Here is a 288,358-nt window from a genome sequence, read left to right as displayed (position 1 = left end):
GGCTTTCTATCCTGTTCCATTGATCTATATCTCTGTTTTTGTGCCAGTAGCATATTGTCTTGATTACTGTAGCTTTGTAGTATAGACTGAGGTCAGGGAATCTGATTCCTCCAGCTCCGTTTTTTTCCCCTCAAGACTGCTTTGGCTATTCGGGGTCTTTTGTGTCTCCATACAAATTTTAAGATTTTTTTCTTCTAGTTCTGTAAAAAATGCCATTGGTAATTTGATAGGGATTGCATTGAATCTGTAGATTGCTTTGGGTAGTAGAGTCATTTTCACAAAAATGATTCTTCCAATCCAAGAACATGTATATCTCTCCATCTGATTGTAGCATCTTTAATTTCTTTCATCAGTGTCTTACAGATTTCTGCATACAGGTCTTTTGTCTCCCTAGGTAGGTTTATTCCTAGGTATTTTATTTTATGGTGATACAAAGCAGGAGTAAGCACAGTTTCCTCATCTGTTAAATAGAGGGTTGGATATTCCATGACTCTGTGAAGCTTATAAAGTGACATCACGACATGTAGACAAGTAACTTTATGGTACACTTGGGTTCTATGATACAGTTCACTGACTGAAACATCCATCACTTATTTTTGTATGTGGAGACAGAATTTTACGGAGGAAGAGTGCTTTATAAATCATTTAGATCAACTCCTCATCTAATATGTAAAAATATTGCCCCAATATTCCCGTCTGGTGGAAATCCAGCCTTAGTTTAACTTCGCTTCCATTTTAGGTCAACCTTTATTGTAAGATTTTCACCTGTTTTGACAGTTTTTCTCCAGCTGAAAAGTTTCTTAATCAATTACTACTGTCTTTGGTAGGGGACACAGCACAAGAAAGAGACTGTTGAGACCACAAAACGAGTGGCATGGATCTAGTGTGTAAGGCTAAATTTTTTTCCAAAACTGTTTTGAATTTTTCTTAAAATATTTAAATTGTGATGAACTGATGAGACTGACAATCAAAAAGGTGTTGTCATCTACTGTTCCAGAGTTCTTGATTAGTTTTGGCTCTTTGCACTAAGTGTTTTAGAAATTAATTTTCACTTATCTTTTGGTTAGATTTCTTTTCTATCTCCCTTGAAGAAATTCATAGCCGTCTATGCATCACAGCAATTTAAAGGTGGGCAAAGAGGACTTCAGAGACTGTAGTTATATAACACATTTTTGAATGAATGATCTCAGTTGTAGATAAGAAATTGGCAGGTTGAGACTGTAGTTATATAACACATTTTTGAATGAATGATCTCAGTTGTAGATAAGAAATTGGCAGGTTGATTTAGAAATGGGGGCAGAAAGTCATTGAAGTAGATTTCATCTTCTCAAGTTCAGTGTCTCACGAAGAGGCACCTCTGAATCCTTCCACAATTGAAGAATTACCCAAAATACTTCTCATTTATATTAATAATAGTTATTGTTATTAATTCTCACTATTCATTCTTTTGAGATTTTACTGTGTTCTTAGATGTGAATAATATGAAGGTCTTTATCATAAATAAAAGAAAGAAATATTACTTTATTGAGACCCAGGATAGATTTCTTTGCATTCAATATTTGGTTGCACAATATCTGAAGAAGAGGGATATAAAGGCACCTGACTTATAAGGAAGATTTAAAAGGTACACATTTGTCTATTTATCAAAACAAATGGAAAGTATATCTGTATTTGAACACTGCTCACAAGGAATCCAAAAGGATAATTTAGTTATTTTATTGTAATATAATCCAGGACCATCTGGGGGCAGTTCATGGGCATGTAAGTGACTCAAGCAATTGGTAGACTGCTTTTAGACAGAACTGAACTTCTCTGCCCATTTTATACTTTTCAAAGACGTCAAACATCACTTTATTTCTATTCAAAATGTGCACAGTTTTACTTTTTCATTAATTCAACAAATATTTATTTGGAAATTCCCACTATGTGCTGGTCTCGGGTGCCACTACTAGATATTGGGAACACAATAACGAGTAAAAGCATATAGGGTTCAAATATTCATGGCTCTTTCATGGAAAGGCACTGCACAGATAGAGATGCTAATGAATATCTATAATGAACGGACGTAAATTCTGAGAAGGAAAGAAGCTGTCCTAGATTTAAGGATCATCGGGTGTGTACTCAGCAGCTTTCTAAAGGTGGCCCAACCAGCCAGTCTGGGAACCCCAGACTGACACACCCTCTATCCCTCTTCAGACAGAAGTCACAGAGATTGTACCAAACACCTTGAATCAAACACCACTGCTAGCCTTCTAACCCTCTCCCTTTACTCCAAAACTACCCAGTAGTGGTAATAGCTTCAGAACCACACTGAGCAAGTGTCCTAACAGGCCTCAGTCTGCCTCCAGGGCAAGCCAAAGCTGTACCTAAGTGAATACTTCGTCCACTCTGCTAGGAAGGCTGAGGTGCCGGAGCCCTCCCTGGAAGGTCCTCAAGAGCTGATTATGCACATCTCTTTCCATTTTCAATGGCATCATGTTGGTAGCTCCACATCGGCTGGCCATGATCTCAGAGGGAGAACTTACATTCTGAAAACACTTAATGCACAAATCAGGGCTCCTCCAACCCCAGAGTTATTTTACCATCCCACCACTGTAGAGGTGCCCCCAATTTTTTTAAGTGTCTTAGGGTCCTGTGTCATATATGAGGCATAGGATGATTAATGTGCCAGATCTATGGTCAGTATCCCTACTATGAAATAGGAAGGCCTGTCTAGGCTAATCATCTGGGTGGTACATCAGACAGGTCCTGAGAATGAGCTCAGTGCCCTTCACAGCAGTCCTGTCTCCAGTCTACTGGTCACCTACTTCCTGGGCACAGACAGAGCCGGATCACTATCAGAATGAGGGCCAGGCATCCTGTAATCTACAACAGAAATTGTAGGATTTTAACAACACATGACTCCATATGTGACTGAAGGCTGCAGGACAAATCCTTAACGAAACAACTTCACAAGGCATGTCTTCACTGCATAAATTTCTACTTTTTTTGTGAGAACACGTAAGTTGTAATCTCTCTGCAAGGTTAAATTATGCAAAACAGTGTTAACAACTATACTCACCATGTTATACATTAGATTCTCACACTGAATTCATCTTATAACTGAAAGTTTGTACCCTTTTACCAACATCTCCCTGATTCTCCCACCCACCCCTGGCCCTGGCCCCAGCCCCAGAAACCACCATTCACTGTTTCTATGACTTTTTTTTTTTGATTCTACATATTAGTGATACCATTCAGTATTTGTCTTTGTCTGGCTTACTTCACTTAGCATAATGCACTACAGATTCATCCATGTTGTCCCAAATGGCAAGATTTCCCTATTTTTTTTAAGGCTGAATAATATTCCATTGTGTGTGTATATGTATACATAATATTCATAACATTGCATGTATATACATATATATACATATAACATCATGTCTGTGTATATATACTGATATACATACCACTGTGTATATACATAACATTGTATGCATTTATAACTGTGTGTATGTATGTGTCATATATATGTATGTATATATACATACATATACATAACATATTCTTTATCCATTCATCCATCAATGAACAATGAACACCTAGGTTGTTTGCATACCTTGGTTATTGTAATAATGCTGCAATGAACATGGGAGTACAGATATCTCATTGAGATAATGATTTCATTTCCTTTGGATATATTCCTGGAAGTGGGACTGCTGGATCATATAGTAGTTCCATCTTTAATTTCTTGAGGAACCTACATACTATTTTCCATAGTGGCTGTACCAATTTATACTCTCACTAACAGTGCAAAAGATTTCCTTTCTCTCCATGTCAACACTTGCTATCTCGTCTTTTTGATAAAAGCCATCATAACAAATGTGAAGTGCTGTCTTGTGGTTTTGATATGCATTTCCCTGATGATTACTGTTGTTGAGTACCTTTGCATGTACCTGTTGGTCATTTGTATGTATTCTTTGTTATAATGTCTATTCAGGTCCTTTGCACATTTTTTTAAAAAATATTTATTTTTCCTTATTTATTTATTTGACTGCAGCGGGTCTTAGTTGCAGAACATGGGATCTTCATCAAGGCATGTGGGATCTTTCATTACAGCACATGGGCTCTTCGTTGTGGTGCTCGGGCTTCTCTCTAGTTGTGGCATGTGGGTTTTCTCTCTCTAGTTGTGGCACGTGAGCTCCAGAGAGCGTGGGCTCTCTCACTGAGGCATGTGAGCTATAGTTGTGGTGTGGGCTTAGTTGCCCTGTGGCATGTGGGATCTTAGTTCCCCGACCAGGAATCAAACCTGCGTCCCCTACATTGGAAGGCAGATTCTTTACCACTGGACCACCAGGGAAGTCCTCCTTTGCCCATTTTTAAATAGTTTTTTTTTTAATTGAATTGTATGAGTTCCTTGTTATCTTGGATATTAACTACTTATTGGATATGTGATTTGCAAATATTTTCTCCCATTTGGTAGGCTGCCTTTTCATTTTGTTGGTGGTTTCCATTGCTGTGCAGAAGCTTTTTATGTTGATTTTTGCTTTACTGTCTTTGCTTTGGTGTCAAATCCAAAAATTCACTGCCAAGACTAATGGCAAGCATCTTACTCTTACCCCATGTTTTCTTTTAGGAGTTTTATGGTATTGGGTCTTATTCAAGAGTAGATCTATTTTGAGTGTGTGTGTGTGTGTGTGTGTGTGTGTGTGTATGTGTGTGTGTGTGTGTGTGTGTTGTATGAGGTAGGGGTTCAGTTTCACTCTTTTACATGTCTATATTCAGTTTTCTCAGCACCATTTATTGAAGAGACTATACTTTCTCCATTGTATATTCATGGTGCCTTTGTTGATAACTGACCATATAGGCATGGATTTATTCTGGGTGGTCTGCTCTATTTCACTGATCTATGTGTCTGTTTTTGTGCCAATATCATACTGTTTTCATTACCATAGCTTTGTAATATAGTTTGAAATCAGGAAGTGGGATGTCTCCAGCTTTGTTCTTTCTCAAGACTGCTTTGGCTATTTGGGGTCTTTTGTGGTTCCACACAAATGTTAGAAAAGTTTGTTTTCTACTTCTGTGGAAAATGCCGCTGGAATTTTGATAGGCATTGTATTGAATCTGTAGATCACTTTGAATAATATGGACATTGAAGCAATATAAATTCTTCCAGTCAATGAACACAATAAACACATTTATTTCTGCTTTCTTTCTTTATATATTATTAGTTTCATCAATACTTTATAGTTTTCTATGTACAGATATTTCACCTGCTTGGTTAAATTTATTCCTAATTTTTTTTTTCCTTTTGGTTGTTTTTGTAAAAGGGATTGTTTTCGTAATTTCTCTTTCTCATAGTTCTTTGTCAGTGTATAGAAATACAACTGATTTTTGTGTATTGATTTTGTATCCTGTAACTTTACTGAATTTTTTTATTAGTTTTTTTGGCAGTCTTTAGAATTATATATGTGTGTGTGTGTGTATATATATATATACACACACACACGCACATACACACACACACACATATATATATATGTATAAAATATCATGTCGCCTGCAAAGAGAAACAATTCTACTTCTTCCTTTCCAATACGGATACCTTTTATTTCTTTGTCTAGCCCAAATGCTCTGGCTAGGACTACGCTGAATAAACATGGCAAGAGTAGGCATTCTTATCTTTTTCCTAATCTTAGAGGGAAAGCTTTCAGCTTTACACCTTTGAGTACGAAGTTAGCTGTGGGCTTGTCACATATGGTCTTTATTATGTTGGGGCACATTCTACCTATACCTAATCTGTTGGGAGTTTTTATCATGAAAGGATACTTCATTATGTCAAATGCTTTCTCTGCATCTATTGGGATGATCATATAACATTTGTTATTTATTTTGTTGATGTCATGTATCACATTTATTGATTTGCTTATGTTGAAACACCCTTGCACCCCAGGAATAAATCTTACTTGACCATGGTGTATGATCCTTCTAATGTACTGTTGAACTTTGGCAATATTTTGTTGACATTTTTCATCTATGTTCATTAGGGATATTTACCTGTAATTTTCTTCCCTTTTTAGTGTCTTTGTCTGGCTTTGGTGACATGATAATGCTGGCCTCATGAAATGAATGAGAATGTATTTTCTCCTCTTCTAGTTTTTGGAAGAATTTAAGAAGGATTGGCATTAATTCTTGAAATCTTTGGTAGAATTCAACAGTGAAGCCATCTGGTCCTGGACTTTTGTTGAGAGGTTTTTGATTACTGATTCAATCTCCTTACTAGTAATTGATCTGTTCAGATTTTCTATTTCTTCATGATTCAGTCTTGGTAGATTGTTCATTTCTTGGACTGTACCCATCTCTTCTAGGTCATCTAATTTGTTGGCATATAATTATTCATAGTAGTTTATGATCCTTAGTATTTCTTGTTATCAATTGTAATGTCTCTTCTTTCATTTCTGATTTTATTTGTCTCTTTTTCTCTTAGTTCATCTAGCTAAACATTTGTCAATTTATTTTCTCCAAAAAAAAAAAAAGGAAAGAAAAAAAAAACAGCTCCTAGTTTCATTGATCTTTTCTATTGTCTTTCTAGGCTCTACTTATTTCTACTCTGATCTTTGCTATTTTCTTCCTTCTACTAACTTTGGGTTGAGTTTGTTCTTCTAGTTCCTTGAGATTTAAAGTTAGGTTGTTTATTTGGTATCTTTTTTTCTTAATTTATTACTATAAACTTCCCTTTTAGAACTGCTTTTGCTGCAACCTGTAAGTTTGGAATGTTTGTTTCCATTTTCATTTATCTCAAGTTATTTTTTGATTTCCCCTTTGATTTCTTCTTTGATTGGTTGGTTGTTCAGGAGCCATTCTGTTTCATATCCACATTTGTGTATTTTCCAGTTTTTCTCTTGTAATTGATTTCTGGTTTCATACTTTTGTGATAGCAGAAGATGCATGACAGGATTTAAATCTTCTTAAATTTGATCTAGTCTGTTATTGAACCCCTTAACTTAATTTTTCAGTTCAGTTATTGTATTTGTCAGTTCTATGGTTTCTATTTGGTACTTTTTAATATTTTTTGAAATTATATTTCAAATAATATTTGTTGAAATTCTCACTTTGCTCATGCATTGGTCTCCTTACCTCAGTGGGCATCTTTATGACTATTAATTTGAACTCTTATCTAAATTCTTATTTATTGGGTAAATGACTTATCTGTTTCATTAAGGTTGGTTTTGGGGAGATTTATCTTATTCTTTTGGTTGGAACATATAACCCTGTCTCTTCATTTTCCTTAACTCTGTGTTGGTTTCTGCACATTAGATAAAACAGGAACTTCTCTCCATCTTGTCAAACTGGCCTTGTGTAAATGAACCTTGTCAATTAGCCAGACCAGAGCTCCTTGTTGCCTCTCAAACCTCTGTGATCATCTAAGGCACCGTCTTGGTAATTAGTGGCTCCCGGAAGTTGAGGATATGCCAAGACCTGTCAGTTTCCCAAAGGCGTGGGAAATGTCCTTATGCCTGTTCAGGCTCCAGGATGACTAATAATTGCTTGGTCCTTCAGCTCCCCAATGCAGACTAACTGGAAGCTCGACTTTCAGGCAGCAGCTGGGAAAGTCAGGATGTTAAATATGCAGTCCAGCCTCTAACAAGGAGAAACTGGAAGGTGGGTATTTTGCCCATTCACTCTGTGCTGAGCCAGAGGGAATAGTCTCTGGAATTGTTTATGTGCCCAAACAGAACTGCTTTTTTGTTTTGTGTAGTCCCTTGGGACTCACGAATGCCAATCCCTGTCAGCTCCTAGTGCTAGATTTGGGAGTCAATAAGAGTTGGGTGACAGCCATAACAGTTGGGGTGCTACATATGTGGATAAGCTCCTTCCAGGGAGAAAATGGACACTTGGTTTTATTGTTGGAGGAAGCTGGGGGGGAATACCAAGGGATGTGCCCACCAGCTCTCTCAGGTTCCTTGGAGGATCCCAGTTAGCACACGCAGTGATTAGAAGCCAGAACCTCAAGCAGCAGCTGGGGAGGTATGCAGTCAAATCCCTTCCAAAGACAAATTGGGAGGTGAATATTTTTGCCTGCTCCCTCTGTGCTTAGCCCTGGGTGGACAGCTGCAGGATGTGTCTGTTTATCCATTTGAAAATTGCTTTATTTTGTTTAATATGGTCCTGTAGTGCTTGTGAAGGCTGAGCCCTGTTGGCTATCAGAGCTGGTGACTTGCATGCCTCGGTGGAGTGGCTGCCTCAAAAGTTGGAACATCAAATGTGTGGACAAGCTCCTTCCAGGGAGAAGGTGACGTCTTGGTTTTATGGTTGGAGTGAGACAGAAGGGAGACAGAGGAAGGCAGGGGAAGTGTATACTGACTCCTCTGGGCTCCTGGAAGGATCACAGTCTGCAGCTAGATTAAGTCTGATTAGAAGCTGAACCCTCAGTTACCAGCCTGGTAAGTATGTAATCAAACTCCTTCCAGAAAAACACTGGGAGATGGATGTTTTTGCCTGCTCTCTCTGCACTGAGCCCTGGGGGGAAAGCCACGGCCAGTGCACCCATGCCTGTTAACAACTGCTTCTTTGATTGCTATGGTCCTACGGGACTCATGAATGCAAGCCCTGTTGGCTTTCAGACTTAGGCGATTTGGGGGCCCATCTCTTGGGTCGAGGAAGCATTAAAATTGGGGCTCTAGATGTATGGCCCAAACCCTTCACTCCTTAGGGAAAAGCTGGGAGTTGGGAGTTCCCTCCCAATTTTATGGCACTGTGACTGGGGTGGGGTTTTTGTTGAGAGTGTGTCTCAGACTTTCCTGTTTTGATAATGGTTTTTCTCAGTTGCCTGATGTGTAGGAGACACTTAGCTAGTTTCCAGATTTCTCTCAGAGGGAACTGCTGTGTGAAGCTGTATATTCAATGTGTCCATGGGAGGAGGGAATTCAGGAGCCTCCTATGTCACCATCTTGGTGACACCCAGATTTCCACTTCTGATAAAAATTGAATAAGGGCTCACTCATCCTCTAACCGACCAACCTATTAGGTTGGAAAGGTGTCAACTCTCTTTTCCAGACTCCGTTGCAACTTAGATTCTTTATCTGATTTAGATCCTGTTATATGAACTGGTTTAATATTTGGAAGGCTTAAGAGAGGCAGTGTTAAGAGGCAATGTTTAAGTGTCTATTCTCTTTCTTCCTCCATGTTAAGATAGGGTTTCCATGACAGCTTCTTATTTCCAATTTTACAAAGCCCGAATCAGAACCCCAAGGGTGTTCTTGAACTCTTAGCTCTAGTATTGGCCTCTAGTGAAATAATGCTTTTGTGAGTCAGTCCTGTATATATCTGAAAGTCAGCCTATAGACCAAACCTACAACTTTCTCCTAAAGCCCTTTGAATGATGTTCCAGCTCTAGTATTGGCCTCTAGTGAAATAATGCTTTTGTGAGTCAGTCCTGTATATATCTGAAAGTCAGCCTATAGACCAAACCTACAACTTTCTCCTAAAGCCCTTTGAATGATGTTCCAGCCACCTAATTTTCTATATTAAACTTCTTCTTCTGAATATAAGTGGTTTCTTTTTTCAACACATAAAGTATTTGGAGAAGTTAACACTTAATATGATCATCTGTGATTATTTTACCTGGTTTGGATTAAAGGCAGTAATGGCATGATGTCATTGGAAAATGGGAACGTGCAAAATAAAGTGCATGAATGACCAAGAAAGTTACTGAAATTATTATACAGTGTCACCTGAAATAAAGACTAGACTTTGTTAAAACAATAGATGTCTAAAATGGGCTGTGACAGAGACAAAAAGGCATACAGAGACTGTAATTTGGACTGGCAGTTTGTAATTCCATCAGATATAGATTAAGGAGAAGGGGAAAGAGAAGGAGGAAAATGGGAAGGGAGGGAGGGAGGAAAAAGAGAGGCGGGGAGAGACAGAACAAAGGATAGAGGGGAAAAAGGAGGATGCTTTGAAGAAAAAGACAAAAATCAAGATTTTTAAATTCTTTGCTTAAGGTAATGGTATTATCAAGAAGTCTGTGCCTGCCGTAAAACAATCTCTTATTAGTATGATACAGCTGAAAATCAAAGGCACAAGCTGACTATGTAGGCTACCAAATTAAAATACATATTGAAGTACAGTGTCATCAACTCTCTTACACAATTTAGCGCAAGTTTTCAGAAAAAAAATTCTCCCACTTGGAATGAACATACTTAGGTGGATTCAAAGGAATCTGAGCTCTCTGGCCCTCCAAACCTACTCATCTTCCCATGTCAGCAGAAACAGCCTCTCCTTCCAGTCTTATAAAACTGATTCTACTTTGTTTGGAGATCCTGTTAAGTCCTCACATGAGGCAGTTACTGATAATTTGTAAGCAAACACCCACTCTCCTTATGACACAGGTACAAAATCATTGCCTCTTGACTAAGAATAGTCAGACTCTGCATACCCAGGGACCAAAATCAAAACCCAGCATGGGATGAGATAGCTTTACAGCAAACATTTTCTAGATTTTGTTAATTTATTTGGCATCAATATAAAAAAAATTGTTCAAGAATAGATTCCTGAGGTCCTAAATAGGAAAAGAGTTTCAATTTTTTAGGTTAGGTCTAATTTATCAATGTGTGTACATTTTCCAGAGATTTGTAATTCAGTGTGCTAGCTCAAGTATCTGGGAGTGCTTCTGACTCAAGATTGGCTTATGTAGAATGAAATATACATTCCAGAAAATTCTTAGTATTATAGAAAGAAGAATGTAAAGATTTAAGAAGATAAGAATGATAGAGCAGATTTGTTATCTATAGCTTACTTATTCAAACTGAAATTAACGTCTGTAGGAGAACCCAAAAAGCACACTCTTCACCAAAGCACTGAGAAATGCATAACTGAGAGAAGTACCAGATTATCATAAAGCTCTATAGACACTGTCCCTTACAGGCCAGCATTAATGTGGTAAATGCTGCCATTTACATGGTCTGACTTATTTCACTGAGTGGATGGATCCCCAAGAGAGAAATGTGGTAGTTATTTTTACGTGTCAGTTTTGATAGGATATAGTGCTCAGTTATTCAATTAAACACTATTCCTGAGTGATTTTGTACATGAAGTTAATGTCTATAATCAGTTGACTTTAAGTGAAGGAGATTAATCCTGATAATCTGGGTGACCCTCACCCAGTCAGATGAAAGCCTCAAGAGCAAAACTGGAGGACAGCAACATCACCAATACAGTGACGTAGGTTGTTCCTGACTTCACTCTACCTCACAAGAAGAGGAACTAATAACTGTTCAAGAACAAGACATCAGGGGGGAGCTTCAAGATGGCGGAAGAGTAAGACGCGGAGATCACCTTCCTCCCCACAGATACATCAGAAATACATCTACACGTGGAACACCTCCTACAGAACACCTACTGAACGCTGGCAGAAGACCGCACACCTCCTAAAAGGCAAGAAACCCCCCAAGTACCTGGGTAGGGCAAAAGAAAAAAGAATAAACAGAGACAAAAGGATAGGGATGGGACCTGCACCAGTGTGAGGGAGCTGTGAAGGAGGAAAGGTTTTCACACGCTAGGAAGCCCCTTCGCGGGTGGAGACAGTTGGTGGCGGGGAGGGGGCGGGGGGGGGGAAGCTTCAGAGCCGCGTAGGAGAGCAAAGCAACAGGGGTGCGGAGGGCAAAGCAGAGAGATTCCCGCACAGAGGATCAGTGCCGACCGGCACTCACCAACCCAAGAGGCTTGTCTGCTCACCCGCCGGAGCGGGCGGGGCTGCGAGCTGAGGCTCGCGCTTCGGAGGTCAGATCCTAGGGAGAGGACTGGGGGTGTGAACACAGCCTGAAGGGGGCTAGTGCGCCACAGCTAGCTGGGAGGGAGTCCGGGAAAAGGTCTGGAGCTGCCGAAGAGGCAAGAGACTTTTTCTTGCCTCTTTGTTTACTGGTGCGCGAGGAGAGCGGATTAAGAGCGCTGCTTAAAGGAGCTCCAGAGATGGGCGCGAGCGGCGGCTAACGGCGTGGACCCCAGAGACGGGCATGAGACACTAAGGCTGCGGCTGCCGCCACCAAGAAGCCTGTGTGCGAGCACAGGTCACTATCAACACCTCCCTTCCGGGGAGCCTGTGCAGCCCGCCACTGCCAGGGTCCCGGGATCCAGGAACAGCTTCTCCAGGATAACACACAGCACACCTCAGGCTGGTGCAACATCATGCTGGCCTCTGCTGCCGGAGGCCCGCCCCGCACTCCGTACCCCTCCCTGCCCCCGGCCTGAGTGAGCTGGAGCTCCCAAATCAGCTGCCCCTTTAACCCCGTCCTGTCTGAGCGAAGAATAGACACCCTCAGGTGACCTACACGCAGAGGCGGGTCCAAATCCAAAGCTGAACCCCACGAACTGTGCGAACAAAGAAGAAAAAGGGAAATCTCTCCCAGCAGCCTCAGAAGCAGCTGTTTAAATCTCCACAATCAACTTGATGTATCCTGCATCTGTGGAATACCTGAATAGACAACGAGTCATCCCAAATTGAGGAGGTGGACTTTGGGAGCAAGTATATATATATATATATTTTTTTTTCCCCTTTTTCTCTTTTTAAGAGTGTGTATGTGTATGCTTCTGTGTGTGATTTTGTCTGTATAGCTTTGCTTTTACCATTTGTCCTAGGGTTCTGTCTGCTCGGTTTTTTTTTGTTGGTTTGTTTGTTTGTTTTTAAATATACTATTTAGCATTTGTTATCATTGGTGGATTTGTTTTTTTGGTTTGGTTGCTCTCTTCTTTTTTTTAATTTTTTTATTACTTTCTAAAAAACATTTAATAATTATTTTATTTAACAACTCTATTTTTTTATTTTATCTTCTTTCTTTTTTTTCCTCTTTCATTCTGAGCTGTGTGGATGACAGGCTCTTGGTGCTCCAGCCAAGCGTCAGGGTACTGCCTCTGAGGTGGGAGAGCTAAGTTCAGGACACTGGTCCACAAGAGACCTCCCAGTTCCACGCAATATCAAAGAGCGAAGATCTCCCAGAGATCTCCATCTCAACATCAAGACCCAGCTCCACTCAATGACCAGCAAGCTACAGTGCTGGACACCATATGCCAAACAACTAGCAAGACAGGAACACAACTCCATCCATTAGCAGAGAGGCTGCCTAAAAATCTTAAGGACACAGACACCCCAAAACACACAACCACACGTGGACCTGCCCACCCGAAAGACAAGGTCCAGCCTCATCCACTAGAACACAGGCATTACTCCCCTCCACCAAGAAGCCTACACAACCCACTGAACCAACCTTAGCCACTGGGGGCAGACACCAAAATAATGGGAACTATGAACCTGTAGCCTGCAAAAAGGAAACCCCAAATACAGTAAGTTAAGCAAAATGAGAAGACAGAAAAACACACAGCAGATGAAGGAGCAAGGCAAAAACCCACCAGACCTAACAAATTAAGAGGAAATAGGCAGTCTACCTGAAAAAGAATTCAGAATAATGATAGTAAAGATGATCCAAAATCTTGGAAATAGAATGGAAAAAATACAAGAAATGTTTAACAAGGACCTAAAAGAAGTAAAGTGTAAACAAACAGTGATGAACACCACAATAAATGAAATTAAAAATTCTCTAGAAGGGATCAATACCAGAATAACTGAGGCAGACCAACGTATAAGTGACCTAGAAGATAAAACAGTGGAAATACCTGCCACAGAGAAGAACAAAGAAAAAAGAATGAAAGAACTGAGGACAGTCTCAGAGACCTCTGGGACAACATTAAATGCACCAAAATTCGAATTATAGGGTTCCCAGAAGAAGAAGAGAAAAAGAAAGGGACTGAGAAAATATTTGGAGATTATAGTTGAAAATTTCCCAAAACAACAAACTTCTTGTTTTGGGGAAAAAAAAACAAGACCCGTATATATGCTGTTTACAAGAGACCCACCTCAGACCTAGGGACACATACAGACTGAAAGTGAGGGATAGAAAAAGATATTCCATGCAAACAGAAATCCAAAGAAAGCTGGAGTAGCAATTCCCATATCAGACAAAATAAACTTTAAAACAAAGACTATTACAAGAGACAAAGAAGGACACTACATAATGATCAAGGAATTAACCTAAGAAAAAGATATAGCAATTGTAAATATATATGCACCCAACATAGGAGCACCTCAATACATAAGGCAAATACTAACATCCATAAAGGGGAAATCGACAGTAACAATCATAGTAGGGGACTTCAACACCCCACTTTCACCAGTGGACAGATCATCCAAAATGAAAATATATAAGGAAACAAGCTTTAAATGATACATTAAACAAGATGGAATTAATTGATATTTATAGGACATTCCATCCAAAAACAACAGAATACACATTCTTGTCAACTGCTCATGGAACACTCTCCAAGACAGATCATATCTTGGGCCACAAATCAAGCCTTAGTAAATTTAAGAAAATTGAAATTGTATCAATTATCTTTTCGGACAACAACACTATGAGACTAGATATCAGTTACAGAAAAAAATCTGTAAAAAATACAAACACATGGAGTCTAAACAATACACTACTTAATAATCAAGAGATCACTGAAGAAATCAAAGAGGAAAACAAAAAAATACCTAGAAACAAATGAAAATGAAAACACGATGACCCAAAACCTATGGGATGCAGCAAAAGCAGTTCTAAGAGGGAAGTTTATAGCAATACAATCCTACCTTAAGAAACATCTCAAATAAACAAGCTAAACTTACACCTAAAGCAATTAGAGAAAGAGGAACAAAAATTGCCCAAAGTTACCAGAAGGAAAGAAATCATAAAGATCAGATCAGAAATAAATGAAAAAGAAATTAAGGAAACGATAGCAAAGATCAATAAAACTAAAAGCTAGTTCTTTGAGAAGGTAAACAAAATTGATAAATCATTAGCCAGACTCATCAGGAAAAAAAGGGAGAAGACTCAAATCAACAGTATTAGAAATGAAAAAGGAGAAATAACAACCGACACTGCAGAAATACAAAGGATCAAGAAAGATTACTACAAGCAACTATATGCCAATAAAATAGGCAACCTGGAAGAAATGGACAAATCCTTAGAAAAGTATAACCTGCCAGGACTGAATCAGGAAGAAATAGAAAATATAAACAGACCAATCACAAGCACTGAAACTGAAACTGTGATTAAAAATCTTCCAACAAACAAAAGTCCAGGACCAGATGGCTTCACAGGCAAATTCTATCAAACATTTAGAGAAGCGCTAACACCTATCCTTCTCAAACTCTTCCAAAATATAGCAGAGGGAGGAACACTCCCAAATTCATTCTACGAGGCCACCATCACCTTGATACAAAAACCAGACAAGGACGTAACAAAGAAAGAAAACTACAGGCCAATATCACTGATGAACATAGATGCAAAAATCCTCAACAAAATACTAGCAAACAGAATCCAACAGCACATTAAACCGATCATACACCATGATCAAGTAGGGTTTATTCAAGGAATGCAAGGATTCTTCAATATACGCAAATCAATCAGTGTGATACACCATATTAACAAATTGAAGGAGAAAAACCATATGATCATCTCAATAGATGCAGAGAAAGCTTTCGACAAAATTCAACACTCATTTATGATAAAAACCCTGCAGAAAGTAGGCATAGAGGGAACTTTCCTCAACATAATAAAGGCCATATATGACACACCCACAGCCAACATCATCCTCAATGGTGAAAAACTGAAAGCATTTCCACTAAGATCAGGAACAAGACAAGGTTGTCCACTCTCACCACTCTTATTCAACATAGTTTTGGAAGTTTTAGCCACAGCAATCAGAGAAGAAAAGGAAATAAAAGGAATCCAAATCAGAAAAGAAGAAGTAGAGCTGTCACTGTTTGCAGATGACATGATACTATACATAGAGAATCCTAAAGATGCTACCAGAAAACTACTAGAGCTAATCAATGAATTTGGTAAAGTTGCAGGATACAAAATTAATGCATAGAAATCTCTTGCATTCCTATACACTAATGATGAAAAATCTGAAAGTGTAATCAAGAAAACACTCCCATTTACCATTGCAACAAAAAGAATAAAATATCTAGGAATGAACCTACCTAAGGAGACAAAAGACCTGTATGCAGAAAATTATAAGACACTGATGAAAGAAATTAAAGATGATACAAATAGATGGAGGGATATACTATGTTCTTGGATTCGAAGAATCAACATTGTGAAAATGACTCTACTACCCAAAGCAATCTACAGATTTAATGCAATCCCTATCAAACTACCACTGGCATTTTTCACAGAACTAGAACAAAAAATTTCACAATTTGTATGGAAACACCAAAGACCCTGAATAGCCAAAACAATCTTGAGAATGAAAAACGGAGCTGGAGGAATCAGGTTCCCTGACTTCAGACTATACTACAAAGCTACAGTAATCAAGACAGTATGGTACAGGAACAAAAACAGAAAGATAGATCAGTGGAACAGGATAGAAAGCCCAGAGATAAACCCACGCACATATGGTCACCTTATCTTTGATAAAGGAGGCAGGAATGTAGAGTGGAGAAAGGACAGCCTCTTCAATAAGTGGTGCTGGGAAAACTGGACAGCTACATATAAAAGAGTGAAATTAGGACACTCCCTAACACCATACACAAAAATAAACTCAAAATGGATTAAAGACCTAAATGGAAGGCCAGACACTACAAAACTCTCAGAGGAAGACATAGGCAGAACACTCTGTGACATAAATCACAGCGAGATCCTTTTTGACCCACCTCCTAGAGTAATGGAGTAATGGAAAGAAAAACAAAAATAAACAAATGGGACCTAATGAAACTTAAAAGCTTTTCCACACCAAAGGAACCCATAAACAAGACCAGAAGACAACCCTGAGAATGGGAGAAAATATTTGCAAATGAAGCAACTGACAAAGGATTCATCTCCAAAATTTATAAGCAGCTCATGCAGCTCAATATCAAAAAAAAAACAAACAACCCAATCCAAAAATGGGCAGAAGACCTAATAGACATTTTTCCAAAGAAGCTATACAGATTGCCAACAAACACATGAAAGAATACTCAACACCTTAATCATCAGAGAAATGCATATCAAAACTACAATGAGATATCATCTCACACTGGTCAGAATGGCCATCATCAAAAAATCTACAAACAATAAATGCTGGCGAGGGTGTGGAGAAAAGGGAACCCTCTTGTACTGTTGGTGGGAATGTAAATTGATACCTCAACTATGGAGAACAGTATGGAGGTTCCTTAAAAAACTAAAAATAGAACTACCATACAACCCAGCAATCCCACTACTGGGCATATACCCTGAGAAAACCGTAATTCTAAAAGAGTCATGTACCAAAATATTCATTGCAGTTCTATTTACAATAGCCAGGACATGGAAGCAACCTAAGTGTCCATCAACAGATGAATGGATAAAGAAGATGTGGCACATATATGCAATGGAATATTACTCAGCCATAAAATGAAACGAAATTGAGTTATTTGTAGTGAGGTGGATGGACCTAGAGTCTGTCATACAGAGTGAAGAAAGTCAGAAAGAGAAAAATAAATACCGTATGCTAACACATATATATGGAATCTTAAAAAAAAAAAAAGGTCATGAAGAATCTAGGGGAAAGACGGGAACAAAGACACAGACTTACTAGAGAATGGACTTGAGGATACGGGGAGGGAGAAGAGTAAAGTGGGACAAAGTGAGAGAGTGGCATGGACATATATACACTACCAAACGTAAAATAGATAGCTAGTGGAAGCAGCCGCATAGCACAGGGAGATCAGCTCGGTGCTTTGTTACCACCTAGAGGGGTGGGATAGGGACGATGGGAGGGAGGGAGAGAGACGCAAGAGGGAAGAGATATGGTAACGTATGTATAAGTATAACTGATTCACTTTGTTATAAAGCAGAAACTAACACACCATTGTAAAGCAATTATACTCCAATAAAGATGTTAAAAAAAAAGAACAAGACACCACTGAAAGAATCCTACAACACGGGGGTAGGGCTGAACCCCCCACCGAACCACAGAGTCTAAAACATACTGCATTAGATGGGTAAGAGAAGTGGCTACATGTTCACTGCATTGCCTCTCCCCCGGGCCAGCTCAGCACCATGCAGAAAAGTCTCCCTTGAGCCTCTGGTTCCTCCAGTGAGAAAAGACATCAGCCCCCTCCAGCACTGTGGGTTATCCTGTGGGAGGCCCTACTCTGATCTTTCACCATGGGGATTGCAGGGGCGTCTGTGGAGCCCAGCCTCTAGGAATCTCACGGGGATAGAGAAGGGGACTTGCAACAAACCAGCACACAGAGCTCACACTTGCAGTGCCTAAGTAGATCCAAACCAGAGGATTTGCTCATCCACAAAACCAAGTTGGTGGCACACTGTGAGTCAGGGAATTCAGCAGGGTGCAGATCTGCCTGAGTTGGATTCTCAAATAAGGAGTTTTGCTGGCCCTAGAGGCTGGTTTTCCCATGCCTTGGGCAAGGAGCTGAATCACACCTCCAGCTGCTGTGGAGAGTAGCTCCAGGTCACATCTGACTAGAGGGCCTGGCAGGAACATCTGGAAGCTCTGTACTTCAGTAACCCTCATACCAAGAGGTGGGCAGGCAGAGCTGACTGCTCCCAGAGCAAAGTCAATACTGAGCGTGGAGAGTTCCCCTGCTGTGAATAGGTAGGGGAGTTAATTCACAGCCAATTAACCAACATAGCTGAGTTAAGGCTGTCACTCAGCCCCTCCCAACTGGTGAACCTGTTTGGGAAATTGAGAGTTGCCTAGAGTGGACCCTCCCCTTTCCACCCAGGCAAGGGAGCTGAAACACAGCCCCACTCCCTGTGGCTCCTGGCCCCATTTGACCAGAGGGCTGGCAAGAACACCTGGAAGCTGTGCACCCAGGGGGTGCTCAAGCCAAGAAAAGGGAAGACAGAGTCAATGGTTTACAGAGCATAGCCAGTGGTCCTGTTCGGCCAGGGAGCTTAGGGCATGGATCAGCTTAAGACAGCAAAGAGCTTTACCAGCTTTAGAGTTGCTTCTCCCACTGCTCCCATGCAAGGAAACTAATTCACAGCCACATTCATTGCTGAATACACTCTCAGCCCACATGACCAGGGAACCTAACCAGAGCACATGGGAAGCTGCGTAGCCCGTTCAACAATGCTGCTTATAGTAGCACTTCAACAGCACAACCCATGCCTTTCCCTATCGGCAGAGCAAAACCAGTGGTCTCATCTGACCAGGGAATTAAGTGTACACTGTTGCCTAATTCAGGTTCCCAAACAATGAGACGTACAGGCCCTGAGTCCCATCCTGCTGCCCTGCCACGGCAGGGAAGCTAATTCATAGCCCATCTACTACTGAATATAGTACCCACCCTCAGTTATCTAGTAAGCCTGAGCAGAGAATCCAGGCAACTGTGGAGCCCATCCTATGGCCTCACTTAGGTAGGGGACCAAGTCAGCAGTTCTATCCAACTGCTTTTAGCCAGTGCCCCACCCCTATCCCCAACCTGAGAGCTTAAGCAGTTGCCACACCCCCAAAACAGACCATAATAGCAGGTCCCTCCTGCTAAAGGACATTACCAGCAGACACGCCCAGAAACCCACACCAAGCTGCCTGGTGAATATCTGTCTCTGTCAAAGCAAACCTGTAAAGTACGGAAGAGGAACCCAATTGCTCAAATACACAGATACCAACATAGGGAATCAGGATCATGAAAAACCAGGTAAACATAATGCCATCAAAGGAAACTAATAAAGCTCTAATAACTGACCTCAAAGAAACGGAGATCTGTACTGTTAAAGCATTCAGAATAATCCTCTTAAAACTGTTTAGTGAACTACAAGAACACAGACAGACAACTAAAAAAAATTAGGTGAACAATGTATGAACAAAATGAGAAGTTGGACAAAGAATAGAAACCATCCCAAAATACCCAACAAAAATCCTAGCACTGAAAAATAACGAACTGAAGATTTTTTTTTTTTTTTCAGTACACGGGCCTCTCACTGTTATGGCCTCTCCCGTTGTGGAGCACAGGCTCCGGACGCGCAGTCTCAGCGGCCATGGCTCATGGGCCTAGCCGCTCCACGGCATGTGGGATCTTCCCAGACCAGGGCACGAACCCGTGTCCCCTGCATCAGCAGGCAGACTCTCAACCACTGCACCACCAGGGAAGCCCTGAACTGAAGAATTTAATAGAGAATTTCAAAAGCAGACTCAACTATGCAGAAGAAAGAATTAGCAACCTGGAGAATAGGACATTAGAAATAATCCAGTCAGAGGCGCAAGAAGAAAAAAGAATAAAAAAGAATGAAGAAAACCTATGAGACTTACAGAATACAATGAGAAGAAACAATATTTACATTGGAGAATTCCAAGAGAAGAGAAAAGAACAGAAAGTATGTATAAAGCAATAATGGCTGAAAACCTAGGGAGAAAAATGGACATCCAGATCCATGAGGCCCCAAAAGACCAAAACAGGTTTAACCTGAATAGGTCTATACTGAGACGCATTAAAATTAAATTGTCAAAGACAAAGAAAGAATTTTAAAAGCAGCAAAAGAGAAAAATTGCACACAAGTGAACCTCTACAAGACTAGAAGCAGAGTTTTCAACAGAAACATTTCAGGCCAGGAGATAATGGGATGACATATTCAAAATATTGAAAGAAAAAAACTGTCAACCAAGAATATTACACCTGGTGAAGCTGTCCTTTGAAATGAAGGACAGATAAAGACGTTTCTGAACAAACAAAAGCTGAGGGAGTTCATTACCACTAGACCTGCCTTAGAAGAAATGCTAAGGGGAGTTATTTGAGTAAAAGTAAAAGGACACCAATTAACATAATAAAAACAGGAAAAGGTAGTGTAAAATTCACTGGTAATGGTAAATATAGAGTCATTGTGAGACTCTGTAAATTGGTAATGGTGGAGCATAATTAACTTACAACTCTAGTTTAAAAGTTAAGAAAATAAATGTAAAAATAACCATAACAACAATAATCTTATTACACAACATAAAAATATGAATATTGTAATAATAGAAATAACCTAAAATATGAGGAGGATGAGAAGAAGTAAAAGTGTAAAGTTTAGGAATTCTATTGAAGTTAAGTTTTTTTCAGCTTAAAATAGTGTTATAATTTTAAGATATTTTATGTAAGTCTCATGGTAACCACAGGGGGAAAACCTGTAGCAACTACACAAGAGAATGTGATAAAGAAGTCAAAGCACTCCAGTACCAAAAGATATCAAAAAAAAAAAAAAGAACTGCAGGATAAGGAATACGGAATAATGGGAACTTCCCTGGTGGTCCAATGGTTAAGACTCCATGCTCCCAGTGCAGGGGGGTCCGGGTTCAATCCCTGGTCAGGGAACTAGATCCTGCATGCTGCAAGTAAAGGAGCCTGCATGCTGCAACTAAAGATCCCACGTGCCACACCTAGGATCTGGCACAAATAAATACATATATAAATATTAAAAAACTAAGGAATAATGGATCTACAAAACAACCAGAAAACAATTAACAAAATGGCAGTAATAAGTCCTTATCTATAAATAATTACTTTAAATATAAACAGGTTAAATTCTCCAATCAAAAGACATAGAATGGCTGAATGGATAAAAAGATCCAATGATATGCTACCTACAAAAGAGATTCACGTTAGCCTTAATGACATAAACACACTGAGAGTGAAGGGATGGAAAAAGTCATTTCAAGCAAATGGTAACCAAAAAAAGCAGGAGTAGCTGTACTTATAATCAGACAAAATAGACTTTAAACTAAAACTAGTAAAAAGAGACGAAGAGGTCATTACATAATGATAAAGGGGTCAATCCATCAAGAAGATTTAACAATGTAAATGTTTATGTGTTCAACATCAAAACACCTAAATATACATAGCAAAAGCTAACAGAGCTAAAAGGAGAAATAAATAGTAATACAGTATTAGTTGGGGAACTTTAATACCCACTCTTAACAATGGACAGATCATCCAGACAGAGAATCAGTAAGGAAACAGTAGATTTGAATAACACTATAGACCAAATGGCTAATGGACTAAACATAATCAGAACATTCTATCCCACTTCTGAAGTACACATGGAACATTTTCTAGAATAGATCATATTTTAGGCCACAAAACAAGTCTTAGCAAATTCAAGAAAATTGAAATCATACCAAGTATCTTCTCTGACCACAGCAGCATGAAACCAAGAATCAGTAACAAGAATAAAGCTGGGAAAACCATGAACACATGGAAATTAACACTCTCCTGAACAACCAATGGATCAAAGGAGAAATTAAAGGGGGAATTCTAAAGTTTCTTGAGACAAACAAAACACACCAGAACTTGTGGGATACAGCCAAAGGCAATACTGTGAGGGAAGTTCAGAGAAATAAACATCTATAGTAAGAAGAAAATTCCCAAATAAACAACCTAACTCTATGCCCTAAGGAACTAGATAAAGAAGAACAAACTGAGCCCAAAGTTAGCAAAATAAAGGAAACACTACAGATTAGAGTAGAAGTAAGTGAAACAGAGAACAGAAGAACAATAAATAAGATTAATTAAGAGTTGGTTATTTGAAGCCAGGACATAGAAGCAACCTAAATGTCCATCAACAGAGGAATGGACAAAGATGTGGCATATATATACAATGGAATATTACTCAGCCATAAGAAGGAAAGAAATTGTGCCATCTGCAGAGACGTGTATGGACTTAGAGACTGTCATACAGAGTGAAGTCAGAAAAAGAAAAATACCGTATAATATCTCTTATATGTGGAATCTAGAAAAATGATACACAGAAACTTATTTGCAAAGCAGAAATAGAGACACAGACATAGAGAAGAAATGTATGGATAACAAGAGGGGAAAGGGGGGGATGAATTGGGAGATTGGAATTGACATATATACACTACTATGTATAAGACAGATAACTTATGACAACCTAATGTACAGCACAGGGAACTCTACTCAATGCTCTGTGGTGACCAAAATGGGAAGGAAATCCCAAAAAGAGAGAATATATGTATACATATAGCTGATTCACTTTGCTGTACAGCAGAAACTACACAACATTGTAAAGCAACTATACTCCAATAAAAAAAGTTTTAAAAAGAGTTGATTATTCAAAAAGAAATGAAATTGACAAACCCTTAGCTATACTAACCAAGGGAAAAAGAAAACACAAATCAACAAAATTATGGATGAAAAAAGATACAACTGATACCAAAGAAGTGCAAAGAATCACAGGAGGCCATTATGAATGACTATACTACAAAAAACTGGACAACTTAGAATAAATGGAAAAATTCTTAGAAACATACAATTTAGTAAGATTGAATGAAGATGAAATTAAAAACCTGAATATACCAATTACTAGTAAGGAGATTGAATCACTAATCAAAAATCTCCTAACAAAGAAAAGCCCAGGACCAGATGGCTTCACTGGTAAATTTTACCAAACACTTAAAGAGGAACTAACACCAATCCTTCTCAAACTCTTCCAAAATATCTAAGAGGAGGGAATGCTTATTTTATGAGGCCAGCACTGTCCTAATACCAAAACCAAAAAGGACACTACTAGAAAAGAAAACTACGGGCCAATATTCCTGATACTACAGATGCAAAAATCCTCAACAAAATATTAGCAAACCAAATTCAGCAGCACGTTGAAAGAATCATTCACCATGATCAAGTGGGACTTAATCCCCGAAATGCAAAGATGGTTTGATATATGCAAAATCAATTAATATGATACATCACATTAGTAAAATAAAATAATCATATGCTCATCTCAACAGATGCAGAAAAAGCTTTTGAATTTTTCAAATTCAACATTCATTCATGACAAAAACTCTTCACAAATTAGGCATATATTAGACATATATTTCAACATAATAAAGGCCATAAATGGCAAACCAAGCCCACAGCTAACATCATACTCAATGGTGAAAGGTTGCAAGCTTTTCCTTTAAGATCACAAACAAGACAAGGGTGCCCACTCTCACCACTTCTATTCATCATGGTACTGGAAGTCCTAGCTGGAGCAATTAGGGAAAAAAACAAAATAAAAAGAATTAAGAAGTTGTAAAAGGCATCAGAATTGCAGAAGGCATAATTTTATATATAGAAAATCCCCAAAACTCAACCAGAAAACTGTTAGATCTAATCAATGAATTCACTAAAGTTTCAGGATAAAATTAACATACAAAAATCAGTAGTGTTTCTATATACTACCAACAGATTTTCTGAAAAATAAAGAAATTGATCCAACTTACAATAGCATCAAAAACAATAAAATACTTAGGAATAAATTTAACATAGGAGGTGAAAGATCTCTACTCTGAAAACACAAGACATTGATAAAAGAAACTGAGGATGACAGAAACAAATGAAAAGTTATCCCCTATTCATTGACATTGTTAAAATATCAATACTATCAAAAGCTACCTATAGATTCCATGAAATCCCTATCAAGATTCCAATGGCATTTTTTTTAACAGAAGTAGAAAAAACACTTCTAAAATTTATATGGAACCGAAAAGACCTTGAATAACCAAAGAAATCCCGAAAGAACAAAGCCAGAGGCATCACACTTCCTAATTTCAAGCTATACTATAAAGCTACAGTCATCAAAACAGTAGACCAATGAAACAGATTTGAGGGCCAAATATAAAACCAAGCATAGAGAGTAAACAGATATTTGACAAAGGAGCGAAGAGTACTCAATGAAGAAAATAGTCTCTTCAATAAATGGTACTGGGATAGTTGGATATTCACATGTAAAAGAATGAAACTGTACCCCTATCTTAACCACGTACCACAATTAACTTAAAATGGACTAAAGACTTAAATGTAAGACCTAAAACCATAAAACCCCTGGAAGAAAACATAGGAATAAAGCTCCTCAATATGGGTCTTGGTAATGATTTTTTTGGATATGACACAAAGCACAAACAACAAAATCAAATATAAACAAGTGGGACTACATCAAACTAAAAAGCTTCTGTACAAAAAAGGAAATAATCAACGAAGTGAGAAGACAACCTACAGAATGAGAAAAAAATATTTGCAAACTATATATCCAATAAGGGGCTAATATTCAAAATATATTTAAAAACTCACATAACTCAGTAACAAAAAAAAAAGCAAAACACAAACAACCCAACTTAAAAATGGGCACAGGACCTGAATAGACATTTTTCCAAAGAAGACATACAAATGGCAAACAGGTACATTAAAAGATGCTCAACATCCCTAGTCACTAGGGAAATGCACATTAAAACCACCACACCTGTTAGAATGGCCATCACCAAAAAGACAAAGAGAGCAAATGGTGGCGTGAATGTGGAGAAAAGGGAACCCTGTGTACCACTGGTGGGAATATAAATTGGTACAGCCACTATGGAAAATAATATGAAGGATTCTCAAAAATGCCTAAACATAAATACTGTATAATTTAGCAATTCCACTGCTGGGTATATATCCAAAGAACACAAAAACACTAACGTGAAAATATCTGCACCCCTCTGTTCATAGCAGCATTATATTTACAATAGCCAAGACATGAAAACTACCTAAGTATCCACCAATGGATGAATGGAAAAAGTAGTTGTATATATACACAATGGAATATAAAAATGAGGGCCCCTCCGAGCCCCGGGCGATTGTGGAGACGTCCCAACCGCCTGACTGCTCTCCGATCCGCCGTGACCGACCAGAGACATCTCTCTCTTTCTCTGTTCACCCGGGGACAGACCGGAGGTCATGGGGACTTCAGAATCCAAACCAGATCCTAAGGCACCCGTGGGGTGTCTGTCTCCTGGCCAACTTTACAAAACTCGGCTTTTCTCAAGATCTCCGCCGCAGGCGGCTCATAGTTTATTCCACCAAGGCCTGGCCACAGTACGCTCTAGACAATCAATCTAAATGGCCTCCTGAAGGGACTTTCGATTTCAACATCCTCCGGGATTTAGATAACTACTGCCGCAGGACGGGTGAATGGTCCGAGGTACCCTACGTCCAGGCCTTCTGGTATTTACGCTCCCGCCCTTCCCTCTGCATCAATTGTTCCACTTCCCAGATCCTTCTTGCCAAACAGACATCTCCTATATCCAAGCCCCTAATTTCCTTTGACGATGACCCCTCTTCCACTAGCCGACCCACCCGAATCTCTCGCCTCTCCCCCCTCCAGAGCTCCTCTCCAACCCCCACCCTACCCTGAGGCCCCTCTCCCTCCTGAGCCCACCCCAGCGCCCCCCACCGCTGCCCTGCTTCCCCTGGCAACCTCCCCCTTGGCTTCCCCTTTCCCTGCTTCCCCCCCCTCCACCTCTTTCTCCTGCCCCTCTCCTCGCCTATCAGCTCACACACCCGCTCTCACCACCACGACTCCCAAGACCCAAACCTTCTCTGTCCCTTAAGAGAGGTGGCCGGAGCGGAAGGATTAGTTAAGGTTCATGTTCCCTTTTCCCTCCAAGATCTCTCTCAAATAGAAAAGTGATTAGGCTCCTTTTCTGCCGACTCCTCGCGCTACATCAAAGAATTTCGCTACCTCTCTCAAGCTTACGATCTAACCTGGCACGACATCTTTGTGATCCTATCTTCTACTCTGACCCCCGACGAGAGGGAAAGAATTCAAACTGCTGCCCGAAACCACGCAGATCAGGTCCACCTCACTGATAACTCTATGCCCGCCGGAGCCACTGCCGTTCCTGGCACCGATCCGGGCTGCAGTTATCAGGACGGCCAAGACGGTCGCCGCAAACGCGATCTAACGATCCAAAGCCTCTTGGCTGGTATGCAGGCTGCCTCCCACAAGATTGTCAACTTCGAAAAGCTAAAAGAGATAACCCAAGAGCCCAATGAAAATCCAGCCGTTTTCCTCAACTGCCTTACAGAGGCCCTAACTCTCTACACCCGCTTGGACCCTGACACCCCCGCAGGCGCAACGGTCTTGTCCACCCACTTTATCACCCAATCAGCCCCTGATATCAGAAAAAAACTTAAGCGGGCGGAGGACGGCCCCCAGACTCCCATCCGAGACCTGATAAAAATGGCCTTTAAAGTCTACAATGCCCGTGAAGATTTGGCCGAGTCCAGCCGACAGGCTCGGATGCACCAAAAGGTGGCCCTCCAGACCCAAGCCCTCGTAGCCGCCCTGCGGCCGGCCATCTCCCTTGGACAACATCCACGGGACCCGCCAAAGGCAACCCCACCAGGGGCCTGCTTCAAATGCGGAAAAGGGCACTGGGCTCGCCAATGTCCCAATCCCCGGCCTCCTTCCAAGCCCTGCCCTGGCTGTGGGCTAACAGGCCATTGGAAGAGTGACTGCCCTACGGCCGGCCCTCCCTCAGCACCTCCACGCGGAGGGCGAACGGACCCGAAGGTTCTACCACTCGAACTCCTGGGATTGGCTGACGACTGACATCACCCGGACTCGAAGACTCCCAACACCCTCGCCGAGCCCAGGGTGACGCTACAGGTAGCGGGTAAGTCCATCTCATTCCTGGTGGACACGGGGGCTACCTATTCGGTCTTGCCTACATATTCCGGGCCAGTTTTTCCTTCCCAGATCTCGGTTATGGGCATCGACAGTAAGCTGTCTTTCTCGCTCCAGACCGGCCCCCTCTCATGTTACATCGAGAGGCTCCCTTTCACTCATTCTTTCTTAGTCATACCGTCCTGCCCGGTTCCTCTGCTACGTTGTGATGTTCTCTTCCACTTAGGGGCCTCTCTCCAACTTGCCAGACTTGATCCTAAGGCCTCCTTCTCTCAACTCCTGCTCCCCCTCCTCGGTCTGGCAGCGGAGCCCTCTCCCTCCTCTCTTCCTCCACCCATCTCCCCCAACCGGATAGACCCCCAGGTCTGGGATACATCAAAACCCATAATTGCGACACGCCACCCCCCTGTCCTAATCTGTCTAAAAGACCCCTCCAAGTTTCCATCCAGGTCCCAATTCCCCATCTCTGAGACTCATCTAAGGGGCTTACAGCCTATTATCACCAGACTCTTAGACCAGGGGTTCCTCGTCCCCACGGACTCTCCCTGCAACACTCCCATCCTGCCTGTCCGCAAGGCCTCAGGAGATTACCACCTGGTCCAGGACCTCCAACTGATCAATGAGGCGATAATTCCCCTCCACCCAGTCGTGCCAAACCCATACACTTTGCTCTCCCATATTCCCCCGTCCACCACCCATTTTATGGTCCTCGATCTCAAAGACGCCTTCTTTTCTATCCCTCTACACCCTGATTCCTACTTCCTTTTTGCTTTCACCTGGACAGATCCGGATACCCAGGCTTCCCGCCAGCTTACCTAGACGGTTCTTCCCCAGGGCTTCCGCGACAGCCCCCACCTCTTTGGCCAGGCTCTGGTGCGGGACCTCGCTTCCTGCCCTCTCACCCCCAGTATAGTCCTCCAATACGTGGATGACCTCCTCCTCTGTAGCCTATCTCTCAGCCTCTCAAAACAACACACTGCTGACCTCCTCAATTATCTCGGCTCTCGCGGCTATTGGGTCTCTCCAACCAAGGCCCAACTGTCTACACCCTCAGTAACCTACCTGGGGATTCACCTTACCCCCACAACAAAGAGCCTGACAGCCGACCGCACCCAGGCCATCCGCGACCTCCAACCTCCAGAGACAGCTGACCAGATTCTCTCCTTTCTGGGCCTAATAGGATTTTTCCGACACTGGATCCCTAACTTTGCTCTTCTTGCTAAACCCCTATATTTAGCTGCTAAAGAAACCCCCCAAGGACCCCTTACCTCTCCCTCCACTGTTCGACGGGCCTTTCTCACCCTCAGAGACACGCTGATATCTTCCCCTCCCCTTTCTCTGCCTAACCCCGACCGTCCTTTCCACCTCTTTGTAGATGAATGGACTGGAATAGCTACTGGACTCCTTGCCCAACCCGTAGGGCCTTCCTATCGCCCCGTGGCCTACCTCTCCAAACAACTTGACCCAACCATTCGGGGATGGCAACCACGCCTCCGAGCTTTGGTAGCAGCAGCCGAGCTGACCAAACAAACACTCAAACTGACCCTGGCCCGCCCGCTGACTGTACTCTCCTCCCACCAACTGGCCAATCTCTTCGGCCATAAGTCTTTCTCTCTCTTGGACCCCTCCTACATCCAGGAATTCCACCTGCTATTCATTGAAAACCCTGCTATCTCCCTCGACCTCTTCCCCCCGCCTAAACCCGGCCTCCCTCTTGCCTATCTCCGATACCGGGACCTCCCCTTCCCACTCCTGCCCCCAAGTCGTAGAGGCCCTCAGCCCGCCGAGGGAGGGACTCTTTGATACGCCACTGTTAAACCCGGACCGCACCCTCTTCGTAGATGGCAGCTCAATACTCAGCCCCGACGGACGCCGCCGGGCGGCCTACGCAGTAGTAACCATCTCAACCATTATCGAGGCCAACCGCCTCCCAGAATGGACAACCTCTCAAAGGGCTGAACTGATTGCACTTACATGGGCCCTCGATCTCTCTAAGGGCCAAAGGGTCAATATCTATACAGATTCTAAATATGCCTTCCTGATTGCGCACAGCCATTCAACTCTTTGGAGGGAGGGCGGATTTTTGACCAAGGGTTCCCCGGTGGTCAATGCCTCCCTCATTGCAAAACTCCTGGATGCCCTCCAGCTGCCTGAGGAGGTGGCAGTCATCCACTGCAGGGGCCACCAGTCTCCCTCTAACCCAATAGCACAAGGTAACTCAAAGGCCGACTCCGTGGTCCGCAAGCTCACCAAAGAGGCCCCTCCAGCTCCGATCTTGTTCATCACCACCTCAATCCGACCCACATACGACCCCCATGAAGAGAGCGCCCTACTATCCAAAGGGGGCCACAAGGCCGAAAAAGGATGGATTTTTATGGACAACAAAGTTGCCCTCCCTTCAGCCCAAGCGGCCAGCCTCCTATCAGACGTCCACAAGTCCCTACACATTGGCCCGAAGGCGATGTTCCGTTTCCTAGATCCCCTCTTTTACATGCCTGGACTCAGAGATGCCATTTCAAAAACTCATGTGGCTTGCCAGACTTGCACGTCCGTCTCTCCACAAGGAGGCCTACGGCCCCGAATCCCTACTCACCAGATGCGCAGACACCAACCTGGCGAGGACTGGCAGATTGACTTCACCCATATGCCCTGCTGTAAACGCTTCCGATATTTGCTCACTCTCGTTGACACCTTTTCAGGTTGGATCGAGGCCTTCCCAGTGGCCCGAGAAATGGTGGATACGGTCGCCACCATCCTTCTCCAACATATCATCCCCCGATTTGGCCTGCCGATCTCCATCCAGTCGGACAACGGACCCGCCTTCGTCTCTCAGGTGGTTCAACAGGTATCCGAGGCTCTTCAGATCACCTGGAGACTCCACATCCCCTACCACCCCCAGTCATCCGGTAAGATTGAGCGTGCCAACGGAATCTTGAAAGACCACCTCACCAAGCTGTCCCTTGAGGTCCGTATCTCATGGCCCAACCTGCTCCCCCTTGCCCTCACCCGAATCCAAGCCTCACCTCGGACCCCTACTGGTCTCAGTCCATTTGAACTGCTCTACGGCCGCCCTTTTCTCCTCCATAACCTACCAACCCAAAACCCACCCCTAGCTTCCTACCTCCCCTACCTGTCTCTGCTTTGCCACCTTCTCTGTGAACATGCTGACCACAACCTGCCGACGGTCACTGCCTCTGAAACTTCCTCTCTCCCTCTACAACCCGGCGATAGCATCCTCCTCAAAGAATTACACCCCCAATCTCTCAAGCCACGGTGGACAGGCCCCCATACGGTGATCCTCACCACTCCCACGGCAGCTAAACTCTTGGGACACCCCTCCTGGTACCATGTCTCCCGCCTTAAAATGGCCCCAACTTCAGAGACTTGGACGGCCCTACCGCTGGGTCCCACGAGACTAAGGCTTGCCCGTCACCCTGTCTCTCCTCCTGCTGCTCCTCCTGCCACCCAGGACTCACCAGATGTCCCTATGGCGCTTCCATGTCCACGGGACATGGCAAGCTAAAGGTCGGACCCACGCCTGAGTCCTGGGCACGGGAGACTGCCAACCAGATGGGTTCCAGGCCCTGGTAACAGTCCAGATCCCCATCTCTAACATAGAAGGTGTTCCCCTGGGATGGTCCACCCCCGCTGTCTGCTTCACTTACGATCAGACCCGAGACTACTGTCAATGGTGGGATGAGACCTATGGGGGGTGCCCCTATCACTCATGTAACATCCATGTGGCAAAACTAGATACCAGGAGCTTGCTCCAACAATCCCACCTGCTCACCACAAATGGCAAGGGTCAATTATTCATCAACCTCAAAGATCCCTGGGACACAAGATGGTAAAAGGGGTACAAGGAAAAATCTACCGGTGGGCAACTGATGCCTACCCTGTGGGCTCTATCAGGGTCTTCCGCCCATACGTCAGAGTGATCCCTGAAATTATCCAGCACTTGAGCGAGCAGGCCACCATGGTCCTGGAGATGGAACAGGCCCTAGAACGCCAACTACCCCACCCTGACCACAAGACGGACCCTTTTTCTTGGTTGGCCCTCATCTGCCAGGGGGTGCAAATGCTTAATCACACCAGGATAGGCAACATCTCTGCTTTCTATGTTCCTCACTTGGCAGACCACCATTAACTGCTGTCCCACTTGACCAGCCCTTCACCTCTACCCTCCTCAATTCCTCCCAAAATTTACCTTTTCCCCCTTTAAGAGTCCCCATATTTCTTGATTTAGAAAAAAAGAACCTCACAATTTGCTATGGCAGCCGCCCAAACTTAACTAATGATGCACTCCCTTGCAATTCATCCCTCCCTGTAACTATGCCAATGGGGGCCTCACCAGGCTTGTTCTTTTGGTGTAATGGCTCCCTTACAAAAGAGGTCAACTCTTCCTCCCCATTCCCATGTATCCCCGTCACCCTTGTTCCACAACTCACATTATACGGCCAAGCCGAATTTCTCTCACTTACCACACAACTTTTTGGCCGACAAAAAAGGGCCATCTTTCTCCCTATGGTCGCAGTCATTTCCCTCCCCTCCTCTCCCGTTGCTGCGGACATTGGGGGAGGAGCCCTAACACACAGTGTCTCAACATCCCGCGACCTAGAACAGAAACTCCAGCTAGCCTTCGAGGCTTCTGCTGCCTCCATCACCTCCCTCCAGTGCCAGATCACCTCAGTAGCCCGAGTTGCCCTCCAAAATCGATGTGCCCTGGACCTTCTGACAGCCGACAAAGGAGGTACCTGCCTCTTCCTACAGGAAGAGTGCTGCTACTACATCAACGAGACAGGGGTCGTTGAAGACAATGTAGATGCTCTCCGATGCTTAAAAGAAGAACTCCAACGCAGGCAGCGACAATCCACCTCCCCCATCCCCGACTGGTGGCAGTCCACCCTCTATACCCGGCTGACACCAATCCTAGGCCCCTTAATCCTTATCTGCATCCTATTCATGCTTGCCCCCCGTTTCCTCAGGTTTCTCCGCAGTCGCATACAAGAAGTCTCTTGGGTGGCAGTGAATCGGATGCTCCTCCACCCATATGCCTTACTACCCACAGAACCCCCCGCTGCCGCCCTCCCCTAACCTCCGGACCGTTGGCCGCCTGACTCCCTTCCGGCGCCCCCGTACAGCAGGAAGTAGCCAGAGACCAAACGTCGCCCCATTACACCAAAGAAGTCAGGATGTAAGGCCAGCAGGTCTGGGGAAGGGCCCAGGGAGTCAGACGGAAGCCCCGCCAGGGTGGTTGATGCAGCCGAACCCACGAGTGGCATCAGCCCGGGACTTTCCACCTGCTCAGGAAACAGACCCGGGACTTTCCACTCGGCCCTGGTCTTCCCTCTCCTCGAGGGGCGGAACCAACGGCTCTGAGGCTGATGCAATCGACCGCTCCCCGAGGGGCGGAACCAACGGCTCTGAGGCTGATGCAACCGACACCTGACATTGCCACAACACCTGAAAGATTACCAAAAAAGGGGTCTGCTTCACACAGCAAGCGCCTCCCCTGCGTCCACCCCTATAAATTTTGTTCACGCCCGCACCCGGGCACGACTTCTCTGGCCCCTTTCTCTCGGACCAGTGAACCTCGCCCGGGAGCGTTCCCAAATAAAGCTTGTTTAAGCTCTCCTCCGTTTTTGGTGCTGTTCCTTACAACCACCACCAAAAAACCTATCAAACTATAGGTCTGACCTGTGTACACCTAACTTGAATCACTATCATTATAATGAAGTGTCACTGCCTCTCACCCACTTCCCAGACCTGCTTTATCTAGACTGGCCTATCTAAGGCCTTTGACTCAAGAGATAATGTGTCCCTTTTGACACATACTTATCACAAGGATGTAATATGAGGTTTCTTTGGCCTCCCTCCAAAGGTGCTGCACCTCTTTACTAGAGTTACAGTCAACTAGGAAAGGGCACTGGCTCTGGGAGTCTGAACACCAGCATGAGACAAGACAGGCTGAGGGCACGGGATCAGGAGATAAATGGAATTTCATTCTAAGTCCGTATCAGAATAGGCTTAGTGAGTTTGCAGATACACTCTGAGGTTATTTTCCTTGTTTCTGAACGCACTGTTGGTATATACATGAACTGCAACTACATGCAATCCCACTATTGGCTCCCTGACCAATGGAGTGAAGGCTACTAAAATAGAAAGGGCATATTTGAAACCTCTGAAGTAATCCTTACCCATAAAACACAAGACTGAATCTTTGGAGAAATTTCAGAAATGAGTACCAACGTCAAGTCTTGAGAAGATACTGGGGTGCTGTTATGGGTTAAATTGTGTTCCCCTCCAAAAGTTATGTTGGCATCCCGGCCCTCAGTATCTCAGAATGTGACCTTATTTGGGAATAGGGTTGCTGCAGAGGTAATCAGTTAAATTAAGATGAGATCAGACTGGTGTACGGTGGGTCCTTAATCCAATATGACTGGTGTCTTTTTTTTTTTTTTTTTTTTTTGCGATACGCGGGCCTCTCACCGCCGTGGCCTCTCCCGTTGCGGAGCGCAGGCCCCGGACGCACAGGCTCAGCGGCCGTGGCTCACGGGCCCAGCCGCTCCGCGGCATGTGGGATCTTCCCGGACCGGGGCACGAACCCGTGTCCCCTGCATCGGCAGGCGGACTCTCAACCACTGCGCCACCAGGGAAGCCCTGACTGGTGTCTTTTTAAGAAGAGAAGAGAGACAGAGAAGAGAATGGCATGTTAAGACACAGACACTCACAGAGGGATGATTCCATGTGATGAAGGGGTCAGGGACTGACATGATGTAGCTGCAAGCTAAGGAATGCCAAGGATTGATGGGCACCACCAGAAGCCAGGAAGAGGCAAAAAAGATTCTCCTCTGCAGATATCTGAGGAAGCATTGTCCTCCAACAACTTGATTTTGGACTCCTAGCCACGAAGACTGTGAGACAATAAATTTGCTGTTGTTTTTAGACATGCAGTTTATGGTACTTTGTTACAGCAGCCCTAGGAAACTCATATAGACGGTATCTGTTTCCCATCTTCATTTAACTTCCGTTTCATCACTGAAAAAGTTAGATGGGCGTTGAAGAATGACATCGCAATATGTTAACAGATCAGGTGGTAACCTTAATCAGAACTGACTAATCAGATATGCCTTGACTGAAGAAAATCAACTAAGCCTCTAGTAATTGGTATGAAGTTATTGAGAAGGCAGAAGATTTTTTTGAATAATAATAAACCAAGTCTATCAGAATCAATTTTCTTTCACTTGGCAGAGCCGAGAGTATTTTTTACAATCTTAGTTCATCTCTATGTTACCTTTCTAATTCTCTATCATATCTAGGTCCATAGGGATTTTCATCATCTCACATTTCCACAGAACATTACCTGTCCACTACATTAAAGACATCATATCTACTGGACCTGATGAGGATAATTCACATAATATCAAGAAGAAAAATGCATGCAAGGTAATGGGCAATAAACCCCAAGAAAATTCAAGGACATGCCAGTTCAGGGAAATTTCTGGATGTCTGTTTTTCAGGCATGTTACAGCCTTAAAGGAATGACAATTGCTGCACTTTGTCCTACGAGCCACAGAGAAAAAGTTAAACATTTAGTGAGCCTCTTTGATTTTTGGATGCAACATAAATCATATTTGGATGTGCTGCTCTGACCATTTGCCAAGTAACCTGTACACCTTTAAATATAACCTAGAGAAGGCTCCGCAGCTGTCCGAGGTTGCATTACAAGAGCTCTATCACCTGAGCCTTCACACCCAGCTGATCTAATGGTGCTTAAATTTCCCATGGGCTAGTTGAATGTTCAAGGGAGCCTGCCACAAACCTCCATGAGTGTTTCAGAGTTCTGAGCAATAAAATTCTCCCTTCAGCAACTACTCTCCACTTGAGACATAGCTCTGGATTGTTGTGGGTCCTAGTAGAGACTGAAGAAGTCAGTCACCATAGAGCCAGTAACCAGGAACTTGAACTACCCCTCTTACACTGAGCGTCATCCACTCCCCTAAGCCGTATCTGGGCATGTGCAGCAGCACTCCACTAGCCACTGGAAGGGGTATATATGAGACTGGGCTTGAGTAGCTCCTAATGGCCCAAGAAATTTGCATAAGCAGGTGATTGATACAGCACACTTCAACCTAATGCATTGATTTCTCTCCCTCAACCCCCATTTTTGGTTTCATGAGAAAGCTCCCTGTGACAGGTTGACTGAAGAATAAAATGGCACCTGCTTTACTGATGTTCTCTTAAAAGACCTGGCAGATTTGTCCCTTTATTGTGATTTCCCCTGGCAGAGTTGTCCTGGCACGTGAGTTGTTTATGTTTGAAATATAGCAGAATCCCTTTTTTTTTTAAACCTGTATTTTTTTAAAATCTTTATTGGAGTATAATTGCTTTACAATGTATTAGTTTCTGCTTTATAACAAATTGAATCAGCTATACATATACATATATCCCCATATCTCCTCCCTCTTGCGTCTCCCTCCCACCCTCCCTAGAGCTCTAATTTGAGCCATAAAACACGCGTATTAACTGACTGGTAATTAACTTCTGCTCTAAAGATATTTTGATTTTGTTTTATTTCTTTAATCAAAGATGGGACAGCTGAAGTGGTGGTGCTAGGATCTGACAAATTCACAGGCAACTCTCAAGGCTGAAGGAGTCAGAGCCACATGGGAGAATACCAAGCTAAAAATAAAAGTCTAAAATCAAAATGTGAAATGAAAATCATTAATAGAAAATAGAGAAGGATGCAGAAGTCAAGATAAGTGCCACAGATGTTCTAACACATAAGGGCAGCAGAGCAGATTTGTAGTTGTCTTGAAGGTACAATAAAGTTAATTGGGGGAGGGAGTTAATTGGGGGAGGGAGGGGGATATATGGAAAGAACCTATCAGGGAGATTTTTCAGAAGAGACCAGGCAGACAAGTATTTGAAATTTGGGGTTAGGTTGGATGTTATTGACTATGTTTTATCTAGTAAAGAGAATACACACACTAAGTATTTAAACCTTCACTAAACAACCAAGCTTTTAAACATTTTCTTTAAAAACTAGGAATTCTTATTTGGAATTCTAATATTTAAAATATATAAAAGCAAAGACACTGATTGGATGGGAGACATGCTGGAAGCTGACAGTTCCCTCGCCTTGGTCTCCTTCCTACCGTTAAGCTGCCACTGGTTTAAAAACCATCAGTGTTTATGCAAGTTTTTACTGAGAACAAAATCACTGCTGCACTTTTTTAAAAACAGCAATTAATTAAAATGCAAGACAACCTAAGTTTTCCCCCAAAATGTATTTGAAAGTTATAAAAATGGTAGCTATAAATTCTTGTCCTATATCTTTGACAACTTTACATTTATATAAGTCTCATTTTCTTGCAGTCTTAAAAAAGTCTCAGTGTGATTCTAGAAGCACAGAGTAATGTAAATGCTTGAAATAGGGATAAAATATTTGTTTACCAATTGTGTCTGGGCCCCATGGGAACTTAACAGTCTTATCCTACACCTACCTTGAAGCGGGAATTAACATTTCAGTAAAACCTATAGTAGTTTCTAAGGCTTTGTGAAATCAAATTTGCTTTGGGGGATTCAATAAAGATTTTGTAGAAAAAAGGAGGAGAGCGTTGTATTTGCATGCCACACAAAAATACTCATATAATTCCCTTAGACATCTGAGTTCTATCTCCAAAGTTCTAATGCATCTAAAGTCATGTCATTTCCCTCTCACCATTCCAGAACCCAACGTTCGCTTCGGTTTTTCCCCACCACTCCTATCCTCAGGTCTTGCTATAATCCTTCCCTTACTTCTTCCCCTAGGTACAGAGCAATTGAACAGCATTCCCAGCCTCACCATTTGCTCAGCAAAGAATACAATCTCCCCATACTCCATTCCTCTGAGAAGTCAGTAAATAGCTGATTATTTTTCTGTCATTTTTTCTTTCATATTTTTAACTCACTTAGCTTCAGATAACTGGTGGAGTAAATCCCCCCTGACAACCAGTTATATATTTTTCCTATCTCCTTCATTAATTCTATATTTCCTAGCCCTACCTCTACCTAGGGCCTCTCCATGGCATATTATGGCAAACTCTCTAATATTGTATAGGCTAGACTGGAAAGGCTAGATTAAGTTGTAGTAACAAAGAAATCCAAAATCTTGGTGACAGAAAAAAAAATCTAAATATATGTCTTGCTCTTTCTATTTACCTATCGTGCCTTTCCACCACACTCCAGAATCTAGTCTGATGGAAGCAAACACCATCTCAAACATTGCTGGTCACAGTGACAGAGGGAAAGAGAGCTCTGGGGGGCAGGTGGCGGGTGGGGGGGGATGATCTCGCAGCAATAATTGAATGCATAGGCTAAGATGGGATCTATTTCTTATAACTCATGGCCCATCCAACAAAGGAGCCAAAAAGCATGTTATTCTATACACCCAGAAGGTGGGAAGCCAGAAATAATTGCAGTCGTCACTAATGATTACCACACTGTGTTAATAACATCTCAACCCACCTCTCATTTTTCTACCCCACAAATGCAGAGGTACAGTCCTAAGGTTTTGACACTATTTGTGCCCTGCCCACTTATTTTATTTCTTGCAAAAACAGCTCATTCTACTCTGCCATCTGTATTGCCTCCTTTTTCTCTTTTTAATCTTCACTTTCCTTTTTCTAAGTATTCTCAACAAAATATTTTGTCCATGCTATAGAGAAGCCGGAGGATGAAATGTGGAATTTTGCCAAATTCACTCTAAAATGTGGTTTGAAAGATTTCCTGTGTGAGAACTGTCAGAAAATAATCAGCAGATTCTCTGTCTCTTCAATTATCCCAAGAAATGATAAAAGCTAGCCATAGATTTGTGGTGGATAGAAACCAAAATTAATTTTTGTCACTTGCATCATTTTAGTCTATATGGGAGGGGGCAGCAGTAATTCACGACTGGGTTATAACTGATTCTGAAAATTTTCTATTTAGATTGGAGGTGATTTGTGGCTGGTATTATAATTTATTCTTTTTCATCAGAATATCCAATACTGATTTGCACATAGTAGGTGGTTCCAAATTGTTACTTATATTGTACAATAAGACCCTGATTCCTGCTTAGGAATGTTTAAATAGGCCAGTAGAAGCAAGGACCACTTTTCTTTCTGCAAAGACCCCTTATTGATTATAATTACTGTTAATACTCTATATAATCCACTTTCATATACAATTTTACACTTAATTCTCACAACAATTTTACAAGTATCCATTATCTTCCCAAATTTGAAAGTGAAGGAACACGTTCTCAGATTAAATTACTTTCCCAGTTGTAAGTGACAACTTAGTCGTCAGGGAAATCTGCAACAGGAACTCATATTTTCTGAATATAAATCCAGGTTTTTTTCCATTGATTATCTATTATAACTCTTGAAGCCAGATGTATTAGTTAGGATCAGGTTTGGCCGCATATACCAACAACAACAGAACAAGACCGAAGTTCTTTTCCTTTTGCCTCTATGTGGAGGTGGGCAGACCAGAGCCGCTGTGGTGACCCTATGGAATCATCAGGGACCAGGCTTCAGTCTTTCTTCCTCACCGCCTAGCACATGGCTGCCACCCTCAGTATCAGTTTATGTTCCAAGAGGACAGGTGGTTTCCAGGGTTTCCAGCCATCACCTCCCTGTTGAGGGTTATGCAGAGAATTGCAGAGTGTTTCCCAAACAAGTCAGCTCTTTTTAAGCAATGTTCTCTGAAGTCCCACACAAAACTTCCATCTACGTGTCATTGGTCGGGACTTAGCATATGACCACATCTCACTCTAAGGGTGGCTGGGAAATCTGGGGAATATAGTCTTTAGTTCTGAGAGGCAATGAACTCAAGGTAAAACTCAGGGATCTGTCACCAAGGAGAAGGGGGAGAATGGATATTGTATAGGACAATGGCAATCTCAGCCAGTTCGGTACCTGATTTCAATCTGAATTCTCTCTCCAACTCCAACCTCCAGTAAATAATTAACCAAGAGACTTACCATGAAATTGATAGTACTGTATTTTATCATTGTGAGGTGTACTCTTCCACCAACACCTTTTCACATGATGTGACTTACTATAAATAGAATCAATAAAATCAGTGAGAATTTTGATTACCATTACTTGTCACCTGTCCTAACAGCCAGATTCTGTTTGCCTTAGTTTGTCATAGATGCTGCAGAGATGCTGCCTACATGTAGGCTTGCAAGAGTCCTAGGACCTGAACCTCTCCGGAGGAAGGACAGTGCTCCATGCCCTGCCATGCTTGGACTCAACACATTTATTCATTAAGTTATTATTCTTTCATTTACTCAATAATTCAAAAATATTTCTTGAGTACCTAAAGCCAAGTATTGTACTGGGCCCTGAGGACACACCAGAGAACCATGCCTTTTTAATGGGTATTGCACTCTTCTGGGGACAATGTGACAGAGACAACAAATTATACAAAAATATATATACCAGAAGTGCTAAGTGCAAAGAAAAATAGAACAGGGTGTGGGATAAGGGGTGTGCCTGTGGGGAGTGGGGGACATTTTAGAATTTATAGTCAAAGAAAGTCCATGATAGGTGATATTTGAGTGGCTACTTAATTGAAGCAGAGTGCCGATGTGCATACCCAGAGGAAGGACATGCCAGGCAGTGTGGGATTTAGGATTAAGCTACTCTCTCAGACCCCATACTTGATCCAGTGACCCTGTGATTAAAAAAAAAAAAGAGCTATCAAACCATGAAAGTACATGGAACAAACTTACATGCATATAGCTAAGTAGCCAGTCTGAAAAGGCTATCCAATGTGTGATTTCAATATATGATGTTCTTGAGAAGGTAAAACTAGAGACAGTAAAAGATCAATGGATAGATAACAGGGGTCTGTGAGGAAGGAGGGATGAATGAGTGGAACACAGGGGATTTTTAGGGCAGTGAAACCATTCTGTATGATACTGAAATGGTGAACACATAGTATTATGGATTTATCAAAACCCACAGAATGTACAACAGAATGAACCCTAATGCGAACTATGGACTTCAGGTAATAATAATGTGTTGATATTGGTTCATCAATTGTAACATACCACACTAATGCAAGATGTTAATAATAGGAGTGTGTGTGCATGCAAGATAGAGAGGGAGAGAGAGGCGGGTGGGAGAAAGGGAGTATATGGGGAATCTGTTCTTTCTGCACAGTTTTTCTGTAAATTCAGAATTCTCTAACAAATAGTCTCTTTTTTAAAAAGGGAAGAATGCATAACGGGATGAGAAGAATTTGTGACTGCTTTTGCAATCTACCACAGCATCAAAGACCATCTGCCAAACCTTACCCTCCAGATTCACTTCCTAATTCATCTACCCAGCCTCCTGGTCCAATGACCTACCAACCCCCAACCCAGTCCCTGATACAACTGCATTTCTATACCCAGGTGCATTTTCTGATGTTCTTCCCTTAGCTGGGCGGGCTCTGAACTCCTCTTCTCTGTGTATTAAAGTTCTGTTCATTTCTTAACCAGACTCTCTTACTTTCTCCATGAATCTTGTCAGTATCCTTTAGTCAAAAAGAATCCCTTCTTCCTTTGCATTCCAGCAACACCCTGCAAGTACCCTATTACTGATCCTGGTTGGCCTTATATTACGCTGTTTTTTATCTGTTTTCCTTGAAGGCCAGTTCCTTGTCTTAATTTTCTTTGATTCAACTATAATGCTAAACACAGTGCAAGGCACATAACTGGAATGGAGTGAATGTTGACTGGAAACTGTAATTAAATGTAGAAGAGATGTGATAATTTAGTCATGAAGGTCCTGTTTTCTTGGCTTTTTTCTTAGTTTGGATTTCCTGGTCCTCTTTCGCCGTTAATGACCCAAATGCCATTTTATTTGTAAAATATAAAGAATGGTATAGAGAGAAAGTTATTAAATTACACAAATGATAATAATAGCAAATGATTTCATGTAAAGTAAGTGGTGGAAAGGGAAATTGGATCTATTGCATATAAAGAATATCACATTTAACTTATGGGCTGTGGTGAAGGAAAATACATATAAATTATTAGCTATTACAGGCAGTAGATTCCTACTGTAATTGACAATGCTAACATTATAAACATAGACAGGGTTTCACAAGAATGAATTTGGTATTCAATACTGTACCATTTGGGGGTACATTTTTCTTTATTACTTTGACAATCGGAAACAACAGGAATTTGAGCTGCTGATTTTAATTGATAAGCAGATTGCCTTTTGCCAACTATTGAGCTCTAATGGCCCAAGGTCTGTTCATTTTTTCAACATCATTTCTGTGCAACTGAAATAAAATGATCAATTAGTCTTTTAAGCACAGCATCTGTGTTTTGAGGGCAAGTTGAGAATGGAAGTAAAAATTGATTTTGTGGACGAGTCTCAGAGGGGTACTGGCTCTTTCCCTTCAGGAAAGTTCCCATCTCTGAGCAGAAGGCAGCTGCTAGAATTAGGGCACAAGTGGCAGATATGGGTAGGTTTAGTACACAACCTATGGAGCAGTTTTAAACTGGTAACAACTGACATAAGTGAGAGCTAATCTAATGCTACATTAGCTGAGAAAAACAAGTGAGCAATACTTACTCAGTGTTACACACCTGGAAGGGAAAGAAGACCATGACCCGAACTATACGTGGGCTCTACTGCTGCCACTATGAGGGACAGGTAGGGCTGGGATAGGAACCAAGGAGGGAGAATCTCCATTGATGGGAAACTCTATCTTCTCCAAAACTAGATAATGGCTTCACATAATTCCCTAGGTTTTGTAATATACACTTATCAATACAAATGCTTGCATGGATGTGCTTAGTGAGTGCTGTTTATTTAGAAAATGGTGCTCAGAAATGTATGTATTCTAAAGTGTATATGTAGGACTTAGATAACACAAGAAATAGTCTGTAGTAGTCAGAAAGAATCTTAGGTTAATGCATGTAGCCCAGAATGTAGGGGAAAAAAGAGCAAGACCATGATATGCATAAACCCAACTGACCATCAATATCCTACGTGACAAGCAAGACATGCCTAGTTGGAAAAGCTCCATAGATTCACCGACACCCCAAATTTTGATTAAAAAGATAGCCTCCTGTTGTTTAGTTTTCAGTGATGGCGCCTAGAGTTCATCAGATCCATTCCACTGCTGTGAACACTAGCCTAAGCAGTCATCTCTATCCCTCCCCCTTCCAACACACACACACACACACACACACCCCTTCAGACTCAAAGGGGAGGAATGACAAAGTTCACTTATCAAATCATAATAAAAAAATATTTAACTCATTTGGATGTTTTGATTATTAAATGAGCCAAACTTTATAAAATGCCTTGCACATGGTAATCTCATAAAAATTGCTACTGCTGTTATTACTGCTGCTGCTACTGTCTGGCTCTGAGGCAACACATAATCTAGGTATTAACAATTATGCATAATGAGTCAGTTGTGATATAATGTAAAGAGCTGATCTTGGAATCACATCAGCCTGGGTTTGAAACCACTTACTAACAACCGAGAGTTTGGCTTATTTACTCAACTTCCCTGAATCTCCACTTCTTCCTCGGTAAATGGAGCAGTAACATTTACCTCAGGATTGTTGTAAGGAATTAATGTAGAACACCTAGGAAGTAGGTGGTGATTGATAAATGTCAACGTCTTCTGAGATTTCCTCCTAAACATTTCCTGTGAGAGTCTCCACTCCAGACATGAGGATGCAGCACGGGAATAAGTGGGTTGTACACCCGATATTCTTTCCAACACTGAGTGATTGATGGAAACCTGTTATCTCTTTCTGAGCAGCAGCTGCTGTTGACTGCCACACAAGTGCCCCCGGAAACATGCTGTCAGCAGATAGTGATGGTTTATTGCCCATAGTCAGCTGATCATTTCTCTGGAGGAGCGAAAATCGCAAATACAGTGTGTGAACCAATGTGGCCAAACTATTCAGAATTTGGTCCCGGATAGATACAAGAGTGATCACATCCTTAACTACCCCATTTCCAGCAACTTTGCATGCTTACAAAGCACTGAAAGGCCATTCATTATAAGTGCCCACCTACAATGCCCCAGTTTATACGTTTATCTTGAAAGCCAATTATATTCCTAAGTTTGTTTTGCAACTTTTCTCCCAGGAAATTTCTAGCCATTCTCTAGAATTAAGCTGTTGTATGACTTTTTAATCTCCTTCCAGAATCCTTCCCCACTCTATGTGGCACCTAGAAGTTGGCCATGAGATTCGAAGTGAATACTAATGTGACTCCTGTACTAGCCCTTCTGCAAAGAGGCAGAGTAATCTTGGAGGCAAGGGCTTTACAGTATGATACAATCCTTATTATCTCCCTGTATGGGACCTGTATTAGTTAAGCCTCACTTCTGTCAATTGTGAAATGGGGAGAATGCATTCTGGTAAAGAATGGTTGATGCTTAAGTGAATGCATGAAAGGAAAATGCCTAGCAGGTAGTTGATACTCAACTTTTTAATGGGTCTTCCATTTTTATACAGATTTGTTCAATCTACCTTCTTAATCCCCCTTGTTAAAAACTTCCTCTGAACCTCTTGCCCATGTCAACTCAGCCCTGTCACAACTTGAGAGAAGCAATCTGTGAGCAAGTAGCTGCAGCAATGCCTCAGTGCTTCAATCCCAAAGCTTCAGTGCTTGGTGATGGCTTGGGAAGGATGGTGCCTTCCTTGGAAGAAGTGACACTATGGTTCCACCTTCTGTGAGCCCACAGGCAGCCTGACAGACAAGAACATTTCCTGGGCTCCCACTGGGCTCAAAGCACCTGATTAGGTTCAGTGAAGGATGACAAAGGAAGGAGAAGATGGGCCTCCTGCCTGGGTGCTCCCTCCACTAACTGCTTAGAAGCCTGAGAGAAGCCGGGGAGTCAAGGTTAGCTGGAAGATGTCACACCACAGTGCCCTCTACTCAAGGAGAGCTCATTTTGAGTTGGCAAGTATTCTATCTGTTAGCACAGAAAATATTCATTCCTGGAGTAAGGGAATTGGGAGTTAACCAGATCCAGGGCACCCAGGAGGCCTTGTAAATCACAGAGACGCTGAACAACCTCAAAACTCTGCTGAGAACACTGAGACTATGTATTCCAGTCACAAAGGAGCACAGAAGCCTTTTGTAAACCAAGGGAAGGTAGATGCTGTGGGATTGCTTCGCAGAGAGGACAAAATCTAGGACAGCAGCTACAATACAGCCACAGCTGAGCCACAGTCCTCCTGGTGTCTATCTTTACTCAGTCCTTCTTAAAATTTCTGATTTGTCTTTTGTGGATATTGCCTGATCAAAAGGAAAATCTCTTGTTTGACCAGAGAAGGGCTGGGAATGGCAGGGGAGGTGTGCAGAGGACAGGCGGGGGCTTGTTTATCTCTATGGTGGATCCGTCCCTCCTTCGGAAGAGCAGGCTGTTCCACCCCCGAGATAATGGGGAGCATAATGCCCCGTCGTCTCATTTCTGAAATTCAAACTTGCAAGGGCGGATTCATGTGTTTGCGTTTAGGAGAAAACCCAAGGCCTCCCACATAGTCGTGGGCTTTGTTCACACGGTTTTCTTCTGAGAGTTTCACTCTCCCCCGGGATAACTAGATTCTCATAGAAACTAAACTGAAGTGCAAGATTAATCCAGGTTGGTTACATGCCAGCTGTTTCCTACAAACCTTTGAAGGTGGATGTGTGACAGACATTTCTAATTATCTATAATGACACTTTTATTACTATGGCTCTCTTCTCCTAAGGACTTTGTGATTTCAGCATGCTCTAGAAGGCTAGAGTTATTCATCACAGCTTATTTATTTAAAAATTGAGGTGAGGTGAATATGGAAATAAGCAATCTAAAACTTTCTTTTAAAATCATATTTTATACATCTTTCCATTATTAACATTTTTATATTGCCAAGAGTGCTTACTTTCCTGTTCCAATTCAGTTATATATATATATATTTTCAAGACAAATTTCAAAGTTGTAACTTAAAACAATTTAAAACAATCAAAGTCAATAATGCTTAAAAGCAACTTTAGTATAGGAGAAAAACTCCAGATTTGAGACAAAACACTACGTTTAGTTTAGCTGTACCACTTTAGAAAATGTTATTTAACCTTTCCAGCCTCAGTGTCTTTAGGTATAAAACAAGGATGAAGATGTCTACTTGACTGAAGTGTGGTTGAGAGTTGAATGTGATTAATTAAGTGCATGAAAGCTACCAGGTGAGTTTGATAATTAGTGTTTTCCTGGGTAAATATCATATAGAGACCAATGTTCACAGAACTGAAGAATAGCTTTGAACAGAGGTTCATATTTGAGGATCATGGATAAAGGTTCAAAGATGGGCTTCTTCAGGAAGCCCATGAATACCCTGAAAACAATGTGCAAAACTTCTGGGCATCTGTGTATGTTAGGACTCTGGGTTGTGACAGAAACTGAACCCATACCAGCTTATTCTATCAAGAAAGTACAGGTAGAAGCCTGGGTAGCTTGGGAACAGGTGGAATCAGGGCTTGGAATACAGCCAAGGTGCTCCACCTAGTGGCTCTGTTTCTTCTGCAGATGGGCATTATCTGTAAGCAGATAGGGTGAGGGATCCTGGAGAAAGACCAGGCATGACTTTCTTGACACAAGCCATTTTGGCCTAAACTGTTTTGTAATCTAAGCCTGGCCATTATGCTTGCCCTAGAACAGGTCTCAGTAACTAATGTTCTTAAGGGAAGTAAGGGAATGCAGGAACGAAAGAAGTAAAAGCAGTCAAGAAACAATAGTTCAGCAATAAAAAAGAGTCCTAGTTCCTCCGTAAGGGATCTACATAACAATCTGATACAAGTCTGAGTTCTGCAGGGACTAAGCCCCCCACCCAGCTGGAGGATTGGAATGATGATGTTGACTCTCCTGACTTCAATCAACTAAAGCCTGGACTCTGGCAACCGTTGCCCCAATGTTATGGTGAATTCTTCTCTGCTCAAGCCCCTTCATGAGTATGCATGTTCCCTTAGCTTAGAACTTCCCCAATTTTGCTGTTCGGGGAGACACTGCTTTGGGAAAGACCCCTGGTGTTCTCCTTACTCGCTGCAGGTAATGATAAATCCTTCCTTCTCCCGACCTTTGGCTTGGTTTTGTCTTTCAGCTCAACGCCCACCAAGAGGCGAACCTAGTTTTTGTTTAACATATTCACTTTTACACAGGTGACCAGCTTCTTGAAAACACATTGAGGGGCATGGATTCAGACGATTACATCACCCAAACTAGAGAGGAATTGGTTCTCTCTCTTCCCAAGTTAAGAAGTCTCAAGAAAGGACCCTGATCCTTCTGTCTTGATCGGAACATCACGGTGGCCAGGAGGCAGGGAATTTAAGATGCTAGTGGGGACCACTTGTATGACAGAGTAGAAAAAAAAACATTTCCTAGGAGAAAAAGGGGCTTGAGTGTGGCTCCAGGGAGACAAAATTCACATAAATGGACTATTTTGTGGGACTTATATATCAGATTTTCAAATGTTTTCATTCACCATAGAAGAACCACACATCTGCAGATTTGAGAATTCAGAGGTTGTTTCCTTTTGTGGAAATATCTTGTGGCAGATATTTCTTAAAGAAACCCAATGTTTCTGTGAATATGTAAAAAGTTTTCACTTAACTGCAGTCCTGTGATTAAAAAATTAATGCAAAGTTATTTATTCATAACCTTCACATAAATTAATATTCCAACTGAAGTGCACAGAAGACTCCAATTAAGTTTAATAATTCTCGGTGGGCATCTTAGGTTCCATAAAAATGGCTAATATCTGTAACATGCTGTCAATTTAACTCAATAAATATTTGAATACTTTTTATGCATAAGATTTGAGCTTAGATAATGTTAAAAGAGAGTTGACCACTTGAGGAAAACATTCTTAGTATCTGTGATGATTAATTTTACGTGTCAACTTGTCTAGGCTATGGTGTCCAACTGTTTATCAAACGCCAGTCTTGACGTTGCTGTGAAGGTATTTTTAGATGTGATGAACACTGAAATCAGTAGATGAGTAAAGCAGGTCAGTTTCCATATTGTGCGTGGAGACTAATCAGCTGAAGGCCTTAAAAGCAAAGACAGGTTTCTCAAAGTGGCAATTTGGCCTCAAGACCGCAGCATAAAAACCTTGCCTAAATTTCCAGCCAGACTTCCAGACTGCAGATTTTGGACTGAACAATGTAACAACGGCGCTGCCTGGAATATCCAGCCTGCTCTACAGATTTCAAACTTGCAAGTCCCCACAATCATGTGAACCAATTCCTTAAACTAAGGCAGAGTCTCTCTCTCCTATTGGTTTTGCTTCTCGAGATTCTTGGCTAATACAATATCCCTAAAATATAAAGGGTATCTATAATTTAGAAGAAAAAGCCAACAACCCAAGAATAAAATGAGCAGAAGAAGCAGACCTTCCGCAAGTTCACCTACCTTGGCGTGAACCTCGACCACCTGCTTGGCCAAGTCCTACCAGCAGCTCGGGCCGCGGGGCTGCGGGGCTGCGGGGCTGCGGGGCGGCGGGGCTGCGGGGTGACGGGGCTGCGGAACCAGCCTGCGGAGAACGCCTACTCCCGGCTAACGCGGCTGCGCAAGACCAAGACCGAGGCGCCGCCCACGAGAAGCCGGACGTGGTAGAACTGCACCTGAGGGTCATAATCGTCCTGCCTGAGATGGTGCGTAGTATGGGAGGGGCGTCTACAACCGCAAGATATTCAACCAGGTGGAAATCAAGCCTGAGATGATGGGCACCTACCTGAGCCAGTTCTCCACCACCTACAGGCCCGTGAAGTACAGTGGGCCCAGCATCAGGACCACCCACTTCCCGTGCTTCTTCCCCCTCAAGTAGCCTGACAGCCAATAAAGGAACAGCCTTCTCAAAAAAAAAAAAAAAAAAAAGTGTTCTGTGACTGTTTCACATAAAAAGAAATACAAAAGACTTAATGTTGCTCAAAATGAGGGATGTCACATTAACAGTAAGTTAAAATATCTATCTTACATATCAGAATGACAAAACGTCAAATACTTTAATTTCTTATTAAAAAACAAATGAACTCAATTGTTGATTATGTAACCACACAGAGATGAAATTTACTTCAGGTTAAAAAAATAACTTCAAGTGATTACTTTTAGTAGTAAATACATCGTTATTTTAAAACTACAAAAGGTGTGTTTAAGATAAAACTAGGTACTTACATTAAGGTAGTTAAGGGAGGGGTTTTCATCATGAGAAAACGGAGAATGCATACACATGTAAAGTAAAACAAGTTAAGTATAAACCTACAGTCTTAAATTTGAAACATTTTTTTTCTCTTAAAAAAACCCCTAAATTTCCTGACTCTGTCCACAGAAAAGGCCTAGTAGCAATGAGAAGTTGTGTGGTTTGTAAATAATTTTCCACTAAAATATTCTAGGACTCTTGGTGAAACAACTGTTTATAGCCAGACCTGGGGCAGATAGTGGGAAGATGAACCTGAGACATCTTATTGAAACAGGAAATAAGGAATTTATCTAGACCAATGTACTCATATCGAGAGAAAACAGAAACCAAACGGAAAGGACTCTCTCCCCAATGGCCTGAAATAAGATAATGTGAGCATCAAAAATAATAATAATAACGCCAACCATAGATTGAAACACACACAATATATAAAAACCCATTAGCTCATTAATAGTCTTAAGAAAAAAATATTCCTTGGTTACCATTTGGAGTTCATAAGACCCACTGTCATTTCTCTAAAAACTGACATCTGTTCTTCCTTTCCTGTACACACTTTATTTTAGGGTAACTAAGTAATTAATGTGTGAAGTTCTTTAATAGAAGAATCTTTTCTAACATATGCTGAAAGAATTAGAAAATCATTATTTGCAACCTCTAGGTTATCAATGGAACTGGGAAAAGATCATTAATTATTCAACCATTTGCTAAAGGTTAATAGGGAACTTCATAAGAAGTACCCTGCATCCCCAACTCTAATCATCATTAAAGTGAGACTAACACTTAAATGTTGGTGATGATGTGGAAAAGTTACTACCCTTGTGCACTACTGGTTGGCGTGTAAAATGATACAACTGTTGTGGAAAACAGTGCGGCAGTTCCTCAAAAATTTAACAATAAAATTACCATATGGTGCAGCAATCCCACTTCCGGATATAAACCCCCCCAAAATTGAAATCAGGGTCTTGAAGAGATATCTGTACACCATGCTCATAGCAGCATTATTCACAATAGCTAAAATGTGGAAGCAACTTAAGTGTCCACTGAAGGATGAATGGATGAGCAAATTGCAGTATATACACACAATGGAATACTATTCATGCTTAAAAAGGAAGGAATTCTGCTACAAGATGGATAAAACTTGAGGATATAATGCTAAGTGAAATAATCCAGTCACAAAAAGACAAATATTGTATGATTCCTCTTGTACTTAGGATAGTCGAAATCATAAAGACAGAAAGTATAATGGTGGTAGCCAGGGGCTGGGGGAAGGGAGAGTGGGGAGTTATTTTTCAATAGTTTTAAAGTTTTAGTTTCACAAGATGAAAAAAGTTGTAGGGATGGATAGTGTTGATGGTTGCATAACAATGTGAATGAATAAATACTACTGAACTGTACACTTAAAAATGGTTGTGCTGGTACATTTTATGTTATGTGTATTTACCACAATTTTTTTTTTTAAAGTGAGACTACCAGGTGCGTGCGTCCTGATGTGATACAAAAGGAACTACGTATTACAACCTATAAGAGATGTTTGCCTAGATAATTGCAACTAAATCTACTCAAGCATCCACATTTAACCACCTGCTTACAGGGAGTACAGAGTGAAAAATGAATTGAACTTGGAATGGTAAGCAGAACTTTGAAGTTTGACAGGAGGAGGGAGGGCTGAGAGGAAAGCATTAAAAGCAGGGATCAAACCACAGGAACAAAGGAGCAGCAAGCAGTTCCTGTGGGAAATAGGCATTGAGCTGCTTTCTGAAGACCTTGAATGTCTGACTGAGAAGTGAGAAGACACAAACAAATAAAAATAATGGCAGGCACTTGTGAATGCTTTCTAGGGACCAGACACTGGGCTTCTTGTGCTCATTTATTTCTCACCACAATCTTTTATGAGAGGCATTATTTTCATTGTTTTACAAATGAAGAACCTGAGGCTTATGAAAGGCTAAATAACTTGCCCAAGGACACCAAACACTTACAAAGAAGGGTTCAAAAGTTCAACATCATCGCTTTCTTGACTGTAGAATAGAAAATTCATTGAAGAAAGTATTGCTTATACCTCTCTAGCTAATGCAAATCACTCTTTGTGATTTGTCCTTGGCTTACTTATTTAGCACATACTATATTTCATTGATTCAAAATGCCATCAATTGCAAGACTCACAGTTATTTCATGTACCAAGAAAAATGCTGTCAATTAAAATAAAATACCGTGTTTTATCATTTAGAATTTTTATTTGCTACCTATTGAAGGAATCCCTATGATATTATTTAGACATTTATTTTGAATCATATATCACTTTTATCATACATAAAATCAACAATATTAGCAAACTATGCTAATTCCTAAAATTTCTTACCATTCATGACTTTTTCACATTGCTTTTCAATTCAGTCAGCAAGGTCTCTGTTCTTCCACATATTTTCCTTTGTGCCATCAAGACCCAAGATATAATCAAAGTCCACTGGTGTTGGGCTCTTAAGTCAGTTTTGCCGTGATATAGAGGTAGTCTACTTTTGAGTTCCATTTGGAACTTAACCCATTTTTTTCATGTCCTTCCCACCTCCTCCTGCAATTGTTTATATCCTACGGGTTAAAAGAGTGTTTCTGATTTTCCTCCAATGTACTGAAATTTAATTTTGCAAGTTTTGAGGCTGAAATTTTCATATTTTCTTATAAAATGACAACTATGTCATGATTGGTGCCAGGCAAAATAAGGCGTTCATTGGGCATAACTTGTATCTTGATTACAGAGGTGTTAAAATGTGACAAAGAAAAATGCAGGCCTTAGGATTGCTAAATATAGTAGTTAAAAATAACATATTTGCTTAAACATTATCAGATGTGGAGACAGAATTAGAGTAGCTAGCTGGGAGACTGCCTGGGTTTAAATTCTCTTCTTCAGTTACTTACTTCCTGTGGGTCCAGGGGCAGTCTCCCTCTCTCCCTACCTTCTCCCCGTCTTCCCTTCCTTCTTTCTTGCTCGTATTTATTGAACATCTGTCATGAACTAGACATTAGTATAGGTGCTTGGAAGTCATTAGAAAATAAAATAAGGATCACACCCTTATCCATTTTGATTCTAGTCTTAAGGAAGAGAAGTCTTAAGAAAAACATTTTAGATGTGGACTACCACAAGTAAGTCAACAAAGTCAAAATTAAAATGTGTTTTTTCCTACTATCAATTTAGACTCTTAAAAAATTACTTTTCTGATCTTCAAATTCTTTATTTGCATATTACATGAATAAGTTGTGTATGTGTGCATATTTGTATGTGTATGTTACTCTTTAAAATCAAAATACAGATGGAGCTATTTCTACAGAATGTCATGTATTCTTCAAGGTGAAGAAGAAAAACTTCTGCCTAAAATGATGATCAGTGAAACGCAAAAAAGGTAACAGCATGGAAAATGAAACATAAATGAGGTTTATAAAATTATCTTGGTTATATTTCTCTATGGTGTTGTCTGCAGCCCAGATGACCCTCTCATTTAGCACATGAGTTCTTGGTTAACTAAGTTACCTCTGGAGTTACTTTACTGTTGTTCATGTGTGTTATGAATTTTATTTTTCCTCCCTTAAATCCATGGAGAATATATATCATCCCAAATGCACACTGTCATTTTGAATTTGAAATATTTCCTTGGACTCTTCATACAGGAACAAATCTATTATTTTGTACAGGGAATATTTTTTCCTTTGCTTGACATCACAGGCTAAAGAGCATATCATCTTCAGCAATTTAAATTTAAATGAATCAATGGGCTAACATTGATTTGCCTCTGTTCCTCCACAGCCACATACAGTAGTTTGCATTAATTAAATTAGTAATAAAGGAATTAAAATTGCTAGCTTCTAAGGGAGGGACATGTCAGTGGTATTAAATGTTGCACTTGGAATGATTGTCCTTGCATGTTAATTATTAGCTGCCTGAGATGCAGAGGAAGTTCAAGGAAATGATACTCTAACCACGTGTTATCTTAATTTGGGAAAAGTTCCTTTAAAGGATGAATTGCATTGCAATGGGTTTTCTAATCAGACCATGCACTAATTTAGAATCAATGACCTCTAATCCTTTAAATCCACTATCACTGGCAGTAATTGGGAGGCTTCTGTAAGGCTGTTTACAAGTTACCTATCTGGACACAACAAAAGATGGATTTGTTTACAAATTCGAATTTGTAATTGTGTGCGCTAGAAAGCTCATCTCTTTAGTTGCAGTGGTGATCAGGTCATTTGTGGCCTCGTGTTATTGGTGTATGCGTAGGCTTGCGAAAGAGGAGAAAGAGGAAGAAAGAATAAGAAAGAAATGACCACTAATGTGGTTCTTATCAATTGCCTAGTTTCTTTCGGCAGCCTAACTGCTGCCACTTTTGGACTGCACAGTGCAGATGACCATTTTTCCTTTGTTAAGCCTAGGTATACAAGCAATAATGGGGCAAGATTAGCAATTGTTTGGTTGCTGTAGCATCCATTCAATGACTTCCGGTCTAAAGAACAAGACACCTCAGCAGAAAAGTTTTCTTTTTGAGTTCCTTACCCCTGGTTGGAAACTTGGGCAGGACTCATGGCTTTTTGGTTCACTGAGAGATAATAGACAGTTTTGTAATTACTTGAAATCACAAAACACAGTCTCAATTCAATCTTCATTGTGAAGTAAGGCTTTCATTTTCCATTTTGCTCTAACTAAAGCTTGACCACAGAAGTGCAGTGTGAATGCTTTTTTCCCCATTCTCACCACACCCTTGCTTTGTATCTGTAGCTTCGACTCTGGACCTGGAGTATGGGAAAGGAGGTGGGAAAAGGCTTAGGGAGGTAGGCTTCAAGGTCTCTGGCCTTGGAGGATATTTAAACCTGTGTCTTCTGATTATTTAATTTTTTTCCCTCCAACATAGCATAGTGGGTCACAGTTGCAATAGACTAAGAAACAAAGGAAGCAAGTAACTAACCTGATTGAATCGGAAGACTTGATGTCACCCCAAACTTCACTCCATCAATCTTAGCTATACTGGGTCATCTAAGTCCATGTGGCTGTAAACTGCAGTAGACAAGGCCAAAGTAAGAAGAACACACATACATCCAATATCTCCTATACAGCAGGTGCTGCGGTCCTTTTGACTATGTCAAACCTTGACATTGCCATCGAGCCTGCTGACAGCGGCACAGACCTGACTTGAAGCTAGAATGAGGACAGTTCTGTATGTGTGGAGACCATTTCCAAGAGTAACTACAAACAGGTAGGCCAGCGTTTGCCCAAGAGCTAATCTATTGGACCAGATACCACCAGCAAGTCAGCAGTTCTCAGAGACTTTGTTTTCCCAGTGTGGGAAAAGATACTGCTCGTTGTTTTCATATTTAACAAACATATCTATTTCTTTGCTTACTGCCTCCATCTTTGTAACCTATACTTTGTTGAACTGGGCTTCCCTGCCCTGCAGAAATCTCCAATTTGCACTCAATAGTCCACGCGGAGTCATTTTCTTCTTAACATGTGCATTTTATTCTTTAAAGGACAACAGGCTCCAATGTAATTGGTATTCCTGACATTTTACAAAGGAGGCAACTGAGGCTCAGGGGTTTGATGTTGTGCTCCAGGCCTTACTGCTAATAAGTTACAGATCCACAGATCCTACATTCATTTAGGAGTCCATTCAAGGTCTGCTTGTTTTTAAAGACTATAATTTTTCCATTAAGCTAATAAGTACATCTGTCCCTCAAGAATGCCCTGTGCCATTTGGGGAACACAAAAAGCAAAGTAACCATCTCTCCCTTTACACCATCGCCACCATAACTTCATCTAGGATGTGGTGGATAGTCAGGTCTGCTGGATCTGCGAAGGATTTGGTGAGGGTACGTACATATGTACATATGTATATGTAGGTCTGTTTAATAACGCCCTCCCAATTATTTGTTATTTATATAGTCCTATCCATATTTTCCTCTCCTTACATTGAACCTTCCTGCTGAGCAGTTTTATGTCTTCAGAACTTGTGCCTGAAATGTGAAAACACAAGGAAAAGGTTAATGAAAGCAGTGAGAAAACTTTTCGGATATCTTTCAGGACGTTGCCTGTGATCTTTTAGATTCATATTCCGATTTACTGCCTGGATACCTGAGTGCTTACTGATCAGTATGATTGTCCAAATGACCAATGACGTGAATTAATGAAAACTTAATTAGGCCTTTTGAGCTAAGAATATTTTTTAAGAGACTCTGACATTTGGTGAGAAATGTGGTGTCAGCGGAATATCTAGCCTGAATATAATTTCTAATTTGGGGATGTAATTATGTGAGCATATAGAGAGAGCAATTATATGAACCTGCCTTGAGTGCTGAACTTTGGAACAATGAAAAGGGACAAATGTGGGCCAGAGACAGACAGAACACATAATGTGCCCAGTCTGCCCAGAAACTTGTATACAGGCTTAAAATTTATACGCTTAAGATCTCTAAATAGCTACCTGGCATTACTACAAATAATTCTTATGTGTTGATGCCAAAGAGTATTTAATACCATACAGAGGGATTCAAGGTCCTGGGGGAGGGGTGAATGTTGGTCCCAGAAAGGTCAGAGAAGAGGGAAGCATTTCAGAAGCACAAAAATCTAACCATTGGGGTTTTAATAAAATGTCTCTGATTTTTTGAGGAAGGAATCTTCTTGATATTATCCTGACCTAATAAGCCATCCAGGAACTCAGAGTTGCCTCTGAAGAGGTGTACCAGTTCGTTACTGTCACATAACAACAATCTCAAAGCTCAGTGGCTTAAAACAACCCTCATTTATTACTGTAACGCCTGTGTCTGTGGGTCACAGCTGATGTGGGCTATGCTCAGGTGATCTTGGCTGGGCTTGCTCATGTGACTGTGGGCTGGGTAGGAGCTCTGCCCTGGCCTGGGCTTGTCTGAGGCACCTTACCTGGTGCAGATCTGCTCCATGGGTCCTCAACCTCCTCCTGGCATTAACAGGCTTGCCTTGGCTCATCCTTCTTATGGTGATGACAAGAGGGCAAGAAGAAACATGGTAGGCCACTTGAGATCTAGACTCAGAGCTAGAAAATGGTCACTGGTCACTTCTACACAATCTTATGGGCCAAAGCAAACCATAGGGCTGAGTCTAGTGTCAAGGGGTGGGAAAATATGCTCTGACCCTTTTCTGGGAAGAGCTACAAAGTCACATGCAAAGTGTATGAAGACAGGGAAGGGTAAATAATCAGGATAATGCATATTATAATATAATATGCACATATATATAATATATAATGCATATAATGCATATTAGCTACTAATGCAACAGATGGACCATAAAAGAAACAGAAACAGGATGCTTTTTGCAAAAGCATTTAATTTTAGGAAACGTCTTCTGAAACATACAAAGAGGGGAATGGAAGGAAAGGACTTATCCTATCGTATAGCTGTAGTTGCTTCTTCTAAGAAGAAAATATGAACCAAGGACAAGATCAAAGGCTGTACAAACTGTTGTGATATGCTTCATCACACAAAGTCATCTTTTAGCAAAAGATCAGTTAACTGCAATTATAAATACAAGTGCTTTAAATCTGGAAACTCGAGCTGATCGGGAAACCAAATCATAACTGAACGCTCCCTGTGCTCATCAAAGTTTCCAAACGTCTGCTGCTCTGTTCTTCTCTTCCATGTCTAAATTGGAATATAAATTATTTTGGTAAAGCCCATTTGACTTTGCTCCCAACCACATGGTTTCCCCATTGGATCAAATGTCCAGAAAAACCATTTTAAAGAAGAAACTGAGAAGTTGATTTCCACCCCAGCCTATACACATACATATCCTACTTCCACTAGTAAGAGTGGGGAATAATGGAGCCGACCCAACAAGAAGTGTCTACTGCCAGTTTCTCTTTGGTGCAATGCAAGAGTCACGGGGCAACGATGCTGAGGGGATCAATGTAAATTTCACTTCACTGATGTTGCAGAAACACCATAAATACTACAGCATTACTATTTTTAAATCTGTACAACCCTTTGAATTGAACACAAATTTCATATATTGCTATTGTCATCAGGACAACAAAAAATATAGTGAGTCCTTGGTGATAACTATAAAGTACGTATTTCATATTTTAATGACTTTATTTTATTATATTCAAGAAAAATTAAACTTAAAAAATGAAAGAGTAATCACTACACGCAACTTTTAAATTGCATTTCTCTGAAAACAGATTATCTGTTAGGAATATGGAGGAAGCTCTATTTGTTGTTTTGTGGTGTTGCCAGTGTGACAAAAACCCATCATCTTTCAAGTAGCTTAATATGCAACTATTATATATGAAGAACAAAGCTCTCTAAATTAAGAAAAGTCACAGACGATTATTCCTGTAAATGAACCTGAAAATGTTTGAAAAAATCATCTTTCCTTTTGGAATCAGACTCAACAATAGGTAATGTCTATTTGTCTGTCAATGCAAACACTATCTTAAAGCTTTTGGTGGCCATTCTAATCAAGGTAAGAAAAAGGAACTTAGTTGTTACTGCCAACAATTTAGAAGCCCAGAATTTGTGGGTAAATTGGGTTTTTACTAACAGTTTAGCATGTAAGGAACGACTCTGATGCTTAAACATAAAACTTTTCTTATCAGAACCATTCCATTTCCTTAATAAGCCATCCCAGGGAGAGTCCCATGAATCAATTTTCCAGCAGTAAATACATCTCATTTCACTAATAACATGTTTTTTTCACCGATGAGAATTCAAAGAATTATTCAGGATTGCCCAAATTTCAACTATTATTTCTGTGGAAGTGAACATCTCGGTATATGAATCGAGCCATCAATTTAAACTTCTAATTGAAGCTCAATTTATGCTGGCCTAGCTGGGAAAACAATCAGAAAGAAAATATTATAGAAAAAGTTGAGATGACATTTTGATTATTTATCTCACAAATAGTCCACATTGAGCTGCTGTCAGCTTCTGAAGGCATGTTTTGTCAAATGCTATACCTTCTGGAGACCATAGCCTGTGCTCTCTGATAATACACATTTTCTTAAAGAATATAATAATTTATGTTGAGCCTCTAGATGTTGAGGACCTCATTTATTTCTTGGTAGTATAGAGTTTATGCAATTAGGTTTACTCATACAAATTTCATTGCAACTATTGAGTCTAACATGTGCTATTATACCTTTTGTTACAATTATGAATGCCTCCCATCAAAGTACCATGAATATTTTTACCCCGTAGCTGCTTCCTATTTGACAAATATTTTGTAGCTCTTCAAACAATTCCTTTTCTGATGAGCAAATCCTATAGCCTCCCTTACAGGTTTATGGGGTAAAGTAGCCCATAATGTGTGTGTGTGTGTGTGTGTGTGTGTGTGTGTCTGTGTGTCTGTGTGTGCGTGTGTATGCATGTGTGCGTGTAAACACCTATAAATGTAATTGAATATCTTTGAATTCACTCAGCTGCTTGGCCATCACAAGGTAAAACCTTTTCCTGAGCTAGCTAATAAAAAGAGACAAGACAGGTAACTTGAGAATGCCATCTGCCTTTGCAGTCTTATGCTTGTGTGTTCATTTTCCAATGAATATTTGTGCATTTGAGGAGCATTTATAAGAAAAAATGAGAGATGGATATTTGCTGAAGAAAAAGAAATTGGATTGGAACAGGTAAAAAGGGGGAAAAAATGAACTCCAGTATTCTGACTTCATGTTTCTAGTGTTTTTAAAATACTTTTTATTCAGAAGCTTAGATAAGAAATATACATTCTACGTTTAACTGAAGTAATTTTTATTGTTAAAGTATGATACTTGTAAAGCCAAATCTACTGCATTTTTTAGAATAGTACACTTAATTCCTTAGACATGTAATAAAAAACTAACATTTATATAATAATTTATTGTTTTCAAAGCAGTTTTCACATATTTCTTATCATATTACTCTGAATATGAATGGCATTAGTTACTAGGGGGAACAAGTAGGTTATTCAATGCAAATCTATCTTTTGGCACTCTCCCCAAGCATAGATTAGATGTATATTCAATACAACAGGGATGATAAACAATGTAGTGAATAGAACTTAAACTTGGTCATCTTGAGCACGGGTCCTAGGTCAGCCACTCCTGGTGTCTGTGATTGGAGACAAACTTATTTACATTGTCTTCATGTGTAAGATAGGGACAGCACCTCCTGTAGCAGAATGGTGGGTGGATTCAAATGAAGCAGTGTAAATAAAACACCAATATAGTCCAGGTCTCACAATAGGTAACTAGTATCTGAGAGCAGTATGTGTGTTTAATATGTAATGTGGTATATATATATATATATATATATATAGTGTGTGTGTGTGTGTGAGATTTTTATATATATATATATATATATACATATGGGGGAGGTATTTAAGTGTGATGTGATTGATATATATTGATTGATATATATATGTCACATCACATTTTTAAATACAGAAGTTTTTAATCATATATATAATGTCTAATACTCCAAATACAGTTAAAATACTATAATATTTGCCTATTAAGTGATTTGAATATCTTGGAATAATCCTTTATAGATGGTATAACCAGTTCATGTATTAATTAATGTTTTTCAATTTTACATATTCTAAAAAGGAAGATTTCTTTATTAAAGAAGTGTGGGAATTATAGTAGACTGGGGTGAGCATGGCCTTTAGAATCAGATCGGTTTGATACCTGACTTATCTTCTTAGAAGCTAAACGTACTTGGGAGTTATGGAATCTCTCTAAACCTCAATTTTCTGCTGTGAAACGGGGGATATTTAATACTATTTATAACCGTTCAGGATTAAAAAAGATAACGTATAGATGGCCCAAGCACACAGAATGAGCTCAATAAATATTAATTACTTTCTCTGACGCACATAGCTGGCTCTACCTTACTTGGAGGGGGAAGCATTTCTAGGTTCATGCCTAGGTAACTCCAGATGGTATGCTGAACAGGCAAGGGTCCTCTTAAGTCAGTTCCCAGGACAGCCACGTGGGAGGCCCACAATAAGTGTGACTCTATGGCTGAAAAGGGAGATACACGCATTATAGAAATCACCCCTTGTGAAATCGGGGACTAGCTGAAGCGGCTTACCTGACATCATAGGAGGGCATGGACAATTTTATTTTGCTGAATTACTTCTCCAGGGAGATGGGGAGTCACAATGAGTTTTCCACTCTTTAATAAAGACAACTACTTTCTATGCATGAACATCCTAGTTTAGACAAGAGGCAGACAGCTGTGAGAGATATGTGAAGACATATTTCAGTTTTATTATCTTTTAGGCATAGACGGGTATGTTAATCCATTTCCACATACAAGTCCTGTAATCACAGATAGGGAGTGAACCTTGAACTGGCAAAACCTGTCTCCTGTTGCCAGAGAGTTAAGTTTGGAAAGACGAAACCTCAAAGGTTGAGGATTGTGCATTATATTCCTTCCCAGCCTTGCTGTGCTTATGGCTGCAGTTGCACACATAAGCTTTCCGTTTTATCCAGGCATTGATTCACTGGTAACGATGTTGTCTCTTTTTTCCCCAGGCAAACTTTCTGCTTTCAGTCCAAAGCTCAGAGTTTCCCATGTTCTGCTCTCTAGGCTGTTTTTGGACTTAGTTAACCATAGACGCCAAGAAATAATTGCAGTAAAAACCTCTCTTTCTATTGTTGCATTGCTTCTTTATGCAAATGTCTCTTAGGAATTAAACTTTGAACCTTTGATCTCTCACACCAAAAGATAAAAAGAAAAAATATTTATATGGAAATAAGTTCATTTTAGTGTTCATGGTTTATTGTGGAAAGCAGGTGTTTAAAAATTTTAGAATTTTTTTAACAAAATTCTAAAGATAAAGGAAAAAAAATCACAGTATTTACAGAGATAACAGAATGGCGTAGCCATGCAAAACAATAACTTTGGTTTTTCCCCTTTCACTTTGGTTTAAATATTGACCAAGATTCAATTTTTTCCTGCCAAATAAAACTTCAATAAATCAAAGTTTAGAGGCAAAATAACATATTTTCTTTTTTCCCATAATATTTTATACAGCATCGAGTCTAATAGGATATTTTATGTATTTAATTCATACCAATACACTATAGGAAGCTTTTATTAAACTGAGTCACTATTGCTCAGACAGCAAATGGTTTACAAATGTACAACAACGTGTGTTTCTAAATAATGCAGAAGTGGCAAAGTATTTATTCCTAATCTTCATCTGACTTTAATCTTCAATTTATTTTTCATTGCCTTCCTAATTTTTTATTCCATCAATCTAAAAAACAAACACGAGTCTTCCTTTCCTCCAAAAGAACACAGTTCTATACCCGGAAATCTGATGTTCATTTTTCTTCAATAAAGTTATGTAAATCCGTGACAAAAATGGCCATGCCGTGTTCTCCCAGAAACCAGGCTTCTGCTTGAAAGAGCAAAGTTTAAAAGTCTAGTCCCAAGTAGCTATTGGCCCATATCCAGCCTACTTCAAAAAGTTTCCATTTACACTACCACCCTATAAATTTCCTCCAGCATAAAACATGTTTATAAAGTTACAAATTTGAATGTAATTAAAGGTATATAGACATTTTATTATTATACTTTTTGATGTACTGCTTGATAAATTATGTACCAGTTAAAAACACTAAATGATCTCAAGGTGCATTCAATATCTGTAGCGTAGTTAACAAAAACACACGAAAAAAATATATATTCTATATTCTGTGGAAAATAACACAGCTTTGATAATGATCACTGTTAAAAATCTCCAATTCTGACTGATACCTTTTTTTTTAAAGGAAATAGGTATAATTTTAAGGCAGTGGATAACCCAAAGGATTTAATTCCAATTTTCAATTACAGTGATTTACATAGTGACCTATGAAAATGGGAATGTTATCCATGATATTTTCAAACTGTCTCTCATTCATTGATTTGTTTTCTTATTTTGACAGAAAATAATTTACTAGCAGGTGTCTCTAAAGGTAAATGCTACCCAAATTCTACGTGATGTTTTTTTCAGAATAGGCAAAATTGTCAGTTTGGGAGCACCATTATTATGTGTGTGTCCATACATGCGTGTGATTTCCTTGAGAGTCAGCTGGTGGCATGTACACAGAAGTAGTTCATCTGGTGCTTATCAACCTCACTCTTTGCCTCCTCTTCCCTAGTGATAAAAATCAGTTTTTGATTAGGGCAACCTGTGTCCCCAATCGTCACAAGCTGCCACCTTTGGGATTTAGGTGCTTGTGAGAGAGTCTGGGGGCATTACTGATAGCAATCAGAATCAGAAATGTACCTGCTCAGATTATCCATATAAACAATTGAAATAAAAGCGTCACATTATACACCAGATTAACAGCAACTCCCAGAACAAAGCTTACAGTGTATAAAAATAGCTACGTAAAAAATTTACATAAAAGGCAAACCAAAAAGGAATTCTCAGTGCAGACATTTACAGAAAAGAAAATCAAACCAACACAACATATGACCTATTATCATGGCTGCCAAAACTTGTTGTTATTGTTTGTAATTTCATTTCATTGTTTTATTTGAGATAATTCTCTAAAATCCTGTGACAGCTTGGTAGAATGAACTGCTTAACACTTGAACCATGAATTGCTGTCAATGTCTTTGTATATGTCTTAAATACAATCCACGTTCATGCTTCAATTGGTCTATATAGTTTTCTTTTCTCTGAAATGATGAAAAAAACCACAATTCAGATAAGTTACCATAGCAATCACTTTTCACAATCAACATATGTTTTGTACTGAAAGTGATACTTCATAAGAGCTTTTTTTTTTTTTCATAAGAGCTTTTTATAAAGCTCCACTGTCCCGGAACCTAACTGTAATCCCAGGTATTGCTGCAGCTCTTCAACTAATAATCTTTTTGAATTGTTGAAAGTATTTTTGTGAAAACTGCTTAATTCTTATGAAAATTATAAGGTTTTTCAGGAAAATATTTCATTCTGTTTCTCTTCAGGTTAACAAACTCACTTATCCCTTCAAATCACACTCCATTTTGTGGGTTTTGTCCTCAAGCTCAATTTTCCTTTGAGAATTTACTCTATCTGATTTTGAAGAAAAAAGACGGCAAACTCTACATTTACAGAGGATTGAGGAATGAATCCTAGAGAAGCAGAAATAAGAATCAGGTGGGAATGCTGTGTACTTGGTCTCCAGTGGAAGGCAGGATAAGGGAAGGAATTCAGATCTCACTCCTTTCACCCAATCATTTTGAAATTCTGGTTTCCAGATTATAAAAATGTCTTATTTCAATCATTCTTATTTTTCTTTCCTGTGTGCATTCTTCTAATTGCAATTCTTTCCCTTGCTCCCTATCTCCTCTATGGGATTAATTTAGGTGACCTACTCGAATCATAACTTGCAGTTTATTTATAATGAACCAAAGTTTTACTATGGCTGTTGGGGATTTTTATATATTTGAGTAAACTATAGTAACACTATTCTCAAGGACACAAAAAATAATTTGTCCAAATGGCTTCTCTGTTTGACTGGCTCAAGAGAACATAAATAAAAATAAAAAGTTCAAATTGAAAGTGGCAATACCATGGAAACATACCTCTTTTGGAGATTATCTTAAAAATCACACTCATATAGCTATTATATATTGATGTATGCAATATATGTGCATGCATATATATTATATTGATATATACGTAATACACACATACATATATATGCACATATAGATACATACACACATATATAATATATACACTATTTGGAAAAGTGTGTGTGTGTACACACACACAAATTTGTTAGTCAGTTCATTAGAATGATTTGAGAGATGGCTGTATAAATATGCTGACACTTTTAAGTATATTAAATCCTTGGATTAAAATTTTTATATTTTAAAATTATTCTCATAATTGCTTTTAAAAATAAAGTATGAGAATTTCTTCTCATCTAATCAAAATATCAATTTATAAAATTAAGATTTTTGCACTCAGCAAAATTTTTGGCATTAGAATAAAAAATGCTCATTGAATGTTAAAATCTCAAAATTGATTTCAATTATTCTGAGGATAATGATTTTTATTCAGAGGATGGGGAATCCGTTGAGATTCCATACTTCTGAGAATACCTTTCTGAGTAACCAAAGTTTCCTTTTGAAAAACTCTCTTCCTGTTTGAAAGCTGTAATTATAAGGTATCTTAATGTCAAGGCTTTCCCTTTCATCTCTAGGATGTTTCATACTTTCCTGGGAATTATTTCTGTAAACCTCAAACAGCCTACCCACCTGGACAACAAGTGGAACAGTTTCTCTCTTAGGCTTCTGTTTTGTGATTGTTTTCTTCTAACTTTTTGTTTTCTTCCAGATTACCAAGATCCTTGTTTACATGTTTTGATGCAGTCCTATGAGAGAATTAAACATTATCACATTGACACACACATATTTAACCTTTCTTATTTTTAATTTTAGGGTTCACATTAATGTATCTTTGAAAAGCAAATGTTATACATCTAATACAGGTAAGCCCCTAGGACAAACAATTCCACATCTGTGAGCCTTGACTGGTAACAGAACACATTCCACTGAAATTACCTTGGTTGTAGGGTTGCATTAAATGTATGCTAAGAGAAAAAAAGTCAGTTATTTTGAACACAGACTATACATACTTAGTTGCATCATGCTTTTGGCTGGGTTGATTTTCTTTCTACTTTCCGGGAAGTAATTATTATCATTTGATAGTCAAAATTTTCATTCTGGGAAAATACATCCTGCAAAAATTTTCTGAAGAAGTTTCATTAGGGGCTTTCAGTTTCTGCATTCCCTATTATGCATCCATGTTGAACCAATGTCCTGTATCCTAGCAGAAGATAAGGCAGCTCCAGTGTGGTGGTTCTCAAACTGTGGCCCCAGACCAGCAGTATCAGCACCCCCTGGGAACGTGACAGAAGTGAAAATTCTGAGGCCCCACCATAGAAGCATGTAAAAGAAACTCTGGGGATGGGGCCTGCAATCTATGATAAACAAGACCTCCTAGTGGTCCAGCTGCATGCAATTTGAGAACCACTGCCCTAGTGGCTTCCAGGGTTACACACGACTACTAGATTCTCTCTTTTAAGAGCTGAAATCAGGTTTTCTTAAACACACAGCTAAATTCCTTGGTTTTGTGACCACTTGAGAGAAATCATAACTGTATTTCCAAGAGTGTACTATTTCCTTACCTCCTTCCTCCCTCCCTCCCCTCTCTCTTCCTTCCTTCCATTCCTCCTTTATTCCCTCTCTCCTTGTTATAAGCACATCAAGGGAATCACAGTGATATGGTACTTCAAATTATTACTGCTATATAATTCCTAGTAATACTTCTACATTTATATAAAAATTATATAGTACCAGACGTGTCTCTTGGTTAAGGAAGCTAGGGTAGAAAACTCCATTTTTCCCTAAAAGTATTTCTATGCTTTAAATAGAACTCCTTAACTCATTTGCTAAGAATCACAACTTAATAGTGTGATAGTGTTAAGAGTGTCATAGTGTTAATAGTGTGTAACTGTGTATGATTTATGTCCAAGTGAGATAAAGACATATGGCTCATTCATACTGAGACATTCATTATATTTAGCCTAAATTTAATTTAATTTGTGATTTTAAAATTCTTAATTTAGCTTAAACTACAGCCTTCTAAATTGATTCATAAGCAGGAGAGCAACCTCAAACCCTGCCAACATGATTGAGTCCTATAATATGAGACAGTATATATATATATATGAATTTACATGTATAAAATAGAGGTATATATGCCATCTACATTATATATATCACATTTTATATATATATATACATATATATATATATATACACATATATACATACCACAGATCTTTTGAGGTCTAGTCTCTTTTGCTAATAAGTTACTTAACTAGTAATGAATAAAATCTTAGTAACCTCAATAATATCCACACAAGATAATGTACCTATCATAAGAGTACAGTTCAATGAATTTTCAAAAACTGGGTGCATGAATGTAACTAGTACCTAGTTCAAGAAATAAAATAGTTGCAGATGAAGAAATCCCCAATTATACTCCCTTCCAGTCACTTCTACTTCTCCAAAGGTTACTATAATCCTGATATCTCACAGAATGGTTTTACCTGGTTTTATAATTTGTTATAAATGGAATCATACCACATGTATTCATTTGTCTGCCTTTTATTTAAACTCAACTTTATGTTTGTGACATTCATATATAATGTTGCATGTAGTTGTACGTTGCTTATTTTCATTGCTGTATAGCTTGTTATTGGGCTTATTTATCTATTTTACTGGTGACAGACATTCTTGCTCTTTATTCTTTCTGGGATTTCACTTATACATAAATTAGACCTTTTGTGTGTGTCCCACATGTCTCTCATTTTCTTGTGTATCTTATCTATTCTTTTTCCTCTCTGTGCTTCAACTTGGATGTTTTCTATTGATCTGTATTCCAGTTTACTTCTCTTATGTTCTGCTGTGGCCAGTCTGCTTTTAAATTTATCCACCAAAGACCTATTTTTTTTTTAAAAGGTCAAGTCTTTTATTTATATATTTATTTATGGCTGCATTGGGTCTTCGTTGCTGTGCACGGGCTTTCTCTAGCTGTGGCAAGCAGGGGCCACTCTTCGCTGCAGTGCACGGGCTCTAGGCATGTTGGCCCCAGCAGCTGTGGCACGCAGGGGCTCAGTAGTTGTGGCTCGTGGGCTCTAGAACGCAGGCTCAGAAGCTGTGGCGCATGGGCCCAGTTGCTCCGTGGCATGTGGGATGCTCCCAGACCAGGGCTCCAACCTGGCTCCCCTGCATTGGCAGGCGGATTCCTAACCACTGTACCATGAGGGAAGTCCCCAAAGACCTATTTTTTAATATTATCTGAAGTCCCCCCAAACCTATTTTTTATTAGTATCTTTTTCAAGTCTAAAATGTCAATTTGATTTTTAAATATTTTAAAGTACATTTCTATTTTCTATTCCATTCATCTCCTTTGGCCATCTTTTCTTCCCCTTTCAATATCTTATTTATAGTTATTTTAATATCCTTGCCTGTTAACTACAATACCCAAATAATGCATAGATCTGCTTGTCTATTTTTCCTCTTGATTATTGATTATATTTTCTTGACTCTTTGCATATCTAGTCCTTTTTTTTTTGCATGACACCATATATAAAATAACAGAAGAGACTACATATGATGCTATTTTCCATCACATAATGTCCCCCCTTTACTGCAGATAGGTGAGGAGATAGGGTCTGAAGCTCAGTTGCAGTTTTAGTAAGACTCAGTCTACATCTGGTTTGTCCCTACTCCTAAGTCATGGACCTCTCAAGTTTCTGATTGAGACTCTGGCATGTTTTGCTTTCTTCAGATCTTAAACACAGAGAGATCCAGCTCTTCCATTCAGTGAGTCTCTACCCAGACCTCCAGCCATCTGTCCCATGACACTTCAAATGTGGCCAATCTCTTTAGTCTCCCTGAGTTGAGTGTAAGCTCCTTGATAATAAGGACCATGTTTTATTATATCTTACTTTATGGTAGGCGTCCAAAAGATATTTTTTTCTTGCATTGAACTAACTGACTTTATTACAGTTTGTATCTAATCCCTTTTACTGCTCCTGATGATATTAGTGTTCAGCAATATGAAGTCAATACTGACCCAGCTGCTTTTTTACAGATAGGTAAAATAGAGAAAATACTACATTGAAATGACAGAACTTGAGTGACGTCTTACTCCAATGTTTTCAGGTAAAACTGAACAAAATTATATGCATAAACATGTACCTTGATTATTCTAATAGCACCTTGCTATATATTCTAATATATACTAATAACTATAATTTCTATAAATCAGTAAGATATTGTGGCAATCAAGGAAAACTACATGACTCTCAAAACCTTTTTCTTTTATTCTCCTTGCATCCTCTCACCTCCCTGACTTTTCCTTCATTCCTTTTCTCTCTACTTTTCTTTTCACTCCCTCTCTTTCTCTTTTATTCTTTCAAACTCACTTCATTAAATAATATTCTTTCCTCCAAAGTAAAAATTCCAACTCGCAGGGAGCCAGTAGAGAGAGAGACAGATAAAAGAGTCAATGTTGTATAAGTATAAAAATAAAATAAAATAAAATAAATTTAGCAATGTAATAAATCAATTTTGCAATTGTGTTTTTTTTCAACCTACTTTGACCAGTATGGGAAGAAGGAAGTTATAATAAGTTTGAGGACATAATATTTTCACAACTTAAAAATAAATCATGGACCAGTCCCTCTCATCAGGAAACTTGCACAAGCCTCTTAGATAGCCTCATCCACCAGAGGGCAGACAGCAGAAGCAAGAACTACAATCCTGCAGCCTGTGGAACAAAAATGACATTCTCAGAAAGACAGACAAGATGAAAAGGCAGAGAGCTATTTACCAGATGAAGGAACAAGATAAAACCCCAGAAAAACAACTAAATGAAGTGGAGATAGGCAACCTTCCAGAAAAAGAATTCAGAATAATGATAGTGAAGATGATCCAGAACCTTGGAAAAAGAATGGAGGCAAAGATCAGGAAGATGCAAGAAATGCTTAATGAAGACCTAGAAGAATGAAAGAACAAACAAACAGAGATGAACAATACAATAAATGAAATGAAAACTACAGTAGAAGGACTCAATAGCAGAATAACTGAGGCAGAAGAACAGATAAGTGACCTGGAAGACAGAATGGTAGAATTCACTGCTGTGGAACAGAATAAAGAAAACAGAATGAAAAGAAATAAAGACAGCCTAAGTGACCTCTGACACAACATTAAACGCAACAACATTCGCATTATAGGGGTCCCAGAAGGAGAAGAGAGAGAGAAAGGACCCGAGAAAATATTTGAAGAGATTATAGTTGAAAACTTCCCTAACATGGGAAAGGAAATAGCGACCCAAGTCCAGGAAGCACAGAGAGTCCCATACAGGATAAACCCAAGGAGAAACACACCAAGACACACAGTAATCAAATTGGCAGAAATTAAAGACAAAAAAAATTCTTGAAAGCAGCAAGGGAAAAACAACAAATAACATACAAGGGAACTCCCATAAGGTTAACAGCTGATTTCTCAGCAGAAACTCTACAAGCCAGAAGGGAGTGGCATGATATACTTAAAGTGATGAAAGGGAAGAACCTACAACCATGATTACTGTACCCGGCAAGGATCTCATTCAGATTCGATGGAGAAACCAAAAGCTTTTCAGACAAGCAAAAGCTAAGAGAATTCAGTACTACCAAAACAGCTCTATAACAAATGCTAAAGGAACTTCTCTAAGTGGGAAACACTAGAGAAGAAAAGAACCAACAAAAATAAACCCAAAACAATTAAGAAAATGGTCATAGGAACATACATATCGATAATTACCTTAAACGTGAATGGATTAAATGCTCCAAGCAAAAGACACAGGCTTGCTGCATGGATACAAAAACAAGACCCATATATATGCTGTCTACAAGAGACCCACTTCAGACCTAGGGACACATACAGACTGAAAGTGAGGGGATGGAAAAAGATATTCCATGCAAATGGAAATCAAAAGAAAGCCGGAGTAGCAATACTCATATCAGATAAAATAGACTTTAAAATAAAGAATGTTACAAGAGACAAGGAAGGACACTACCTAATGATCAAGGGATCAATCCAACAAAAAGATATAACAATTATAAATATATATGCACCCAACATAGGAGCACGTCAATACATAAGGCAACTGCTAAGAGCTATAAAAGAGGAAATTGACAGTAACACAATAATAGTGGGGGACTTTAACACCTCACTTACACCAATGAACAGATCATCCAAAATGAAAATAAATAAGGAAACAGAAGGTTTAAGTGACACAATAGACCAGATAGATTTAATTGATATTTATAGGACATTCCATCCAAAAATAGCAGATTACATTTCCTTCTCAAGTGCGCACAGAACATTCTCCAGGATAGATCACATCTTGGGTCACAAATCAAGCCTCAATAAATTTAAGAAAATTAAAATCATATCAAGCATATTTTCTGACCACAATGCTATGAGATTAGAAATGAATTATAGAGAAAACAACATAAAAACACAAACACATGGAGGCTAAACAATACATTACTAAATAACAAAGAGATGACTGAAGAAATCAAAGAGGAACTCAAAATATACCTAGAGACAAAAGACAATGAAAACACAATGATCCAAATCCTATGGAATGCAGCAAAAGCAGTTCTAAGAGGAAGGTTATAGTATAAAAGTGTACCTCAAGAAACAAGAAAAATCTCAAATAAAATATCTAATCTTACACCTAAAGGAAGTAGAGAAAGAAGAACAAACAAAACCCAAAGTTAGCAGAAGGAAAGAAATCATAAAGATCAGAGCAGAAATAAATGAAATAGAAACAAAGAAAGCAATAGGAAAGATCAATAAAACTAAAAGCTGCTTCTTTGAGAGGATAAACAAAAGTGATTAACCATTAGCCAGATGCATCAAGAAAAAGACGGAGAGAACTTAAATCAATAAAATTAGAAATGAAAAAGGAGAAATTACAACAGACACTGCAGAAATACAAAGCATCCAAAGAGACTACTACAAGTAACTCTATGCCAATAAAATGGACAACCTGGAAGAAATGGACAAATTCTTAGAAAGGTGTAACCTTCCAGACTGAACCAGGAGGAAATAGAAAATATGAACAGACCAATCAAAAGTAATGAAATTGACACTGTGATTAAAAATCTTCCAACAAACAGAAGTCCAGGACCAGATGGCTTCACAGGTGGATTCTATCAAACATTTAGTGAAGAGCTAACACCCATTGTTCTCAAACTCTTCCAAAAAATTGCAGAGGAAGGAAAATTCTCAAACTCATTCTATGAGGCCACCATCACCCTGATACCAAAACCAGACGAAGGTACTACAAAAAAAGAAAATTACAGACCAATATCACTGATGAATATAGATGGAAAAATTCTCAACAAAATACTAGCAAACAGAATCCAACAACACATTAAAAGGATCAAACACCATGATCAAGTGGGATTTATCCCAGGGATGCAAGGATTCTTCAATATATGCAAATCAATCAATGTGATACACCATATTTACAGACTGAAAAATAAAAACCATATGATCACCTAAATAGATGCAGGAAAAGCTTTTGACAAAATTCAACACCCATTTGTGATAAACAGTCTCCAGAAAGTGGGCATAGAGGGAACCTACCTCAACATAATAAAGGCCTTATATGACAAACCCACAGCAAGCATCATATTCAGTGGTGAAAAACTGAAAGCATTTCCTCTAAGATCAGGAACAAGACAAGGATGTCCACTCTCACCACTATTATTCAACATAGTTTTGGAAGTCCTAGCCACGGCAATCAGAGAAGAAAAAGAAATAAAATGAATAGAAATTGGAAAAGAAGAAGTAAAACTGTCACCGTTCACAGATGACATGATAATATACACAGAGAATCCTAAAGATGCCACCAGAAAACTACTAGAGCCAATCAATGAAATTGGTAAAGTTGCAGGATACAAAATTAATGCAAAGAAATCTCTTGCATTCCTATACACTAATGATGAAAAATCTGGAAGAGAAATTAAGGAAAAACTCCCATTTACCACTGCAACTAAAAGAATAAAATATCTAGGAATAAACCTACCCAGGGAGACAAAGACCTGTATGCAGAAAACTGTAGGACATTGATGAAAGAAATTAAAGATGATACCAACAGATGGAGAGATATACCATATTCTTGGATTGGAAGAATCAATATTGTGAAAGTGACTATACTACCCAAAGCAATCTACAGATTCAATGCAATCCCTATCAAATTACCAATGGCATTTTTTATGGAACTAGAACAAATAATCTTAAAATTTGTATGGAAACACAAAAGACCCTGAATAGCCAAAGCAGTCTTGAGCGAAAGAAATGGAGCTGGAGAAATCAGACTCCCTGACTTCAGACTATACTACAAAGCTACAGTAATCAAGACAATATGGTACTGGCACAAAAACAGAAACATAGATCAATGGAACAAGATAGGAAGCCCACAGATAATCCCACACACCTATGGCCAACTAATCTATGACAACGGAGGCAAGGATATACAATGGAGAAAAGACAGTCTCTTCAATAAGTGGTGCTGGGAAAACTGGACAGTTACATGTAAGAGAATGAAATTAGAACACTCCTTAACACCGTACATAAAAAGAAACTCAAAATGGATTAGAGACCTAAATGTAAGACCAGACACTATAAAACTCTTAGAGGAAAACATAGGAAGAACACTCTTTGACATAAATCATGGCAAGATCTTTTTTGATCCACCTCCTAATGTAATGGAAATAAAAACAAAAATAAACAAATCGACGTAATGAATCTTCAAAGCTTTTGCACAGCAAAGGAAACCATAAACAAGAAGAAAAGACAACCCTCAGAATGGGAGAAAATATTTGCAAATGAATCATCGGACAAAGGATTAATCTCCAAAATATATATATAGCTCATGCAACTCAATATTAAAAAAACAAACAACCCAATCCAAAAATGGGCAGAAGACCTAAATAGATATTTTTCCAAAGAAGACATACAGATGGCCTAGAAGCACATGAAAAGCTGCTCAATGTCACTAATTATTAGAGAATTGCAAATCAAAACTACAATGAGGTATCACCTCACACCAGTTAGAATGGACATCATCAGAAAATCTACAAACAACAAATGCTGGAGAGGGTGTGGAGAAAAGGGAACCCTCTTGCACTGTTGGTGGGAATGTAAATTGATACAGTCACTAAGGAGAACAGTATGGAGGTTCCTTAATAAACTAGAAATAGAATCACCATATGACCCAGTAATGCCACTACTGGGCATATACCCAGAGAAAACCATAATTCAAAAAGACACATGCACCCCAAATATTCATTGCAGCAGTATTTACAGTAGCCAGGTCATGGAAGCAACCTAAATGCCCACCTACAGACGAACGGATAAAGAAGATGTGGTACATATATACAATGGAATATTACTCAGCCATAAAAGGAACGAAATTGGGTCATTTGTTGAGACGTGGATGGATCTAGAGACTGTCATACAGAGTGAAGTAAGTCAGAAAGAGAAAAACAAATATCGTATATTAACGCATATATGTGGAACCTAGAGAAATGGTACAGATGAACCAGTTTGCAGGGCAGAAATTGAGACACAGATGTAGAGAACAAACCTATGGACACCAAGGGGGGAAAGTGGCATGGGGGTGGGGGTGGGGGTGTGATGAATTGGGTGATTGGGATTGTCATGTATACACTGATGTGTATAAAATTGATGACTAATAAGAACCTGCTGTATAAAAATAAATAAAACAAAATTCAAAAATTATAAACAAACAAATAAATAAAATAAAATAAAGCATGGACTATAAGAAGCTCTTGTAATAGTAATGATTAAAGCAACCCACTTCTATTTTGTCAATTCTTACATTTATAACATTATAAACTCTCAGGAAAATACAGAATAAGCTATATGGCTATACTTGAGCGTAACAAGAAGAAATTAGAAACTGAAGGAAAGTTGACCCCTATACTGGGTGAGCTCTACTTTTGCATAAGTTTTCCTCTGAGGGCATCTCCCATTTGCAGAGGCATAGGCTAACTAGAACTAAACCTTGAAATCAAGGGTAATAAAATCTCAAAAAAGGAGAGAGCCAAAGAGTGGTGAGGAGCCCAGATTTGTGTGTAAACTACACAAATGATCTCTAAACTGCATGTGTGGAAGAAATTTCATGTAGCCCAGAAGAAAGCAACACCTGGAAAGCTTAAAAACCTGACATAGATTTTAGCTGTTACCCATACAGAGGAGACAGAGTTTGTAGTTGAACCTCACCAAGCCAGGAGTTATTGGCAATCATGTCAATCTTTCTATTGAAATCCCAGAAAAACTTAGTAAAGACTATGTGTCAAGATTCAGCATTCACCCTGAGACAGATGTGAAATATAAAATGTAACAGTAACTGTGACATGATCAAGGAAATCAGCCAGTAATCTAATTCTCTGCCAGAAAAGACAATCCATATCCTTTAGCCTATACAGTAGAACCTAGGATCTCTACAACATATCACCAAACAAAGAATAGTTATGAATAAGAAGTTACCACACATAAAAATGAAGAGTAAAATAATGTAACACAAAGCCCAGAGAATATCCTTGGATAATAGAGACTGGAAATAACAGTTAAGAACTTTAAATCAGTATTACATAACATGTTCAATGACTTAAAGAAAAGTGTGGTAACAATGAGAGAACAGATAGAAATCTCAGTACTGAAAATGTAAACGAAAGTAATTCTACAACTTAAAACCACAATATTGAAAATTAACAATTCACTAAATTATCTTATCACCAGATTGGAGGTGCAGAATAAAGACTCAGTGAACGTAAGGACAAAAAATATAAATTATATATTCTAAAAAATTGAGAGAAAAATAATAGAAATAAAAGAAGCAAATCCTCAGTGACCTGTGGGACAATAGTGAGCAATCTAACAAATGTGTAATTGGAGTCCCAGTAGGAGAAGCAAAAGAGAATTGCGGCATAAAATATATTTGAAGAAACAATGAAAAATATTCCTAGATTTGTTGACGTCCATTAACTTGCATCCAAAATGGTCAGCAGCTCCCAAGGAGGAATGATAAAAAGAAAAACACATCTAATTACATCATACTGAAAGTAACTGAAAGCAAATATAAAGACAATGATTTGAAAGTAGCCGTAGAAAATTTGTTCAGGGGAACAATGACATGAAAAGCAGCTGATGTCTCATCAAGAAAACAATGCATAACAAAGTTAATTCAACATCTTTAAAATGCTGGGAAAAAACCCTCAAACTAGAATTTTATATCTAGTAAAAATATATTTTAGTCAAAAGCAAAATAAAGACATGTTAAATTGAATAAAAGAAAACTGGGAAAAATTATCACTAGCAGACCTGTGCTAAAAGAAGTATTAAAGAAAGTTCTTTGGTTGAAGGAAAATGATACTGGATGGAAACTCAGATATATAAGAAAGAATGAATATAGATTGTATATGTGCTAAAATATAAAATACTATTAAAATTTTTTTACAAAGACAACCAACTATTTAATGCTATATATATCCCATTATATACGACCTTTGAAAAATTGTATTTTCATTTAACCTCTTCCATCTTTTTTGCTCTTGTTGTCATATCCATTACAACTGCATACATTATAAACCTCACACTACAATTATATGGAGGAGGATAAATGAAGTTATAATGTTTTGGGGTTTTAGATTATTACATAAGTTGACTGTTATAAACTGAGTTCTTATTGAAATTCCTAGAGCAACCACAATAAAAGAATACAAAGACATATAGTTAAAAGGCCAGTAGATAAATTAAAATGTAATACTAAAACTTATTGGAGTGTCTCAAAAGAAGGCAGGAAAAGAGAAACAGAGGACAACTAGAAAACAATTAGGGAGCTGGTGGTCTTAAATGTAAATATATCAATAATTAAGTAAAATGTGACTTGGCTAAATCCTCCAATTATAAAGTAAAAATTGTCAGACTATAATAAACAATCAAGACTCAACTACATGCTGTATACAAGGGGTTAAGATTTTTCTGAAAGGTCCGGATAGTAAATATCTTAGTCTTGTAGGCCACATGGATTTGTTTCAACTCTTCTGGCTTTGCAGCATAAAACAACACAGGTAACATGTAAAGAAATGGGCACGGCTGTGCTACCATAAAACTTTATTTATGAAATTAAGCAGCAGCCTGGGAGTCATAGTTTGATCAGTCTCTCTGTACATGAGATGCACTTTAAATATAAAGAAATAACTGAAAATAAAAGGGTAGAAAAAGATACACATGTACACTGTAAGCATATGAAAACAGTATGGCTATATTAATATCTGACAATGTAAAATTCAACACAAGGAGTATTACAACCATAATGAGAGACATTTAATAATTATAACAGGTTCAATACATAAGCAGGTCACAACAATTGTTAGTGTATGTTCCTAATGAAAGCCTAAAGCAAAAAGTGACAGAACTAAAGGGAGAAATAGCCAAATATACAATATTAGAGAATTTAACAGATCTTTCTCAGTAGCTGATAGGGTAAATGGACTAAAATTCAGTAAGCATGATCATAATGAAATAACTAGTACTGGGCTAGCTCTAGTACTGGAAATGTATGCTTGTAACCTTCTTATCAGTGCATTATATGTGAAGTGATTTCATATAATTTGAAAAAAATCTATAAGAATAAGAGGATTTAAACAAACTATTATCTACTTTAACATAATATACTATAGAACACTCTACCCATCAGCCACCATACAAGTATTTTCAAGTGTTGAGTAGCATCCACCTGGAAATACTGCATGCCTGCATGCTAGGCCAAAAAAAAAACAAAAACAAAAACAAAAAAAACCTCAATGCATTCAAAAGACTAAAAGCATACAGACTAGGCTGTCTGAACAAAATGGAATTAGATGAGAAATGTTTTGAAGTTAATAGAGTTCTAGTTACATGGCTCCAAAGTAGAAACCACAAGAGGAATATAAAAATATTTTGAACTGAGTAAATATGAAAATATAACATACTGAAATTTGTGGAATGCAGCTAACCCATTGCTGAGAGGGAGATTAAAATTTTAAAAGCTTAAGTTATAAAAAAAGAAATGCTAACATCAGTGATCTAAATTTTTCATTTACTTCATGAAATTAGAGAAAGAAGAGCAAGTCAAACTCTAAATAACTAGAAGAAAGAAAATAGTAATGACAAGAGCAGAAAAAAATTTAAATTGACAATAAGCAATAGAAACAAAAACAAAGCAAAAAGTTAGTTATTTGAAATCATCAAGAAAATTGAAAGCTCCCTAAAAAGATGATACATGATATATGATATATGATAAAGGAACAAAACATAAATTAAGAAAATTACAGAACAATATTCCTCATGAATGTAGACAAAAAAATCCTTAATGAAACATTGGCAAATAGTATCCATCAATATATATATAAATTATGATACATCATAATAGAGTGGGATTTTTTCCAGGAATGCAAGATTGGCTTAACATTCAATCATCAATCAATGTAACTTACCATTGTATCAGAATAAAAAATATGAGAAAACAATATGATTATTTTTAGAAATAATGTAGATACAGATAGAATATAATATAGATGTAGATATAGAAATGGCATTTGAGAAAATTCAACAATGATTTGTTATAGAAACTCTTAGTAATCTAAGAATATTAAAAAATTTCTTCAACCTGTTAAAGGACATTGTGTTGGAAGGAATTTGGCCTTGCCCAAAGAGAGGTCTGGCCTTCGTGCTCAGTTCCTGGGAGATAATCTCTAAATAGTTAGAATTTTCTGAGTGATAAGAGTGGCTTTCTTATTTGTGGGGGGCTTCTTGGATCACACCTGATAGTTTATGCTGAGGAGATGTCTCAGGGCAGGGCCATCAACACCCAATCATCTTGGGGTGGAGACTGGCCACACCTGAAAGAACAATCATACAGTTTAGGATGGGGGCTTTGGGCCATTTGATATCAGCCTGACATCTGGGGAAGGGAGAGGCTGGAGATTGAGTTCAACCACATGGATAATTAATCAATCAATCATGCCCATGTAATGAAGTCTCAACAAAAACTTTGGACACCAAAGTTCAGGTGAGCTTCTCAGATCAGCAATACTCCATGCTTTTGCCACTCATTGAGGCCAGTAGCGTAACAGGTCCCTGAGGACAAAGGAAACTTCACATTTAGAATCCTCCCAGACTCTGCCCTGCACTTCTCTTCTCTTAGTCAATTTTAATGTATCCTTTACTTGTCATGAATATAACCATGAGTTCTGTGAGTATTCTAGCAAATTATCAAACCTGAGCTTGAGTTGATAGCAGAAATGAGGGTAGTCTTATGTGAACTCTTCTCTCTAACTATGTATTTGGACCCTAACTCCTTGCAGCTGGAGTCAGAAGTCTTGGGCAGACATGGCAGTCTGGAGGACACTACCCTTAACTAACTCTGAGTAGGGAAATATGAAAAACGTACAGCTAATATCATACATAATGGCAAATACTGAACAATTCAATCTCTAAGATTGAGAATATGTAAAGATGTCTGCTCTCCACATTTCTATTCAACATTGTATTGAAAGTCTCTATGAGGGCAAAAAAATAAATAAAAAGCATATGAAATGGAAGAAAAGAAGTAACATTATTTCTATTTGCAGATAAAATGATTGTTTTCATAGAAATCTTAAGGAATTCACAGAACAACTAACAGAACAAGTGAATTTAGGAAGATGGTTGTATGCATTTCAACAGCAAAAATTAATTATATTTCTATATACTAATATTAAAATGGAAAATAAAACTCACAGAATAATTGCATTTATAATAGCTGCAAAGTACATAAAACATAAGAATGAACTTTGTAAGACACATCAACTGTCTACATTAAAATTTATAAAATATTGCTAAGAAAAAAAGGAAAATATTTAAGTAAATGGAGAGATATAGGATGGTCATGGTTTGGAAGACTAAATATTTTTAAGATGTTAAGTATATCCAAACTTATCTAGAAATTCAAAGCAACCATAGTCTCACAAAGCTTTAAAAATTGGGGTGGGGGGGAGGTAGAAAGTAACGTTGCTCAAGTTTATATGGAAACACAAAGATATAAAATTACTAACACAAGCAGAACATCAAAGTTGAAGGACTATTATGATGATGAGGATGAAGATGAGGATGACAAATATGCCAAGGCCAAAAGGAAGTTTTTTAACCAATGGTGCTAGAATGACTTGATATGTATATGCTATATATATATATATAGCATAAAACAAGCAAATAAACTAACTTTATCTTGCACCACACACAAAATAGCAGATATATACTCAAATGTAAAACTATAAAATTTCTAGAAAAAGACATAGAGAAATATCTTTTCCACTTTGGAATAAGCAAAGATTTTGTAGAGTGGACACGGAAAGAGGTAAATATAATAGGAAAAAATTGATAAGTTGTTATTCATCAAAATTAAAAACTGCTCATCAAAAGACAGCATTAAGAAAAGAATAATCAAACCACAGACTTCGGCAACATATTTACAATATATAACAAAGGTTTTTGATATAGAATATGTAAAGAACCCTTACAGAGCAATTACATACGACAAATAACAATAAAATCATAGGCAAAAGATTTGAATAGTCGCTGTACAAAAGAAGCTCACCAATAAGTACATGGAGCTTAAAATCATTAGGTCTCAGGGAAATGCAAGTTAAACCCAAAATTAGATATCATTTCACACCTCCTAGAATGGCTAAAATTAAACAGAACAACACCACCAAATTTATGCAAAGATGTAAAAGAACTGAAACTTTATATATTGCTGGTGGGGCTGCAAATAGGACAACTACTTTGAGAAAGCTGTTTGGCAATTTCTCATGAACAAGTATCTACCCTACAGCCTAGCAGTTCCATTTCTAGGTATTTGCCCAAGAGAATGAAAACATATGCCCACGAAAAATGCTTATATAGAAAGTTGGTTTTAGCCATATTATTCATGACAGCCCATACTGGCTTGAAACTATCCAAGTGTCCATAGATAAGAGAATGGATTAAAATAATGTGATATATTCTAACAACGGACCACTACTCAGCAATTCTAAACAATTAAATCATTAATACATGTATTGATATCTCAGAAACACTGTGTTAAAGGAAAGAAGTCAGATACGAGTACATTCTGTATAGTTCCATTTATATTAGGTTCCAGATTAAGAAAACATAATCTCTGGTGATAACAATCAGCATAGTGGTTGCCTAAGGGAAAAAGGATGGCAGGGCTGGACAGGAAGGAATTCCAAGGGAACTTTCTGAGGTGATGGGATGCTCTATATCATGACTGGAGTAATGGTTACAAAGGTATATAAATTTATCAAAACAGATTTAATTGCATATTTAATGTAAGCGAGTTTTACCTTAATATAACAACATTATACAGCGAAAAGCTAAAGCATGATCCTTATGGCCAGGGAGTGAAAGAACCAGGCAAAAAGTACAATGAGAATCTGGATACCTTTTCCATTTCCAATACTACTTACTTTCTAGGTGGATTTAGTATTTGTCTAGGGATGAAAAGTGGTTTCTGTGATTTTACCAAATTCTGTCAAATAAAAGAAGGAGGTATTCAGAGGAAAGGAGTAATTAGAATTCCCTCGAAGGAATTCTGTGGTATTCAGGGCAAATCATAATATCTTTCAGCATACCTTTCAGGTAAAATCAGGCTAAGAATCACTGCTCTCAGTCTGGCATTACAAAAAAGCGTTTGTTAAGAGCAACATGAAACATATTTGTAGAATAAGAGCTGAATAACTTCAAACTGATATTTTTCTTATTTTAAAGTTACAAAACAAAAGTAAAAACAATCTCCCTTCTTTTCTTAATTTCACTCTCCAAAATCATAACTGCTAACACTCTTATAATGCCTTAATGTGCCAGGCACTGTTCTAAGTGCTGCATAGGTATTAAATTATTTTAGCCTTAGGATATCTCTGTTTTACATTGAGACTAATAAACTTGCTTGTGGTCATAGAGCTAGCAAGTAGCAAAACCAGGATTCAAGCTCCAGCAGTCTGGCTTCCCAGTCCTGTTCCAAGTTATACAAATAAGCTAAGTGTTAACCACTGTGAAATGTACTAAATAGAAATAAAAATAGTGTTGCTGCTGGGGGAAGGGGTATTCACTGAGTCTATGTATATAAGATTTACTTGGAACTTTTAATGAATTTCTCCATTTTTGTTACTGAGAGTCCACTCTCTCTTGCAGGGAAAAGCCTCTAAAAATTATTCTGATTACTTTTGGGCTCAGTTTTGAGATTGATGTGGTAAAAATAATATAATTTTATGGAAGTGTCCTTTTTAATTTGGGGAAATTTCAGAGATTTGAAAGCAGGTTAGATTTCCATCTACTACTGGAAGAGAACAAAAATTTATTTAAACCATTCCCTTTAGCAATATTTTCAGTCAACATTTTTTTTTCAGTCAACTGATTTGAGGGATGAGTTTAAGGCATTAATAAAGAACGAGCACTTGGGTTAAAATAAAAATTGTTACAATTATTTGTCTTAAATGTTCTCAATCAGTCAGCTTTTTTTATAACTTTAAAATCAGATAAAATTTAAATAATAGAATCACAATAAATTAATATTGGAAGACTCTCTAATTAGTGAGGCAGAGAGAAGAGTCTTGACCTTGGGGTCAGTGAGTCTGGGTTCTCATCCTCATGTGTCAAGACTTAGCTGCAAGTCCCTGGACAAGTCCCTCCTCTTAAGATGCTTGCCCTTCTGTAAATAGGGGACAATAGGATCTACTCACAGGGCTGGTGTGAGGATAAATGTATAGTGTATGTGAAAGACCCCAGCAGGTGACAGGGACTCACAAAACTGATGGTGAGTAACGGACAGCTGCCCAGGCCACATAGCTACTGAGTGGCCAAAGGGAGTTCAGTCCTCGCTCTCAACTCCCCTTCTGTGTTATTTCTGTAAGTGCAGGGCTATTAAAGGTTCAAGTTGCTTTTAAATAACTTTTTAGAAGATTCTTAAACATTTTTGTGAGATTTTCCCCAGTACCATAAACTTGTTTCTAGATCTCCTTGAAAGGAAGTAGGGAACTAATCTAGTAGTGTCTTCTAAGTGTGCCTTTATTTATTTATTTAATTTTTTCGGTACGCGGGCCTCTCACTGTTGTGGTCTCTCCCATTGTGGAGCACAGGCTCCTGACGCGCAGGCTCAGCGGCCATGGCTCACAGGCCCAGCCGCTCCGCAGCATGTGGGATCTTCCCGGACCGGGGCACGAACCCGTGTCCCCTGCATCGGCAGGTGGACTCTCAACCACTGCGCCACCAGGGAAGCCCAGTGTGCCTTTATTTTAATGCTTCAGAGTTGCTAAGAGACTGGATGGAGGTGTTATTAATGCTACAGTAGAGATCATACTGCAGTATATAAATGTATCAAATCAACATGTGGTTCACCTTAGATTTATACATTGTTATACGTCAATTATATCTCAGCTAACAAATAGGTTAGAGGGGGATGAAGGAGATAGGAAAAGTGAAGGAGGATAGGAGTTGCACACATAACCAGTACATCACAATCCTGGAATGCGGTGTCATTTGAAAAGATACATAAAGTGTTATAACAGAAATGTATATTTGGAAAATAAAAACAATACCCCTGTAAAATAATTCACACATGAAAGAGTTCATAAGACTTTAGGTTTCCCAAGTGTAGGCATATGTATAACAAATTTGAAAACTCAGAGGCAACATGAGGAATTATTATCACTTCCTCATTTAGAGGGGCATTTTCTGTGATTTCTCATTTATAGCATGCCTGAGACACAGCACAGAAGGGCACCAGGACTATGGGTATTTAAGACTGGGACCCTGGCGGTGTGGAATTGCCACTTTCAGCAAACCAGCCATTGATACCTGTGCAGGTAATTAGGGTCATACCCATGAGAATAGTTATTTTTCTTTCTTCCCTGGTCACAGCTCTCAGCAAAGTAAGTTTCCTCCTGGGCCAAGCTTAATAAAGAGCTAGAGGAGGAGAGGAGGGCTCTAACCACTGCATCTTAGAAAGACAGTTGTCAGCAATTTCTGGGTTTGAAGAAGGAAACAAAGAAGAATAAATAGTTGGACTTATTACAAGTTTCAATTTGATATCCTTAGCATTTCTAAGACTCTCCAAAGAAACTCTCCATTAAAATAGATTTCCTAATGTCTTCAGTGAAAAATAGAGAATGGCTTTCACTTGGGCAATAGTAAATATGGGAACCACCATTATGTAAAGTATCAGTAGATCAAAATAAATGTAACAGTACTGAATATGCATGAAAGCAGGATGCCACTGGCATGTATTCAGCATCATCGTTCAAAGTGTTTCCTTTAGGTGGGTAATGTGCTAACACAGCCTGGGCAGAGGCAGATGCTTGAGGAACAGGATTTCCCTTCACCTTTGAAACAATAATTAAACCAAACACATGAAATTAAAAAGAAATAAAGTGAAATGCTAGAAGAGATAAAAATTGAAAACATTATGTTTTGATGCTATCTCTTTCCTCTGGAAATGTTTCAGTTCACGTGTAGTAGGAGAGGGCAGGGCCATGAATGGTTCTGCCCTTTGGGTGGCCAATGACCTTGTGATTGACTAAAGGGGGACTCCAGCATTTCCACATTATCTTATTTCCCCTCTAGTCTCCCCTGTTATTTATGCTTTGATAGAATAATGGGGCATTTTCTTTTCTTCCTTCTTTTGGCTGCCTGCCAAGCTATGGGTAGGGAAGGAAAAAGAAACGAAAACTTGGATTAGCTTGACGTCTAATACAAGGTGAGAGGCCACATCAGCCCTGCACTTGAGAGCACACCCTTCCACCCCTAGCACTATATTAAATGCTAGCAGGCAATCAAAGTCAGAGACGAAGTTTTAATTCCAAAGAAGTCCTGGTGAGGCAGCAAAATATATTTGAAAGTTTATATGGGATATGGAATAAGATATTGCATGTGTTATCGTAGGCAGATTACACTCACTGAGCCTTAGATACTATGAAATATGGTTACCTTATTAAATTTACCTCATTAAAATTTGAGGATTTGAGTAAAAGTACAAAAAGAGAAGAAGATGCTTACATAGTAATAAATGAGGAAAGTCACTCAAAATGTGCTATAAATGGTCCTTCAGCACTATATTTTCAACTTATTCAGCAGGGAGTCTGAATAAGTTCCCTCATGGGAACATATATTTGATTTTAGACAGAGTATTGATTGGAAATAGAATTCAGTTAAAATCAACTTTCTTGCAAGATCCTGTTCCATATATTAAGAGATACTAATAAGAAGGGTTTTAGAAAGCCTTAATTTAACAGTATTTCTTGAAGTTTGGGGGTTATAGGCAGTCTTCTTTAGTCTTTTGCCAATTTAGGACTGTCTTTTTTTTTTTTTTCTAAGACAGTAGAATAGTAAAGCATTATAAAAGGCAAAACTGACAAAAGATATTTGTGATTTTTAGACTTCCATATTGCCTACATATTGTACAAAAACTTCATGAAAATAGTCATGAGTTCCACAGTTGCAAAAGATAAATCTCTTGGTAAACTTCCAGTATTCACACAATGTGTATTTTGAGATTACAAATGTCTGGTTAATGCTTACTTCCAGTTTAGTGATAAGAAGTATGGTGGTGGTCAAGGGTCTCTTAAATGCAACCAACCTAGAAATTATGGTTTTAATACAGTTCTGAATAAGTTTGTGGCTACATCATGCTACATTTTTCCTTTATCTTTGACTCTTTTAATTTTTCATTAGTTCTTGTAATATAAGATATGCAGGAGAGAATTTCGAACTCAAATAGTAACATTCAACTTCCTGCAGATATAAAAACAATGTTCAGAGAACAGGATGGAGAGAAAGGGAGTAAATAATTTAAAAAGTCATTGAATTATCTCTAGGTCTTTAATGTTTCCTATCTGTTAAACAACTAGATATGAACTGGGTTTAGTCAATTAGTACCTTTTGCCTGGAACTGTCAGTTAATACCCTACATACACAGGAAATGATTGGAGTCATCCATTCTCACTATCAAAATATCTCAAATTAAAAAAAAAAAAATTCCAGTGAGAAGTTATATGAATCAAAACAGCAGAGGAATCATGAGCCCTTATTCTGCAATGAATATACCATATCACAGTGTCAAGCACAACTGCTAAGCATATCCTTTCCATATTTAAAATAGATATAAAAATATGTATCTCATATTAATGGAATGGGGAGTGCATGTTATTTGAGTAGCCACTAGGTATGTTAACAAATGTATTCTTAAATTCTACTTGGGTATAAAAGATTGTTTCCCTCATTTCTCTCTCCACTGGCTTTTTAGATTGCCAATGCAAAGAACTAATATAATTGTGGCTCAAAGATGTTTGCAATAATGGGTGACTCACTAAGATTGTTGATGGTATTATTTTACAGGATGGTAGACACAAGGGTATATTTCTTTAGGTATCTGCGGAAAAAGTATGGACCATATCTTTATTAAAAATCTCTCATATCCACATAAAATGGTGATGAATTAAGCTAAGACAGAAATGAAACTCTCATATTGATTTGTAAAGGTGAAGTTATCTAGAAGAAAAAAAAAGAGAGTATAGTAGACCCAAAAATAGACTTAGCAATTCTTACCCTGAAGCACTTACTCTGGACACAGGTGTTAACAATAACTCATATAGCAAAAGTGCTTGCTTATCTCAGAGGGCAGTAGAAAGAATAACTAGTTAGAAATGTGAAGCACTTAGCAAATCTGAAAAGTTCTGCAAATTCTTAATGAAAACATTTTGATGCTTGGGGTAAGAATTGAAATTTATTATTTTGATTACCAATAATACTGACACTAGAAAAGCTGGTGCACTTTTCAATTAAATAACAGTTATTTAGACAAATGTTCATGTCAGATGGTAAAATAAGCACTTAATTTAATGAAGTACTTTAAAGGAAATGCATGAAGTCTTAACCCTTAACCTAAAGACACTATGAAGATAAATGTCCAGTATGTTTTTACCCATGATTTTAATTTTGTGTTACCGTATGGTAATGACAAATGACATAACCAAAAAAACAAAAAACACACACCCAATTTTTTTCTATTCATAGAAGGACAAACAGGGTATGATGAGACATTGGCAATCAGAATAGGATGATTAAGCATGCTGGGGGAGCTCCAAGAACTTAACATTCATTTGAACATAATGTAGAGGACTGCTGTTTATTTTTCAGCTCAATTCCAGGATACAGAGAAATTTTATTTTCATTCTTTTAAGAAATAAAATTACTTTGGAGTGCATCAGAAACCCTAAATAAATAAAACCAAAATACCCTAGAGGCCAAGCTGTTAGATTTGTGAGCACCTCACTGTGGATTATAAAGGTAGGATAAGATTTTGATAGTCAGGAAACACACACAGAGGAGAATTTCTGTAAGATAGATACCACCTCTGGGCAACTGTTTGCACTTCCTTTCTCTTACGTAGTACAGGCAATCTTCTAAATTTTCCATGGAAATCATGGGCACAAAGCAACATGAAGTGTTTGTAGGTAAAATTTTCGCTGAGAAAAAACCCACATTTTTTTATCAAGTGATAGTGCAGACTGTTCAAGATTGAGGACTGAAGTGCCAAGATTAGAACTGACTAGTGTGAGTGGACATGTATATCAACTACAACACACAACAGCAATGTGTTTCTGCCTTATGTGACTGAAAAAGAGAAAAAGTAAGGCATAACAAGAGAAAATAAGAACTACTAATTAAGCACTAAGATTCTAAAATATCACTGCCTTAAATCGAATATAATTATTCCTTACAACTGTGTAATCTCAAGCAAGTCATTTAACCATTCTTTGCCTTAGTTTTTTCCAATGTAAAATATGTATAATAAGAGTACCTACTTCAGAGATGGATTGTGAGAACGAAATATAACTCAGTACATGCTCACATCACGTGACTTTAAAAATTCTGAGCCACTGCCTCCATTTGATGGCAGCTCCATTCAAATATTACTTCACTGACATTTGTATATTCACAGGGTGAGATCATGGATCTGATTGAGTCTGTTTTTTCTTTTGATTTTCTTTTAAGTTAACTTACCTGAGTTGTTGAAAGGGGTTATATCAAGACATCAAGAAAATATAAAATAAAGTCTAAAGTTGCCACTAGCTATACATATCCCCTTGCAAAATTCAATTTCCTCATTTATTAGATACAGGAGTTTGAAACCCATGTTTGAAACCAGGGGTACACCACATAATCACCAATGGAACTTTTAAAAACTGCAATGCTAGAATTGCGTCTCTGACCAGTTGCATCTGAACCTAGGGTCAGAGCTGGGGCAATGAGGAATACTAGGCATGTGTGTATGTTAAGAATCTTCATTGGTCAACCGGATTTTCATTATAAACCACTGTTAGATGATTTGTGAGGTTGATACCATATGTATTATTTCATGACTCTAATAATCTTTAAACACCATCTAAATCATTTTTAAAGTAATCTTGGTACTTTGTCTAATCATTGTTTTAAAACTCAAGACAACATAATGATGACTTTTTCCCTGAATTAGATTCTTCTATGCAACAAAGTGACCTAAGTAGAATAGAGAAGTAGTGACAACAAGATGGCTCTACCTCACCAACACTTGCACTGCTGGCCAGACCTGTCACTGCAAAGATACCCAGCTGTCCCTGCAGGATGTACTCACCGCTTTTACTTAATCTCCAGCAACCTCAGCCGAACTGTTTAGAATGGCTGACTTTTAGGCACTACGTGCCTTTTAAAAATCTACCTAAGCATTGAAAAAAAATCAGATAATTGAATTCAGACCACTGGCTGAGAAAAATAAGGGGACACAGGTGAAATCACTCCAGGCCATGTCCTCAGTCTTGGTAATATAATCACAGTGAGCTGAAGACAAAACATGATCAGCCTGATTTGGGATATGTCTTTCCTATTATAGAAATTACATGCCCAGCTGAAATGAGCATAATGAACACACTGTATTTTCTCCCAGTGAAAGTCAATGAACAATGAACGTCTTTTTTCTACAACTTACTTTGATTTCTTCATGTACAGCCAATAGACGACACCAGCAACTAGGGCAGCGAGGAGGAGACCAACAACGATTCCCACAATTAGTTTTGCCTGGTCATTCACCTTTTCTTTGTTTTCATCTACAACAAAAAAGAAAAGCCCATGCAATTACAGACAATGCCAAGCATTTGTGAAAATACGTCAATCTAGTTATTATTTCTTATTAAAAATGACTGAGGCTCACTACTAAGAGTAACATGCAAACTTGTGCTTTTAAAGGATTAAAATTTTAGCATTCTTACTCTCTTGTCTCATTTGCTATTTTAATTCAAGTCAAAATTGTGACAGCTAAGAAAATTACTTATACAATGACACTTCATAAATCTTGAGCGGATAGTCAAGGAAGAAGAGTCGGCAGCATAGTACCTACCACTTATCTCGTCTGCCTCATCGTGTTCTGGAATACTTACTGAAATGAAAAATGTTAATATGAAATTAAAAACAAAATTTGTTGATATATGAAAGTCACCTTTACCATTATAGTATGATGTAAAAATACTCAAAGATAAAATATCTATTCTACAGCTAAGGGTAGAAAAAAATTTACACTTAATAGAGTGTGAACTTCCCTACAAAGAAATTCATCTTGTTTTAAAGAAAGGAGAGTAGTTAAAACTGCAAAGGTATTAATCTACCACAGATAACTTCACAACTGACAAGCTATAGTATTGATCTGAAATCCATATTGATTTCCCCACTATCTACCACCTTTTAATAGGACTTCTTTTTTAAGAGAAACAAGTTGCAGTGTATGAAATCTTCAATGTAGTGTTTCTCAACTTTTTTCCAATTTTCTGACCTCAATGGAGGAGATTTCATTTTCATCCTCTAGTGTCAGGGATTTACCACTAGAGACATTCTCAAAGTGGTAGGGGTGGAGGTTAAAACTGGGGACGTGGGCTTCCCTGGCGGCGCAGTGGTTGAGAGTCTGCCTGCCGATGCAGGGGACACAGGTTCGTGCCCCGGTCCGGGAGGATCCCACATGCCGCGGAGCAGCTGGGCCCGTAAGCCACGGCCACTGAGCCTGCGCGTCCGGAGCCTGTGCTCCGCAACGGGAGAGGCCACAACAGTGAGAGGCCCGCGTACCGCAAAAAAAAAAAAAAACACATCAAAACAAAACTGGGGACATCTCAGAGGTGAAGGGGCAATGTATGTTGATGCTTGTAAAAGCCCTCCAAGTGACTCTGATAGTGCCGTGCACCTGGCCCATGTTAAGGATTGTCACTGTGGTGGATTATCATCTAATATTAGACTAAATAAATATTCTTCTATGCACATGGGCTTGCATCAGAACTTCCAGTGATGTTTGTTAAAATGCAGATTCCTAGACCCCTCCTCATACATACTATATTGGAATTTCTCGGTGCTCAGTGAACTTGAAAATGACGGTATTAGATGTTGATCAAACCACTGCAAGGTCTAGAAAACCACTATTCGATGGGTTAGAATAAAAAGAGAGACTTGTGTTCAGGAAGAAAGGATAAGTTCTCTTTTTAGGTAGGACAAATCAATACTCGCTGAATTGAATTCAGAGAAGTCACTACTCCTATTTTAGAGTTATGTTCGTTTGGTTCTTTTCTCCTGTCAATCCAAAAGGCTTTTAAATTCCAGTCATATTCTGTTAAGGACCATTATCTTTAGATAATTATTTTCTCCTAGCTCCAGCTAATTCCTATCTAGTATATCTTTATCCTGCTAATGTCACATACAGGATTCCAACTGACTGAAGAATGAAGGTTTGGAGGGTCAGTTAGCATCTTGTCCAGAACTGAACCTCATTCTAAGCCAGCCCTGATTTAAGACGGACATGACAAAAAAAAGAATTACAGAATTGAAGATGAGAGATAATTTCAAATTAAATAAAGAAGCTGCTACTGGTATGTTTCCATTACTTGAGTTCAACATTGACAGATTTTTTTTGTCACTTTCTCTGAGATAATCTCATTTGTTTGTTTTTGTAACCTATGATTCAAATATGATATTCAAAAGCATCAATTTTTGAAACTAGATTTCAGGAATTCTGGTATCAGTTTTACTACCAACTTGCTGAACGACTTTAAGCATGTGGCATCCCTGTGCAAAATAAGAATAGGATAAATACTACAAAGAATTGAAATGCAAAATAATAGATTAAGGGGAATTAAAAAATTACCAAAATTAAAATTGTTACAGAAATGTTTTCAGATAATCTTTGAATTATCTGTACTCTGAACACAAAACATGGATTAAGTAAGAGCAACTTAGTCTTTATCCTCTGTTGATCTTGGAAATATTCCTGTACAAGATAAAGTCTCTGACCCATAAAACATGAAATGATTTAACTGTCAAGACAAGGATTGTACAAGAATGGATACCAGGAAAAAAGAAAAAAGAAGAACCTTATGATGATGATACCAAATGCAAAATAAATAAATAAAACTTACCATAATGCAGCACAGGAAGATGGAATTGAAGATTTTAAACTAATGAAGAATAACTTCAAATTTTCTTACATTTTTAATGCCAGAAATGAAATACTCACTAGCAGAGACATTCAAGGAGTTTACTGTTCTCTCCAGCTGGTTTTCTGCTGTGCAAGTTAATGTAACATTCTCTTCAGGGGAAATGATAATTTTACTATAATACCTGCCATTGATATAAGGAGATTCCTCTGTCTGGAAAAAGAAAAGGAAAATGGATTTAGAAATGGAAATGAATTAAAAACATGAGAAAGAGTAATATTGAATGAAATGGGATAGGTGTGGTGTTCTGTCGTGTTATCTGGTGTTCAAGGGTACATGTAAGGTCATAGATAAGACCAGTTTAGGTTTATAACCACAGCATGGAGGAAAAAGAGTAGTGAATCCATACCTGGATTTCTGTGTATGCTTCTATTATTAATTCTAATAATTAAATCAATTAAACTCTTCTTTTTCAATAGATGCTCAGGTTAGTCATTATTTTGACATGATAGTACCTGTCTCAAAATAATTAGTTAGAGATTAACTCATCACCAATTTTCTCCTAATAAACATGAATTTAATTCTATTTGTAAACTATGTCATTGTTCTTCACTACAGGGGTGAATCCCTTTATCTTAAGCCATGATATCTAAGTGCATATGTATGTATGGTTTTCTCATGGGAAAAAGACTATTTTTTTCCTCAATTTTCTTGAGCTAAATACAGAGGATAGGTTATTTTTTCAGTGACTGGTAAGTTCATTTGGTTTTTGTGAGGTATTAATGAGGATCATCACTGCCATTTAATTCCTTCAAACATAAGAGAAAATTCACTTTAATCTCTTCCCCAGGACATGACTCCTAAGTCCAACTCCACTAAAGCAAGCATGTACTTGTATTCTTTTCTGAGGCATATTATACACACCACATCCTGTATTGTTCTCAATGTGCTTTCTCCTCAACTACATCTTAAAGGCCTTGAGGACAGGAGAGAGCTTCATGCTTAGAGACATCATGGAGCCCCTGGGGTAGGGGTAGGGCACAAGTAACAGTAGTTGTAAAATAATAGATTCAGCATGTGATTGAGGAGGGAACAAATAAAAAATTATGGATGTATCAGCACAAACCTAGGACAAGAAAAATAACATATCACCTAGTGGGCCAGAATCAGTCCTTCTTGACAATGAAGAATGGCATTATTATTTTTATCCTCATAGTAAGTTCACCTGCTTCTCTTCTTTTCCATTTCTCACTAGTATTTTTCACATAACTTTCTCACTGAGTCTTTGTTTTTATTATGTTTATCTCTACAATACATTTGCTTATTTCTAGGATGGCCTTTTAAATCTTTGTATCTTTTTATTCATCAAATATTTACCAGATGCTTATTTTTCTATTTTCTTTGTTTGCATTACCCAGTACCAAAAGTTATTTTTGCTCTAATTATTACTAAATTGAACTAGAAAGAAAAAAGAATAGAAAAGAAACAGTCATTTTTTATGCCAAAAAATAGATGTGTACATTGTCAGCAATTCAGGTCTTTTTTCTGAAATCAAGAGCCTTTTTGTCCTCCTCAGGCATGTTCTCTTGCTTGTGTGTCCGCATCGCACTTAACCAAATCAGGAGGCATTTGCTTGTGTCCACTCCTTTGGGGACCTTCCATACTTGAGCTATGCAAATTTATATCCATCACCCATAGGTGAAAGAGCCAAAATTCACCTTGCTCTGTAAAACTACATTGCATAAGCTGGACCAGCAGCCCAACTTCCCCAGACAGAGAAAGAATGGACATTTTAACTTTATATTGAAACTCTGGTTTATGCATGCCTTCTCAGATTTCAACTGGGTCTGAAGCTGGGAAGAAGGCAGCACAGAAGGTTCAAACAATCAAATGGCACATCTGGGTATTCCTGAAGAGTCTTTAGGTGGCTGCACTGTGAAGACGGACATGAAGACTGTCTTAGAGAAAATGGAATTAACAAGTATGTCAGTAACTCAAGCTGACTGGCAATTTAATGGAATTACAGCTCTGAACTGTTAGTGATAGACCATATTCTCATCTTTGTGTGTGTGTGTGTGTCAAAGAAAATTAATGGTAGTGTTCATAAGTTCTTAGCCCTTTACTACTACCAACTAAAATGGTGTGACAAAGGTACAAATATTACTGTTTATTTTATGAATACTTTATGAATATTTTTGTTCAGCAGGAACCAACCTAGACACTATATATTTAGCTAGCCTTACTCTGGCCCTGGCACACGCAAATCAGACCATATGTTCACAGTATACTATGTTCTTCACCACAACCCAGGGCCCAGTTTCAAGAAGAAATAACACTTAATGTGCATAAGTAAGCAAAGTATAAGTGAGGCCACTTATACTCAGATGTGGAAGTTCATGATGCAGGAAAGCATATACCTTACTGCTTTAATCACCCAAGTTTCAGGAATTAATGATCATGGAACAACACTTAATTTATTTCCTTTTAAAAACAGATATTGACCACAACAAAATGATTCTTCCATTCTCCATGGCCCTATGATTTTAAATTTCTCTTTGAGTTATGGTCTTCCTTTGGGAAAATTAAGAAGTTAGCAAAAGCTTCTTCTGAAAATATACTGCAAATTTCATGTTGATAACAAGCTAGCCTACAGTTTAGGTACCTAAATAAAACCCCACATTGGACCAAGTTCAGCACATAACAAGAAGACAAATACTTGCTTGGTTTATGACGCTTCCACTGCCAGTAATTGTCCACTGTATAGCTGGCTTCGGAAAACCTTCCACATGGCAGATTATTGTTTTAGACAGTCCACTGGGATCAGTTTTCTTTGTCATTTTGATTTGAGGTTTTCCTAAAATGTCATTACACTTAAAATAAGATGTTGAACTGAGATCATAAAAGAAAGAGATATTAAATTCTCAAAGAAAAATTTAAATTGGTGCTCACGTATTTTATTACCTTCTACAATCAGAGTCAATGACTCTCTTTTCTTTAGTCCTTCAACCTCTTGCAGAGCAGTCTCACAGACATAGTTTCCAGCATCTTGATAATGGAGACTAGAAAATGATGGGCTAGATCGAAGCCTGATGTTATCCTGATTAAATAAAAAGTTAATTATGTTACATGGCACAATTATAACTCTCCATGTATTTATTACATAATAATGAAGCCCAAAATTATACTTCTGGGTCTAATGAAAATGAAAGCTTCTTTTTTTAACTTCAAATTCTTTCAAAAATAGATTTCTTTTTTCCTCTGTACTTTTAGAGTTAGACATATCAGAGTTTTACGTCAGACTCTTCCATTTACTGAATTTATAATTTGGAACAAGTTCATAAACTTCTGAGACTTGGTTTCCTTATTTGTAAAATGGGGTAGTAATCTTACCATATTGAATTGTTATGAGGACTTAATTATATGCATAATATAATGTGTTTACATTCAGGAGAATTCTCAGTTGATAGTAGCTACTCCTTATAGTAAATGTAGATGAATTTGAATTGACAGATATCGGAGACTTGTGCTACATAATCGATGGATATAAATACTTGAAAGTCATTTTATAGGAGACAGTTTTCAAGACAGGGGATCCATTACACACCCATGGCAATTATGACAAAAATGATTTTTAAAGAAACCTTTAATAACAGATTACTATCCTAACTCCTATGAACAAAGGAAATGCAACATTTAATTTTGAAAATCATTTTATAGACAGAAAATAATGCTATTTACCAGAAATTGAAATGCTCCTAAGAAGACAACTAAACACAATCTTAAGATTATGTGGTATTTGTTCACTACGAATTTTTTTCCATTTCCATCAGCTAACCAATGGCCAGGCAATATTGATCGGCGCTACTGACATGAGGTATTTAATCAACAGCAGTGACTGCAGCTGATGTGGAAATGGTTTAGCCAAGTAAACTTAGTTTCTCCAGTCCTGTAGTAAGACACACTGTGAGTGTTCATATGCCTAGAACTTGTCTAGCCCTTTGACCATTAACTACTACAAATACCTCATGTTAAATATGCATTTTAACTATCTGAGTAAATAAGAAGTTGTGATGAGGTTGTGTTTAAAAGAAAGTGAAATAAGAAACTGAGCTTTAAGAGTAAGATAACAAGTAACAGAGGATCCAGCATGAAAAGAGATAAGAAAGCAATAGAAAATAATTAACATTTTCATCAAGAAGAAACTCTAGCAATAAATTTCCCACAATTTTTTTTACAAAGATAATTCTTGCCAACCCCTATTTTAAGTGGTTTGTATGTGTTTTGTCAACACATCACTGGTTAAGTGCTTCTGTTATATGCCATGTTCTAGTAATAAATGGACTGGGCGTTCAGATACACTAGTCAAGGATTCGAGTGGAGGGAACATAGTTACAACCTTTCCCTTTGGTGATAACCTTGTCTCAAATCACCAATTACCAATTCTACTTTCTCACTCTAAAAAGATAATAGCAATGTTTGGGTCCTCAGGTAATGGCCTACATTTCAGACAATTACAAGAATATAAGTACTCAGGAAATACAGACAAAGCTCCTAGTATGTTCCAGGTGTTCTACTATGGCCCAGGGGTGAAAAGAGATCTCTGCCTTCAAGGAGCTACTAATTCATGGAACCCACATTCAGACACTTAAGGTCAGTTTCAGCAGAAAGGCAGAAGGTTATGTGACTAGAGTGCAGTATTTATGCTGGGTAAGGCCTGAGCTCGTCTCCACTCTGTCACCTGTGGCTCTCTGATTTCTCCTGCCTCAACTTCTTTTGAATAATGTGGGGAAATAATCATTTTCCTACATATTTCACATGGTTGTTGTAAACACACTGTTTATAACGTTGTGGATTAAAACACATTGGAAGTTGTTAATCCCTAAAGTATATAACTGTATATGTGTGTGTAACCATGTGCATGTGTGTATGTGTATAATTACTCAGTAGATACACATAATTAAATTAATGCCCCAAACTAAGTTTCAGAGAATCAATTATGGATGCCATAGTGATGCTGAGTACCTCTAAAAAAGTTTATTGTGGTATGATTTGTATTATATAGAGAGAAACAGAGTATGAGTGTGGGTGTATAAACTCATTGTATAAATATATAAGAGAAGCCTAAAAAGAAATCAGTTCAAACAGTGGAATATTACCAAGGAATATTACTTACTTTCATCCATACCACAGTTGCGTTCCTACTAGCAGATATTGTGCATGACACAGGCAGAGCGTCGCCAATCTGCTTGGTCACTTCCCCACTTGGGTTTAAGGACAAATCCAAATCTGTGAAGCAGAAAATATGCTTGAAATGCAACTCCAGAAAGAGAGTCAAAATATTTTTTGAGAAAAAAATAGATGAAAGAAAAAAAAATCCTTCTAACTGCACTTGAAATTCAGAAGTGATTTATGTGACTGAAATAACTGAACTGTAGCATAATCAGTCTAGCTTTTCAAGCCAGCTTTGAGATCAGTTTGGACAAGTGAATGGTCAATCTAATTGATTATGCATTTATTTGCAGTTAACATGATTGATGTTTTGACTGCATGTAAGTGTTCACCTGGGGCCTATCACCTTTAGAAAAAAATTCTTAAATCACTTCTGGAAGAAAACAAAGAAAGATGATGACTAAGTAAATATTATAAAAAGAGCTGATAAGGCACACCATGGGAAAATCAAGTATATTTAGACAGCAGGTGATAAACTAAAAAACCATTAGGTGTCTACGTGTTTCTTCAGAGAGAATTGACTATAATGGTTAGATATTTTTCAAAAATGCTATCCCGTTTCTCATGCAGTTGAAATATTAAATAAGATTTATTATTAGGTACACTGTCAGCAGATACCATTTTTTAAAAACAGAGTATAAATACATCTAAGGAAGTAAAATCTTTCAGATGGAAAGTAATTTCTATAAAAATCTTACTGTCATAGTATGATCTGTATGAGGAAAATCCAGTTCAATAGAACATTTATTGTACAACTACTATGTTCCAAGCACTGACAGGAGATACTGAGATGAATAATGAGCTTACAATTTACAATTTGAGGTAGAGGTAATATGCACTCAACTCTGTGATGACACTACATGGCAGCATGAAATCAGCACCTAGTGGCAAACGTGCTATAGATTAGGAGCTCAAGAAATATTTGCTGAAAAACTAGAGTAAGGGCTACAGACAGAGGTACAAGCGAAGACTTATGGGAGTGTGGAGAACAGAACCAACTTGGCTTTCAAAGCAGTAATAAAGGCATTGCATGGAGGCAGTATCTGTTTGTGGCCCCTGATGGTTGAGAAGGGCTTTGATAAGCAGAGATGTTGGGAAAACTTCTGCCACATAAGCAAAGGCAAAGAGGTGAGAGAGCTTGGCAGATTTCACAGTGGTGAGTAAACTGGTATGAATGGTTATAACACATGGAAGGTAAACCTATACAAGTAATTAAGGCCAGACTAAGGACTGTGCTTGCCATGCTAAGAGTTGGGACTTTATCCTATGGCAGTGGGATTTGCTATTGCATCCTGTGCTTCTCCTTGGTTTTACATGTTATAATTGTAATTTATTGACTCTTTACAGCATTATTTTTAACACTTGTTTCGCCTGCTAGGCTGTAAGCATCTTTAGGATAGGGACCATGACTTGAGTTGTCACTGTGTATCTACAGTGTCTGCCACATTGTAGGCCCTCAAAAACTATTGTTGAATGAATGAAGGGAAGAAGCATGTTTCTCATTAATATTAAAATAGGCATTATCACATAGAAAAGTGGAGTTTCCTCAGAATATTTGGTTGAATTATATTTAGATGAAAATTCAATTCAGGGCAAGTTAAAGCTTTTCTTAGCTGGACAGTTAACTTGCCAGTGAGAAGATAAAAGAAGTGATTTTAAAGGATGATGATGGACTTTGAAAGCTTAGATGAAGAATCTATATGTGCGTGAATTGGCAGAGGACTAGTAAATGCTTCATCAGCAACTATAGATCTGTGGGCTAAAAGCCCACAGTCTGTTCTGCTAATATGTGCAAGTACTGGTTGGTGCTTCTCTATCTGCTCCCTTTAGTCATCTATGGAAAGGAAACAAATCTTTTTTGAAAGCAAACACTTTAGAATAAATGGGCAAAAATAAGATTTTTATGTTTTCATTTCATGTAATTTAGAGTAAAATCTTGATTTACTTGCAATGCTATTTTAGCTTTTTCTTTTTAATAGATTTTATTGGAGTATAATTGCTTCACGATACTGTGCTAGTTTCTGCTGTACAACAACATGAATCAGCCATATAAATACATATATTCCCATATCCCCTCCCTCTTGCGTCTCCCTCCCACTCTCCCTATCCCACCCCTCTAGGTCATCGCAAAACACCGAGCTGATCTCCCTGTGCTATGCTGCTGCTTCCCACTAGCTATCTATTTTACACTTGGTAGTGTATATATGTTGATGCTACTCTCACTTCGCCCCAGCTTCCCATGTCCTACCCCTCCCACATTCCTTGTCCTCAAGTCCATTTTCTATGTCTACTTCTTTATTCCTGCCCTGCCACTAGGTTCATCAGTACTATTTTTTTTTTTTAGCTTCCATATATATATGTTAGCATATGGTATTTTAGCTTTTCAGAGCAACATAGGCCTTACAGCCCAGTGTTAAAGCCTACCTTCCAAAACCAAAATGTATTTAAATCCAATTAAATGCACTGAAATTCAATTAAACTGTTACATGCTTTTGTTTACTTTCTTTTTAATCGCACCTAATCATTGAGGTATTGTGTAGCTGCAGCACAGCCTTTTGCCTAAACCTTCTGCCATCTATCCTTCTCTGCCTGATATACAGGTGATATAAATGAGAGTTCTCTTTCTTTAGCATCCTGAGTAGCTAGCATCTCTTAAACATAATCAGGGAGCTTCCCCGGTGGCGCAGTGGTTGAGAGTCCGCCTGCCGATGTAGGGGACGTGGGTTCGTGCCCCAGTCGGGGAAGATCCCACATGCCGCGGAGCGGCTGGGCCCGTGAGCCACAGCCGGTGAGCCTGCGCGCCGGAGCCTGCGCTCCGTAACGGGAGAGGCCACAACAGTGAGAGGCCCGCGTACCTCAAAAAAAAAAAAAAAAACCAAAAAAAACACAAGCAGATTGTACCATCACTAAGCACTGGAGATTATTGGTTATTGGCCCAAAGATTTCATGAACAATGATATCAGAAAGTTATTCCACAGGCAATTTTATCTGCTGGTTATATTCCCTCACTTCACTTCTTTTCCCCTATGGAACAAACTGGATAAATGTCCTCAGAGAAAAAGTAGCACAGTTGTTATCCTGACAGGTCACTGTTTTCTCTCTAACTAGCCCCTGATGGCAGACACACTCAGATATGTTCAACATGAAAATGGAGCAAACAGAGAAGTAGCTTAGCTGTGAATATTTCTTAACAGTTCACTGTAACCACAGGGCTCCCCAGGGTGTGCTCCCAACATCAGACACTCAAAAGCAGCCATCTGGTTACTCTATTCCCCGATGTACCTCCTTCAAACTTCTAGCTCCTATCCTACGTGTTTTCCAAGCGTTATGGGTAGAGTAATAGATTTAGAACCATTTCCTCAGAACAGTTTCTAATATCTCTTTCAATTTTGAAACAAAGAAACGCTCATATTCAGTGGGATTGTAGTGGATCATGTCTAGAGAAACCTTACTGTAATGGATCATGTCTAGAGGTGCTGTTGGGTGCAAAGGACTTATTAGAAAATTTGGCTTATATTTCCAAGCAAGACTGACATTTGCCCAAAGCACTCTGTGTATTCTAGTGTCACCAGGGAGCAGTTCAAATTAGTTTCCCATTTCTAAAATGCATAGGGTACATCAATAATACAGACTGTCAGGAATTACAAAATGAAGAACTCAAGTGAAGTACCTGTTTTCTATGCATATTTATTTTTTTCTATCTACTGGATTAAATATAACTTTTGGAGTATATGAAGTATAAAAGTGGGTTAAAAGTTCTGGGTGATTTCGAAGTGGTCCTGTTTCTAGAAAATTTCTGTTGCTTGGGCTTGGGTGTTAAGAGTACTCTGTAATTTAAAAAAGATACTTAACCTACACTTTTCTTGGCCAAATGCAAACCTTGTAAACTTCGAGAATATCCAAATATTTTCTTAAGATATAAAATAACTTATTTCTTTAAGATGCATGTGAATATTTTATTAATACCACAAACTGAAGACATTTAGAAAGAAGGTGGAGGTTTATCACTGCCAAAAGTTGCAATTATTAGATCCATTCAAGATTTCAATACTGTAGGGCAAATCTGGACCAAAGTTGGGTTCACACTGATGCTCTTTAGTAAGTCTATTGAAACCACATTATTTAAGAAAAATATAGCTGCAATTTATTTGAAGAGATAGCAAAGTTAGACTATGAGAGGCCTTTAAAGTGAAGCTGGTAATGAAGAATACGGTGACTTACAGTGAACTGTGATGGCTGTTGAAGCAATCATGCTTTTTTTGTCTATCAGGGAGCATTTATAGTCTCCTGTTGCATTGCGCCTCACATCTGCCAATGTGTAAGTATTTGAACTTCGTATTCCTTCGGGCTGTCCCTTTTGATAGAGGCAAAATGTCAGATGATTACACTTGGTAGCTACAATAAGAACAGTTATATTTCTTGATTAAAATGACATTTTCTCAGATAAGAAAAAAAAAGGAATGTATTTATTCGATTGGACAAATGAGAGTAGAGTTTGTATTATCTGAATCCTGGAAAAATAATTGGTAATTTGATTCTAAGGAAATTGAGAAGCTAATTTACATTGTATTGATGACATCTATTTTATTGACAGCATGGCTTGTGTTTGTTAAGGCAGATTTTAAAAAAATGTCTAATATTTTATTTTTACATTTATCCCTTGCTTAATCTGACAAAAAGATTTGAGGCAGCTTAAAAGAAAACATAACATATAATCCAAATTAGGAAGGAAGGAAGGGAGGGAGGGAGGAAGGAAGAAGGGGAGGGAGGAAGAAAGAAAGAGAGGGGGAAAAGAAATTTTAAAAATAGAAAAGAAAAAGAAAAGAATTAATAACTAAGAATTTAAAAAATATATAGATGAATTAGGAGGATATAGTAACAAAAAAGATAATTGTTGTTAAAACTAAGACACAAATTTGGCTCTGTCATCCCTAAAAAATCAAGGTAGAAACATAATTAGTTTCAATTTTTCATTTGTGCTTTAGACAAAAACAATATGTCAGTTTATTAAGATAAACAGAATTTTCTGTCAACATTTAAGTAGAAAGGAAATCACTTATACTTGTCTTCTGAGTAATACAGTGGATGATACTCTTAAACATTACTGAACAATGCAGTGGGTGACATTTGTGAACAGATCCCTGCAGTAAATGCAGTACAGAGTTGTATATGGCTTCTCCCAGTGGAAGGTTATGTCAAACGCCAACTTGGGAAGGCTGTGGGAGAGCCAGCAAGTGTCCTCAGACAGAGCTCTCTCCTAGTCTGGCTCCATAGCATCTAGAACACAGCCAAATTATCCTCTAGACATCATTTCTTTCCGCTGTGATACTGATAAAAGTTGAGAGAATGGCTGTTTAAGACCACATACAATGGCAAGATACAGCCCATTGCTTTATTCTATCAAGCTAAATATAATGTGCAACAGAAGTGTCCCTATATCAGAAATTCAGGGACGTGTTCATGAATGCACTGTGTATAGATTTAGAATCCACATCAGACCATTTGCTGTCATCATTCTTCATTTTATATTTGTTTGCTTCTGAAGAGCAGATTCTTATAGTTTATTTGGATAATGAGACCTTGAGTTTCTACCATTACAGTTTCCTATGATCAGATTTTTTCCTCTTTGCCCCTGATTTCCCTTAACAGTGAATTAAAAAAAGGCAAGAGCACTGGCAGATGCCAAAAAAACTTTTAAAGGACATTCCACAGGTGTCCCTTGACTCCAAGAATAACATCCTTTCCTCACTCACGCTGCCCAAGAATATACAATTCTTAACGTCAGCCAGCTGCCAAACGACAGGACAGAATGATGGTGGTCTCACCCAAGTAGTAATTCTGAAGCACTTACTGGTAAGTAAAACAAAAACTCCTCAGGAGGAGGGTTACCATTTCCCAAGCATTTAAGAGTGATGTTGTCCCCTTCTTTGATGGCATTTTTTGATGGAAGCACTTGTATTGTCACCTGCTCTGTAGGATCTGCAAGAGTCACAGACACAAGTTAACCATTTCATCAAGTACCAAATTACTCAGTACATACAATGAAAATGACTAAATTATACACAATTTTCTCAAGAAGCTAGTAATGGTAATTGCTTAAATGTATCTTTTTATAGAAGGATTGAAGTTAATAGCTACTTGACAAGTACTAATCTTGGTTAGAGCAAACTACAAAGAGACCCTGTTACATAAAAATCAACTTCTTAGCAAAATGTCTTTACCTGAGGTAGGAATGACCATAATTATTTTATGTGTAAAAGACCAGTAGGAACAATCTCACTGTATAATCTCATTATAAGGACATATAACTATATTATATGTATCTTACAGTTTGGAAAGACTGGAGCAGCTAGCAAAGGAGCTAAAACTATTAGCCCCTCCCCCACACTTACTACACAATAATACCTTATATTAAATAAAAAGGGACATGAGCCAAACAATACCAGCAAGATTTTTGGCATGCCGGAGAGTAGATCTGCTTACAAAAAGATAAATCCATGAACTGAGGGAGACCCTTAACACAATCAACAGAACTGTGAATGTATTGTAATTTTTTTCTGTTCATTGGAGCCAAGATGCAACTTTCATTCCATTTCGGTCATTTTTATGGTGAAAATAGGGCTAAAGCGTATTCTTTAGTTGAAGCTACTGCTCAACAGTAGAATGCTAAAGAAATTAAAAGCTGAATACACAGTGGACCATATCCAGCTAATAGGAAAGAAAAGGAGGTGGTGTTGGCAGTTATAAATGACCCACTTTCTAATGTATCCACTTGTTATGTAGCTGATGATACAATGAACGATGAATTTTGAAATCATATAATGCAAAGGTTTATTTTAGAGAACCTCTTCCACAGCGCTTAATAACTACTGAGGCATGTGTCTATATTTCCAAACCGGCAGCACCAGAAATTATCTATGAAGACTTATTTTGCTATTAGCTAATAAAGTGAGACGAGTAAGTGGTAGATTTTGAGGCTTTTTTCTATCTCTTGCAGTCATTTACTTACCTTTCTAAGATTAAAGTGCAGGAAAAACAACCTAGAAGGATTGTTATGGATTGCTTCTCTGACTTTTTCCCATGCTTGGGCATCTCTGAATATTTGCCCAGAATGTTCTGAGGCTAATCAAAGATTGGTTTAATATACTTGTTCATTTTTCTGAATTTGCCTGAGGTAGTTCCCTGACCAGCAGTTCTCCGTTAAGTCAGAAAGTAAATAAAGTTTGTCCTCCACTGGCCTTCCATTTCTAGGCCTCCCTCACTCATTTTCATGGCCCTTCTCTGACTAGCTTGGTCTGTAGCACGTCACTGCAGCACATCTCTGACCAAAGCTGATGCCAGAACAGCTAGGAATCATAATCGGTCTGACTTCATGCTTTATTTTAAAACTCCCCTTCTCTGTGTCCCCTTTGCAATAGGCTCTGCTCTGTACTAGAGAGTTGAAGAACTACACTGAGATCAGAGGTTAATGTAACACATTTGAGTTTTAACAGTAGCCTTCTGGTTGCCCACTATTTTTGTTGCGTCCAACAAAATTAAAGATCTCTTGCTCTCCCTTTGACTTTCAGTTTGACTCTATTAGTGAATCATCAGTCTGCCAGTTACTCTGGCTTTCTCCTTTGCCCTCTCTTATCCACTCAATCACCCATTCTTAATGATTAATCCTTATATTTTGCATCTGATTCTCCCCTTCTATTCCCACACTTCTCTAGCACAGGCTCTAACTAATCTACAACACCTGGAACATTGCCTCCAAACTTCATTTGGTCCTTCACTGTGAGCCTTTCTCTTTTCTACATCTTTATATATATATTTTTTTCTCTAAATAAGTTTTTGAAGTAGTGCTTTGAATATTACAATGATATTGAAAATTCTTCACGCATTCCCAATATGTAAAAATTGAAATAAAAACGTCTTAAACTGGTATCCACAATTGCCTTGAACTTAGTTCAGGTAAGACTCTTATATCTCACTACTCCATAAATACCCCTACGTAATGATCAAAAGAGTCTACTCAATTTTTCTTTCTCCCTTCTCCCCATTTATCCTCTGTCCACTCATTTATTCACTCATTTGGGTAATATTTGTTTTGTGCAGGCACTAAGTGCAAGAGTTACAAAGTCAAAAACAGCAATTCCCTGCCCTCAGTGAACTTTCAGTTTATTTATGATGACACCAAACTTATCAATTAAGACTGTAACAACACAAAAACTGCCTAAGATGCATAAGCATAGTAATCACTGGTAGCTTACAGATCCGCCAGACTGGGAAGCTTCCTGTAGGAATTGACCCTGGAGCTGGGTTTTGAAGAATAAGAAGGTGTTTGCTGGATAACAAAGGTAAGATAGTGACAGCATATGGATAGGAATGTACATAGTATTCTACAGGAGGAATCCTGAAAATAGAACAGACTACAGAAAGTAGTTAAATGATGAAGGTTGAGACATGTCAGGACCATGGCTATAGGGGACTCAAGGCATTTTGAAATTGGGAGTTTAAAGATTAACCTGAGAGATCTGGGGAGTCGCTGAAGAGTTTTAACCACAGTAGTGACATGTTCACATTTGTGTTTTAGAAAGATATTTCTGGCAGGAGCTTGCAGGGCAGTTTGGCGTGAACAGACAGGAATACTATTTTAGAAGTTGTTACAAAAATACCAGCCATGAGGAATAGTGGCATAATCTTAGGCAGTGTCAGAAGGCAGAATCAGACACATACAAAGATAAAAGAGCTAGATTCTATAAAACTTCTGACTGGATTCTATAAAAATTACTGACTGGATAGTGTAAAGGAGTGGACCAGCACATCTTTCTCAGGCTTCCTCAAGATGAACTGATCAAATTCCTTTTTCTTGAATGTACTCTTCTGTACTTTCCATTTAGCTCCTCCTTCACTTCTCTAAAGTCACCCTAGAGCAGTGGCTCTCCAGCTGTGGTCCTCAGATGATTAGCATTAGCATCACCAAGGAACTTGTTAGAAATGCACAGTATTGGGCCCCTCTCCACAACTACTGGATGAGAAGCTATAAAGCCAGGTCCTGTAACTTGTTTACTAACAAGTCCTCCAGGTGATTCTGATGCATATCCTGAAGTTTTGGAATCACTGTCCTTGGGCACCTGAGCTTTCAGGACTGTCCACTAAGTCCCTGCGGCACTTACCACTTGCAACTTTGCATTGACAATTTCCTTCTGATGTACATGTCTTACTTACCTATTGGAATAGTAAACCCCTTGAATGTCAGCACTATATATTAAACACTTTTGGGTCTTTGCCATGAAGCCCAGCACTGCATACATTGTGCCTTCTCAAAAGCTGTGCCCAGTGCTCCCCACACAGCCAGCCACAGTAAAATCATTTCCTTCTTCCTCATCCAAGGACTTTTCTGCCCATCTATCTGCCCATGCCTGACACTCACATACATTTCTGTTCTTTCTTAAGCCAGTTTCCCAATCCTTTTCACTCATCTTGCTGTTCTTTCCTATCTTGTACTCCTGTACTTACACCAAGATAGTTTATTTCCAACTGAACATCTTTGAACAGAGTTCTGCTTCCACATACAGAAATAATAGTTTGATTTTAGATAAGCTGTACATGATGAAATCCTTTCAATCCTTGCTTTTAAATCAAGTTGAAATTTATTTACAAAGTTTAAGGCAAAACAACCCATTACGGTTAGGGCATGTGGAACTTCAGTTCTGTTCTTCTATAAGGTTCTGCACTTCATGGAGCCGAAATAAAAATGTAGCTGAGATAAAACTCTTTGAAGGTTCAGTGGGCATTTCTACCCTTTCTCTCAAATAGACGTAGAAGTACTAGGTTATTCTACAACATAAGGCAGTATTATGAGAATTTCTGATTCACTAATAAGTAATAATAAAGTTTTCTTGCATCTTTCCCCGAAATATATCTCTAGCCTATGCTTATGAAGTAATAATGATTATATAGTAATAATGATGATAGTATTTAATAATGAGCATTTAATGTGCTATATATTGTGCTATTTTAGATTTTTGATTTTACTTAATCTCCATAATAACACCATGAGTTAAGTATTACATTAATATTTTTCCTATTTCAAAATAGGAAAACTGAGACCTAGAGTAGTTAAGCTTCTTTTCTAGAAATACAAACTAACAGCACTGGGACTGGATTGCCAGCATCTTTGCTCTTAATCATATTATCTTGGCTCCTGTCTTACAGGAAAGAGCACAGCATCGGAGAAAAGGATTCTAATCCACTTGCCACAGCTAAGTTAGGGCAAGTCTCTAGGTCTCACTTTACTGCTAGCTAAAATAATGGACTTAGATCAGATGATCAAGAAAGTTGCTTTGTAGTCTAATATTCAAATCTATTGTTAACCAAAACATGTTGGAATTCAAAATCCTATTTAACTTTTATGCAATTGATCTCATTAGTAAAATAAATTTATTAAAATGGAAATTCCATATTTAAAAAACCAATCAGTCATAAGCTTCTATTCATCTGTCATTCATTCAGAAAACCATCAGATGGCATTCTGAACTCCTCCAAAATCCAAGGCTGTGCGTCAGGGCTGAGGACTACCAGAAGAAATCAGACTAAGTTAGAGATCTTGTGTTTAAGGAACTCAGTGTCTAGTGGAATACAGAAGAGATGATTATAAATAACAAAGTAGAGAGTGAAAGATATCATAGATGGGTAAGCATTTATTCTATAGGTCTTGCGAAGAGGAAGAGATTATTTGGGTACCATGCAATGGGGATGGGGGTTTGGAAGTAGATTCCAAAGAGCTTTTGGACTGGGACTTAAAATAGCATTGGAATATTTTTTCTAATACATAAAAATTGCATAATTTTATATTGAGTTACTTACAGTAAATATCAAAGACTGCTTGTTCAGAGTAAACTGTTTTCTGGCCAGATGGTCCATAATATGTCACAGAGCAGGTGAATGGCATTTGAATGTCAGCCTTGGTTGTCTTGTACTCCAGGGATGAAGTCATGATATAGAGCTGAGTCACTGGGTCCATTTGCTTTTTAAAAATTATGACCACCGCTGAAGAAAATAAAGAACACTAATGGTAGGATCTTTCATCGGAAAATCACAGTCCTTAATTAACTGTCACAGCAACTTTGAGAAGTGGTTTTGTCCTTCTTACTGTATTTAACAGGAGGGAAAATTGACATGTAGTGAGGTAGATGTCTTTTCAAAAACATGAATCAGAGACATGGACAGAAATAGAATCCTGGAATTCTATCTCCCACTCACTTTAATTAACTTTTAGAACATGCCATATAGAGAAATAATTTTCTCTGCTCTTGATTCTTCTGCACAAGGCCTAAAATGATGTTTTAAAAATCCCTTCTGATTTAATGGATACTTAAAGTAACAAAGTATAGAGTCATAGATCAAAAGAGGGCAATGCATTTAGACTCAGGATAGTCTAAGGAATGCTTAGACAAGAGAAAGGCAAAACAGGTCATCTGAATTTATTGCCCACTTCTTACCCACCTCCTTCAAGGGGTTGCAGAACTTTTCCATTCCTGTACCACGTGATGTTGCCATCCGGATAACTGTCTTTTGAAATGCACTCACCCAACTGCAAAATAAAGAGGAAATATTACAACCTTGGTTCCAACAGTGGTTGTCCATTTGAAAGCCCCAGACTCCGCAAGGGATGCAGAGTTACTCCAACGATTTCCTGACCCATTCATTTTCCAAGCCTTGACTAAGGACTGAATGAATGCACTCTTGTATAAAAACAATGTTTTGTGCTTAAAATTATGGTCTTGCCCATATTAAAATGTGCAATAGATGCTGCCACCATTAATGAAATCACATTCATTTAAAAGCATTACCCAATTCATTTTGACAGTATTCAGTTTTAACATTAACTAAATAACATAACTATATTAACATTGGCTATTACCATGGTTCATAGATCTGTGTATTCAAGAATCATTAATGGTGTTAAAATGAGGCTGCCTCTCCAGCTTCATGCTACATTTATTTCAGATGACATATACTTACCACGATCTATAATCCCCACCACTTTATTTCACATGTGTTCTTAATATTTAGTGTTGTATTATGCAGTCAAATTCATTCTGATTCAAAGAATTCTGAACTTGTTTTTTCCCCCAGCCAAGGAAAATTTGGCTATTTTAGTTAGTGAAAATGAGATTATGAATCAAGTGGTGTGTTCATATATGGAACTCCAGTTTTGTCCCTCCTTCAATACAGACTTCCTTCAAACCTTTGCTACTGTGATTGTTTAAATCTGATCTTATCCCTTAACTTCAACTTTTCAATAGTTTAATTTGTCAATAAGATAGAGACCAAGCACTATACATGACAGAAGCCTTGTCATAATCCAGCTTCTCTTTAACTCTCGAGATTTATCTCTTATTGCACTCTCTTGCCCACTGGCTAAGCACCCAAAATTCCAGCAACGCAAATAATGTGTTTCTCAAACATGCCATTTTCTTTAACATGGTATTATTTCATATTGTTGGAAAGCCCTTTTTACCTTTGGTCTGGAGAAAATCTACTCATGTGTCATTACTTCATTAAACATCCATTTCGTTCAAACAAGAAAGACTTATGCCTTTTTTAACTCTCATCTCCCTCTTCTCCCTTCAGAAATGACCACGCCTTCCTCTGTGTCTCCTCTCTACCTTGTGCAGATTTTCTGCCTGGCACCTGGAACACTGTCAGCTGTCAGCTCCACTGAGCAAAGTCTATCTTATTTGTCCTGGCATCTGAGGCCAGGAGAAGGCATTCAACACTAGGCTAAGGAAAGACAATTAATCAAAAACAAGTTCTTACCTTTTTAAGCTGCTCTGTTTCAAGAAATGGGGCTTTGCTTACAATTTCGGGTTTAGATGGTTGCTCTAAAGTTAAGTAGAGAAAGATTTTAAGCGCATGTGGGAGAAGAAAATGAACTTTTGTGGTTTGGTTTATAGAAAAATAATTCATTTACTCAAAGTAGAAAAATAAGCAACAAAATAAAAAATAGATTTCTCATATAATCTATAATTAAGAAATCTGGTTAGTTTACCCCTTCCAAATATTTGTTTTATTATATTAAATATTATTTTAAGTGCTTATTATTCCTGTGAATAAAATACTGGTAATGTTTTCTGGATGCTTTATAAACAGTGAGTACGGTTTAGATTGTAAACAGAGGTTAATATACTAAAGAGGATATGTTATCTGCAATTGGTTACCATGTGCACTTTCTACTTAATAATTTCCATCTCCTTAGATGAAAACCTGAGTCCACATGAATCTAAATCACAGGGGTGCTTATTTAAAATGCAGATTTCTGGGCTCTACCTGGCCAACTAAATCAGCATATCTGGGGAAAATCCTATAAACCTACTTTTTAAACAAGTTCCATTGGGGATTCTTGGGCACAGTGGAGTTTAAGAATCACTGCTCTAAAATCATGGGAAATGCAAAGTGGCTAAGGGATGTAGAAGCCCAAGTTTCCTGTGTATCTCACACCTTATCTTTTAAATGAAGTTATATTATGAAACTATAAATGTGAGAAAATCTTTCACATTTGGAACCTGAGATAATGGACAGAAGCGTTTTAAATATAGGAAGTTCTGTAAGCATAAATTCTAATAGAGGCTTCGGGAAAAATTGATTACAAATTGCAGCAAGAAGGTATTATTTAAACTTATTTTATTCTTAGCTATCAGTTATCTATCATTGATGGATTTTTAAACTTTTTAATTAGCTCTAACAATTAGTCTATAGAAAATGGATATTGTCTCATTGTCATTGATTTTTGTGAGTCTCATGGAGAACTATTCTATTTTCAAATAAATAGACAAAAACAACCAGCTATTCTCTCTTCTATAGTCTTATTGTCTACCATCTCTATACTTTTAATTTTGACTACCAAACTAAACTAAATTGCTTTTGTATAATTATTACTCAATTTGGAATTCAGTTATCAGACATGTTACCTACCCAGACCATTATAGAAAACAAGGATGAAGACAAAAAGTCTTTGGAACAGCAAGATGGGTATCACCAAGATTGTATGCAAAAATAATGTAGGCTTCTTCAGGTTAACATCCTGAGTTAATTTTCCCTTTGCAATTGTTTTATATTAGAAATTAGAATAATTAATAATAATAGTGAATCTGCCTATCTGTTGAGCTTACACTTTAATTATAAGAGGCCTATTTACTATTAATTCTAGAAGTATAATTCTCTTGATACAATTTTCTGAAGAGCGATTATCTATATTCTAAATGCACAGATTGGAAAGAAAATATAAGAAAGATAAAAAAATGGAAAAAAGAAACATAGAAAAATAGAAAAGCATAACAGACAATTATATTAACACAAACAAGAAGTGGCACCTGGCTACCTGATTGTTAGGAATGTGACCAAAAATAGAAAAAACTGACAAAATATAAAAAACTGGTCCAGCAATTTCACTCCTGGCATATATTCAAAGAAAAGAAAAACTCTAATTCATAAAGATTCACGTACCCCTATGTTTTTAGCAGCATTATTTACAATACACAAGATACGGGAGAAACCTAAGTGTCCATTACACATAAAGAAGATGTTATGTGTGTGTATATACACACACACACACACACATATAATGGAATACTAGTCAGCCATATAAAATACTGAAATTTTGCCATTTGCAACAACATGAATGGACCTGGAGGGTATTTATGTTTAGTGAAATAAGTCTGACAGAAAAACACAAATACTGTATGTTATCACTAATATGTGGAATACAAAAAAGAAAACAAATGAATGAATATAACAAAACAGAAACACATTCACTGATATATAGAACAAACTAGTGGTTACCAGTGGGGAAAGGAAAAGGGGTAGGGACAAGATATGTGCAGGGGGTTAAGAGGTAAAAATCACCATGTATAAAATTAATAAGTAACAGGTATATATTGTGAAGCACAGGGAAATATAGCCATTATTTAGTAATAACTTTAAATGGAGTATAATCTATAAAAATATTGATTCACTATGTTGTACACCTGAAACTAATATAATATTGTAAATCAAGTATACTTCAATTTAAAAAATGTTTTTCAATTAGAAAAAATAAATTATAAAAATCAAAACGACATAAATAGCAGTTCCTGGGAAACGTGGTAGGGGATTAAAGCCTTCTCCAATACACATCAGTAGTCTTGGTTTTACCATTATCTTAATGTAACATCATTAATGTTCATAATTACAACTCTGAGGTATTGAAAAAACCTTAAATTATGTTCAGAATTCAATGTTTTATGGCAAATGTCTAATACCTTTGAGAGAGGGCTACATCCAAAATATTTAAACAGAACAAAAATCTTGGAGCTTGAGTAAATGTAAGTTCTCTGGGAACTAAAATCAGTTATTCAGTGACACCTCTCTGAAAGCTCAAGAGAGGTAAGATATTAAATTAATTTTTGCGGTTGATCAAGTGTCAAGATTAACAAGAAAAAAAGAGCAAATAGTTTTTTGTTTCCTCAGTACTATCTATGCCTGGAATATATAGAGAGATTTGAAAAATTCCTCCAAAAAGTTAGGCTCTTAATAGAAAATGAGGATGGGCAGTTTTGTTAAGTTGTACTAATTTCTAGTTCACCAAAATCAGATACCATTTCAGTTGGAACATACTTCCTCTAATGTCAAATATATTCCTCTACTTTGACTTATAAACCCCATATAACCATAAATACTGATGTGTTACAATTGTTAGTCTTTTCCACATGGCCATGTGTGCTTTCTTTCCATAAACACTTTCTAAAATTTATTCTTATTTCAATAAAATAAAACTGCAGCAAACCCAGGAAAACCTGATGAAAGTATGCTAAAAATTTAGTCCTCTTTGTACTGTTATTCACTTTTCCATTTAGAAGAGAGAGTCACAGTGGGTATTGAGAAAGTAATGGTAATACCTATTGCATTTCTCTGAGTTATTTTCTCAAACTTTTGTTTCAAACCCTCTATATTAAATACATATTTTGTATGTAACTTTCTCTTATATTAGCTTGTAACAATCGACGAGTATTAGTTAGAAGACCATAAAAGAGGATGTGTACTATTTTAGCAAAATTGCATATTGATTCCAAAGTGTTTTAAAAAAACTTTATGTGAATTATGTCTTAATACGATTCAAGGATTCATAACTAAGTATAGAATTGAAAGGGAAAGTCATACTACAAATTTATTTGCATTAGTAAAATAATTTTGTCAAGAGTTTCACAGCCAGTTGAGGATGGAGTGATGAATGCAAAACTGCTCTATATCACCCAAATGCATGAGTGTTATTCTCAATAACCTCACACAGAGGATGTAGCTCAATTGGATATGGGAGGAGAGCAAGAAAAGGCAGGTGCACTGGTTACATTGAGTCAAGGGTGCTTCTCTCAGTACTCTGTCAGCAATCAACCCTTGATGTACTTTAAGTAAATCACTGTGAGCATGAAATCATAGTTTATTTTCCTTATGAGATGGGAAAAGGTATTTTTTATATTTAAAGAATCAAAATGAAATATACAGTGTAGATCTCATTTGTTAAAAAGATATTTTCTGCTTCCTTCATTCTGAAAAAATAAAAATGACTTGCAGTTGAAAGTTGAATAACTTTCACAGGGAGGGTGGGAGGAGGGATGCTCAGTTTTGATAAAACATTGAGAACAGTGTCCCAATGAAAGCTCAAATAACTGTGATGTCAACCATCACTAGAAGAGCTGGTTGGTCCAGGTGGAAGTCGCGGGAACAATCTTCCTTTTAATACCACACACACCAGTGCAGAAGATTAGGCTGGATTGTGGTTTTCAAATGCTTTTTAGTACACAAGCCCTTCTCCCTTTTTTCCCCCTGTACAAAATATCATGAAAAAACTTCGAAATATTGAGTGGGCGAATTATAGCTAATCAAGTAGAAGCAGCTCCTCACCCACCTCAGCCCTATTCATTAGCACGTCAAGAGGATCCTAGGAACAGAGTGGGAAAACTACCGCCTAATCCAAAGTACTTATTTACTGATGATGAGGGAATCGAAGCCCCTGCCCTGACTGGTGAAGTCACTTGCCCAAGGTCAGAAATTAGCAGCACATCTAACAAAGCCAGATCTCCTGATGACCAGTTCAGTGATTTTTCCATTGTACCACCGACAGCCATTTGGCTCTCTGGGCAAGCATTCAACCTCTAAGATCTACTCTTGCTAAGGGATGGTTTTATTAACTTCAAATGTGCATTAAATGCAAACAGTTTGATTTTGATGCCATTCAACTAGTAACCAACCAACCAAACAAAAATGCCTCATTAGTGGTGACAGAGCATGGGACTTACTTGGATCTGGTCTGCTTTATGGGCATGACTTCTTGCATCTGAGATATAGCTTAAAACTGAATAAACAAACTTACATCAGAAGTAATAAAGTCATCAGTCATGGCCTCTAGTTTGAATAAAAACAGTTTGTGCTCATCAGGAGGACACCGCAGCAAACTGATCTGGGATTTGCTCACGTTAACCACACTCATTGTGTGGTACACAGTGCACGTTGCTAGGTGCTAGGTGACTCGACAGAAGGAAACAGAGGACTGATTGATGAGCCTAGTAACTCTTAAGTGATTGCAATATATACATGTGAAGAATGAAAGCCTCCATGTCACAGCTGCTATTTGCTTCACAAATAATGATCCAGTGTAAATTCATTATTTTTAAAAAAGCAAAGCCCTTATATGCTCTTGCAAACTCTTTCTTTATCACGAGCTGTGCTGTTTATTTAATTGGACTTGGAGGGTCCCACAGTTTCTAGTATAAAACCCCATTTTCAAAAGTGTGTAACTTGTCTATTTAAATTCTCTCTGGCCCAGAGCCTGGAATGCAAATTCTGTTTCTGAGAATCACTTTGTTTTCAACAACATTCAAAAGAGAAGCGGGTAGGGGGAGCTGATGGTATGCAGGGTGTAAGTTTGTTTTTATAGCCATAGAAATCCTCTGTATTCCAAAACAGCTTACAAATTTTATCAAATTAGGCCAAATGAACTTTTATGACATTAAAAAAATTATATTCTGAAAATTGTCACAAATGTTTCTTCGAAATGGAACAACCTGAATTTTCTCAACTTTCTTGTAGACTGTCTTGATATTTGGTAATTTTAACATAATAACAAAGAAACATGTCAATGACAAATCAATACACATAACTTTAAAATGCTGTGACTTAATCTCTGTACCTACTGCAGTACATTCTTGTGTACTTATATTTACGATGTCATGGCCTAATAAAAAGATTTTGGTTGCTCTCTTTAGAAAAAGTGTTTTTAGCAGCACACCATCCATCTTCCTAATAACATCAAAGTGAAATAAAAGACAAGAAAGAAAAAATACATGAGACTTCGGCAAATACAGGATGGAGATTATCCGGGGTGTTTAATGGAAGGGGGCATAACTGGGAAACGCTTGGTACTTCGTTTGATCCATAAAATGATTGAGTTGAGTGGATGGTTTCTGGAAAGTACCTTCTAAGCTGAAAGGTAATAAACTGAAACGTGTACCATGCTTTTACAAGGTTCTTCGGGAGAACAAAGGTCTCCTTGATAGGATAAGCACTCTTTGAATCCTTGTCATGAGTCCATAGGAGCACTGAAGTCCATATAAATGCTTAAGGGACAGTCCTACTTAGTTGTATAGGCTATTACGAGAGAAACAGGAAAAATCCACGGTTAATTGCTGTAGTAGCAAGGCCCTCTGGGTTTCTTTCTTCCCTGTTTATTTTAATAATTTCTAGGTGCTGTCAAGTTATCGGAAAGCAGAGGAAAAAACTGAAAAGTGAGACCTTCTTCCCTAATTAAAAAAGACTGGCATTCTGAAACTTTCGAGACCTATTTTTCTCCCTGTAATTTCTAAGATATTAAGATGTAATGAAGGTGGGATATTTTATTAGAATATTAAAAGGTAAAAAGTTTTAATTAGAACTTCTCAAGTCATTCATTTGCATAGCTAGTTGTACACACACATTAACTATATATCATCATGAAGCAAAGTAACCTCCAGTAATTATTCCAAGTTTCTTCTACAACCTTTTCTTGTTCCAACCCTCCTCTACTTTTTCCCCTTGGTGGATTCCATGTACACATTTAGAGTGGGGTGAACTTCTTTATTTTAGGGCAATTTTCTAAACTGCTTGAACAGTCTCAAGAAGTAAATCAACAAGCATTAAGCATTAAAGGTCAAAATGTGTGTGTGTACACACACATGTATATACATATATAGAAAACTTAGGTCTCCTGTTTGTATTTTATTGTTTTTACATATCAAATGACAACTTTTATATGGTTTAGCCAAATGCATATATATGTAAGCATGATATGCATGAATATGTGCATGTATTATATATCTATGTCTCAATATTTATCACAGAACATTGATTTGTACGTCAGTGAAAGTAAAGGATCACATGTCAGTTTTCATTTAGCAGTACTTCATATCACAGGAAATTTTACCCAACAAAACAACAGAATATTCTTTTATTTCCTCATTGTAAAGCTCCTATTTGCATTTCAGGTTTTCTGTTTTCCTCACTGACAGCATGCACGAGCAGAATGAAGATCTCTAGAAGTCCTCTTACATAGATGCCTACTGTGGAGACACTACAGAGAGTTCAGTCTTCTTTCTAAAGAACATTTTCTAGTACCAGCCATCAATCCCACTTAGCAGTTACACTGCAGACTACTTACTGAACACCTTGACTACTGTAGGTGCCTCAAACACGTTGTCCTCAGTTACGAGCATGCACACAAATCTCTTTTCATCACTGATCTTTGCGTTACTGATAGAGAGAGTGTAGTTTTCTGAGAGGTTCAGTCTGTCTTTGTATTCTGGTACATCGTCGTACTGCACACTTTTCTTTGTAGAGGACCTGAAGGCAATAAATACTGGGGAGCCATCAGGCTTTTCCTAAAAATTGAAATAACAATACATTTTTTAAAAACAGGCATATTTAGATGTTTCAGGATTACAGCCAGAACAACAAAATTTTCTTGGCCGTATTATTCCACCAAAATTTGTAGTTTGGTCCAAGAAGAATAATTTTAGATAAGTGCCTCATGTAAATCTTTGGTTATAGAAAATTACTCTTCATAAGAAGAGAAGCTGTTAAGTTCTTTTACAGGTATCAATTTAAATATACAAAAATGAAAGGACAGAACTTTAGGAATCCAAGCTTTTCTTGCATCTGGAGGACAGAATTAGTAACTGTTTTGAAAATGACAAGGGTTGGCCTTATGTCTAATGTAAAAGAAAAAATATAGATGAAAACAAACATATAAGTATTATGTTACAAAAGGATTTTCAGCTAACTATCAGAGCAAGCATACACTTGAGCTGCAAACACTCATTTAGAAATCCTGGGCAATTATCTTTAGCATGTTCATTACTTTAATCCACATACTTTATGTGTCCACACTTTTCTGTTTCAGCCAGAACTGGCATAGCTGACCTTTACACCTAACATAGCTTAATGAGTCTTCATAGAGGAACAGTATTTGCCCTTGTGAAATGATCATGTCCATTAAGCAATAGAATTAGATTAATCACTAAAACCCATAGTTTTGCTATCTGAATCTTAAAACTTAGCTCGAAGGGTTTTCATATAAAATCTGGCATATACAATTATGCCAAGAGCACTGAGACATAATTCATTTCTTTCTCTGCTCCCACAAACATTCTCTTACATACTAACAATAATCTAAAATAAGGGCCAATCCCTCTTCTACTTACCTCACAAGGCCTTTGAGAAAATAAAATATGATAAAACATTCTAAAATGCATGAAAAATTTCAAGGTGCTATAAGGAGTAACATTTTAAAAATTATTAATATTTACTAATGTTATGGACTAAATTTATATGCCTAAGCCCTAACCCCCAATGTGGGATTAGTGGAGGTGGGCCCCTGAGAGGTGTTGAAGTTTAGATGAGGTCATGGGGATGGTACCCTCATGATGGGATTAGTGCCCTTATAAGAAGAGGAAGAAACGTGAGAGCTCTCTCTCTCAATGAGAACACAAAGAAGAGGTTTTGTGAGCACATAGCAAGTGGCAGCTGTCGGCAAATCAGGAAGAGGGCCCTCCGCAAGAGGTGAGTCAGCTGGCACCTTGATTTTGGACTGCCCAGCCTCCAGAACTGTGAGAAATAAAAGACTGTTGTTTAAACTATCCAGTCTGTGGTATTTTGTTATAACAGCCCAAGCTGACTAAGACAATTACTAAGCTAATCTTGGAGTCCAAAAGGTTTAGCTGGTTGGATATCTGAATACATCAGTAATATTCTCCTTAAATCTTTTAATTTTGCCACAGGTTTACAATGCAAATCCTTGTATTAAATCATTCCTTCATTAAGAAAAATATGTTAGACCAGTATCTTAAATTTCTATAATATATTTGTTCACTTATGCAAGAAATAATAGTTATTAAATTTCAAGCACTTAACTGTATGCCAGTGTACTTTCTTTGGGCTTTCCATGCATTAATGGATTTAATATTCATAACAACCCTGTAAATTACACATAATATTGTCTTCATTTTTAGACAATGGAGACAGAGATTGGTTAAATAACTGGTCCATTGCCCCAGCCGGTGTATCTGAGCAGGGCCAAGACTGGAGCTCCACAGCCTGGCTCCATTATAACTACACTATATCATTCTCGACAGCCATTAGATGCCTCTTCTGTACAAGGCACAGAGGCAGATGCTGGTGAAGAGGTGGTGGGAGTGAGGTAGGGCGGGGTGCACAGGGAGCTATGATCTCCATTCACAGGGAGATTACGGTGCAGTAAGAGAGAAACTAATCCATCTTTCCTCTGTGTTTGCTCCCTTTCACTCTTTCCAAATCTGCTCTTTGTCTTTCAGGTTACATTAAATTAGAGGTTGTATAGTATGTCTGCGAATCAGGACTGCTTTTAGAGCATATGGTACTTCAAATGTATCTCATCAGTTTATTACTGAAGGTTTTTGTTTCATTAACAATTAGAAAATTGTCATTATTATTTGTTTTCATTGCCATTGTGCCAGTTACATTTAGGTGAAAATTATTTCCTGGGCATCAGTAATGTCTATAATCACAGAAGTTTTCACCACTGTATTCCATTTATTTTAGCATTAAGTTTGACTCAATGGTGAATGAGGTGGCAGTCTCCCAGACCCTTGGAATTTTAGGGGTGCTAATAGACTTTGTCCTCATAGGCCTTAACTTCATATTTCCATTTTTATAGGGAGCCAGAAATAGTTAAAAATTACCCAGTGTGAGCTGGATAACAGGAGGAGGGATCAGGGAAGTGCTATGCTGCCTCACCTCCTTCTTTTGCCTTCACCTGACCTTCACACAGTGTGTTTAGAGCTTAGTAACCCCACACTCATAACAACTTACACTTTTCGTGCAATTACCATGTGCCAAGTACTAGGTAAGTATTCTGATATGAGTTACTTCATGTAACCTTCGCAACACTATAAGGAAGATTATTATTATTTCATTTTTTTTCTATGAGAAAATGGGGATTAATTCACTCATCCAGAATCCCACAGCCAACACATGGTAGAACATGTCAGTCTGACTTCACAACCAGATTTTAAAAGATTGTGTTATACTACCCCTGGGGTGCAACTTACGTACATTTCTATTCTGCACAACATTTGTTCTTGCAGATATCTGAGAGGAAAAGTTGTGTGGTTCAATAAACTTAAGAAATGAATGAACTCTGACAATTCATCATGTATCTTAATATAGGAAAGGCTCTGAGAAGTACTGCAGTAAAAAAACTTTTAAAAAATTATTGGACCATCACAAGAACTAAAGTAATATAGAAGTGTGATTGGATTTGAAGTAATTCAGAAGTGTAAGATGCTTTCAGGAGTATATCAACCAATTAATTCTGCTTTTTTTTACGTGTGTAAGAATAATACATAATAAAAATCTATGCCCAAAGTCAAAAAAAATAAAAATCCTTTTCCTATTCAAATACCTTTTAACATTTCATGGACCTAAGCAAAATTTACCAGTTGTGTTCAATGAAACATACGTCCTCTTTTTAAGCTTGCAAACCATTGTGAGTCTCATGTGATCTAGCACTGGGAAACTGTGCCACACAGACATCTTTTGTTGCTCTTGGTAATGAAATTGAGATATTTTATCAAAGTTACCTAGCCTTTCCACATCACCTACCAGGATATCTACCCTTCATTTCCAGACCCATCGGTACCTTGATACCTGAGAAAATATGATTTTGCTACCTGCAAAAAATGAGTAAAATCAGCAATGTTAAATTTTAAAAGGACCTACCACTTCGACTGAGTTCTAAGACCAAGTACCAGTAACAGGCTTCTAATACTGATGACTAATTTTCAGTGAACATTTGAATGCTCTGGCTTCTGGTGCATCTTGCCTTTGCAGTAACTACACCAAACAAAACATGAGTGTGTAGAGAAAGGCTGCCATCTTCCACTAAGCTCTGTCCTATACTCCACTGATTTTACCCTGGAACTCTGCCTTTTCTTCTGCCTCAAACACTTCAGGGTGAATCTTTCAGACTAATTTGAGCTAAGAATTACCTGTTTACTGGCTTTATTTTAAAATAGCATTTGTTATGTAAGACTTAGGGATTATTCTTTTGAAATATTCGACACATTAATTTCACCTTTTTACATTTATATCCACAGTTGAATATTGTCATTACGTTAACTTGAAATTCACATCTACTCACAGAAGGAATTTTCTTTCAAAAACTAGAGGCAATTAACCAAGTCCAAGGTAGGTCACACTTACATATTTCCATTTGCCAAACATGAGATTCTGAGGTACACTGAGTCGGCAAGGCATGACAATGGTATCTCCATATGCTGAGTTTACAGTATACCATCCGAGACCTTTAGAAAAAAAGGAACACAAGAGAGAGAAGAGTTTAAATGTTCTCTTGAAATAAAGTTTTTTTTTTTTTTTTTTTGCGGTACGCGGGCCTCTCACTGTTGAAAGGCCTCTTCCGTTGCGGAGCATGGTCTCCGGACGCGCAGGCTCAGCGGCCATGGCTCATGGGCCCAGCTGCTCCGCGGCATGTGGGATCTTCCTGGACTGGGGCACGAACTCGTGTCCCCTGCATCGGCAGGCGGACTCTCAACCACTGCGCCACCAGGGAAGCCTCAAGATGCATTTCTTAATGAAGGTTATGTATTATAATTTTATCTTAAATGACATAAAACAAAGTATGTAGTTAGAACATATTTCCTATAAATATCAACAGCTCTTATTTAGCTACTAAGGCTTCAAATGTTACATAATTCAAATCTATAAACCTCTCAGTTTAGCGAGGAATAGATAAGTAGTATATGCCAAAGGAACAGTGTGGAATCTGAGGGTTTATTTTCACCTTCACTATATTTCATAAGAAAAAACTTCACTATATTTCATAGAAATGTGGGACTATACAAAGAGATTAACATGCTTAAAATTCTCAAAACTAGCTTTAAGTATGTTTGTTTTTTTCATTTGAAAATATTGTTAAGCTTAAATTCGGAAAAATTTAAAAACTGAGAACTAATACATATAAGACCACAACTGAATCTTAAATATAAGTGGCAAAATGAGCATGAAAATGGCCTGTTTTACAGTATTAATGGTTAAAATACTAGTTTTCATTTTAATTATACATAAAATATTAACAGGAAAAGAATTTGTAAGGAATTCCCTGGCACTCCAGTGGTTAGGACTCCATGCTTTCACTACTGAGGGCGCGGGTTCAATCCCTGGTCGGGGAACTAAGAACCTGCAAACTGGGGATCCCCTGGTGGCGCAGTGGTTGAGAGTCCGCCTGCCGATGCAGGGGACACGGGTTCCTGCCCTGGTCCGGGAAGATCCCACATGCCACGGAGTGGCTAGGCCAGTGAGCCATGGCCACTGAGCCTGCGCTCTGGAGCCTGTGCTCCGCAACAGGAGAGGCCACAACAGTGAGAGGCCCGCGTACTGCAAAAGAAAAAGAAAAAAAGAACCTGCAAACTGCGTGGCAGCCAAAAAAAAAGAAAAGTATTTGTAGTATGAAATTTCTTCATGAAGTGATTACACTGTTTTTTGGGTAGACAATCCAACTTAAGCAATAGTTTGCTACTAAGGTAAAGAAAACTTCCTGGTCTTATTTAATTCTTTATTGAAAAGAATGTGATGATCAATAATTAAATTATCAACAATACCCACATTTTTGCATATGTATGTAACATACTATTCAAATCTGTATATATTTATGAAGTTTAAAGAAACATAGGCATTTAACTTGGCATTTGTATAGTACTTAGGAAATATATCAGATCTTTTTACCTTATTTTGTTTACAACTATCTTCAAAGTTAGATACATTTACAATTAAATACCTGTTAAGATATGTCACAGTTGGATATAGAGTGTTAAGGGGCTAACTTTATTTTAAACTGAAAAGAAAAAGAAATGATATTTTGTCCACCAGGTGGTGCTAAAGTGCAAAGCTAAGGCAATTTACAACACATGAATAAGACCATCTTATGACTTTCTGAAGAAACAAGATACGGTGGATACTATCTCTCTCTGTTACCCATCAACCACAACATATAAAAATTTCATATAGGGAAAAAATCATTAACCTTAGTAAAGAAAGAAAAGGTAATAAAATTCCTATTTTAAAATTCTGTCAATTGAGGAATCTACTTTCCTCTAAAGCAATTTTGCTCCAGTGAACAAAAGCATTACAAAGAACACAAATTTCATGTAAATATACTGCACAACTACTTTCCAGAATTTTTAACATTGTTAAAATAAAGAATACAAAGTATAAGCCATGAGAATGTGTTCTTAACTTGCTATTAGAGACAAAATTTTACTAAAATTTTTATTACATTCTGTTTTATAATGAAAAATTACTGGGTGGGAGGGAGGGAGACGCAAGAGGGAAGAGATATGGGATATGTGTATATGTATAACTGATTCACTTCGTTATAAAGCAGAAACTGACACACCATTGTAAAGTAATTATACTCCAATAAAGATGTTAAAAAAATTACAATTTTCCATCAATAATGTTTAATTGTTTAGTATCCACCATACTTTAAATTCCTTTTTACTATAAATCATTGAAGAGCATAAGACTATAAGGTCTCTTCAGCCTTGTTAAAATAAAACTTGTGAGGATTTAGATATGTGGTGGCAGACAGGCAAAGTGATGACAGTTAAGAAATTGTTTTATTTCACAATATAGTACTTGTTTTCTACAATACTTTGGATATTAAATATGGAACTTGTATCATGTATTTTAGGATCTGTTCATGCAGGTTTGTCAAACCATGGAAACCATTTTGTGATTTAATATTTTGTTTTTTTCATCAATATATAGCAAGACACTTGAATATGTAATGACTCTAAGATAATGTGAATCTCTTCTTAAATTATGGTAAGACATGCACCTCTAATTATCTACTATAATTATAAAAACATACCTTCTTTTGACAACTGACACTGCTCCCATGAACTCCATGGTTCAAGGAGTGAAAACAGTTTACACAGCTTAGGTACCAATGAGGTGAATCCTTCGCTAGGCACAGGGAAATAAAAAATTCCTTTTCCAAAAAATGTAATGCTTTGCTCTTTCTTACAGACCATTTTTCTTTCCTCTTCTCTAAAGAACTTTAATATACACCAAATTTTATAATTTTATATTTTACAATTGATTTAAAAATTTAAAAATTTTATAATTTTTATAATTGATTTTAAAGCTGTATGACTTTCAAGTACATAATGTATTAGCATGATGAAAGCACAATCACAGCAGGAAGAGGACCATATATATATATATTTTTTAACATTTTTATTGGAGTATAATTGCTTTACAATGGTGTGTTAATTTCAAGTTATACATATGTTCCCATATCTCTTCCCTCTTGCATCTCCCCCCCACCCTCCCTATCCCACCCCTCTAGGTGGTCACAAAGCACCGAGCTGATCTCCCTGTGCTATGCGGCTGCTTCCCACTAGCTATCTATTTTACGTTTAGTAGTGTATATAAGTCCATGCCACTCTCTCACTTTGTCACAACTTACCCTTCCCCCTCCCCATATCCTCAAGTCCATTCTCTAGTAGGTCTGTGTCTTTATTCCTGTCTTGCCTCTAGGTTCTTCATGACCATTTTTTTTTCTTAGATTCCATATATATGTGTTAGCATATGGTATTTGTTTTTCTCTTTCTGACTTACTTCACTCTGTAAGACAGACTCTAGGTCCATCCACCTCACTACAAATAACTCAATTTCGTTTCATTTTATGGCTGAGTAATATTCCATTGTATATATGTGCCACATCTTCTTTATCCATTCATCTGTCGATCGACACTTAGGTTGCTTCCATGTCCGGGCTATTGTAAATAGAGCCGCAATGAACATTTTGGTACATGACTCTTTGAATTATGGTTTTCTCTGGGTATATGCCCAGTAGTGGGATTGCTGGGTCGTATGGTAGTTCTATTTGTAGTTTCTTAAGGAACCTCCATACTGTTCTCCACAGTGGCTGTATCAATTTACATTCCCACCAACAGTGCAAGAGGGTTCCCTTTTCTCCACACCCTCTCCAACATTTACTGTTTGTAGATTTTTTGATGATGACCGTTCTGACCAGTGTGAGATGATATCTCATTGTAGTTTTGATTTGCATTTCTCTAATGATGTTGAGCATTCTTTCATGTGTTTGTTGGCAATCTGTATATCTTCTTTGGAGAAATGTCTATTTAGGCCAATTTTTGGGTGGGTTGTTTGTTTTTTTTGATATTGAGCTGCTTGTAAATTTTGGAGATTAATCCTTTGTCAGTTGCTTCATTTACAAATATTTTCTCCCATTCTGAGGGTTGTCTTTTCATCTTGTTTATGGTTTCCTTTGCTGTGCAAAAGCTTTGAAGCTTCATTAGGTCCCATTTGTTTATTTTTGTTTTTCTTTCCATTACTCTAGGAGGTGAATCAAAAAAGATATTGCTGTGATTTATGTCAAAGAGTGTTCTTCTTATGTTTTCCTCTAAGAGTTTTATACTGTCTGGTCTTACATTTAGGTCTCTAATCCAGTTTTAGTTTATTTTTTGTGTATGGTGTTCAGGAGTGTTCTAATTTCATACATTTACATGTAGCTGTCCAGTTTTCCCAGCACCACTTATTGAAGTGGCTGTCTTTTCTCCACTGTATATTCTTGCCTCCTTTATCAAAGATAAGGTGACCATATGTGCATGGGCTTATCTCTGGGATTTCTATTCTGTTCCATTGATCTATATTTCTGTTTCTGTGCCAGTACCAGACTGTCTTGATTACTGTAGCTTTGTAGTATAGTCTGAAGTCAGGGAGCCTGATTCCTCCAACTCCGTTTTTCTTTCTCAAGATTGCTTTGGCTATTTGGGGTCTTTTGTGTTTCCATACAAATTGTGAAATTTTTTGCTCTAGTTCTGTGAAAAATGCTGGTTGTAGTTTGATAGGGATTGCATTGAATCTGTAGATTGCTTTGGGTAGTAGAGTCATTTTCACAACGTTGATTCTTCTAATCCAAGAACATGGTATATCTCTCCATCTTTTTGTATCATCTTTAATTTCTCTCATCAGTGTCTTATAATTTTCTGCATACAGGTCTTCTGTTTCCTTAGGTAGGTTTATTCCTAGATATTTTATTCTTTTTGGTGCAGTGTTAAATCGGAGTGTTTTCTTAATTTTACTTTCAGATTTTTCATCATTAGAGTATAGGAATGCAAGAGATTGCTGTGCATTAAATTTGTATCCTGCTACTTTACCAAATTCATTGATTAGCTCTAGTAGTTTTTTGGTAGCATCTTTAGGATTCTCTATGTATAGTATCATGTCATCTGCAAACAGTGACAGCTTTACTTCTTCTTTTCTGATTTGGAATCCTTTTATTTCTTTTTCTTCTCTGATTGCTGTGGCTAAAACTTCCAAAACTATGCTGAATAATAGTGGTGAGAGTGGGCAACCTTGTCTTGTTCCTGATCTTAGTGGAAATGCTTTCAGTTTTTCACCATTGAGGATGATGTTGGCTGTGGGTTTGTCATATATGGCCTTTATTATGTTGAGGTAAGTTCCCTCTATGCTTACTTTCTGCAGGGTTTTTATCATAAATGGGTGTTGAATTTTGTCAAAAGTTTTCTCTGCATCGATTGAGATGATTGTATGGTTTTTCTCCTTCAACTTATTAATATGGTGTATCACATTGATAGATTTGCGTATATTGAAGAATCCTTGCATCCCTGGGATAAACTCCACTTGATCATGGTGTATGATCCTTTTAATGTGCTGTTGGATTCTGTTTGCTAGTATTTTGTTGAGGATTTTTGCATCTATGTTCATCAGTGATATTGGCCTGTAGTTTTCTTTCCTGTGACATCTTTGTCTGGTTTTGGTATCAGGGTGATGGTGGCCTCGTAGAATGAGTTTGGGAGTGTTCCTCCCTCTGCTATATTTTGGAAGAGTTTGAGAAGGATAGGTGTTAGCTCTTCTCTAAATGTTTGATAGAATTCGCCTGTGAAGCCATCTGGTCCTGGGCTTTTGTTTGTTGGAAGATTTTTAATCACAGTTTCATTTCAGTGCTTGTGATTGGTCTGTTTATATTTTCTATTTCTTCCTGGGTCAGTCTCAGAAGGCTGTGCATTTCTAAAAATTTAGAACCATATATTTTTAATCATTGTATCCCAGGGACAATGTCTGGCATTCACTGGGCATCTAATAAGATGATTTTTCATTTGAATCTTGTGCCATCCTCTCCATTTTGGTTATCAAATTAGCATCTTTAAAAACCAGGGAGGAGTTGACCACACTGGAACTTTGAGAATTCTTTTTCCTACCAAATACTGCAAAGTCTGTCATACACTGTCTTCGATGTGTAAGGAACATGGATTTGGGCTTGGATGGCCCTCTCTTTCTTGAAGAGAAACAAACACAAAGCCAACATTCTTACGAGTTTATGGATTAAACTACAGGAGAGGACATTTCTCCCTTCCCTTTCAAGAGAAATTAAGGATTGTTTGTGCTATGTGATCTGCAAATGACATTAAGAAGTGACTTTTTCCTTACTTGTGATGAGCACAAAGCAAAGAGTTGTTTTTAAAAGTATTTGAAAATTCATGGATTGAGTCTTGTAGTGACTGCTCGATATCCAAAATTATCCAGGACAGGACTCTTCAGAGCACAGCAAATGCAAGGGAAATAAGAGATCTGACAAGAATGAGGGCAGTAGGTAAAAAGGCAATAGTTACAGATAGAAGCCCTGGTCTACAGACTTAAGGCAGAATACATGATAATCATTTGCATTATCACTTGTGGCATTAGGAGCCACAGTCATGATGATTTTAGAAATAATTTTCAAGTTTGTTATAATCATCAACTTTCCTCTTCAGGTAAGACTATAAGGGCTCTAGGTTCATCTGATAGAAAAACCAAGGTTTACACATGTGGGAGGGCTAATATCTCTAACCCCCTAGGGATACAGTAGCTACAAAGACTACTGTGATTTGGTGGTGAATTAGCATCCTGATTTCTAGAGACGTCTCAGTCTTTGAGATGAAGTGCCAGGGAGACCCAAAGCACCTGTCAACACAAATAATTCTGTTTATACTTTTCATAGAAGCAAGAGATTTTTATCTTTGAATTGCCAAATCTGAATTAAATTTAGCCTACTAGAATTCCCCTGCAATTCTCTCCCTGTAATATAGTTGGTTAATTTATTCATGGTTTTGTAGCATAGAGATTATTGGATACAATTGCAAATACAGAATGCCTATGCTGTCCTTCCTCAAAGAGGCAAAATATAAAATATAGAAGGAAATGTGTGTGTGCACAAGGGTGTGAATTTCTGTGCTATACGTGTTATGTCTACTTGTATATTGTATGTCATAAGATACTTTAACCTGGGCTAAATCACCTTTTGTATTAAATGTTTTAAAATTTTAACATAGTGTTATGAATTATTATCACTGTTGCTATCAAAATGTCCTGACATAAAGTAAAACATAAATATGTTTGGTAGTGTATATATGTCAATGCTACTCTCTCACTTTGTCCCAGCTTCCCCTTCCCTGTCCCCTGTAAAATAGATAGCTAGTGGGAAGCAGCTGCATAGCACAGAGATATCAGCTAGGTGCTTTGTGATCACATAGAGGGGTGGGATAGGGAGTGGGGGAGGGAGATGCAAGAGGGAGGGCACATGGGGATATATGTATACATATAGCTGATTCACTTTGTTACACATCAGAAACTAACACAACATTGTAAAGCAACTATACTCCAATAAAGATGTTTAAAAAAAAATACGTGTTATATTTGAGAAGCAGTATGTAATAATTTAATGATTCTTATGAAGAGTTATTAGCTAAAGGTAAAGAACAATAGAACCTAGAAGGGCTATATAGGAGAATTCAGTGGGAATAAAATGAGATAAACACAGCATAAGAATAGTCTCTTGACCAAATAATTCTCACACGTAGAATTCTCAGGCAAGTGATCATAAAGTACAAGATAATTATAGTTATGCATTTTATATAGCAAATAATTTAAAGAGGCACTGAAACAGACTGGCAACCTTTTGAAGTTAGGTGAACACTTTATATTTCTAAGTAAAATAATAAAACTGTAATAATTTTGGCAATATTGATGAGAATTCCTTTTTCTGTATAAAGTAATTCTTAAGGACTATCAAGGTCAGAGTAATCATTCTCTTTGCATAGCTGACAACTAGACATTTGAGTTGAGGTCACTTAAACATCAGAATCTGCTACCACGTTTCAAGCAGAAGTACAGCAAATAATATAGAATAATATAGGACCAGAATTCATCAGGGTCTACTTTACATGCTGTAATTTAGCATGGTTAATTATTTTTTATTGCACTGATACTTTAAAAGCATCATCACCCTTGAAAGCTTTTTTCTCTTTTTAGCTCTGTATCCCTGTTAGGTGCCATAGAAGGGTTAATCACATTATAAATTGTCTCAGAGCTTACAACATAAAAACTAAATTCCAGTTCTACAGAAATTTTAGAGATATATTTGTGCAAATGAATTGTTGGGGAGGAAGTGGGTAAAAATGAGAGTTATCCTTAGAAATTACGTTCATATTTATTTGACTGATTTTGACAGATAAACATGCTAGTGTCCTTATTTGCTTTATTAATGAATTAAGATATGTACAACTCTAATTAAAACATGTAGTGTTTCTCACTCTCATTACTATTGACATTTTGGGCTAAATAAATCTTGATTGTGGGGCGCTGTCCTATGTACGTTTAGCAACATCCCTGTCTCTGCCCATTGGATGCCAGTAGCACCTTCTCCTCATTATGACAACAAGAAAATCCTCAGACATGACAAATATCCCCTGGGAGGCAAAACTGCCCCCTGAAATCCCATCTAGTTGAGAACTACTGATTTAGACCTTCACTCATTTGATAAAACTGTGGTTTCCAATAAAGGGATCATTGTTGTAAAACAGAATCTTAGTGTAGGACTAAATAATCACTGAATATGAATGAAGGGATGGAGGAAGCAATGGCACATAGTAACATTGGTTATTATCAAATTTGTTTTCCTCACAGAAACATATTATATTAAACTATAATAGGAGGATTGATTTCTAACTTTGAAATATTGGGATCCAATCCAATCCAAGAAATTACAAAAAATATACTGTTTTAGCAAATCTACTTCATATACTACAATCAAGCACAAATTATACCTACTATATATGCTTTCTAAACTGTACATATCATATATATTTTATTTGATATGATAAAATATCATAGTTCTACTGATAGAGAATAAAGCTGATGCCTTTAAAGAGTCTTCCAAACCTGATTTTATGATTCAATGACACAAAGTTATCTTATCTCATAATTCCTCCCATAAATTTATTATATGAAACAAGAGTTTAAAACTTTTGTCAAGGTCGTGTAATATATAACAAGTAAAATTTGTTTGTGTGTGTCTGTGTGCGTGTGTGTGGTACAAGGGCCTATAGTTCCCAAGTAACTTGGACTGCATGGCAGGTGGGAGAAGACATCTGAGGGAATCGAATGTCATTTTGAGAAATACTGAAAACAGTTATTCTATTCCCCCTCCCCCCTTTTTTTTTTTTTTGTGGTACGCGGGCCTCTCACTGTTGTGGCCTCTCCCGTTGCGGAGCACAGGCTCCGGACGCACAGGCTCAGCGGCCATGGCTCACGGGCCCAGCCGCTCCGCGGCATGTGGGACCTTCCCAGACTGGGGCACAAACCCGTGTCCCCTGCATCGGCAGGCAGACTCTCAACCACTGCGCCACCAGGAAAGCCCCTCTATCCCCTTTTTCATTTTCTCTTTATAAACTTGGGTACTTGGGGGTCAAGTTGGGTTTTTGCTTAATCAGAGGTAGGAATACATTTGTTCAAACTTTACTTTCTACCTTGCCTTTCACAAGTGTTATATATTATAATGTAGGTATAATTGGGTAATGCCTACATATAAGAAAAAGAGTAATTCTTCTTTTCTCTTTCTCTCATCAGTTCCTATAATTTTATAAATGCATTATATTATACCTTTTAGATAAGTGTTATTCCACTGTGGAATAACATTTCGATGGGAAAAAAACATGTTACCAAATTATTATTGCTAGTACTCAGGAATATGTTTTAATATATGTGTTCTTTATATTACTTCCAAGTTCGGCATGTCACTTGGAAGTGCTCAAAATATTTATCTTTTTAGTGATGTATAGGTCAATGTAATAATCCATATTATGCCATAGAAGGGAGATCTATAAAAACAATACAATTTAAAAAATACAGTACCAGTATTTGCTGTGCTGAAAATTATCTTCTCAATTTACCACATGCCGCATTATACTCTAAGCACAGAATGATCTATGAGGCTGGATAAGTTACAATTCTTCTCAATTAGTTTAGGCTTTACCCCATCTCTGCTTCATTTTTTATCATTGTTCCTTGGGACCATCTGCTCTGGCTCAATTCCTACATATCCTTCAAGGCCTATCTCAAAAATCATCTATTCATACATTCAAACATGCATCAAGTATTTACTGAACACCTGTTATAGGCAGAGTGCTAGATGTTCTTTGTGGGGGAAATATATAAATAAGATACTGAGGCCTACTCCTGAAGGAACATGATGGAATTTGTATGAGCTGCTTATTAGGTAGAGAAAGTGGTATGGCAAAGCAGAGAAGGGAATCACAGCAAAAAGCTTGAGGGTATTGGTTTAGGATTCTTGGAGGAAATTTCATCTGATCTGAACACTGAATTTCTATAAATGGGAAGATGAGAACTACTTCACCAGTCTGTCATAGCCAGGGACCGACCAGGCAGAGGCACTGAGTGATACTTGGTTTTCTCTCTTATGGCAAACTCCATTTTTTTTTTAACATCTTTATTGGGGTATAATTGCTTTATAATGGTGTGTTAGTTTCTGCTTTTTAACAAAGTGAATTAGCTATACATATACATATATCCCCATATCTCCTCCCTCTTGCATCCCCCTCCCACCCTCCCTATCCCACACCTCCAGGTGGTCACAAAGCACTGAGCTGATCTCTCCGTGCTATGTGGCTGCTTCCCACTAGCTACCTATTTTACATTTGGTAATGTATATATGTCCATGCCACTCTCTCACTTCGTCCCAGCTTTCCCTTCCCCTTCCCCATGTCAAATCCATTCTCTATGTCTGCATCTTTATTCCTGTCCTGCCCCTAGGTTCTTTAGAACCATTTTTTAGATTCCATATATACGTGTTAGCATATGGTATTTGTTTTCCTCTTTCTGACTTACTTTACTCTGTATGACAGACTCTAGGTCTATCCACTTCACTACAAGTAACTCAATTTCGTTTCTTTTTATGGCTGAGTAATATTCCATTGTATATATGTGCCACATCTTCTTTATCCATTCATCTGTCAATATAGACATTTAGGTTGCATGTCCAGGCTATTGTAAATAGAGCTGCAATAAACATTGTGGTACATGACTCTTTTTGAATTATGGTTTTCTCAAGGTATATGCCCAGTAGTGGGATTGCTGGGTCGTATGGTAGTTCTATTTGTAGTTTCTTAAGGAACCTCCATACTGTTCTCCACAGTGGCTGTATCAATTTACATTCCCACCAACAGTGCAAGAGAGTTCCCTTTTCTCCACACCCTCTCCAGCATTTATTGTTTCTAGATTTTTTGATGATGGCCATTCTGACTCCTGTGAGGTGATACCTCATTGTGGTTTTGATTTGCATTTCTCTAATGATTAGTGATGTTGAGCATCCTTTCATGTGTTTGTTGGCAATGTGTATATCTTCTTTGGAGAAATGTCTATTTAGGTCTTCTGCCCATTTTTGGATTGAGTGGTTTGTTTTTTTAATATTGAGCTGCATGAGCTGCTTGTATATTTTGGAGACTAATCCTTTGTCAGTTGCTTTGTTTGCAAATATTTTCTCCCATTCTGAGGGTTGTCTTTTCATCTTGTTAATGGTTTCCTTTGCTGTGCAAAAGCTTTTAAGTTTCATTAGGTCCCATTTGTTTATTTTTGTATTTATTTCCATTACTCTAGGAGGTGGGTCAAAAAGGATCTTGCTGTGATTTATGTAAGAGTGTTCTGCCTATGTTTTCTACTAAGAGTTTTATAGTGTCTGGCCTTACATTTAGGTCTCTAATCCATTTTAAGTTTATTTTTGTGTATGGTGTTAGGGAGTGTTCTAATTTCATTCTTTTACATGTAGCTGTCCAGTTTTCCCAGCACCACTTATTGAAGAGGCTGTGTTTTTTCCATTGTATATTCTTGCCTCCTTTATCAAAAATAAGGTGACCATATGTGCATTGGTTTATCTCTGGGCTTTCTATCCTGTTCCATTGGTCTATATTTCTGTTTTTGTGCCAGTACCAGACTGTCTTGATTACTGTAGCTTTGTAGTATAGTCTGAACTCTGGGAGCCTGATTCCTCCAGCTCCGTTTTTTTTTTCAAGATTGCTGAGGCTATTCGGGGTCTTTTGTGTTTCCATACAAATAATGAATTTTTTTGTTCTAGTTCTGTGAAAAATGCCATTGGTAGTTTTCCATTTTTTATTATAGAAATTTCTACAGATTAGATCTTTTTTTTTTTTTTTTTTTTTTTTGCAGTATGCGGGCCTCTCACTGTCGTGGCCTCTCCCGTTGCGGAGCACAGGCTCCGGATACACAGGCTCAGCGGCCATGACTCATGGGCCCAGCTGCTCCGCGGCCTATGGGATCTTCCCGGACCGGGGCACGAACCCGTGTCCCCTGCATCGGCAGGCAGACTCTCAATCACTGCGCCACCAGGGAAGCCCCAGATTAGATCTTTTATCTTCATAAGGAACATGTCCTAAGACTGGCAGTTTTCCCAAATTCATAAATGCACATAAAATTTTCCTAATGAAATGCAATAAACTGTAACACCTTTTTACTTTTTCTTTACTTTCATCATCAACACTAGCATTGGATTCCATTTGGGGTCACTTTTAAATTATAAGCAAAAACTTTATTTAGAGATGATTTAAAAGTAACAGAAACGATTTAATTTGTAGACCCTTATTTTTATTTTTTGAGAAATGCCTCGTGAATTTTACATCAGCAAATGTACAGATTTTACTGTGCTTGTTAGAATTTCTTAACTTAGGATCCATGAATGGACATTAGGGCATCTATGAACCCTCTAAGTTATTTTAAAAACTCCCATATTGTTGTACACTGAAACATCTGTTTTTAAAGAAAGAGAATTCAAAGCTTTCATCAGGTTGTCAAAGGTAACCTTGAATTAAAACATAAAATGTTTAAGTTTCATTCTAAATTGAAGAGAAGTTGTGGAAGTACAATTTGATGGTATCTACCAAATTTTAAAATGCTAATACCCTTTGATCCAGTAATTCTACCACTGAGACTCCCTCCTACAATTAGTTTCGGCACAAGTGCAGGACTGTATATAAAGATAACGGCATTAATTTGAATACTAAAAAACTGGAGGAACCTAAATGTTTATTAATGCAAAAATATAAACTAGAGTGTGTATCCACACAATGCTCTACACAAACCCCCTGAAGAGAAATGAGAGCCAAATACATTGTTCCCTTTTTTCTATATATATTTCAGTGTTTATAATTTTTTGTCATTCATTCATTGGCTACTGAGTGCCCACTTTGTGCCTAGTGCTGTTCTAGGGTGGGCTATCCAAATTGATAAAAGGAAAAAACCCTGCTCTCATGGAGCTTAAATTCTAGACATTTATATTTATTCATGTATTTTAAAGTTTAATTTCTTTCCCAAAGAGGGAAATTATCAGTTTAATTTATCCACTATGTTGCAACCTATTTGAAGGAAAAGCCTACATTTCGCTCATTTTGAAATTCACTGCAGCACCATGAAGGTTGCAGGTGCTCAATAATAATGCATAAAATAAAGTCCCACTGCAGTACACTGAAAGGAACTCTATCAGATCATATTCTCACGGCCCATATTCTTTAGTCTGCATTTAATATTCCAGAAAACCATATACTATTCTTTGAAATTCTAGGGAATCCAGGATGGTGGGGAGGGGTGGCACTGTGGTGATTAAAAATCAATACCTTAACATTGTTCCCTGCCAAAAAGTTATTTTTGCTTTAAAAATATTTTTAATGGAATATAACATAAATGCAAAATAGTGCACTGATCTAGATTTACATTTGAAATGTCACTAAAAGCATCAGGATTTAGGGTTTCTTCGGCAACTCTCCTCACATTCTTTGTTCTGAGGATGAGACTGGGATTTCCAAAAATTTGTCCCACAGGGGAGCTCTGTGTCACCAAGTCCTCATTCCTCAGTGATGAGTTTTTGACTGGGTTATGGGGTCTCTGTCAACAAGCCAAGACACTGGTCTTTTCTTAGGGATAAACTCAAATAAAAACACTTCATGCTCTGTGTGTGTGGGTGGCAGGGGGCGGGGCAGGGAGACTACACTGAACCAGAAATTTCAAATTTGTATATGAAAAGAACAGTATTCTACATTTTATTTTAAAATAGATTTTCATAGTGAAGGAGACTAAACAAAAGAATGTTTAAACATATTTTCCTTTATATTCTACAGTTTACTCATTGTAAAAATTAAAAACATTTATGTATTAATAATTTATGTAACTTGAAGTGCACAAAGTTGACTATTTTCTACTATCATGCTTCTCTCCTAATTACCTAGGACTTGATGTTGTGTCTTTAAGGAGAGTCCAGTCAGACAATTGATACAATGAAAAGAACCAGTAAAATATTATTTTCCTTTTGTTTCTCTCCCCCAATTCAATTTCTTGATTAGTTCTTGCATTGTCTCTAACCAGATCCTGAGGAACCTGGATCATTCGGAACCAGCTTAACCAAAGAGGTAGGTAGAAGGAACCCATATTTGAATACTCCCCCAGGTTAAAATACTGCAAAGGAAAGATGAATACATTTATGCTCCACGTTTAATTAAGAGTATCAGTTCTATTTGAATGGTGAAAAATTACATTTTCCTCTGCATTTTGCCACAGAAGTTGTACTGAAATTGTGAATATGATTTAATTATTTTAGCAAAGACAATAGCTGTACTGTATTCATGAAAACACTATCAACAGGAAAGCAGGCACAACGCTTCACAAATGACTTTTAACTGTATCATCTGAACTAATGGAAACTTTTTGGAATTTAGCTAGAGCCTGTCTTCAGAAAGAGTTCATAGTTATTGTGACATTATTAAATTTGTTTTCTGCAAATAATTGAATGCCATGACAACGAAAAGACCTCTTGATTTGAGATAATCAAAGCTGTCCTTGAAAACACTCCCCAACCCCCAAACAACAAATTCCTAATAGCTTTGATATTCCTCAAAATGCCTTAGAAAAAATATATCACAAAGATTTTTAGTCAATAAGATCATCATTGTTTTCACAGAGAGCTTCTGTTAATAACAGCTTGTGCTAAATTGTATTGCTTTAGCATTTAAAGTAATCAGCAGCATTAGCGAATTTTATCTTATAATTGAGGTAGTGAATTACCGGGGATAGCAAATAAATTGTCAGGGCTCCTCAATGAGCAGAGTAGTAAACTCTTGCTTCTGAATTGGTTGAGTGATCTTGTCCAGTATGCCTGCTTCTGGAATATTCCCCATTAAGTATTTAACTAGGCACCAAAAAATGTTTACATGGGTTGAAATAGCTTTTTGCTCTTTTCTTCACATGAATCCCAATTAGCATTGCCTATGTCTCCTGAGGATATAGATTTGTACAATAAAACATAGTAAGTAATAAAGGTTAAAAAGCTATTTAGTAGGTTTTCCCACATATTTGGTGCAGATTGCTGGCTGATTTCCAAGACTTAGATTTGTGAAATTCCAGGCTTTCAACTGACAACTCCCCACAGGGGTTGTAATATAAGTTAAGGTCATAGGAAGAAAATGATGGCTTTCTATGGCATTTTCCCTTTTTTAAGAACTAAACTCAGCTTACTATGAAATCTAGTTTCCTAGTTCTGAGGGGGAAGGAGAAATAGAAACATTCATCCAATATAATTTTTGAAAGAGATTAAGAACACAGGAAAGATAAACTTTTCCTTAAAATATTTAAAAGTAAAACAAATAGTTGCATAACAGGAAACAGAATAACCTCTTATATGAAAATGAAATAATCTTCCAGCCTTAAGAGATTTTGTGTTGCCTCAAGGACCAGGTAAGCATAGAAACCGGTACCCATTGTAGCTTGTCCACAGTGGGAACTCAATGGTGTTGCTCTGAAATGCATGAACTTAGACAATACTGTCATCTATTAATATTAACTTTTCATAGATGCCACTTTCCCTGGCAGTCATTATTTTTAATTGATGAGTGGGAGGAAAAGTGGGAAGGAGATCAAGATAATTTAGGAAGGCAGTGAGTAGGAATAAGAAATATAGGAAGCTGTATTGAAAGGTAGTTTTATCATTTCTAAGGATGTCAGAATGGAGGAATGCTTTTAAAGATCTTTTAAGATCTGGACCTGACTATGCCTCTAGCTTTGAAACTCTCCCTTACTCCCAAAGATTTTAACTTGCTGAACACTTTGTCTTACACCCTCAGAGGCCCATCGTAACTTTAAAATGTGCCATATCTTTGCTCTGATTTAGGAAATGGTTTAATAATCTGCAGGATTTCTGGAAGACTAGCCATCATGGACAAAGTGGCAAAAAATAAAAACCAAAAAGCAACAACAACAACAAAAAACATCTAGAAAGGGAGAACAAGTTCTTACAGCAGGAAAATGGCTCTTCTGCATTCAGTTGGTTTTCTGTGCTTGTTAAGGTTTGCATCATATCTCACCTGCCTGTTTCACATCTTCATATTCTTATATAAGCATCAACTAAATAAATGCTTTCTCTTTACTATTCAAGCGAAAAAATGTTTGTGAAGTGTGATGGACATTAAAACGTACCTCACAGACCCCCCAAATGCTGGGAATGTAACTTAACAAGGACCCCAACTGCTGCACTCTAATCCATCACCAAGTTTGTTTTGAGGCCACACTTTCCAGGAGTTGTTCCCAGCTCAGGACTGAGCACAGCAGGGATACTAAGGCAGACAAGGTTCTTCCCTGAGGGCTGCCTATGGCTCAAGGACTCCCTGCCAAACCTTCTTTAGGCTGCAGAACAGTCTAGGACGTGTCCATCCAACCTTCCATCCCTTTCTCTTTTCCTTTGACCATTTTTTTGGGGGGCTGCACCATGCAATATGCAGGATCTTAGTTCCTCGACCAGGGATCGAACACGCGCTCCCTGCAGTACAAGAGCAGAGTCTTAAACATTGGACCGCCAGGGAAGTCCCTCTTTTCCTTTGAAAAGATTTATAATGCCATCTGACATTTCTTCCAGCCCACTAGCTCCTCCTCCATTGTTTTCTCACATTGATGTTTCCCCTAATACAATCCTGGCATGTTAATCCATTCTGGTATAATATCTGCTTCTCAGAAGATCCTAACACATGACTGAAATTAGAATATAACTATATTGACCCTCCAGCATCAGTAGACTATTGGAGTCCAGAAAATTCAGATCGCAATAGAGATGTAGTGAAAAAAAGAAAAACCCTACAGCTTGATTTAGTAAGGGGTTAGCCAAATTAAAAGTAAAAATACACTAGAACAATAATAGTAATAATAATGGACATTTTATGGTGCTTATAGTTTGCAATACTCTTTTATGTACATTGTACATTTTTGCATTTGAGTCTCACAAAAGCCCTGTATGATGAGCAAATAAATGTGTGTGGTGAACAGATATTATGATGCTTCCTTTGACTGATAGGACACTGTTTGCCCTGCAAAGCCAAGAGACTAAACTAACAACACCAAGCCAATACGTAGTGGAGCCAGAGCTCAAAATTAATTCTCAACTCAAGTCCAATACTCATCAAAATGATGACATGTTCTTATTTCATTTTAAATTGTGGTTAAGTTAGGAATATTGTTTGAAAAGTATTAAAATGTTTTCCATATTTAGTATTAAATAAAATTTCCATATTTAACATTAAAAAACCTATAGATCAGGAGGACTAGAAAGAAAATAAACTATTAAGTTTGATCACCTCTTTCTCAGTGGGATGTCATGTAGCAAATGAGCATTTATTGCCAGGAAATATACAAAGTCCTGTCCACGATAGCTCATCTGATTCTCAAAACACAGTAGAAAACTGCAAATAGCTGAGGAGGTAGGCATCTTTCAGATAAGGAATCAGAGGTATAATAAGGCTCTTTAATATAGACAAGACACACAGTTGACAGGCAGAGTAGCACTTTATGCATTTCAAACACCCAGCACTGTAGAGATAATACAGTAGACTACCAAGAAAAATTTATTGGATGAATAAAATGAAGGTTAAGATTCAAATCAAGTCCTTCTAACTTCAAAACCTATACCTTTCCTCTCCATCAAAAATACTTTTCACAATTACAATTTTTAGGTGAGTTGAAAATGTAAGTTCGCAAGAAAACCTGAACATGAGTGTTTATAGTAGCTTTATTCATAATTGTCAAAATTTGGAAGCAACCAAGATGTCCTTCAGTATGTGAATGGATAAACCAACTGTGGTACAGCCATACAATGGAATATTCAGCAATAACAAGAAATGAGCTATCAAGCCATGAAAAGATAAAGGAAACTTAAATGCACACTGCTAAGTGAAAGAAGCCAATCTGATTAATATTCTGTATCAATCTGTATGACTCCAACTATAGGATAATATAGAAAAGGCAAAGCTCTGGAGACAGTCAAAAGAGGGGTTGCCAGGGGTTTGATGGGAGGAAGGATGGGACAGATAGGCAGAGCACAGAGAATGTTTTGGGTAGTGAAATTATTCTGATACGATAATGGTGGATACAAATCATTATACATTTGTCAAAACCCATAAAATATATAACACAAGGAGAAAAACCTGTATAACTTATAGATTTTACTTAATAATGTAGCAATATTGACTCCTCAATTGTAACAAATGTGCAACAGTTATGCAAGATGTTAATAATAGGGAAACAGGGATGGCGAGTGTTGAAGGAGTATATGGGAACTCTCTACTTTCCATTCAACTTTCTTATAAACCTAAAACAGATAAAACATATTCTATTAATTAAAAAAACTGATACACATAGTTTCTTCAGCCTATGGAATGCATTCTCTATTTAGACAATCTAATCTAAATTCTCTTGGTTAAGATGGAAGGAAGAACATAAAATCTTCAAGGGCAAATCTTTGCATTTACCAGCAAAGGTAATCTCCCCAGGCAGATCTCTGCAGGTGCTGACAATTCCAAGATCTCTGCTGAACGGTGTCCTGGGTGGCCGTGCTGCAGCCCAGCAATTGCTGTTTTATGATTATGTTTCCCACATATTCCCAATCCTACTGAGGTGCTAATACATTGGTTCATCTTTCCATTTAAAAGAGACAATGTCTTTGACAATTTGTTCATGGTTACTGCTCAGGAAGATAATGACACTCAAAATTTCCCTAAACTGCATATTATAATATTACCTCTTTGGCTCTGCTATTTTTAACAGCTTTTAAAGACAATAGTGTCATTAAGGTTAAAAAAAGTTCACCATTCCTACACATTAAAAGAATTCCAGGTTACAGAGATGAGCTGTAAGAGGGTTAGCAAGGCTTCAGATTGTATTATGCCTTTTGTTTATGAATCTCATTTAAGTTCTATAACTGAAAAAACTCCTAAAGCTTCCCCCCACAGGAAGAAATTACTTAAAAAACAAACAAACCGAATAGAAAAGATTGAGATGCTTAGACGGTGTCCCTGTCTGAAAATCTAATGGCAAGTTTCAAGTTAATTCCCCCTTAAGAGTTCTGCCAAAACATGCTGTACGTGTGCATTCTTCAGCCACAATTCTGTCACTCTGTGTATATACAATAGATGATAAAGAAGTCTCTGGAATCAACTTTAAAACGTTTTCTTCTTTATCATTTTTGAATTTCCAGCAGCCTCAACATACAAATATGATTATTGGTGCATGTTCAATCTTTCTGTATATATTAAATACTTTCCAGGTAATCAGTATGATTTTAGAGTGTGTTATTCAGAAATCCATTGATTCTTAAACCTCTAATTTTAAAAACTGGAAGCTATACTACAAAGTAAATTTCCAACCCAACATCTTACTTAACAGTCACCTGGAAGTGTGCTATTTATTCTAAAACCTTTATAGCTAAGACAATTTATAATGATGTACATGGGAAAGCCAGTGCAATCTACTGAAAATGTAAAATTGCACGTGCCTGAAGAATAGTCGATAGTAAATATGGGTTAAACATTTATCCAATATTGTTGATGTAACTGAGAAACTGTAAAAGATATAAGCTAAACTCCAAGAGCCATAGGATGTATCTCAGTATAAGCTTTTAATTACTGATCTGTGCTGTATTTTCCTTAATTTTTCTAAGAGTTTTTTCTATAAGCTTTTGAAAATAAAATTTCCCTTAACCCAAAAGATTCTATTTCATAATAATTTAAATACATTGTGCCATAAAGCAATCGGTTGGCTACAGTATGTCAGATACTATATTCCTGTTTGGCACACAAACATAAATAAGTTATCTACTCAAAGGAGATTAAAATCTAGAAGAGGCAACAGACGAGACTGCATGGGTATGATTCCAGCCCTGCTACTAATAAGGTAAGTGACCTCCAGAGTTACTTGACCTTTACGTGCTCATGTTTCCCAACCATTAAATGGAAGATAACAACAGTATCAACCTCAAAGGGCTATTGTGAATATTAAATACATTAATATGTATAAGATGCTTAAAAGAATACTTTTCATACAACAAATGCTCAATAAATGTTAGCTATTATGAAAAGATGCTCAACGTCATTAATCGTTAGGGAAATACAAATCAAAACCACAAGATAGGGCTTCCCTGGTGGCGCAGTAGTTGAGAGTCCGCCTGCCGATGCAGGGGACACTGGTTCGTGCCCTGGTCTGGGAAGATCCCACATGCCGCGGAGCGACTAGGCCCGTGAGCCATGGCTGCTGAGCCTGCACGTCTGGAGCCTGTGCTCCGCAACGGGAGAGGCCACAACAGTGAGAGGCCCGCGTACCGCAAAAAATAAAAACCAAAAAAACCCCACACAAGGTATCACCTCACGCCTGTTAGGATGGCTCTTACTAAAACAGTCAAAAGCTAAGTGTTGGTGAGGATGTGGAGAAAAGGGAGTCCTTCCTTCTACACTGTTGAGGGGAATGTAAATTGGTACAGCCATCATGGTACAGTACAGATAAAACTAGAACTACCATATGATCCAGCAATCCCATTTCTGTGTATATATCCAAGGAAACAAAATCACTATATCTAAGTTATATTACACTCTCATGGTCACTGCAGCATTATTCGCAGTAGCCAAGATATGCAAACAACTTAAAGGTCCATCAACAAAGAAAACGTGATATAGGCACATGAACACACACACACACACACACACACACACACACACAATGGAATGTTATTCAACCTTAAAAAAGAAGAAAATAAGGAAATTCTGCCATTTGTGACAACATGGATGAACCTAGACATTACACTGAGTGAAATGACAGACGCAGAGAGACAAGTACTGCATAATCTCATTTATATGTGGAATATATATATATATATATATTTTTTTTTTTTTTTTAAAGCCCAACACATAGAAATGGAGAGTAGAATGTGGTTGTCAGGGCTTGGGGAAGGGGAGATGGGGAGATATTGGTCAAAGGGTACAAACTTTCAGTTATAAGATGAGTAAGTTCTGGCAACCTAATGTACAGGTGATTATAATTAATAGTAATGTACTGTACACCTGAAATTTGCTCAGAGTAGATCTCAAAGTTCTCATCATCCCCCCAGCCACCAACACACAAAGGGAAACTATGTGAAGTGGTGGATACACTGATTAGCTTGAACGTGGTCATCACAATGCATATGTATATCAAAGCATCACATTGCACACTTTGAATATATACAATTTTTATCTGTCAATAGTATCTCAGTAAAACTCAAAAAATGTTAGCTATTATATCTCTGTCTTTTATTTAGTGGAATTAAAGAGATTATGTGCCAAATGTTGTAGGAGCAGAGGAGAGATTAATGGATAGACTGAAGAAGGCTTTACTCCAAAAGGACATTCATAATGACCTTCACAGACAGGGATTTCAAGTGAAAAGGAGAATGAAGGAAAGTCCACGCAGATGAAAGGCTAGGAGCAAGAGGCATGATCTCGTTCAGCCAGTGTGGCTGAGACTTAGGGCATGTGAGAAGCAATGGAAGGAAACATAGCTGGGAAGGTAGCTTTGGGAGTGGTACTTGGAAAGCCCTTAAATAACCGCTTTAAGAATTTGGGTTTTTATCCTGTAAGGAATGTGGAAGCAATAAAAGGTTTTTGGTGTATTTTAAGGATGGCAGTGAACTGGTCAGATTTCTGCTGTTGAAAATTATCTTTAGCAGTAGTGTGGAGGATGACCAACTGGATAAGGGACTAGGGGAGAATAACCTTGTTAGAAAGTTAAAATGTTAGAAGGTCATGTAATCATAGCAAAATAGGGCCAGGGAATGAAGAAGAGAAAGCACAGTGAAGAGGAGACATTTCCAAAGTGGAGTCTACGTGAGCTTCAGTAAGTGTGACACATCATGAGACTACAAAGTTCACATTTCCCAACCTAGCTGAGTACACTGTTCACGGGAAGAAAAGCTAATACTTCGTCTCTGTAGAAGCACATCATGCACTGTGTGTGAAATCACACACTCACTAGGCAAATAGGAAAGCAGCCTTTTAGTGTTAGCTCTTTGGAAACAACTTGAGACTAAATAAGCAGAACAGTCCAAAGCAAATATTAACTCTGGTGGTGTTAGGTGCCTGGATTTCTAAACGCAAATTATTAATGTAACATGCATTTTGGTTTTAACACATGCAAGCCCTTTTTGGTTATCACTGCAAAATACAGAAAGAAAAAAGCCCAAGGTGCTGGAACTTAAATAGTCCTAAAGAAATCTTGCTGCTTTTTAAAGACTTTGTGCTTACCAGTTAGCGCTTTGATGAAAAAAGCACAAAAATGGAACGTAAAAGAAAAAGACCTACACTATTGTGCTTTTTAGACACCACTAATTTTTCTCTTTTAGAGCAGTTTCTGAATTCATTTGGGACTCCAGAAGTGTTTCTGCAAGCACAGATGAGTGGATCAAGGACCTCATAAAGCTCTGATATAAAGTACAAAGCATCGTACTATTATTGTTTAAACATTCCAATTCAAGTGATAGTGTGACCAAAGATGGTTACCAAAGGCTATTCCTGCTAACTTTAGTTAACAGTAAATTTCAGTCTTGACTTGATGTACAATGTCCCTCCCACAAAGGGAAAGGGTGGAAAATATTACTTATCTGTCTTTCAAAGAGCTCTTTCCAAAGTCGCTGGTAGCTGGGAGTTAGCAGCCTCTGCTGTTGTCTTTCTTTCCCTGCTGTACAAAAGGGTAATTGAGCAATCTGTGCTCTGGTCTGCCGGGAAGTCAATCCATCCAACTAACCTGCACCTGCCTGGCTAATGTCCTTTCTCTTATTCACGATTCAGTTGCTTTTGTGTGCTCTCCTTAAATGCCCTGACTTTAGGAAATGATTTCCAAAATTATGGCCTCAAGACCCCAGGATCATGGACTGTCAAGTCCATCCAGTTTTTCATTCTTAAAATGTCTGCCATTGATGTTATGTAGATGATAAGAAAACTTTATTAAAAATTCAGTATAAAATATCAGTTCTGCAACTCATAGCTGAAAGAACTCTGGTGTAGGAGTCTAGGAACGTGAGTTCTTGTCTCATACTTACCTCAAAATCATTGAGAACTTGCTTTCCTGGGCCTCCATTTATTCATGTATAATATGATATAAAACAAGGCTTAAATATTCTAGGATTAACATTCCCCTATATGGGAAAAGCATGCAGTTAATTTTCAGCTGGGATTTGAAGCCATATTACTTTTGTGTCTGGACTGGCAAAATCTTAAAGAAAAAAGAGAACATGTCAGATTTCTTATTTTTGCTGTATAACTTAATTTGCTGTTGGAGTTTCCAATGAATATTTTGGAAACTTGACACTGAACAAAGTTTGGTTTTGATTTCTAACTCTGTATGAATTGATGGGTGTTTTTAGATGTAGCTTGAGTTTGCTTTAGATTGGTTACCACTATCACTTAAGAATTATTAAAAACTTTTATTACATTGCCTCAGCACGTAATATGTTTTAAGTATTGACATATACCATGTTTTGTATCTCTCTGACAGTGCTATCATAATAAGCTCATGAGGTTAGAAAGTGTTTCAGAAAATTCTGAACCAAGCATAGAATAATTTTGTTTAAATATGGAGCGAAATGAATTAATATTATTTTATCTTAATTACTTCCATTATGGATAATAAAAAAATTAATTGCCTTTCAAAATTAGAGTAGTACTTCATAGATTCAGTATTATTTAGATATAATTTTCTAGGTAATTGAAATCTAACATCTTATCGACCAAATAGCTTTTAAATTTTTAATTCTTTTAGATGGATAACATTTGTACAACATTGCATATTGTCTTGACTTCAAATCAAATTATATGATAATACCTAACATTTATACAGTGCTTAAAAATGCACTTTCCAAGAACATCATCTCTTAAACCAAGTATCATTCAGAATATAAATGAACTTTCTTGTGATAATTCAGTTATTTCTACAAGCATATACTGTGCTATAATTCAGAGAGGATCTTGGGAACTACTGAAATGACTAAACCTATTTGCCAGTATACTAAAGAGCATAGCCCAACAGGATTTGGACATCACTATGTTTGTCTGAAATTATTTATCTTTTCTCTCACTATTCCTGTCAGTTGTCACTCTTGCTAATGATAACAGCTCACATTTGCACGGTACTTGAGAGCCTACAAAGCACTTTCCCATACATTGCTCCATTCTGTGATTGCCTCCTAGTCCCTTTCCAATTTGCCACCAAAGTGCCAGGCCTTTGAAAACAAGATAATCAGACTTAAAAAGAGATTCTATTTAAAGAGTAAACAACCTCTGAGTGAGGGTCCCAAGGAGTTTCCTAAAAAATAAGGTTTAGATCATGGACAACAGCATTTATTTTGGCTGCTCAGAACCTATGTGTTTCCCACAGATTCTTGGCTGGGCTCTGAATGGTTGAGGTTGGCGGATAAGAAGCCTATGGCTCTACAAAATATTTCTGTTATTGCACTTTACAATGAATTGTCTAGTGATTTAAAGACACTGCATATTGGAATGAGAAATAACCTTGGAGATTACTTACTGCAGGTTACTCATCATATAACTAAGGAGGTTGAAGACCAGAGAATTTTTAGTGCTAAAGGCAGAACTGACTTAAGGAAACAATCCTTCTGACTCTCAATCAATGTCCTCTCTATTAACACGACACCATGCATTTGTTCTAAATGACCTTGGTATTTTTAAGATACTGAGTTTTTGGAAGTTTGGCACAAGTGATATGATGAAGATAATATATTTTCAAGTGTATGTACTATGACATGCACTGAAGCATGTAATAGAACGACTGCCTTTCCTGCTATTAAACTGTAAATATTTCATCAGTATTTTCTCCATAGTTTCAAAAGTTGAAGAGAAAACATTTTAAAAGAGATACTGATTTTTTAAAAATGTTATCTGACTACTCCCCCAACATACAAACCCTGTATCTTGAAAACACAAAATCCTAAAAAGAAAAGAAAAAAAAAAAAGGAAGGAGAGAGGGAAGGAAGGAAAAAAGAAAGAAGGAAAGGAGGGAGGAAGGAGGAAAGGAAGGAGAAGAGCTGGGGAAAATTAAATCATTCTTTGCATATTAATATTAAGGAAGCTTAGCAATTTTTGTGTTTCATAATTTTCTCCTATCCTAATATTAACTATAATTAGTTTGTGGTTAAATCAGCATAGGTATTTCAATTACCTTTCTGGCAGCAGGGCTAAATTGGTCACTTCTAAGTGATGGTGTGTGAAAAAACTTACTACTATTCCCCCTAAATTCTTCACTTTCAACTAACCAACACAATTAATACCAAACATTTTGGTGTTCAAGTGAATGACAGCTTTGACTTAATATGTAATTCTTCTTAGGGGCTGAGAGTAGGAAGAAAACAGTTGCCTAATACAAGCTAGTTCATTCTCTTGTTTGTCAAATGACCACACTGGAATAGAAGAAAAATGGAGCAAGGGCTTTTAAGATTATAGTATTTCATCTCAACAAAAAAATGCATAACGAAATAAAAGTAGTCTATATATCTCACTGTAGAAAAGCCAGATTTTTAGGTTTTTATTACCTAACAACTTTGCACCATGTTTATACTTAACGACAACAAAAAATGAAGTACACTTTTCCCCTTAGTTAGGAGAAATTGGCTTTGAATATTTGCAGATTTATTCTCATGACAAATTTATGATGATTCACATATTTAGCTTTGGGAGTAGAATTCTAGGGAAGAAATTCTACTATCAATTAATGTGGAAACTGTGCTGATAAATCAAGTATAACATCTAAGAAATAAATTGGAGGCTTTTAATTGGTCGATATGTGTCCTAAACAAAACCTATAATGAGGACCCTGAGTAGACTGTGTGAGTGAAGCCAATCCACAGCACCCTGACCTTCTTCAAAGAGGCTCTGAAAACAAAGTGGTTGTTAGGTAACGTAATTTGAAATAAAAAACAGGAGATACCATATTAATTTAAAGAACCAGTATTCATCAGTACAGCAATTCTAAAATTCCTATTTTAAAAAGCAGCTCTCCTGGGGATTCCTAGAGTTAAGTGGAGATGCAGCAGTGAAGAATGTAGCCATATTTGAACTGAGATGATTTGGGTAAGCTGTTCTCTCTAGAAATCACAGCAGCTTTCCACCAGAGGATCCTGAGGATATGTGTTTGCTTCTGCCTGCCATCCCTGCCAAAGTTTACCCTATTTAATCATGTGTTTACAGATGTAGAGAAGAAACATATGGACACCAAGGGGGGAAAGTGGGGGCGGAGGTTGTGGTGGGATGAATTGGGAATGACATATATACACTAATATGTATAAAATAGATAACTAATAAGAACCTGCTGTGTGTATATATAAATATATATATAAAGGTGCATTGTGAAAAAAAAATCATGTGTTTAAACATGATAGGCTAATTACATCAAAAAACCACTCCCAGCAGATTTTAACCAATGAATAGAAATTAATTGGTATGTAGAAGGATAGACATGAACTAATTTATAGAATACATATTTAAGGCAAAAAATATTTCTTTTCTCTAGAAAGATAGGATTAAAGGGCTTTTCTATGCATGGTTGGAAATCAAAACCATGTTAATGTTATATGAGTTTTTTTGGCTGGGAATCTGGGAAAGAATTAATAAAACATATCTTATCACTGGGCCTATTGACTAAACTGGTAACATTATAGTATGAAGAAAAAACTGCATAACTTCTACATTCTTTTTTAATCTATAATTTAACATTCTAGTCTGATCTTTTGTCTTAACTGTAACTCACTTATCAATTTTTGGTTTCCTCTTACCTAAGGTCTTTTACTCTTAGAAGGTATGAAATACAAGCACATTTTTAATTATTTTTTAGCTCTTAGATATTAAAGATATGAGATCTCCACTCTAAATGGCTGTGAAAATTCTACTTTGCTTGGATTTTTACAGTGATTTAAACATCATTTCTATTCAGCTGGTACATTTTAACCACTTTCATGAACTCAGAAATAATTTTTTGACAATATACTATTGTACTTTATTGCCATTCATTTGCTTTTAAAAAAGGTGCCCTTAGGTTGTGCCCTTCCTATTGCTAAACATATATTTTGAATATATATCAATAAAATTTTAAAAACTCCAAAAAATATTAGTATTTATGTAACATATTGAAGAAATTGTTTCACTTTATTTTACAGCAGTTTGTGATGAACCACATCTTCACAAATGGAACAAAGTTACCATCTAATGTCACATTGACCAGATGACAGCAAGACAGATAAACACATACTATATATTATACTAATAAACAGATAGATAGTTAAGGCACCACACACACACACACACTCACACACACAGACACACAGAGCAGGCTGACAAACATAACATGCTGGTAAAAAGGTTACCAAACTTAAGACAAACTACATTGTGATTCTTCTCTATTTAGTATGGAGACCTAAGACCAGAGCACACTATTCACACATTTAATATTTAGAAAACTTCTCAGTAATGCTGATGTTTCACATTTAGTTTGCCTGGCCAGAAAGTACAGAATAGTGAAGCAGAATATTGCAGAGCATGGGGAAAAAGCCCAGAGGTTTGCTATTCAAATGTTCTGGTTTGAACCCTAGCACCATGACTTCCTAGATGTATAGTCTTGAACATATTGTTTATCCTCTATGCCTCTCTACTTCACAAACTGTAAAATGGGAATAATTGTACCTGTCTTCCAGCATTAAGTAGATAATGAATGTTAGACATCAATCACTCCACACATGGTGGGTGCTTCACAAAGGATAGCCCAATTTTCACTTTCAAACAATAAGAGCCAAGGAAATCCTGTTTGGCAACATATGAGTTCAGTGACCACATCTTCCAAATGAAAAACTGAGACACAGTCTGCCAAGAATGAGTGCATTTTTGGTGACAGGAGGAAAGAATATTTGAAACTGGAAATGTCACTGCAAAACCTTGATGGGTATTTATCATGCTATGAGAAATGTAGCCATCAGGAGAGCATCCAAGAACATTCATTTTTAAAGGAATTTTATTTAACAAACTTTGGTGTTTTCACTTTAAAAAGAAAGGAGACTTACTAGAGCACAACACCCCAAAAGTCATTATCTCTGAAAAAAGATACCTGCATTATACTTTTCATGTTATTATAAATTGTAGTGGTATCCAATCCTGATATATTACATATACGTTCAAATACAAAGACAAAGAGAACTTAAAGGAAGTTCCTTATCATTTAGGATGGCTGGGGAATGCTCTTCCTCTTTCTCTACCTCCTCTTTCTATTTAGTGTCTAGAGAGAAATCACTTCTTATCTTCAATACATTCTGTGACCTTTTAAAAGTCCCCCTTTCCTAGTGAGAATGAATCAGTGTTACTTAAAGATAAATAAAAAGAAAACATTCTCATGGTTTTCTGGGTTTAGGTGGGAAGTACACTTTATTTGAATTTTTTCCTTAAAGGATACCATAAAACTTTCTTTTCTTCATTGACTCAATTCAAAAATAGAGTAGAAGACTTTTCTTCTTTAGCTACTAAGAATAGTTAGAAGGAGGTAATAGGTGAAAGAGGAGATGTAAAAGGCCTATTCATTTCATATTTGAGGGCTAGTCTTTACTGCACTTCTTCACTGCTCCCTCTTGTCTCTTCCTTACACTTCTGCAATAAACACACACACGGACATTTTTTTTTTTACAAAACCACATGGCAAACAAGCCAGAAACTTTATTTTCAATTTACAGAGCAAAGAATTAAATATTTTAATATGTAAGAAGCTCTTACAAATTAATAAGGGAAAGACAAGGGTAAGACTAGGAAATTTACAAAAAAATAAATCCAAAGTCATTCAACATAAAACAAAGAACATAAATTAAAACAAAACACTATTTTTCGCTTATAAGATAGACAGAAATGAAAAATATATACAGAATTGGACTTGGTATAGGGAAATAGCATTCTCAGATCTTTTCTGAAAGGCATTTTTAAATATAGCATTTTCAAAACACCAAAATGAGCACATTTCCTTAACCAAGCAATTCCACAAACAGAGAATTTATCTTAAGGAAAAAAATATGACAAGCTTGTAAAATGTTTGTACAATGATGGTCCATGCAGCACTGTTAAAAGCAACAAAATAAATTCATATAATAAATTACATATATATTTTTAAATAGCTACTATTTATGAAGCATATATGAGCTAATTATATATATTACCTCATTTAGTTTTCACAAGAATTCTGAGAACTATTATTCCCATTTTTATCTGCAGATGAGAAAATTGAAGTTCAGAAAAATAATGAGATTTGCTAGCTCAACAATCTAGTAAGTGGCAGATACAGAATTAGAACAAAGTTGGTCAACTCCAAAAGTCAATGTTCTTTAATTTAGATTACATGCCATATGACCCAGCAATCCCACTAGTAGGTACATACCCAGAGGAAACCATAATTCAAAAAACACATGCACCCCAATGTTCACTGCAGCATTATTTACAATAGACAGGTCATGGAGACAATCTAAATGTCCATTGACAGATGAATGGATTAAGAAGATGTGGTACATATATACAATGGAATATTACTCAGCCATAAAAAGGAACGAAATTGGGACATTTGTAGAGATGTGGATGGACCTAGAGACTGCCATACAGAGTGAAGTAAGTCAGAAAGAGAAAAACAAATATCATATATTAACACATATATGTAGAATCTAAAAAAAATGGTATAGATGATCTTATTTGCAAAGCAGAAATAGAGACACAGAGAACAAACGTATGAATACCAAGGGGGAAGGAGGGGTGGAATGAATTTGGAGATGACATATATACACTATTGATACACGTATGAAATAGATAACTAATGAGAACCTACTGTAAAGCACAGGGAGCTCTACTCAATGCTCTGCGGTGGCCTAAATGGGAAGGAAATCCAAAAAAGAGGGAATATATGTATATATAGAGCTGATTCAGTTTGCTGTACAGTAGAAACTAACACAACATTGTAAAGCAACTATACTCCAGTAAAAATTTTTTAAAAAATAGAAGACTGATTACAAGAGTAACTGGTTTTGACCTGATTTAATTACAGTGATTCTAGAATCTCATAAGTATAATGCCACTTATTACTTTTAGATATACTTTATCATGTTGACGATACAGTCATTCAGATCTAATTTGTCATGAAATGTTTAAATAAAGAATGTTTTAAAATATTTTCTTTCACACACACACACATTTTAAAATAATTGGACAACCAGAATATCTAACCTCACTGAGTACGGTGAAAAGTAATCTCTTCAGAAACAATCTCTTGTAGTAATAATAAATTACCCCACAACTTTACCTAAGATTGTCTTATCTACCTCAATCACCCTGTTCTGTTAATGTTCTTAACACCAAGAATGTCAAAAGACCTTGTAGAAAATGGAGAATGAGAGGGGGCATGCAGAATGATGTCTGCAAAGTCTAACAAAACTGAAGACAATCAGGGAGGTAGAAAATATATATTTCTTCTTCAGTGACTGAAGAGGACAGAAAGCTTTATTAAAAACTCTGTTTGGATGATACTGTGTAAAACATTAATTTTTCATCTCCTTTCCCTCCATCCTTAGCCCATATTTCCTGCTTTCTTTGCACACACAAAATAAGAAGCAAAGCTCTTTGTAAATTCTTGGAACAGAATTGACTTTTTCTTAAAGGCTATCAATCCATATTGAATGACATTAAGACAATAATACGAAATGTTGTTAGGTAATGAAGATATACGAGCAGCGTCACGCCTCTCTCTAAACTAAAAGAATTTGCTAAGAAATCATTCACCTGATTTGCAAAATCTAGATATATCCCTTTATGTGACAAACATTATTTAATGTTAAAAAATGCAATGTATTGTTGCAATTTGTTGTCATGATGTGCAATGTTTCACATGTAGAAAAACTTTTCTGATCATATTTCTCTTTTCACAGGTCCCATAAGTTTTTCTTTTTTGTTTTAAAAATTAATTAATTAGTTAATTAATTAACTTTTTGGTTGCATTGGGTCTTCATTGCTGCACGCAGGCTTTCTCTAGCTGCCCTGAGCAGGGGGCTACTCTTCGTTGTGGTGAGCAGGCTTCTCATTGTGGTGGCTTCTCTTGCTGCAGAGCACGAGCTCTAGATGCATGGGCTTCAGTAGTTGTGGTGCGTAGGCTCAGTAGTTATGGCTTGTGGACTCTAGAGCGCAGGCTCAGTAGTTGTGGCGCACGGGCTTAGTTGCTCCGCGGCATGTGGGGTCTTCCCGGACCAGGGATTGAACCCGTGTCCCCTGCACTGGCAGGCGGATTCTTAACCACTGCGCCACCAGGGAAGTCCCAAGTTTTTCTGATAGAAAAAATAATTGGGTAATTTCAAAATCCACATATTTTAAAGAAAGATATTGCCATTTCTCATTTTTTACAGAACTAGAACAAAAAATCTTAAAATCTGTATGGAGACACAAAAGAGCCCGAAGAGCCAAAGCAGTCTTGAGGGAAAAAAACGGAGCTGGAAGAATCAGACTCCCTGACTTCAGACTATACTATAAAGCTACAGTAATCAAGACAATATGGTACTGGCACAAAAACAGAAGCATAGATCAATGGACCAAGATAGAGAGCCCAAAGATAAACCGATGCACATATGGTCACCTTACTTTTGATAAAGGAGGCAAGAATAGACAATGGAAAAAACACAGCCTCTTCAATAAGTGGTGCTGGGAAAACTGGAGAGCTACATGTAAAAGAGTGAAATTAGAATACTCCCTAACATCATACACAAAAGTAAACTCAAAATGGATTAGAGACCTAAATGTAAGACCAGACACTATAAAACTCTTAGAGGAAAACATAGGAAGAACACTCTTTGACATAAATCACACAAGATCGTTTTTGATCCACCTCCTAGAGTAATGGAAATAAAAAACAAAAATAAACAAATGGGACCTAATGAAACTTCAAAGCTTTTGCACAGCAAAGGAAACCACAAACAAGATGAAAAGACAACCCTCAGAATGGGAGAAAATATTTGCAAACAAATCAATGGACAAAGGATTAATCTCCAAAATATATAAACAGCTCATGCAGCTCAATATTAAAAAAACAAACAACCTAATCCAAAAATGGGCAGAAGACCTAAATAGACATTTCTCCAAAGAAGACATACAGATGGCCAAGAAGCACATGAAAAGCTGCTCAACATCACTAATTATTAGAGAAATGCAAATCAAAACTACAATGAGGTGTCACCTCACACCAGTCAGAATGGGCATCATCAGAAAATCTACAAACAACAAATGCTGGAGAGGGTGTGGAGAAAAGGGAACCCTTCTGCATTGTTGGTGGGAATGTAAATTGATACAGCCACTGTGGAGAACAGTATGGAGGTTCCTTAAAAAACTAAAAATAGAATTACCATATGATCCAGCAATCCCACTACTGGGCATATACCCTGAGAAAACCATAATTCAAAAAGACACATGCACCCCAATGTTCATTGCAGCACTATTTACAATAGCCAGGTCATGGAAGCAACCTATATGCCCATCGACAGACGAATAGATAAAGAAGAAGTGGTACATATATACAATGGGATATTATTCAGCCATAAAAAGGAACGAAATTGGGTCATTTGTGGAGACGTGGATGGATCTAGAGACTGTCATACGGAGTAAAGTAAGTCAGAAGGAGAAAAACAAATATCGTATATTAACGCATATATGTGGAGCGTAGAAAAATGGTACAGATGAACCGGTTTGCAGGGCAGAAATAGAGACACAGATGTAGAGAACAAACGTACAGACACCAAAGGGGGAAAGCCGCGTGGGGGTGGGGATGGTGGTGGGATGAATTGGGCGATTGGGATTGACATGTATACACTGATGTGTATAATATTGATGACTAATAAGAACATGCTGTATAAAAAAATAAATAAAATAAAATTAAAAAAAAAAGATATTGCCGTTTCTAATAAGCATTTTAAACCTACCACGAATGGAAGTATTTAGGCTTTGAGAACAGTCAGTTGTTGAAAGTTAACAAAAAGCAAGAGCAAGAAAGCAGAAATAGTTTAGTTCTCATTTGTAAAAAGTTTATATGCATTGCTCATAAAACGTACTCTGTAAATCTATGATTTTCCATGCCCTTAACAGTTTCTTTATCTTTAGGTAGAATCATCAACCCATTCTCAGCTAACCATTTATTTGCTGTCAAAGGTAGTCAATGGCACTTTGATCTTGTTTGCTAATTTTAGACATAAACTGATTCTAAGCTCTTGCTACACTGTGTAAAATGTATCCCACCCTGCTTGCATACTTTGACTACAACCTCAGGTTCTACAAAAACAAATTCTTATTCATGTTGCTTTTTTCTTTTTTACAAGTTTGGCACCTCACTCTTCCATTGCCAAAGTTTGAGTCTGTCATTTTTTTTTTTTTTTAAACCAGGACTCTATCTTTCACAGATTCTCTTTCTGTCTACACCCATCATCATGTTTTTCTTTTCCTTTGTAAAACAAAACAAGTTTCATTCTCCCCCTCTTCACACCAAAATATCCTTCTTGTACTGCAGTTCATATCAAAGGATTCTTCTTACAGAGAGTCTGAGATACTGCCAACCCCTAAGTGGCCTCAAGGGCTTGCAGAACCAAAGAAGAAGAAACCAAAGGGCTAAGATACCTTTGGTTCTCCAGCTTCCTGATGTGGAATGCAGTGGTGCAGTGCCAAAGAGACCTCATACCTCTCAGGAGTTTGAGCTCATCACATCAGATGTCACTCAGACACAGAAGAAGTGGTATTTCGGTGAAGAACATATAGAATGTTCAAAGCCCCCAGGCAAAATAATCTCTCCCAACTTGAATGAGTAAGGAGGGAGTTTGGAAAGCTTTTGAAAGAAGGGGGAAAGAAGCATTAATGCATCAAAGAGAAGAGAGGCATCTGGGAGTAGCAATAAGAATAAAAGAGAAGATAAATAGATGGGGGGGCATCATAAAAGTGAAGACAAAGTGTTGCTTCCTGGCAAACTGACATTGAACATATTTTTTTAAATAGAGACCTAACCTTTTTTCCTTTTTCTCAGATAAATGAGTTTAGCTGCTTAGGGTGAAAAGGAAAAAAGAAAGAAGGAAAGAAGAAAGGAAAAAGGAAGGAATGAAGGAAGGAAGGCAGGAAGGCAGGCAGGAAGGAAGGCAGGCAGGCAGGAAGGAAGGAAGGAAGGAAGGGAGGGAGGGAGGGAGGGAGGGAGGGAGGAGGGAGGGGGAGGGAGGCAGGAGGGAGGAAGGAAGCTTCATCATCAAATAAAAAATCCTTTGCTACATTCTAGAATATGTCAGACTAGTGATGATATGCTTTATTCTTCCCTTATAAAATACTATCAAAATCATTCTGATTACAAGAAAAGTAAAGTTAATGACTTTAGAAAGAGAAATGAAACTAATTTTACACAATGAACACAGTGATTTTTTTCCAAAGGACCCCAAATCCTCACAGAGGTATCCTCACTGGCCCATTTTTCCAGCAGGCAACTGGTAAAGAAAAACTGGTTTCATTCTACAGTAGGAGAAATAAAACAGGAAACTATTACTTGGTTTTATATATAAAGGCATTTTAAATACATCATCTTTAGTTGAACAAAACAGTCCTGGGGTCAAATGCTGGCTTCATCATTTATAAGCTTTAAGCTTGAGAAGATATTCAAAGACCTTAAACCTCAATTTCCTCATGTATAAACTGAGGATAATGATAGCCTTTATTTCTTAGGGTTGTGAGGCCAGAATGAATTAATTTAAATTACTGTAGCAGAGAGCCTGATACATCAGAATTTTTTTTTTTATTGCTGCTGTAACAAATTATCACAAACATAGTGGCTAAAAAAATAAGAATTTATTATCTTACAGTTTCTGGAGGTCAGAAGTCTGACCTGGGTCTCACTGGGCTAATATCAAGGTGTCAGCAGGGTTATGCTCCTTTCTGGAGGCTCTGTGGGAGCATCCATTTTCTTGCCTTCTGTTGCCTTGTAGAAGATGTGTGCAATACATTCCTCGTGTTATAGCCCCATTCCTCCATCCTCAAAGCCAGCAACATTGCATGTTTTTCTCACTGCAGCAGCAAAGCTTTTCTGCTTTTAAGAACTCATGTAATTAGGTTGGGATACCTGGACAATCCAGGATAATCTCCTCCTCATCTAAGTGTTCTTAACATTAATTACATCAGCAGTGTCCCTTCTGCTATGTAAAGAAATATATTCATGGCTTCCAGGGAACAGAAGGTGGACATGTTTGGTTGGGGTCAGGTCATTATCCTGCTTACCACAGCCTGGTACTTCAGAATGTACTCCATAAATGTAATTAGTTTATTATTTTTATCATTATCATTACTATTTTATTGGCATTATCATGGTCATACGCCTATAGATTCTCGTAACTTAGGTATCATGAGTGACACTGACCTCCCACACACATCCACACCACTCATTTCTCAGTTGAAGAATTAGAGACCAAGAGACAGGAAATGATTTACCCAAGGCCATCCAGCCAGTTGATGCTGATTTTCCTCAGTTCATAGTCCCTGACTCAACATAGTGCTTCCCCCATATTACCCTGCTGAGAACAGTAATCTAAAATATACACCTAATATTTATGCCTAATTTGAAGTTTATTTGCATAGAATAAAATGTCAAAAATGTCAAATTAAATTCTTAATTTGCATAACCAAGAACATAAATCAAAACAATAATTATTCTACTTTTCATAGAATGCTCTTAAGAAATATTAGGGAGAATGCTTATAATTGCTAAACTTCACTGAAGTCAGGTTAGAATTTAGATTTGGAAAAAGTGACTTTTTAGAGCACATATATTCTATCTCGAAGCCTCTCCTCTTCCTTGTTTTTTCTTGTATCTTTCTTTCCTTTCCCCTTTTTGTTCCCATAGTTCTGAATGAATATGCTGTTTATTCAGCGGAAAAAATTAACACCTCAAGAAGACAACAAATTATTTCATTTCTAATTACAGTGACACCTCTTTTATATATCTTTCCCTGGAGAATAAAATGTTCTGGATGAGAAAATTTTCAAGATAACTAAAATATACCCATTTAATTATAAAATTATATTAACAAAACAGGCTTTGACATTTTGGGTGGCAATTTCTCTAAAAGGCACTGAACACTCCACTGATTTATCCGTCAAACTTGGTAACAGGCTGAGCATAACCTATCCTATTTTAGATGACATGAGGATCAAAACTATTGTCCTGTATTTAAGAGAATGAATTCCCTGGGAGGTACCATGTAGTCTGAGTGTGTTGGACCATCAACTAAATGCCTTCTGAATTGCTGTGTTTTTCTATATTCTGATTCTTCAATCTCCTTCATCACTGTCAACCATCAATTCTTTAGTGTGTCTGGTTTAAGGATTTTCCCTTCCTTCCCTTGCTTCTTCTAAACTATCTTCCACTAGAATGAACTAAATCATAAGAGGGAATCAGACAACTGAGATAAAATCCAGCAGCCTTAACTATTCACACAAGAACCTACACAGTTGACTCCTAGTTTTTTTCATTAGCTAAGTCCTGGCAGCAATTTCTTCTTCTTGCGTCAGGATAGATACAGAGCTAGTTCTAGATGAATATTACTGTAATAATGCCAAAATATGACGTATGAATGAATATGGTATACATGGATTTGCCTTCTTTCACCTCAAACCATCAGAATATAACATGTACTGGGATATGAAAAAAAATGTGCTACTTATTGATATCACATGGGAGTTTGCTAGGAATAAGAAGCTCAGCATCATCCCCACCTTCAAGATCTACTGAATCAGGGGCTTCCCTGGTGGCGCAGTGGTTGAGAATCCGCCTGCCGATACAGGGGACATGGGTTCGTGCCCTGGTCTGGGAAAATCCCACATGCCGCGGAGCGGCTGGGCCCGTGAGCCATGGCCACTGAGCCTGCGCGTCCGGAGCCTGTGCTCCGCAACGGGAGAAGCCACAACAGTGAGGGCCCGCGTACCGCAAAAAAAAAAAAAAAAAAAAAAAAAAAAGATCTACTGAATCAGAGTTTTGACAATATCCCCACAAGATCTTTATGCACATTAAATTTGAGAAGCACTGATTTAGAACATAATACTCTCCAACAATAGGCTCTCCAATGATGGAGTTTCATTACTACCACCTGAGAAATCAGGATTTTCTGTTCTTAGAACTCAATTTTTCCCTTTGATACTCTTCAGTCTACCTTCATGAAGTATTTTCATTATCTAACATACCCTTAGCAAAATGTTATCTTCAAGAAAAAAATCTGAGTTTAAATAAATTTGTTGCAAATAAATAGATACATTATTCAATTCATTTAGAGCCATGAATCTTAGATTTTTAGATCCTTGAGGAACATTATAAATTACCAGGTTCAATCTAATCCCCTCAATTTGCACAAAAGAAAACTGAAGTCCAGAGAGATGAAGTGAGTTGGTTTAACATGTTTTCAAGTATTAACATGCTTTTTACTCTGCTTTTTACTCTATCTTAATCACAGATCCACTCATTCAATTATGTCCACTCAATTCCCTTTTGTTTGTCTGTTTTTTAAATTTGCTTTCTGTTGAAATTCATGTACTCACTCTTTTTCCACACATCAGTGTCAAAGCTGTTTAATGGGTTTATCCTCCCTTAGATTCCTCTCTACATATCTTTATCAAGACTTATAGTAGGAGTCCCATTTATTTATGCCGCACACTTAGTTCAATTATTGCTACTGGGCCTGTGCCTAAATTAAAGCTTTATTCATTTTCTGCTGGAGTTCTCCTGGTCTCCATTTCTGCCTGGATTGACCTTTGCATTCAGGTTGGTGGCACTCTCTGCAAGCTCCTTAAATTTTGCTGGCTCAGCCTAGGAACTCTTCTTAAAGTAGTAATTTAATCTTCCCCTACAACATCATCAGTTCTCAGGAGCAAGTCTTGCTCTCTACCCTGTAAAGTCTTTAGTCTGGGGTTAGGATAAAAAACTCAACTCCACCTCCCTCTCTGACCTCATAACTCAACAATAAGTACTAAAGTTAGTCATGGCAAAGGCATGATTGTGGGAGATTATGATCTCTGGTGAAAGAAACTATTATTAAGAGCTCTTTTATTTCCGGCCTCCCTTTCTTGGGATCTGTTATAGCTCTTGGATTACTTGTCCTCTTTGCGTTATTTTTCTCTTATTCTTTCTGTGTAGCTAATAGGGGAACATGGGACAGGAACACTTCATTTTCTTCTCACAAGCCTATGACATAAACCAGAAAAAAGGGAAGAGGAGTTGACCTCAAAATTAGATTTTAGTCTAGGCCTTACTTAGATATACATTCCATTACGTAGAAGTTCAGCCCAGCTAGCCAAGAGCACAGATTACATATGGCTTTAAGTTTAGACCCTAATGGGTAATAAAAAGATATAATTTACCTAGAATCTCTCCTCACACATAAATCTCCATGAGGATCTGGGAGATGGATGCAAGGGGAAGAAAAGAATGGGAGGAGACCTTCTGATTAAAAATGTCAGTGGGCCCCAGACAATTTTGTATAGTTAGATTTTTTTAAAAATAGTTATTCTACCTCTAAAATGTATGCTCTTGAATCTTAGCTGATTTCCCCAAATGAACGCTTTCCTTTTTATAGGGCTTATAGATAAAACTCTTGCAAAACTAGGCAAAAATCCTCTTCCTTCATTGGTAACCTATTTTGAATCTGAGCCTAGTACAGCAACTAACTAAATAAATACATTAGTACTCTGCTCAGAGAGATAGCATAAGAATAATTCACTGTTAAAAATAACCTAATTTTTAATGCAGGTGTTTATTTTAAAAATATAATTCATCCATTTTAAAGTTAGACCTCATGCTAACCAATCTGAAAATTAATGTTGAAAGATAAATGAAGCTATTTCCTAAAGTATTTTTCATCTATATTTTTAGGAATGCCTTTGGATTGGTTAACTATCAGAAGCTGACCTTCCTAAATGCCCATATCTAGCAAATTAATTTAACAGTCTGTATATGCATCCTGTTTTGTGGTAAATTACTAGTAAACAACCACTGTAATTATAACAGGTACATACTCACTAAGATGCATAAGGTGAGAATTCAAAATGATGTAGAACACATTCTCTCCTTATTAAAAACAAATGCTAATTCCCCATAATATGGACTTTGTCATGCAATTTGCTCTCTTTCTACTGGCCTCTCCCTTAAAGAAGAATTACTGAGTTACAGTTAAGTATAATATAAAGACACAATTGAAGTTTGTTGAATGCCTACTTGGAACATTTAATAACAGACTATTATTAACTGATATAACAGTCTTACTCATAAAATTGCACTTTATGTGAAAATTCAGTAAGTGCCACAACATCTCAAATAACTTGAGTACAGTAAGCAGCCTCTATGCATGAAAGCATTTTTAAAGAATCAAGCTGAGCTTTAGAAGTATCTATCACAGTTTTACGATCTTCATTCAATAAATTGGACTGGTGTCTCTCCTAGTAGGGCTATCGTTGTAACGACACTGCCCAGCAGGATGCTGTTTTCTAATGCATAGGAAGATCAATGCTTTCATCTAAAAACATTAAATTTAGAAAGGTTCAAAGTTGCTACATATAGATTAACTCTTTTAATGCTTTAGTTAAAGGTTATTGAAACAACTGTTTAATGCAAAAAGTATTGTAAGCAGTAACTTTCTAATAAGAAATCTGATCTTGCTATTTTGGTAGCTGGTAAAACATCAAGAGGAACAAGGCCTTGCTTGACACAGATTGTAAGAATTATTCTTTTTAGTAAATTGGTATAGTTTGCGCTAATCTGTCTAACAGAGTCAAAGCTTAAATTTGCATGTCATTATTTGGATTCATATAAATTTGTGCTTTTCTTAAATTGTCTTTACAAGTTGTTAATTAACATTTACCATTAGAATACTCAGTGATAAATCAAATACTAGGTTCAAAATATGAACTAGCCCTTTCTGAGGTTAAAAATGACCACAGGTAGGTAATTTCATATTGTTTAACCTAAAACCAAGGTTGGTAGATACATAATTTCATTAATACCATGATTATTATTCAATAACCCAGATGGTTGGTCTGCACTACATATTTATTGAATGAGTAAATAAATAGTGAATAGTTGACATAACTCCATCTGTCAGTCGTCTTATAGACCTAATACTTAAATCCAACTTTTTGGGTTAAACCATATTGATTTAATGGGTCTTCTGCATTCCAGGAAGCATAGAAGCACGTGAATTTCTTCTATATTTTTTTTGTTACAGGCAATGCTTTTACCTCTACCTCTCTCTTCTCTTCTCTTTCTTCTCCCTCTCCTTCCCTACCTCCCTCTCTCTCTCTCTCTCAAACACACACACACACACACACGCACACACGCACACACGCACACACACACACACTGTAGTCCTGCTGTCTGGCATCTCCAAAACAATCCTAGACTATCTACCAGTATTCCTTTCAGGACTTGTAATTGCAATCTTGTAATTGCAAGATTTCTTTCAAATATAAATCAGTGAAGTACTCAAGGCAAAACGCAAGGGCAGTTTTTGACCAGAAGCAGTCAAAAAATGTGTCAGCATTGATGCCAGCAATTTGGATGGACCATTCACAGGCTTCTTTTCATACTGCATTAGAGATGCAATATTTGATTTTGCAAGAATATCTACTTTTATTTTTGTCTTCATATGTAAAGCAGAGTTTTTTTTGTAACTCAACATTTGATCATTAAACATTGGATAATGAATAAAATATTGTTATACATTTTAATTTTTGAGAAAATGTTTATGGGACATTTGGTAAATATTGAGCATGCTTTTGAGATTACTACTATTTTCCAAAGAAATCCTTCCTGATTGTAAGTTTGTTTATGGGCTTAGTGAAAAGTATTTGCTTTCCTAAAGTATGAGCATGTACTGGGTCACTAGCTTCCAAACTGTTTCTCTAGTTGAGTGAAGTTTTCATTTTGGTGGCACATTTCCATGACAGCTGTTTATCCCACATGTTTATATTGAAAGAATATTAATCTGAGCACCTGGGGTAATTAGCATCAGGTACAAATGTCTTTGGATGTTGATGATTCCTCTTCTCCCCTCTCTCTATTGTCTGAAACCTGATGTTATTAGGTACTAGTATCTTTGGGTCTTTGCGGTACTGATAACACCCTAAAAGTCATCCACATTGACTTGGGTTTAGAAAGCTTGAGTTTTGGTAAAAATTCTTCAGTTAACTGTGTATAACTCAACAAACAGATCTTTCTTTTTTTCTGCATGGAGGTATGTATTAATATTGACTTGGTAATAATAATGTGACTCACTGATCTTTGTTCATCTGGAATCATTTAGATTTAACAATTTTTTCCTTGAGACCTGGGTGTGACAATCATATTAGATGTAATTTGGATTAAGCTTGTGAGGGAAAACATTGCCAATGCCCTGATTATTGAGATTCTTGATTTGGTCTCCCAATTGTTATATAATGAAAGTAATTCATCCAGTAGAGCAAATACAGCAAAAGTTGCTCTTGAACTTTCCTATTTGTACGACTTCAACATTTTCTTCCATCATTGATCTTCTGATATATGATATGAACTTGACATATGATGGCTCTATTTGTCTACTTTTATCACCTGGGAAATAGCTTCTGGTCAAGAATGCTTACCTGCTTATTTCCAATACTGAATGTAAAATATTGGCTCCAGAAGGATCATTTTATTGCGTTTCTAAATTTTACAAATAAAGGAAAAAGATATATAGACACATTGAGATTTGTTTAAGAACCCTCAGCTTGTTAAAAAGCACTTGTAACTTAATTGGGTTTTGCAAAACCCCAGACAGCCTAAGCTCTGATGTTCAGAGGAAAGCAAACCATAAATCTGATAAAAATTATTTGTTATCACATGTACTTCATTTCACCCCCTTTCACCCCAATGTAACTTGTGGTCACGTGTGTCCTATAATACATATTCTTTGTTTGGCGTCGATGGTATCTTGCTCTCCTGCTACTCTTCTATCCTCTCTGAGTAATTCTTCTTTCTCTGCCTGCCTGGCTGTTTAAGTTATTTCAACTGCATCCAGTTGCCGGGATCTCTCGGTTTGTATATTCAGCCCTGACCATGCTTCTGTGATCCAGACCCATCTTTGCAGTTGCTCACAAGTCTTCTTCACCTGAATGTTTTACATCTTATTAAACTTAATATGGCCCAAACGGAATCAATTATTTTCTTACTCTCCTCACTCTATCATCCAAAGGCAAGAAATTTTTCTCCTGTATTTTCTACTAGGTCACTAATTCAACAATCTATACAGGCAATCAAATTGGGCAGGTGGGTGTCACTCTAGATTTCTCTACCACCCTGAGTTCCCCACACCTAATCAAACACAAAGTCCCCCTAACATCTTATATGGATGTCTGTCATCTGTCTCCTCCTCACTCTCCCATTCTACCACAATTCATTGTAAGGCCTAACACACAGTAGGTGCTCTATAAATTTTTATGGATGAATGAGTAGAACAAGAATGAGCAAATGAATGATGACTTGGACATAGTTTCTACCCTCATTTAGCTCACTGTCTAGCAAATGGAGAGAAACAAAGAGACATGTATGTGATGCATGCTATGTTCCAAGAAAAGTCATACATAAGAGGTACTTTACCTAAGCTGGGGCTCGAGGAAGTCTTTCTGAAGAATGAAAACCTAGGTAATGAATAAATTTATTTACTCATTTATAATCTACTTAGTTTTCCACTAATCTCTTCAGATTGAGTAGCAGGAGAAATTCGGATGGTGACAAAAGGAAATTCAGTAGTTTCCATAAAGACCAGTTTAGCTTTTCTACTCCCCGGGTAGCCATGACTGCTTAGATGTTCTTGGGTACAATTTTTCCTGAAAGACCTCCTATCTCTGTTTTACAAAATTATTGACTCACAGAGAAAGACTTGGTCCCTGATTTTAGTCACAAATCATGAAACATGAGGCTTTGATTAACTAGCAGATTATATTGTTTTGTAAACTTAAATGAATTCAAATGAATTCTTATGTTTTAATATAAAGTATAGGTTAAATAAATATACTGATAAAGCTATAGAATAAGATTCAGTCTCAACCTTCTTGTGAGGTGAGCTCCATGGGTTGGTCTCAGCTATGTGGTGACACTCCAAATGAACAGGTATTTCTCGTGCTCTTTACTAGATTTATTTGCTCTGAGGTGGACAAACTACATATTAATAATAATAATAGTAATAATTCAAATTTTCCTAATATATTCTCTAGAAAAAATTCTCCTTGAAAATTTAGAAAATTTCTTCCTATATAATATGAATTAATATTAGTAGTAAATGGTCAAGTTTCAAGAAGTATTTCCTGGCTCTACTTTAAAACTTGTTTTCCATTAAATTTTCTTTTCAGGGTTAATTAGTCTACAGTTATGAAACTTATCAAATAATAGCCTTGTTTACTCTCTAATTACCAGACATGATGCAGTAAATAGTGAAGAGGCCAATAGATTTAATTCTCATTTTGAATTTAAACATACAATTTATCTTCAATGAATTGGTCAAGCAGCTCAAAGAACACCTTTACAATTTTATAAAGAAAAGACTAAGAATACCTAAACAACAAAGGGAAAACATAGCTTTATTTTATTTTTTTCCATCAAGAAAACCTCTCATTCCTAAATTTGTGGAAGTCTATGTCTTAATTCACTTTATGAAATATGTAGAGAAATTTAACAAACAAAATATTCCCCTATTTGGTTCCTTTTGGTAAAGGCACCATTTAAAACCTGTATTTAATGCCACATAGCCAAAAGAATCTTCTGAAAGAACAACACTGGAGGTTATCATGCTCCCTGATTTAAAACTGTAAAATACAAAAGTATAGTAATCAAAACAGTATAGTATTAATAGAAAAACAGACACATAGGTTAATGGAACAAAATAAAGAGCCCATAAATAAACTCACACATATATATTCAATTAATTTACAACAAAGGAGGCAAGAACATATAATGGGGAAAGGACAGTCTCTTCAATAAACGATGTTGGGAAAACTAGAAAGATTCATGCAAAAAATAAAAATGGACCACTATCTTATACCTTATACAAAAATTAACTCAAAATGGATTAAAGACGTAAATGAAGACCTGAAACCATAAAACTCCTAGAAGAAAACAAAGGTGGTAAGCTCTTTGACGTCAGTCTTAGCAATGTTTTTTGGGATCCAACTCCAAAAGGCAAGGGAAACAAAAACAAAAATAAACAAATGGGACTACATCAAACCAAAAAACTTCTGCATGGTGAGGGAAACCATCAACAAAATGAAAAGGAGAGCCTATTCAATGGGAGAAGATGTTTGCAAATCATAATCTGATAAGGGGATAATATCTAAAATATATATAGAACTCATACAACTCAATAACAACAACAAAAAAACCCAAATAATCCAATTAAAAATGAGTAGAGGATCTGAATAGGCATTTTTCCAAAGAAGACATACAGATGACCAAGAGGTGCATGAAAAACATCACTCATTGCCAGGGAAACGCAAATCAAAACCACAGTGAGATATCACCTCACACCTGTCAGAATGGCTATTATCAAAAAGACAAGATATAACAAGTGTTGGCAACAATGTAGAGAAAAGGGAACCCTTATACACTGTTGGTAGGATTGTAAATTGGTGCAGTAACTATGGAAAACAGTATAGTGGTTCCTCAAACAATTAAAAATAGAACTACCATATGATCCAGCAATTCCATTTCTGGGTATTTTTCCAAAGAAAACAAAAAAAAAAAACAATTTGAAAAGATATAGCATCCCCATATGTTCATTGCAGCATTATTTACAGTAGGCAAGATATGGAAGCAACCTAAATGTCTGTGTATAGATGAATGGATAAAAAAGATGTGGTGTATACATTCAATGGAATACTAGCCATAAAGAAGAATGAAATCTTGCCATCTGTGACAACATGGAAGGACCTTGAGGGTATTATGCTAGGCGAAACAAGTCAGAGAAAGACAAATACTCTATGATTTCACTAATATGTGGAATCTAAAAAACAAAAGAAACAAACACAACAAAACAGAAACAGACTCATAGATACAGAGAACAGATTGGTGATTGCCAGAGGGGAAAGGGGTGGAGGAGGCAAAATAGGTGAAGGGGATTAAGAAGTACAAACTTCCAGTTATAAAATAAAAAGTCATGGGCATATAATGTACAGCATGGGAAATATAGTCAATAATATTGTGTTAATTTTGTAAGGTGACATATGGTTACTAGACTTATTGTGGTGACCCCTTTACAAAGTATACAAATGTTGAATTACTATGCTGTACACCTGAAACTAATTAATATTTCGTGTCAACCATACCTCAAGGGAAGACCAAAGCATTTTACATTAAGTCAACTGAAAAGGGAAAAATAATAAAATAAAATAAAATCTGTATTTAGTCTGGACTCCTTGTAGAATTAGCTCTTGAAAAAGATAAGAAAAAACTACTGATGCAGAATTACACACCACAGTTGACCATCATTTCCCTCACTTTTTCTTTCTTTTAATGCCAAACATTACATTTTAACTTAGTGACTTATATAACCTGTGCTATGAACGTTCTGGCTTTTAGAAAGTAAAGGCATCACTTTCATCAGTGAAAAATGAAATTTGCGTTGTTTCCCAGTATGGGAAGATGAATAGCACTAAGCTATGCATAATGTAAGTCGGCCCTGGTTCCCCTTGCAGTCACTGAATAACATTGAAAAGGTGGATTATGGACTACAGTTATGTGCTCAGTTTGTGGTTTGAGAAAACAAAATATTTTTATATGTCTTACATAAGTGCCAAGTCTGATGGCATTTGCTTTATTAGTCCCATTAAACAACCTGAGCTCACCAATTTTCTCTTAGCTTTCTGGCTAAAAAATACATTCTGCTTTCCACTATCATGACTGCTGATGGTTCTGTTCTTATAAATAGTGTTCGAAAAAAAAATCAAAACTTCTCATCTCCCAAGGCTGTGCTACTTTCAGCCTCTCTGGGGGTCAACGGACAGGGCAGTGAGAGAAGTTATGCACTGTCACAGGCTGAACAAAATCTCATCAATCAGAGAACAGGATTTCACTCTCTGGTGCCTTCTTTTCACTAGAGTGGAAGCAAAGGAAAGAATCCCCAAGCAAGCAATTCTGTTGAATTACTGTGTAAGACTAGGGGAACAAATGACAGCGCTTGTATCTTGAGTAAGCAGTTTCTAACATGAATAAATTGTTGTCAGAAAAGACATTGTATCTGAAATTTTATTTCATAAACACAAGAGGCTCAAAGTAATAGCACATAAAAGTTTTAAAAATCTGAAGTCAAGCTTTATTCTATGTACGGAGAAAAGTTCTCATTCTAACAAGAACCTTTTTTGCTACGTGTTAGCCTAGCATGCCCCTTCCAAAACCTCAGATGTCTGGTCATGCTGAAGCCATGCTTCGGAGGGATTTGGATCTGAGCTCTATGATTTTCTGTTAAGTCAATGGCTCTGAATTCTGCTCCCTTCTCAAACCACCTCTTAGGAACTATTTCAAAAACTTCACAGTACACACACACACACACACACACACACACACACACACACACACACACACAAACTCCAGCAACACGAGGTTTAAATAACACTAGCTAGACCAGAAATTGGAGGCCAGTGAATGAACTTTTAAATTATTCTCACTTCCACTATTTTTCCCAGATATCTTTGTTTGCTAATGGATTATGCCAAAATGTGTATTTCATACTGTTAGGATAGGTAGTAAGGAATACAGAGATGCTACATTCCAGATTGTGCCTGGTATGGGGTAGGAGTAGATTAGCCACAACTGAGTGTAATCTCCATATTATATGATCTGTTCAAAACTTTGCAGATACAGACATTAGGTGTAATTACATTTTATGGGACTGATTCACACTATCTAAATCCATAAAGAATGGCTACTTAATTCAAGTACAAAGAAATAGTTTCAAAACAGATATATGTAAAAAAAGATTGACCATGCTAATAGTAAACATAAGAAACATATAACATGGGTATTTTATATCAGATAAAATAGACCCAAACAAAGAGTATTACTAATATAAAAGAAGCTTTTCAGAATGATAAAAGAATTAGGAAGATACAGCCATCATAAATGTATATGAACCTAATAACAGAAGTACATGAAAGCAAAAACGTATAGAAGTAAAGGGGAAAATAAATAATTCTACAATCATAGTTGGAGATTTTTAACATCCTCTCAGCAACTGATAGAACAAGTAGTCACAAAAACACAGTACAAATGTAGATAATCTAAACAACATGATCAAGCACCTTTAACCTGTTGATATTTATATAATATAACCCAGTAAATGCAAAGTACACGATCTTTTCAAGTACACATAGTATGTACCCAAGATAGACATATGTTGGGTCATAAAACAGCTCTCTCAAATATGAAAGGATTAAAATCATAAAAATATTTTCTCTGATCATTATGGAATTAAATTAGAATCAACAACAAAATATCTAGAAAAAAAATTTGTTACTTAAAGTGCCAAGCTTTTGTTACTTATGAAATATAATTATGAAGACAATAACCTTCCAAAACAATAGATATGATGTATTACTCTAGTATACTCAGTTGTTCATAGAACTGAAGAGCTGAAAAAGTGCTCAGAGGTAAGCAAAAGTCTGGGATCTTACTTCTAAATGTCTTCAAAATATTTAGATACATGTTGTCAGTGAGCTAGTTAGTGAAAGTTTTTCAGAACTTACGTGTTTTTGTTTAAGACCTTAAAAGGAAGGAATATGAATGTAAAAAATAATTATGAAATTGGGTATTTTTTTTTTGCTACACTTCCAAAAGCACTTTAATTTTGCAAAACTCATTAATCAGTCTTTTGTATTCAGTACTTTTCACTGATTGTACCTATTTGTAAATCTATTTGTTATTATACAATTAACCTGGAAAAGAAACTTCTGTTAAATATGTAAAGTATGTTTACAATAAAAGAAGAAAATGTTTGTAAAATATTGATTCCACAATTTAAAATACAGTAATGGAAAAATCTGCAACCTGAACAAACAACAAGAAAAGTTTTAATTCAATTCTTTGTGAATAACAGAAATCTTAAAAAAATCTTAATAAAGCTCTAAACATTTATTTTTATTTGACTTATATAATCAAACATTTATTTTGTATTGTTTTAGTTTTTAAAGCACTTACATTTTCAAATCTAATTAGAGAAGAAAATTTTCACTCATTATGTATTTATTAACTTGATAATTATTTTAAAAATACCCTCTGTACATGTGAGGCATCATGCCAAAAGTTAGGGATGTAATCATATTCTCTGTTCTAATAAAGTTTATATTCTAGTGGGGAAGTTAGAAAGCAAATAAGAATACAAAAATAGCTAACTATTTAATTATAACTGTGCTATGAAATTAAAGCAAATAGTGATATCAAAGCATGTAGTAGATATCCTCAAGTGACAGAAAATGGAACTGAGCTTTGAAGAATGAACAAAAGTTAATTAATCAATGGAGAGAGTTTTAGATAGAGGGAGGAATAAGTGAGGCTTGAATCAGAAAGGGGAAAATGTGTTTGAAGGACCCTAGGAAAAGCCTGTTAGTGAAGCACAGAGAGAAAGGAAGATGGTCTCCAGGTAAGGCAGGCAAGGTTAGCTGAACCTGGCAGACCAAGTAAATTACTTTTTTCTCATGTTGCAATGGATAGCCATTTAATGCACTTTAGACGGGGGATTTAAAATGGAAAGGGATAGCAGATATTCTGAATTTGGAGAGTCAAAGAGAATAGTAAACAACAGTTCTTAGGTTTCTAGCCTAAGCAACTAAGCAGATGGTGATGCCACTTGCTGAGATGGGAAAGACAGAAAAGGTAGAAATCTGTGGAAGAATTATAGAGTACTTGTTGGGACAGACTGAATTTTAGTGGAGGTGCTGTAAGATATTCAGAGGAAGAATTCCCGTATACAGCTCAATATAGAATGGACATCAGAGAAGTGTTTTGGTTTAGAGGTGTAAATTTGAGGATCATGAGCACAGAGATGACAATGAATGCTATGATTATAAATGAGAACATTTAGAGAAAGAGAAGAGAATTGCTATAGAAATATGCCATCAGACGCTCATGGAACTTCACCATTTAAAGGTTAGGTAGATAAGAATGAGCGAGCAAAGGAAAAAACGAGTTTTGTGTAGTGCGGTGAAGGGCAAGAAAATAGTGTCTGGAGGAAGGAATCATGATTAGCTTGTGGTGTACCAGAGAAGCCATATAAAATAAAGAATCAAAAATCCCATCACTTTAGCAACATGGGCCACTGTTGATCTTACAAGGAATCACTTTTTTGCTAGAGGGCTGAAGCTTGAAGGAAAATTAGACCCTGAGGAGAAAGGCATGCGTTGTTAAAAAGGGAGTTTGGTTGTTAAAAAAGAAGAAAGAGAAAGAAGGTGGTGGTTTGAAGAATGAAGAAAACGGGAGATATAGAAATACATTTTTTAACATGGCAAAATTTTGAGCATGGTAATGATGGCAAGGATCCAGTTCACTGGGAGAGAGTATAGACAAAAGAGAGTGTGAGGGCTTCCCTGGTGGCGCGGTGGTTGAGAGACCGCCTGCCGATGCAGGGGACACGGGTTCGTGCCCGGGTCTGGGAAGATCCCACATGCCGCGGAGCGGCTGGGCCCGTGAGCCATGGCCACTGAGCCTGCGCGTCCGGAGCCTGTGCTCCGCAACGGGAGAGGCCACAACAGTGAGAGGCCCGCGTACCGCAAAAAAAAAATAGAGTGTGAAGTTCCTGAGAAACTGGGAGAAGCTATGACAGATATGAGTTAAGTTTTCAGAGTTAGTCCAATAATCAGAGACAACATTTTAGAAGAGTTTTCTCTTAGACTTATTCAAATAATCTGATCTTTTACTGAGCATAAAATTTATAACATAGTTATATTTGATGCTGAGAAACTTTACTGCCAAATTATGTGTGTGATTGTCTTCTTTATTTAAAACTTATGCCCCAGTTAATGAAAAGTTATAGATATGTCTTATCTACTCAGTAAAGACTATTTTAAAGGGAAATGCTAACTTAACCAGCAAATTAGTTTCAGGAAAGTACACTACTGAAACAGATGAACAGAACACATACTGCAATTTAGTGTTTTATTTCTATAGATTTACCTGAGTGATTTCCCCTCAGAGCAACCAGAGTGTTTTTAAAATCTCATTTAAAATTTTTCTAGCATACAGGCCAACCTCACATGAAAGATGTTATATAGTTATCTGTACCATTTTAAAATGTATTCATTGGGCTTCCCTGGTGGCGCAGTGGTTCAGAGTCTGCCTGCCTGCGTGTCCAGAGCCTGTGTTCCGCAACGGGAGAGGCCACAGCAGTGAGAGGCCCGCGTACCGCAAAAAAAAAAAAAAAGTATTCATTGAGGAAACTATAAACTTAAAACCTTCTGCGTTAATAGACTTTGCTTGATGGTTTAAATTCAAAATCCAGGCTTCAAAACAAATGCCCTCTGCCTACTGACAATGTAAGCAAACACTATCAAGAGAAAATAGGTTAGAAAGTGCACTGCCAGATTTTTAGCCACAGCAGGGGGATAAGTAGATGAGTTTGGCTGTATCTACAAGAACATGGCAGTTGTTAGATAATCAGATATTATCTGCTCTAATTGAGCTGTTGTGGGGATGATCTTCAATGGGCCAGTTGAATCAATGCACTGGCTGGAACCTGTAAAGCATTTTATATGTGACACAAATAAAAACTGGGAAGGCAAAGGAGACTGAAAAACAATAATTCTTATAAATATATTATAATGGTAAGTGAAACATTATAGTTTATAATTAAAAATTATAGTATGTCTACTGCCAATGATATCAATGTTCTTCATTGTCAAGGTAGCAGATCGGTATCACCTACTCCCAGATATGAAGAGAAAGTGACTAACTTTTGAATATAAATGATAAAGCTCCTTTTATCCCTTTTTTTAAAATAAGGAGTGGCTTAAATCTGAATATTTTTCATTTGTCATTGAAAGCAGAGCTACCTATAAAATTAGACCAATTATGAATGAAGGTACATATGGTTGCTATAAGTCTCTTAGGTATTAATCTTATGTTTTGGGACAACTTAAACTGAACACCCTCTCACAGAACAAGAGAAAATACACTGTTATAAAATTTTCCATATAATACTTCAATCTGGTCTAAGAATTGCAGTATGGAACAAACTGGAGCACATACATAAACACACGAAGCTGCTTCACGAACACCACAGAGAGAAGCTGACATGCAGGTTGCATTCCAACAGTTCTATTTAGTGTCTAATTACATCTTTAATTCAAAAACATGGGAGGGCAAGCAACAGAACAGCATCAAAATTTTGTAACAAGGTCTACATAATTTATTTGACATTGTTGGAAAAATAGCATATGTTTTGGGTAATTGCTAAAACCTCAAAGGATACTTTTCCAACTTCTGACAGTGAAACAGAATGCTACAAACTCTAACCATTACCTGTGGTACTGATAGAATCACAGGTACATAACCACTGCGATGGATTTGATAGTTAAGTAGTCATTGACCCTTAAAAGCATGGTTTCAACCTTGAATGTAACTTTTTGAATAACTGAGTATAATAGACATTTGAAGACAACCACTTTCGCTTTTTAAAGAAAAATTGTCTTGTTCCTCATTGTTATCAGGAACCCACATTGGCTAGTGGCTTTATTAACCTAAATACCTCTCCAGGACTTCAGAGGGAGAGGATGGGGTAGGAGATGGAATGTGCCATGAAACTGTGGGTAGGAGTAATATACATATATTCCTTAGTCATAATGCTTTTTGGTGAGAAAATGTAAGCATATAAGAAAGAAATCTGCTAACCTTTTAACAAGACAGTAATCAAGCTTTTTCAGCCAAGATGTTCTTAGAAAATGACACTGTTTCTTCCCATAAGTTTCTTTTTCATATAACTTTTTTCCTTTTCTCAACAGTTTGGCCAGAGTAAATTTAAATTCTGGCTTCCAAAAGAGAATGATTTAATCATCAAACAAAAAAGAATCTTATTCCCCATGCTATCAAATTTAATCTCTTCCACACTAATAAAATCTTCCAAGCAATACTCAAATTAAATGAAGATAAACCAATAAATTAACCTACATGTATAAGAATAAATGGGCCTCCTATTTCTCCTATTTTCTTCCTTCTCCTTTCCCCAGCCTCATTCTTTTTGGGGAGGTGATACTGAGAAGAAGGACAGGAAATTAGTGTAAAGGTAAATGTAGCATTTCACAGAGCAGCTTGGAGATTTGAAATATTCCTTATACACTAACAGTACAAAGCTCGGAAAATGGGACGTTCTGACTAATTAGATTTTCTCATGAACTTAAAGTAAACTAGGGAGGAAAAACATGTTTTTAAAATTTCAATCCTTCTTTAAAATCTTTTGAAAGTGATTTAATCCCCTTATTGGCTTATTAAGTATAATCTATGGAGGAGAATGAACATATTTGATGAGTTAGATTGTATGAATCAGAATCATCATTATGAATAATAATTCTCACTGTATATTTCTGGGATGATGTAGGAGTTTGGATAGATTATACAAAATCTTCAAGAAATGCCATAGAAGGTTCTCTTCTGAATAAATCCTGTTTATCACTTTCTCTTTTTTTCTCTTTTCTCTTTCATTCAAATCTGAGTGTTATAAAATTCTGAAAAAGTGACAACTATAGTTAACCCTATTTATAAAAACTTTAACTTTATATGTACAAATAATTTTCAATTGTCAAAATATGAATTATTTTAATTATATTTTAACCCCTATGCACTTGCTTTCTAACTTCCACTGACATGGTTGATTAGCTAATTTTTGACACGAATACATTCATTATTTACTGTGGCAAAGAAGAACCTGGAATAATGGTTCTTTTTATTTATAAATTAATTGTGTAAGTTCTTTCTCATCCTGGTAAAGATACGAAGAACTTTTAAGGTGGGAGAGATTATATACCTTCTTAATATGGAGTGCACAGAAGATAGAATGTTAATCCAAAGGAGAGGACAGGAAACTGCATAGTAATCCAGGTTTTTTTAAGAATAATTTTCAGTTTATCTATTTATTAAATATTATTATGAACCTACTATGTAAAAAGCACCCTTGAATTTTGCTACCTAGTTCCCACCTTATAAGACTTTAGAGAACAATTGAAAAAAGGATGACTTTCAATTTGGGTAAAAATTGTAGGCAGAAATTAAATCTATAATTTGCTGAGTACTTACCACATTAAAGTGTCAGCCACATTAAAATACTATATATATATATGTATATATAATGTTATACATAGTATAATATACATATATATAACACAAAACCACACACATACAACATATCATAGTGTCCCTAGGGGTTCAGAGTTATTATTTCTGTGTTTATAGATGTAAAAACCTAGGCTCAGTGAGGTTAAGTAAGCCAGAGAGTTTATGAGTTTATGTTTCAATATGAGATGGAAATCACACTGTCAGCTAGAACAGTAATGGTATATATTTTCTGCACACACCTTATTTATTTGGTCTGCAGGCAAAATCCTATAAAACCAGGAAACTTATCTGAATTTACCCAGTGCCATTCTCTATTTCTAAGTTCAACTGTCAACTACTCTCTGCTTTCTGCTTACTTTTGGTCTCTCTTCAGTGTCTTCAACTTATATAAATAACAGTAAGACCCATAGTCTCACTGGCTTAACAAAACCAGAGTTTGGAGCTAATAGCATCTGAAGAGTGAGGGGGGAAATCTTGGAAAAGAAAGAGCTGGAGAGAGGCAGGGGAAAAATACTGTAGATAAACCCTGCCTAATATCTAGCAGAGTCCTGAACTACATATGAGCAGTGAAGATTCTAAGAAACCCAATTAAGGCTAAAAGATCTGAAAAAAAAGTCAGCTACTTCCCCAAGCTTGGAACAAAACTTGGAATTCATTGCCTCACAAAACAAACAAACAAACAATCAAACAAAAATCACTCTTTGGGAGAATATAACAGAACCCAGAGTTTCCACAACATATTATTCACAAGTCCAGTACACAATCCAGAATTATCACACATATAAAGAAATAGAATGGAAATAAAAACAAAACTAAACAAATGGGACCTAATGAAACTTAAAAGCTTTTGCACAGCAAAGGAAACCATAAACAAGATGAAAAGACAATCCTCAGAATGGGAGAAAATATTTGCAAGTGAAGCAACTGACAAAGGATTAATCTCCAAAATTTACAAGCAGCTCATGCAGCTCAATATTAAAAAAAAACAACCCAATCCAAAAATGGGCAGAAGACCTAAATAGATATTCCTCCAAAGAAGAAATACAGATTGCCAACAAACACATGAAAGAATGCTCAACATCATTAATCATTAGAGAAATGCAAATCAAAACTACAATGAGATATCATCTCACACTGGTCAGAATGGCCATCATCAAAAAATCTAGAAACAATAAATGCTGGAGAGGGTGTGGAGAAAAGGGAACCCTCTTGCACTGTTGGTGGGAATGTAAATTGATATAGCCACTATGGAGAACAGTATGGAGGTTCCTTAAGAAACTAAAAATAGAACTACCATACGACCCAGCAATCCCACTACTGGGTATATACCCTGAGAAAACCATAATTCAAAAAGAGTCATGTACCACAATGTTCATTGCAGCTCTATTTACAATAGCCCGGACATGCAACTTAAGTGTCCATTGACAGATGAATGGATAAAGAAGATGTGGCACATATATACAATGGAATATTACTCAGCCATAAGAAGAAACAAAATTGAGTTATTTGTAGTGAAGTGGATGGACCTAGAGTCTGTCATACAGAGTGAAGTAAGTCAGAAAGAGAAAAACAAATACCGTATGCTAACACATATATATGGAATATAAGAAAAAAAAAAAAGGTCATGAAGAATCTAGGGGCAAGACGGGAATAAAGACACAGACCTACTAGAGAATGGACTTGAGGATATGGGGAAGGGTAAGGGTAAGCTGTGACAAAGTGAGAGAGTGGCATGGACATATATACACTACCAAACGTAAAATAGATAGCTAGTGGGAAGCAGCCGCATAGCACAGGGAGATCAGCTTGGTGTTTTGTGACCGCCTAGAGGGGTGGGATAGGGAGGGAAGAGATATGGGAACGTATGTATATGTATAACTGATTCACTTTGTTATAAAGCACAAACTAACACACCATTGTAAAGCAATTATATTCCAATAAAGATGTTAAAAAAAAATAGGATAATGTGATTCACATGTACTGAAATGACAGTCAAAGAGAACGGGCCATTGTGTGACCCAGATGCTCAAATTAGCAGGCAAGGACTTTAAAGCAGCTATTATAAGTACACTCAAAGACATTTACTAAAAAAAATAAAATAAAATAAAATTTAAAAAATCAGTAAACAAATAGGAAATGACACCAAGAAATAAAAAGTAACCAGATAAAATTTTAGAACTGAAAAATGCAATATCTGAAATAAGAGGTTGGAGTGGACATATAGCATTCATTTAGATAAATACCAATCTTTTCAGACATGCCAGCTTCACATTCTAAGTATGAACTCACAATAAAACTGAACTGAATATTATTTTATGTGCTCTTGGTCACTGTCTATGGCTCTGTTCAGCCCTGTTAGTAAGACATTCTTTTTCAGAAGAGGAATAGAGATGGCAGAGTAAATTATATCAGCAACCTGTCACATGCATTGCCCACCACAGACATGGAACCACAGCCTTCTTCCAGTGGACATGCCTGTTCATGGATTGATTTTCCTGCAATGCTGACAGGATGCAAAAAACATTCATATTTTCTATTACTCTATAAAAAATAACAAAGAAATGGTTTCTGGTCAAGTTTACAGATACAGTCTGTAAAAAATAAAGAGTTCACTATATGATATTGCTTAGGAAGGGTATAGAGTAGTCAAAGCTATGTCATTAGATCTCTTAGTATTACTATCTAACTAACCAACAGTTGATCAACGAAACTTCTTACTAACTTGCTTTTATTAAGTGGAAATTAGCAAGGTAGTTTTATTACATATTTTATAGTTATCCTAGTCTGTAGCAGTGTCAGAGAAAGAGAGCAGTAAAGTCAAGAGTTTAGTAAAAGGCTGTCTTACTATTCCTTGGACAAACTTCAGGTACATGTTCAGTTTGAACCAGACACTTTCCTTCTCCTAAAACAAATTTGTTCTCCTATTACACCATATACATGGCTCAATGATGAAATTAGCCCATTCTATTTTAATTGTCCTTTTCTTGCCTACATCTTTATCATAGTCAAACTTCTTGAGAGAGGGTATAAATTACTGCTACTTTCTCATGTGGCAATAGGCAACCACATGGAAAGAGTCACAAAAACTTGATTCCTACTTCCAGACCTCAACAAAACTGAAAGATTTAAAGTGAGAGATGAAAAAATGATTAAAAAAAGTTTTACAAGTTGTCTGAGGCAGTGGTGGACAGATGTATAAGATTACAAGAAGCACAGTGCTATTTTGCAAAATGAGATCCCTCATTTTTATTGTTCATAAGTGTAATTTTTACTGGGTACACTGCAGGCACCAAATAAGTTTTCTCACTTCAAACTCAGGGTTTGAAAATCATCTGATATTTAAGCTGATAAGAACGAACATAAATCTATAGAAATGACAACCTAATCACTCCTGATAAATTTAAGGTATCTCCAAACCTCACTAAAGATCCTGAAGTATTTTCCTAATCAAAAATGCATCATAAAAGATTAGGAGTTAAATTAGCTAAGAAAGTCATCTTCTAGGAAAGACCATACTATTGGAAGTATGCAACTAATAAGGAATATTGAAGAATGAGAGGTTTATAGTAAAATGTTTTCTGTATGTCTCTTATACTCTCTACGGAAGAGGTTTTTTAAGGCTAAAGTCCAATATTAGTTATCTACCCAGAAATATTCCTAGGTTGAAGAAGATCAATTCATTAAGCCTGTACTAGATGAAAATATCACTCTCTGTATAATTCTATGTTTATAAAATAGCTGTTTAATCTGTAGATTGACTTTCTGAAGGAATCTGCCTACTAGTGCACCAAACTTTCATTAGATAAACATTTCTTTGCTCAACAGGAATGAAGAAAAATAAAGTAATATTTATTTAGCCCATAATACATTCCAGAGAAGTTCCTACACACTTTTCATGTATAGACTATGTAATTCTCAGCAGAGTCCTGAATAAGTATTATATTCATTTTACAAATAGGAAAATTAAATTCAGAGGGATTAAATTATACATCCAAAGTTACACAGCTGTTAAATGGTGAGGTTGAGAATTAAACCCCATTATACATGGTTCCAAAGTCCATGCTCTTTCTTTTCCACTGTGAATTGATAAAATGCCATTTTGCTCCATAAATCAGTTTCTGATGAGCTTGCTTAGTGCAAATCACTTCTGCACAGCCTACTCACCCTATGCGGTACTGATAAAATCAAAAGTCATATATTCAGCAGAATATTACTCAGTCATAAAAAGAATGAAACTGAGTTATTTGTAGTGAGGTGGATGGACCTAGAGTCTGTCATACAGAGTTAAGTAAGTCAGAAAGAGAAAAACAAATACCGTATGCTAACACATATATATGGAATATAAAAAAAAAAAAGAAAAGAAAATGGTCAGAAAAACCTAGGGGAAGGATGGGAATAAAGATGCAGACCTACTAGAGAATGGACTTGAGGATATGGGGAGGGGGAAGGGTAAGCTGGAACAAAGTGAGAGAGTGGCATGGACATATATACACTACCAAACGTAAAATAGATAGCTAGTGGGAAGCAGCCGCATAGCACAGGGAGATCAGCTCAGTGCTTTGTGACCACCTAGAGGGGTGGGATAGGGAGGTTGGGAGGGAGGGAGATGCAAGAGGGAAGAGATATGGGGACTTATGTGTATGTATAACTGATTCACTTTGTTATAAAGCAGAAACCAACACACCGTTGTAAAGCAATTATACTCTAATAAAGATGTTAAAAAAATACAAAAAAAAAAAGTGTAACTCATTTAAACAGTTGAGACTAGACCCTGGGTCTCCTGGTGGAAAAATCCAACAGCCAGGTTGGTAGCATCTGAGACTAGAAGTCAAATACCTGCTTGCTCATTTGACCTGGATCTAGACAGAATCAATTCAGCTCATTTGTCACTAATTAATATGTGCTGAAACAATGTTCTAAACATTCAGAGTTTATAACCTTTCCATTCTGCATGTCTCAGAGATACCAGAGTACAGTAACCTCTTGATTAAGCTGGATGGACAAGTTAACCTTTGAGCTACATCCTGGCACATGAAAAGAAAAAGAATGGCTTTGATAACTAATGAAGCTGGGAAGAGAAGGATTTTTTTTAATAAAAAAAGAACAAATGGATATAAGAAGAGGACTTAAACCTTCATATACAGGAGCAGAATCTTCAGAACATATGCAGCCTTAATAAATGAGTAACCAAACCATAAACAAGATGAAAAGAGAACTGTCAGAATGGGAGAAGCTATTTGCAAATGAAACAACTGACAAAGGACTAATCTCCAAAATTTACAAGCAGCTCATGCAGCTCAATATCAAAAAAGCAAACAACCCAATCCAAAAATGGGCAGAAGACCTAAATAGATATTTCTCCAAAGAAGAAATACAGATTGCCAACAAACACATGAAAGAATGCTCAACATCATTAATCATTAGAGAAATGCAAATCAAAACTACAATGAGGTATCACCTCACACCAGTCAGAACGGCCATCACCAAAAAATCTGCAAACAATAAATGCTGGAGAGGGTGTGGAGAAAAGGAACCCTCTTGCACTGTTGGTGGGAATGTAAATTGATATAGCCACTGTGGAGAACAGGATGGAGGTTCCTTAAAAAACTAAAAATAGAACTACCATACGACCCAGCAATCCCACTACTGGGTATATACCCTGCGAAAACCATAATTCAAAAAGAGTGATGTACCACAGTGTTCGTTGCGGCTTTACAATAGCCAGGACATGGAAGCAACCTAAGTGTCCATCGACAGATGAATGGATAAAGAAGATGTGGCACATATATACAATGGAATATTACTCAGCCATAAAAAGAAACGAAATTGAGTTATTTGCAGTGAGGTGGATGGACCTAGAGTCTGTCATAGAGAGTGATTTAAGTCAGAAAGAGAAAAACAAATACTGTATTCTAACACATATATATGGAATCAAAAAAAAAAAAAAAAGCTTCTGAAGAACCTGGGGGCAGGACAGGAATAATGATACAGATGTAGAGAATGGACTTGAGGACATGGGGAGGGGGAAGGGTAAGCTGGGACGAAGTGAGAGAGTAACATTGACATATATACACTACCAAATGTAAGACAGATAGCTAGTGGGAAGCAGCGCATAGCACAGGGAGATCAGCACCGTGTTTTGTTACCACCTAGAGGGGTGGGATAGGGAGGGTGGGAAGGAGCTGCAAGAGGGAGGAGATATGGGGATATACGTATATGTATAGCTGATTCACTTTGTTATAAAGCAGAAACTAACACACCATTGTAAAGCAATTATACTCCAATAAAAATGTTTAAAAAATAAATTAAAATGAATAACCATTAAATAAAAAGGTGAAGATGTTTTAAAGAAACATTAAAGAATGCTTTTGCCTGATCTCTGGCCCCTGATTGCTGAAATGGCTGTGATTTGCACTTAAGAGCATCATCACCCTGGCCTACTCATCCATGCTTTCTTGGAGAACATTCAAGATGACCAGAAAGATACTTATTAGGTGTAGATAGCACTGGAAATTATGGGAATCTGGACCTACAAGGGCATGAGCTCCCTGCCAAATATTGAAGAGTTAAGAAAGTATAATCATAAAGCATGGATAGGGGAATTCCCTGGCAGTTCAGTGGTTAGGACTCTGTGCTTCCACTGCAGGCAGCCTGGATTCAATCTCTGGTCCAGGGACTAAATCCCAAAAGCTGTGTGGGGTGGCCAAAAAATTTTTTTAAATTAAATAAATAAATAAAGCAGGGATAATGAAACAGTTATCGTCACATTCTTTGAGTTAGAAATCAAGGACCAAAAAATAAATGGTGGAAGAAATTTTTAAAAAGTAGATATTAGGGACTATTTGACTGTTTTCAATAAAAGATGAATGCAAAATTAATGTTGTGGCATTGCTTTGATTGTTAGTGAAACCATTGTAGAGTTGGGGTTTGAAGGACAACAACTGTCCTTCTTGCGGTATTTTTCCTGGTGTTTAAAGTCAAAACCTATTTACCCCTTTGGTAATAGGCACTGGTCTAATTCTGTAGTCCGGTTTAACCTGAGACACAGATTTTTTATGAAAGATTAAAAGCTACAAAAATTCCATGTTTGGAGGAAGGATTTCATTAACAAATGCGTTTTAATGCTTACCTATAATAACAAAAGGAAAAATCTCCTAAATTTGCTAAAGGATTATCAACCATGTTGTGTTTAAATAAACACATTGTCTCTTTAAAGCTAGAAAAAGAAATCAGGTATAAACTGGAGATAGTTACTTTCAGATATTATGCTAAAAGTGGTCACAAGTTCTTCAAACCACAAACCACAAATAACCAGAAGGTGTAAGTGCCTTACTCATAATAACTGCATTCCCTTCATTTTCTTTTTTTTTTACCAATTTTTTTCTCTATGTATTTTTTACTGCGCTCTAATTATCATTACACTTTTGATCATCTGCTGAACCCATCTTGCCCATAATCAATCTTGGCTAAATTATGTCTTCTGATTCCCCTGAACCTACTCCAGCTTAGAATTTGCTGGAAAAAGTCATGTAACAGTGTTGACTGACATCATTATGAATTTATGTTTACACATCTTGTTACCTCCAGTTCAGAAAAGATATGTTTTTACTCTTTCAAAATCACGTCATTACTTATGCCCTCTCTCTTGAATCCTCTAGCTCTTTCTCTGCACAAGTTCTTTCCCTGAGCCCATGAACCATGTAAACAAGTCTCTTCTATCTTGACAAAACCTTCCTTGCCTCTTCTAACTACTAGGTGTTACTATTTTTTTCTCATTTTTTTCATTATCAAAATTTCTAAGTATATATCATATAATTTCATTTATAAGAAACTCAAGAACAGACAAAACTAATCTATGACATAGAAATTGTAACTGATTGTCTCTGGGCAGGGGTAGGGGAGATTGACTGGAAAGGGTCATGAGGGAATTAGCTGGGATAACAGAGATGTTCTATTTTGGTTAGGTTAGCTGAATGCATTGTCAAAACTCACTGAACTGTACAATTAAGATCTAAATTCAAATTAGATCTTAATCTAATGAACATCTCAAAAACATGTTCAGAAAGTGTAGCATGTATTATATTTCCTCCACCAAACTAGTCACATACTTTCATCTCTTATTAGCTATTTCTACCACAATATTATTTTGTAGCTACTTTTCCAATGACAACCACAGTCAGTCCTCATATTAAAACCCCATTAATCAGCAAATGTAGTCACCTATTCTGGGAAGGATTATTTCTTGATAAGACTATTTTCTTTCTTTTGATGATAAAATACATTTTCCTATAAAACAGAAAATATACTACATTATTCTACATGAGCATCCAATGCAATAAAATTTATTTGTCCCAGTGTGCTTACAGTTAAGAAGGAGAAAATATAGAGAAAAAACTAGGCACCTCACCTGAAGACCCTTGAAATCTCTTTGTAGACTGAGATTTGCCTGTCTTGAATAACCAAAAGTAACAAAAATTTAGAAAAATTTCCTTTCTAAAATGCTCACTACTTTTTTTTTTACTAACTAAAAACTCTGTATACAGAAACTTTATGTTTGGGAACCGGGATTATGAATAATATAAACAATGCAAACTTACTAATTATTTTCAATTATTGTTCTATTACGTTGCATTTCATGAGTCAAATATTGCTCTAAGTAGAAGCTTTCAGTGAAAATTTTGGTGAAAACTTCTGAATTTACCAACACTCTATAATGCACTTGGACAAGAAAATAAACATACTTAACTGTCTAAGACATAACTGTCTGTCTCTGTTCTATGCATTACCTTGCACTGACATGGAGGTTGACAGATTGGCTCTTTGAGAGCAGCAGATATTTTACAGGCACTAACTATGGCAAAAGAAACTGCACATTTTGTTAGCTTATTTTAATCTTGCTTGTGGTGAACAAATATCTGTGCATTATAAAAAACCTTCCTTAGGAAGGATGCAAATTTTATAAATTGCCAATCATCCAGATAAAGTAATCTGTAGTCCCTGGGAAACTGTTATTCCTTCTATTGACTAAGTGACTTCAGGGAAAATACTTCAGTAACAGAACAAAATCTCCCCAATTCCTAAATAGCTTCATCTCTTCTCTGAATCCATGGCCTCAATATTCCACAGTTATATATTATAACACATTCACTATGAAAAATGTAGTCAACAAAGGATTTTTTTAGAGTAATTGCAAATTTTAAAATTTCAAGAGAATTAGTTTAGCCTTGTGATGCAGGTGGTACTCATTGAGTAATCCTCTTTTTCTCAAAACCCTCCAAACTCCCAATTCTTGTAAATAGCAAATCAAAAAACTTAACAAGAAATTTTAATTTTTTTTATCAAAATGACTTAAGAAAGTGTGTCAAGTTGTTCATTGTTAGAAAAATCTGTTTTTAAAGTTATGTCACTTAAAGGTTGCTGCACGTTTACCTTCTCAGCATATAGACTTACTGGACACAGAAATAGACAAATTAGGAAATATATTTGTGAAGATAAAAATTCCATCAGAGCAGGCAGTAAAAGGTACACAAGAGAGCCACCATTAAAGACACAACAACCCTAATAGCTGCTGCCCGAGATAATGTTGTGCTGACACAGTAGAAACAGGACTGAGGAAGGTGAAATATTACTGAAATTCAAATGCTGGGATGTTCCTTTTGGGTATATAGTTTTTAATCAAAATTATTAAGCGATATTGATTTGTATCCCTTTTCATGATTGAAATATGGTTTTCTGAAAGGTATGCAACAAAATAAGGTTAAACTGCATGTAGTATGTCAGCTATGAAGGAGTAGCTTTTAAAAATAATATCCAAGATACAGATTTAAGATGGCCATGCTGACACTTTATTTTTCTTGTACATATGGATCTGATCTCTCTCAATTTTCAAGTTAAATTTAGAGAGTGCACAGCTAATATTCTGTGTGTCTTGGAAGAGTGCCAGGATAAGAAGACTGTGAGAAACGGATAGAGAGGCTAGGCCAGCAATATAGCATTTTTGAGCTGAATGTCACTATGCAATACAAGCTTTGTAAGTACATATTTTATATTAAACTACCTAGACTTTCATGCTTTTGGAATGGTTTCCAACTGTTTGATCGTGTTTTAAGAGTAATACTGAGTTTGAAACATCAACATAGACTTTTGTTTTAGCTTTATGTTCTGCAATTTATTTTGCTATGGGCAATGAACAATTGAATAAAGCTTTCCCCCGCCCAGTACTTACTCATATTCATTGATTAACCATGTAATTACTCTTTAAACACATTACATTTTACACTGTTAAATATGAGTCTTTTGATATATATGTCAATCTATAAAATTAATATATATGTCAATCTATATTTTAGAAAGTACAAAGGTATTTGCTGAAGCTAGAAAGCCAAGTATCTTTATATTTATACATGTATATTGTTTTTTCATAAAATGAAATGTTATATATAATGAAAGATTTTTTGGGGGACACACCAGTATTGCTCCCACCCCCCAAAATAGTTGTTCTTTCTCTTTTAGGCTCTCTACCTATCTCTCCGCAAATCTATGTGGCACTTTCTCAAAGTGCATGAGAGGTGAGGAAGCAAAGTATAAAAATATTACTTATACTGATTTTAATATTTGTCCTGATGATAAATATTCATTTTGATGGCTGCTGAATGGAATTTATTCATTAACTGACCAAACTGTTGTTTTAGTTTGACTATCCACTTCTAATTTTTTATAAACTTTTGATGAACATGAGATTGTTTTATACCCATTTGCTTCTAGAAATATTTGACACGAGTATATTTGACATACTATAGAATCTCATATTCAAAATATTATTTTGATTATATTTTAACAGGATTATGGAAATTCTCAAATAATTCCACTTTCTTCTAGAATAATTAAAGTGTATCTAGTGTGACTGTCCATGTAATCAATTTGTAATAAGGTTGGTTTGACCAGTGTCCATACATATGGGAGAGCATGTATTAACAGGAACTGTCATCTAGAGCCTGAACTAGTGCTTGGCACAGAGTAGGTATTCAGTAAATATTTAGTTTCTTAAAGAATACCTCTATTTCATCCTAAGTCAAGATAGGAGGTGACAGAGCATGGAGGAGAAAAAAATGGACTAGGGGTTAGAAGAAACGGTTTTAGTCCTTTCTTTGTTCTCACTTAGTATAAGCTATTCACTGTCTTCCCAAATTATCATCTCTAGGCTTCATACTACTTTTGTTTGGAATGCTTGCCTCCCCTGCTTACTGTGACAAATAGCCACTCATTCTTTAAGTTTCAGATAACATCACACTCCTTCACATAATTCTGGTTTAACCACAGCCAACATTGAGCTCTCCCCTTCTACACTTATAAATTTGTCAACTGACGCCTCATTTTATTTAATTTAACATCTAATTATGTAATGGCTTATACTTCTTTTGAATTTCTTAACACGTTGTGAGTCTTACTTCCCCAGTAAGACTCAAATCCAGAGGTCTCAAACTTGTAGCTCAATTGTCCCAAATACGTGTTTTATTTGACCATCACAAAATTTCAGTGTTTAGCTAGTTGCAGATATTCATTTGAGAATGCATGACAAAAAAATAGTTTTCTAGTTTCTCTTGGAAAAATACAAAGTATGGTCCCACTGGGGCTGCTTTCTCGTTTGGCAGTGACCAACCAGAGCTGAACAGCTATTGCCCATTTAGTCCAGGCACATATTTCCATTAATCCCAACGTAGCTTGAACCTGTGGGACGTATGAGAGTTTAACCCCTGATGATACTTCATCCTAATGTACCCACTCGAACACCCCGACAAACAGCTCCCCCTACCACACTCCAAACTTACTTGAAGTCTCTAAAAAGACCCGAAGTCTCTACCTAGGTATCTCTTAGGCATTTCATATTCAAAATGTTTAAATTTTTAAAAATTATCTAAATTGTCAAGTTATCTTCCTGTTTTCTATGTATCCATACAGCAAGATTCAATTAAAAAATGGTGTTAAACCTACTTCTTATTTCCCATCTTCACTAACGGCACGTTGAGCAACTAGAAATCGAAAAGCCATTTTGACTTCTACATTTCGTTATCCAGTGATTTCCCAAGTTCTGTCAGATTTACTGGCAGAGAGAGCAGTTAGGGTGGTGGAGGGGGACTCATTTTCTTCTCTCCACTCCTATTGCCTCTGCCCTCAGAGTCTGCATTTAGTGAAATGATGCTCCTTGCTCTGTGAGCGTACCTGTCCTTAAACTTAACAGAGCCGCACTAAGAGACTCCATTTAGCTTTGATTTCAGATTCCAGAAACCAAAGTCAATTTATAGTCAATAGTAAGAGTTGTTTCAGAGCTCAAATTTACTTTCATGGAGCTTGCAAAATGGCACTTCAAAACATTTACAATGATCTAAGAGACGATTGGTGAAATGTTTTGGCACCAGCAAGTCTGGCATGCAGCTCTCAAGACAAGTGGCATTTCAACCTATATCCTACTTGACTATATTAGAAGCACTGTATGTGAGAGAAACAGGAAATCTGCACAGCACTTTTAAAGCAATGCAGTGAATTATAAATTAATGAAGGTTTAGTATGGGAAGGGAATAACATCTGCAGAGGAGCGGATTTCATAAAGACAAAAGGAAAAAACGTTTCCCTTAATAAAACATACCCTTTCTGCATGCACAATCAATTCTCAATTAGTCATACCAGAGAGAGTCAGACTGTCAAACTGCCTCACTTTAACTGCTTCCTTCCCCCCACACTGTTTTCTGATTCTGCCTCCTCTCACCCACAATACTCCTTGAACTAATATTTCCAACAATTTTCTTCAATCTGTTTCTGCCATCAAAAAATCCAATTTTCTTTTTATTTTGATGGAGTCTCTACTGCATGATATAGCTTTTCCTCCCACAGTTTCCTGGCCCTTCTCTGCCCAAGCCTAATGCTTAGTCAATCAGAGTGGTAGCAAGCCAGAAGAGAACAGGAATTCAGAGAAGAAATGATTTCCCTAGGAAGTTCTCCAATTCCTTCTTTATACCCCTTTAATGAGCATACAGCAATGAAGTCATCATTTTGGAAGTTCAAACAGACTACAGAGAAATATGTTGGAGTGCTTTCAAAATTCAATTCAACAATTATGGATTGAGTACTTACTTACTATGTGCAAAGGCTTTTACTAGGTACATAGGAGAAAGAACTCACTGCCCTACAGGGCCTTACTGTCTAACTGGAAGGGAAAGTAGAAGATAATTTTACAAATAACCAAGACATACAACAGGGCTTGTATCACAGTAGCACCATCAATGTATTGCCCATCTGAAGCAGGGAGGTGGCCATTCAGTAATTTCTTCAGTAGACATTAACCAAACATTCACTATTTGTTAGATGTCCTGTAAAGCTCTGGGAATACCAAGATGAACAAGATAATACCCGTCTTTACAGTCTATTAGGAAAGTAATGCAAGGAAACAGTTACAAACATCAAGATTAAAATGTTCACTTAAGTGCTAAGTAGAAAAACATAGCTATATGGGCACCAAAGAGAAAGTTTCTGTCCCCGTCCAGTAACGGGCAGGAGTGCCAAGAAGGTTTTCACAGAGAAGGAGATGCGTCTTGAAGGGTGAAGAGAGAAAGGAACTTCACACTGAAGCACCAGGATGTGCAGAAGCTTGGAAGTGTGAGAGAACGTTCTGCATGCTAGAAGAGTTCATAGTTCTGAATGGTGAGCGTACTCACAGGATTTGACCAGAGGGTGCTAGGAGATGAATCAAGGAAGAAATATGATCCTGGAAAGCTTTTATATGTAAAGCACCCAGTACAGTGCATAGTGTGTCAAAATTTTGTGTGAATGAATAAGTGAATAAGGAGTTTGGCTTTTATCCTAAGGATGTTGCATATGTATAGAAGGATTTGCATTTGGGAAAAGTCTCCAAAAGGTGAATGTGATGGTTGGAATGGAGGGGCTAAGATGAAAGGTACAGAGACCAGACAGGACGTTCCTGCAGTCATCCTTATAAGATGATATGAGCCCCCAATAAAGGGAGAGTTGACAAACTGGAGCAGAGCTATTTCAGAAGTTAAATGGCATAGCTTGTGGAATAACTGGATATGAAGAGGTAAGAGAGAGCTCAAACGTGAAAATGTTTTTCACATTTGTAGTTTGGATAATTGAATAGCCTTTGGTTCCCTTCATATAGATAGGGAATCTGAAAGAAAAGCAGGTTTAGTATCCACCTAAGCTGCCACATGCTTAGCGGAAATTCCTCAGGTACCTATTTGAGGTTCATCTTATTTTATTTAGATAAGTTAAAAATAAGCCTAGGGAATTCCCTGGTGGTCCAGTGGTTAAGACTCACCGCTTCCACTGCAGGGGGGCACGGGCTCAATCCCTGTCAACCCCTGGTCAGGGAAGATGCCGCATGGCGCAGCCAAAAAAAAATTAAAAAATTAAAAAAATTAAGCCTACATATCTAGTTTACCAATTCATCTTAAGCTAGAAACTGAAATTTTTGAGTAGGTAGGTTTCAAAGAGCAGTAAGAAGTGATAGCCAAGAGCTTAATTAGAGAAAGAGACAAAAAAACAAAAAACCTTAAAAACAAACAAAAAACCACACCAACTAGAGCAGTCTTTATTTCTGGCATGCTTAATGACATTTAACATTTCTCTACATGCTGAAGTAGAATTCTGCCTTGGCCCACATATGCCTGGGTTTCTGTACAAAAGACAACGGTACACCCAGTTTCACTAACTGGTGAAGCACACAGCTCCTCATTTAAAGGAGCAGCATAGGACCACTGCTTTCAAGGTACTTTCCAGGGAAAGTAACCTTGAACTTAATACTGCTTAATACATAGTAGTCCCGCCTTATCTTCAGTTTTGACTTCCTTGGTTCAGTTACTCTTGGTCAACTGCAGTCCAAAAATCTTAAATGGAAAATTCCAGAAATAATTCATACATTTTTAAAATTGCCGGCTGTTCTGAGTAGCATGATGAAATCTCGTGCCGTCGGCTCCATCCCAAGCGGGACGTGAATCATCTCGTTGTCCAGTGCATCCAGCCTGTTAGTCACTTAGTAGTTGGTCCCTTAGTACTCATCTGAGTTATCAGATCAACTGCTGAGCTATCACAGCGCTTGTGTTCAAGTAACCCTTATTTTACCTAATAATAGCCCTAAAGTATAACAGTAGTAATGCTGGCAATTCAGATATGCCAAAGAGAAGCCATAAGTGCTTCCTTTAAGCAAAAAGGTGAATTGATAGGAAAGGAAAAAATTGTATGCTCTGGTTGCTAAGATCTATGATAAGAAGGAATCTTCTATCCGTGAAATCGTGAAGAATGAAAGAGAAATGCATGCTAGTTTTGCTGTAGCACCTCAGCCTGTAAAAGTTGCAGTCACAGTGCAGGATACGTCCTTAGTTAAGATGGAAAAAGCATTCAATCTGTACAATAAGATATTTTCAGAGAGAGAGAGAGAGACCACATTCACATAACTTTTATTACAGTAAATGGTTATAATTGTTCTATTTTACTATTGTTGTTAATCTCTTACTATGCCTAATTTATACATTAAACTATCATATGAATGTATGTATAGGAAAAAACATAGTATATACAGGGTGCTGTATACTGGCGGTTTCAGGCATCCACTGAGGGACTACTGTATATCAAGCATTTGGGTGAAATAACTTCTTAAGATTGTATAATGATTCTTAATCCAACCATTCCTCTAAAATTTATCTCTGAGTTGAGTCCCCTAATTGCAGATGTGTTGGTTCAGCTATAAAGTTGTTGTTGTTTTTCTGAACTGCATGTACAATAAGGAAGATTAAAAGAAATAGCTCTAAGAAAGTAGCTTTTTATCTTTATAATGAGTATATTGTTTAAGAAGTTCTTTAGTACAATACCAGTACCCTTTCATTCATTCAAGATATAGTTATTGATTATCTGTAATTTTCCAGACACTGCTAGGTTTTGTACAAAATATAATGAATAACACAGAGCCACTGCTATTAAGAAGCTTTCAAAATCATGGTGCAGAAAGATGATTAAAGAAATAATTATAATACACTGTTTTAAGTGCAATGATACTGATATGTCTCAAATGACAGTATTACAAAGGAGGGGCACCTAACAATGCCATTCTAGGAATGCATCACGGATTTCTGAGCAGTGTTTTGAGTAAGTCAGTGAGGAGTGGTAAGACATGCCAGGTAGAATTAGAGAGCATATGGGAACACATGGAAACACCAGAAAGTTTTTCTCAGTACCAGAAATAGTTCTGATTCTTCTGCACATCTGAACATGAGAACTTGCAGTACATGTGACATATCCCTGTCTTTGTTGGCTGTTACTCACTTGTGCCTTCCTCTAACAAATAAACAGCACTTCCTAACATGCACTTTGTACTAATATCATCCCCAGCCTCATTTTATTAGTTTTACTTAATTCATTTGTGTCTTGATTGCCTTGTTTTCTTAAAATTATTTAAGTCCTTAAAAATGTATTATTTTGTAAGGAACATTAAGCCCTTTAGCATAAGATGGGGTATAGATAAATAAATAACTCTAATGGGGGTCATGATAATAGTAACGTCATTTAGAACAAAGGCAAATAATCCCAAACACCTGAGTGCATCAGTGTGTAACTGATATTCATGATGTTCACCCCTAAATCATTAAGAAAGGTTTAAACTTTATATGTTCTATATAATAAGGCACTTTAGTTTCGAATACTCAGATCATTTAAAAATGGTTAATTTTACATATTTGTGTGAATATTTGTGTAAATATTTGTGTGAATACATTTACAAACCTTTAGATTTGTAAACTTACAAACCTTTAGATTTAGAGAGAAAACATGCCTAACTGGAATCGTTTTTCCCTGAAGTCTATATTAAGCAGAAGCTTTCATACGTTTGACTTAGAAAGAAACACTTTTAATATAATGTAGCTAAAAATCTACCTATGGACTCTGCTGTACTCATTTAAGAAGAAGCATGTCACCTTTCTGTACTTGAATGAGTTTGAGCTGACTATATATCCACATGTAAAATACAAACAGGAGTCCAGGGAAAACCCATTTAGTTGCTTTATAAGTCTCATCCAAGCTTGGATAAACACTTATTACACAAACTATGAATATGCTTTTGCTGAAAATGCATAGAAAAACAGCAGGTAATGATGCTTTGTACCTACTATAACACTGAAATTGTTTGTAAGGGCTCAATTTAGTGAATAACTTACCAGTACCTATTTGCATTTTGCCATTGGCAATTTGTAACTTTTTAAGTCATTCAATTTACACTTTCATGTTTTTTATGTGTATCATATCTACATTGCCTTTTCTATATTTTGAACTTATCATCTCTAATACATGTTTTCTTACAGAAATCAAAACTTGGGTAAAATATCACTGTACAGCTAACAAAGCTTATGAATAACATTTTAACTTCAATATCTTAAAAAACAGGGGTCTGCCTTAACCTCTTACAGTAACTGAACAAGTGTTTGTTATTACATGGTGTCATTCATTCAACAAATTTTAATGAGCACCTACTGTGTGCCAGCACCATTCCAGGTGCTATCTAGCAGTAAACAATGAGGAAGAGTGTATTCAGAATTTCTCTTTCTAATGGGATATCACTGGAAATTACTAGTTAATAAATGAAGGAGCCAGGACAGAAATACAAGCTGACTCATGGTCCACCTTCCAAGCCTTTGTGATACTCAGCTTCCCATGTTAAAAAATGAAGTTAATACAGAGGAAAGCATGTAGAGAGATAGGGAGAAACAATATCCTATGACATGTTTTAGTACCTGAATCCAGCCAGACCTAAAGTCATCTGTACCCTGTACTTCCTAGCACTCCAAGCCAATAAATTCTCTTTTTAGCTTAAAATAGTTTGTTTACTGTTAGTTGCCACTAAATGAAACCTAGCTAATAGATAATCTCTTGGATAATTCTGTGATTAGTCTCTATGAATATGAATAAGAAACGTATTATTTGATTATAGAATTAGTTGATAAAAGCAAGACACTTGTCCTGATCCTGCTAGAATTTTCAGAATTACATTAAAAATATTATAAATATAATGTTATCTCCCTTTCAATAGGGCAGGTGTGTGCTCTTAAGCAAGTCATTTAATCTTCCAGTGCCTCAGTTTTCTCATGTGTATAATGGGTAAGATAATAGCACATAGGAATGATTTGAAGATAAGATTAAATGAAATAATACACGTTTTATATAAAAATTAAAATTGTACCTGACAAATGAAAAGTACTGAAGTATAATACAAATATTATTATTACTATTAATCTTCTCAAAGGGGCTTATGGCACCCACACAATTAAAGAATCACTACCCTATACTTTCATGACTATTTTATTTTAGAAGTTATGTGGGATAACCATGATTGATTCAAAGTATTTTAAATCCTTTTTGTAATGCTAAATGGGTCTATGTGAGGTGGTGTTGGGAGATGACAGTTGGCCCTGGGCATTGAGAAGATGAAGAGGAATGATATGAAATCTGCATACCAATTTTGGTAGAACTTCTACCAAAATGCCTCTGCTTCTGCAGGGCAAAAAGGAATGACACTGAGGGGATAATATGGAGTCTCAGTCAATATCAGGAAGGAAAGAATGAAAGAGAAGAGAGATTCCAAGCATGGAAAACAGATAAGGAGATGAAAATACTGTGACCCTGTGATTTAATTGGTGGAGTATCTCAACCACTACTTGGAGTCGCTACTCTATGTTGTACGTGAAGCACCTTCAAACTAGTAAATTTGTTGTAAATATTCATGGTACTGTAATTGGAACTATTAGTAGCATTTGGGAAGCGATAACTAGTGCCCAGAAGGCAGTAAACATGTGGAACACTTTCTTCTTCAAAGATACAAGGACTTATCATGCTTTATTTGTTAATTACAGATGTGGTAGTGTAGCATAATAGACTAGTTTGGGTTCAACCAGCAGCATTTTTAAATTCATCGTTTGGAAAAAAAATGAGAAAACAATCCCTTTGATAAAAGGAGTATACTTCCATCGAGGTATACAAACAATGCCATCATTCTTTTGGTGATTTTCTTCCTCTATTTCTCATTAGTTTCATCCCATTAAAATTTTTGGCAAATGTAAATCTTATCAGGCTGATTGGTTTGATTAACCTAATAAAGAAAAAAAGTCAGCCACTTATCAACCTTCACCTGACATTGACATAAAGTCTTTACATGGCACAGTTCCTGGGTTTTGTCATTTGCAATGGGGCGAGGGATAGCTAGAAGAATGAATAGAGTTGCAGTGCAACAGATTAATTAAGCAGCTCTCAGGAACGATATTGAGACATAATTGATTAATTGAACACTGAAACCATCTAATCAAATAGCAGACACAATAAATATGTTTCTGCAGAGGTAAATTATGCCCTGATTAGCATATTCATTTTTAGAGTTGAATTAACTCTTTATGTGCTTTTTAAGCTTTGCTTAGCTGGAAATAGTCACCTGCTACAGATTCTCTTTCAGGTTACTCTAAAAACGCCTGGTGAACATGCCTGTATTCCTTCAAGATGTGAGCAGTTTATTCATTAAATATTCAGGCTTTCTGTTCACAAAAAAGGTAAAAAAAATCCACTGAGTCATTATTATTATTCCACACAACCTGCAGTCAGACAAAGCATACAATAGTATTGAAGATGAGTCAGTAAGAACATATTTTATGCTGAACCCAGTGTTTAATAAGGGAGAACACAGTTGTGAAAACATTAAAGCCAAAGATCCACCAAGCCATTTACATATGAAAAAATATCTTTTGAGGTGTGAAAACAGGATTATTATTTTTTTCATATGCACCTATGGAAGAGATGGTCACTTTACAGCTATGAAGTTTCAGTAAAATAAAGCATGGATCTTAAATCAGGGCAACTGGGGAAAGATAAATTCACAGAGCATAAAGCAGTTCATTTGTATTTAAACTGTCTTCCCTTTTGCTTATACTGAAGCCCTGCCCCCTATTTTTGACACCCGGGCAGGATCCAGTTGTCACAGCTGTGCAGCTCAATGAATAGCAAGAGTCTGCTTGTGGATGCTCCTCATCAAAGGGGGTCTGTCACCCTCTAGTCCAGAGGCGAGTTCCCTGCCAGCCTGGAGGAACCGAGCTTCATGGGGGAAGGGCAGAAAATCCCAGAGATAAGAAACATGGCCTTGTCAGCGTCTGAGCCCTGGCAGCATCTAGTCCTAAAGCAAAGTCCTGTTTGAATTCCTGTGTCAATGATTTTCTAACAGAAATTCAAGCTCCACCCAAGGGAGAGCTCTCCAGGAAAGAGGTCTTGTGAATGCCTCTGCTGCCACAGATGTCATGTGGAAAATTGGATGGAGCCATGGTTACTCATCTCTCTGAGTTGGAATTGGCTAAGAAGGCAGTATCACGTGTAGAGGCAAGATGTCACAGAGCTGTTGGCTGAAAAGGGATTCAGAAGATTACTGGAATTGTTTATTTTAATGAAACTAAGGAAGTACAAGTGACATTTTTCCTTTAGCTTGAAAGAATTTAATCGTATCAGTGGTGAATAATCTTATACTGCCTAATATTTTATGCATATATATGTATTTTATGCATATATGTACAGATGAAGATTGCTTAAAATTGATCAGAAAGAGCAGGTCTCTCCCTGTGTATGTCTCACTTCCTCTCTCTCTATTTTTTATTATTTATTTACCACATTTCTACTGTTTATAAAATCCTAAAGTTCAAAGTTCTGTAAACAGAAAGAAATAATATGTAAACTATACTTTATATATATGATAATTATTTTGAATTGATCAGAAAAAGAAAGTCTCTAAATTGGAACTGAAATGCTTTCAGGAAGTTACTGAAATACAGTTCAGCTTCAGATGACCTTTAAATAACTAACCTCTCCTCTAAAAATAAAGTGTCTCCTATACCATTAGAACTTCACAATCACAACTCCTTTTTGTTAGTGGTAGTGGTGTCTATATATCAAGAGTTCATGTAAAACACATCCAATTGCAGAAATCTAGAAATCTATATGAAAAATAATAATCAGGACAATCAAACATCTTTCTCATGTTTTTGGTCTTCTCCTTAGAACATTATATAGAGAAAAAGAAGTACATCTTTTCATTCTATTCATGTGTTTATTGGTAACAATGCTATGAAGGAAGACTGAACCCCATTCTACTGCCAAACACCAGCATTATCTGATAACAAAAGCAGAACACTTGTCGAAAACATGCTAGAGTTTAGAGGATTATATGTTTTAAAATTATAAACATAAACTTGTCTTCCTTTTAATAAGACAGGTTGTGATTTACCTTTAAAAATATATTCAACCTCTTTAAATTCTGAAATTCACTCCTGCACTGAAATTGCAACCCTTTTACATCTTTCTCTCTTAGCTAATCCTTCCAAATTTTATTTTTTAACTTTTTGTAGGATGAAAAATAATTTATTCAATAACTTAGCTGAATAAGCATTAATCCTTCAAAATTTTAAAGGTAAAAAAAACTACCTGTTCATGTATTACTTAACATTTATCGTATTTGAATATGTGGCAATTGTGTGATGAGTGACTTAATTTATATATATCTTCAGTGTTAATTTCTCCAATTATTTTTGTTGTTGTTGCTCTTTAAGTTCATTATAAATATTATTACTGTCTTACAGACTAAGATGAATGACGGTCGCAAAAATAATTTGTTACATATATCATACATCAAATAAACTGTTAGCCGTTTCCTAGACGTACTTGCAATGTTTGAGTTATATATATGTATATATGTATACATACATACATATATATATATATATATATAAAAACTTCTTTCTAGGGTAGCTTTCAATATTCTCAAAGGAAAGGTCATTGTTCATATTTGTTAAGATCTGCATCAGTGATTACTTACCTGACTACTTGTCTTTAAAAAAAAAAAAAAGATAAAAGAGCAGAAAGATAAAAAGCATGATGAATACTTTTTAAAAGTATGTGTAAACAAAAATAATATTACCAAGCATTTTGGTTCTAATTATGAAGATGAATACCTTGCACACTGGAGGGACCTGATTTAGATAGTCACTGCATTTTAAATTATTTTTTCATCTTCAGAACAAATTTTAAGATGTGTTTTGTGGCTTTTTGAATTTACTTTATTATATTTGGTCAATATTGTTGTTTACTTAAAGAAAAATCCCAAATAAACAATCTAACATAACTATTAAGGGAAGAAATTGAAATCTGAACAGACCAATCACTAGTAATGAAATTGAATCAGTAATCAATAAACTCCCACCAAACAAAAGTCCAGAACAAGACGGCTTCACAGGTGAATTCTACCAAACATTTAAAGAAGAGATAATACCTATCCTTCTCAAACCATTCCCAAAAAATCGAAAAGGAAGGAATGTTTCCAAACACATTCTATGAGGGCAGATTTACCTTGATACCATAACCAGATAAAGACACTACAAAAAAAGAAAATTACAGTCCAATATCCCTGATGAACATACATGTAAAAATCCTCAACAAAATATTAGCCAATCAAATTCAACAATACATTAAAAGGATTATATAACATTATCAAGTGGGATTTATTCCAGGGATGGTTCAATATTTGCAAATCAATCACATGATATACCACATTAACAAAATGAAGGATTAAAAATCATATGATCATCTCAATAAGTGGAGACAAAGCAGTTGAGAAAATTCAACATCCATTTATGATAAAAACTCAACAAAGTGTGACATACACCACTTTATTATGTTGGACATACACCAACATAATAAAGACCATGTATGATGAACCCTCTAAGATGAGGAACAAGACAAGAATGTCCACTATTACCAGTTTTAATCAAGATAGTACTGGAAATCCTAGCCACAGCAATCAAACACACACACACACACACAGACACACATACAAAAGAAAGAAAAAAAGAAAGAAAAAAGAAAAATAAAGAGATAAAAGCCATCCAAATTGGAAAGAAAGAACAAAACTGTCACTATTTGCAGATGACATTATGCTATGTTTAGAAAACCCTAAAGACTTTACCAAAAACCTATTAGAGCTAATAAATGAATTCAGTAAAGTTGCAGGATAAAAAATCAATATACAGGAATATGCTGCATTCCTCCACATTAATAATGAACTATCAGACAGAGAAGTTAAGAAAACAATTGCATAAGAAAATAAAATACCCATGAATAAATTTAACCAAGGAGGTGAAAGACCTGTACTCTGAAAAATATAAGACATTGTGGAAAAAATTGAAGCTGACACAAATAAATGGAAAGATATACCATGCTTATGAATCAGAAGAATTAATATCATTAAAATGTCCATACTACCCAAAGAAATCTACGGATTCAATTTAGTCCCTATCAAAATACTCATGACATTTTTACATAGAACTAGAACAAATAATCATAAAATTGAATGAAACTCCAAGATCCCTAAGAGCCAAAGCAATCTTAAGAAAGAAGAACAAACCTGGATGTATTATGCTCCCTGATTTCAAAGTATACTACAAAGCTAAGTAACCAAAACTGTATGGTACTGGCATAAAAACAGGCACATAGACCAATGTAACAGAATAGAGAGCCCAGAAGTAAACCTACACTTATGTATTCAATTAATTTATGACAAAGAAGCAAAGAATATACCATCAGGAAGAAAGCGTCTCTTCAATCAATGGTATTGGGAAAATTGGACAGCTACATGCAAAAGAATGAAATTGGACCACTTTCTCACTCGTAAAATATGTAAAAATAAACTCAAAATGGATTAAAGACTTAAATGTAAGACCTGAAACCATAAAACTCCTCCAAAAAGACATAGACAGTGTACTCTTTGACACTGGCATTACCAATATCTTTTTGGATCTGCCTCCTAAGGCAAGGGCAACAAAAGCAAAAATAAACAAATGGGACCACATCAAATTAAAAAGCTTTCGCACAGCAAAGGAAATCATCAACAAAATGAAAAAGGCAGCCTACTGAATGGGAGAAGATGTTTCAAATCATATATCTGATAAGGGGTTAATGTCCAAAATATATAAGAACTCACACAGCTCAATATCAAAAAAACAAACAATCCAAATAAAAAATGGACAGAAGACCTGAATAGATATTTTTCTAAGGAAGACATAACAATAGCCAACAGACACATGAAAAGATGCTCAACATCAGTAATCAGTAGGGAAATGCAAATCAATACCACAGTGAGATATCACCTCACACTTGTCAGAATGGCTATTACCAAAAAAACAAAAATCAAGTGTTGGCTAGGATATGTGTTGTTGGTAGGATTGAATATTGGTATACCCACTATGGAAAACAGCATGGAGGTTCCTCAAAAAATTAAAAATAACACTACCATATGATCCAGCAATTCCACTTCTGGATATTTTCCCAAAGGAAAAAAACCACTAATTCAAAAAGGTATCTGCACCACTAGTTTCACTACAGCATTATTTACAATACCCAAGATATGAAAACAAAATGGAATATTACTCAGCCATAAAAAAGAATGAAATCTTACCATCTGCAACAACATGGATAGACCTGGAAAATATTACACTGAGTGATATATGTCAGACAGAGAAAGACAAATACTGTATAATTTCACTTATATGTGGAATCTAACAAACAAAACAAAAAATGAGCAAAACATAAGCAGACTCACAGATACAAAGAACAAACTGGTGTTCGCCAGAGGGGAGGGAGGTGGGGAGTTGGGTGAAATAGGTGATGAGGAATTGAGGAACAAATTTCTAGTTATAAAATAAATAAGTCACGAGGATGTAATGTACAGTATTGGGAATACAGTAAATAGTACTGCAATAACTTGTATGGTGACAGATGGTTACTAGACTTGTAGTGATCAATTAATAATGTATATAAATGTTGAATCACTATGTTCTACACCTGAAACTAATATAATGTTGTATGTCAACTATACTTCAATTAAGATAAATTGCAATAACATTGTAAAAGTAAATATAACTACCTTTTATTTTGAATGCATTATAAAAAGCAGCATTCCTTGCTCTGTGATGAACAAATCATGCTGTTCTTACAATCATTTTCTTAAAAGGCCCTTTAAGAAACGAGTAGTGGTTTCATTTTATTTAAAAGGGATAAAATTAGTTCAGAACTTAGACTGTACTATACAATTACCCCAGATTCTTTTTATCATATTGGGAACTTTATTAAAAGTTCAGTCTGTTTTTGGCATCATGACAGCAGTCCTCCAAAACTGGGTATAGATTGAATGAAAGTAGGCATTAAAGAAACATTTGATTTATCTTTCTAATACTGTGAAAGTAGGAGTTTTGAATTCAGTTCAGAGTATGAAAGCTATAACTGGCCTGATTTGAAATTATGTATGTCAGCAAGTTTATATGCAGAACCGTTTGAAACTTGTCTAAGCCTATTTTAATAACAAAGATGTTTCATTCTACATTTGTCCAGTGTTTAAGATCCAAGCCTCTCTCTCTCTCTCTCTCTCTCTCTCTATATATATATATATATATATATATATAAAACAGTTTCAAGGGAAATCATTTTAAATTAGATATATCATATATTTTCTAGTTTAAAAAGCTTATTATTTTTGAAAAACCTCAGCTATGGTTTTAATTAATGAATTATTGAATTTTATTGTATACCTCTTACTATTATTCAATGTGTTTTAGATAGCCATGATTTAATTAATGGTTCTCAACATTTTTTCAGATTTTAGGAAGCTCATTTGCACAATATCCTTACCCAGAAACACTGCAAGTCGACAGAATAGTTTTCATCACAGTAGAAATGGGGGAAACAGGGAGGAGGCATTTCAAATCTAGAGAAAGCAGGGGAGGTAGGGATGCAGTTTGAAAAAAATATCTCTAAGGTTCATGATTTAAACCCCATGAAATTATGTTTGTCCTCATACAAAAATTAATGATTAAATGAATAATCTTTTGATTTCATTTTCCAAATAATACATACTAACATTTTAATAGTATACTTGATATCTTAGAAAGGGTGCATTCAAAAGAGAAATAAGAAAAAAATCTTTGAGTTGAAATAACTCTTTTTATGAAAAAGAAGTATTCTACTTCTTTTAATAATGTTTTGATATATTAAATGCTTCTTCCATCTGAGAACTTGGAATTTACTCATTTACACAAAAGTATCTCTTTATTTAAAAAAAATATTTTTTCCCCTTCAAACATTTGATATTTTTCTTATTTATCCTAAGGAGCAAAGTGAAAAGATATTTTCATTATTCCCTTGCAGTGGAAATAAGTTTCAATTTAAAATAAATTTTAAAAGTTACTTGGCTCACATCATTCAATGTTTTAACACACTTTGAAACCAATAAATATCATTAAGCTCATGGTATCTCTGAGAGTTAGGATGGCCCTATGTGTACCCTGGTACCTTAAACCCAGGAGACAAAAGGAGGTATAAAGGCCAAAGATAGGTTGGTTCTGGTCATAATCTAGTCCTAATTAACAATATAAAATCTCATTCAGTCTCAAATCCAGTATCGACCCATTTTCAATCTTCTATTCTTCCCAGTACTTTCACAAATATATACAGAGAAAAAGAACATACATTGGTGTATATTAAATCCCCCTGGTTACTTTTAAAAGCGGATAATGAAAAATCTTCACTTGTAGTAAATAATGAAAATTGAGGCTTGACTATGAAGTATCGAAGCTTGAAAATACTGAATAGGTTCTAAATGCCATCCCAAAAGAACAACAGCAATAACTTTCATGTAATGGCAATACCCTTGGAATAAAAGTATTGCCACTCAGGGTGACTCCTTAGAAATATGCAGTATTCATTTAGATATTTAAGTAGAGCTGGATTTCTTTAAATACCAATCTTGTTAACTCATTATTTTATAGTCATACCTCAAAATTGAAAAGAAATGCTAAGCCCTTCTTTTATGAAACTTACAATATAATAAGGATTGGAGCCTGTTACAGGGAAAAGAAAGAAGTTTTACAGAAGCTTAGATAATGTGTAGGAAAAACAGATATTTGAAGGTGAGTTGTGAAGGGGCTGGAATACTATGTCATTTATTGATCACAGGATTTATAAGAGGCAACTCCGAAAGGATGCATATTCAAGGTCAGCTGCACCTTTATATATAAGTTCACACATTAACTGATGAGCTACAACTCCGTATGTTTCCTACTGAAAATCTGTGAAGGCTTTCTCTTTCAATTGATTAAAAGCAAAGGAAAGTTGACAGGGGAACTAATGAGCTATACATAATGAATAAGGTGGCAATGTTCTCTTCTAGTCAATCTTTTTATAAAAATGGGAACAGAAACTTGATTCTATGCATTTCCATAGGGGCTGACCTGTGAACTTCGGCCACTGTAGCTACTATTAGTTACCATAATTAAACGATATGTATAAACATGAAAAACAAAACCAATTATCTGGTTCTGGGCTAAAAAATGGTGAGCCCACAAGAAAAGTCAGATTTAGAACTTATATTTTCTTTGTTTGGTCACAAAGTACATTGGGCCATTGGCAGATGGTCAAATGATATTTGGGCTTCTATTCATAATCCAGTGATTATGGTTGATGTACAGAACAAAGTCATAAATTCAGGTCTTATTATTTTACATTAGCTCAGGCCTCAGCAGCGTAGAACAAATGCTCTTGAAAGGATTTTCTAACTCATACAAAGACCCTAAGTGAAATTTTTAAAAAGAGGAAGTTTCTTTTCCATGCCCTTATTCTATTCCTCCAAGCAGATTAGAAACTCACACCTCTCCTCTACTGCCTGAAATAATATCCTGGGGCAGAAGATCTGAGATAGCATAAACAGAAAAGCAGTTTGTTTGCTTATCTGATGGAGGTAATTTATGTAGAAGTGTGAATCGACTTAAATTTCCTGCCTGACTTGCTTTTAAAAAAGGGATTATTAACATAAATGAATCTTGATTACTGACAGGAGGTGGTAGGCTCAGTGCTCTTTGCTAACGTCTTCCCTAGGGCATGTTGGAGATAAGAGGTCAGTAATTTGGCAATCCTTTAAAGACTGCACCAACTTTTATTTTAGTTGAAAGTCTCTTATTTGATGGCCTCTGAACAAAGTACTGAAAGCAAGGACATAAATGAGACACTCCAGTCCCCGACCTTGAGAAGTTCTAACTTGAGGAGGTTGTCTCCCAGCACCATCTCTCCTCCTCTCATTCCATCACAACCACAAAAAATTAAGCAAAATAAAATAGGTATGAAAAGACTCTGTGCTACTCCAGAATAGGCAGCAGGATAATCAATAAATATTCTGCTTTTTAGTTTTAGAATTGTTCAACAAATGGTTTATTTATTTTTCCTATCAAAAGTGCTACCTCTTAGAAGAAGTTTCCCTTTCCTGTTTCATGTTCTCTTGACTTTCCTGCCCCAAGGTTGACTTAGGAGTTGATTTAGGTGCTATTCCTTGTGCATCCACAGCTAAACTACTCCAAGGTGTTTTCTCTCATTCTGAATTTGTTTTCTCCTTGATCACTTTAATCTGCATCGATAAGTAGAGTTCCTTGCAAACACTAAATGGCCTTTACATATTTTGAATGAATGATATACAACTAATATTTTTCCCATAGGAAAAAAATAATACTGTGTATCTAAACCATCTTTAGAATGAAAGTTTACCCAATGTGAGACCATAACTTCATATTCTTTTAGATGCAAGATAATAAGTCAAATGCTGCAGTCTAACAAAGAAATTGTCTTAATTTGTATTGAGTTGGAAGTAGGAAGAATTTAAAATAACCATTAGTGAAAGAAAATTATTCAAGTTTTACTGAAACTTTGACTCAGTAAACTGATGAAAATTGACTCTGAGGCATTAACATTTGATATTATCTTCACAAAGGCACCACCAGAGGAAAAGTACATCTTCTAAATTTTGTCATTCTTACCTGTTTTTTTAAAAAAAATTTACAAATGAAACTGAAGGACAGCACTTCAATCAACCATGACAGTATTTTCTGACAGAATTTATTTTTAAAATTTCTCCTATTAAGATTAAATATTCTAGAATGATTTTACATTGTTTACAGTGTCAATGACCAATTATTAAAAAATGACTTATAAATTATTTATAGTTATAAATCATAAGGTAAAAGAAAATTACAGTTTGTCTCACTTGGTATTTTGAACTTTTAAAGCTAAACAGGGGAAGTAACTACCATCTTTATGGTAACAGTGCTATAGGTTGAGGGCTTTCATTCAAAATATTGATTTATGCCCTGAACTAAATAGGTAATGAAGTGAGAGAAGAGAAATAGCATGCACATTCAGAAATTATTCAATATAATGCACAGTTTTGAAAACAAAACTGCAAAGATGCTGAAATAAAATAATTTTCTTTTCTAGAATACAGAATAGTGTCACATAAAAATTTATTTTTAAGTTTTCCAAAAAAGCCTTGAATGTTAATGCTAAAAAGTAAAATGAAATTCACTTTTATTCATTTATTTCTTTCCATCATTTAAAAAAAAAGAATTAGAAAAAAATGATAGTATCTATATAAACTTAATCTAGTTTTTCTTTTATTTATATTACTTTCATCATCATTTAATCCTGGAAACCTTACATTTCTTATTTACTTTTTAGACAGTAATAATTAATATGCATTTTTCTTATGATGATATAGCAGAGCAAGGAAAAGTAAAGAATACAGACAAAAAGAGAGCGGAAATGTTCTACAAATTCTGCTAGGGACTTTCACATGCCTAGTTTTATTTTAAGACAGATTCAAAATCAAGAAGGAGAATTACTGTCATGCACAAAAACAGGACCTATGATTTAAGATAAAATAAAGTTATAATATTAGAATAATTATTTATTAACACTTTAAATTTTATTTTTGATGATATTCACAGACGAGAACTGAACTGTAAAAATATTCCTTTAACCACACTTTTCCTCCTATGTTATAGCCAATAACAACAATGACAACAGCAACAAAATGGCAAGTTTTGCAGCCACAGGGATTCTGCTCTCTATGAAGCAACTATACTTATTACTTTGACCTTCAGCCAGGAAGACTCCTTCAGGAAATATAAAATAGACCACAGAAATTACTCACTCAGACTTGGGATTTGGATTCATTCTGTGCTCCGAATACTTGTATCCTGATCTTACTGCACCTGACCTTTTAGATTCTAGATCAACCCTAGATCAACTCCAACTTTCCATCTTAAAATACAACAAGCTCAGATTCCGCACTGAACCCAGATTCTTCACATCCCCAATTCCTATTCATTTGTGTTACTTATTTTATGTCTTTCTTTCCAACAGAATCACAAACTCATTTTAGAAAGAGACTGTTTCTTTACCCAGATCATAGTAAGTATAATTTGTTGAGTGCTTACCATGTGGAAGGTGAATTTCATGATTTTCTATATATAGAACAAAAAAAAAACCCCCAAAAGATCCCAAACATATAAGGTGTTTTTGTTTAGTTTCATTTTACAGTTGACCCTTGAACAACATGGGTTTGAACTGCATGGATCCACTTACACACAGATATTTTTCAGCAATAAATACTACCATACTATATGGTCCGTGGTTGGTTGAATCCAAGGATGTTGAGGAACCTCGGATATGGAGAGCAGACTATAAATTACAGGCAGATTAACCACTGCATTATCCAAGGGTAAACTGTGTTTTGTTTTGCCATTTTTATCAATAATGAAACTGAGGCACATGTCAATTGCATAAGGCTCTCAGATAATCTAAATGATTTATCTGGGATTCCATTCCAGTCTGCATCATCACCATTACAAGACTTTGCATTCAGTACATGTTTATAATTTAAATAATTAAATAAAATCTCTGAGACCTATTTACTCTGAGTTAATGATTCTAAAATTCTTTGACTTCTGACTCTTAGTATAATCCTCTACCTTTTAGCCTAATTCCCTTACTTGTTACCCTAGGTACTAACAACAACAGAGACATAGTTTCTGCTTTCAATCTTTGGTTACTCACTGTCTAGGACCCTCCATTCATCTCACCCTTGCCTGAAGAGCAAACATTTTCACCTATTTTGTAATTGTCGTATAACATCCCAATCCCATATACCTTGGTCAGGAGTATAACATTATTTCTATATATTTTTCTATACAGTATCTTTAACAACATGAATGGTTCATTGTAGGAACAGCAATTTGACATTTTTCTCTTTAATCTACACTTGCCAGATAGTTAAGGACTGATGGAACATCCAAGTACTGAGAATTTCAAGAAAATAATAATGCCTATTATATTTAATGAAATGTTTATGTAATAATTAAAATTTATCGTCATATAATTTTGATATCTATTCCACAATGAAATTTTTTTTTTTTTTTTTGGTACGCGGTCCTCTCACTGTTGTGGCCTCTCCCGTTGTGGAGAACAGGCTCCAGACGCACAGGCCCAGCGGCCATGGCTCACGGGCCCAGCCACTCCGCGACATGTGGGATCTTCCCGGACCGGAGCACAAACCCGTGTCCCTTGCCTTGGCAGGCGGACTCTCAACCACTGCGCCACCAGGGAAGCCCCCACAATGAAATATTTTTTAACGTTTATATATTAAATTCTCCCTAGTATATACTGAATAAATGTTATTGAATTATAGATTTTTTTCATGTTTTTCTAAGAAATTCAAAATTTGATTAACATTTTAAAATTACGTGTTCCCATCACATATAAAAATAAAAAAATAAAATGCCAAAGAGTCATAATGTTGAATAAACACACTACGTCAAAAATAAGTAAGAGTTATGTAAAAAGCAAGCATGATAAATTAATCCTAAACTAGTATATAGTCTCCGAAAAATTAGGGGTTCTCTATCAGGCCCAAGAGCAAAAGACCATTAACTGGAATATCAAGCTTCATACCATAAGGAGGATCACATTCTCTTTAAAGAATATGACAGGGGCTTCCCTGGTGGCGCAGTGGTTGAGAGTCCGCCTGCCAATGCAGGGGACACGGGTTCGTGCTCCGGTCCGGGAAGATCCCACATGCTGCAGAGCGGCTGGGCCCGTGAGCCATGGCCTTTGGGCCTGAGCGTCCGGAGCCTGTGCTCCACAACGGAAGAGGCCACAATGGTGAGAGGCCCGCATACCACAAAAAGAACAAAAAAAAAAGAATATGACAGAGTAAATATTTAGAAAACATGTTAGGAATGGGCAACAGACGCCAAATTCATGCCTTAAAGATGACTTTGCATTATATAAGGAGTTGTGCAGAATCATGTATTCACAAATAGGGTTTGAGTTTAGGCTACAACTTTTCTTTTAAAATTGAAATGTGGCCTAAATTTAAAATTGATAAAAATATAAATTTTCCAGCTCTGAGAGCTTAGGAATGCCTTCATATGCATGGCTGTAAAAATAGGCTGCTTCCAATTTATATACAATGGTTTAAGTACAGCATTTTGTATTCATTTGTAATTTGGAAAGGAATTCATAACATTGTAATGAATTTTGGGGTAGATTTTAAAAGGAAAACTTTTCACGCTAACTTACATCGTTTTTCCTCTTTCGGAGGAAAAAAAGTGTTAAATCAGATTCAGGAAGAGCCTCTTATCCCAGGAAGATGGTTTACTATTAGGACAGTAGTTTCTTTAATATTATAGCTAACTAGAGTTTCCTACCATATACATACCAAAGGTTCATGTAGTAGAGTTGAATTAATTTAAATGTCCTTATGCATTAAACTTTTCTTTCTTATTAACTGTTGTGGATGAAGTGTTCTAATATTTTAACACATAAGAACCAGCTAGCACTTCTTTTGCAAAACACCTAGGATTTTTAAAAATCATTTTGCTTTTATTCCTTTAGAAATGAAAAGAAAAAAAAAAAGAATCCTTGAAAAGAAAAGAAAAAAAAGAATTCTTCCAGGTAATATCAAGAATGCTAAGGAATAGTCTTTAAAAATTTTCCTTGCCTCAAGATATCTGGGGAGGCTGAGGGGTAGAAGGGATAGGAAAATAAAAACTAATTTTATCTTTGCCATGAAGTCATATATTATCATGGAAACAGGAGTCCAGAAATTGGGAAAAGCTTCCTAAAGGACAGCTAATGAGCTCCCCAAAAGGTATATGAAAAAGAATCTTTTTACTAATGAAATTAAGCAAAGATTACTATAATGTATGACATATTGCAGGTTTAAAAATCCTGTTGTTAAGTTTTCAGAGGTTTGTTTCTATTATAGGCAATAACCAACTGTAAGGAGAATAAAACAAAATCCTTAGCATTTGTTCTCAAAATTACAGTGGGTGGAAGTGAGAAGTGAATTAATCATGCAAACCCCGTCTTGAACCAAACATGAATCCAAATAGTTCCCATATCATGAAGTATACTGCACCAGTTACTATGGACTGAATGTTTATGTTCTGAATTTACATGTTGAAGTCCTAACCCCAATATGATAGTATTAGGAGGTGGGGCCTTTGGGAGGTGATTAGGTCATGAGGGTAGAGCACTCATGAATGAGATTAGTGTCCTTATAAAAGAAACCCCAGAGAATTCCCTTGTCCCTTCCACCATGTGAGGACCTGAGAAAATGACCATTTATAAACCAGGAAGTGGGCTCTCATCTGACACTAAACCTGCTGGTGCCTTGATCTAGGACTTCCCAGTCTCCAGAACTATCAATAATATATTTCTATTGTTTTTAAGCCACCCAGCCTATGTTATTCTGTTATAGGAGCCGGAACAGACCGAAACACAATATTTTGCTAGAGGTCAACACATATTCTGTCTCTCCCACCAGAGTAAATAACATAAGAACAAGGATATTTGTTTGTTTTGTCCATTTCTGTGTTCTAAGTATATGGGACACATAGCAACACTCAAAATATAGTTGCTGAAAGAGTGGTACTTTACTTTCTGACTTTTCTTCCTTTCTGATTCCTTATTGGAGTGGCTATCTATTGCTTGAGCCTGCCCAGCAGTCATTCTCTCTTCTGAGAACAGCACCCTGATTGTTATTACATCATCACTCCTCCCCAGATCCTAGCCTATGCAATTCAGGCAGGTTGACATTGTTCCCACCTCCACCCCTGGCAGGTTCCAGGTATGAGAACACACTTAATTTGGACAATAGGAAGAGTCCATCCCATTGAGCCAAATGCATGGTTCAGATGGCATGTGACCTCTAGGTGGTGACTCAGGCCAAGGTAACTCAGGTGAAGAACTTTTACTGGGACAATTAAGGAAGAGAAGCTTTTTACACTGAAGTTGCTGAATGGAAGAATTGTGATACTGGCCATTCTAACCACACACACCATGGCAAGAAGTTGTTCAAATGAAGTCAAGACAAAAGAAAACCATGCCAAGAGATGGTAAGATGTGTATGTTGGCATCATACAAGCTCTGGATTCTAGGCCTGAAGCCAGTACTATCCCACTATTTTGAAGTTATGTGACCCAGTAAATTTCATTTTTATAAATGTAGTTTGAGATAGATTCCTACTTGCTACTGAAAGAGTCATAACCTCCAATACCATTGTATTAATTAATTAAAGCTTTATACATGGAAGAAATGAACAGCACCATGCTGATGCTAGATCATATAATAACCATGGGAGGAAAATAGTGATAGTCATATGGTGTATTCTTAGAAATGTCTAGCAGTGCTTGTGTTGTCTTTTTAATTTACTCATATTAAATTTTGGAAGGAGAAAGAATAGCATTTATTTTTCCATCAACAGCTCTAGATGGTGTGTTTTTCCTTGTGTGACTTGCCACTGGTTGCTTCAGCTCTGCTGACTACAGAACTGAAGTAAGATAATTAATCATTTTTTTTTGTCGATAGCACACAACCATAAGCATGGTTTAAAAACAGAGAAAAAACAGTCCATATTTTAGAAGGAGTTACAATTTACTAAATCATATAGAGGCCTAAAATGGCTTGAGGAATCAACATACATGCCCTCATTTCACAGTTGAAGAAAGGGGTTGGCCTAATGTCGTATCATTGCCTTGTAGCAGAGGCAAAAACTATAACACAGCAAACCATACTAGGATTTTACTTATTTTCACACTGTAATTTCTTTCCAGAGACTTGTTTTTAAATCACAAAACATAAAGAGCTTAAAATATTTAGTTAGGCTTAGAATTCTATTCACATGTAGAAAACTTGTTCACAATTTCTACATACATGTATTATCGTTGGGCAGAATTTCATACTGTACGCTACTAAATAAGAGCTCATTAAACAGTAATTTCATTAGCACCCTCAAAATTCCAATATAAACTTATACGAGTTAAGAAATAAACAGTTTCATTTCTAAAGAATTAGTTATCTTATAGGTCAATGGATCTTAATTTACCTAATGCTACTTTAGTGTCCTGACAAATTTAATTTATCTCTACTTACCAATAAGAACAGGTCTATGAATTACTTTAGTAATTGCCCAAGAGGATAAAAAGGCCAACGTAGAATATGTTTACATATATTAAGATATGAAATTTTTTCGTGAAAGAAACTCAAAATCTGAGACAAAATATTCTCCATATTATATTTTCAAAATAAGGACAAACCATTTAAAATTAAAATCCAATTTAAAATAAATAGATCCTTCATGTAACATCCTAAATGGGAAAAGAATTTGAAAAAGAATAGATACATGTATATGTACAATTGAATCACTTTGCTGTACACTTGAAACTAACACAACATTGTTAACTATACTCCAGTATAAAATTTTAAAAAATAAACAAATAAAATAAAGTTATTAACAAAGCTAACTTTCCACATTTCAGTCTCATTTACCATGAACTATAGAAAACTAAGACAATTGGTTAAGATAAAATCTTATGCATTTGAAATTTTTCCCAAAATTGTACTGTTTTTCTTAACGTTTTCTCACTTCAATATCAATCATGAAAGCAATTTATAGTCATATAAAATTAACCATAGTATGTGACAAATAAAAAGTGCTTTGAAGTTCCTGGATGAAAGGCTCTGTGTTAATGCAACACATTATTAATCCCATAAATACCAAAGAATTTAAAAGAGAAAGTCATTTCACAGGGAAAATAGATTTTGAAGTTGATATGAATCATAAGGAATTCTTAATATCAACAGCACCTTAGTCTTATATTTTAAGATCAGTTGATTGATAATTATTGAGACCCTCCATATATCCCCGTTGGTGGGACAATGAAGAAAGTGACTATGGGGGAAGGAAATATGAGTACAAAGAAACACCTCTATCGCTCTTAATTAATCACCCAGTCTTCTTCCCAGCAACAGCCCCAGGAGCACTTTTCTGCAGTGGGATAAAGAGTAATTGGTAGATTCACTCTGACCATCTCATCATATGTCTATCACGAAACTTAAAGACACTGTCTATAATCCAGTTACAGGGTGTCAGCTTGTCTGAGAGTGTGCATATATCTCTTACTGTGATGGAAGTAATAAGCTCTGTTTAGAAACCTCCTCAGCACCCTCCAAAGAAGGTAGAGGAGGAATTTGGTAGCTTAGACATAACTTATTCACAGATTCTATGCAAAACAACATTCAGGATCTTGCAGTGAAAAACTGCTTTGCTGGAACATCAGAATGTTTCATTGAACCAGGGGAAGCTCTGATTTGAAAACTGCACATTGAACATCTATTTATTGACTGAACCTGTATCCTTCACCGACACTGGCATTGAGGACCTGGCATCAACTAGGATATCCTATGACAAGCATCTGGCAATAGCAGAAGAATCAAACTAAGAACAGTTCTTAGAAATGTATCTAAAATACTAGCCTGATTATTATAGCTATAAGCAAGAGTTTTCATTGTCTCTGGATGGAGGAAAAAGTGATACTTAAACTGAAGTTTAATATTTACAATCCTGTTTACTTTCCTATATGGCCATTTCTCAAAGATCAAAGTGTTCTGAACAAAGTTCTCCAGTTTAATTTATGTGTGTGTGTGTGTATTAGTGGGGCAAATTGGTTACATTAAACTGGTTAATGCACATGTTCCTGTTAAGTTTCAGAGAATGTGATTAGAATGAGAGTGTATATATAAAACCTTGTAACATACTGGTTTATACCATTGATTTGTTTTGCTCAGACTCTGCAGGAGGATTTTCTTTCTAGCATGCATTTTCCAATGCCTACTTTTGAACCATGTTTGGTACATGGCAGATAATCTAAACCTGAGAATAGTAAATGCATGTACCCTGGCAAGTGACTGAAAACTTTTTTTAAAGGTAGTATTGGGAAGTAAGGTATTAAATAAATGTAAGAGTGTATACCAGTGATATCCAAATATTACTAATGATCTTATGTGTAAAGCACTGTACTAAGTTTGACATTTTATATATCATTAAATTTTCATTGAAAAAACATGAGATAGACACTATACTTCCTTTTTACAAATAAGGAAACTGAGGCTCACAGAGGTTAAAAACCCCAGCTAAACCAATTTTTCAAAACAAAAACTCAAGATTTCAATGCAGATCTCCTTGGATCTGAAACTTTTATCTTTTTCACTACAAAGGGCTACCTCAAACATAAGCAGCTTTCTAAGGGAAGTGTAATAGAAACTGCTTCTTTTAGGATTGTCTTTAGCATATAAGATGTAAACATAAAAGTTTATGTTTAATTACATCTCACACATTATTTTCACATGTTCTGAGAAAAAAGATACTTATTTCAGTTTGTTTCAATTTTCCTACAGAAAAAAATAGGATTTGATATGCATGAATTCTTAAAGGCATATTTTATTTCAAACAAACCCTAAAACAACAAATATTCAAGTTATATATTTTGCAGTTGTCAATAACTCTATTTGAAAGAGCATTTCCATGGAGACCTCTTTAGAAGTATGAGTTTATCCTTTCCTGAATATTCACTAAGAATAGATTATTCATATGTCTAATTCTAGCATAAATATATATGGAGGAGATTTATAGGCTTAGCTAATTCTTTCATTTTGCAGACCTGTTCATTATTACACTTCAAATTTTGCTGCATGAACTTCTCATTCATATTGAAAATACACCCCTATTAAAAAGCTTTTGTTCAGTAAGATTTTATTATAATCCAAGATGTGTGCAGAATTGAAAAGTAAATTACTATCTTATACTTTTAAATGATTTGGTCCTCAGTTTGGAAAGAACAACTTTTGAAATATGACAGTTCATGATAATGCTGCACTTCCATTTACTGTCATAATTCATAACAAAAACAGGGTGGAAACTTATTTCAAAAACAATCAACACACAGCCGGGAGAGCTTAGACACTTTCCCTTACATAGTTAGGCATGGTAGATTGATTGCTTTAATGGCCCTATTCTTTACCTCTTCTTGTATATGCCACATTTGCCATGTGACTGTTTAGTTCCTCTTGCTAAGGAAGCACAACCTCTTTCCCCTCTTCTTAAATTTGGGGTCACCTTGTGTCTTGCTTTGGCCACCATAATGATAGCAAATGTGATGCAAGCAGAGTCTTCAGAAAGGTACTTACACGTTTCTGCTCACTCTTGCCCAGAACATGCTCAGGCTGGCCTCCTTCATGAAGAGAGACGATCTTGGACTGGAGCTAATTTGCCCCAGTTATGCTACCTGAGGCATAACTAGCGCCAGCTGATTCCCCCTGACCACTCTCCCACCCTCTGACACCTACAAATACGTGTAACAGAGAATCCAGCCAAAATCAGCCAGACTCAGCCCAGATAGGGTGAACCCCACAGACTCACAAACTATATAAACGTTTATTGTTGTCTGCTGCTAAGTTTTGGTGGTTGTTTATAATGCCACATTACTGCAGCAATATCTAAATTATATACTCTGTCTACTCTCATTTTTTTTTTCTTTCTAAGGGTATAAGTGGGTATCTGCAATTAAGGATTAAGTTTACCTTAATAAAGTACATTTTCTATTTCTTAATCAGGAAATAGCCCATGAGCATATTTCTACATTTAGATTTGCATTAAATTACCATTCGTTGAGTATCTACTGTTTCTGGCACTGTGCTAAGAACTCCAAATATAAATAAATAGTTCAAAAGATATGTCTGGAACTGTTAGAGCAACAAAATAAGCAAAGTAGTAAAGGAATATAATTGAAAGCATAAAATAAATATCCATGAGCACATACTGATATAAATGATTAAATAAATAAATAAGGGAAAATAGATAAATATCCCATGCAGAATAATTCCAAGTTATTTAGGTAGATACTTCACCCTTAAGGAGGCAGAGCATAAATACCCACTCCTTAAGTGAGGTCTGCACAGTGACTTCGTTCCAAAAGCAATGGTATAGAAAGAGGGAAAAAGAGTAACTTTACTGGGCAGAAACCTGACAAACACCAACTCAGCCAGGTGTTCAAGATTAACGACAGCAGTTGTTAATCACGTTGATAGTATGGACCTCTGATATGATGGGATGAGAATTGCATTTTGCCTCTGTGGTTTCCCTCCTCAGAGACTAATACTCCAATCCCAAAATTATCATAAGAAAAACATCAGACAAATCCCAATAAGGAATATTCTACTAAATACCTGACCAGTACTCCTCAAAACTGTCAAGATGAATCAAAAGGAGGGGGTGGGATCTGAGCAACTGTCATAGTCTAGAAGACCTTAAAGAGGCATGATGACTGAATGGAGGGTGGTATTCTAATAATATTAGGTAAAAACTAAGAAATACTGAATAAAGTATGAATTTTAATTGATAATTATTATTGGTTTAATTGTGACAAATGTACCATACTATTGGTAAGATGTTAAGAATAAGGGAAACTGGGGGCTTCCCTGGTGGCACAGTGGTTGAGAGTCCGCCTGCCAATGCAGGGGACACGGGTTCATGCCGCGGTCCGGGAAGATCCCACATGCCGCGGAGCGGCTGGGCCCGTGAGCCATGGCCGCTGAGCCTGCGCGTCCTGAGCCTGTGCTGCACAACGGGAGAGGCCACAACACTGAGAGGCCCGCGTACCGCAAAAAAAAAAAAAAAAAAAATAGGGGAAACTGGCTATGGAGTATACGGGAACTTTGTGCTATTTTCACAACTTTTCTATAAATCCAAAATAGTCTGAAATTAAACTTTTATTAAACCTATACAGTCCCTGAAAACATGTAACAATTAGTATGTTTTTTATTTTTTATTTCTTTCTTTATTTTTGCGGTACGCGGGCCTCTCACTGTCGTGGCCTCTCCTGTTGCGGAGCACAGGCTCCGGACGCACAGGCTCAGCGGCCATGGCTCACGGGCCTGGCCGCTCCGCGGCATGTGGGATCTTCCCGGACCGGGACACGAACCCATGTCCCCTTCATCGGCAGGTGACTCTCAACCACTGCGGCACCAGGGAAGCCCAGTATGTTTTTTACTTTTAATGAATCATTCACTGCTCTACTGTACAGACTGAAAGTTTTGATTGATTATATACAATGTTTTTACTTATGTATTACTGATTTGTTTTCTCTTTTATTACCTAGTTAGGTTCTGTCAAAATTTCAGGCATAGTTTCTTTAAAAAATCTGAAAAATTGTAATTTCTCAAACGGTGCTATAGAGATATGAATTTTAACAGATTGCTAATTTACTATAAATTATTAGTAAACAAATAGTATCTCATTCTGAAAGATAAATTTTGTAAGTTAAAATAATTTTAATTCCAAAATGAATTTAAATGAACAGATTGCACATTATTTTAACACAATTTTGAAAGTTAAATGTAAATTGCATAATCAATTAATTTTCACTATCATTTTCTAAAATTATTGTTAAATATCACTTCTTGTCACAGTCTTTCTGGAGAAGATTAATGGTAGGATCACAGAGATACCAGCTGTTTAAATATTCTTTTTATTTACAGTGCTAGCTTAATAAGTAACCAACCTGCTTAGCAACTATAACCTTTTTTCAACTGGAGAACTTTCATGGAGATCCCCTACATATATGGAACATTATTATTTTTTAATGCTAGGCCATTATCCTTAATAATTTAATGGTATGAGACAAATGTCCGGTGCAGTGACAAAAATAACGACTAGCTCATATCTTTGGTGGCTTTAAAGAAATGAAGGATATCCAATGGGCTTTGGTAAACAGGTCTAAAAGATAAAGGAAGTGTAGAAGACATTTAATAAAACATGCCTCTCATTTTTATTCGTTTTCTGTTTGGTTTCTTGGGAATCTCTGTTTGACAGTGAACTGCAGTGTATTTGCTTCAGGCAGATGCTTTTCTTCTTTTCGTCTACTGACATGGCAACCAAGAGAAGGATGGTGGGAAGAATGGTTGACACCTAATATTAAGTTTTAAAGAGCAAAATAGACTTTTTGCAGACAGGATTATAGTGTGAAACAATTTAAGATGTTGGTGTTTTTTGGGGTTTTTTTGGCTATGCCACATGGGACACCTCAGTTCCCTGACCAGGGATAGAATTCGCACTCCCTGCATTGGAAGCAAGGAGTCTTAACCACTGGACCGCCAGGGAAGTCCCAAGATGTTGGTTTAATGTTTATTATCTGAAGTTGGGCATGAAATGGAAGCATAGATTCAGATTCCAACCAAAGGTTAGAATGCAATCATATTACGTTTGATTTTTTTCTGTAACTAAAAATATCAACATAAATTCATTGAGAATGTTTCGTTTTTGTCCAGTGTGAAGGTTATATTGAGGATAAATGGAGAAATGTAAGTCACTAAGTCATAAAGATTAAAGATTCGTTTCTTCCTTTCTTAAGGGTCTGGTCATGCCAATTCCCTTCTGGAGGCCAACTCCAGAGCACTCTGGCACTGGCTTGTTTTTTTGCATGCCCTCACAAACACACTTTCTAGTTTTAATAAATACTTTTGGTTAACTGTTTCAGAAACTAACAGTATTAATCTACCTTTGCTTTGTATAATGGTCCACACAACAACTACCATGTCTCCACGGGAGAGATAAATAGTGGAATTATTAAGAGATATATAAATGCAGTGTTTTATGAATTACCTTTTAAAAGTAGTAATTCTGAAATATTTATTAAAAGTCAGGACTGTAATATCTACTCCTTGTAATTTGCTCAATATCCAATTCCATCATTAATGAGATTAGCAGAAAATTTTACATGGTGTTTGTATATACATTCCTAGTATTTATAATACATGCATTGTATGTAGTATTCCAAAAATTATGTGTAGAGTATTCAATCTCTTCCAGTGCCAGAAAACATGAATATCACAATATTTTGGAAAGAAGAACCTTTAGAGAAATTTTTTCCTTTCAAATCAAGAAAAGAAAGTGGCTCAAGAATATAAGGGTGAAAAATTGATAGAAAAATACTCTCTGATATCCCTGGTTTTCTTTTTAGAGTTTATTGTTTCCAGGTTCATTAAACCTGAAGAGAAACATTGTGTGAAAAGGGCCTTTTAGCCCTGGAAATCTTTTGGTCAAAAAAGTTAAGCATCTAATTCTAAGGTTGTCTGATAATATTTATACAGTCATGGGGAGTTTACAAAAGATATGAGTAGAGTGATCCCAAGAGCACATAGCAACCCATGGCCTTTCTAGGCATTCAAATATTTAGTTCAGATGCTTCAAGATTACAAATGAAGGATTTAAAAATATTTTTCTTTCTTTTTCAAACTTCTTTTGTGTATGGGGCAGGGGAATAACATATATCTTACCTCAATCCAGCTTTTGATTTGCCTATCATTTTATTTTAATAAATATTATAGGTTGTCTCTAATCTTAAAATTCTTTGTCTGGAAACTTCCTTTGTTTGTCATTTGTAAACATTTTCCAAAGGAAAGAACTTTGTACACATGGTGGTTAAATTTTCAGGAGAACCCACAGAAGCAAAATAAGGGTTGACAAAGAGCTGGAGAGAAGACAAGGAAAAGAGTTAAAAAGCACACGTGAGTTAGGTTACACTGAACCAAATTGAAGTCCAGTCTATATCTAAGAATCTAGTCAATTCTATGCACTCTCTCTGTCCAAACCCTCAAAGACACCCCAAACTAATAATTTCATGGAGTAAAGAACATTGTGAAGCTCATTTAAGGACCCTCCTTCCCAGAAGCTTAGGATTTAAGAGGCTTTGCTCTAAGTAAGGTGTCAGACAAGGCAGGGAAATAGAAGAAGAATGGTGGATACTGAGGGAGACCAGAGTTTTCCTATCTCCAGGTTCCTCTTTCTTTCCTTCACCACTTAAAGGCAATCTTCAGCCTACGATGATGAAACAGTAGGGACAGAGGGCAAGAAGTGGCAGCAATGGAAGTTTTAAGGCAATCTAAATTTGAGTTTGCCCTTCTCCCCGCACACCCTGTTTTTTTTTCTCTGCCTCCCAGCTTTTCCTCTCCCTTCTCCTCTAGCTCTTTATTACAGATGAAAGAAAGACACAATAACAACAAGGGCAGTGGAGGTTTATCAGGAAAAGGAGAAGCATAGCCAATGGGAGTCCTCTGGTAAAAGAGTGAGAAAGATTACCTTGGCCAGCCATTCTGCTCTCCTAGTTACCCTGGCTCCCCTCTCTCCACATATTCTATCCCTCCTGTGTTTGCTTTCTTTCCATTTCCATACTGTATAAGGAACTACTAAGAACTAGAGATGGTTCTTTTGGAAAGTATGGGCAGTGGTGAAGGAAAGAGAATGATTTCCTTTTTTTCTCCTTCCTTTCCCACTCCTTAAGGATTTCTTCTAAGACAGGACAATCCCACCTGGCATTGAGGAAGGCAGCAGAATCTTCATGTCTCTCCAGAAGGAATGATTGTTCAAATGTAAGACAAATATCTCAATAGTATATAAATACAAAACTACCCATATTGCTAAATTGTGATTTGTTTAAATCAATAATGGAAACATTAAAAAAAATAAGTTTACAAAAGTCTTTCTAGTGATTCTTTTTTGTTGTAAATTCTAGCCATGTTTATAATATCCAGGAAGAATACATTTATATGCAAATTTACATTTTGCATTTGAAGCAAGTAGTAATTCTTTGGCTAGACCTCCTTTAACATATCAAAGGTCAGCTATATTCTTGAGGGAAACCCTTTTCAAAAACAGACAGTGCTATACACTCTTAAACTTTGTTTGCCAAACTATAACTTTGTTATAGTCTTTCCTCCATTTTGTGTTAATCCTAAAAGTAACCAAAAGGATAGAAATCATCATTATCATCCCAGCAGAGATGTCTGGGGATTGAATCTAAGTCTTACTGCATTCTGGGTAGGCTTAAGAATTTTATGGTATTTTGCCCAATGAGATCCAAAGTCTAATTCAGAAGAATCCTAGTTGCTTAAGCAGTAACAATCTGCATAACTGGAAAGCAACTGAACCTTTTTCTTCATGTCAGAATACTGAGGGGTTGCTTTTTAAAAAATACTTTTAAGTATTTTTGACTTCTAAGATAATATTGAAAGAACTTAGGTGCCAAGAACCTTCAACATTAGAATGGATATAGAAATATTATTTTGATTTGACACCAACCCTAAAATGAGGAACAAGTGTGTAACCTAAAATAAGCAAGAAAGCTCCTACAAAAATAGCAAAGTAGAGTTTAGTTTTGCTATGATCCTAAGGCCAACATTCCCTTCTACTGGAGGAATAGGTCTCCTATGAAAATAAATAAGTGAAATCTTCCAAGGATCTCATTTTTGAAAGAGAGACTTCTCATTTTCTAAGAAATGAACAAATCGGCAACCACGTAGCAACTAGGTAAAGTCTATTGCTCACGTTCTGAAAGAATATTTTGCCACTCCAATAATCATGTGATGGATACTCCCACTCTACAGAATCCACCCCACTTTACAGTAAAAAGTATCAAAACTATGACAGCAAAAATGCCTACTAGTTGCAGTATTAATCTTTTTACCATGTACCTACCAGTGGCTATTTAATTTACGCCTAATTATAAGGTACTGAATGGTACATTTAAAACATAAGCTTACAGCTAATCAGAAGCTAATTAAAAACTTTACAGTATAATTTTCTGTGCTTGCTTTCGTCTATAGTTTTACAGGAATAATTTGTGATTTTTACAGTGTAATCTATTTAATTTTTATGATTATTCTTTAAATCATTTCTGGAGAACAAAGATCAGTTCTCTAGAATAAAAAGTGTTCAGCAGAAGCCCTAAAAGAACAAGATTCCTCTAAAGGAGGCTCCTCCTTTGACAACTTGAGAGGGTCGCCTCTGGAAGAAGAGAAAATTCCTCAAGCCTAGCTAGATAATTATATACCAGGAAAAAAAAAAAAGGCAAAGCAAATGGAATAATTGTGTCACCAAACATACAGCACAGCCTTTATGCAAGTAGACAGTAATCTTTCCAGAGAGATTAGCACTTACACTGAAAAAATTATAGAAGTATTTAATAATCATGAAGCACAGAACAAGACTGCAAAGGTTCTGAATTTTAGCACTCATTCTTCTATTTATGGTTAAAATAACTTGAGGCATCTTTGAGTCCCATTCTCCCTATCTCTAGAATGAGACTCAAAATAGCTGAACATGGTGCCACCCGCAGGTTGGAGGCAGTACAGTGAAATTAAGAGTAAAGACCATGTGAAACACCCGAGTTCAAGTTCTAGTTCTTCCACTTTACTTCATGGTACTTAACACCATGGAAGATACGTAGCAGGTGCTCAGTTTTGATTTGTTCATCCTAAGTGGATGAAGCCAGACTCCCAGGTTAGAAAGTAAGCTGCTTTTTCCTCTTCTTCACCTATCATGGTCAGTCTATCACGAAGCATTTGTTTCTTTGAAATAACTATAGTGTTCTGAACATGATTTCATTGTTTTGATGTCACTTTAGTCTGGCTGGGACTTCACATCAAGATTCCTGTAAGGTCATCCTCACTTCTCTTGCTAATCTTGTCCTTTTCCAAAGAAATTTGTCTTTTCTGTCACCTGTAGATGTTTCCAAATGTTCTCAGTGCCTTTAAATACCTGCCTTTAAAAAAATCCCAAATTACAATGGCTCTCATTTAAGATATTCTCTAAACTGGCCTTACAACTATTTAATATTATTATTTAATATTATTTACCCATAACTCTAAAATAAGCAAAGTTAATTCTTCAGCATAATATAAAAATTCTCATTCCTGTACCAACATGTCCTGCTCTGAAATTCCCTCTCATCCTCAGCATAGTAAAAATAACATGATTTTTGGATTCAAAAAATTCTAAGTGTTAATGTGAATTCTGATACTTAACTAGATGGCTCCTTGTAAAATGGGAACAAGTACTCAATAGGCTTTTGTGAGGATTAAATGAGATAATAATAGCTAATAATAGATATCATTTATTGAGATCATACTGTGGTTCATGCCCCATTCTATACCTTTTACATGTATTTATGCATTTGATACTTGCAATAACCCTATGAAGTAGATAAGACACTATTTCTCATACATAAGGAAATTGTAGTGTGGAAAACCAAAACAATTTTCTAGTAAAGAGTGTGTGGCTTCTGAGCTGGCATGCTTAACTTCTAAAAAACATGTGTATCCAGAGTAGTAGTGTACCTGGTATATGCACCAAAAATGTTAGTAAATGAATAATCTGAAATTTTAGTAAAAATGTATTTCTTTGAAAAATACTAGTTGTATTTCCCCCAAACTATTCAAATAAGGGTAGCTTATTTGACTCAAGATAAAATAGTTGCCATGAATCAAAGTTACTGTATATATAATTAGACCCTTATAAGCTCTATTTTTCCTCTATGAAAAGTGCATGAACTCTTACCTATAAGATCAAGGTTTATTAAAGTGTTGATTGCTTTAGACTTAAATACTAAGAGACTTTTTCTTTATATTATACAATTAGAACAGTATTAATTTATAGAATAAAATGACGTGTGTATATAATTTTCTAGTTAAATGTGTGAAAATACTACTACCAACTAATTTGGCTAATACAGAACTAATACAAATCTTAGTCATTAGAGAAACAAGCATAGTCGTGGAACGCATTAGAATTAGTACAGAACTTAAGAATACCTGATTGTATGTTGCTGTTTTTTTTTTCTTCTGAAAGAAAAGATGTAAAAAAATGCCCAGCAAATGTGATTATCACCCACACCTACAAAAATAATTCCATATTGAAATCCTAGGATAACTGATTCAGCTTAATGTCTTTATTAAATCTTTAGTCCTGTTTGTCCTCCCCTGAAAGAATCTGTACGCAAGTGAGACTCCACAAACAATGCTAACAGCTACTTGTTGCAATATTTATTTTTTTATAGGCCCTGAAGAAAGTACATCACATATTTTTATTGCATAGTGGGGAGAGGGTAGATTTAGTAAAGAACCAAGGATATTAAAGAACTGAGGATATTACAATGTTTGTAACACATTATTGCAATAAAGTTGTTACTCTAAAGACTTTCTGATTCACTGTCTATAATATAGAAATGAAGGTCTTGTACAAAATTTCCATTTTATCTAGCTTTATCAAAAATGCACTAGTGGCCAGTTGTTTCATTGCTAACAGTACAAACTTACATTGGAAGATTACAGTAAAATTATATGACTTACTTATATCCTATGTTCCAAAATAGGATGGCTACCATATTTTCAAACAAAACTAGTAAAACTGTTAGTTATGAGTCTAATAATTTCTGAAAAGTATGTTCAGTTGTTGAACTATGTCATTCCCTAGAGTCATGACTACACTTGCTCTTTCTATTAGTGCTTTCCGCACTTGAGCATTTTGTTTCCCACTGACTCTTTACGAAGTGGCTAGAGAAAAAAAAAGTTTACCTGGCAAAATTTCATAATTATCAATGACTAACACTGGTTGTTTGAAAAGCTGTTCTATCTTATTATTGTTCAATATACTGCTCTATAATATACCAAAGAAATCCAATACTGTATCATGATGATAACACCCAGCATGTTGCACACATTAAGTGACTGCCGCAGTGTGCAACGATACTGGAAAAAAAGGCACTATTTTCTCCATTTATAACTTGTGGTCTGGAAGAGCACATGTTTTGCCCAACACTACAAAAATCTCAGAGGCAATGCAAAATTTTAGAAACATTAATTCATTAATTGGTGTCCATAAAGTGCATTGATTCAAATGAAAGGAGGAAAGTCAACAAATTTTCTGCCAGAGTGTATTACAAGTACCACTGAAAAAATCACAGAATTACTAGTTGTCTTAAAGTACTGTCACCTTGGAGAGGCCAAAATTATTCAAAACTAAGTAGAAGTGGAGTAAAATGTTTTTAACTTCATGAAGGTTTTGACTCAAGAGTGAACAAAGATCTCCTAGGAATTTTTTCAACTAGATCACTTCTTTGGAGCTCTAATTAATTGCCACGGATTGGGCAAAGTTGTGAACCTAGGATTTCTATCGATGACAAGTCTTAATCCATGTTTTAGGGTGGCACTTTTCTGTCAGAAACCATCTCCTTCTTGATCCTTCATTAGGATAGAGGAGGCTAAGGAAAAGAACAGATACTATTAAAAGTGATCTATTTGTTTTTCTATTTTAAAAACAGTGAGAAGTAATTCTTCAAGTTACCAATTTGATTGGCTTCTTATGATAAAAGTTTATTATTGAGATCTGATATTTTCAATGTTATACTCAACACAGAGACTTAATTTTTACGGACCTGAAAAAGAAACATAGCACAGATATTATTCTTTTTTTCTATCAATTCCATAATTTGTTTCCTCATCATAGATTCTCCTCTTACATTTAATTCAATCAGCTAGAACGTTAGCAGTGATTCGTAACTGTGTAAACAGAGCCATTTGCTCACTCTCTCTGAAGCTATTTCTTCCTCTCTGAAATAAAGCTAACAACTCACCTCAGAGGGTTATTGCTACTATTAAGGGAGATACTATAAGCAGAACACCTCTTATCTAAAAATGTTTTAAATTGAGTCTGAGGATTATAAACAAAGGTTTACTAAATCATTTGCTCACAGGTTGCCAATCCTGAAAAAATTGCTCCAGATTAAAGTTACTACTAATTCATCATTCATTTCCTAGCTTAAAATGCAACCAAATTGTGTATGAAACCCCTGAATCTTTTACTCCATACTCCCACAGAGATGACAAATCTCTGTCCTTTTTCCTTCCTCTCTTCTGCACAGACACCTTCCACACCTCCACCAAAATATATTGCTCACTCATTTATGTTCCCATAGCAATATCTCCAGTACAGTCCCTATCCCAGTGCATTATAGCTAGCTGTGAATATGTTTGTCATTTTGGCTGCACTGTGAGTACATCTAGGGAAAGTACCTGGTACCTGCTGGAACATGATCGCTGAACTGAATGGCCCAGGAGCAGCATTAAGAAATAAATACTCTATGAGCTAAGGAAGATAGTACTAAAATTATTATTTGATGGGACACATAAGTTTTAAAAGTCAAATATATAATTCCAAATACTCTCATCTATCAAATCAATTCATTCAGCTCCCTGAAAGTTCAGTCTCTAGTTAATTGATTTTGGCTGATGTTTAGCTGCAATATTTCTTCAAAGCAAACATTCTTAGAGCTAAATTTGGATTCTCTTATAGTGGAGAGCAGTGTGTGGAAACTGTCCTTGAATTTTGCTAAGTTAAAATGGTCTTCTCAATGTTTTGCAATATAGAACTCTGAGACTATAATAAAGGGCATCACATGTCTAGGCACTGAACACTTTTGGAGCACCTTTTTTTTTTTTAAGAAAAGCAAGTTTTGTCTAAGCTGCTGCAAGTGTTCTATATATGGCAAGTTGGAAAGGAGAAAGCTGCTCCTTCTCGAGCAAAAAAAGGGCGGGCTTCTCATTTTTCACATTCGGGTCCTGAGTATCTTCGCTCCTTGTAACTATTTTCTAGGCTGTGTGCTACTTGTGGAATGAAGGAGCTTCAGGGACTCTTACCAAGCACAACCCTGAATCGACTCCTATCCAGTTCTTCCTAAAGTACAATTCAGAGGTCTGGAATTTGGGAGAGGCTACCACAGAGATGTGTGAACTCTCCCTTTCTCTTGGCTTTTTAGGCTTTCTCTCTATTATACTGGTTTTCATCCTTTCAGAGGTAAATGCCTTTTTGAGAAACCAAGAAAAGCAATGAAAATTCTCCTCAGAAGAATGCAAGTGAGCAGATACTGCAGCCTGTCTGTGGAATCCACATCAAGAACCCCTGTACTTATGTTGAGTCATTATCACCAGAACAACATGTATGCATCATATCAGTTTAGGCGTCCACAAGCATGACTTAAATTGAGTTACATGTCAAGGAGTTGTTCTGAACTTTTATTATTGAGAACCAATATAAAAATGACAACTTGAAGATTGTGTGTGTGTGTGTGTGTGTGTGCGTGCGTGTGTGTATGAAGAAGAAGAGAGTAAGAGAGGAGAACATCTAACAGTGACTCTACAATGTTAGGTAAGTCAACTGTCTATGGTAAAATTGGAGCACATACATTTTAGGGAATTTTTTAAAGTAGTTAATATTTGCTAATCTTTCTCACTTTAAAATATGAAGTAATATTTGTGATTCTTCAAAAATTCCAAAAAAAATTTTGTATTTGTGCTTATATATGTAAGCCCCATCCACCTTCCATATACATATTCAGATGGCTAAAACAGTAAACCTATAGCTGTGCCAGCCACACAGTAGGCATGCAACAAATGCTCATTTTGGGAAATAAAGTTGAATTCTACCTTCACTATGTGACCATCACAATGTGAACTATGTGATACTACATTTACTTGCATGTCATTATTATTTATTCATTCTGCAGGGAAATTAAATTTTTCATAACCACCTGTTTATGTGGACCACCACATACTGTTAAATCTCAGATCAGCAGCAGATACTTCAACTGGAAAAATAAGACTCCTTTGGGACCACTCATAATTTCTAGTATGCTACATTTTAAGACATTCCCTATAGGAAATTTTATTACCATCTACTTTAAGGCCTAACAAAATTTGGCACTTTATATTCATTTTCATTCTTTATCTCTGGACTCTCCCTGTCAAAATGACCTTTAAAACATCACAGAGTTACTACATTCACTGTGACGTGGTTTGGGGCACCACTTGTATCATTTCTCAAAGAGAATGTAATATAGCTCTCTTGACTTATTACCTCATTTTTCCATTAGTGCTCTAGAACCATTAGTATTTTCCCTGACTCCTGTTTTTTGTTTTCATTTTTATTAGTTTTGTCTTTAATAGTCCAAACTTAACTGTTTGACACTACTTTCTCAAATGCAGCAATGAAAAGAAGTGGTACCAATCTGAATGTGACTCAGAAATCAAGTTGCCTCCTGAACTTAAACACTTTCCAGATTTCTTCCCTAAGTTAAGTTTCTTTGGCCTCACTAAGGAAGTAAATTTCTTCCCTAAGTTAAGTTTCTTTGGCCTCACTAAGGAAGTAAATGACAATTCAAAATGTGATTTTGTAACGTAATTAATTCTTTTACATTATTGAGAAAAAGGAGGACAATTTACTATTCTGTATGTATAAGAAGTATATAATGATTTTCTACCTTATAGCATCCTCTTTTAGAGGACTATAAAAATCAGAGGTCCTGTAGATGCACTGGAATTGGGGGGAAAGAGAAATGATCTTAAAATAAAGCAGAATGTATCAACTGTTCAAGGAAACACAGAAATGGAAATTGATAAGGAATTTTATTTGTAAGCAGGCAAGAAGATGGTATTAATGAGCAGGTAGACGATGATACATAAGAAAGGAATGGAAATGTTTTAGGATTTGGTGTAAAAAAACAGAACTCAGGAAAAATTCCATTTGTAACAAGTTGCACTTTTTTTCTGGAGTGAATATTTGGGAGACTCAAGAAGCTAAAGATATAATCGAATACCTAAAATATCAAACGCTAGCTTTTGTCCTAAATGCACTTTTTATAACACTGCACTCCTTGTTTGTATTTTGGTTATAGCTTTTTAATGCTAAAACCCTCCAAATTCTGAGGCAGATGAACCTTAATACATCAAATTAACTTAGTAGCAAAACCAGACCAAACCAACCAACCAACCAAACAACAAAAAACACACATATGTCAGAAGAAAAACAATCTAGTTCTCAACCATCACAATCCATGGTTTTAGAAAAGTTTACTCTATGAAGTGAATCTGAACTGTCATTACTGTTTTAAATCTCATCGTAGTGCAGACTGATTTAATGAAGCACATTTGCTTGACTGCAGAATCAAGGAGAAACGGTGTCATACTCAACCTCTCAGATGTTTCTTAGTGGAGAATTAGCTTCAAAGCTTTTTGAGCATTTAAACTCTGGCTCTAAAGATAACCAACACACACAGTGACCCATGTGAGAAAAGGAAATCTAATTTCTAAATGGACAGCTGGTGAAGATTGTATTTTAATGTTCTTAAAACTGAAGGAGTCACTTCTTCAACCCCTTTATTCTGTTTTACCTTTAAAAACCAAGTAAGAGACATTTTCAAAACACACAAGATTTGCATTAAAGCTTATACTTGAAGAATTTAAAGACCTCTGTAAGAAGAATGAGCCCAGCCATATATCATAGGAGGAAATGAAAATGAAATACATTTATTCACTCAGGGTGAGTCAGCACCAATGCACCACATAATCAGACCACTCAAATTAATCAGCAAAAGGACAATTCCTTTTCTTCTGGTAGTTCTAACCATAGCATCACGTCCTCAACTTACAGCAAAGAAAATAATACTCACTCCTGAAGAAAAAAAGGGGGGAATAATAATTCCTCCATTCCCAAAGACACAAAAATGGCTCATCATCAATCATTTAAAGAATACTGACAAAAAGAAGGAACGAATTTTGCTCTGCATGTCCTAGGAGAATATACAATAAAAGGGCATGAATGCTTCACACTAATCAAAATTACTGCTACTACTTCAAAAAGAAAAGAAAAAGAAAAACCTCTAAACATAAATGGAAAAAAAGAAGTAACATTTATAGAAAATACACTATATTAAGTGCTTTACATATGTTACCTTATTTAACTTTCCTAATCGTCATGAGGAGAGTATAATTATCTCCCAACTTCCTGATTTAAAACAAACAAAAAACCCACAAAACCTGAGACTAAACAATTTGTTCAAGGTAATAGAGTCAGCAAGTGGTCAAGCTGAGATTTGAGTCCAAGTCTGAATGGTTAGCAAAAGACTATTATCTTCTCACTATAGTTCATTTCTTTCAAGTATTCACTAAATATCTATTCATCTATGTTATGTACTTGGGCCAAAATAGTGAAAAAATGGAATTGTCATGGTCCTCAAGGAGCTTAAGAATCAGCTGGAGAACACCTTGCCTGGAATGAGTAAACACAATGCAATGAATGTAGTGTAAAATCTAGAGGATTTAATAATAGATCAGCAGGGGGTGGAGTGGAGAGGGAGGGAAACATCAGGAAAGCTTTGGGGAAAAGTTCCTAGAACTAAAGGGTAAGCGTTAAGCAGGAGAAGCAGGAGCTTTAGATGCAGAGGAAGTGGTGTGTGAAAAGGCCTTGGCTGGGAGTAAGGCAGGGGGACTGTTGGAGAATAAAAGAAGTTCAGTAAAGCTGAAGCTTGGGGACAGAGGAGATCAATGTCACTAGCCCATTGTGTTGTACTTTTCCCATAGTTCATATCAAGGATTTTGGATCTTTTATAAGAGGTTATAAGGTGCCACTGAAATATTTTAAGCAGGGGATGACACGATCAGATTTGGATTTTCTAAAAATCTCTCCAGCTGTAATATGAGAATAGACTGTAGAGTTTACAAAAGAAATGTGGGGAAATTAGTTAGAAAGCTATTGTAGCTCAAGGAAGAAATGAACTACGAATAAAACATTTCTTTCTTATAGAAGTGGAGAAAATTTATTGAGACAGATATCTAGAAGTAAAATCAACAGAATTTGTTGATTGACTGTGGCATATGACAGATGGAGAGGTGTCAAAGATAATTCAGAATACTGGTCTAAAAATTGGTTGAATGGTGGTGCCGCTTATCAAGACTGGGAACACAGAACAAGGGGCAATAAGGAGCAATTTCATAAAAATAACATTGTTACTATATCAATAATAGGAATGATGATAACCAATCGTTGAACTTTTAACTGCGCAGCAGAAACTGTGCTAAGTGCTTTATTGTATTTTCTATTTTCTCCAACTCTGCCCCTGAAGTTGTTATTCTTATTATCTCAATTTTATAAGTGAAAAAATTAAGAACTAAAAAGTTTGGTAACTTACCCAGTGAGTATGCAACAATGCCAACTGGATAGGGTGTAAGAAAAAAAGAGGGATTAAATGCTATGTTTGGAAAAAGATAGCTTAAGACATTGTTGAAGTCTCCTCTTAGTTGTCTAAATGTCCTAAGGGGATGTCCTAATGAATTTATTCTCCAATGGAAATCATTGGTCAGAAAAGTCTATACTACATGCTTGAAAGAGAGAGAGCAAGGTCAAGTTGAGAATGACAGATGGAGCAAAGAATCAGGAGCCACATAGAAGCTAATAGAAAGGGCCAAATTTGGAAACAAGCAGGATTGTTGGGAGACTACCCCAAATAGCGTTACCCAGCACATCTGCCTTGTCTGTTGGCAGGAAGATAGTGCATGAGAGTGCCTGGTTGTCACAGAGATGCAATAAAGAATATCAATAGGAGGGCTCTCCTGGTGGCGCAGTGGTTGAGAGTCCGCTTGCCGATGCAGGAGACACGGGTTCGTGCCCCGGTCCGGGAAGATCCCACATGCCGCAGAGCGGCTGGGCCCGTGAGCCATGGCCGCTGAGCCTGCGCGTCCAGAGCCTGTGCTCCGCAACGGGAGAGGCCACAACAGTGAGAGGCCCGCGTACCACAAAAAAAAAGAAAAAAAAAATCAATAAGAAAATATACTAAAAACAAAATAAAATATACTTACTTTAGGCCCCCAAATCTGAGTAATTTTCACTATATTCTAACTATACAACCTACCGAAAAACGGTAAAACCTACGGAATGAATGTTGTCTGATGTTCATTTATGGTGGCATCAAGGAAAAGCCATTGGTAAAAGTATAATGAAGCTACATCTTTTGACATAAAATTGTAAGGATGATTTAAGAAGAAAGAGAGCAAAGACAAAAATCTTGGTGGAAAAAATACAACACATAACCCTATCAGTAATAACTAAAAGGTTTGACATTCAAGTAAAAGTAATTTATATATGGCCACTTTGATTCAACATACTCGCTCATTCATGTGGTTTCCAGAAGAGAACCAATAAATGTTTCCATGGTTGGCATTTATGTGGCCGTGGGGCTGATCGGCAGGCTGTTTTCTGAAGGGACTATCTATAAACTGTCATACGTCGGTGGGCAGAAATGTTCACTTCCTTGCAAAAGCTGGTCTTGGGTGATCACTTATTTGGAGATTTCTACTAATCTTTCACTTTACAAAATTTCTGCCTTTTAAAAATGTACTTCGAAAGCATAGACCTAGAGACACCTATAAGATTTATTTGTTTCGGGAAAACCATATGTTCCCTAGTTCTTCTTTCTAAAGAACTTTATCTCAACTAATCAGTCCTTAAAACCTCTCTGAGACCAAAGTGATGAAGGCAAGTAATTCATGTTTACTGAGAAATAGCAAATGTAGGCATCTTGCCCAGAGTAAATGGGCATCCATCAACTATTCCGACATACTCTCTAAAGAGGACTCTGCAACATTTTCAGGCTACTAGCCTGACAGTGCATGCAAAACAGTACTCTACAGGGAAGCCAAAACTTTCTAAGCTGGCACGGATCTTGCTTGTGCTTTGTCTAATATATCTCTTGAGTCAGCTATACCAGTTCTGCTCTTACTGCTGTGGATCAGATCCAGTTTGTCTCTTGCTCTTACCTGCATCATAGCTTCCTAAATGCTCTCCCTCTTCAAACTCTCTCTCTCTGCAAACATATCTTAAATGCTATCATCAGACTTGCCTTTCTCAAATACAAATTGGGTCTTTTCATTCCCCCAGTCAAAAAAGCTTTTAATGTGTTTACAAAATAAGCTCCACAACCCTTAGCTTAGAATTCAAATCCTTCTTCAGTTTAATTACAACTTTAGTTTTTGAACTTTATCTCCCATTACACTCTGACTCTTAGTCCATGTCTTACAAATAAACACACACACACACACACACACACACACACACACACACACACACACGCTCACCCTATATTCCCTGAACATGCTCTGAGCTTCCTCAAATTTGAGTTTCTTTGCTCAAGCTGTTTTCAAAAGACTCAGACTTCATAGCAGCCTTCCCCCCACTTTGTAGGTCAGCTACATAAAGAAGATACCCAATTCATCCCAGTTTGAACAAATCTATATTTCTCTTCCAAATTCATAGTACTCTGAAAGTGCATCTCTTCAAACACTTTCACTGCTTATCTTAAACTCTGCATTTTTGTGCATCACTGGATTTTAAATCACTAAATAGCAGAGCTTTATCTAGCTACTTACAGGTATTCCCCGCTATCAGCATCGGGCATGATGTTTTACATATAGTGGGCATTGCATTTGCTAACTGAACTGAATTATGTTTGATAAATGACATCATAGCACATGTCCATTTTAGGCCTAAGTAAAGAAAACTATGTTCTAAACCATTTTCTTCCATTCAGTGAGTGCAAAACTTCATTCAAAATATTCCACATTCTATTTCTAATTACTTTTCATTTGTGTTTCTTTAATAAAAAGAGATTGTAACTAAAAGGAAGCCTACAATGATCAAACACATGTTGCACTAAAAAGGAGCTGTGTACACATTACTCATCCAGTATTAAGCCTGCTGTATATAAAACATAGAGATTCTTGACATGGTTATATCAATAATTCCAAATAACTTATATCAGTCCTCCATTTTACATATGAGAAGGTCAGAGATGGAATAGGTGACTTATCCTGTGCCTAGCCATTAGGTTCCAGAGCAGGAAATAGAAGTCAGGTATATTTTACTATAGAGTCTAGACATGTTCTAGGCTACAGTACAAATTCCCACGTCTACAAGATTGAAATTATGTGCAAACATGTATAGTGGAGATGGAGAAACTATTTTTCATCCTGGTTTGTACAGCAAATTTATACAGAAATTCAACACCAGAAAGAACTACTAAGCAAATATACCTTTTCTCTAAATGTCCAACCTGTAATACTTAACCTAAAATATATGGTGTTATTATCAGATATATTTTAAATCATATGATAATTTAAAAATATAATCTTCATGGACATATTAAATACCAGTTACTGTACCATGCATTTAATTCACTAATTAATTTAATCTTCACAAGAACACTAAGGTAAATACTATCATTATACACATCTTACAGATGAAGAAACAGAAACTCGGAGATGGTATTAATCTACCCAAGGTCACAGTGCTAGCTAGTGGTAGGACATTGATTTAGAACCAGACCTGCTGGAATAGCAAAATGTATTTCCTAACTATATGCACAAGTTTATATAATCCAGGCAAAACTTAGGCCTCTGAAAATGTTAAATTTAGATAAACTTTTCATTATCGTTTATCATATGATAAGGAGTTTACATGCATGAGATTTATGATCATTTACCTCAAAATGTTTCCTTGGAGAAATTCTAATTAATATCCTAGTTAATACACCCCTTGGTTCTTATTGAGTATTTAATATAAAATATCAAACAGTGGATCAACATTAACTTATATTTCATATTTTTATTCACATGTTCTTGTAGTATTTTCCAAAATTAGTAGGCCAGGGAAATTTTTTCTTAAACTAGACAAAACCATCATTTGTTTTCTGTTCATGTTGACTTGTGGTGCTATATCTAAGTTATTTTTCTTCTGAAGAACATAGCACTTAGATTGTAAATCATCTCATGTGTAAAAGAAACAGTATGGCAATTAAAAAATATATGATTCTGAATTAAAATTTGAGCATTTCCCAAACACAAAAGTGCAATACAAGATTAATAACTTTCATGAAAAGAAGTGTCTATGGATCACTAATTTTACTGCTTTTAAGTACAAAATCACTCTACTTTGTTTTACCTCTAACAGTGTTACTGTGAGAGGGATATATTTGTTTAAATTTTGTGTACCACATTACAAATTAATTATACCTATACAATCTAAACATCATCTACCATTTCAGTTAACAACGAGAATAAAGCATAATTGTTTCTAATGCTTTTTGACCTTTTTTTTTTTAACCACATTCTTCAAGGTTGTTAAAGTGGAAATGCTGAAGAAAACTGATGTCAATTATTTGGACACATTGATCTCTTTCTCCCCTTATGAGTACTATTCTGAGATACCCAAAATTTAAGAATTACTTTATAAAATCAGAGGTCTGAAAAGGACTCTAGAAGTTTATCCCTTCTTTCTCCAGGTTTTATTCATGTCATTCTATACTTATGCTATTAGTCCTGACATTAAATATCTCCAAGGGAAAAGATTTCATTTCCTCCTTCAGCAATTTGCTTCAGGTCATAAAATGCCCTAACCACTAAGAGATTTTTTTCCCCTTTTTCCAATTTACAATATAAATTTTTATATGCGATTAAATCATTTCTTATACTTTTCATCTTTAGGATAAACACATTCTGCTGCTTCACTTTAAGTTATATTTCGCTCCTATGTTCTGAGACCCCAAGCACATAGGACTGTAGAGCTTTCTATATATTCTGCTCTTTAGCATCAGAAGCTGTCCATGTCAGTAGTCACCTGAGGACTTCTGTTGCTTTAAAGGCAGCATTGCTAAGAAGCCCCTGTTCAGCTCTGTTCAGATGATAACCAGCATCTCTAAGCTTTGAACACTGCATACCAATTTGCCCTTAGTCCCTTTGCTGATTTTGATGAATAATGTTCTCATAGATAATATCCTGTAAAATGGGAATAGCTCATGTTTTAAGGGCTATTTTGAGAATTAAATGAGTTAAAACACATGAAGAGCTTAGAACAGTGCTTGGCACATAGTTAATAAATGTCAGTTGTTGCTCCTGATACCATTGATACTGTTTTAATTACTCCTATTACTTACTATTGCTGCTGTTGCTACTACTACTGCTACCGCTACTATTATTATAATTATACTAATAATTATTACTAAGTAATAATACTATTACTCTTTTACTACTACTACTATTGCTACTACTATTACTTCTTTGATACTGCTTCTACTGCTATTATACCCTGACAGATGCGCTTTCTTCTACCATGTGGGGCATCCAGAGTGAGCTTTAGGAGGCTAGACATCACCTCCTCCCAACTCCCAGCTCCTCTTAATTGTACAGTTGAGCTGGGCTCTCCCTGATCACATGGCTTCTAACACAATTATTATCCACAGGTGACAAAGACACTACAGCAAATTTATAGAGATCAGGGCCTCTAGGTTTTCTGGCCCTTCATCCTTCCTGAGAGCTTTCTGAAAGTCTGTCATCTTGTAAGATCTGCATTAATGTTCTTCTATTAACATGAATAACTGAAAGTTTGCCTAACAGAAATATCTTTCAATATCATATGATGTTTATCAACTCCATTAATGGGTTATGACATTTTGCACGCAAGTATGTAGAAAATTATAAGGATAAACCAAAAATTAAATTTCTTAAAAAGATCTATAATGGGAAATATTACTTCTTCTCATAAGTTGATGTCAAAGGGAATTTTGAAAATCATTAAAAATAATTTTTTCAAAACAATTTGTATTTTCAAAATGTCACACAATCATTAGTATGGCATCATCAAACATATTTTCACAGATGAAGAGTCTAAACTGTGGATATGAAGCCATTTAAGGATGCATCAAAATGTGATTAGATTTCACAATCTCTGAGTTGCTAGCATGCTGTTAAGTCTATTGAAGCACAGCATGCCTCAGAAAGGTAACAGAATAAATGAGTTAGCATTTAGATTTGCAAGTAAACCAACAAAGATCATCAACCAAGTAAATGAAGCCTATTTCCACGGAGTTAAAAATAAGATTGGGGTACACAAACACATACACACCATAAACAACACACAGACACACATACACACACAAAGAAGAAATGGACATTAACTCCTCTGCCCTGATTTGCTTTAAACCCACTCTAATTCTCTGACAGATTTAAGGAAGCCATCACAGCAGACACTACCTCCTTCCCTCCAACGTAAGACAACTTGTCTTTGTGACTTCTAACGCAGCCTGTCCAACCTGACTTTCCCATTGTGCTAATTCTGGGTGACCCAGATTGGTGATCTTGGAGACTGAAACTGCAAATGGATGGTTGTTCAGATGGCCCTGTTATAGCATCAAAGGTGACTGTGAGGATAAAATAAAGCCAGTAGTTTAAAGTTACAAGTAGCAAATTCAAATTCATGTACGTGTTATTATATTAAATATAGACCAACCTGGCCTATATTCATTGTAATCATATAGCTCCTGTTGGCAAGGTATAGCACAGTAAACCATTTATTTTGGGGACAAGAAATTCCTATTACTATGACAAAGTGTCTAGAATTGGCACATTTCTTGACAGAAATTTCCACTGAGTATAAATGAAAACACTAGATTATCTAAGAGTAAATTGTTTCACTTGTTTTCTGTATAAGCCATATACTTGAAGTATTATTTAAGTACTTCAGAAATATTAATTTTATTATTCTCTTTGCTTGGTGTTTGTCATTATTCATTATCCCAAAATTACATAGTCGTTGCTGTTTCTCTTCTCTGTTTTTCTCTCGCAAGCAGTGGTTCTCAATCATGGCTGCACATTAGAATCAATTCCAAAGTTTTTTTACTTAATTGCCTGTGGTGAGACTCAGTTATTGGTATTTTTTTAAACTCCCAAGATGATCCTATGGTGCAGTCAGGGTTGAAAACCACCGATCTTGGTGCATTTACTTTGTTTCAGAGCATCGAATCATGATCTAATAATGATTAAAGGCAGGGGTCACTGAAAGTATAATAGTATGGGAATGGCAACTTTACATAATTTCTTCTACATAGTACCCTGTGAAAGAACTGAAATTATTAGTTTTTTAGACACACTTTAAGTTCTATGAAAGCAGGGACTATATCTATCTCGGCTACTACTGTATTTACAGGTGTAGTTCCTTATTAATAACATAATAAACACTTGATAAAAACTTACTGAATAAATGAATGAACAAACAACCATACTGATAAAACCATGAATTTATTGGGAAGGAAAACATATTTCTTATGACAAAATTCTCTGAATATGATCTCTGGAAGATTCTGTCTAGCTCCTCTACTGTGTTGCTCCTGCATCACAGTTCCTTAAGAAGCTTCTCAAGTAGCTGTATATAGAACTCAGCAGGGTTTATATGTCTCAATGGCGCTCCATCAAATACAAGATATAAATTCCAGGGAGACAGCTATTATGCTTTTAACTTCAATTGTTTGAAAACAGAAGTAGTGACAACATATAAAATTTGTATATAAGAATAAAGGTGTTTGTTAATAAGTCAGAGACAGAAAGTAGGCGATGGTAGTGAGGGATGCAGTAAAGGAATTTAAAACAATGTTTGCTACTTTTTAAGAACAGTTTTTATACAAAGAGATGCAGGCTGTCTACTAAACAAGTTAATTTTAGCCAGCGGGTAAAAATACTCTGTATTCTCAGGCCAATGGCAACTCTGCTGAAAGAGAGCCAAAGTTTTCCAAACAGAGTGACCCTTGTTGTCTTTGTGTGAACTGACCAGCTCTTTTGGATTTTCCAGGGAGGGCAGGTGTTCACAGTTTTGGTGGTCAGAAAATTCCAACCTGCAAGACTGGACCGAAAAACACAAAACTATCATGATAGATAGAACCTTAAACAATTATGAGATAGAGACATTAACATTAATAACAATAACTAGGCATAGCCTTTTGCTTATTTCATTCACTGTTTTTCGTTATATTGAAATTTGATAAGGAAATCTAAAGAGTTGCAGACAATAATTCTACTTAGGTCTAATATGTGTATATATGTACAATACTATGTTTATTGAGCTGAATATTTAAAATATAGCTAAATATTTCTTGTTAGATATTCTGAATTGTTTTAACTAGTTATTGGCACATGGATAATAACTAAATTAATATTCTTACACAGTGTTATATATTAGTTATCTTTTCAAATTTATAAAATTTAAAAGGGAAGATGAGTCTTGTAAATGTAGCAGCGACTATCCTAAGCCTCAGAAAAATAACAGACATGCAATTTCCTCTGAAGTTAAAATGTATAAAACAAAAATAGTCAGTTTAGCAAATATTTACTAAAATGTATTAGGCACTATAATGGATACAGAAATAAGGCGACCAGTATCCACACTTTATCTGAATAATTCCTATAAAATCTGAGGTGCATTTATTTTTGAAATGGAAAAGACCACCAAATTCAAGTAGCATTTTTAAAATATAAAAGTTTATTGCTATCTGTATTTTAAGGTAGTTTCAAATATACCTTATAAGAAATTCACATTTGGGGCTGTGCTTCTATGTACTTTGGGTAAACTGCCCCAAATCACTTAAGATTCCCAAGGGAAAGGGCTGAGACTCAGAACAAAATAAAGGAAGTGTAAAGGTAATCAAAAAAAAAGGCTTATGAGGGCTAGAGGCCCTTTTCTTTTGCTGCTCTTGGCAGAAGGAACAAAGTGAAAGGCAATCTTCAGTGCTAAGAAAAATGCAGACATGAATTAATGGTGATTAAAAATTGGTAAATACTACCAGTTTCTTTATAAATATCTCTCCTAAACATGCTATATTTAATGGTTTAGGATACAAAAGATATGACCAAAGCAAAAGCCATAAAAGAGGCTTTCATACTAGGAAAATAATTTATACAACAAACACAAGTGTAGTCATTCCAGCTGGCATGCTGCTATCCATCTTAATTATTGCAATAAATGAACCGCTGGCCATCACTTTTAAAAGACTATGGAAATCTGGAAGCTTACCAAAAAATCAGACAGAAAAGCTTTATGTTAAAATAAAGTGATGATTAAATTGGAAATCAAGCCATAATGCTGATGATACATTTTTATTGGGATAAACTAGGTAGCTTTGTCTTTGAAAACTGTATCTATCTGACCTTGTAAATTTCTTGATTATTTGATAAGCAACTATACAATCTGTGGGCTATCCAAACACCAGACTGCACTTACAGAAAGCATATTTACTACTGAAAATAACTACAAAGGGGGTCCTGCAGTGGGCGTGGGTCAGCAGAAGGTAGGCTAATTGGAGACTGGGTAGATAGACAACATTCCCTTCCTCTGGCACAGCTGTTCTCAAAATGTGGTTCCAGGACCAGCAGCATCAGCAACATAAGGGAACTTAGAAATGCAAATTCTGGACCCCACATCAGAAGTGCTGAATTGGAAACTCTAGGCACTGGACCCAACAATCTATGTTTTAGCAAGCTAACCAGGTCACTCTGATGCATGTCCAAGTTTGAGAACCACAGTTCCAATGAAATGAAAGCTCCATGGGACCATATTGTGTTTGCTGCTGTATCCCCACTGCCCAATCTAGCACAATGGCTAGCCCATGGCCGGCACTCAAATGTTTGTTGATTGAATTCATTAAAAATAGAAACCTTTTTTCTGAAAGAAAGTAGATTTTAAAAGATATCCCAAACTATCATTTTAGGTATTTCTAGTGCTAGCGAATACATAATTTCATTTATAGAACAGAAGTTAAGCTTTTTTAAAAGCTTCATTAAAATGGACACATTCTTATTCAAATATAGTCAATAGCAGTTGAAAAACAAAATGTTCTTTAAAAAGTTATTGTGACAATCATTACATAAATAGCTTTGAATTTGTGAATGGGTAGTTAGTTGGTTTTTTTGTTGGTGTTGTAGGGGGGAGGATTATTTGAGGAGAGATTGGTCTTGAAAAATAAAATCTATTACCTATTATTCTCCATAACTGGCAAAAATTATTTTTTAAATTTAGTCATCCATTTAAACTTTTAGCTATCACTTCTTGTTACTCAACATAACAATATATTCATTAAATTTTGTGTCACAAAATAACTCTAGCACTTTGGATAGGTTCAATTCATATATACATGTGTAAAATTTGCAAAAATTATCCTTTATTTTTCAAATTAGTGTTTACAGAGAATGAACAAAAATAAAAACTTGAAAATAATAGTAAGGATTGCATCTGTAAACTCTAAACTTATATTGCCAGTTAAATAAGGGAACAGATACCAAGAGGATAATTTATGAGCCTCAAGGGGCAGAATAATGGCCATCATCATTTCACAAAGTACAATTTTAGGAGGCATTTTCATTGTATTTTTGTTTGAATTATAAGCTTTACTAGAAAGTGGGAAATTGGGCAAAGTAATACATTTTAACTCTAGCACACCATTTGATATAGCCTCACAAAAATATGTTACTTCAAAAAATTAATTCAATCCATCTGCAATAGGAAACCTGTCACCATGATCTGAAAACTTGCTGAAAGCCAACAAATAGAAAGTCAACAAACAATTTAATGCCTAAAGATATACATTCCCTTTTTATAAAAATTACTATTTCACATGCTGGTGTATAACAAGAGAACTATAGAACTGCTACGAAATGAATCCAGAGGCCATGACCTTTGGAAAGGAATGATAACCTGTAAGGGAACAACCTCTTCTCCTGAATTTCTTCTGAGGGGTTAGCTATGCCAATAACTGCTGACAACAGGAGCATCCAGGACAGGGGAAAAGAACAAAAGAAACAGAGGACCAGGCAGTGAAGAAAGCAATGGTTCTATCATATTTTAACTCCTAGGGAGTAGATATCACTGTAGAATGTCAAAAACTTTATTAAGTCCACTACAGATCTACTTTTAAAATTCAACTGGTATTAACGCCTTTATCCATATTTTGTTTTCACCTTTGAGGAAGAAGCCCAAGTTCCTAAGCACTCTTCTCCCGTTTCTTGGCTTCTCCTCCTCCAACTTTAACAGTTTGCTCAATCAATCCCCATTTGCTTCCCAGTTTAGTTCTGCCCCTTTGGCTTGCTCCTTCTTTTCTGTTGACCCACATACATATTTAGATCTCTTCTTTTCCAAATATTCTCAAGAGGATCAAACCTCTTATCTCCTTGACCTCCTATTTCTCTCCATTCTCTGTCTGCATTGTACTCCAATGATTTGTGTAGCTGCTCTGTCCTGTTACATCTTTTGATACAGAAACTGTATCTTATTCATCTTTATTCAACACAATAGCTATATGCAATGGCATGCTCATAATGGATGTCCAATAAACATTAGGTTAGTTAAATTAAATTAAAAGTGTTGTAGTAAGCAAGTATTATTTTGCCTGCCCAGTCCCTTCTGTTACCACATGCCCAGTTTTCACGAAACTGCGCAGAAACCTGTCAACTTCCCCTCCTCCAACCTTAGTTGACTGATCCAAAGTCAGTATCTGATCCAAGCTGAGCCAAAAAGAATCCTTTCCATGCTAATTTGGAACTGAAACTAGGCAAACCATGATGGTTAGTTTATTGAGTGGAGGAGAACTAAATCCAGGAGATAGACTAGCCTTCAGCATTAGAATCAAAACAGGATAGTCTGTAGAAAGAGAGAAGGCACACAAAGATAAACAAGAACTGAGAAATGAAGACCGAGAACTGACAGCGTTCATGCCCTTGATTCTATTTAGTTCCCAAGTTCTAAGTCCTAGTTGTATCATCTCCCTTTGTTATAGAGGTTTTTTTTTTTTGTACCCTCATTGTAAATTCCCTTTTTTGCTTAAGCTAGATCAAGTAGACCACTGTCACTGCCATAAAAGATCCTAAGCAACACAGGTACCAGAATCATGGGTCATATTTAGTTAATTACTTTTGACTTAATAAGAGAAAGCATATTTTCAGGGTAAATAATCTAAAATAGAAATCCAATGTGGAAAAGTCACTTGAAATCAGATAGAATATATAACATGAGTATACAGAGTAAGAAAGTAAGAAAAAACATCTACATGTGAGAAGTAGGAGTCTATTTGTTGTTTTGGATTTCTACATTTCTGTATTTTCTCCAAGGACAAAAAGCTCTAGGTACCTATTTTACTATACAGGATGAAGGTGACAATACGTGGAACATCACTATGAAAAAGTTCCATTGAATATGATTCAACATAAAATGTAAAAGCATACTCTGTTGTGGTCACTAAATATTTCTTTTTAATGGAGAGCTATAAAAGAGTCCAAAGTAATTGTTAAAAAATGTCAATAGCACAAATCCCTTGTCAGTAAGTTGGCAGGAAGGTCACTTGATTAAAATTTAAATCACAGATACTGACTGTTAACTTATGATAAGCTTTAGGTGCAATTCTGTGGCATGAGATGCATGCTTTATTTACCACACTTCCAGTTTATAACCTTATGAAAAACTCTATATGAACCTGGTTATTATTACCTACCCTGCGTTTGTTTCACCAATTATAAAACTACTCCTACTTTCCGTATTAATGGAAAGGATAACAACATAAAGCAAAACCTTATAAGGTCACTATGATGGATTCAGAAAAAGTAAAGGCAATCTCTGTAAGCTACTGAACTATTAAAGAATTTTCCAAAATATAGTTATTGGCCTGCCACACTTTCTGTATGGCTGTAGTTAATCTTAAAATGAAAAAAAAAAATCATTTTCCAGACTAAATAAGTTTGCTCATGACAATAAATTCATGAGACCCATAGGCCATAGAGCTGCGTAGTTCTAAGTGTACACAATGTAACTCTGAAATAAGGAAAATAATAATTTTCTGGAGTACTTTGTGGAATATGCTTCATATCTTGCATTTTCTTAAAAAACAGTGATAACTTAGTAAAAATCCTCTGGGACAAAGGTCTGTTTTACAAAGTCAGCCTAGGTTGAAGGAGTTAATGGAAACCTTTGAGGCCTTAGTAAATGTAAATGGTAGCAACGAAGCAAAGAAATGTTGATTGAGAGGCCATGGGCCTCTTCAAGATGGAAAAGCCCAGGCATCCGGGAGTGAGAGTGGTAGCTGGCTGGCCAGGCCTGTGGTGTCTACAGCAGCCAACTGGAAATGTCTCAAGATGCCTGTGTTTCCCTCCTTGCTCATATGTCCAATTTAGGTACTGTCACCTCAGACAGATGCACACAGGCAGTGAGTCAGGTGTTGGACTACACGGAAAAGGAAAAGAGGAACTAAATACACTCAACCCACTGCCCCAAACTATTCTGTACTTTCTTAGTGGTTCAGTGATCTAAGAATTAATTTTAATTCTTTCAGCTTTAGGTGTTTTACACACTGTTACCATACTCAGTGAAAGTGCTGTAGGACTCTGGCTACTGATGTGGCATTCTTGAGGAAATGGACTAGAACTATATTTTAAAAACACACAAAGCCTTTTTGTTTGTTCCTGTAGCTATGGGATTACTATGGCAATTTGAGGGGATTCATAATGCCTTTCATATACTATTCATCCCAGCTCATAAATTGAAAGCACTTTTACTTAAATCAGCCTGGCTTCAATACTTGACAAGTGAGCAGTTATAGTAGTCTGGAATTGTTGATTACCTACAGGCAGGTGTTCATTATATTTTTCAATTAAAAAAACAAGAACCTTTTACTACCTGTCTTAATTTTAGTATCTTATTCTTTCAGTTGTTTCTTTTAAAACACGTTTACATGCGTTTTAAAGTCTAATCTCTTTTGAATTAGCTCTTGACTAGCTGTGAAATAAATGTCAGATACAAAGGAGGGCCTAGAAATCAGACCAATTTGGATTTCTAAATACCAGAATACAATCTAAAAGTAAAACACCATTAGACTGCCAGTATGGAAAAGAATCATTTTATGAGTGATGTTTCTGAAAAATGCCAGAGATAACAGCTATAGGGAGATTGTGGCCAAGTGGTGTCTCTTTGATTCAAGTGAGTTATAAACATGTTTTGTATTAATCTATACTTGAAAAGAATCATCCTTTATTGTTGCAAAGATTGCTAGGAGGGTTAACTCTACCTCACAGAATTTAGCCCTGCTAAATTCCTCCAATGAAGAGATAAGATTTAATATTCTTCCATTCCTCTAAGCAGTCCTTAAATTAGAATAACAAAAATGTTTTACTTGCAGATATTTATGCTTCGAAATTTTCTACCATTGATAAAATTAGTTTGGCAATACAAATTTTCTCTATTCTGTGTAGTAAAGTTATATCTTTGATACTCCCTGAGGCCTCTAGCTTCCATTTATGAGATGCTAAGTATTCAGCATACCAGGCAAAAAATAATAAAAAAATACAATTATCATTGGCTACTTCTCCAAATTTAAAATTAGTAATAATTTAAGTAAGCTTAAAATTAAAAACTGGATGATATAAATTCCAAATTATGAAGAAATCTTATATGCAGCTTCAAAGAAATGAACTGTAGGCTTCCTTTGCAGGCTGTTTTGCTCTTCTGTTGTTGTATTTTTATTTTTAATGCAGAAATATAGTTCTAGATGATACCAGAAATCAAATAATCCTAAATTTGGAAAATATGTTTCATTTGCATAATATATTTAATGTAATATATTTTATTTATAAATGTGATTAAAGTAATGTTTCCTAAGCACTGCTTCTTCAAGTGTAAAGTCACACACCAGATTAAACAATGTTAAACAAATTTCTTTACATCAGGCATTAGCTAAGTTTATTCATATTCTGAATTTTAAGAGTGCGTATAAATGTGCACCATTTCACAAATGAATTTAGTCATGGCCTAATTATTGGCATCATAAGAGTCTGAGAAACATTTCTCCAGGACTACGATGCCACAAGCTTCTAAAGTTATCCATTTCATAAAACATGGTTCAACAACTTTGGTGTCAGAAAATTATTACTGATACAAAATTTAAATTCTTCTTGTATGTTTTCTTCTCATGCTTACTTTCTTGTCTACACAGGTGTGAATTCGTTAACTATACGTCTGAACAATCTTTTAGTAGGCATCATTTAGGTTTACATTTGTATTTGCAAATCACTTCAAAATGCCAGTCAACAAGCAAACTCTGCAATCTTGTCTTAAATTGATTTAAACTTAAATGTGGACTACTATTTTGTAAAATGTGAATAAAAATGAAGGGTCATTTTAATTCCAATATATTTGTAGGTTTACTGTAATAAATCAGAAAACTTTCATGGGCCTAAAGAAGAGAAAGAGAAGCGAGAAACATGCAAAAATGAGTATAACTGTTATTCTAAAATTTTATAATCATGGATAGCACTATATGCAATGAAATGTTCTAATTTCTCAATTCAAAATAAATACATTACTACTTGAGTAGATGTATCTCTTCTACAGTTTTGGTAGTAGCACTATTGTTATAATGATCTTTGTGCTAGTAGTTTATTTAAAAATAATACACAAATTATAAATATTCAAATCACATAAAAGAATATGCACTTAAAAAAAAATGGCTTCCCTTCTATCTCATATCCCCAGCCCTCTCTTTCAGAGACAGTCATTACTAAATGTTCTTGTATATTTTTCAGAAAAAAATAGCTATGTGTATACAGGCATGTTAAATTTTTGTCTGTTTAAAGACATATTCCACTTTCATGCAAACGAGCATATCATATACATTGTTCTGTCACCACATTTTTCTTACTATCCTTATATTTTTAATAAAAAAGGATAAAGAAAATTATAGTGGGATAATTTTCCACTTTACATGAAAATTTTTTCCTCTTATCTATTATATTTGAATATGTGTCATATTTAAACTTTTTCATGGAAGGTACAGTATATTAAAACATTATTTAAGATGTTGATAATAATGGCAGTATTAACAGTAATAGCTAACATTTCTGAAGCCTGTACTCCTTGCCATTCAATTTGCTAATTACTTTACAAAGATTATCTCATTTAGTTCTTTCAACAAAACTCTGATATAATTATTATTATTCCTTTCACTTTACAGATAAGTAAACTGACCTAGAGACATTACATAACTTGCCCACTTAAGTAGCTTGTTTCAGTTATTCATTCTTTCTCTTTTTTTCACAAAATCCTTAATATAACCATTCAATTTATAGTCTTTATATCTTGATTGTAAAGTGTCAGGATTTTGAGCCTCCAAGAGCTAAAAGATCCACAGGGTGTGGCTAGACTCATTTGGAATCTATTGCAATAATTATTAAGTTCAAAATCTACCCATTTTATCTTTTAAAAGAAAAGGAAAGAAAAGTCTGGTCTCTTAAACTAAGTTTCCTAGAAGGATATTTCTACAATCAAATATTAAGCTAAGGTGTAGATCCAACATCCCAACACTCAAAAATCATAGACAATTTGAACCAGAAGGGATCTTAAATTACAGTTTCTATCACTTTACAGATAAGAAAAATGAAGTATTTATCACCAAATTTATTATCCTTTCATAGTGATGTCTACATTGAAAGAGATATCAGAAACATCTCTGCCTTGAGTATGGAATACATATAAAACATTCCAGACAGACAATTGGCTATAACATTTTCTAACACTATCAGCGATAGCGGTCTCTCAGTCGTTCTCAAAAGCAGCAAATTCAAAGTCAAGGAACTAGCTTTTTCTTTCAGCTGCTGAATCCTGTTTTGTGATTATTGGTGTGGGACAGCTGTCTGTGAAGACAGGAAATCATGGATCAGTGTTTTCACAACAGCTATTAATTCACAGTTTACACCTTCCTTCTCCAGACGTTAACTCTTCCTCACAGAACCTGTATTGTATAAGGTTTAATCAAGTTTATTGTTTTTCTCTGAACCAAATCCAATTTCTCTAAATCTTTATTTAAAATATTGAAATATAATAGTGTATTCTCATGAAGTATGTTCAGTGTTGAACAGGGGAGAAGTTGTATCCCTCCTTGTCTATCATAATTTCACACACTGTTAATGCTTGTCTGTACTGTATTCTTTATTTCTATGACTTATTATTTTATTTATGGTCCACTGTGACTGGGAATCTCAATCTGCAAAATGTTACATGTCTAGCCCTTAATTGAGCATGCTGGTGAGAACAAAAGAAGAACAAATAATACCAAAAGATACAATGCAAAGATCCTTTTTATTCGGCAATGGAATTAAATCACACAACACATAATCACATGGAAGGAAATCCACCCAGTTCTGGCCTAATATCATCATTGAACAAGCAAAGAAATAAAGAACAAATATATGAAGTGACTAAGCAAAATCCCAGGGCTGCTGACAAAGGCAGAACCGAAACCTGGGGCTCATATTCCCTCTCCAATCTTCTACATCACTCTGCCATTGACCATCGGCAGTCAAGCCCCACAGAGTAGGAAAGCTCCTGGTCACTGTTATTAACGCCACAATGATCCTGGTTACTGTTATTGATTCAACAATGATAAACCAACACTCACTATTAAATGTTTTCTAGTTTAATTACTAAATAATAAAGTTAGTGGAGTGTATGAACTGTTTGCATGGGGCCTGTTTTCTTCTTTTTCATTTTATTTTATTATTTGTGAAGCAACTATGTTTAACAGTGTACTTATGTGGTTAACAAGTACACACTGGTTCTGCTGTGAGAATCAATGTTATTTTTTTTAAACTTAGTAGTACATTCCGTATCCTGCAAACATCTAAAGAGAAAAAGCTAACAGGTTGTGCAATTTCCAGAGGGCAAAGTAAATAATCAACAAAAAAGTAAAGGATGATCTTATGTTTGAAGCGTTTCTGGGCTTTGTTTGACGGTTTCTTAGGGTTTTTTGCGGGAGGTGGGGAGGATCGTTTATTATTTTTATTTCCTCCTACCATTCCTATAGCAAACTCATTTGGAAGTTCAGCCTGTCTGACTACTAAATACTGCTGTGGAAAATGTAATTACTCCTCAGCTATTCTATTTCTCTTATGGAGAAATCTCTAAATTTCTATCTAGAAAATGATCTGAGGTGAAAAAAGAAGATGAAACTCAAAACTTATCAATTTGAAATATCATTAACACTTAATATGATATTAACCAGAGTGAGATTAAAACTACTGGGAAAATAATGTTTATTAGATAACATCTTCATACTACCTTTGATATTTGTTTTCATGTTAAAGGATTAAGCTCAGAGGATAGCATTTTAAACATTGTAGACCGTGCTTGTAAAAGGCATACAGTGATACCAGTTATTTGGTAGTTCCTGAATTGGGCTTTGTGTCCCAACAGGTATGCTTCTCATAAATATGCCTAACTCGATAGGAAATAATAAACACCTTCCACATAATTTTAATTTAAAAAATCCACAACTCACTAAGAAAGCAACTAAACATATATATTTACTTTAATATGGTGATAGGCCAAGTTTAGGCTCTCAGGAAGTGGGGTCTGATGTCTAGGGGTAAAGGTCACAGGGAAAAGGGGTAGGAAGGTAGGATGTAGGGAAAAAGTCGTGCAAAATCTAAGCATGGGTAATAATGTCCCTAGCCAATGAGAATGGATTTGTTTGGGCTCTCTCTTTATGAATAAACCAAGAGAGGGAAGCTGTAAGTAGAACCAAATTTGCAGTTTATTATGACCTTGAATATTTCTATTCAGTTGGCCCATGCATGAACCATTGCGTAGTTGATTCCAAACAGATGTAGAGGCACCTGTTCTAACCAAACACGTTTCACTGGTTCAGTTTTGTCTTCCTAACTCTGATTTTCTAAAATCCATTTCTTCTTCCTTCAGATTTGTTCACCTATCAGACTTCCCTGTCCAGAACTTGACTAGTCACCCACTCATCTCTCTGTTATACTCATTTCTCTAATTTTAACTTCCTCTGCACACTAGGGAAGTAAACTCTTTATTCCAGCCCAGCCCCACTCTTTGAAATAAAATCCCAATGCTCAAGTCTTATCTCAGGCCCACTGATCTCTAGATTTAGAGCAGATCATTCAATACTATATTAATAGTATATGTTCCATCCATCTCTTGGGGGGAGTAGTTTCAAAAACACTGTCTTACTAGATTCTCACTGGTTCAGGGAACTGAATCTGTACAGATAAGCCTTTAGCACTCACCAAAGATCTGAGTATACACAAATACGCTCAGTTGGAAACTGACAGATGTATTGTATATTTATATAATTTCACTATTAAATGATATGACTTAGACTGTTCAGAATTACTCAACTTTGATAAAGAACCATGAATTCACATTCTGCTATTGTAGAATTTGATAAGCACTGCTAAATTTGGTCAATAAGTATCTGGATTTCAATAGAGATTTACATCAAAATTTCTCTGTAAGAAGTTTCTTTCCAGCCATTGTTCTCCCCTCTCCAAGATAAAAAAATCAAGTGATTTTTAGTTATTGAGAAGAGAGATTCAAATTTGGAATTATTAGAGTGTATTATCAACTCAAAGTCTTATATTGTAAAGGCTGAAAGTGAGAGTATTTTGCAGAGCCGAAAATAAAAATTATTTTATAGTATGATGTTACTGGTCCACGTAAGCAATCTGTGGTTATCTCTTTTTAAACAGCAATTTCTCTTTCATGCTAGCATTCAGGTTTTGTCTCTCTTTTCTCTCTGTAGAGAGGTCCACTCATTCCCTCCTGTACCTTCCTCAGTAGTACAAGCTGCCCACTTAAGTATCACATGTCCTCTACAGCATATACAGAACACTCAACGTTTCCTGTAATTACACCCATTATAGTAAAATTTAACTTTTTAAACCTATTCACACAGAATAAAATAAGGCTCGTTGATGAGGAAAATTATTTCATTGTATTAACCTTAGATTCTGCTTCCATGGAAAAGTGAAATCTCTATTATTTTTATATTGTCTGACATGTCTGTGGGAAGATTATTTTGTTGGATCACAATATCATTAATGTGAAATCTATATTAGAACCCAAGAATCCATGCAATATTTGTCATAGAAATGGGTAACATTTTTTCAAGTAGAAGAGATAAAAAATAATAATTTTCATGTAGACTACTTGATTAATCCAGACTCTTAACAGGTCATTGGTATGGCCCAACCAGTTTTATATATTTAAAGAAAGAGAAAGTCTCATTTACTTGGCTTTATTTGATAATAACTTTGCTCTGATTACTTTTTGATACATATGCTATACTGCATTCAAAGTCTTATATTGTAAAGGCTGAAAGTGAGAGTATTTTGTAATTCAAAAAATAAAATAAAAAGTACAGTTTTTACATTTAAAATTGATTATACAAATATATTGGTCATTCTTTTGTAAAGTACTACTGTGCATGGAGCACAGCAGGTATACAATACATGGGAGCTATCAGTGACAACATGTTGCATTTATATTGGTTTATCTGGACAAGTAACTTTTATAACATATTAGAAAAATATTAGAATTTCTCTGTGGGAATTCAGGACTTGACTATCAGACCATAGAAGTAAAAATTTACTAACAATGTTTTCTATGGGGAATAAAACCATAGGGAAGTTAAAATTCAGAACAACTGGGAAGGATCCAAAGTAAAGTAAAAATAAAATAAAATAAAGGCTTATTAAAAAAAAAGACTTTAATTAAAAAGATTATAAGGATTTAGATTATTTTGCCCAGAGAAAAGATGTCAGTTTCAAGAGCACAAGGTTTATTTTTCAGTAAAAACAAAATCTTTCAATTTTTATTTAGGTTTGTGTCTGAATTCTTTTAATTCGTCAATAAAAAAATCCTTCTGAAAAAGTAACACTAGATTTTCTCTGAATTATCTCTGATATTTTACTGTTAACGGCATTCAAGGCATGGTCCACAATACACACATATTTTCTGTGGTACAAATATATTCAATATTGCCTGTGTGATTGATCAACTTCTCATGAAATCTTTTCTATACTATTTTTGCCATATTCAGGAAAATGCCCTGATCCAAAGGTTTAATCTAAGAATTAAAAACAGGAGAAATAAAAATATTACCAGTCGTTTACTGCCACTGAGAATGTGTTCCTAGAATTACCCTAGAAAAACTTAGTTAAATAAATCAGTTTAAATAAATTTTTGTATTTCTCCGGATAATCTTACATTTAATGTTCAATGTCTATGAAAACTCAAAGAAGACAGTTATTAAGGTTTTTATTTTATGTTAATCTGGATTGACACCTGGAAGAAAAATTAGTCTAACTTTATTTCATTTCTTTTTATACTTCATTGCATAGCTTGGGTAGAATATGGCAAATGCTGTTTTGTTTATTTTTTTAAAGAACCATAATTCAGGATATTAGTCATTCTCTAACTAAATTTTTAAAAGCAATTGAAAAATTGTCTCAATACAGATATTTCTAATTCATATGTGAATATACGTAGGCTTTATTAATAATCGATATTTCTAATTTTGACTAATGTGTTTATTCAATCATCATATATGTACTGGGGATATACTGTATATCAGTAGACACTGAGCAGAAAAAAGACTAAGACATAGGCCCTGCCTCTAGAACACAAAAATATTCTAAAGTAGAGAGAAATGAATAAACAGGCAATAGGCAATAAGTGAAATTAGCTCTGGAACTACGCCGAACGGACACTTTAGGACGATCAACGAAGAATTTCTGGAGAAGATGGAATCTAAACTGTGTTCTGAAGGATGGAGATGCTAGCTATTTTTCAGACAAAGGGAGGGTGATGGGGGAGGGTGCAGAGAGAGTTCTGGAAGAAGACAGTGACATGAATAACAACACAGGAAACAAGAAGGCCATGGCACACTTAGAAGTATGGCTGGAGCATGGACTTCCAAGAAAGACTGTGTTGAGAAATGCATGAAGGACCTTAAATGCTATGCTAATAAGTTTGCAGTTTATCCTTACTGCAACAGGGAGCCATTGAAGTATTTTAAGCAGAGCAGTTACAAGATTCTATTCATATCTTACTCATTTTAATGGCAGAGGGGAGAAGAGATTGGAGGGGAGCTAGACTGAAGTTAGGGAAAACTTTAGACTGTTTATTTTGTTCACTTCCTTAAAACTTCTTATGATCACTACTCTATTTTACTCAGAATCTAGAGTCTACATAAATCTGTTATAAGCACACACACATTTTCTTACTCCTAAGTTACCTCTGGCCAACTTACAGAAATGACCTAAAACAGCAATATGTTCTCAGACATTGTGAACTACAATCTGTCTCTTTTTTAGCCTTAATTTTACCTCTAAGTTTAGATTTCAACCACAGGATCACAATGCAATGATGATTTATTATCAGATGATAAGAATTGTGTCATCATGAATATGATACTAATAATTAATGGATAAAGTCTAGGCATTTGTGAATGATTTATTTATTTTATATAGTGAATAGATTCAAGGTTATGCCCAATAAATAATATGACATCACTCTCATTAATATTCCACTTCTTGAGTAGGAAAAAAAGGTGGAGTGGGGAGGAGCTATAGCTATCAATTTTATGATTTTGAACAACCTGAGACCTCTCTTCTTTATGTACTCATCGGAGTAAGCTGGGTTTGTATTTGCGGGAAGGTGGAAAGATTAACTGAAATTAAATATTTCAATAATACTAACAATTTATTGCGAGCGTATTATTTGACAGTCATACGATTGGATGAGTTTGTCCCTACTGCACAAATTAGGACAGAAGACGGGTTAAGCAATTTGTCCAGTGTCACCCGGCTGGGAGGGTGGAGGATGGAGATACAGGTCTCAGAACCACACAGTCTGGCTCCAGAAGCCACATTCTCAAACTCTAATCTATCACAGAAAGAAAACTAAATAAAACCAGCACTTACTTGAAAGAACGCTTAAAACCTTAATGCATAAACTACAGGCCTCAATCCCAGGCTTCCCTACCAGCACCGCCACAAGAGCACATATCTAATTTTAATATGAAATGTTTAAAATCTGTCTCTGTTTTGGAGATTCTTACATGTACAAGACAACTGGGCCGTTTCTTTAACTGATGGCATTTTTGAAATAAATTAGGAGGTCTATGTGTGAGATTATGCAATTTTCTGCAGAACTCAAAAAAATAATTTCCATTTTGAATAAAAGTAAATGGGGATCGTCATTTAAAACCTTTTTTTCCTTAATTGGACCTCCAGTAAAAATTATTGCTTACCATTGATTCAAACCTATATAAAATATTCTAAATCAATGTATAATTTTGAATCTTAGAATTTTTAAGCTGCAAAGATCTTAGAAATCATATGAGACAATACTTCCTTGACAAAAGTGAACCTCATAAAGGGTAAATGAATTGTCAGGGTCACACAAGTGATGGATATCAACTTAGATTGAAAATATAGTTGGAGTTATCTAAATCAAGGGGATATTGGGGAAAATAAAAAAGAGGGAAAGATATGAGTATAGGCCATTTCCACATAGAAATCTATAATCACTTGATTAAAAATCTAGGCAGAGTGAGAAAAATACTATTTTTCTTCTCCTATTCTAATATATAACTGTTTTCACTTAATAGATACCACAAAAGTATTATCAAAATATTCATTATTTTATTGGAAATAAACTTTGTTCTCCTTTGATTCTTTGCTATATTAAAGTATGCTTCTCAAGAGTACACCTACTTTAATTTCTTCTAGTGATTTATTATCCAAAGGGTATAGGGAACTAAGAACTAGGGTTTTAAAACAATTATTTGTAGAAGCATTTTTTGAATTCCATTAACAAGAAGAAGATATTACTCAATTTCAAAAAAACATTAATATTAAAATTACAGATTTTTAATAATTTCACCATTAAATTAGAGGTCACCAGAAAATCATAATTAATAAAGCACCCTCCAGTGCTCACAAAAAAAAAGTAGTGGAGCTCCCTCTATTGAATTATGGTTGAGAAAATATGCCTTGTATTTAAAATCACAATTTTATCTTCAAAACAATTATTATAATAATTGTTAAATTTTTTCTCTTTCTAAGCTCTAGTACCTTTCAAATTTTAGAAGCACATATGCAATATCAATTTCTAAGAATAATATTGTAAATTACATATGTCTTTATAATTTTAGAATGTGTTCTCTTTCATGGTTTTTGTTTGCAGGAAATTACATTTTAAGGCTGCAATTTTCAATTTGCGTTTTTCTTTTGTTTTCCTTGAGTTGGTAAAACTAAAAAGTTATTTGACAGATACTGGGACTATGATACATCCTAATAAGAATATGAATTCCAATTTTGTTATGGAAACTCAAAAATGTAGTTTAATGGAACTAAATATATCTTCCAACCAGTAAAATGCGGTATTTCACATATTTTTCTGATACGAATAAACTGGCATTTATTATAATATCGTGATTACTTAAAAATGTGATTCATAATGATTATTATTGGTTGAAGAGTCCACTGTGTGCCAGGCACTGAGACATGTGCCATACACTCATTATCTTTTTGAATATTCATATCAAATGAACTTCATAGTACTGTAATCCTCATTTTACAAAACAGAAAAAAAGACAAGAGACAGTAATCAAACTAATGCTCTGATACAGAGCCCAAGCTCTTGAGCTCTTGTGCAATGGAATATATGCTATGTATTGACAGTCTGTGAAATCTGTAAGCCTTGACAGTCTATAAAAATTAAGCAATTAGTTTTTAATACCACTGAGGTATAGCCACACTGTACACAAAAACTCACTACTCAGGTAGTTCAAATCCTTTCTAGCTGAACATTTAGGATCAATTCTAAAAAATGATCACCTCTAAACTATACCTGGAAACTCTATTCTTTTTACTGTTTTATCATTTATTTTAGAAAGAAGACATACTTCTTATCAGCAAAGAGAAAAAAAGCTGAACAGATGCAGGTTTTGTTTTAATAAACAGATACTTATTTGCCATTCTATTATGATAAGAAAAGCAATTTTATCATATGCTAATAAATCATTTCTAAAGGAAAATTTCTATTTGAGAACTAAATTACCATATACTGGGGTTGGGTTGAGTAGGGGATTAATCCAACAGGGTAAATCCAAATATGTATTGCATTTTACTCTTAGATCTGATATCAAAAGCATTATTCATATTTAGAGCCATGCTCATCTCTGCAAAAATATAAAACCTATGCCTTATGACCAACATAAACACTTTTCTTGGGAAGTGTCATACCTATCACCACATAGAGAAAATGCTTGCAGAATGAAGTATAAATGCCACAAGTTTGGACATTTAAAACTAAATGCTAAGCAGAAACTGCTTTAGTTTCATAAAATTACAATATGTACATACTAATATTAAGTCCATTATGAGTGTTTGTTGCCTTGTTTTAAAAATATATCTTCAGCATATGCTTGTTGAAAACTCTTCATGTACATATTTTATGTTTTTTTTAATAAAAGTAACTATAAAAATATATTTTACTCCTTTTCACAATAGGTCCAAAAATTACAGGGTGAAACATTTAGTAGCACTGATTTTTAAAATAAATTTACAGAAGATGGTATTTTTATCAGCTCATAAACAATTTTGACAAGCCTGTTAAACTTGTTGGAAGAAATGTTCAAAATATGATTTACTTAAAAATAACTGAAGTCTGTTTAGTAAAACTATTAAACTGGGTTTACAAAATGGCATTATTTAGACGTATATTGCATCTACAATGAACAAACACGAATATTTGGAAACCATTTGTGTAATGAAAAACATTATCAACTACTCTTAAGGTTCACATCTTGTTGCCTGTTAATCCACTGCTTCAGTTAATCTCATATCACAGAGTATGAATCTTCTAAAATGGAAGAAAATATGGCTTACAATTACATGGTTTATGTTCTAAAAGTTACCCGTCTCATATGGAAAGAGCAATGATAATAATTCATAATAAATGCACTTCTTTCCTGCATTTGTGGTTCCATCTCATGTATAAAAATTTAGGCACAAATCTGTCTATAGCTTTTGCCTTACATATGAGTGTGTGTGCCTATTACTCCTATAATTCTCATTTTTTCCATAAACTTTAAATAAATAAGAACCAACATATCCTGGTTTTTAAGAAGTTATAGTAATAGTACAGAGTTATGGAGGAAGTATGGGGAAGGTACATCCCCATATACTTTAGCTGGGACTAAAGATACTCTTTTTTAAATAGAGATATATTTGACATATATTTGTTTTAGGTGTACAGTATAATGATTTGATAGATGTATATATTGCAAAAATGATCACCACAATAAGTTTAGTTAACATTCATCACCACACACAGTTACAATCATTTCTTGTGATGAGAACTTTTAAGATCTACTTTCTCAGCAACTTTCAAGTATACAATATAGTATATACCCTTTGAACTGTAATTTTAGAATTTCTTTCTAAACAAAAAATACACATATTCTTTGACTCAGCAATTTCACTTCTAAGACATTTTCCTGCCAACATAATTGCTCATATGGACAAGAACAAGTATTAAGATGTCCACTGCCGTATTGTTTGTAACAAATAGATTAGAAACAATCTACATTTCCAAGAGCTGGGGAAATGGTTAATTATGGTGTGTACAATAAACTCCAATACACCATGTTAAAAAATGATGTAGAGCTATATGTGCTGATATTAGATATTCTCTTAATCTCCAACATGTGCTGCAAAGTGAAAAAGCAAAGGTACAGTACGTTCTCACTAGATATGTTTAAAGGGTGGGAAGTTTATATGCAAATATGTGCTAGTATATAAGCATTTGAATAAAATCAAAGAGATCCTCTTCTGAACCCCGTAACTGGTAAGTAAATTAGGGAAATTAAAAAACAAGTATTTGAACAACTTCAAGGAATTCCTGGTCACCTCCAGGAGTTAGAGCCATGTTCCTCCTTAGTGTCTTCACTCATTCCATTCTCTCAGCCCATATCTTTTGTTTGATTATTTCTCATCTCGTACTTCAGATATCACTTCCTGAAAGAACTTTTCTGAGTTTTTCCTAAACTCCAGACCAAATTTGGCCACACTGATGTAAAATGCTCTTTATGTGCCCTTGCCGTACTTAGCAAAAGTTCTAGCAAATAATTATATAATTAGTTGACTGATGTCTGTTTCCCAGAGAGGACATAATTTCTTGGAGAGACAGTGGACCTTGGCTATTTAGTAACTAGTTCATGGCAGTATCCCCAGCACCAAGCCCAATGCTTTGTACATATTGAGCACAATAAATATTTATTGAATGCTATTATTAAACGTTGAATGGTTAATTGACAAGAGTTTTAATTTTGGATTGGTTAACAATATGACCTTAGGCAAGTAGCTAAGTAATTTTAAGGCTCTTCATAGCTCCAAAACCTTGAACCTATGGGTCTAAATATACATCAAACTAAGAACATTGTTGTCTCTAAAAATGGTGGTTAATCTTCTACTGAATTTTAGGTAATCTCTTTACCTGTATCTTCATCTAGCTCAGCTGTCAAATAAGAGAACTGAACAAGATAGACATCTAAGGCACCTTCTCATTTTTCCAATAACTCCTCTTCTACCACATTTTAGCTTCTGATCATGAATTGCATGCCTTTAACCCTTCAATTTCTCTCTCTCTCTCTCCCTCCACACACACACACACACACACACACTTTCCATAATTTTATTCCTGGGGAAGATAAAGTTTGAGCAGTAGGAAACAGTACTCTTACTGGACACTGCTCTATAATATATGAGCCTCTATAATATTTCTTGCCCAATAATCTGAAAGAAGAGGGTGTAGACTGTGAATATGGGGCTGAGGATCTGCAGTAAGGATCCCTGCTGTTGCCACACCCCTCACTACTATCCTGAGAGGTAGACTTCCATCAAGAGAACTAGCCTAGGGAAGCCTATTAGAAAATGAAAGACCATGGAGAAGAATTAATTTTTCCTGAACAACAACCAGCCAAATCCCAGAAGCAAAGCTTCATAGGTTGACTCACACAGCAGCCTACAGTAGAATGGCATGGAGCTAAAATCAGAAAAGCACCCAACTGTCCAGCTTAAATTGCCAAACTGCAAAATAATGAACTACATAAAATGGTTGCTGTTTTAAACCACTTTATTTTGGAGTACTTTATTATGTGGCATAGTTAACTGATACACTGTGGTTCAAAATTTTAATAAGAGTAGCAAGACTTATTTTTCTGTTTTTTGTTTGATTTGGAGCTAGGCAAATTTTATAGCCAGAAACCTCCCTACTATTAGGGAAAGTACTTGGGAATATGCTGACAAGAGTTTTAGCCACAGTGTCCAATGCCCGCTCCCTTCAATCCGTCTTATTAAGGACAAATCTATGGCATCCTTTACCCGTGTGCTTAGAAAATACCCTCTCACCATTCCTATCTCCATTTGCTTTTGGAGTTTTCTGAATATCTGGGACACTCAGAGATATTTGAACCAAATAACATGTGGGTGATCAATTAGGAATAGTCAGTCTTGGCACCAACTGTTCTGGCTATATTGTTGGCTGTCCCAAGTCAGGTCACCATACCTAACTGATACAACTGTAGTTCACATGTACAAAAAGACTTGAGACCCTCCTTCAATTTTATAGACATCTTTGGTAATTTATTCTTAGATCTAAATTGATAGTGGAGCTACTGAGAAGCCTCACAGAAGAACAGAATGGGAATTGTGCAGTTGGCTAAGAAAGGATTTCAGTATCAAATTGAAACAGGCCTTCCCTAGATAACTGCATGGCTAAGTATAGCTCCCAGGTCAATTTCAAACATCATTATTCTCTTGGCATCTCAGGTCGATTCGGTTTCCACTCCAATCCACGGAATCCTTAATGTTCCACACGTACTACAATATTCTGGGGTTCCAGCCATAACCTTATATCTCTCTTATACTTGACATTAAAGAGGCATATAACCCCTTATTGATACTTCACTATTGCTGATACTTAAATAAAAAAGGTTAGAAATATTCAGTTTGTCAGGTTGAGGAATGTCTTATAGTTAAGTATTCTATGACAGACACATAATCAAGTCATTAACAATTATCGTGATCATCTAATTTGCCATCCAAACTGCACTTTTGAGAGTAAAAAGGGTACCATTAATAATCGAATAAACCAGGCATAAACCAGGAGTGTCTTGGATATACCAGGATGTATGGATCATGGAGTGATAGAGAACAGAGCTTTAGGGGAAAAAAGGCAAGGAAGCAAGCCAGGGAAACTGGACAGCTGTCTAATTTCTGATTAGTCTATTCTCCCACAATTTTGTTTCATTTTATTGCAATGCTAGAAGATCAGACACAGTCATGTTCATTGAAGTACCTCAACTCAAAGTTGAATTATGTAATCCTTTGATTAGAAACTATTTTGGATTTTGCACAACTCTGATTGCCCCTTGAATGGAATGGATAATTGAAAACTGACTGGATAAATAAGAGAGGAATCAGTCAAAGCTAATTTCATTCTTGGAACATATACTACAATAATGGGCTATGATAACAGGTTACCATAAAACAATTACTGAATATCATAGCACAATTGGAACTAGTCCTAGCTGAAATATATATGTTATTCTGTCTAATAAGGTTGGGGGGAAAGAACATAAATTTTATTATTTAAACAGAGAAATTAGCTGGATGAAAATATCAGTAACTCCAAATATATGATAACATTTTGTACACTACAGGGATACTTGTAATAATTGTAGGATTTAACTTTATCAAAGAGCCTATAATATCCTCTTCTTAAACATAGAAGATATATTTTAGCCTTGGCTTTGTTCTCCACAGGGAAAGGAAACTTCTGCCCTAATAAAAAAAAGCAATGGGAAATATAAATGGACATTTTTCTGGACATTTTATTGAAAATAAAAAGGAGCTGATATCCAAAAGTAATAACCAAATAAATATTAATTCATCACGCAGCACTCCCAAGAAATTTTTCTTTAGTATTCCAGTGAGTTAGCTCATCTTAATATGCCACATACACTCATGTGTGAGAAATAAAATGGGCCTTTTGAAAACCTAACAGTGAAGAATAAAATTAACACTTTGAGAAGAACTAAATTTAAGTTTCCATGTATACACACAGGTACAGAGATACTCTTTTATCATATCTGTACCTATGTTGCTCTCCTGCGTATTTGGGATAACATGTTGCATGTGTCAGAGAGCTAGAATTCTTTGATGATGTTTTATGTGAAACAGATGGCCAGAACAAAAAGAGGTGTGTTTGGGAATATAAAACAAGGTGATTATAAAGCATTTAAAATACTATATGACAAAAAGCTGCCATCTTACACTAAGTAATGCTGACAACTTAGTGCTCAGTTTTACAAAGGCCTATATTTAGTGTCATGAAAACTTGAGGGAGAAAAAAAAGAAAAGAAACATTTTTGCCTGCTTTTAATAAAATGGTCAAAGTGATAATTAAGTGGAATAAATTAAAGAGTGTTATTCTATTAAGAATATAATAAAAGCCTTAATATAGCATGTTTTACTTGAAAAATTCAAAATGCTGAGCAAGGGAGTTAGTAATCTCACCAAAATCAGAACAATGTACTACATAGGGAGATAATTTTACAGATGGGAAATAAAAAGGAGTATAAAAATAACTTCCCCCAAGTTTACAACATTCTTAAGCAGCACAGCTAAAAACTGAATACATGAGTACTGACTCCATTATAAAGAATTTTTTGTTGACACTTAGGAGTCTTAAAGTAGGTTTTTATTGATTTTCTTCTTTTTAATAAGTCCACAGTAGACAAGCATTTTCTTCTAAATTTCTATTTTAAAAGATATGCTAGTTTGAATTTTCTAAAAAGTCAGAAAAAGTTTGGAATCTAGTCATGAAAATATTTTAGATTTCTATAGATTTGAAAACAATGGGAAAGCATTATTATTTTCTATTTCCTTCTATATTGTACTTATAACCATGGAGCAAATCAACTTCCTTGTTTAGGAGCCTTTTTAGGGTGTACATATAAGGCTTTGTCACATAAACATATTAGCATCAACCATCACTTAACATTTTATTCTAGGAACTATATATGAAGTTTAAATAGAGTCAGTCTTCCAGAAGGGATGGGTTGCATATATATATATATTTTTTTATGACCTAAAGCCCTTTCTGACTGTTGGGGTCGCTTTTCCCAGGAGAATGGGAGACTAATTCTCTCCAGTATAAATTTTTTTAATAGCCTTATTCAGGCTTGGAGGAGTAATCACAAGATACGAGTTTATAAAAGTAGGAAAAAAGACAGAAAGCTAGCAATTGGGAGCCACTGACATTTTTCTAGTAATACAACTTATATGAATCGTGTCTGTCCAGGCTGTTTGAAAGCATTAGAAAAATACAGTTGGAAAATGACTCTGCCTTGCCTAAATGGGCTTTTTACCCTAGGTCATTAGAAACAAACGGTTGAGCTGGCAGAGCTCTCAGAGAGCAGAGCCTTAGTCCACCCTTTTCCTTACACAGGAGAATACTGAAACCCAAAATGGTGAAATGACTTGCTCAAGTGCCTGAAGGTAAGTGGTCCCAAAACAAACCTAGGAAAGCAGTCTACTGAAAATAGTGCCCCATTAAATCATAAATTGCTATTGGATTAAATAAATCATCAAAGAAAAAGCAGTATTACTGCCTACTAAGCAGTTTGCAGTTTTGAAATTATAAATTTTAATAGTCCTACATCAGTTAGTCTGAAAGGACATTATTTGAATTGATGCTCTTCCCAAGGCCTACTGAGATAAACGGATACATTCCAAACATGATAACCCACTGAAAAAAAAAGCTTTAAGTGTGCTTACGTCTTGGAATGAACTTTTTATCAGTGAGCAATTAAGAAACATTCCAGAGGGGGTGCACACAGATGACCCAAGAGAAGAAACAGTTCAGGGCCCATCTCCTTGTTGTAAATAATCAAGGAAAGCCTTTTTTTTTCTTTTTTTTAAAGCAATACAAAATGTTACCACAGGCTGACGCTCTTTCTACGAGAATAATAAAATTCTTGCTCCCTCGGATGCTGAGCTCATACTTCATTGCCTTCATCTCCGAATTCAGTTTCCGTGGTTCATAGATAATTCTCCTCCTGCCTTCAAAACAGGTAACATGCCATGCCTAAAATATATCCATGGCTAAGTAGCGACTACAGACCGACAGACCTGCAGAGGCAGTTTCACAAACTCTAGTTTTTGTTCTCTAGGTCTGGACACACTATCAAAACCGCTCCGGAAATGAAGGGCTGCAGGGGGGCCAGTCCCTTCATTCAGTCCCTTTGCCTAAGCCAGCTATTGGTGCTGCATCACCCCCGGGCTCAGCGGTGCAGAAGGCTCTGGAGGAGGGGCACTTGCCGTCCAGGACTTGCACCCTGAATCTGGACGTGGCGCTTTTAGTGCCATAATTCTCTCTTTTAAAACACACTGACGCCGCACCGAAAATCTGGCGCATTTGCCAGTCGGGTAATTTCAAGGAAAGCGCTGATCTGAGGGTCTCAGTCTCCTGACCCGCAGATCAGCAGAGGGTAGGCGGCGGTGAGAGAGCCCGCCCCGCTAGCTGAAAGCGCGCAGCTGGGTTCCGGCGAGAAACGCGCGAGCTTGCTGCGTCAAAAGAATCCCCGCGAAGATCAGAAAGAGGAACCTCTCCCTTTTTAGCAGTTACATGTGCGGAAAACCTGTCCTCTGAGGTGGCCCAACTGAAAATAAATTCCGGCACGGAAAAGGAAACTGGGCGTGTGCCTGTGGTCCGAGCGTAGTGGTGTAGGTGAGACTACGCTCTCCAAGCGGCGAGGGGGTTAAACCGAAAACCAGCTGTGGGACTGTGGGCGTGTGGATCTTCGCACTGAACAAACTACAGAACCCTCATCCTCCCTCCTCTCTCCCCTCGGCTCCAGAGAGAGTGCCCCTACTTCCCACACCAGCCACTGGGATCAGGAAAAAGTGAAATCCGTACAGTACCAAAGCCAAGGGGGTCTCTCCTTCCCACCTCCCGGGGGGTTCTCACCCCCCTCCACCTGCTTTTAAATCCTGTTCGACTCTCGATTCACAGTCCCAGCCCCAGAGCCGGCGATCTGTCACAGACGCCTCTTGCTCTAGCCTCAAAACAGCAGGTGAGCTCATTACCTCGACTCGAAATGTAACTTTAAAAATGAGAGCAGAACGGGAGGGGGCACGCACCTCGCGCGTACACCACCACTAACACACACCGCGGCGGCAGTTCACAAACACTAGGGATCTGCAGACTCTAACCCCGAGCCCCACTCTCCTCTCTTTTCTGGGAGAGCTCCAGAGGCTTTCAAACCCCTTCTTTGACCTCAGCATGCCAACAACTGAAGGGATGTGCAGAAATTAAAGACGCGAAGAGGAAGTGAGTTTTTCTTTGATAAAAACTAAAGAAAGGGGCAAGAGTACAAACAGAAGCCGAAATAACAAGAAGTAGGAGGTTTTTTTGCAATTGTCTACGAGGGGCTAGAGATCAAAACTTCAAAGGGAGAAAAAAAATTCCCCCCAAATCTTCATTTCTAGCGAAAAATTAACCTGCTGCTCTGTCAAGCGACGGCGAGCACACAGAATTTCCTGTTAGGGTCAACTCACTTCAGCCACCCGGCGGGTCTCAGGATGACAGTGCCAGGGGACGTCCCTAAGGGCAAAGAAAGAGATTTCCAGGAGAGATATATTCGTAGTTGGGGCTTTTTCTTTTTCTTTTTTTTTTTTTTCTTATGAGGCTCAATACAGAACTGAGAACTGAGGTTAGGTCACAGGTCCTGAACAATCCACAACCCCCTGACTAAGGGCTCACAAACCTGGCTGCGAATTCCAGTCCCGGCTGCGTTCTTTGCCCGCCATCACCCCTACTCTCACCACCCACCCAGACAATGGGGGAGACGACGTCCAAACCAAGGTCGGAGCTTTAGGAGGTTTTAAAAGGGAGTGATTGAAAGTCCTCCCTTCCTCCTCTACCCCTCCCCCTCCCTTCGCCTCTCACCACGGGAAGTTACCAGGGGATTTATCACGAAAAAGTGCGAGCTATTGCCTCCAAGAGCTAAGCAAAAGGAAAACTGCCCAGAGCGCAGTGACGTGGACTTTGATATCCAGAGACTGGAGGGGTGGTCAGAGGGCGAGAGCTCGCCGCCCAGGCTGGAGCCGCAGGGGGGAAGGGGAGAGAGCCAGATGAATCTTGCCCGTGGGCCCCGCGGAGCCCCGGCCCCGGCCGCACCCAAACTTCCTGGAGATTTATCAAGTCCCCCCAGTCGCTGCCCCAACTTCAGCCAACCGGTCGAGCCCAAATATGCGGCACAGGTGAAGGTACCCAGGGCCAGCTCTGTGCCCGCACCGCCGTCCCCTTACCTCCCCCATGCGCCCCGGCGCGCCTCCCCGGGGGTGCGAGGCCCGGGCCGGGCACCTAGAAAAGAACCCCCCCGGCCCAGGTTGGCCTGGGGCTGCTCTGAGGCCCCTGCTCTTACCTGGCCGAAGGACAGCAGCGGAGATCAAGAGGCAGAAGACCAGACGGCAGGAGGAGGCCGCCTTCGATGCCATATTCCTCCTCCTCCTCGGGGACCACCGACAGAGTCCGCGCCGCAGGAGGGGGCGTCCTCCCCGGCTCCGCGCTGCCCGCGCGCTCGCGGGTCCGGACGCAGCGGGCAGCGGCTTGTCCCAGACACACCGCCCCCTGGGCTGTGGCGCTGCACCTTCGGGTGTCAGCTGCTCGCAACTTTCCACCACGCAGTGCCCCAACTCCTCCTGTCTCCCCGTCAACACCCGCCCTTGGCCCCTTCGGCTGCTCCTCCCGGGACCGGCGACCCTCTCTTCCCGGGAGACACTTGAGTAATTCGGAAAGGTATACGTGGTTCTTTTTAGCTGGTCTGTTATTTTCCTTCTCTTGGAATAATAATAATAATGGTAGTGGCAGTGCGCATAAAAAGCCTGGTGCTAGGAAAGAATTGCCGGGAGGGGCAACAGTGGGGCGACAGGTCCAGGCGGTCTCCTCAGGTGGTAGCGGCGGTGGCGGCGGTGGCAGCGATAGCAGCGGCGCCAGCAGCGGTCTCTGGGCTGCTCTGAGTGGAGGGACTGGAAGGCGTGTGTAAGCTGCCGCTTGCCTCCTCCCTTCGCCTCCTCCCTCTCTCCTCTCTCCTCCCAGCTTCGCGGGACGTGGAGCCAAGCGCAGGTGGTAGGAGCTGGATCTGCAGCCTAGAGGCGCTGCAGGACCGAGCCCGAGACGAAGTCCGCCTCAGGAACTCCACTGGGCTGTCATGCTCACCGAGTCCCGGAGACCAAGTGGGCGGGGCTTTCTAGTGGCTCCGCCCCGGGGGCACGCCCGCCAATAGGGAGCCCGCCGAAGAGCTGCGCGCTCCTGGGTGGGCCCCCAGTACTGTCACTTCCCTGTGGCGTTATCTTTGCCATCGTCCTACGGATTCTCACTTCACTCTGCCCACGCAGCTTCGCCACGGTTCAAATTGCCCTTTTCTTGCCCCCAGGCGCCTATCCACTGGCTCACTCCTCAGGGACTTTTCGGCCGTGATATCTCAGCCTCCTTCTCCTATAAGGAGAGTAGTGGGGCAGGGAGGTGGGGGTCGGGACCTCCCCGGGGACTCGCACTTCGGGTCCAAGGGTGAAAGCGAAGGAGGGAGGAAGGGGCTGGAGGAGGTGGCAAATGGGGAACTTGCCTCCTGGGAGTTAACAGGAACAGCTACTGGTTGGCGGTGGGGGGGGGGGTAACTCACTAGGCTGATTCCCCCGCCCTACTCTCGCCACGTGCCCTTCTCGCACGCATCTTGTTTTGCAGGCAGATTACTTGAGTCGACTGCCCACTAGCAAATAGAAAATATTCACTCTTTCCCGAGGGAAATTAAATCAGGAATTTCTAGATCATACTTCGTTACACGGATTGTCCCAATGTCTACAAAAGCCAGAGCGAGTGTCTCTTTTATTTTGAATGAAGCGGCGATTTTAAGTTGCAAACAGAAATCCTCAAATTACTCAGATTAAAAGCCAAGCTTCTCCTTGTCCGTTCCAGAAAGCCAGGCATCCCAGCAGATGGACAGGCTTCTCTGGCAATTTCTAAAGATTGAACCACCTCCCAGGCGGAACGTCAGGAAGCTGTGTCGCTTTCAGATCAGGCAGAGAGCATGAAGGAATTTTTCCCTCTAGAACACCGGGGTGGAGCTGTCGGAGCCCTAAGTGGCTCTAAATCAGGGATGTGGGATCACAAGTCTCATCCACGAAGCATAATAAAATCTTGGCCCCAGAACCACTTCGCCGGGGCATTAAATAGCCTTCCGTGCATCACAGGGACACCCCTGTGTGAGACTAGTCTCCAGCAGAGAATGCCAACTAGTAATCGTCACATACTGCGCTTTCATCAGAAGACTTGAGTCACCAGCTAGATGGGGATGAGGGAAGTTGGTGGCAGGAGAAATAATAAAACAAGCGGGAGTGCGCGCGCGCGCCCACACACGCCTTTGAATTCTTTCTCTTTTCCTGCTCCAAACTATTAAGCTCCATCTTCCGCTGTGATTTTTATCGAAAGCCTGCCAGTCTTGTCCTCTCGGTTCTCCTTACGTTACATTCGCAGTATTCTAGAGTAGAGCTCTTATATTTTTCCTCTCAGAATAAGTAGTTTCTCCCTTTTGGTTTTAACATTAGCATTTCATTTGCATCTTATGAACCTACAAGAAGGCTAATGGTATGAGGCAGATGCCTTTTAATTCAGTATTCCATGAGCTAAGTATGGCTGAATTGCTAGCATTCCCATGGGATCCTGTAGAATTCCTTTAGGGAATTGTTTCCCCTTTAACAGCAGCTCTAAGTAGCTCTTACTCGAAAAAATCATCCTAACTATATATTTAACCTGGATCCCTCCCAACCCACCCTCTGTCTATCTGACCCCCTTTATTTTGGGGTGGGAGTTAATACAGCTTAATTGTTAAAAAGTTGATCTGCAAAGGCAGACTGTCTGATTTGGGCTTTGACATTCCCAGGGGCATGATCTTGGTGAACTCAACCCCTCTAAGCCTCAGTTTCCTTACTTGTAAAAAGTGATAACAATAGTGCTAGCCTTTTGAGATTTTTGTGATGATTAAATGAGATCACACAAATAACTGGCTAGATACAGTAGAAGGAGTGTGGGCTTTGGGGAGCAATCAGAGCCTAGGTAAAGCCCCTGTTCTGCACAAGCGAGTGACCTTGAGCAAAAGTCAGTCTCTTATAATCAAAGTATGATAAGTATGATGACACATCAGAGTACCAACTTCAAAGGTGAGCAGCTAAGTAGGATCTAAATACATTCTATAAATTAAGTATATTATACTTACCCACATTTATGACAAGTATGATTGTATGTAGTACAGTCAGTTGGTCCAGAATTCCTTTTAGAGAGGAATTTGTCCTAGTGTAGGAAAATGCCTTAACAAGCCGCTTGGAGCAGTAACTTCAAAAGCTATTAGTCTTATATAGCTAAGGCCACAAAGTGATGGTGAAACTACTCTATATTGACTAACATAATAAAAATAAAATGAGGAATTACAAAATAATAAAAATAAGAATTTGGCAGGGGAGTGAAGACAGGGATGCTGAGAAAAGAAGAAGGGACAAAGACTAAGCCATACAATTATAAACTGAAATGGTGGAAGACCTTTAATTATATTATAAATAATTAGTTAATGGCAGCTATTGAACACTTACTATATGTTAGGTTATTCTAAGCAATTTATATGAACTAGTGGAATAATTCCCCCTCCAAAAAAATCCTGCGAGGGAGATGTTAATGCTATCTTCATTTTGCTCATGAAGAAACTGAAGCCCAGAGATATGAAGTAACTTTTCCAAGTTCACACAGTGATTCGTGATTCATAGTAATAGTAATGCCACCATTCTACCGAAGGCACTTTGATATTAGAGCTTCATTTCTATCTACTTACTCATCACTATCCACTTCACTTATCAGATGTGTGCAAAAATAAATTTATGACTTTCTTTTTGGTTGAGGGGGGCTTGATTGAAACATAAATTCCTAAAACATTAATAAAGCCTCCTACTCTAAAATACATTGTCCTTGAGGAAATTAATAAGGCAGTGCACCCTATCTGCATGAGACAGATACAGTGCATATGAGATGACAAGACCATTTCTAGTAATTTAGCATAAGTAAGAGCTCAGAATTGGAAATAAACTTGAGATGTAAGCTCCACAAAATAATGTAGTAGAGAGAGTATTTGTCTGTCAAGATTTGGGGAATGGGGGGTTGGATCCACCTGACCTAGTTCTTAACAGGAAGAGCTTTTCCAGCTGCATCTGGACCACAAGTGCTTTTGTTACAACCAAGAAAACATAGTATTCCAATGATATTTACCAGTTTAATCATGCCTCAGAGCATCATAATGGGGACTGCTTATTGCAAGGAATAAAATGAATAATGTTCAGCCAGAGGAAAACGTACTTCTTGTTACCTGAAACATGAGAAGCATTTTGCGTCTCCAGTATAAAAGAATTCATCATCAGTCAGGACAGTATGCTCAAAGCAGTGACAGCACAGTAGGCAGCTTTCCTGCTTAGAATCTGTTGAGGTCAGATCTCAGGATTCCAGAGGCTCAGGCCAGGAACCTTTGCCCCATCTGTAATACTTCATCAGTATGTGACAATATAGCTAGGTGGGGCATGTGAGCATTTGAAGAGTTGAGGTGATTTTTTTCTTCTGATCAACGTAAACAATTTCCCACTGGAGATGAAATTTCCAAAAGATAGCTTTGGAGGCTGGTGACATTTGTTCTTTACCACATTTATCATAGTGTTTTGTGTGCCTTCCTAGTTTTTGAACAAAACATGTATGCAATTCAAGAGCATGCAACAAATCTGACTCACTTTCTCCCCAACCCCACCTCTCCATCAATGATTACACATTTCTAGCCAATACTTTGCAAATACATTGGGTACTCTGTAAGTATTTATGTATGAATGATAAATAGTGAGGAAAATTTTTTATAGAACATAGACCCTGAAACAAACTTAACAGGGAGAATGAATAAGAAGATGAAAGCTGTTTCCACTGAGCCTTCAATGATTGGACTAGTATGATTCTGGTACCAGTTCCAACGTGTGGGGTTGTTTTTTTTTTGCATACCACCAAAGCAATTCTTGGACACTAGGTTGATGTTCTACAATTCAACTAAATTCTCACAGTATCAGCCTGGTTATAGCGTCAACCAGATAGAAGAGATACCTAGGGCAAGGTGTGTGGGAAGGAGAGCAGAGCATCCACGCTCTCTGAGCATGTCACTCTCCCCAAATAACCACGTGTTTATCAACCGGGAAGCTCTTGGAGCACAGACCTTTCAAGTTTTTATGGAGGCTTCATTACATAGGCACTGTTGATTACATTCTAGGCCATTGGTGATTGAACTCAATCTCCAGCCCCACTGCTTTCCCAGGAGGTCCAGAGTTGGGACTAAAAGTTTCACCCTTTAATCACAGAGTCAGATTGGATCTCCTGGCAACCAGGCCCCGTCCTTAGGTGACCTAGGGACTTTCCAAAGTTACCTCATTAACACAGCAAAACGCATCATTATGTTACCACTCTACTCACTTAGGAAATTACAAGGGTTTTAACAGCTCTTACCAGGGATGGAGTCAAGACCAAATATTAAATTTCTTAGTATAACACACAGTATCACAACTAGGCAGAACTAAGGTTTAGGGAAAGCAAAGAGAATGAGTCAAAGCCTAGTCACCATAGTGAAAAACTTTGAAATATAAACTGAGGAAACCTAATCTACAGGAAGAAGAGAGTGAAAAAAAAAAACTATTTGCTATCAGTGAGAAGAAAACAGAGCCACAGGAGAATAGAATCCTGACTAGTAAAGGTTTCAAGTGACCAGGAAGGGAATGGGCAAGGGCCTTGCTTAATGCACTGATGAGAAAATTGAAATAGACGGCTAAGTGGCATTTATATTAAGTTTAAGAAGATATAACTATTTAAAGAGGCACAGAGATTACACAGGTATAAGATAAAGCTCTGTTTTTTTTCTGGATCCTAAGGTTTTTAAGTCAATGATTCCTAAAATGACTCTATATACGGCCTGGGGAACAGATGGGTATCTGTCTTCCTAAGAAATATTCCCTTGAACTTTATTTTTTAATTTTGATGAATATTAATATCAGTCATGGTTTTGAATAAAATTTTGCAACTCACATCTTCAATAACATCAGTTAATAAAGCTGTATCACTGGAGCTCAGGAGCGCAAAAACTTTCAAAGCCTATGGTAAACATTATGTTCTTATTTCAGACTGTAGCTCGCTCAATGTCTGGGTACAAAAAGAAATTCATAGCTATTTCAGTCGAAGTAGAAATCCACTTAGTCGTTTTCCTTCCTGTCTTAGACATGAGGAATGGAGAAAGAATCTAGCTAAGCCCTTTGACCGTGAAACATACACCATAACTATAAAATAGATTCCCAAAACTCTTAGTGTATTAAACACTCATAATTCATTAGTGCTTTTGGTAGGTGCATAAAATTTACTCAGAAATTATAACAGTCTAAGTTCCTCCTACAACTTGAGAGTTTCTCCTTAGAGTTCTCTATGTGTTTTCAACTTTTAACTGAAATATACGGTTCTTTCAGTTTGGGGTAAGTAAAAGTGATTCAGAGCGTAGTTATTCAAATGTTTGATACCTCAAAAGAAGTTTCAACTTAATTACCCCTCAAAAAGTTCTCCAGAGTTATCGCTACTTGCTTTGTCATATATCTGCTAGCCATACTGATCTATGATAATTTCATTCAGGAATTTGAAGTGGACATGCAATGACTATAGAAGTTGAAAACAATGTATTTTTGATTTCCTAAAACAGATCACCATGGATTTAATGGACTTCTGGAAAACCAAAATGAAATATTAACTAAGCCCAGGTTATCTATACTAGTTTTCCTTAAAATAAGCAAGATAGTTGCAAGAGTTTACAGGAAAGTATTAAGAAGAAATTCTTACGTAAATGCATAATCCCTAAGGAGTGATATTAATTAGCAAAAAAAAAGATGAATAACACGGAATGAAGTCTCATTGATTATGTAATATATGACAGAATCTTATAATTTTAATGTTTCTTAGGGCCTTACAATAATTTAGATGAAGAGTTTTCAATCTTTATTTAAATACAAACCTTTTTCTTCTAATGAAGGCTCACTCTGAAGTCAAATTTCCTATTTCCCCGTTTGACCCATTCAAACCATACAGGTCTCCTCATTATTCCTAAATATACCTACCATATTCCCACATCAGGGCCTTTGCACTTGCTGTTTCTAATCCTCGGAATTCTTTAACCCAGTTATTAGTGTGGCTTACTCCATCACCTCTTTCAAGGTACTTGCGCGAATATTACCTTCTCACTGAAGCTTTCCATGAACAACTATTTAAATTTTCAACCCCCATCCCCAGTACGCCTTATCTCCCTTTTGTGCTTCATTTTTTTTCTCTGTTGTCTCTATCCCCATAGAGCATAATAGATTGAAAGCTCAATGAGGGCAGAAATGTGTGTCTGTGTTACTCTCTGCTATATGCCTAGAATAGACAGACACATTAGTAGACACATAATACTACTTGACCAATGAGTTCATCAATTCTTGAATACTTGATGAATAATAAACTATAGTGCAAGGTAATTATTAATAAACTGATACAGGTGGGGCTGCTTTGACTGAAGTTTGATAAGTAGCCTGAAGTTTCACTTCCCCCTTTAGATACTTCAAAGCTTTTTAGCATAATTAGAAAACCCACCAGGTCAGTATCATACAACAGATGAGGTCATTGAGGTCCCAGGATCCAGAAGTCTTAACCAAAATTTACACAGGTATGGGTACCACTCTTGCTTAAATGAAAATGGACCACTTTCTGGTAGAGTAAATACACAAGATACTCTGTAAATTTTTAGTCAAATTCTCAGAACAATAAAAAATTTGGGATGCATATAAGACATTATTAATCAATTTTAAATACAGTATATTTGCCCAAACTCTTTTCAGAACAGACATTCTGAATAGTGTTCTGTATAAACTTTCTCTAAGGCATGATTATGGATGCAGTATCAATATTGCAAAGTCTACAGAGGTGGTTCAGTATTCAGGATTTTAAGCCTCAGTGTTCTTTATACTTTGTTCTTTTCTGGTGGATTTGGCAACATTATAATTCAAAGCAATGTATTCCACAAACATAGATGATTCATAACCTATTCAGCTAACAGTGCTATGGGACAAATATTGGATTTAATTTGATGTCCAACATTTTAACGTTACATGGAGGTGTTTAATGTGTTTACTTTTCTTTGTAAGGGCAAGAAATTCACTTAATAATTGTACCTCAAGGTGAAAAACTTATGAGAAAACACAATACATTTAAAAACAGCTATAAAATCCAGTGCACAAAAAGATTTATAAACATGTATATGCTTTCATTGAAATCACCAGAATCTGTGATGTGTCAGAGCCAGCAGGGAAGTAGATTAAATTATTTTTGGCTATTGCTTCCAGTTTTGAAATTCTATTAAAACCAGTTAATTGATACATCTCTTAAGGAAAATGATTTGCCTTTTTATAAAGAATGACATCCAACTTATAGAGTGAAGCATACTGTCCATGTGTTATTAACATATCAAGTTAGAAGAGAATCCCAAAAGAACAGAACTCTCGATTATTTTTCCTAGACTCAAGGACATTTCAAAAGAGGGCAAGGTCCATGGTGATTTCTCAGGTTTTTTTCAGGGCTGAGACAAATCTTGAGTTCCGGATTAAATGAACTCTGAATTCAACCTTTAAAGGCAAAGACACGTCAAAAGGCAGCTTGAGAAGTGTGACTAGAGGGGGAATCATACACATTTAGCCTGACTGAGAAGGTGAGCCTTGGTTACTCAGGTCTTTCTTCCACACCAGCATCATCTATTCTCACTTCACCTTCTGAGATCTTCCCAGAAAGTCTAAGAAAAACTCCCAAGTTACTCTATCTTGAGGTGATTTTTCACCATCTGCTCGAATTCCTGCCATGAAACTTAAGATGTGAAGACCTTTTTTCTAGTGCTGATTTGTCCTTCCAGTTCTAAAATGATCAGCATTTCCTTCTCCTTTCTTTTCCTCTCAACTTAGTACCTTGTCTTTTGCGTATTCAGTGAAAGCTCAGCATTTTGAATCAAATAATAAAGCCGTGATAATTTATGAAAGGAGAAATGAAAGTATTGTGGCCTGTGTGCCAATGAAAGAAAGAGACGTTTAAAGAGAGATGAATCATAGGTCAGGAAAACACAAAATTAAATAAGCATATCTTAGAATATAGACCCAAAAGGGAATTTAGTTCTTGGTATTTCCCCACCCCCTTTACTCTGCTAGTTTTTTTGTTTGTTTGTTTGTTTTTAGCTAGAAAGACATTATTTTCATAATCTCAGTCAGCCAAAAGGAGTTTGTCATCAGGTCAGGAAATTTTTACTGAAGTTTTTTAATGGTCAGGATACTTTCAACTGAAAGTGACAAAAACCCAGTCCAAAGAGTTTAACCAAAAAAAAAAAAAATGAAGAGAAAGAAAGAAAGAAAAGAAAAGAAGAGGGTTTAAATGATTTACTTACTAGTTTAAATTTTGGGGAATCCCCAAAGTATGTATATTTTTAGGCATATCACGATCAAACATTTGAGCAAAGTTGTCAAGGCTCTTTGTCCTTTTTTCCATATTCCAGCTCTACATGCCTTTGCTTGTCTTGGACTGTTTTCTCAGTTTCTCTACTGCAGCCCAACTTCCTTCATACCAAAAAGGTACCTTCAAACCTACTTTTGACCAAAAAGATACTTTCAAACCTAAGCCTATATCCACAGAGATTGAAATCCTAGAGGTAGCCTCTCACTCTTAGAAAAGGTATGATTGGCTTTGTCCATCTCTTGAGATGGACATGACTGGCCAGGCCTGAGTCATATGTCCAGCCCTGAAGCCAGAGGGCAGGTGGGCATCATGCTTGACAGTACCTCAGAATCACAGAGATGGGTGCCATTCCCCAAGGAGCAGACAAAAACAGAAGACAACCATTTCATTTCCTTTACGTCATTTTTTAATTGATTCTTAGGACCAATATGCTTTCTGTCCAGATTGTGTACAAGAGCTTTGATTATGGAGGGGAAAAATAGAAATATTCTGCAACATAGGAAACCTAACCTTATTTTCGTCCTTGCTTCTTTTAAAGGGCCAGATTATTGACACAAAGGGAAAACAGGCATTATTTGCAGGTACTTGCTAATGTTTTTTCTCCTCACTGTCCTATGCACTCTCTGATTCTGTGGGGAAGGAAGGAAGCATTAGTGTTGTTCTATGCTTAGAAGGATGTGAAATAAAGTGACAAAATAAATATTCTAAAGTATTTGCAAATATATTTATTTCCCCTGAATACAGGTCAATATAAAGTACATTCAGAAAGTCTGCCAAACAAGCAAGTATTTCCTCAGGACTTCTTTTGAAAGTGAGTACTGAGTAATTCTTTTCAACTTTATTGTCCATATGTTTGCTAAAGCTCATTTTCCATCGATTTATCACCTTCATCAGTCTGCTGTTGTCCTTACATAAAGAAAGAGAAAAGTAGATAAATAGCCAGACATTCATATTGGCCAATCTTTATAATTCATCTAGCCCCAGTTTCAGTCTTTTAAGTATAGTTTCAGTTTTAGCAGTGATTAAGACAAGTGCCTGTAGAAAGTTTTGGATGAAATAAGTCAACATTTTGGTCTTTTATTTTCAAGCAAATTGCCACCCTTCAGGAATGGTGATTTTAAGCAAGAAGCTGTCCGCAGCCAATCCTCAATCACACTTTCTACTTGATCCAACTACAGTTAGCTCAATCTATCTACCTTCTTTGAATGTAACTAAACTAATTCCCATTCCAGCCTTCATGCATTAGTCCTTCTTTCTCCAAGAATTACCCCAAATCTTTCCCACTTCTCCTCTAACACACTGCCTGAGCATCTCCTCCTCTGTGGTACAGTTGTAGGCTGCAGGCTCTCCAGAGCTTCTTGTGCCCATCGCTTCCAAATGCCACCTTCAGTGATGTCACGCTGGTAGCTTGAAGTTGCCATTGTGGAATTATTTACACACTGTGGGAATCGGAAATTGGCAAACACTACAAATCCAGACTGTTTTTGGTTTAGTTTTTGAGACTTTGTTCTTAAACTACTAGCATACCATACTGTCCATGGAACTGACTTCATTCTTCACTAACCACTCTAATAGTGTTTACAAGTCTGAGTTTGGTGTCAGATAAACTGGAGCTTGAGTTCTGGCTCATTGATCTAGTATTTATGTGACACTGAGCAAGTTATTTCACCTGTCTACATCAGTTTTCTTAAGTAAAATAATACATGTGAAGCCCCTGGCACAGGAAAGTGCTGAATAAAAGTAGCTATTTTTTCAATAGCCCTTGATCCTTCATGTGTATTCCATTCATAGTTTTGATTAGCTATGTTTCTGGCTGTATGTTGATGTCATTTGTATTTGCTCTTTCTTTTACCATAAAACCCCCAGTCTTAAAAAGGATCATCAGAGTATCTTGCCTCGTGTGTTTGGTAGATAGTGAGTGCACAATAAATGCTACTTCAGGGCATATTCATACAGAAGACAATCAAACAGTCGAAAATGTGTGGCCAATGATGCTTGAGAGCACTAGATTAAGAGTAAGGATGCCTAATGGCAGAACGCAGCATACAAAACTGTAAGAAATCCTGGATCAAATATCTCTAGTTTTGAATCCCAGTTCTGCCTCTAATTATTTGTGCAGACTTCATCAGGTTACTGACCTCAGCTTCCTTATCTGTTAAATGGACAAAAGAGCAGCTTTGTACTTAGCTTCATAGTTTAGGAGGGTTGCTTGTATTAAAGGATGCTAAATGTGTGGGCAGTCTTCTCTTAATAAAAAGTGGCTATTATTCTTCCATTAGTTGATTGTGTGGTTTAATCTTCCAAAGCTTCATAGACTTTAACTATATCTATAAAAGTAAGAGGGCTAATTTGGTGCTCTCTCAAGAGGACTTTTTTATTTTGAATAAAATTATTTGTGCCTAAAGTCCTTTATTCTAGAAACAGATAAAGTCCTAATGCCAATTTTCTTTGGTGAACAAAACCTCTCCTTTCCAGTCTCAATACTCTTAGCCCAGGTCCCCATCACCTGTACAGCAAGTTTCCAACCAGTCTCCCATCACCTGGATGGCTCTAAGCTACTTTCTCCAGACTTCCCTGTGGTCATCTTAGACAGACAGACACACACACACACACACACACACACACACACACACACACACACAGAGAAATTTGATTATGTCACTCCCTTTCTTTAAAATCTCTGCTGGAGTCATTTTACCTAAAAATGAAAGCTGGTCTTCCTAGCAAGATCTCTAAAGTCCTTGACATTCTCATCCCAGTTTCATATTTCCCCATCTTAGTTTCATTTCACAACCCTCCCTCATGAATACTATGCTTCAATCAGGTTGAACTCACTGTTTCCTAAACATACCCTGACAGTCTTTCTCAACTTGTGTCAGTACATATATGTTTCCCTCAGCCTGAAATGCACCCACTACATCTATCCCTTTGTTTTCCTGGGATACTGCTCCTCATATTTCAAGACCCACATCACATGTCAAGTTGTCTTTTAAAAAGCCTTTCCTGATTCCCCTAGGCAGTGTTAGTCATGCTGTCTCTGTATTTCTACAGTGCTAGCACTTACCTCTTTGAATTATATTTATCTGTTTACAAGTCTGCCTCCTCCACTGGAACAGTGACTTACTAGTGATGTGCCACACGTCTGGAGTCAGACTGTCTGGTTTATAAACCCCTGCACCAACACATACTAGATGAATGAGCTTGAGAAAACTACTTAGCTTCTTTAATCGCCAGTCTTCTCACCTATAAAATAGAATGTTCCATTATCAGGGGTCCTTATAATAATTAAAAGAGAAAATGCATGTAGAGCTCCTACCCATATGCCTGGCATAAATTAAGGGCTCAATAACTCTCAATGTTGATGAAGATGACAGAGGAGATAGGACGGCAGGAGAAGGAGAGAAAGTGATGGGAAAAAAAACACATCATTTATCTTTTCAGTCCCTGGACCAGTTCCCAGAGTCTGGCGTCTAGTAAGTACTCAATGCGTGTTTGTAGAATGAATGGTTGTGCTACTTTACAGTGCAGCTAAAATGACAGATACCAGCTCTTTTCTCATATCTAAGTCCACGATGTTGAATTAATTTTTGAGATGCCAACAACTGAGGTGCTGATAGAGAGGGAGAGGAGTGGAGAACAAGGATGGTAGGAGAGGGAGAAAGGAGGTACTGTGTTGGGCGTGCAGAGAACAGCTCTTCAGAGCCTGTCTAAGCATTTCTATTATTGTTATTATCAAGAACTGAAACAGTTTTGTTTTTTTTTTTTTCTTTTTTAAGGAGTTAAATGGTGAGGATTCCCAGTCTAGGGAGCAGCCCCACCAGTAGGCACCGCTTGGGTTGTAAGGGCAGTCAAAGCAAACTCCTTTGATGTGCTCTGAGAGCCTGAGGGCAAAACAGCAACGCAGCGAGGGGTTGGAATGCAAGGAGCTTAGAATGAAAATGTGTTCCTGCAAGGAAGTGGGTAGGGAGGGACAGAGCTCACTTCATGATGAAACCCCTGGACTAGAAAGGACTGGAACATTGAGAGTGGAAGTCGAGCTTAGCGGAATAGTAAACTCTGGAGGCATTTACACGGATTAAAACAAAAACAAAAATCGAAACAAACCCTGATACACAGGACGTAAAAATCGAGACAAGTTCGTTCAATTAGTCCCAAAGACACCTGGTAATTAGACCAGAGATGCTGTGGGAATGGTATACCAGAAAATAAACTGGGGAAGAAAAACCGAGGTGGTGAAGAGAGAAACAGTGCTACTGAATTTATTTCAAAGAAGAAAAAAATGCTCTTGTTTTCATCAAATGTTTGATGCTCCCCAGGCCAGAGAAGCGGCTGATTCCCTTTCGCGCTCGGTAGAGAAAACACACAAGCAAAAACAGAAATAAAAACAGAAAAAAAGAGGCGTGATTTCGTCTTCTCTTCCTCCTCCCTTCTTCCAACCTAGTCCTTCCTTCAGGCCCAGAGCCCGCGCGCGAAGGTTCGCCTTTGCTGTCCACCGCCGCGTCCTGCCGGACCCCCAGCAGCTGGCCGTGGTTTCCATTCTCCAGACCCGAGTTGGGTTTGGTCCTGAGATCTCACAGGCCAGGAAGCAGATCCAGTTCTCCCTCCTTCTCGTTTTCTCTCCTCTCCTCCCGCTTCTTCCCTACGCTTTCCTCTGGTCCCTCCGCTCCTCTGCTCGGCTGTCACCCGCTCCCCTCCCTCCCCACACCTACGTCCCCGAACCCGCGGCTGGGAGGAGGGCCCGCTGACACTCCGGGAGAGTTGGCAGGGTCCCAAGGGGAACCCCCGCTCTTCCTCTTTAGCAAAGCACTGTCTTTCAGAGCAGAAACTGATTTCCATGGCCGAGGACTGTCCTGTCTACATCCCTCGGGACAGACACCGTGCGCGGTTCTTGGCTCCTGACTCGGGACCCGAGAGAGTCCGGCTGGCGGCGCCCTGGCCGCGGAAGTGCTCGTGCTCCGCTGCCCCAACCGGCTGGGGCATCGCCACCCCCCAGGGGCGGATCGCTTGCTTCCAGCCTCGCACAGAAGAGATCACGGTCAAGGTGTGGTCCGCTGCAATCGTCCGGGGATTCTGTTCCTCTAGATGAAGGGCCGCAGCCTGCCTCCTGGGTCAGAAGCCGCTAATCCATCGTTTCTGGGAAGTGGATGGACTGATACACATAGAGGAACAAAGGCCACAAATACGTTAAACAAAATAAGCAAGTGCTTGCCTCTGTCTTGTCATTATCACTGGCCAAAAGAAGTCCAAGATTTTCCCAAGTAAAATCTTAGTAGCTCCACTCCCCCACAAACTTTCATTTTAAATGACTCTATATCCCATAAATTGTTTAGAAATGATGATTGCACTTAAATCAACACCTGACCCTACTCAGATTAAATACAACTACTTTTACTGGAAGGAATTCCTTACCAAGGAAGAATGTGTGACTTCTGGAAGGCTACTACGTGAATTCTCCTCTAGAAGCCCAAGACAGGATTGTGAAATAGCTGACAGTACAGCTGAGTTGGTTGCAGGAAGTGAAAGCCCTGTTCAGGTTTTAGGAGTTCTGGGGGACTGTTTTATATTTAGGTGAGAATGCTGATCTGGGCATAATTGACACATAGGAAGTTATTGAATTGAGGCAGGAAAAAAAATCATAAGAAATCCTTGGGCAATATCTGAAAGAGCATTTAATTCTCTGTCACTCAAGAAAAAGGAACAGTTCAGCTTTCAAAATGTATCTACATTATACAGTCAGCCAATAAAACATAATCCCCAGTCAAGCAATTAGAGGAGAGCGGAAGATTGCAGTTGGGATTTTTAGCTTGGTTAAAGCAAATAAAATACTATAGAAGGAATGAAATCAAACTTGTTGAAACTTGGATTTGCAGAAATATAAGGTAGCTTGGAGAAGATGAATTCAGGTGGAAAATGACCTTTCTAGTATGTTCAGGAAGGCATTAGAATGTCAGGAGAAATGCTGGAAAGGAGATTTATTACCATAAACACAGTTGACAAGTTCCATTTTGTTGAGTATCTTGAATGGAGGAAGGAAACCAGCTTTTCAGGTGGTGATTTAAAAAGCTCTGAAAAGAGTGTTCAGTAATCCAAGGAGAACTGAGTGGAAGAGGAATGTGATGCTCTTGGTCTGCTGAGAGGCTCCCGGGAGCCTCAGACTCCCCCGGATTTGCTTATTCCTTGTCTGAATATTTGTAGTAGATGAATTACATGGGATACGAGATGGGTTGGATACAACATGTGTGTGTGTATGTGTGTATCCTTCTAATTCTCTACAAAAATTTCTCCCCCCTCCCCTCCCTCTCTATGTGTGTATTTGTGTGTACATGTGTACATGTGTGTATTTGTGTGTGTGAATATATCTATCTATATATTCAGAGATGAGGAGGGGATACTCAAAAATAGAAATAATTTTTTTGTAGTAAAGTCATACAATATATTGTTTTACATTTTGAAGGCCACATTCATTTGAGACATACACACACCTTATGTAGCCTATAGGGCTAATATTAGGATTCCATTTGAACAATGAGGAAATGAGGATAAGTAAAGGGAAGTCATGTATATATTGTTTTACATTGTGAAGCCCACGTTCATTTGAGACATACACATGCCTGCCTCATGTGGCCTAGATGGCTAATGTTAGGAGTCCCATTTTAAAGATGAGGAAATGAAGACAAAAGAAGGGAAATGATTTTCTCAATGTCCTTTTCACTTTGCCATGAAATCTTTCACAGTACTTGTGATTCATAAGCACGAACTTAAAACCCACACTGGACCTCAACACATCCTCTTTTCTTGAGAATTTTCCCTCTCTCCTTTTTTAGTTTGAATAAACAGCTAAAATCTGATCAAAAACTTCAACAGTTCTCCATATGTGCTCACTTCCTATTCTTTTTCCTTGCTTTGTTTTTCTCCTTAGCACTTCTGACTCTTTAACACACCTTACATTTTTATATTCATTTTCTTTTTTTGCATGTGGTTTTCTGCTCCAGAGAATACACTCAGTGGAGACAGGGAATTATTTTGCGGGGTGAGATGGTGACTACTCTTTTTCTGCTGGATCCTCAGTGCCAAGAAAAGTGACTAGCAAATAGGAGGCACTCAAAAAATATCTGTTAAATGAATTCCCACATGCATGAATGAATGAAGGCTTGAAAATAGTCCATGTAAATCTAACTAGCATCTATCTGCCACTGCTTTTTTGTAAGGGAGGGGTGTTAATTAATTATCTACAAGAAGAGTAATGAAAGGAAGCTCGCTGCAGGTCTCTGGACACTTGATGTAAAGATGATACCCCTTATTTGTTTGTCTTAGTTCTTTCTGGCTATCAGCAAAATGCGGTGTTTGGAACCTCACTTCTGATGTCCAGATGATGCCTCTGCTATGGCTGGGAAAGTTTTTTGTATGTCTTATGTCTTTGCTGTCCTAGTCTCCCTTCACCTTTCTCTCACATGTGCACAACACACAGGAAATGCCCCTTGCCTACACTCAGCCAGGAAAATATTTTTCCTGGACCAGTGCCTTTTACTTAGGATCTTTCCAGGCCTTTTCCTCCCTCATTAAATTTTACCTACCTTTTTTCCCATTCCCTCTGGTGTCTACTTTCCATACTGGTTTATGCTTCGTAGTTAATACATTTGTATTTTGTTAGAATCAAGTAGTAGAATTTCAAGACCACATAATACAGCTTCTCTTCCGATGAACCAAATCTTTCTATAGTATTGACATGTAAGAATCAGTGTGAGTGAAAATTCAGTCTCTGGACATAAGACAGATGTGCTTTCTGCCTTTCATGAATTATATGACTTTGGGCAAATTACTTAACCTCTCTAAGCTTCAGGCCCTTCATTTAAGAATGATGACAAAATAGATTTCATCTCCCAGGGCCACTATATTAAATAGAATATGTGGAACAGTGCATCGAATAAATCCTTGCCAGTAGTAACCACTAATAAATATTAGCTATTCCTAGTAATGTCCTTGATAAATGGCCTTCCAGATTCCATTTCAATGCCAACAGGGTTGGGAAAGAGATCACTACTTTCTTGAGTCAATCAGTTCTTTTTGAAGATCCACTGTCCACCTCCTGTAAAGATCCTTTTCAATCAGCCCAAACCTGCTCCCTAATAGCTTCCACCCATTGGTCCCCAGTGTTTACTTGGAGAAACATGGAGTAGGAATGTGCTGCTATGGTCTGAATGTTTGTATCCCACTCCCCCCAAATTCATATGCTGAAGCCCTAACTCTTAATGTGATGGTATTTGGAGATAAGGCTTTGGGGAGGTAATTAAATGTAGATGAGGTTAGGAGAGTGGTTCTCTCATGATGGATTAGTGCCCTAAAAAGGAGAGCAAGAGACAAGAGAACTCTCTCTCCATGAGCATGCACTGAGGAAAGAACATGTGAACATAGAGCAAAATGGCAGTCATTGCAAACCAGGAAGACAGCCCTCACCAAGAACCAAATCTACTGGCACCTTGGGCTTGGGCTTTCCAGCCTCTGGACTTGTGAAAAATAAACATCTGTTGTTTAAGTCACCCAGTCTATGGTATTTTGTTGTAGTAGTCTGAGATAAGACATGTGACTTCTCTTTCATAAATTTTTTTTAAGTTTCTAAAACAGTTTTTATAGCCTAGCTACATCTTCTCCGTTTTAAGCTAAGATTTTCCAATTCCTTCAAGTGCTGTTCATCTGTAGTGATTTCTCACCCCATCACCAACAGACTGCTCATGATGACGTCTAGTTTACCTATGTACCTCTTCAAGAGCTGCACCAGAAAGGTATGCAATAGCCTGATTTTTGTCTAACTAATACAAATTACAGGGGAAATAATTATCTCGCGTTGTCTGTACATTCTGTTCTTGATGATGGCCGAGATCTCATTAGGTTCTTTTGCAACCATGTCACACAGTTGGAGGCATGTCTATCTTGCCAAACACAAGTTAGAAACAGGGTAAGAACTCCAGGTCTTTTTCACATGAAGCACTGATAAACCAGATCTAGCCTGGTCTGTACCTGAGTATCTAGGAGTGTATCTAACAGCAGAGTTTATTATTTGTTCCTATTAAGTCACACTGAAGGAACTTCTGGAAACAATGTCTTCAACCTGTTGTTCCCAACCCTTTTTTTCCTTCTCAGTACACATTAATGATGGTATTCACATGAAATACAAATGCCCATGTGCACACCCATGATTATCTGAAATTTCCATCTGCCAGTTTTAACTCCACCCTTATTCTTCTGTGCAAAAGAGCATATTGGAACTTGAGTGAGTAAACCAAAGAACTAAATGTGAAAAACAATAACCTAAAGCTTTTGGAAGATTACATTGGTTAATATCTTCACGATATTAGGAAAAAAAGAATTTCTTACACAATGTCATAAAGAAAGAAAGCAAAAATAATAAAGGAAGATGTTGAGACATTTGGTTTTATTAAAACAAACAAACAAACAAAAAAATCACCAATTCCCATAAACAGAATGAAAGTATTCACAACACATATATTTGACAAAGGGTCAGTATGTTCCCTTCAATTATAAAGAATTCTGACAAATTATTAAGAAAAAAGACAATCAATAGAAAAATTGGTAAAAGACTTAAATATGTACTTCACAGAAGAAGATACCTGATTGAACAAAAATCATATGAAAAAAATTAGCAATAGTAATTAGGGAAATATAACTTAAATCTCAGCGAGCTAGCATTTGATTCCTGCTAGAGTTGTAAAAGTTAAAATGATTGACAATACCAGATGTGAGGGAGGAATTACGGTAATGAGAACTCATACTCTACTGGTGGAAGTGCCAATTGATACAACCAGTTTAGAAAAAAACATTTTGGCATAACATAGTCAAATCAAATATGTGTACATGTTATATATTACACAGGTTAGAGGTCAAGATGCTGTAAAATAAAATCTCAGTGTTATTTGCCTCTCATATAACAGTCCCAAGTGACTTTGGAGGATTCTCCTATCTCATTAGTTTATCCTTTCTTAGGTCACTGTCCATGTTTGCATGGTCTGTAAGCTGGATTGCAGGCACATCAAAGTCCCAGAGTGTGCGTGGGAAGGGGAATGAGAGCATAGAGAAGTACGCATCTATTTTTTAGGCCTAGACTAGGAAGCATCTTACTTTCGTTTCACTTAGACTCCATTGGCAAGGACTTAGCCACATATCCACAAATGGCTGCAAGAAAGCTGGGAAGTGTCTTCTCTAGTTCTCTATTTTTGTGGAGTAAGAATAGGGTAGATAGTAATGAACAATCTCCACCACACCCTATGACACAGAAATTCTACTCCTAGGTATGCACCTAGAGATTTGTTTCTAAATACACACCAGGAGACATTGTACAAGAATATTCAGAGCAATGTTGTTTTAGTGACAAAAATTCTGGAGTTTTTGGATTATCTATCTGGACTATCCATCAACAATACACAGAATAAATGAATTGAGGCGTACAATGGAATACAAACTAAGGCTACACATCAACATAGATGAATGTCAAATCATTGCTAAAAACATAAGCAAGTCATAGAATATACATAGGATGGTGCATGAAGTTAAAAAAAGGGAGAAACTGAAAAATGTAATGTTTGGGGATACCTAACATGGGTGGTAAATTGATGAAAAATAAGAGAATGAAATCTCAAAAGTCAGAATAGTAAGTAGCTGTCTTTCGTGCAAAAGGAAGTTGATGAGTTTGGGAAAAAGCACTCAACAGTACAGGCACTGCTCTATTTCTTAACGAGGTGGTGATTACAAAAATTGCCCCTTTTCTGTGTGTATATGTTGAGCAACAAAACCTGTCCTGAAAAAGCAAATTTAAAAAGTAAATAATTTTTTAAATTCTGTACTTTAAGTATATAAGTAACTAATTATTTGTGACATGTAGTTTACAACACATGTGTCAAGATGACACAATCATCATTTTACCCAGAGGACGGATTTGGAAAGGGAATTTCAGCCATCCTGGGACCAGACTTTGGGGAAGATACTGTGGGGATGTTGGGGAATGAGAGCTTCTTCTATAGTATAATGCAGGCTCCATGTTTCTCTCTCCTGTCCTCTGGAGGTCAACTAGTTTGGTGCCCACCTGTATGCAAATCATACAACAGAACACAAACTCCATACTAACCACAGTTCTGATTTTAGCAAGTAACAAACCTATGTCAGTGTTCTCATCAACTCCTTCAATGCAACATAGTGATGAGAACATGGTTCTAGAATCAGAGTGTCTAGGTTAAAAGTCTGATTTTTCCCAGCAACCATAGACAATCTTCTTAACAGCACAGTCTCTCTCTTTTTTCATCTATAAAATACAAACTTTAATAGTACCTACTTTACAGGGTAATTGTGGCGGTTAAATAATATAATGAATAATAATTTTACACATGCTCATTATATAGTAGGTGCTTAAAAATGTTAAGTTAAAAAATACAATGATAAAAACAATTTTTTCAGTTAGCAATTAGTTAATACCAAGGGATATAGAAATGTAACACACTGCCTGGCCAAGTATAGAGTCTTTTACAATTTGTTACATATGTGCAAAAACTAGTTCTAACATGTGATAGTACTGGCATGTAATGGGTACTCAATAAATCTTAGATTCCTTTCGTTTTTTGGATATTTGGAAGCTTTGTCCTGTTTCTTTCAATGTGTTATTATCCATGAATCTACTAATCAGAGTCGTGAGCTGTAATTAGGACGTAGAATATCCTACAACCTCTCTGAAGTGTTGAAAATTTTTGTTTCAAAATTTTTGCTTGTGTCTGGAGGTCAGAATCTCAAGGGGTCAATGACGTAAAATATAATACTGTAAAATGAGATAACTATATGTAAGCTTCTAGAACTGCAATGGTGTATAATAGGAACTTAATACACTTGAATTTTCTTTTCCTCACTTGGACTTGCTTTAGACGCTGTATAAAACACTAAAACAAATCCTTAATATATCTTTGTCTTTGGAATTTGAGTCTGATTTTTGAAAATAGCTCAGAGCCACTCAGAGCCAACTGTCATGAATAATAAAAGTGAACAAGTTGTATAATACCATTTTTGGTCAAAAATGAGTTGTGATAAAATTAATGAGACTTTTTTTTACTTGTACAAGTTTGTAAACGGGCTCTGAAGGCCATTCCAAAAAGAAGTTCCACACGTGTCTTAGGCAATGACAATATCTTTGGAATACATTTTGACTCCTATTCATCTCATCAAGTCATGTTGACTTCACCCATGTATACTACAGTCATATTAGTTTTAAAAACATTGAAATAATTCTGTAACTACTACTAATAGCCCCTGACCTAAATTCCCTTGAATACAGTTCTCCCCACTTCCCAGCAGCCACTGCCCATACACTAGGTTAACTCATGGTATAGCAAGGGGTCTCGAATCCTGCTTAAGCACTACAACCGGTATAAATTCTGATTGGCTGATGCCTGTGCCATTCACTCTGCTAATTATTTTGAATGTCACTACTGCTTGTCATGCTGTCTGACCAGCAATTTCATGGTCCTGGCAATGCTCATTTCGGTGTTAATCTTGGGTAGTTTGTATGACATCAACAACAATATCTTTCTGAGATGACTAGAACAGAAAATTAGTAGTTCTTCTTTGGAATAACTGATCACCTGGAAAATTCTTTCCTTAATAAAGTGCTACAGGCATCAGATTAAGACTTCAGATGTATTTACCTTCAACAAATAAATGCTTTATTGCTTTACTGCAAAAATCTGTTTGCAGTACAGACAGAAAAAATCCTAAATAGATCTGGTTAATTCCAACGCCCTTACAGATGTTAAGGCATAATTAATTCTGCCAATGATAATTCCATGGAATTCCTGTGTATGATAAAAATAAGTAGAATAAAATCCTAGATGCTTATAAAGCAAATAGTACAGATCAATCAAATCTGGAGACATGGTAGGAAAAAAATCTTTGAAAATCCATTTAGGTTTTTATGGTCCATTTATTTTCACAATTTTCAGTTGTTCCTCATTGAACTCACCTCATCGATATTGTTACTGGTCACAGAATGGTGATTCTTTCATTTCTGTCATAAATAACCCCACCTTATTGGCAATTTTCTATTACGTTTTAATTTGGCATTAATTGCAATTGCCAGCTATTGACATCATGTGATCATACATTCATGTGATCATACTGCTGTGGCTGCAGTTTACATCAACTAATCCCAAAGAAGCTGTATGATGAAGTGAGCTCTGTTTATAAATGTAATAAATAAAATATGTTATAAAAAGTTTATCCCATTTTTTATACTTTTTTGTATATACATTTGAAAGTAATTCTGCTTTCCTTTTCTGTTCCTTGTATTTTACAAGAAAGAGAAAAAAGAAAAAACAAGGAAAAATAAAACTAAAGAATCTGAAGATTGCCAGGATCTCCAGCACCCAACACAGTGCCTGGCACATAGGTGTTCAATCAATGGTGAGTGAATGGAGAACTATCTAAGCATAGAAATCAAGTGTCTTAAGTACTTTCATCAGTTATTGGCTGCAGCCCTGTGGTAGCCAAGAGTGGAGTCTGGAGCAGTCAAGGCCCTTGACCCTTCCCCAGTTAATTTTTAACTTGAGAGAACTTCCTGGTAGATGGTATGTGGGAGGTTTCTGGGCTCTGTTGTCAAAAGCTTTCTCATTTTGAAAAAATGAGACACTTTGCAAGCTATGGAATGAAACAGTATGATAAAGGTGTCCAATTCGAGACCAATAGACTGATTTTCCTATAGTGCTGTGTTTGAAATAGCTAGAGTAGGCTAATGAAACAAGAGGAAGATGGAAACTGGAAGATGATTTTATGTTTATTGCCAAAGGGGATAATACCTTGAGTTCTTTGTTACAGAGTGACAAAGTGTAGGGAGTAAATGGTTCTCAACACAGCAGTGTGTTGATATACTATGAAGCATTGTAAAATTTCTTTCATCTCCTCTCTGAGGATACAAACTTAGTGTTTATTTTAATAGTTGGCTATGGTTTTATTACTTGGAAAAAATCAAACTAGAATGGTGTATTAGTTATTTATTGCTATATAACAAATTACCGCAATACTTAGTAAAAGCAAACATTTGTTATCACTGTTTTTGCAGGTCAATAACTGGAGAGTGGATCAGCTCAGCAATTCTGGCTCAGAGTTTCTCATGAGACCAAGTGAAAATGTTGGCTGGGGCTACCATCATGTGAAGGCTTGACTGGGCCTGGAGGATCCACTTCCAGGACGACTCATTCACATAGTTAGCAAGTTGGTGCTTGTTGTTAGGAAGAGGCCTCAGTTCCTCCCCATGTTAGCCTCTCCTCAGTGTTGCTTGAGTGTTCACATGACATGGCTGCTGGCTTTCCTCACACTGAGAGATAGGAGAGTTGGTAGCAGTGATGTCTATAACTCAGCCTCAGAAGTCACATATTGTCACTTCAATATTCTGTCAAGCAGATCAGCCTTAATCACTGTGGGAGGGAACTACATAAGGATGTGAATACCACAAAGAGAACATAATTTGGGGATCACCTTGGAGGCAACCAGAAATGCTAAAAACGTAAATGTAAATACTGTGCACTGGAGGACTAGGAAATGGTTGTATCCTATCCTCAGTTCCCCATCTCTCTAAAAGTTTTTATTAATTTTTTGTCTACTAAGACTATCTCATTTAATTCACACCATAAAATTGTAAATGAGATATATTATTGGTCCCATTTTGAGGTGAGAAAATGGAGGTCTAGAGTGATTAACTAAGTTATACTATGTTATGCAACTAGTACATAATTGAGTTAGCATTTCAATGCTAACTCAGAACCAACAAATAGATGGGAATACTGTAGCTATTTAACTAATAAAAATAAATAAAAGATTAGATGAGAGTTTGCCTGAATTTCTATCAAAACTAGATAACCTCTCTTAATCATTAAGCTAGAATGTCTTTGCATGCTGCAAACGTGATTTCACCTGATTCTTGCACTCGTTATTTAAGTGTAGGAACAATGGATTTATACATTAAAATTCTAGGTAATTCACTTATAATATGAAATTTAATTGCCAGAACAATTAGGTGTTTACTTTGATCTGATTGGCATATTCTCCCTCTGCAGGGAGTTAATTAGTTAATTGTATCAGATGTGATAATCTAGATTATGTTGCTGTAACAACCTCACAATTTCAGTGTTCAGTGTTCAACAAAGATTTATTCTGTGCTCAGGCTTGTCCAACCTTTGTCAGCAGGGTGATCTCATTGTAGTGCATCAGGGAACTAGACTGATGCAGGCTCTGTGTCACATGCTTCCAGGGCAGATCCAGGATATGTGGGGTCTGAGGCCTATACTGTTTTGGGTGCCCTTCTTAAGAAATATAATACAAAATCACAAATACAGAATTAGATACGGAGCTTTGAAGTGGGCCTATGCAAATGCGGGGCCCTAAAACTTAAGTTTTTTTAAATTAGCTTCAAAATAGATCAGCTTCATCCTTCAACAATTTCCAGGGCAGGGAAAAACAATGCAGTGAATCACACAGTGTTCAAGTTTCAATCTGGAAGTGACATAGGCCAAGTTCAAAGTGGGTTGGGAAGCATAATTCTACCAGGTGTCCCCAAGGAGGAGAGCTGGGAATATTTGGTAAACAGCAGTAATAATTACTACAATAACCAAGGAACAGAGGCAGGAGAGAGACATGATTTGAATGCATGGTCATATTACTTTTAAACTTGATGCATCTGCTTGTCCACTTGTGCAAAATGTCGTTACCTATCTCTCAAACAGAGTGGAACCACAGGTTAGCTTTCTTGGGTCTCCATCCCAAGGATAGCACAGAGAAGGGTACAGGCAATGTTTGTTTCATACATTTCTATTTTTTTTCCTTTTCTTTTTTTTTTGTGGTACACGGGCCTCTCACTGTTGTGTCCTCTCCCGTTGTGGAGCACAGGCTCCGGATGCGCAGGCTCAGCGGCCATGGCTCACGGGCCTAGCCGCTCCGCAGCATGTGGGATCTTCCCGAAGCAGGGCACGAACCCGTGTCCCCTGCATCGGCAGGCGGACTCTCAACCACTGCGCCACCAGGGAAGCCCCTCCCTTTTCTTTTAAAAGTGATCAGTTCCTTTTCATATTGATACATTCTTTCTTAAATATAATATTATCTTTTGTCAAGTTAAATGATACGATATCTGTAGATACGTATACAGATATAGTACTATAGATATAATACTACAGTATACTATATATATATGTATATATATAGTAATATATTCTCTCTATATTACAGGTGACCCTTGAACAATGTGGCGATTAGGGGCTCCCATCCTCTGCACAGTTGAAAATCTGGATAACACTTATAGTTAGCCCTCTGTATTCATGGTTCCATACCCATGTGGAACCAACTGTGGATTATGTAGTAATGTAATATTTAGTATTGAAAAAAATCTGTATATAAATGGGCCCGTGCAATTCAAACTCGTGTTGTTCAAGGGTCAAACGTATACTATACATATATAGTATGTAAGTAGATATATGTATAGTTTAGACAGTATATATAGATTTATGTATATATACACACACAGTAGAGCTATATATAGTATGCTATATAATAGCATATATACTATAAATACTATAGATATATAGATAGATGCTAGGGGCTTATATAGTATTCAATAGATATGTGCTATATATTATAGATATATAAATATGTAGGTATACTATATTTTACCAAGGTTTTTTGGTCTCTTTAATGTGGTTTTACATATAATCTGTGTTACTATATATTGATTTTCTAGTTTGTTGCAGAATCACTTTACTTTCAAATTCTTGGAAATGTACTGCCTAAAATATCTTCTAGCCTTTTTATAATGATGCCCATACCCCAAATTAGCAAGTATGATTGCTCCGAGTAATAGCTGCAAATGTGAGGATCTGAAATAATCAGCAGAATAAGATTTAGTACAAAGAGAAGAGAAATATGTTCATCCAAAGTTTGGATTTTTTGTTTTTTTATTGGGTATTCTGGGAAAGTAGAGTACAGAGATAGAATTCACAGTTAACTACTGTTTTTGAAATATGGATGAATTGGTGTCCTGTTTTATATTTGTATATTGATAATTCTTATAACATTATTTGGAAGACAAATCATTGTGTTCACTTGCTGTTAATCTGGAAATATGCCAAAAATTCATGTATATACGCATGTACGTGTTAATCAATCGAAACAATTATAATACGCCATTTGCTTTCTCTAATGTGATTTCTTATACTCAGCTCTTAACCACCTACCTTAACAAAAAGGAGGCTGTGGCTTAAATAATTTTTAAAATAATGACAACAAAAATCCTAAAATGTATTGTGTTCCTATTAATATACCAAGAAATGATTTAAATTCATGCTACTTAACTATGATATTTCACTGCATTTTATTTAAAAAAATATATTCTCTCTATTGTTTGAGTTGAATTGTACTAAACTTTCAAAGTCCACTATAATAAAAAGGAGCATTGGCATAAATAATATTTCAAAAAAATAATGACAATGTTTAAAATGTATGAAATGTGCTTTGTGTGAGGCATGATGCTACTTAATGAGCGTAATCTCATTTCATCCACTCACAATGACTCTATGAGGTAGATCTGATTTTCCCCATTTTACTGACGAAGCTGAGACTCTGCGAGGTTAATGAATTTGGGATCACACAGCTAATGAGTGATAGAGTAGGTCAGCTTAATTCAGAACTGCAATATATGGTTTCACGAATTGTATTATCCTTGCACTATTCAAATCCTGAATAAATGAGTTGTCGGTAAGAAAGAGGTAATTAAGAGCCTTTATAAAAAGAAAATGGTTCATCTCTAGATAATCTACAAACGGGGGTTGATTTTATGTTTTTGTAAAAAAGCAGAAAAAAGGAAAAGAAGAAAAATAGAACAAACAAGTAAATAAAGATCAGTCAAATATAGTAATTTGCGGATGTTAGAGGAGGTCATCAAGAGGACATGACCACTGGTTGACCAGAGGTCTGGACTTTCACAAACGGAGGCACTTCACTTCCTCCTCTGTCCTCAGAATGTATGCTCTGCCCACCCTGTTCCCACAGTGGGAGCTGCTCCAAGGACATATCCTTGAGAGGATAAGATGTCATTGAAACCCTCTGGACTGAATACGTCACTGAA

The 288,358-nt window shown here is 36.8% G+C and overlaps 1 protein-coding gene and 1 pseudogene across 3 annotated transcripts; one reads left to right on the top strand and one right to left on the bottom strand.

The window, feature by feature from the left end:
- The first annotated feature begins 42,127 nt into the window (after positions 1-42,127).
- On the top strand, positions 42,128-48,351 carry LOC115855682 (small ribosomal subunit protein uS19-like; annotated as a pseudogene).
- A 15,615-nt stretch (positions 48,352-63,966) lies between these two features.
- On the bottom strand, positions 63,967-261,777 carry ALCAM (activated leukocyte cell adhesion molecule). 3 transcript variants are annotated; one of them, XM_060298029.2, is made up of 15 exons: positions 261,002-261,777; positions 118,914-119,014; positions 114,835-115,054; positions 107,928-107,992; positions 106,611-106,698; positions 105,972-106,154; positions 100,972-101,099; positions 99,342-99,474; positions 95,065-95,177; positions 92,853-92,988; positions 92,608-92,745; positions 89,972-90,100; positions 87,821-87,859; positions 87,413-87,530; positions 63,967-64,082 (listed from the first exon to the last, which is right to left on the bottom strand). In XM_060298029.2, the coding sequence occupies exons 1-15, from the start codon at positions 261,072-261,074 to the stop codon at positions 63,995-63,997; spliced, it is 1,752 nt and encodes a 583-aa protein (XP_060154012.1). In that variant the 5' UTR covers positions 261,075-261,777; the 3' UTR covers positions 63,967-63,994. The 3 variants fall into 3 exon arrangements, with proteins under 3 accessions (XP_060154012.1, XP_060154014.1, XP_060154013.1); XM_060298031.1 differs by lacking the exon at positions 261,002-261,777 and adding an exon at positions 260,076-260,094; XM_060298030.1 differs by lacking the exon at positions 87,821-87,859.
- Positions 261,778-288,358: the final 26,581 nt, after the last annotated feature.

The sequence above is a fragment of the Globicephala melas genome, chromosome 4, assembly GCF_963455315.2.
Source record: "Globicephala melas chromosome 4, mGloMel1.2, whole genome shotgun sequence".
NCBI lineage: Eukaryota > Metazoa > Chordata > Mammalia > Artiodactyla > Delphinidae > Globicephala > Globicephala melas.
The sequence above is the reverse complement of the archived record's forward strand: the minus strand, read 5'-3'. Positions and strand labels throughout refer to the sequence as shown.

Excerpts from the sequence above, each read along its gene's own strand:
- ALCAM (XM_060298029.2), bottom strand. The coding sequence starts at position 261,074 with ATGGCATCGAAGGCGGCCTCCTCCTGCCGTCTGGTCTTCTGCCTCTTG. Across the intron at positions 99,475-100,971 it reads AGTTTTTGTTTTACTTACCA|GGACAGCCCGAAGGAATACG; the intron begins GTAAGTGCTTCA and ends CTCTATCAAAAG. Across the intron at positions 87,531-87,820 it reads TGAGGCAGACGAGATAAGTG|ATGAAAACAAAGAAAAGGTG; the intron begins GTAGGTACTATG and ends TTTTTGTTGTAG.